Source organism: Coptis chinensis, chromosome 7 (assembly GCF_015680905.1).
Source record: "Coptis chinensis isolate HL-2020 chromosome 7, ASM1568090v1, whole genome shotgun sequence".
Classification (NCBI taxonomy): Eukaryota; Viridiplantae; Streptophyta; class Magnoliopsida; order Ranunculales; family Ranunculaceae; genus Coptis; species Coptis chinensis.
In genome coordinates this window covers 91,599,843-91,885,826 of record NC_141462.1, presented here as the reverse complement: position 1 = coordinate 91,885,826, position 285,984 = coordinate 91,599,843, and the positions used below count along the sequence as shown (strand labels likewise).

Here is a 285,984-nt window from a genome sequence, read left to right as displayed (position 1 = left end):
CTTCGAATGCAAAAAAACCGCTAACCGACATTTTTGTCAAATTTTCGTATATGAGTTTCTTACCTAACATGGCTTATGAGTCGGAGTTAAGTTTCATTAAGTTACGTAAGTTTGAAATGTAAACCCGACCGACCAATTACCTAAGTGTCCCTAGGTTTGCTATATAATTTACTAAAATACCCTTAACAAGAATTTGAGTCTTTACAATAAACACAAAGATATGAATCTTGAAGAACTGATTGTCCATCTAAGGATAGAGGAAGATAACCGCCTATCTGAGAAGAAGGGCAAGGATCCCATGGTGGCAAAGGCCAATGTTGTGGAAGAATCAAGTGTTAAGGGAAAGAAACAGCGCCAAGACAAAGCTCAAGGCGAAGAGAGTAGTACGCCTACTAAGTTCAAGGGCAAGTGCTACAACTGTGGGAAGGTTGGACATAAGGCAAGTGAATGACGCAAGCCAAAGAAGTACAAGAAGCAAAAGACTGAAGCAAATGCAATGTGATAATGGACATGCTTTCTGATAATGTTAATGACATGAACCTATCTACTGTGGTTTCTGAATGCCTCATGATTAGAAATGAAAGGGAATGGTGGGTGGATACTGGTGCTACTCGCCACATATACTCCAACAAGTCGATGTTCACCACTTATCATGCTATGGAAAAGGAAGAACAACTCTTTATGGGAAACTCTTCCACCTCCAAGGTTGAAGGCAAAGGAAAGGTAGTGATGAGGTTGACTTCTGGGAAGGAACTAACTCTGATGAGGTGCTCTATGTGCCTAACATTCGCAAGAACTTGGTTAATTTATGGGTTGCTGCTGAGCAAGAATGGCTTTAAGTTAGTCTTTGTTTCTGATAAATTTGTACTAACTAAGAATGATGTATTCGTGGGAAAGGGCTATCTTCAGGATGGGCTCTTTAGGATATCTTGTTTTACTATTGCGCCAAAGAGCGCCAATAAAGTTGAATCTTTTGTTTACTTGATTGAGTCTTCACATGTATGGCATGGTAGATTAGGACATGTTAATTATGATACCTTGCATAGATTAATTAATTTGGACTATATACCAAAGATACAAATAGACCCACACCATAAATGTGAAACTTGTGTAGAATCCAAGTTGACCAGATCATCTTTTCATTCCATTAAAAGAAGTATTGAACCTCTAGACTTAATACATACCGATATATGTGATCTTAAGTACGTACAAACTAGATGTGGTAAAAAATATTTCATTACTTTTATTGACGATAGCACTAGATGAGGCAATTGAAGTGTTCAAAAACAATAAAAATAAAGTTGAAAATCAACTAAGCAAAAAGATTAAGGCTATAAAGAGTGATAGAGGAGGTGAATATGAATCACCTTTTGAAGGTTTTTGTTCTGAACATGGAATCATTCATCAAACTACGGCTCCTTATTCACCTCAATCAAATGGTATTGTGGAACGCAAAAACCGAACTCTAAAAGAGATGATGAATGCTATGTTGTTCAGTTCTGGTTTATCCCAGAATTTATGGGGGGAAGCTTTGCTTTATGCCAATTACATTCTCAACAAAATTCCTAACAAGAAGACGTTTAAAACACCATACGAATTGTGAAAAGGTCATTAGACTTCCTACGAATTCTTAAAAGTGTAGGGGTGTCTTGCTAAAGTGGAAGTCTCTAAACCTAAGAAGGTGAAAATAGGACCCAAGACTATTGATTGTGTATTCATTGGATATGCAAACAATAGTAGTGCATATCGTTTTATGGTTCATAAATCAGAAATTCAAGATATACATGTTAATATGATTATTGAGTTAAGGAATGCTTCATTCTTTGAAAATTTGTTTCCGTATAACATGTGTATAAAACCAAGTTCAACAAAGAGAACTTTATATGCTACAACTAGTAACCATCTTACACAAAGCGAAAATGAGGAGGAACCTAGACGTAGCAAAAGGTCAAGGACGTCGACGTTTTTTGGATCTGATTTTCAAACATACTTGTTGGAAAATAATCCTCCAACATTCAAGGAGGCAATGTTATCTCCAGAAGCTACTTATTGGAAAGAAGCAATAAATAGCGAGATTGAATCCATAATGCAAAATCATACATGGGAATTGGTGGATTTACCACCAGGTTCCAAGACTTTGGGATATAAATGGATATTCACAAAGAAATTTAAGACTAATAGATCAATCGACAAGTGATAAGCACCCAAAACTGTAATATTAAACCCCGAGAGACATAGCATTTTGGTCAATTATGTGTTTAATAATTATATTTTCGTACTTTTGTAGGTTTTCGCAGTTAACATGAATATAATGATAAAACATGCATCGAAGTATGGGAATACTGGAATATTTGAAGTTCCCCACTCTGCGAGCCCAAAAGGCATGACGAGTTAGCATAGGCAGGTGGCAAGTGATGGTCACAATTTTAAGCCACCTTGCAAGGTGAGAAGACACGTACCTGTTCAAAGATTGAATTGAAATTGGCATAAGAACAAAATAATGAAAACATAAGGTACAAAAGACAAAGGACCAATTTAATTCACTTGAAGACAAAACTTTGTTATTCAAAGTTTTGAACGTCTCAATTTGAGAAACATACAAAACCCAATTAAATCCTTCACAAGGGTCTCCAACCTATATATATGAGGGGGTTTCATTATTCGCCTTCAAATTTTATGCTTTAGCCTATACATTAGCTAGTTAATCGTCTGTAGTTTTTCATTTCCAGCACTTACATTCCGTCCTTTTCATTTCAGCAGCTTAAATACTGTAAGTCATTTCTTCTTAATAAAAGTCATTTCTTTTTAAGTTTAATTCATGTCCTGCATTTACTTATTTAATGTATACATCAAGTTTAATTATTCCTTCAATGACCATGAGCTAATCCCCTCCCGGGGAGGGTTATCTTTGCTTTCGGGAAAAAATCCGATTGACTCTTTAATATTCTAGAATCAACTTGCTTAGGAATTAAGTGTAGATTAGATATCCGATCCTAAAATGACGAGACTGCATAAATTTGGAGTGTTGATGCTCCGAGCGCCTCATCTCGAGAGACCCAAAATGTCTCGTCTAAAACCAACTCTGCAGTGTCGAATGTCGCCTCTCCAATTTGTCCAGCTGATGTAGAATCGAACCAGGAGTTGAAATGATATTCTAGAGATGAAATATTAGTTCAACTCCTTATGCTAGTGCGATGTGACTCAGAGATGTGCGTGTTTCGCTAGAGATCAACACTCGGCGTCGTCTCGGATTTTTCTATGAACTCGAGACAAATTATAGCTGTAGTGATGTGGTAATATAAACTGTTAAAAAATGATTCTTGCATGAGTATGATTAACCATCTCCCTGTTTCTCTATCTTTGTTTATTTACATCGAAATCACCGTTAGTAATTTACATTATTTACATTACCGTTAATTTGATTAAACCAACTAAAAAACCTAAAATCCTACTCACTAAAAGTTGTAATTCCAGTTGTGAACCTTGCCGAGACCTAAGGTTTGGACGATCCCTTACTCGATCTATCATACCAAACCCACGTGAGTAAGGTAAATTGACTAAACGGATGACTATACGGACTTTGGACTTTAGACTTTGGTCTTCGGACTGTGGACCTCGGACTTAAGTAAAAAAACCCAATAAATGTGTGAATTCAACATTTATCAAATGGCACCGTTGCACGCTGAAGGACTCTGGATATTTAACGTAATAACTGGAATACATCAAACATAAACCCCCTCCCCTAGCCCCTCATCTTTTTGATTTCCATTTCCTTTGCAATACTAACATATTACGTACCTATTTGCCCCAACTTTTTCTACTAACAGATACCTGTGAACCAGATCTTGTTTATTTTTTAGCACAGTCTAAGTATTCCGTAGGGAACTTGAAGTATCTTGAATCGACAAAAGAGTCTCGAATTAATAAATTAGTAGCGCGCGAGATTAACATGGAGTATCAACACTCCGGTTTTCAGGTACAAGCCACTTTCTTTTTCAGTACTCTTTTGGACTCTCTAGTCCTGTTTATCCAATAAGTTCACGAGCTCGGGAGTTAGTTCGATCGCTGTACGAGAAATCGCGGGACGCCAGGTTTCAAATTCTTAAACTCCTCAAACTTTGTCGAGGATATTATTTGGTTGTTTGCTTTAATCTGTTTTACCTTGCATGTTTGTGTGTTGGCATGAGAACTCTTCGCATGTAAATGTGGTTCGTCATTACATCTTCACGTTAACACGATTAAAATGATTCGAATATATTTGGATGTATGCGTAGTTTCAAACCACCTGCTTAGAATATTTTTGTATGTGTATGTTACATCAATTCACGTACGTGGTATTCATTATCAATTCACGTACGCGGTATTCATTTGCATGAGTTCGTTCTTGACATTCCCTTAGCTCACATATAGTTGCACTTATCGATAGTTATAGATTATTGCATGTGTAGGACATATTTATATTCACGTATAAGTAATATAGATTTGCATGTGTAGACTTCCTGCGTAACACTAACGTATGTTAATTGTATGTTTCGTAATCACGTCTCCATAATACATTAATTACGTAAACTAAAAATATAAATTTTAAAATTAAATAAATAAATAAAAATAAAAAATAAATAAAAATAAAAAAATCATAATAATTAAAATTTCATCTTAAACATCTTAATAACACCCCGCATAATACACCATCATAAATTATCATCATATTCCATCAATGCCTAGGAAACTTGAAAAATTGAGGTTGCCTAATTAAGGAACGTGCTCGTACGAACAACCTCCCTCAATTCTATCAGGTGACATGGCTGCTGGAATATTCACACGTTGTCCTAGCTTACCTGCTCAAGTTAGCAACAGCTTAGGAAGACGTGCTTCACCTCCCTCCTTCCTTAATTCTAAAACCTCCAGTTATAATTCGTTCCTTATGGGCCTTGAATTAAAATTTGTATTTGTATGAGACTACGGTCTGGTAAACATAAGGAATTAGAACTTACATATCGTCGTCGGAAATACAATAAACAACTGCTTATGCTATCTCCTAGACATAGTTCCTCCTCCGTAAACCAACCTCGTCAAACATCTCCGTTGCCATTATCTCCTTTAATTATGGCCCAGGAAAATCCCACAGTCGAGAAACCCCTTTCGGATTTCTATACTGCCTTACAAGAAGGACCTACTTCTTACATTAAACTCGATGTGATTGTAGGTGATTTTCGCATTCCGCCAAACATTTTCGGTTTGTTACTTGTTTACCATGGTTTAGACCATGAAAAACCGTACAATCACCTTTGTCGGATGCAACAAGTAGTCACCACTTTCTGCCACCCGACCGTTACCAACGAACAAGTCTTGCTTAGGTTGTTCCCCTTCACCTTAGCTGATAAAGCTTCAGTTTGGCTCGCCGGACAAACACCGCAATCCATTGACACATGGGGGGCCAAACTCATACAAGCATTCATGATAAAGTTCTATACTCAGAAGAAAACTACATAAATGCTTCAAAAGATTCAATTCTTTCGCCAACACCCCGAGGAATCCTTTTCGGAAGCATGGAGCAGATTTACTGATCTGCTTCTCGAATGTCCCCATCATCAACTCGACACTGCTATATTAGTCCGTTCATTCTTTAATGGTCTCTCTAACCATCAAAAGGAAACATTAGATATTATGAATGGCGGTTGTTTCATGGACAAAGGCGCTAATGAAGCATACACTTTCCTTGAGAAACAGACTTCACGAAGCACCCATTAGGGAAACACTGATTCTTCCAGATCTTCTAAAGACACTCCTACCAAAGTTACATTTATGTTCGAGGTCAAACCCGATCCAAAATTAAAAACTCTGATCGAGTCCCTAAACAAAAAGGTCGATGCTCTTTCGGTTCAAGTAAATGATCAGAAACCCAAACAGGTCATGGCTGCTAACGCTTCCCCATGTCCTCTTTGCTTAAGTCTTTAGCACACAGATTCTTATTGTCCTTTGGTATACGAGTGCCCTCCCCAATCTTCTGAAGAGGCTTGTGCTTTTAACATCCCTAATGCACCTTGGCGACAACATCCGAATTTGGCTTGGGCACCCCCTGCCCAACAATAAGCTCTTCCGGGTGTCAACAACGCTCTTGTATGACCACCCGCGAACTACAATTCCTACCGTCAAGGAAATCCTCCGCAATTCCAACAAGGGCAAAGTAATTTTCCCAACAATGCAAATATAGAGTACCAAAACAACCGCAACCTTGTTCCCGCTAATCAAGGATATGGCTACCAAAATCAACCCGTAAATAATAACCGTGAACTTGTTCCTACTGCTCCACTGGTACAATCCACTGCTGATAAAATAGCTAAAACTTTTCTGACTGACATGAATCAACAAAATCAAATCTTAGCATCTATCCAATAGTCTCTTCAGCTATTAGCACAGGATAAAAGTCAAAAGGGCGTGTTCCCTGGCCAAGCAGTTCCAAACCCTAAGCCTACAAACACTGCCTTTGAACTCAACAATGCACCAGGATCTAGTAATCCAAGCCAGGGTGAGGTAAATGCCATTACCACTCTTTGTTCTAGCCGAACCATCGACAATCACATACGTATGCCAGACGTCGAATCAATGGAAGCCACGGCTGACGTCCTTCCAACTCCTACCTCACAACCTATAACGGACGAAGTTGTTCCTTCCAAATCTACATCCACGTCCCTAGGGAAAGACGCCACCGATCTATTTGCGCGATTCTGCCCAAAAGCTCCATTCCCTGTCCGTTTGGAAAAGAACAAACCTGACGAACATTTCGACGAGATCCGTGAAATCTTCAAAAATTTGACCATAAACCTACCTTTTCTAGATGCGCTTAAGCATTTGCCCAAGCATGCCAAGTTTTTGAAGGACATGTGTACCACCAAACGATGTACGAATATTCCTCAACAAGCGTTCCTCACTAAGCAATTTCCTTCAATTACTACTACCAATGGTGTGGTTAAATACAAAGACCCAGGTCAACCAACTGTACCATGCACGTTGGGAGACAAGTATACCGCTACCGCACTTTTAGACCTAGGAGCCAGTGTTAACCTACTTCCCTACTATTTATTTAAGCAGTTAGGTCTTCATGAATTAAAACCTACCAATATGACTTTACAACTCGCGGATCGCTTCATCAAGTACCCAAAGGGCATAGTAGAAAACGTCATAGTCAAGATCCAAGATTTTTACTACCCTGTTGATTTTGTCATTCTAGATACCGAAATAGCCTGTGATTCCATTCCTATCATCTTGGGATGTCCATTTCTTGCAACTGCTAACGCTCTCATAAATTGTTGGGACGGTTCAATGACATTGTTTTTCGAGAACCTTTCTGTCAAACTCAACGTGTTCAAATTAATGAAACAATTTCCCGATCTTATAATGGAGGGTGAGATTAGCTTGGTTGATAGTCTGTCACACGATTATTTCACAAACTCTTTTCCCGAAGACGAGGTACACCAATTTCTTTTTTTTTGATAATCCTAAGTATGACGATGACTCGTACATTAAGGATGTCCACGCATTATTAGAGTCAATACCACTATTTGATCCTACTACTGCGGTGCCAACTGATTCAGAAGAACCGGACTCGATCTTTTCTATTGAAGAGACGGTCGCTCATGAATCTTTAATCCCCAATCCTCTAACTCCAGATTTAAAACCTCTACCCTCTGATTTGAAACACGTGCATCTCGATCCCGATGGTAGTCACCCTATAATAATTTTTGCTCACTTAACTACCGACGAAGAAGCACGTTTGATTCGTGTCATTCGTGAACACCACTCTGCTATCGGTTGGTCCTTATATGATATCAAGGGAATAGACCCTAGCGTATGCATGCATCGTATACATCTCGATGACGGCTCAAAGACATCGCGAGAACCGCAACGTCGCCTTAACTCTACCATGAAAGAGGTGGTGAGAGAGGAAGTTTTATGTTTACTTGATGCAGGTATCATATACCCTATTTCTGATAGTGACTGGGTTAGTCCTGTCTATGTTGTTCCTAAAAAGTTTGACATTCAAGTTGTACAAAATGAAAATGGTGAATGTATCTCCACTCGCATTCCATTAAAATAGAGAATTTACATTGACTATCACAAATTTAATGCCAGAACACGTAAAGATCACTTCCCTCTCCCATTCATTGACCAAATGCTAGAACGTTTAGCCGGTCATGCTTACTATTGTTTTCTTGATGGCTATTTCGGCTACTTTCAAATTATCATCGATCCCGCCAATCAAGAAAAGACAGCTTTCACATGTCCCTTTGGAACCTTTGCATACAGACGAATGCCTTTTGGTCTTTGCAATGCCTCAGGCACCTTCCAACGCTGCATGCTTCACATTTTCAGTGATATGGTGGAACGTTATATGGAAGTCTTCATGGACGACTTTTCCATTTATGGAAATTCCTTTGACGACTGCCTATCCAACCTTTCTAAAGTGTTAACACGTTACGAAGAGAAAAATCTAGTCTTTAATTGGGAGAAGTGCCATTTCATGGTTACCAAATGACTTATTCTAGGTCATATTGTTTCGAAAGACGGGATAGAGGTTGATAAAGCTAAAATTGTAAAAATTGCTTCGCTACCTTTCCCACGTACAGTTCGTGATATCCGTGCCTTTTTAGGCCATGCTGGATTTTACAGGCAATTCATTCAGGATTTTTCTAAAGTTGCTCGACCCTTAACCAATCTCCTGCTTAAGGATGCGGTATTCGACTTCAATTAAAATTGCAAACAAGCTTTTGAAACTCTAAAAACATCCCTGACTACCGCTACTATCATTCAACCCCCTGATTGGTCTCAACCATTCGAACTGATGTGTGACGCTAGCGACTTTGCTATTGGCGCCGTACTAGGCCAACGACGTGATGACAAACCCATTGTCATTTACTACACTAGTAAAACTTTTAATGACGCTCAATGTAATTCCACAACAACTAAAAAAGAGTTTCTAGCTGTTGTCTATGCTTTGGATAAGTTTCACCCTTACCTAGTTGGATCATCCACTATTATATATACTGATCATGCCGCACTTCGGTACTTACTCGCGAAAAAGGATGCAAAACAGCGATTGTTCCGCTGGATCCTTCTCTTGCAAGAATTCACCCTGGAAATCAAAGACAAGAAAGGAACCAAAAATATTGTGGCCGACCATTTATCAAGGCTGGTTGGTGACATTGATAGTGATTCTGAAGCCATCTGTGATTCCTTCCCAGACGAATATTTGTACTCCATTTTCTCCTCTCCATGGTACGCGGATATCGTTAACTACCTAGTTACTGAGGAAGTTCATTCCTCTTGGTCACGTCCCGATCGTAAAAAGTTCTTATCCATTGTAAAATATTATTTCTGGGATGACCCCTACCTCTTTAAGTATTGTTCCAACCAACTCATTCGTCGCTGCATTCTCGACTGGGAGCACACTGACGTATTATCATTTTGCCATGAACAATCTTGCGGAGGTCATTTTAGTGGAAAGAAAATTGCGGCCAAAGTATTACAATGTGGCTTTTACTGGCCTACCCTTTTTCGCGATACACACAAACATTGCATAGCTTGCATTCATTGTCAGCACCTAGGTCAAATTACAAAACACAAAATGATGCCCCTAAATCCTATCTTGATTGTGGAAATTTTTGATGTTTGAGGCATTGATTTTATGGGACCCTTCCCTATTTCTTAAGGTTTTCTCTACATTCTAGTCGCTGTGGACTATGTGTCCAAATGGATTGAGGCACTCGCATGTCGCTCAAATGACTATAAGGCTGTCATGAAATTTGTAAAAGAAAATATTTTCTCTCGTTTTGGTGTCCCCAAAGCTATCATCAGTGATGGGGGTACATATTTTTGTAATAAAATTTTTGGGTTTTTAATGAAGAAATATGGAGTTACTCACAAAGTTGCTACTCTATATCACCCACAAACGAGTGGCCAAGTGGAAGTCTCTAACAAAGAGATAAAGTCTATTCTAGAGAAAACTATCAATCCATCAAGAAAAGACTGGTCTCTCCGCTTATTAGATGCCTTGTGGGCATACCGAATAGCATTTAAGACACCTATAGGGATGTCTCCTTACCACATTGCTTTTGAAAAACTTTGTCATCTGCCAGTTGAACTTGAGCATCGTGCCATTTGGGCCATCAAAAGCCTCAATTACAATATCAACGAGGTAGGTGAGAAGCAAAAACTATAATTAAATGAGCTTGAGGAGATTCGGAGTGATGCTTATGATCTCTCAAAATCCTATAAAGCTAATATGAAAAGAGTGCATGACAAGCACATTTTGCGTAAGGATTTTAAAATTGGCCAAAAGGTTTTACTATACAACTCCAGATTACACATTTTTCCTAGTAAATTGAAAACACGATGGTTTGGTCCTTTCATTATGTCATGTGTGACACATTATAGGGCAATCTCTTTGCTTAATCCACAAGGTAACAACAAATTTCAAGTCAATGGACAACGCCTAAAACATTACCACGAATTACGCTCCCTAGATGTTGAACAGACTCTTCTTCAGGATCCAATCTACATCGACTAGATGTTTCATTTGGTGTACTCAATATGGTTTCTATAGAGGGTACGCCATTTTGGTAGCCATGCCATCTTCTATTTTATGATCTCAAAAGTTCTTTGAAGTATGTGATTACAAGCGCCGGAACCTTAGTCCACAAAAACTCTATTTTAGAATTGAGTATAAATGTCTTCTGCAACACGAGCAAACGTGTCTGTTGGTAAATAATGGGTACCTAAAATTTCACTTCCTTCCTTCTCTTCCCTTTTCTACTCTCTGCCTCGCGAACTTCCGCTAATCATTTGGTGTAAGTCTCACTCATCACGAATAGGGAATGGTCGTAATACTTTTGCTCGTAAACGACGTGCGCAAAAGATGGGATGGTGTATGCATTGTTAAACACCCTTCTGTCCAGGTCTTGACTTCCAATCCGATACTAGCCAGTTTAAGGTATACTTTTGTCTGACACCAGCTATGCAGGATAATCTTCGTCGCCGCGCCGTTTCTCCCACGGGTTGGGAATCGTCTTGAGAATCTAACGTTAAAAGACTCACAAATGTCTTGAGAATCTGACAATAAAAGACTCGATTCGTCTTGAAGATTTGACGTTAAAAGACTCACCTTGTAGATATGTATATATTGTTGCCTTTTATAAACAAATTCCCCGTGCTTTAAGTTGTACACAGAGATTCGTGTTCAACCTCGGATGTTGCATACTTGGAACACAAATGGGCAATGGATTCCACCAGACCAACCCCTAGAATTGGTTACTTTGAGTTCCCTTTGGGGCGGTTTGAGGATAGCCGTATGTAATAAGGGCAATATTATTAAACCGTAGCGCGCACGGTCCAGGATGGTACCATCCTGCCCCTAACCCCATAATACATAAAGATAAAGCCACAGTCTGGCTAGATTGAGTTCACTCTAGAGCCGACATGACAATTGCCTATGAATTTAGATGTTGACTCTTCTGGACATCTAGTGTGTTTCACGTAATCTCCCTTGTATATAAATAAAACATTTGTTTATAAATAAAACACATCTCTTTTCTTTTCAAAAACTCTTGTGACCTTTGAGAATGACTCATATAATTGGATGGCATTTTTTGTGCCGATCATTTCGATATCTCATTCATCCAATTCGGAGTCCAAACGAGTCGTGGGTAAGCGTTTAGATTTTTTAGGCTTAAATCGGGCTTTAGGCTTGATTTGGGATTGGGAATTATTTTTGGGCCCAACCAAATCTCAAATTCTCGGTCCATTTAAACCCGACAAACCCGAACACGCGTCACCATTACACATTTCGTCTTCCCCAATATCCGGATCTTGTCCCCTCTCGATTCAGTCTCGCACGAGAAAGGCCCACGTTATATCCAGATCTCGCGCGCGACTCCTACAGCTCCGAATCCAATTCCCTTCCATCAGCAAGTCCCATTTCTCCCCATCATCATAAATCAATAGCCAACCTCTCCCTAAGAGCAGTAATGGCCGGAAATAGGTGAATTTGTGTGGAGAAAAATTTTGGAACTTTATTCGAAAATATGGGATGTTTGCTCCATTCTTTGATAATGAAATTCACTCTAGAGGATGAGAGTACTTGTTATATGCTAATGGAGGGCTTTATTCTAAGGATTTGGTGATAAAATTTTACGACAATGGGAGCTTTAATGGTGACCATTTTTGGGTTACCGTCGACGGTGTGCGCCACGAAGTCACACCCGTTTTGATCTCCGGGATCACGGGCATTCCTCCGTCAACGACGTCGGTTGACTCAAAAATCCAGCGTATCCGGACTTCCGGTGCAATGGAACCAGCTGGCTATGACTCAATGGCTGGGATTGAACGCCATTGGCACCTCGAAGCCCTCGGACATCAACAAGACTTTCCTCCACCTTCTCTGGATCCTCCAGGAGCGAAAGGGTAACTTCTATATAATTACCTTTCTTTTTTATATTATTACGCATGCCACTCTCAGGTTAGCCCCTCTTGTCGTTCTTGTCACGCAAGTTATGATTAATTTGGATTTCCTGTCTGCCACCCCACTACTCCCTATACCACTATATGAGAATATGCTTGTCTTCAAGAAATACATTCTGGCCCCTTGGGAACCCACAGCACCAATGGCTACTGAGCACGCTAACGTAGGCCTATCTCACCCCTACTTTGATGAGACTGAGTAAGATAAGCCACCTTATGGATGGATGCCTTACGTGCTATGAACAGTGGCATGAGAGACATGTACACTCACCAGGTATCGATGAAACATGTCTTGGGCGAGTTAAAGACGGACATGACCACTCGCCACGGGTCGCTGACAGACAGCATGGGCGAATTTCAGTAGGAAATGTGAGCTTCCATGAATGCATTTCAAGACCAAATGACTACTCGCCAGAACAAGTTCCAGCGAATGTTCATGGCAAACCAGCATCAGTTTTAGGCCCAGGTGTTGGATACTCTGGGTGATATCCAGGAGCAATTAGCCTCCACAGGAGCTCATCTTGCACGACGTCACAGGACTCTTGATTCTTCTTCTGCAGCCCCTAAGGATTCTCCTGCAGCCCCCGAAGATTCTCAGTAGACAGTTTATTTTCACCGTTCTTGTATATTAATTATGTCAGATATTTTATTTACATGTTTGCATTTTTATTTTCGAACTTAGGATGTCTGTCAATTCCTACATTCTCCAAAATTTCTGTCTTGTTAAATAGTATATTAGTTATCTCCAATATTATATTATATAGGTAGAAACATATATAAAAATATTATTAATAAAAATATATATACATATATTTTTAACGTCACAATTAACAGCAAAATATTACCGTAAACCAACATTTTGCAAAACGGTTAGAAAACGGTCATGAAATCGCATCAGAAAACGGTCATGAAATCGTATCTAAAAACGGTCAGAAAACGGCTCAATTTTTTTCTATAAATAAGTTCAACACATTCTTCACATTTCACTCCTTTCATCTTCTCCCTTCTCCACTTCTTATTCTAAAAATCGTTTTTTGATCGCTCCAAGTTTAAAGATTCATGGATGTACTAGAAAAGTTTGAGCAGCAACAGATTGAATATGCTACTCAAGTCTTCATGCTTGGTTGTTTTATTATAGTAATGTTGTTAATGCGGCATATAGTTCTATATAATATTTAGGGTTGTATTTTATTTCCCGTATCATTATGATGTGTTTCCACACCTCTGTACGTTCTTACATCTTATTGTAATATTATATTTACATCTTCCTTTGCCTTCTATTTACGCTATTTATTTACGTCAAAAAAGGGGGGGGGGGGGACTCCTTGTCACATGCCCCATTCTTCTCATCCACACTACATCAACGTTTGCGCCATATTTTAGAAGATACACGTGGTCTAACTACCCTGTGACACATCGATTCGTATTTTCTACTAAATCGGATTGGTGCCTATTTATAACAAGGATAGACACCTTTAAACACCAACTTCCCTTTTTCCGCTTAATTTTCTTCACCACTCCATCTTTAATGGCCCTCGCTCGAATTTTCGTGCCCGAGCAAAATTTTATGGAAAATTTCCAAAATGGGCAATTCTTTGTCCATGCAAACAGATGCGAGCGTGAATTGACTATGGAAATTATCTCCGAGGTACTTCAAATTCCCATTACAAACCAAGGGGTACACCTTCAGGATTCACCATTCGACAATATCAGGCATCTGATGTTCGCAACTATCCTTCACGGTGAATACAACCGGAAAAACCGTGTTGTTTATCAGCGATCCTTACAAAAGAACCAATTATCTGTGATCCAATGGCTAGCTCATAATGTGCTCGACACGTCTAAGACTTCCGAAATAACAAAACCCCTCCTCCATCTACTTTGGGTCTTGCAGACTAACTGAAATGATTTTTGCATTATTAAATTTCTCTGGAACGCTATCGCACGTGCCAGGAAAAAGGCAGCTCCTTTGCCAACCATTGTGACACTTATCATGCATGATACATTGGGGTTTTTCTAGTACTTCTCCTAATAGACCTCTCAGAACAGCTAACATTCTTACCATTCACTCAGTTTGTAGGAATGGTTTCTGGAATCCTGACGTTGCAAAGAACCATGTCAATACAGAAACCGAAGAAACTTGTTCCGCTGACAACATCTTCACTAAAAATGCATTAAGCAATGTATTTAATCATATGGAAGGCCTTCGTTTAATTCAACTAGGACTGATGACATTATACAAACGTTAGAACATTATTATCACCAGTCTCCTTGAATTTCACGACCTGCGGACAATACAAGAAAAGGAACAAGCACAATTCTTGCACAGTCACTGTAACGCCCGAATTTAAAATACGTAATTATTTATTAATTAATTAATTTAATTATTTATATAAAATTTGCTGGATTGGATTTGGGATACGTGGGCCTGATTTCTAGGCCCAAGTCTGTATTGGGCTTGGGTTTCAAACCCAAGTATATAATCACATTGTTCTAGAGAATAGGGTTTTGAGATAAAAAAATAATAAAAATGGAGGCGGCTTGTTTGCTCGAGCATTGGAGCCCGACGATTCGGATTAGGAGGGATTCGTCAAGCTGTTCATTAAGGTGAGTAGTTAATTTTTCTACTTCACCGGTATACAGAATCAGTTTTATCGTTCATTCTTCTTCGTCATGTCTTGTTACTATTAAACAAGTTATATATGGGTATATTGTTTTGAGTTATTAGTGAAATTGTTAGAACTGTTGAAGCTCGAGAGAGCGTCAATGGCGGCTAAAGCCCAAGGTAATGAATCCACCTCTGTCCGTATGCGTTACTGTGATACTGAGCCTTTAGACTGTTGAACTGGAACCGTGGATTTGGGGTATTTTGTTGGTTGAAATTAGTTGATGGAGGTCGGGGTTAAGTCCTGGAGGTTGGTTGTCGGTGATGGGATGAGCTGTTCAAGCTCTGTAGAAGGTCATTAATGGCAGCGCCATCTAGTGTGGAGGAAGGGTTCGATCATATGTGTATGGTAGTTGTTTTGGGTTGTATGTGAATTGATTGTCGCGAGGGATTGAGTGTTGGAGAGTGGGGAGGTGTTGTTGAAGCTCGAAGGTCCATTAATGGCGCGCCCAGACCTCCTCCAGTAAACTAATACGAACTGTTTTTGGTTGATTTTGGTTGGTTGATTGATAATGGGTTGAAGAGGGGTGTGTTTGAGTGGGTGAGGGCGGTCGAATAGGGGCTGTTGGAAGCTTCGAGAGGCGTTAATGGCGGTGGGAATTTATCTAGATCTAGTTTGGAGGTAGGAGATGGAGTTAATAAATCGAGTTGGGGCTTTAATTAAAGTTTAAGGGGTTTTTATGGGGATTAAAACCGGTGGGTTAAGGGGGGAGGACGAGTGGTGGCCGGAATTCAAGCCGATGGTGGCTGGTGGGGTGAAGGAGAAGACAACCTGATGGTGTGGTCGGGCTTGGGCTTGGGCTTGGAAGCCAATGGGTTTTGTTTTGCTGGGCCTTAGTTGGTTTTGTTTGGGCCAAAAATCTATTCTAGTTTTGGGCTGATTTTTATGTTAGTTGTGGGCCGAGTTCTATTTCGGTTTTGGGCCAAACTAATTAGTTGTGTTGGGGCCGGACCTTAGTTTGTTTTTGGATGGGGCCAGTTCTAATTTTTGGTATACATGGGCCGGTTTTCTTTTATTTTTGTGGGGTGGGTCATTTTGGTTTTAAGTGGATCTGTTCCCTTTAAACCTTTCTAGTTGGGTCCGAACCATAACCTTAGCCATGAGCCCATGAACCATGCACCTTTGACCTTAGCCATGAACCATGGCTATGACCCTAAACCTGTTGAACATGGAAACGACAGTTTGACTTTGACCGTTGACTTTGACAGTTGACCATTGACTATGGAATGTTGATTTTTTTCTAGATTTTCACATATTTAAGAATATGGACAAATGTTGTAATAAAATATTGTCGATATTGTATAATTTTGTTTGTCATTATCTAATTAAGATTTGACGTGAGTAGTGTGTAAAGTATATAAATGTGGGCACGTAACAATCGGGGAATTTTTATAAGACTTAGATATATACGTTTTTACGAGAATTAATTATATATGGACTTAGATTCATGGACTTTGATTGTGGACTGTTGACTGTTTAATTGTGTTACGTTTTTATATATTAAATTGTATGGACAAATCAAATGCTAAAATGATGTGGAAGCTTGTATAAATTTGGTTGTCATTATCTAGGTAAGATTTGACGTTGATATTGTATATATTTTGACACGTGATGAGATAGAAACTTTAGGAGATATAATATTCCTAAAACGCTATAAAAATGTATGCGATACGTTTGAAGCAATTGTGAGATTATATAATATGTTGGGATATATATATTAAATGCAATAGTCTTGGAGGAATAAATGTATAAACGCTCCATTATTTTATCTGTGAGATGCTACTATGAGGTAGTAGAGTATTTGTGGATATTTTCCACGGGAGTGTGGCGTAGTGCAATAATATATTGGCACGTGAAAGAATGAAAGTGGTTATGAGATATAATTGAGATATTTCTAAATATTGTGGCTTAGTGCAATAAGATAATTGACCTGCACGTGATATAGTAGAATGATTATGAGTCATAAATATATGACACCTGAATAAATTACGTAACGAAAATCCTAGAACCTGACTACCACAACTCATGTGATTTGCCCTGTGTGGGCGTATGTGATATGATTGGCCCTTGTGTAGGATGTATATATAAGATGTTGATTGACCCATGTGTTAGGCAATCGTAGCCGAATAGTGGCTTGATTATTCCGTTCGTAAAATTAGAACGAGACGCGCAATATTTTATGTCGAATAGTGGCAGTACTTACATAATGGCTTTCGTGTGAGGGTTACCTAGTGTGCGGCATCCCGCTCAGGGTAGTTACGCACGGAGTGGTTCATTATGTAAGGGGAGGTATGTGGATGTACATGTTCAGCGTTGGGAAGCGATTGTGGTAGCCAAGGAAACTAGGTAAGACATAGATACGACGTGAATTTTAGGGACACACAAAGAAAGCCTTAATTAATATAATTATGGTAATATGTTGGTTAATGATATATCTTTAGATGAATGATTGTATATGGTTTTGCAGAAGGGTGGGTCAAACTACTTACTTGTGCGAGAGATCTACCCACTCAGAATTGAGCATGGAATGCGATGCATTATATATATGCTTGGTTGGTTATTTGTTTAGTTCGAACCTAAGGCGCCTCGATAGAGGAACTACATGCCTTATTTAGTATGAGTATAGTTTGTTGTGTGGTTAGTGGGAAGTTAAAGGCTTCGATGGAGGAACTACCTGCCTTAATTATTGTACTTAAGGATGTTGTATTAGTTGTTAGAAGTTAAAGCCTCGGTGGAGGAACTAACGGCCTTATGGATTATGTATATATATGTATAATTATATGTTGTATTTTAGGGCTACTCACACCAGCATTTTTATAATGCTAACCCGATTTGCATGTTTGCTTATCGGGTGTGTTCATTAAATGAACATAGTTGATAAGTCTTGACAGGTTTCATGTTAAAGAAGGTTGGTTGTCTTTGCTTGTGGTTGCATTAATTAATACGATTCGGGATATGTTTTGTTTTCCCTTAAGGTGTAATAGATTTTTTAGTTGAGACAAATGTTGTTTTATATTTTCAGTTGTATTTAAATAAAGAGTTATTGAAAAGAGATTTGTAACCTAATATTATTTGTAAATTTTTGTAATGAAGAAGACTTTTGTTTAAGTTAAAAATTTTATTGGTTTTTAATTATCCGCATATTTAAACTGTTTATGGGTTTTTGGGAGTTGAGAGTGCGTCACACCTCGAATGTTGTTTTATATTTTCAGTTGTATTTAAATAAAGAGTTATTGAAAAGATATTTGTAACCTAATATTATTTGTAAATTTTTGTAATGAAGAAGACTTTTGTTTAAGTTAAAAATTTATTGGTTTTTAATTATCCGCATATTTAAACTGTTTATGGGTTTTTGGGAGTTGAGAGTGCGTCACACCTCGAAGATGGAAGAGTCGGGAACAAATATTGTTTTTCCGAATTCTATCGAAATTCGGGGTGTGACAGTCACAACCTGTTCTCGGCAAATCACACTCTCATAATGGAGAACCATGCTGAGATTTACCAGACACAGAGTGAAATTAACAACGAGCTGTTGTCAGGATTGACGGCATCGAAGATCTTATAAATGGATTCCTTTCACAAAAGGATCCTCGCCATTACTTAGGCCCATGACACAATTTAAATTTTGCAATTTTATGTTCTTTGTCATTTTCTTTTTAGTTTTTTAAATATAGTGCAATTTCCCTATAGTAATTTGTTTTTACTTAATTATTTTCATCATATTCTAATATAATATTTGTTTATCTTTGTCTAATAGGTAGCATCTTTCTTCACACATCTTTTACAATGGAAGCTCCAAAGATGATTCGAAAATCTCTTTCCATTCATTCTTTGAATCCTCCCGCATATGGACATTTTTTCAGAGACTTTATCACTCGAGTCGGTTGGAACTCCCTTATTCTACACCCGGAGCAGACATATTCCCCAGGTTTGGCAACTTATTTTTACGATCACATGGAAGATCTACCTGCTATACAGGGTTTCCCTCTGAATGGATTTACAATCCGTATTGGTAACACCCGACACTCTTTTTACGAGCCAACAGTTGCTATGGCTCTAGACCTTCCTCCTTTTCAGTTAGACATCCCTATCCAATACATGATAAAAACAACTTTAATGACTATTCTTGGGAAAAATTTGTGCCCGTTATGGCGATGGCCTTGCCTAGGTCAGTGAACATGCCGATGGCCAGACTTCACTATTCCACTAGCCAGTATGACCATGAACGTTGGAACTGCCATGTTATTTATTCTTCTCAAAGCCTTTCAGGTATACTCTTTCTTCCTCTTAACACTTTGAGGACACAACGTCCGACTGTTTGGGGGTGGTGAGAACCTTTCGCAAAAATTAAGCATGTATAGTTGTATATAGTTTACTTTATGTTTAAATAAACGTATTTAGTGAAAAATTCTTGTTTCCTTTTCTGTGATGAAAAAATATTTAGAAATCTCACCCTAACATCAGGATTAGGACTTGTTCTTAGAAACTTAATTTAATACGTATGTAATAGTTTTTACATATTTTCTTGAGCATTCATGCACTGACAATCATTAAATGTACGCAGCAAGTTTCTGGGACCCACGGTTAGGCAACTTAGTTTTCCATATCCTGTAAGAATCTAACCAAAAAGCATCAAAATGTGTGATATGTGATAATGACACAAAGGAGTAGTTTTTCCGAATAGAGAAGTTCACACGTCAACTTATTTGATCACTACCCAAATCCTAAATGAGAATTTAGGCCTTCTTTGGATCGATATAGCCAAAAATTCACACCTGTAAAAAAAAAATTACCGCTAGTCACCCCACTGAACCTTTTATTAACCCTTTCTATTTCACCAAAAATTCATTACCCATCTATTAACCATAAATAAATAAGCCTACCTAGATGATGAGTATGAGAAATATGATGAAGTGCGGAAAAATGAAGAGAAAAACTTGTCACAAATCAAAATCAGTTACCTGCTTCAGAAGAAAAGAAAAATATAAATATAAATATGTTTCCAAAAATCAAAAGAAATATCAAAGTTAGAATTCCCCCCCCCCCCAAATCAAATCAAAAGGGAATACAAAAGCTTGAAAAAACCAAGTATAGAAACCCATGTTAGAAGCAAGAAAGAAAATAAGGATTTCTATAGTATAAATATCTCGAATACCTTATTCTCTCATACTTATCATTTTTTTTGAATTTTCTATTCCATTTTCTTCTACACTATCTCCTAAGCCCCATAACACCTAATAAAAACCTCTAGCTCAATTAGGAGTAAGATAGTGTGATAATAAGTAGTAGTTGTGATTTCTCGACCTCGGCTCCCCTGATCGTCATTGAGTATGTGAGGAAACGTGTGCCCACTGCACACTGGAGATAGCAAAACTTGAGTGAAAAAATAAGAGAAAAATTGTGTTTCGACACATACCGGTGAGAACCTACTTAAAGACGTTATCCAAAGGATCCAGAAACAACCCTGCTCGTACATTTCATTATTAATTCACTACATGCATGCTCATACGTAGATGTTTTGATTATTGTATGTATATTAACTTGAATTTCGAAAGAATTAAATCATTGTTTTCCCCGCTAGTGAGATGTATAGATATCTGAGATTAATTAAGGAAACGGGCCTTTGTTACTGAGTCATTGTAGTATAAATGAAGTTTGTGAGTATCTTCTCTGGAAAACTCTCACGAGGCTATAACTCGTCCACTAGGGAATTTCTAGTGGTTCAAGGTCTTGTTGCATACGGTCAATGCAACCGCACTCTACGAAATGAGACTTAGCTTAGGACAACACATTGTTTGGCCACTTATCATTTTAATGTCTCTTCTTTGCTTGAGGACAAGCAAAGTGCTGTTTGGGGGTGGTGTGATAAGCACCCAAAACTGTAATATTAAACCCCGGGAGACATAGCATTTTGGTCGATTATGTGTTTAATAATCATGTAATAATGATATTTTTGTACTTTTGCAGGTTTCCGCAGTTAACATTAATATAATGATAAAACATGCATCGAAATATGGGAATACTGGAATATTTGAAGGTCCCCACTCTGCAAGCCCAAAAGGCATGATGAGTTAGCATAGGCAGGTGGCAAGTGATGGTCACAATTTTAAGCCACCTTGCAATGTGAGAAGACACGTACCTGTTCAAAGTTTGAATTGAAATTGGCATAAGAACAAAATAATGAAAACATAAGGTACAAAAGACAAAGGACCAATTTAATTCACTTGAAGACAAAACTTTGTTATTCAAAGTTTTGAACGTCTCAATTTGAGAAACGGACAAAACCGAATTAAATCCTTCATAAGGGTCTCCAACCTATATATATGAGGGGGTGTCTTCATTATCTTTAGCCTATACATTAGCTAGTTAATCGTCTGTAGTTTTTTATTTCCAGCACTTACATTCCGTCCTTTTCATTTCAGCAGCTTAAATACTGTAAGTCATTTCTTCTTAATAAAAGTCATTTCTTTTCAAGTTTAATTCATGTCCTGCATTTACTTATTTAATGTATACAACAAGTTTAATTATTCCTTCAATGACCATGAGCTAATCCCCTTAGGGGGAGGGTTATCCTGCTCGTGTGAGAATCCAGATTGACTCTTTAATATTCTAGAATCATTGCTTAGGAATTAGGTGTAGATTAGACATCCGGTCCCAAAATGACTGAGACTGTACAAATTTGGAGTGATGATGCTCCATAACAGTCTCGCGAGAGACCCAAAATGTCTTGCTCGCGACTCTCTGGTGTCAGACAGCTCTCCAATTTGTCCAGCTGATATAGAATCGAATCAGGAGTTGAAATCATATTCCAGAGATGAAATATTAGTTTAACTCCTTATGCTAGTCTTGATCGCGACTTCGAGATGTCGTGTTTAAGCTAGGGATCAATACTCGACATCGTCTTGGGTTTGTCTATGAACTCGAGACGAATTAGAGCTGTAGTGATGTGGTAATATAAACTGTTAAAAATGATTCTTGCATGAGTATGATTAACCATCTCCCTGTTTCTCTATCTTTATTTATTTACATCGAAATCACCGTTAGTAATTTACATTATTTACATTACCGTTAATTTGATTAAACCAACTAAAAAACCTAAAATCCTACTCACTAAAAGTTGTAATTCCAGTTGTGAATATTGTTGAGACCTAAGGTTTGGACGATCCCTTACTAGACCTATCATACCAAACCCACGTGAGTAAGGTAACTTGACTAAATGGACGACTATACGGACTTTGGACTTTGGACTTTGGTATTCGGACTTCGGACTTTGGACCTCGGACTTAAGTAAAAAAACCCAATAAACATGTGAATTCAGCGTTTATCAACAAGTATAAAGCTAGACTTGTGGTTAAAGGTAGACAAAAGGAAGGATTTGATTATTTTGACACTTATTCTCCAGTTACAAGAATAACTTCCATAAGGATGCTAATAGCAATAGTATCAATACATACATTTTAGATACATCAAATGGATGTAAAGACGGCATTCTTGAATGGTGAGTTAGATGAAGAAATATACATGGAACAACCCGAAGGGTTTATTGCTCCTGGACAAGAAAGGAAAGTTTGCAAGCTTGTTAAATCCTTATATGGATTAAAGCAAGCACCTAAGCAATGGCATGACAAATTTGACAATGCAATGTTGTCAAACGGTTTCAAAATAAACGAGTGTGACAAGTGTGTTTATGTCAAAAGCACTCAAAAGGGATGTGTCATTGTTTGTCTCTATGTAGACAATATGCTAATTTTGGGTAGTAATATGGATGTCATAAAATCTACCAAACAAATGTTGTCTAGTAAGTTTGACATGAAATATTTAGGTGTCGCTGATGTTATCCTAGGAATTAAGATCTCTAGGACGGAGGATGGACTTGTTCTATCACAATCTCATTACATTGAGACGATTCTTAAAAAGCTTAAGAAATATAACATCACACCAAAAAGGTCACCAGTTGACGTAAATCTTCATTTAGCCAAAAATACTGGAGATAGCATATCTCAACTAGAATACTCTCGTATACTTGGCAGTTTAATGTATGTCATGAATTGTACAAGGCCTGACATAGCATACTCTGTGAGCAAGCTAAGTCGGACTGCCATACTGAGAGTTTTGGGATACTTAAAGTATACTCAGAATTTTGGTCTGCACTATACAAGATATCCATCCGTTCCAGAAGGGTACTGCGATGCTAATTGGATATCTGACACTAAATACTCAAAGTCCACAAGTGGATATGTCTTTACACTTGGAGGTCAGCTGTTTCTTGGAAATCCTCAAAACAAACATGCATAGCGAGGTCCACTATGGAATCAGAATTCATAGCATTGGATAAGGCTGGAGAAGAAGCAGAGTGGCTTCGAAATTTCTTAGAGGATATTCCAAACTGGGCTAAACCTATGCCAGCAGTGTGTATACACTGTGACACCCAATCTGCTATTGGTAGAGCACAGAGTAGCATGTATAACGGGAAGTCTCGACACATACGTCATAGACATAACACCGTTAGACAATTGCTCTCAAATGGAGTTATCTTAATCGACTATGTAAGGTCAAAAGATAACATTGCGATCCGCTTATAAAAGGTTTAACAAGAGAGCAAGTTGAAAGATTATCAAGGGGAATGGGCTTAAAGCCTTTGAGATAATCAACCAAGAGTCATTAGAATGGAAAAACCAACCTAGTTGACTGGAGATCCCAAGATCTAGGTTCAAAGGGCCAACTGAATTATGTTTGTGACTCAGTTAGCACTGGAGAGTAATATTATACTTTAACCCATTCCTATATAAGACATTGTATATCTGCTGCGAGACCCAGGATAAGTCAAGCTTTTAATGATTTACTATATCTTGGAAAGTTATGTTATCCAAGTGGAGTATTGCAGGATACTCTTTATAGAAATCACCTATGTTAGTGCGAAGTGGGGCCGCTTCTATGAGAATTTTAAAGGCAAATGTCTCAAAAGCACTATCTGAAACCCAGAAGTGTTTAAGGCCAAAATGAACACAAACGTGAGAACCAACAGTATTCGAGAAGGTACTACGTGAAGATAATTGTCTAAGTTTATACAAACGGCTAACAGTTCAAGGACATTAATTGAAGTCTACTGATCGTCCAATTAAATCCGATCGTTTTTCACTAAGGCAAGTTCAAGGCCTCCTATGCTACTTGACCTGATGCGGTATCTTTTCATTTGTAAAAGAACAGAAATCCGATGTTTATGATAGAAGAAGCCAAATTTCAATTCATGTGGGGGATTGTTAGAAAAATGAATTTGCACAAATCTATTAAAATATGACTGAGTAGTTTGTCTCCCAAGTTACCCCACTTGAGATGAAATGGGTTTTTCTTGAAATAGTACGTAAAGTGAGAAAAACCTTTTCAAAATGATACACTTGTTCGAAACAATGCATTATGCCAAAAAGGTGCGACCTTTCGAAATGTGCACTGGTTCGAAACAGTGCATAATGCCGAAAAGGTGTGACCTTTTGAAATAGGCACTGGTTCGGAACAGTGATTTATGCCGAAATGGTGTGTCTTTTCGAAACATGTGACTTTTCAAAGAGTTACTTACTTTTTCCCAAGAGTCACTGTGTTGTTTCGAAGAGGCACCACTCACCTATAAATAGTGGATGAATTTTGAGAGAAAGACACACCAGATCACACAAAGTTCTTATCTTTCTCTTCTCTCCCTATTCTTAGTCAAATACTATGTTGTGTTCGCTGATTCTATAGAATTGAAGTGCTAGCTTTCTATAAAAGGAAATCTGTCACACCCCGAATTTAGACAGAATTCGGAAAAACAATATTTGTTCCCGACTCTTCGATCTTCGAGGTGTGACGCACTCTCAACTCCCAAAAACCCATAAACAGTTTAAATATGCGGATAATTAAAAACCAATAAAAATTTCAATTAAACAAAAGTCCTCTTCATTACAAAAATTCACAAATAAGATTATGTTACAAATCTCTTTTCAATAACTCTTTATTTAAAATTACAAATAAAAATACAAATAACATTGTCTCAACTAAAAATCTATATCACCTCAAGGGAAAACAAAACCTATCTTGAAATGCGACGCTAACGCAAACCATAAGCAGCAACCAACCTTTTTCAACATTAAACCTGTCAAGACTTATCAACTATGTTCATTTAATGAACACACCCGATAAGCAAACATGCAAATCGGGTCAGCATTATAAAAATGCTGGTGTGAGTAGCTCTAAAATACAACATATACTTATACATATACACACACAATCCATAAGGCAGTTAGTTCCTTCCCCGAGGCGCCTTAACTTCCAACAACTAATACGACATTCTTAACTACAATAAGTAAGGGCGGTAGTTCCTCCAATCGAGGCCTTTAACTTCCCACTAACAACATAACAAACCATACACATAATAAAAAGGCATTTAGTTCCTCCACGAGGCGCCTTAGGTTCTAACTAAACTAATAACCAGTCAAGCATATTCTATACTTACCACATTTCATGCTCAATTACAGAGTGGGTCGTCTCTGCACAAGTAATTAGTTTGACCCACCCTTCTGCAAAACCATATACAATCATCTATCTAAAGATATATCATTAATCAACATATTACCATAATTATATTAATTAAGGTTTTTCTTGCGTGTTCCTAAAATCACGTCTATGTCTTACCTAGTTTCCCTGGCTACCGCAATCGCTTCCCAACGCCGAACATGTACATCTACATGCCTCCCCTCACATAATGAACCACTCCGTGCATAACTACCCTGAGCGGGATGCCGCACACCAGGTAACCCTCACACGAAAATCATTATGTAAGTACTACTATTATACAACATAAAATATCGCGCATCTCGTTCTAATTTTGTGAACGGAATAATCAAGCCACTATTCGGCTATGCCAGAAGGGCCATTCAGAATCACTGAAATGCCAGAAGGGCCAATCACATTACTTACGCCCGAAGGGCCATTCAGATTCACTGAAACGCCAGAAGGGCCAATCATATCACATGAGTTATGGTAGCTAGATTCTAGGATTTTCGTTACGTAATTTATTCAGGTGTCATACATTTATATCTCAGAATAATTCTTCTTCTATCTCATGCCAGTATACTTAATTGTACTGAAGCTCAACGTTTCTCGTTATAATACAATCCACATTATCCCGTGCCAATACTATTCATTGTACGATATCCAAATATCTCTATATCAAATCTCGAAACTTATTATTTCACGTGCCAATTATATATTGCACTACACCATATAGAATATCTCAAGCCTTCATAAATACTACAATTCATTTAAATAGTAACTCATAATAATAATCAATCATGTAATGTATTCGTTCCATATATTTATGTGAACTCAATACACCATCAAAGCCTAATACTAAAGTCCATGAATCTAAGTCCATGTGTAGTTTAATTCTCATAAAAACGTATATATCTAAGTCTTATAAGAATTCCCCTCTTATTACGTGCCAGTATTTATATTCTTTACACACTACTCATGTTAAATCTTAATTAGATAATGACAAACAAAGTTATACAATTTTTGACAATATTTTATTACTACATTTGTCCATATTCTTAAATATGTGAAAAAACTGGAAAAAGTCAACGGTACTGTCAAAGTCAACCTATCATTGTCAAAGTCAAACTGTCGTTTCCATGTTCAACAGTTCATGGTCATAGCCATGGTTCATGGCTAAGGTCATAGTTCATGTCATGGCTAAGGTAAAGGTGCATGGCTCATGGGCTCATGGTTAAGGCCATGTTCGGACCCAACTAGCCAAGCCTATGACTTAACTAAAGGTTCAAATAATGTTAGCCGGATCCAACATAAAAACCAAACTAGAAACCGGCCCAACAATAGATTTAGCCCAACTAGAAATATCTAGAGGGAACAGATCCACTTAAAACAATAATGGCCTAGCCCACAAAAATAAAAGAGAACCGGTCCATGTACACAAAAATTAGAACAGGCCCCAACCAAAAAGATTAATATCGGCCCATTACTAAACAAAATAGAATCGAACCCAAACAAAACCGACCCACTTGGTCCCGACCCAAGCCCAAGCCCAAGTCCAACCAAGTTGTCTTCTCCATCAGCTCACCAGCAGCCTCCATTGCGAATTCCGGCCACCACCACCACCACTCGTCAGCCACCCTCATCCCAGCGGTTTTAACCTCATGAAAACAACCCCATCCATCGATACCATCATAACCTGATTCCCCTTACCTTCAAACTCAACCACCGACCGCCATTAGCGCACCTCCGGAGCTTCAGTAGCACCATTAACAGCCCACACACACCCCCTACACTACCCCATCACCAACAATCTTTTTCCAATACACAACCCAAAACCCACCAAGCAACAACAAAGTTTTTTTAAATAAAACTGGCGATTTCTTGTCGGCCGCCATTAACGATTTCTTCGAGCTTTGGCAACCCCTTTCCAGCACCCATTCCATTGACAATAACCAAACTTCAATCCCTTTCTACCCTCAATCTTCACTCAACACAAAAACAACAATAGCAGTTCCCATTCATTTTACTGGCTATTTCTCTGGCCTCCATTAACGGCCTTTCAAGCTCCAACAGCACACCCAAATTTCAATCCCGACGTCCCCTGACATCAACCAAATCAAAATACAATCGACCCACACAACAACAGTATAACAGTTTCAAACCATATACTGGACAAACGTTAGTTTGGCTCGCGCAGCCATTGACGCTCTTTCGAGCTTCAACAGCCTCATCCCCCGAGTTTCAATAATGCTACCATTTAACAAGTTTTTTAACAACGACATTAACAATAATAATAACAACAAAAGAATACACAGAAAACATGAGTGAAAACCTTGGACAGTAAAATTAGACCGTGAAATATAAAACTAATCTACTCACTTTAATCAAAAGCTCCACGAATTCATCATAGTCCGAATCGTCGCGCTCCAACACTCTAGCAATCGAGCTTTTATCTCCGCCTCCATTTTTTTTTTCCTCCAAAACCCTATTCTCTAGAAAAACATGAATATATACTCGGGTTTGAAACCTAAGCCCAACACAAACTCGGGACCAGAAATTTGGCCCACATATCCCAAATCCAATTCAGCGAATTTTAAATAAATAATTAAATTAATTAATTAATAAATAAATATATATTTTAAATACGGGCGTTATAAAATCCGTTCTATCTTGGGAGACAATTTTCCATCAACCTTCAAGCACCGTGAGGGGGGAAATCTGTCTTAAGGACATAGTATATCTACACTAGGCTCGGATTTAACTAAGAAGTACACGACATGTACAAGACAAAAGGTTTGTATAGTTTGGTAATTGGTAAAGAGTAAGTACAATCAAGTTGTATATTCCTAACAAGTCTTCAGGTCATTTGCGAGCCATGATGGCGAGTTATGGAGACTTAATGAGATGCGTGACTAAAGCTTCGGTCTTTGAAGGCAGCTGTAATGATATACGTTGCAAGCCGTTTATGGGACGGGGTGAGTGAGCTCTGTGGAGGTCGCTTCTCGGTGAGATCGTCTTCCCGACTCGAGTCACTTTGAAGCGAGCTCGCAAGATGAATACCTGAGATCGGTTGGTGATGACGCGAGTTGAGCAGATCGCTTACCTGAGTCGAGTCACTATGAAGCAAGCTTGGAGGACGAGGACTTAAGGTGGGTTAGTAGTTCTGTTTATGTTGGACACGTATTTGATATTCATTGGATATAAATATTACTCCTTTGGATGTAAATATTACTCCCTCACATTGGTCTTCTTCTCAGTTCCTAATCCCCTCCCCAAAAAAAAAATCATTTTCTTCTCCCAAAATTCTCCAATAAGCTTTTGTGTTTTTCTTTTTTCTCGATCACTTATGCAGGTAAATTTTCTGTCTTTTTCTTCTTCATTCAAACCTACACTTGATTTTTCGATCTTCAATTTGTTTTGTTTTATTATTATTATTTTTTAGTTCAGAAAACCCTTTCTTATTCTATTTGTTTCCATTTTTTTTTTCCAATATCATTAGTATAAAAAATAACTATATTTCTAACACAGTGAAAAAAGAGGTGGATTTTTTTTCAAGTTCTTTTTATAATTATAACAAAACTAGATATTTTTAACTCATTGTCTAAAAAACTGAATTAAGCATCTCTAATAATCGTATGCTCTTTGACTTCTATTTGTTTCTAGGATTATGATGATGATTTGATGATTAGTAGATTAAGCAAGAAAAGATATATTCTCTTGAAGGTATAATTGTTCCAAGCTTGATGCATTGCTACTAAAGGTACAATTTTACATTCAGTTTTTTTTTAAAGGTTATTTTATTCTATTTTTTTGGTTGAGAGTATAATGAAGATCGAACTAGCAGAGTCGGTAAAATCTTTGGGTGATGATACTAGAGGTTTGGGGCATGAACCCCCGTCGCACCAATGAGTTACTGATCTTATTTAAAAACAGGCTTATCAAAAAAAATAAAAATAAATAATAAATAATAAAATAAAAAAAAATCGAAGTGAATTAGAGAAAAAAATTATGAATGTTGAATCACTTTCTCAATCTCTTTTCAATCTTTATTTTAGATTTATTAGAACATATTTCTCAAAACTCATGTATGAAATAACACATGACAGAAGATGCAATCTCGAGAGCTACGTATTTCCCCTAATAATCGATCCGCATTCTACCAAAGTGAAATTCAAAATTGGATAATTTATGTTCATTATTTATTTTATTTTTTTAAGATTTATTTCGATGAATTGTTAGCATATATGGAGTTATGCAATTCCTTTTTTCCCAAGCTAAATGTGATTGTTAGTTCCGATGTTGCGACTCCTGTGGATGGTTATTTTGCTTATTAGAAATATATTCAAGTCCAACTAATGCATTTGATTCACATGTGCCAGATGTACCAACAAAATAGAGTACTCATTCCCATATCCTACCTATATTAATATCCGTTTGAAAATTCATAATGAGCATTTTAAAATAGTCCCTATTTGAAAAAATAATTACTTGCCTTCTTACCAAACTAACCCCAACTCTAAATATAAATTAAAATTGTCTTTTCATGTGTTATGCTAAAACAAAAAAACAAAGCTACATTATTTCATTATTTCAAATTATTAAAAAAAAAAATTAAAAAACAATGGATTAGTTAATTGATATGTATTATTATTGGATATGGATATGGATATGGATATATGTATTAGTTAATTATGGATATGGATTACTTATTGGATATGGATATGTTAAACTTCCAAGTGCTTCCCTTAAATATAAGCCCAGACATGATGGGTTTAAGAATAACATGCCCGGCCACAGGTCGGGCTGCATGGCTAGTCTTATTGAATTAACCAACCCATATGCTATAGGACATTTTTTAATCTTATTTTCTTATTGGTTTTTAGCTTGCCCCACATGTCATCAAATTCAATAAAAAATTTATATTATGATGCAGTATTTTAAGATGCTCACAATGGATACACATCACAATGAGGACACGTCAACTTCGTTTTTAGAGAAAGGCCTTTTGGGAAAAAACAATATCAAAAGACTCGCACTTTTTTGTATTGTTAGCGTAGATATTCAATTCAGAAACTTCAATAGTTGTGAAAGAAATTAAGAAATGAAGGTTGCTTATAGAAGATACCTATTATCAATTTTTGGATTGTGCACAAACATGAGGTATTTAGGCTCTCCCGGCTAGTTTATGATGTGTCCCATTTTGGTACACCCAAGCAATAATTCATTTTCATGAGACATAATTGATGTAATTTTGGTTACTAGTAAAATGTTAATTATCTAACTCAACTTTTATATGTGTTGTAGGTCATTTGAAGTTAAGCACTTGCTGACAATCAACTCAAGTGCCCTCATAGCTTTCTTTCTTAATATGTAGAAACTTTTTAGTATTTGTTTTTTCATATATACTTGAATTTGTAACCAATGTGTCTTTCTTATTATACTTTATGAGAAGAAATTATTTTTCGTTGTGTAAGTTGTCATCTCAATTAAAATCATGGAATGATATCAAATGAATTAAATTAAAATCAAAACGACACCATGATAATTAGGAAAGCTCACTATACAATTCTATAACGAAATTAAATAACGATTGACGAGAATGACTTTACAATCTATACGAAAATAGTATTGACAATTAAAATAATTAAAAAGCCCAAACTAAAAATAATAACAAAATACACTTAGGTATTAGTGTAAATCTCTAGAATGGGAAAATATTAGATTTGTGAATTGTGAGTTTTCTTTGCCAGCTAATTTGTAGTGGGAAAATTTTAGTTTTCCAAGTTTTTGTTTGCAAAAATTCATAGTGAAAATTATAAGATTTGCCAGTTTTGCTTGCGTTTGTTTACATGGTTTTTATTTTTTCCGTATGATTTTTTTAACTTTTAGAAATATTATTTTTTGGTTTCCAAACTCAATGAAGTATTGAATAACTTTCCAAGTATGGCGGGTGAACAAACACCTCCATTGGAGAAAAACATCACCAAGGATCATCAACTATTGCAAAGATGGAACTACCAAATTAAAGCAAGTAAATTGGACAATTCAAAACCTAGTCCAACATAAGAATTTTAAAACCAAACATCCCATTAAATTAAATGCTTGAAACCTCTACTCACATATATGCAAAACATGGAATAACAAACCCAAACTTCAAAAAATAATATCAACACCAAAATACAACTTAAAACAACACCAAAGACCTTCCACTAGCACCCCAAAGACGCAAACAACACGGCACCTTGCAATACACACTCACACACACACCACACTCACACACTCACCACAACACAACACCATTCAACTACCTGACCCAACACCACACCACACAACCAAGACACACAACACAACAAATCGCACACACACACACCCACCACACCAATCACACACCACACACCACACAACGACACATAACACTCACACACACACACACTCACACACTCCATTTGAGATCACACAAAGTCACATATCGAATAGTTCAACCAAATAGTTAACATAACTATTTTACTAATAAAAAATCAAAATACACTATTTTTGATAAAAATCAAAATCAAAACCAAACCAAACCAAATAATACCAATTATTGAGAACTAAATCAAAACCCCAAAAGAAATCAAACCCAAAATCATACGATGGCAAACCGAGAGAGATTACATTAAGAACGAATAAAATGTAAAATTTACAACAAAACATGTCAAATTTTAAACTCCATATATTTCAAAACATTGAATTGATTAAAGAGATTGTTGTTTGAGTTATTTGAGTTAGAAATTGAGTGAAGTGAGAGATGAGAGAGATTACTTGTCGAGACACAGAGATGCAAGCGAGAGAAGGAGATGAGTGCGATAGATTGATGGTGGCAAATGTTTTGGTCATAGTGGGAAAATTTGAGTGATTTTCATGCTGGCAAAAGAGTTTAGGGGGGGAGGTGGATTCTATTTTCCCACTTCTAGTGGGAAAATTTTGTTTGCCGGTAAATAGAGAATAGTGTTTGCCACTGCCCTTAAATGCAGCCAAACACTGGCTAATGGTGCATCTAGTGGGAAAATAAAATTTGCCACCCCTATTTGCCACTAAACAAACACAGCCTTAAACAATAAGTTTGAGCAACGTAACAAGATAGATTGACTAGTTTGAGTTATATTATTGAGAGAATAGATCATTATAACCCAATAGTCCTAAAAAATATATCATGAAAGCCTAATCAATATGAGAAAGAATCAGTTAAGCAAAGAAACGGTCCATTATACTTCTTTATATACTTTTACTGTCGGGAAAAGAATAAAATAAATTTCAGTTATCTTAGGTTTAACATTGATTTGGGCTATCCCGAGGATATCCCTATAGGGATGAGTGTGTCGATACCGTTGGATCCGAAATCCAACGGTCCGAAAATCAAAAAACAATTGAAAATCAAAAACAAATTGTTTTTTATTTTCGGACCGTTGGATTTCGGATCCAACGGTATCGGATGTCGTCTCTATGAGGATATCCTCGGGGCAGACCCTTTAACATTTGGTAACTTTCCCCTCCAGTAATTGGACTGGGCCCACTGTAGCAGTACAAGTAACAAAAATCAAAAAAAAAACTCTTCGGTTTCGTCAAACAACCTTAGAATTGCCAAAAGTAAACAAACAGAAGAACAAGTTGGCAACATGGAATCTAACACGAGTCAACTCATTCGATCATCATTAACTCTTCAGACTCATGAAGTCTCTTCTTCAATACTATATAAAACGTCAAACTCTCATTTCCATCAAAAACTACATCCACTCCATTCTCTCTCCAATAATGTCCACATCATCACCATCATCATCTCAAAACGAGTACGTTCCTCCTTTCGACCCATTGAAACCATCACTCCCTATTTCCTACCCACTTAAAACACTAGAAGATATTGAAACAAGATCATATTTCAAATCATTTCACTTCCCTTTCAACATTTCCACTGTCCCACCTTCTTCTACTTCTTTGCCGTTAAGGCCGAGGTGTTTAGTGTGCCATGACATGGAAGGTGGATATGTTGATGATAAGTGGATACAAGGTGGAAGTAATGAAAGTGCTTATGCTATTTGGCATTGGTATTTGATTGATATTTTTGTTTATTTTTCTCATAATCTTGTTACTATTCCTCCTACTTGTTGGACCAATGCTGCCCATACTCATGGTGTTAAGGTATCCCCCATGTTTCTTTGCTTTTAATCACTTCGTTATTAGTTGTAATTTAAGATGCCATGTTTGTTGAAATATCCTTTTTAAATGCAGAAATATATTAAGAGTTTTCCATTAATTAAGATTTAAGAATTTGTTATTGAGTTAATCTGTGAAGCGGTTTTTGATCATTAAAAGTAATGTAATTTAAAGAGAATGAGGAAAGAATGTTTGTTTGTTTGTTTGTTTTTTTGTGTACCGGCAACCCGGTGATTCTAATATAACTTGTTCTTTTAAACTGGGATGATTAGATTTTTCTTTTTGATGCTCAGATGAATATGATGGTCCAGTTCTTTCGGTTTATTGCTTCTATTGCACTTTTAGTCGGAAACTTGTTCCGAAAAATGCAAAACTGTTTATGGTTCTCTAAAGCTAAAGATTCGTCGTCACAAGAGAATGAATCCTTTCTAGCAATTGATCCTCCGCCTTTTGATCCATTAAAACCATCTACACCAATCTCGTATCCACTCCAGAAGCTTGAAGATCTTGAGTCGAGATCATATTTCAAGTCATTTCACTACCCTTTCAACGTAGCTTCTGTTCCACTTCCTTCTTCTTCTTCCTCTCTGCCTTCTCGCCCGAGAAATCTTGTGTGTCATGACATGGCAGGCGGGTATGTTGATGACAAGTGGGTACAAGGAGGGACTAATGAGGGTGCTTATGCAATTTGGCATTGGTATTTGATTGATATATTTGTGTATTTCTCGCATAATCTTGTTACCGTTCCGCCACCTTGTTGGACAAACGCCGCACATACACATGGTGTTAAGGTATGCTAAACTCTGGCTTTGAATCCATAATAAGTTGTAATTGGGGATCACTGTTTCCTGAAATTCATGAAAATCACTAGTATTGAGTTCAATATTTTGTTATGTACATGAAACTTTAGGTGTCGCTCATACGTTCAGCTGCTCCACAAATGTTCTGTTCTTTTCCTCTCTTTGTGGTGCGATTCAAATGATTTAGAGGGCATGTAGAAAAATACTAATTTTATAAGATCCTTACTTGTAGAGAAACTAGAAAATCTGTCAACATTTTATAAAAGAAAAACAAATGGCAGTTATACCACATTCACACATTGACTCTGCCTCAACGTTTTCGTTTAAACCCTACCTTTTACATTCTTTGAATTTTCCGACCACATTAAGTGGGAGAGTGAATTTTGCTTCCTCATTTAAGCTGTCACTTTATTTAACAATATTCCAAATGCAAACTTGGTGAGGATAGTTGAGGTACAATCTCAATTCACAACGGCTATATTCTTCTCAAGCCAAAAGATTAATTATTTCAAGAGTGGACTATTCAGTTTGTCAGGTCCACCAAGTGATTTCTGTGTTCAATAACTAAAGTAATCTAATGCGAATGAAGAAGAATGCTGCTTACATTATATAACGTAAATGAGTACGATACTAGTATTCCTTTTAACTGGTTTATTAAATCTTGGTTATTGGTGTTTCTTCAGTGATTTCTCTTTCATGCTCAGATGAACATGAAGGTTCAGTTCTTTAGGTTTATTGCTTCTATCCCACTTTCTGGTGATGTTTGATTGCGTAATTTAAGGTACTGGGCACTTTCATCACCGAATGGGATGAAGGAAGAGCTATCTGCAATACTTTGCTGTCAACAAAGGAATCTGCTCAGAAGTATGCTGAACTCTTGGCTGAGCTTGCTGTTGCGTTGGGATTTGACGGTTGGTTGGTGAGTTTGTAATTTTGTATTCCTTACACTTTTCATTAATATGATTTAAAATTTGGACACTTGAATTGTTTATCTGTTTATTTGAACTTAGTTTATTGATTATATTTGATGAAGTCATATAAACATTAAACAATTTACAAATGGGAGTTCAGTTCTCTAGATATTGCTTTCCCAATCGTTAGTTATCTCGAAGTAGTTGATGAATCAGCTCTATTCCTGAGTGAAAATAGTATGTCTTTAATATGAAACATGATTTTAGTTCAGAACTGTAGACTGCCAGTGTCATAGACTCATAGGTCTCTGTTAAAAAAGGATATATTGATTTAGTTGGAGATATCTGCATCCCCTTTTTCTTTTCTCCTCTTACTTCCCCTTGAAAAACATAACCTTCTCTATTGTCTATCTTCCTGCAAATAAAACAGATAAAGATTGTTAGTTTGAAAAAAAAAAATGTTGACAGCAGTGAACGGCGAACTATCTCTAGAATCAAGAGGCATAATTTGAGCACGCAATCTGTGACCGTTCCTATGATATTTGCAGGTCCACTTGCACTTTGGTTCATCAGTTAACAAATAACTATTTTTGCAGATTAATATGGAGGTTGAACTCGATGTGGTGCAGATCCCTAATTTGAAAGAATTTGTCAATCATTTAACTCAGACTATGCACTCTTCCTTGCCTGGGTCTTTGGTTATTTGGTGATTTTCATGAGATTCATTTCATTCTTAGATTTGTTTTCCCCTTTACTTCTTAGTTATTGAGACTTCTTCTTCCTTTTTGTGATATAGGTATGACAGTGTGACTATTGATGGTAACCTTAGTTGGCAAAATCAACTGAATGACCTGAATAAACCTTTCTTTGACCTATGTGATGGCATATTTGTAAATTATACTTGGCAAGTAATACTTGTCTTTGTTGTAGCTCGTAATGTGCTTAACTCATATCTCTTAAATTTTCTTTAATGCACTACATGCTGTGCAGGAAGACTATCCAAAAACTTCGGCTACTGCTGCTGGTAATCGCAAATTTGATGTCTACATGGGTATTGATGTTTTTGGAAGGAATACATATGGCGGTGGACAGTGGACTGTATGTGTTCTTACGATCTTGTAGGACATGTAACCTATTTAAGTGGCACATGAAATTTCTTGTTGTACCTGCTATAAAGCTCGTCACTTGTCAGTTTGGGATTTAGTCTCATAAATTCATTGTCCCTTGATATCACAGATTCTGAAAAATGGTGTGCTCTTATGGTGCATCGTGGTACAGTATTAACCATTTGATGTGGTCTTATGAAGGGAAATCTGATTTTAAAAGTTAATATCAATTCTGTTACTACATTGCAGCTTATCATTCCTGCGGACCGCTTCTTAATTCTGCTTGCTGTAGCTGTATTACTTTTAAGAGTGATCGACAGTTGTTGGTCTATCTTGTTTGTGGTTCAGGAGATTTGTAGCCTATAGCTAATATTGGAGTTGGTGGTTATTAGTGACTACTTTTACACGAATTGGACCGTAGTTTGACCCAATAGAAATGGACAACCGCAAGGTTGTATTGACATTAAGCCTGAAAGGAGGTAGATTATGAATTAGTTTATTACGCTAACATTTTTTGCTCTGAGATCTTCGCAAAAATTTTTGCCTTCCACATATAAATCCATTAGCAATTATTAGCAGCTTACATAGTAGACTCCCTTTGACAAGCTGAAAATTAATACCATTGTCAACCTACTCAATGTAGCTGAAGTCAGAGTTGCTGAAATGTTAGTGATCCACCGGTTTTATACTCAATTTATCTATACAGCATGGTGTTGATTTGATTACTTTTGGCATGTTTAAAAAAAAATTGCTGTAACTATTATATCTGAACTGATGTGGACATCGTAGTCATAGTCGTGGTCGCATAGGCATACCCCTCTTGTAGCTGTTTTCGTTTCATTTTAATTAATTAAATAGTTGTAGCCACTGGGCACATTTTAATTGGATGTCTTCACTAGCAAGGTAAATAGTTGTAAATAAGGTTATAAGGGCTTGTAATTAGGTTTAGGGGGAGAGTTGCTTTTGTTGAGTTAGTTGAGAGAATAGAATTAAAGGTGTGATTTTTAGGGTTTATGAAGAACTAGGGTCTTGATTATTTTCAATAAAGTGTGAATTTTTATAGTTGTTGCTTCCACCAATTATCATCTGCAATACGAACACTATTGCAATTATTTGCCACAACATATATGGCTTTTCATTTTTCTTTTTAATTTTATCTCCTCCTTGATTACCTGCTGACAGATTTAAATACAACTGACATTTCATTTCTTTAAATCCCCCACCCCTTCTCAAATTTTGAGGAGTTTGAGGGTAAAACATACTAATAATTATTGTTCACATGCCAGACAAATGTGGCACTTGATGTACTAAAGAAGGATGAGGTTTCAGCTGCTATATTTGCTCCGGGATGGGTCTATGAAACCAAGCAACCACCTGACTTTCAGACTGCCCAAAACAGGTGATATGTTTATGTCTTGATTTCTGAATAGTGGTGGTGTCAATATCTTGCAGTTTTATTACATAAATTTCCTGTCCTTCTGATTTGCCCTTATAAACCAATTCTATTTCTACCGATCAAAGAATAAGGAGAGATATAAACTTGGATATAGTTATGTTGTCTGATGGTATTTTGTTACCCTAATGATTCTCTAATGATTCAATGCTTTCACTAGAAGTTCCTTATCTATCAATGTTAAAATGAAAATGTGTGCCGTGGTTTCTTTTTACTGGTAGTGGTGGTTGAGCAGAAGCGAGGGAGGCCTGCATTTGACATGTATTTTATGAACCAGGGTCAGGATCTAATTTACGTGTTCCTTTTGAATGCTTTGTGTATACTTCTGGCCACCCCATGTATATGGCCGCTTTATGCACGAAAATTGGGTCTTGAAGATTGATTCGAGTTGCCTTAAGCAAAAAACCGTTCATAGCAGCTGACCCTGGGTTGTATACTACTACTGTCTCTGTTTGGAATTTTTTTGCTTAAAGACATTCTTTGTGATGCTATCGCATGATACACCAGTCACCACTATACAGCCATCTGTCCCATGATCAGCTGTTTCATAAACTAGAGTGGGTTGTTAGTTCATTTCTAGCAGATGCTTCATGAATGGTGAGCATTATGATCAGATGAATTTTCGCTCGATTGTGTGATAGAAGAATTGTGGTGAATGAGTACCCATTTTTGTCAAAGCACAGTCTGCTTTCTCTATACTACTATTTCCATGGGAAACTTTTGGATCTTTGTTGGCCATTCTTCATGGTCATATAATACGTTTGCATTTTGCAGGTGGTGGGGCCTTGTCGAGAAATCATGGGGACTTCTTCGATACTACCCACTTGTACTACCCTTCTACTCAAACTTTGATCAGGTAGGCAGCATCATTCCTTAAGACTATTGCTAAGTTTGTATATACCAATACTCGATTTAGTTAAAATGAAGCTAAAGGACTTGAAGATTTACTGAGTATATGGGTAGCTTCAAAATGAAAAATAATCATCCTTTTGCATGTGATGTCTCTAGTAATTGATAAGATAGCAACTTTTATCACACAGAGAACCAAAGATAAGCTCTGTTACTTGCATAAAACATTAAAACCTGTTTTATTATTATTATTATTATTATTATTATTATTATTATTATTATTATTATTATTATTATTATTCTCTGTAAAGTTGAAAATATCTACGTACTTTCAATTATACATTCCGTACCTGGCTAAAAAACCAATCCTTGTTGGATCTTTGGCAAGCAATAAGGACTTAAATAATACAATAAAACATGTATATTATTTCCACGTCTAGACGATTACTCCATCATATTAAAGAGAGAAGTTTTGAGGACTCTATAAATCCATACTGTCCAAGGACATGTGACAGATTTTCTTGACTTGTGACATTACATTCTTAGACAAAATTTGATCTTTTCACGGATACAGCTTTCTGCAAACAAAATATTGATAAATCTCAAATTTTCAGATACAGTATTCTTTATTACCTAGAGAGTTGTTGTCTTGATAACTAGTTTCCTTGAATTCCTTATTTCTGTGGAGATTTGATTGTGTTTCAGGGTCATGGTTATCATTTTTCCGTTGGAGGAGAGCAAGTTTCTAATGAGTCTTGGTGCAATATTTCTTGCCAAAGCTTTCAAGTATGTGTCCACTAAGTTCTATGGTTTCTTCAAGGTTTAATTTTTTTAAGGTGTGATGATTTTGATTGTTTAACATGGAGTACAAACTACAGAAAATGCAGTATTTAAAGGAAATTGTCATAAAAAATAAATGTGATATATTTACAGGAAAATGTACTGGAGATAATGGAGCAGAATGCAGGGAATTTACATGATGTTTCTTTTATGTAACATTAGTTTGCTCATATCTCTTATTAATCTTACTACTTATAAGTTATAACTTTGGCTTGCTAGATACTATAGTGCCTTCTAAGATTAATGTACATTAAATCGCCCTATCCTTGTCCTGTTTTAGGGAGCTAGGTTTCAAAAGCACCTCTAAATGCAAGGCCTTATTATGTAAAATCACCTAACTTCCTCTACCCCAAAATGGAGTACAAGATAGGAGGTCTGGTCCTTATATCTGGTTTGTGGTACAATAATACTGGCTGGGAATTGTAATATTTAAAAAATACTAAAAGCTGTGGAGTAAATAATAATGTTTTGGGGATGTCATTAACATTTTGCTGTGTCTAGTGATTCACGTGTGCACACTTCACAGTTTTTGGGCAAAGCTACTTGTTGTTACCTGTATCTATTAAACATTCATTTTCATCTCACATCACTTCTTTTTCTCTTTAACAGCCTGTCCTCGACTATTCTGTGGAATCTTCGCCAAATACCATTCAATTCATGGTTGAGTAAGTTTTTTTTATTGTTACTGCCACTCTCCCTTTCTGGGTTTCATAGTGTATATGTTCATGTGGAGACGTGGAGTAAAGGAGCAAGGCTCGAGTGAAAATTCACCGTGAATCCTTCTCACCTGTGCTGTAGTGAAAAATCCTCGAGGTTTCAAGCTTTGGAAATACTTGAATCAGACTTGTTTTTTAATTGATTGTTTGATGAGAGAATTTTTCCATTAAAAGTCTTAACGATCTTCAGTATGAAGTCAAATACATTAAATTGCATTTCTTAGATATTCAACTAGATAGCACCATGTTAAGTGAGAAAAATAAGAAGAGTGTTTATTTGATTTAATGATCTACGGAAAGTTGAGTGAGCTACATCATGTTATTGAGTGTTGATAATGGAGGCAATTGGAGGAAAAAAGAAAAAGAAAGCACTGGAGCTTCATTTATATCTTATTTGGTGGTTTGTTGTTTAAGACTAATTCTAATGGAAACTCTTAAGAATTTTTCTTCTCAGTGATGTACTGTTCTGCATTCAAATCTGTTTTTTTTTTTTGTTTTTTGCATTTACTTGCATTATCGAAACACACTCTCTCACTTGGAATGCTCTCTACTATATGAATTGTCTATGGACTATGTTTTCCTTTTTCTGCAGTTTGATTAGATATTTGGCTTTAATGTTATAGTTCTTGTTCCAAGTCATAATATTTTACACTGGTATTGCATGCGGTAGTTTCAACGATGCGTCTTTTAGTGGAGGAGGGAACATTACATTCAAAGGAACTCTTCAAGATAATGCTTATTTCTCTACAAGACTCTTTAAAGGAGAGCTTCCCTTGGAAGACACTCCAATCCACATTATGCATTCTGTAAGTCGTACATTTATTTGTGGATAGAGATATTTGAAATTATATTACATTACCTCTAAGCATACAGGATTCCAAGCCTAAGCCTAAAGCCTAACGACCATCTTTCATGCATCTGATTTGAATGCTTGCTACGAAGTAGCCTAATAAAAAATATGAGACTACAGTATCTTTTATAGTTGTCACAAAAGAAACATTAGGACAAGACAGCACTAGGTTTATACCTTGATACAAGGCAGGTGTCTGTGAATCTAACCACCCGGTGCGTCACACTAGTTCTGATGGTGTATACTCTTGGGTTGATTGATATTATGATCAACCAGTCTATCAAATATTTTTTAAATCAAGTAGATCTGCTAAGTACTGACTCACTGTTGGAAAGTGCATACATTACCAAAAAATATGAGAATTAAATGATCTAGGATCCGTGTAATGTGACAGTTCTTTTAAACTATAGTGCACGGATACAGATACTGGTACTGGCACGGGTACAGGGTATGAGACGGGTACGATAGCGATTCGGAATATAAATAATATATAAAAAAACTAGCAGTTAATATGATTTTGAACATAAGGTGGTGGTGGAGTGATTATTGATTAGCAACAAAGTAGGTACAAGTTCCTCTTCATCTTTCTCTATTTCGTCTGTTCCATCTCTGTTTGTGTGTTTCTTCCACCCGACTCCCCTCCCCTCCCTTCCCTCATATTAATCAATGCTATGTGAGGATACGTGACGATACATTACGTTTCAGCTGTGTTCAAAGTGTATCCTGTACCAGTATCAGTATTGAACCCAGTTGAAACCGGTGCAATAGGTAAAAGTATCCGTGCATCATAGCTTTTAAATATACTGCACATCAGTGAAAAGTGGTACCTTTTCTTGGAAACGTGACCATGCCAGCCTTTCTGTTGATGTGGTGTGTATTTCGGAGGACTTTTTTATTTCCCTGAATCATCTAAATCCTTGTTTTTATGAAAATTTAAGTAATAAAGTTGTAAATTTATTTTCACCAATGATAGCCCTCAGTTATAATGTGAAATAGATGTTGGTAGGTTTTGAACTATCAACTTTGACTTTGTCATGAATTTCTCATAATTACTTGTTCAATCGTTTAATGCATTGGCATATCATTTCAGTAAGCATTAGTATGGTTCTTCTGTCAGTTATTAGTTTCTACACTTAGCTTACTCTGCCGACAATGTATCTTCTTCCTTTCTTAACTAGTAACCCAGTCATTTACTGCTAGTAGTACAGTTGACTAAACTAAATTCAGAACTCATGATTTTCTTCTAGAGCCCTTGCAACTCATGATAACATTCATATGCAGGTGAAATCCGATGGGAGCTCTTTGGTGGGCCTATCCCTAGAATTCTCGTCTGAATTAAACAAAAAAGTTTCCGTCCTCCTTGCTTATGATAGCATGAATCAGGTTGCAAGCAAATTTGATAAAGTTGTTACCCCATATCGAGTTACAAAGTTGGCAAGTGAAGTTCAGGCGGCCCCCGAATGGATCATACAAGAGACTAGTATCACAATGAATGGTTTCATGTTGACAGGAATTCATGCTGTATGTTATAAATCAAAGGCCAAGCTTGAAAAGTTGAGAGTAGAGCAAGCTCGTGGACCAGGAGGTAGGAAGTTAATTCAGGCAGGTTCGACAGAGTTCTTTGCATCACTGGGTCATATCACCATTAAAACTTCTAATCAGAGTTCAGACTTCCCACCATCTACTTTATGGGTAGTTGAAGGTCACAATATCTCCTGGGCCTCAGGTCCGAAGGGGACAAAGACTTTAAGCATTAAAATTGTTTGGAGTTTGAAAGGAGATAGCTCACTCTTTCCTATGTACAATATTTATGTTGAAAAACAAGCTAAAGGAACTCGCAGTGCTGCAAATGCCGAAGTCCAGGAGTATATTGGTGTGGCAAGAGTGAGGGCCTTTTACATATCTGAATATTTGGTACCGCCAGGTACTTCAAGTCTAAAATTTGTCATTCAAGTTTGTGGTGTTGATGGGGCATGCCAGGTGCTTGATTCTTGTCCAACACTTGTATTGGACGTCGAAGCTCAATAAACTGCATTTATTTTCTGGTCAAGAATTAACATGGGAAGCATCAATGGGGGTCTGCCAAAAGCATTTAGCTGTTGTGTTGGACGTTGAAGAAAAATAAGCTCCATTTATTAGGTTGCCAAGAGCGAAGATGGAAGGTGCTGATGAGGTTTGTCAGAAGCATGATTCTCCGGCACTATATGTTGTTGAAGTTCAATAAAGTCCATTCCTTGCTGATTGATGATGGTGTCGGAAGGTGTGGATGGCGTTTGCCAGAAGTTTCATTCCTAGGCCTTGTCAAAAAAGGAGAGGTATTTGTAAATTGTAATATCACATTTTCAATTCTATTAATAATATTGTTTAAACTTTAAACTTAGAAATGCAAATTGTTCGGTGATGTCTAACGGCAGTTTGCAAGAGCATAAAATAGGATGTCTATTATTCTGTTTTGCAGTTCTGAACTACTCAATTTCTCATGCATTGTTTCCAGCACTTTTTGGTACTATGGTATGTAATTGTATGATCTTTAGTCAACATGAAAGTCTTTCTTTATTTGGCGTTCCTTTCGTCTTAGACAGTGACCTCAGATGAAACATGAAGTCCATTTTGCCGGAGCATTCTTAGACAGTTGGACACTTAGACCCTACTCTCCATTCCAAACACGTGTTCCTTTTAGCTTGTTGATGCAAAGCCTTTATGGTCCCATAAAGCCAGGTCCACAAAAAGGCAAAAAAGAATTTTCAATGAAATTGACATATCATTAGCGAAAATATAAAAATAAATAATATGAATGAGCAACATGATATCTAGTTTATCTACATATCCTCCAATCCTCCATGCTCATCTATGAGCTTTGTCTAGCACCCTCTTCACAAATCGACCCTGCAACCAAATACATAACAATGGGAAATAATCAAACTGACATTGTGTTCATACTCGTTAGACTAGTGTAGAGAAAGATAGTGTGGGAGAGAAAATGGGGGTAAAACCTTGAGTCTGGGTCTTTTCTCAGCATTAACCTTGCGAACTTGGTACCTGATCTTCTTAGAGAACAACCTATTTTGACGCTTCTCTTTGTACCTTAACACCCTTGCTTCCCTTCCCTTTCTATCTTCTTGCATTACTGGAACTTCACCCATCTGAGATACAGATTACATTAAGTAAAGTACCCCTCTTAAGTATAAATTCACTGCATTCCTACTGTTTCATATGTATTTAGAAGCACATCTTAAAGAATTGGGTTTTCACTACATTAAACCTTTGTCTTCTATTGAGTAGTGCCTATGTGCAACTCATTCATCGAAGATTTGTTTGTTGCCATATTTTTTGGCACACATTGCGCCAAATGATATGCAAAGTTGCAAACAACATATTATATTTAATCACCAAAACTATCTTTGATAAGGATCTTACACTAGAACTCAAAAAATGATGTAGTAGTTAATTTCATTACTAGTGAAGTTAAGAGTTAAGGTACATACATAGTTGTTGATCATCAATGGCGAATAGTCATCGGCCCAAAGCGATCCTCTGTCTGACCATGCATCCATGACCTCTTGATAGTTCAAGTTCAAATTCAAGTTCATTGATATGTTCTTCTCGTCATCATCCCATAAACTAGAAATTTCTTCTTTGATAAAACTATTGTAACAAGTCTGTTCTTCAAACCATTCACTTCTCTTAGTCTTCTTAGAAACCATTTCTCCTTCGCCGCTTTCTTCGTTTTCATCTTTGAGCTGCTCTTCATCTTCTTCTTCAATAGTGAAGTCATCCCAGTCCAAGAAGTCATTTCCAAAGACACCACTCATGTTATCTCCTAGTAAGTGTTCTTCATCCCACATGTCTTCCATTTTGTCCATGATATCAATTTCATCCATTGTTTTCGATACCGACGATTTGGACACAATGGTATCTGGTACCTCTTGCTCTTCCATCTTTAGACTGCTTTTTAGTGTAGGACTCAAAAACCCCATGGTTTTCCCTCTTATCTATTTCTTGCTGCTCCCTATCTGTCTGTTTATCTCATTGTAAGTGTGTGCATGGATGTTTTCAATAAAAGAGATAAGTAAAGATAGAAAATCGGTTAAATTGTTGTTGGTTCAAGTGTACAACCTCTTTTCGCTTTTTATCCTACATGGCATCTTATCCTTTTGCTATTGGTTGTTGGTCTGATGACACACTTGAGACTTGAGAGTTGTGGTTGGGTAAATGGTAAAGTTTAAGTTTGGAGGGAAAACTTAGATCATTAAAATAAGAGGAATGCTAGCGAGCTACCACTCTAGCGGGGTAGCAGCGTGATAGTGTGATACCCCACTAAAAAAAACATAGAAAGTAGAACGCACACCGTCGTTTGATTCTTATTTGTTCTTCTCTGTACTTTTTGCATTATTGTTAATCATTTTTGCACCTCTCTTTGCCATCAGTTCATCATGTGTCATATCATTGTTAATCATTTTCCACCTCTCTACATCAGATCATCACAGTTTTATCATATTAATTTATAAGATACATGCATTTCAGTATGATTTCTGTGTCTTGATTTCATCTAAACAAAAACTGGTGTCCCACCCCCACCCCCCCTATGAACTTGTTAAAATATTCTACCTTACTCCATTTATTTTTTTTAGAGCCCAAACCATTTTAAATTTGTAATGAAATTCTATTTTATTTATCCAGCCCATTTTACCTATCCGGCCCATTCCATTTATCTGATACAGTAATGTGGGCATGTCTTGTATCATCGAGCTACACATCATGTATTTTCGTGATACATATCATATATCATTGTGTGAAAGGGTGATACATGTCATATATCATGATGATGTATAATATGTATCATCCACCATGTCACTGTGTCAGATGAAGACAAAAAATATGTAGACGTAAAATAAGATACATCAGCAATCCAGTGCCTGAAATAAGCCGGATAGGTAAAATGAAATTTCATTACAAATTTAAAGTGATTTAGGCTCTAAAAAAAGTATCTAAGATAAAGTGAAATATTTTAGCAAGTTCATATGCTTGTGGTAGTATTGCCAAAAGTGATTAACTATCTCTCCAATATCATCCAATTCAATAGATACACAGAGGTATCACGGGCTGCTACCCCGCTAGATGGGTAGCTCGGTTGGTAGCCTTCTTCAATCTATCAAAAAAAGATGTCCGTCAAATATATCTGACTCCTGTAAACGGATATGGATATTTCCATGTACATTGGACCGATTTTACCTTGAAATTCTGTCCCATTTTTAATCAAAATCAAGACCAGTGTATCATGACTATCATATGATATTCGATATTTTGGGCTTTGAACCTTTGTGAATTACTAAATTAGTAATGCATGCGTGTGATGGACCGAAAAGCATTGTGGTAATATTATCTACCCATGGGCCTTTTGGTCGGACGTTGTCGATAAAAATAAGCCCAAATACATGTACTGGGCCAGCTGGAAGTTCCCAAAACACGGGTGTATTTTGATCATGGGCTTCATCATAAAGAGACCCAGGGTGTTTCAACACCAGCTCAACGACCTTTGAGGCTTTGACCTTGCTTGTACTGTTGTACAAACCTCGTGCATTTTTAATGTTTGAAAATTGAAATGGACCTACATTACATACAAAAATGGAAATACCGAAATACATATATTGCTGTGTTGCAATATTGGTGTGGGTGAGCCAATTTCTTATATGAAATGCTTGGAATCCAGTTGATGAAACCACCAACCAGACATGCTGTGACACTCACTGATCCAGCAAAGTAATAAACGTGTGAAAAACAACACAATCAGCACTTGGAAAAGAATAAAACATGGACTCTGTCTGATAATTCAAACTAGGTACTAATGCTACCAATATATCACTTTTATAGCTAGTCCAGTGAAACCAAAACTTGTTCAAATGCAAGAACAACATTATACGAAAGTCTTAGTTCTTCATAGTCAAACTCAAAAGTCTACTCACTTCATAGGAATTTGGGAGAGATTCACTGATTGAGAGAAGGCAACCAATATCAAAGATTAGTAAACGAAAGACAATGGATTTTCTTTGTTCTGCTTTTCATGACAATGGAACAGTAATAAATGATTTTTGTGATTATTTTCAAGATTGTATTAGCAGCTGCCGACATATTACCAGCCTCTCTATTGAAACTTGGACTCTATACGTAAATAGTCAAAATAGAATAGGTTAAGGAAGATTGGAAATGTTTCTTCAAGGCATGCCTCGAAATTGAAAAGAAACACAATCTTTGTCCAACACGAACTTGTATAATTTCTTAGCAATTTAGAATGGGATGCTATGAGCTAGCACATACTCCGATCCCTTCCTATATATATATATAAGTAAGGGGTAATGCACGCATGAACTTATTTAAAGTTGGGACCCTTTAAAGTTTTGTCTATTTCTCACTAAAAACATGTAATTTCAGACAGTATACATATGAAGCAAATGAACATAAGTGTGTGATACACTGATACCACTAACTGGTTGGACGTAGACTTTCAAAAGCAGTTGTGATGCAGTAATTTCTACTGTTTGGAAAGTAAAATCCAAACAATTGTAGTTCTAACTTAGCAGATTATAAATCAATATGAAACGCCATTAATAGTTATCATTTTTGGTATGATGGCATCTTTGGAGCCCTATTGATAAATGAAATAGTGATTAGCATTTTGATGTAACAAACGTTTTTGATGATATTGATAAAAGGCAACTCTTGATAAAAATAGGGATACTCTGATTTCTGACAACTCATGTATGTGTAGATGGCATTTTTGGATTGGAACCTAGCTCATGGCCCCTCATAAAATATCACTTAATGATTATTAATTAGGGACAACCAACAACTTTGACATAAGAAACGAAGTCTTGATTTGCTTAATGTTAATGCCTTAGTAGTACAAAAGGAAAGAAGATGTAGAGAATCGAATTTGGAAGAACAAGCAATATTTCATTTGGAACTATTATCCTCGAGCCCTCAAATGTGAAATACATACCTTCCTAAGTTACTCGAGACTGATAGATTATTAGTAATTATTTGTCTTCTAATGTAAGATAAATTAAAACCATAAGTCTTGCTAATAGTTTTTCAACAATATTGACTTCATGTTTTCTAGCTAATTAACATGTATCTTCTCCTCAATCCCCACAAAGAAGCTTCATTTGTTCAAACAAAATTCAACACAGTGACTATGCCCCTGCACACGGCGGTAAGACTAAGACGTGTTCACAAACATTTGAGATAATTATTATTGTAAACATTCCACAGAAGTAAATATTTAAACATATTACTGGCCTCTTCAAGCTTCTTGTTCCTTCCACAGAAGGTTTTTTTTTTTTTTTTTTTTTTTTGAGTTTATTCACAATCCAATTCAGAAGCACAGGATGCACCACTCGGCCTTCAGGCCATTCAAGGGTGTAACCACAAATTATCTCCACGCAGATGGATCGTTGATATCTATAGAATGATCATCGTCATGAACAGCCATATTTGATATAGCATTTTAAAGGTGACTGGATTATAAATCTACGGCATAAAATGGATTAGTTCTCAAACTGGCAGATAAATATTAGGGAGGGAATTTATACACTAAAAGGACTAAGTCAGAAATTGATTATCTACAAACGATGATAGACTCATTAGACTAATTGTTGAATATGGAGTTATGGACTACTTCATGATGAACAAATATAGTGCTCACTGATACATTTATAATTCAACATTGCAAGCTAGTTTGCAGCACAGCTTAAGTAGTACTATTATTAATTACAGAGGATCATTAGCAATAAGCATAACATGCCACAAAAGCTAAACTCTGCACACATGCAATGAGTTATGGTTACTCTTTAACAGCCTAGCATTCCCAAATGATTAAACAAAACTGAATGTGATAAGAAATATAAAGTACCAAAGTTTGACTTACATTTTACAAAGGCCTTCACATTAAGTAATGTAGTAAGCAGAATCTCTAAGTCAGGTGTTGGCTTTGTTTTATTAACTCTATAAGATATATATATATATATATATATGAATGGAGCAATGAATTCTTTCACAATAGAAACAATAGAGATGTATGTTAGCGAAAAAACAAAAAAAACAATAGAGATGTTATTTAACAAACATTTTGTTGTTTGGGGTGAACTAGTGTTATCCCTACTAGATGAGTTAATTAGGAATTTTCCTATTTAGATGGGAAATTAGGGTCTCTCTCCCATATATACAATTTGATTTTTTTTTTGTGTATTTAGGAGGAAGACCCTAATTTCCAAGAGAGAAATTCTAATTGGCTCATCTAATGGGAGTAATATTGGTTAACCCTTTGTTGTTTGTATTCTTCCCATCAAGAGAGCACTTCTTTGAACTTGGATACCCACTTGAACACCAATGTGGTACCAAATTAACTGAAACCTTAATTTGATTAGATTTCATGTTTAAGAGGTTTGACATCAGTAAGGGCACCGACCTCTCCCTTAATATAACGCGTTAATGTTGATTATATATGAGCCTTTGTGTGATTAACAAGTAACTTACAAAACCCTGGTGTACTCAATGTTCCACATGGATGGTTGACCCCATGCAATTCATCTTGTTTTCTACTATTCTTACACAGTTACACTACCATACGTGTACAGTAGTCGTAAGAGTTAATTAAAACTAATTCCCAGTTGTTATTAGAGTGTGGATGTCAATGGACCCTGCTCCGTATTAGTTCTGACCAGTTCATGATCATATTTTTACCAAAATGTATATCCAAAATCAATCCATTAACAGCTTATAAAGCAGTCTTGCAGAAAACCAACTCAAAACTGGCCGTCACTCTTTTAGGATTATGGGCACAATCTTGATGATGTTAATTTACTTAGAGCACCGTCTCTTGGAACATTGTTAATAAAAAGTCAGCAAAGGCCTTTTTCTTTTCTATACAAGGACTTTTAGATCATCCAAAAAGCCTATCTTCTTGAAAATGAACAAGCATTGGGTGATCCTGGTCAATAATCACTTAATCAGCCTGAAACGTTGCACCTAGTACTGTTATGCATATAAGTTACAGATACTCCTCTTAGTAAATTAACTAGTTAGCTAGATTCATAGAGAACACAAAAGGTAGGAGAATACTTTTCTTCGCTCATTAATTAGGGAAGGAAAAAAAAAATCAAGTCCAAAGAGATTCCCTTTTGAGAGGATCTTGAATTACATTGCTAGAAGGGTAAGAGGTAAAATTGAGGTACTGAGGAATACTATCCAGGTTACTATGCAGAAGAAGTGATCTCTCATCTTGGTCCATTTGGCTATGTGTAGGCAGGGCTGGCTCTTGCTGCATTTGGATGCAAAGGATCTCAGCTTGAGCAACTGCTAGCTGCATTTGCAATTGTGAGACTTGGTTCTGTAGATAGGAAATGGCACCAACACATCCATAAACTGGGTCTCGAACTCTAGCATTTGCTTCATACACAAGACTACTCACTGCGTCTGCTCTCTGATGAATGGGAAGTTCCTGTACATTGTACATGTAAATAGATTAGTTAAAGAAGACCGTGTGTTTAGCTAAAAGTGCCAAATGAATTAACTGAGCATGTATGTGCGTGGTTTATTTAGCAAATACCTGTAACATTTTGCTAACATTGCTAGCACCAAAGACCTTATGAACAATGGCAAACTTATGTGGATCATCCGAAGGAAAGTATGGAGCGAAAATGCAATCTTTAGCACATCGTCTTCGCAATAACTTGCAGGAAGCACAAGGTGAATTCCCTCCCATATTCTGATGTTGAAAATCGCGCAAGAAAGAAGGAAGAAAGTTTGTTTGCTGAAAAGAAGGAACAGGTTTGGTAAGATATGATATGGTTTCTTGATGTTATTGTCAAGCTTCAACACAAGCTAAGATTTGAAGAGAATGAGATTGGAGTGAGTATTTATAATAGTTTAGGAGCGTGTGAACCTAGCTAGTGAAGTAGATGAACATGTCTTCAACACTTAATAATCAAAATGTTAATAAAATAATGCTAGCTTATACAAACAATGTTACTTCTACAACATCTTTTTTCTATTTTTTTTTTTTTTGCGCTTCTACAACATCTCCAATTATGTAAGGACACGTTGCGCTTGATTTAGCTTAAACTTAATTAGAAATTATGTGCAATGATATAGAGACAAATGAGATCATTTCAATTTACAAAAATGGAGCTTTAGAAACATCCCATGGCCTTGACTAAAAATTACACAATGCAAACATATATATTGATGATCATCCAACATATATACACAGGGACGATGACCATTGTAGCCTTGTAGCAACATCTCATAAATTGAAACATATATATAATAAGTGATATTGACATATATATTGTAGAAGAAAAGGAGTATGTCATGTGTTAGAGAATAAAATTAGAAAATAAACTAGGGGTGGAAGAGGGTTGAGAGATTAGTTGACCGCCGCCGTGGCGCGTGAAAAGTTGGCATCCATGCAGAGGCAGTTGTTTGGCTTCCACGTTCTTCTTTGACTCTTCTTCTCTCTTCTTAATTAATCATCATACAATGATACAAGTTCTATGTCCAATTTATCTATATATTAATAGGTAGGCTATACATTTTCGTATATACTATATGGTACTCTATGTCCTATATAATAGAGAAATCAAAAACGAAGAGAGCGTGTGTCATGTGTTCATGGTTGTTGAGAGATGATATTGAGAAAAGGGATTTACTAGGGTTAGGGTTTAAAGGTTGCAAACAATGTAATTAAGACCAAAACAACCGGGAAGCCCAAGAGCAGAAGAAAGGGGCTCGACGTGAATGTTTGTTGACAGACATTCACGTGAACACACTCCATCCCAACCACTCCTAAATTTGTTGCTCTCTTTCTTTGATCAAATTATGTGCACATCAAACAATGTTTTTGGACTTTGGAGCATATATCCATTAGCACTCACTCAAGGTTTTGTAACTCCAATTAAGATTCTAAATCAGTGAGTCAGTTCAAAACTGGACCAAGTTAACTCAAGTACTCAACCCAGTACCGTTTGGATGGACATTTTGTACCATTTTTTTTAATTGTATATATTTTTTTTTGTTGAATGATATTTTTTGTCAATTAAAAACGTACTTAATTAAATTTGATCTCCACCATTTCAAAAAATACACACTTAAAAAAACAGAGACACTTAAACATCTAAACACGATCCAGTGATATGTTTTCGTTGTAGATGTCGGGTGCATGCCAATTGCCATCACTTGCAAAAACTTGACACACAAGTACACAACCAAGATAGACACTTAGACCTGGCCATATTTGCACGAGGACGTGCAGAAGCACAAACAAACAATAACATAGCACTCATGGATTGATACTCACTGTTACAGCATCATCAACGCGCTGCTAAAAATAATTATAACACATCAGTTTTTTGTGCAAGTAAAAATTGTTAAAATCATGCTATGTACCAATACATTTTTTCCAAATTTTTGGTTTATATTTCGGATCGAAATACGTGTCTCGTCCCAATTTATTATTATTTTTACACGGATAAACTTGTCCCGTCCATTATTCCCTCCATTTTCTTGGCGCTAATCATTTTGGCGCCTAATAGTACAAAACCCAACCGTTTCAAATTTTTATTAAAAAAAATAGAAAAAAATTTGGTTGGCAAAACTTGTCCCGTTCGACCCGCTGTTAAAATGGTGAGTATTTTGGTCGTAAAGTTAACAATTACTGAGATAAAAATGAAGTTTTAGCAACGCGATGGTGATCTAAATTGCCAAAAAATTTCTACATGTCACATTAGAAATAGTTTTTAGCAGTGTGTTGATAATGCTTTTATGCTCTAATTCTTTTTTTAAGTGATTCACGGCCAAGCCCGTAAATGTTGAAAGAATGGATTGATACTATAACGCTATATGGTAAGTACTTATATTATTTGGGGATTGAATCTAAGAAATTTGTCCGTGAAAGTCAACTGCCGACACAAATATGACGGCATTCATCAATTAAGACGTTAGAATTTACGTATCTTATACTGTCCAAAAAACAAAATTACACGTTAGAATTCTAAATTTTAGACGTAGTGTTCATTAATTCTGGCGCAGACGCGCAGTATAGGCCAGTTCGTAATAGGACTTAAAGCATTATATGTTTCCCAACCCTTTTAAAATGAAACCAGGTATATATGGCCTATATATGCGGCTATACTATACATTGTTTTTCAATTAGTTAGTAATTTAGTATATTTTAGCTTATTAGCTTAGCCAGACATGGCCTGGTAAAGAACTAAAGATAATTAATATTGGACCATGACCATGTTGCTTCTGATCAAATGAATCTTTTAACAAATCTCAAATCAGCTAGCATCTTACTTAACAAAAGAAATGTAAGAAAAACAATGTTCAAGGTATGCCCATCAGATTTAAAAAGTACTCCTCTAAGACAACAAGAACCAAGTCATTAATGAGATACACTTAATGAGATCCGACATCAAACTAAGGTCTAAGCAATATTAAAAAAAAATGAAACAATTTCGAGGGAGATTGAAAATGAAATTTAGTTGTAGAACCCTAAGTCTTGTTCTTACACACTCTTTGCCATTAATGCACTCCACATGATTCTAATCACCCACTCTTCTCTTCCAAGGGAAACAGCTCTATTTCCCTAGTTGTCATGGTCATAGTGTCATGTAAACTAAGTTATTTATCTTATAGACCCCTTATAAAAAATTTAGGGTCACATCTTAGTGTTGAAAATTTTCCAAGTGTAACCTCACAAAGTGCGTATATTCAACCCTCTAAGAGTCTCTAGGAAGGAGAGACCATGAAATGGGTGAGAACCTTGTTATGTGGTGTAATCTATGTTTATTAAACAAGGGGAAAAAACAGACATCTTTCATCATCTTAAAGGAAAAACATGCGAGCTCCAATGTCACATTAATTGCACATTGTGGAGAGAAAAAGATTCGTTTTCGAGATGCATGGTGTTCTTAATTTCTGATCAGTTTCTCTCCCGCAACCAAGATTTAGAAACAATCTTTATAATATGATGATGATCTTATCATAATTTTTTTACAGAGATAAAACATTGTTAAATACTAATCAAGTTATAATGTTAAGAGAGACTGATATACTAGTGCAAAATTGAACCATCCAAGATAAAACATAAACAAGAAAAAGAAACAGACATCTTAATTTCATCATAATAATTTAAGAATTGAAAGAACAGAGAAAAAACACGCGAGCCCAATGCAACATTAAATGCGTAGAGTCGAAGATAAAGATTCGATTCGAATATGCACAAGATTAAGACTTACGAGGAAATCGATCTACACATTTTCTGGGCACTGTTTTGAATTTCGATCTAATCATTCATTGGGCTGAATTATCATCCAAGATAACAAAGAAAAAAGGCCCAGACTAACTAACTAGCCCACAAAAGACTACAGCAAGAGGTTGTCTACTTGTCTTTGTTGAGACAAAGCATACAACTAATTACACAAGAACTAGTCTTTGTCTACTTGCCTTTGTTGACTATACATTTATACCCAAGAAGACAAGAACTGGCGACATGGGCTATTAGCTTCCATAGAATTGGCAAACCAAAAACCAGATTTTCAGCAAAGTGGTTGTAAAGGGGTGTTTTGGATTTCTTGTTGGGACCGAGTTCGCTTCTGAGCGAACTGCCTACGTATTCTCTTCTTAGTTTTTCTCCTTTTCTTTCTTTCTTGGGAGAGAGGAATCAGGCCCGACGTAGTTCAATCAGGTGGTATTTATAGGCTTAGGGAAGGATCAATCTAGAAGACACGTGTGTTTATGCTACACGTGTAAGGTCGAGATCGTGAATGAGTGTCGAGCTGGTTATATTATAAGTCATGCACTCATTGGGTGTTGATGAGGTTATCCTTATTTTCCGGGGATGGGTAATGATTACCCCTGATGGTTATCATTACCCGAAGTATGCTCGCCATGTGCTTTCGTGCGAAATATCTTCGTCCTCCTTTCTCGTAGGTCGCTCTTGGAGGTCGCTGTACCGGGGTGTTCTTGAAGGAGCTGCTCACAGTTCGGTCTCGAGGGTCGGCGTCACGAGAAGTTAAACTTTACGTTACACGCGAGCATAATAAGATATCGGCTCCCTATTTCCCTCTCGGTAGAGTGTTTATGCCATAGGAAACATTATCTTTGAGAGAAAGAATGTGGAACGCGTGAAGCGAGCGTGGTGGACGACTTCGACTAGGGCGACATGACTTTCGAATTCACGCATCTTGATGCTTTGGCGGGGAAAGGAAGTTATGTCGTAGCATGCACGTGACAGAATCGTAGTAGTTGGGAGAGAAACGTGTCGCCGCATTATTCGGAACTGTTGAAAAGACAGTACCTTGGAACACGTGTGCGGGCTATAGCCTAGGCTGTAATCATAACTTTTTGGTAACTGAACAGGCGGTTTATACAAAATCGAATTTGGGACATTGAAAAGGCATTGTGTGTTTTCTTCTTCCACAAAAACGCAAGCTAGGGTTCCTCAGGTGAGTGCTTCTGCTGCTATTATCTTTCCATTTTCAATTTGCTTTCCTCCCTGTCAGTGCGTTTTGCTAAATAGGTAGGTCATCATAAGGGTATAGGGTTTCAGCTTGAGTAATTGGTAGAAAAAAAGAAAAACTTGCCATAATGTCTGACTCTGATGACACTCGATCGGAGGAGGTCCGAGAGATATCCTTGAGTTGTGGAGAGTACGAGGATGAAGAAGCAGTGAGTGTTGGTGTAGAGGTTGATTTGGAAGAAGAGGATAGGATAGGTGAGGGTAATGCCCGATCTAGGTCAGGAGGTGACGTGGCGGCGACGCGGTCGAGGGGATATGTCGTCATCAAGTGATGTGCCCTTAGAAGTGTAAACCGTCGTCTTTGCTAACTTCGTTCCCGAACCGAGGGCAGCATATGGGATTAATGTCCCCGACACGAAATATATCTGAACCACGATTGAGTGAAAATGTTCAGTAGTGAAGGGTACAACCCGCCCGAATGGTGGAATAATAATCTGTGAGGGGTACCGAGAGCGCGTATGCACATACCGTTTCGAAACCGGTATCGCGACTTCTTGGCGCTTTGTTGGAAGTCTCCCTGTCGGTTAAGTAGGTAACACACGGCGATTATTTAAGGTGTTCGACCTGAATGCGAGTGGGGAATATGACATAAAGATCCGACATAGTGGAACACTATGTGGTACGGCGATCGGGGAACATGAACTTTAGCTTGCGCAGACCATGGCACGCCAGCGTTTACACGTGATCGATGGAGTAAGCAATGAGGCCTGGACTAAGAGGCCGTTGTTGCTAGTTGGCAACTACTGTGTGAACGGGTGTATACTGCAAACTAGGATTTGTAACATATCCGGTGGGTAGGACATTTATCTGTTGTTTCTTGTCAGAACGTTTGATAGTTACTCTAACAGGTCCTTGTTTTACTTTGACTGCAGAGTTTTCTATGAAGAAGCGAACTGATCGTGGGGAAATAGAGAGGTTCGCGCGGTTGACTCGTGAAGAAAAGCAAGCGAAGTTGCCTGAAGTTGCATACTTTTTTGTGGAAAAGGGTGGGCTTGCGATCCGGGAAAAAAGGAAGGCGCAAAAAGACCGAGCTCGAGGTCAAATAAGGGAAGAGCTGATGGAGGCGCGAACAAGTGACTTAGTAACGCGAGAAGAGAGGCAACGGGCGGGCGATGGCGGTCGCGGCGACCGCTAGAGGTGGTACCTCGGAGCGGGAGGATCGAGCTTCCGCCCTGAAGGAGGTTCGATCGATACCCCTGTGGAGTTGGAAACGGTGGCTTTCAATCCTCGGCGAGCCGCGTCGGAGAAGAGGCCGCTACGCGCCGAACAAAGACGCCCGAACTACACAAAGTAAGCGCAAGACGCTCTTTGGAGAGAGCTCTAAGCGCCGCGGGCGGTTCCGATGGTGGCCCAAATCAAGCTATGGTTTCTCGCCGAGAATGGAGCACGACTGGCGGTGTCATGGACTTGGCCACTTTCGGGCGGGTCTAGTGCGCCCGACGAGGCGTGAATCCACCCCACTAGCGAAGCGAAAGCTCCACGTAAAGGCAAGTGGAAAAAGCCTGTTATGGTGAGTGACGACTTAGAGGGCGATTCGTGTTCTGGATGAGAATGGGGTGCAACGAATCTGTGAAGCCGAAGTGGCAGAACCGGATCGAGTAAGATATCGGGTTGCCTACTAGAAACGGATAGCTCACGGATGGCAATCGCAGTGGAGCCGGATGATAAAGGGGTCGGCCGATAATCTGAAGCGAATGGAAATTGCCCAATGTTTGGTATGCGTGTCTATCTTTGTTTGATGTAACTGTCTCCGTATAGACGCTATTGTGTTGTGGCTATTAACCATACATATGTATTTGCAGCTGGTAAGTGGGTTTCAAAAATTGAAGGAGATTGCGCAGTTCGCGGAGGCAGATAGAGAGACGGTGGTGAAGCCGCCTCGATGAAATGAAGAACGCCCAGGAGGCCCTCGAAGATGGAACGCGAGGAACTGGAAGGTCTGAAGAAAACTCATCAAGAGCTGAGTCTGGCCAAGATGTTGAAAGACACAGGAAGCTGAAGAGCTGAGGCAAAAACTACAGGGAGCTGAAGAGAACGTCCTGGCAGCGACTGTGGAGATTGGTAGGTTGAACGATTATGCCTTACACTGCAAGAAGGTTGCTCAGGACGCTACCAAAGCCTATGATGTTCTGGATGCAGATTTCGTGGAACTGGAGGCCGACTACAACGCTTTGAAGACAGATCATGCACGCTGCACGTCTTACCTCGGGGTAGAACGGGTGCCAGGAGGAATTAATAGTGCTCCTGTTACTTCAGAGGTTTTGCCCGCGACTGTGATATCGCGAACTGATGCTACTGTGCCTGATGCATTGATGAGTTTAGAGCTGGATGGAGTATCTGTGATAGTGACTGGTACGGATGCTGAGATTGATGAATCGCTTCAGCCAGGAGAACTAATTATGGAGCCCAGAGGTGGCGATTTGTAATTTTGCTTTTTTAGTGCTGTCAGCTTATAAGCTGTGATACAATAGAGCTGGTTTCCTGGGGTAACCTGGGCAGTTCGTCTTGTTACCTATATGCTTAAGTACAAAGAACGACCTGGTGCTCCGTTCTGTGCTGGGGTACTCAGGTGGTAACGAAGGTTATTTAGCCGGGTTGGATTTCCTGAGTAATCTCAGCAACCCGGTTAACGTATTATTTTGCTATCTTGCTAATATAGATCGGTGCTTGTGCGTATGCCATGATTGTTGCTTATTTCTTTATTACTGCTTGCTCAACTATAATTGTGTGTGGTGACGGTGCATGTGGCGAAGAATGGTAGGTATGTTGTAATGACAACTTCTCGACGTCTGGCTGAGATGTTTGCATGAGCGTCGTGTTGTTAAATTATCTGCAGCTCTGAGGTGGTGCTCGTAATGTGGGGATCAGATCGCTGGCTTCAGCTCTGTGATGCAAGTCGAAACGCTTCGTGTTCAGTGCCGCTAACAGCAGTGTTCCCGCGCGTGCCTGACACGTGGAGGGATACGAGCGGTTCAAGGAACGTAATGATGGCAGGCAGATGGCGTTTGGCGTCTCAAGGTAATTAAGAGGCGCTTAGGAAAAGACGTTTCCTTTTGAATAAAAACGGCTTATCACAGACCAAGACAAGTATTTGCTTGCCTTCTTCCCAAAGCTTCAGTCTGCCTATTTGCTCTGCTCATTTGCTGTGCCTCTCCTCCATTGCCGCTTATCCAGGTACGTTTATTCTCTTCTGTGAGGATTCTCTTGTTGATAAAAGGTTGGGGTAAAAAACTATAGCTCGTGTGATAGTACGTTTGTGCTCTAGGTTGTTATCATGGCGAGATGTCGTCCGTATGCGAGGGGAAGGAACAGCATGAGGGAAACTTCTCCGCTGATAATGGAAGAGATGGAGTTTCAACCGCACGTGCATGGTGATCGCGGGAAGAGGAAAGCTGATGCTGTAGAGACGAAGAGTCATAAGCATTCTAGGAGGGCTGGGCGTCCCACTGGCGGCATTGTCTTTAGGTCGCCGCGAACGGTAAAGCGACAATCGGTCGCACGCCGCGGCTAGCGGAGTGTAGCGACACGGGCAAGGCCGCCCGGTCAGGAGAGTGAGCTTCGTCCCCTTACCGTGGTGATGTGGGGAGCGAGTTTTACTACGTGGGGAGGACTGGGAAGAAGCGTATGGTGAAACGCTTCGGTTTGTAGTTTCCACTCGGCACCCATAGCGACCGGTGTCACGCGGGATCGCATCTTGGATGGTGACAAAGCAGAGGTGAAGGATGAGGACATGGACACGCCATCGGGGGGCGATGGATATGGCGCTTGTTTGGTAAACTCAAACATACCGAAGTTGTTATGTCATTTACTAAGGCGAACTGATTCGTTAACTTGCTTCATGCAGTTTTTTGCAGGATATGACAAGCTGAAAGATGTTGTACAAAACGCGGAGATGAATGGTAACCCTCACGTCGAGCTAGGATGTATCGCGAAATGCGTGGAAGGCGCACAAAGAAAGCTGGATTTGATGGCGACCAAGTATCGAGCATGCTACGCGGAGAATGCCGCGTTAGTGACTGACGTGACAGAGTTAGAAAGGGAACTAGCTGTGGTGACTGCTTATGCGAAGAAATGTCAGAAGGTGGCGCGAAAAGCGAAGAATCTTTGAAGCTTTTTATCGCTATGCCGTACTTGGACGAAAAGTATGACCACCGCCGAGGAAAAACGGGTTCTTTGGCGATGAAGGAGGGAATGAGATGCATGTGATGCTGAGGTCAACTCGGTATACTACTTCGACTAGCGCAGCCCCGGAAGATAAGCATGTCATCACTGAGAATCGATAAGGTGATCGTCATTTGACTCTGTTAGTCTTGAGTTGTAAGTTTCGTTCACATTTTTTCTCTTATACGAAAGTCAACAATAGAAGAGCGTGTTTTCGGGCTTGCCCGAAAGCGATTCGCCATTTTATTCAAAGGAACCGGTTTCCACGAAAGTGGCGTTCCACACTTGGTTAATTTTGTAATGATCATCGATCTGGATTTCTGGTAATCCCAGCCAGATCGGTGGATGTAGCTGTTATGATGCATGGTTATATAATCGATTGGAGATGTTCCGTATGTATATTGTCGTGGATGGTGTGTAATTAAGCTCTCTGCTTAGGATTCTAGTAATATCGTCCCGTCTTGTGGTCACTCTAGAAATATAGGTCGTCGACGCGACAAATTGGAGGGTCAATGGATCATGCGGGCTCGAGGGGCCGATCTGCTCATGGGGGCGTTAACGATGTAGTCAATCGTAGACATATAAGTCATCGACATAACAAGACACGTAAAAGGTAAAAGCCCTGTAAGCTCGAAGAGTCTGTATGCTTTCAGAGAGCGTTCTCGTGTGTCGATCCTAGAAATATAGGTCCTCGGCGTAACAAGACTTGGAAAGGTCATAGAGCACATAAGCTCCAGAGAGCTCTATGCTCGCGGAGAGCGTTCTAGTGTGGTCGATCCTAGAAAATAGGTCCTCGATGTAACAAGACTTGGAAAGGTCAGAGCACTGTAAGCTCCGTTTGTATGCTGCGGAGAGCGTTCGTGTCGCGACAAGACGGGTCTTTGGATGAGAATGGTGGACCCAGTGAGCGTGTTGTTTATCTATGTTGTGTAAACTGGTTGACTTGTCACTACAAGTAAGTAGATTATACCTTACTAGCTAACCCAAGAAACGTAGTTTTCATTAATGTGAACATAAAGATATACAAGCGTGAATATCGCTCTTGGTAAAAAAATTCATAGATAAGTATTCCGAGGGCGAGGCAATATCTTCCCCTCTTGGGTTCTTAGCCCGTATGCTCCATTGCCGGGTTCTTAGCGCGTTCCACGATGTAGGGGGGCCTTCCCATGTGGGTGATAACTTGGAATCGTCTTTGCGTCTTTTTGAGCAAGAGGGTCTCCGGTTGAAAAGACCTAGGATGAACTTCGTTTGTTGTAGGAGTTCTTCAGAGTTTGCTGATAAGATGCGACTCTGATGGCAGCTAAGTCCCGCTTTTCTTCCAACAGGTCGACTTCTCGTGCTAACACGGAGTCGTTATGTCCTGACTCGACAAGTTCTGATCGAGTCGTAGTAACTGTTAGCTCGGTGGGAATTACACGGCCACGTGCCATATAACATAAGGAGAATGGTGATTCACCGGTAATGCGGATCTAGGCGTAGTGCGGTGAGCCCGTAAATATTCTCCAATTGATTTGGCCATTGGCTCTTATTCTTTTCAATCTTTTTTCTTCAAGTTTTCCAAGATTGCTTTGTTCTTGGGTTCACGCGACCATTACTCTGAAAGCGTCATCGTGGAGTAGAAAATGCGTGAATGATCTTCCACTTGGCTAGAAACTCTTTGACCGTTCTGCCTTTGAACTGGGGCCCATTATCCATGACTAATGTGTGTGGCAAGCCAAATCGGTGATGATGATGGGTCCAAAATGAAGTTTCGACATGTGACTCTTTGGCGTGTGCTAAAGGAATAGCCTCGACCCACTTGGTGAAGTAGTCGGTTGCAGCTAGGACAAAGCGAAAAGCCGATTACTCTTACGGGGATGAATGGGCCCATAATGTCCATGCCCCACATGTGGAATGGCCACGGGCTCGCTATGCTGATCAGTTCGCGGGCAGGTTGGATGATATTGTGGCCAAACGTTTGGCATTTGAGACATTTGAGGACATATGCTTTGGCATCAATCTGCATCCGGGGCCAAAAATATCCTTGAGAGATGGCCTTGTGGGCTAACGAGCGACCACCGGCGTGATTTCCACATTCTCGCCGTGGATTTCTGCAAAATCAATCGACCACGATTCGGGGTAATGCACCGTAAGTGCGGGCCTCCAGCGGATTTTTTGAACAATTTGTTATGAACCAAACAATAACGTCGGGCTTGGTAGGGGATCCGCTGAGCCTTGGTACGCTCCTCAGGGAGCGTGCCGTGCTGGATATAATCAATGATGGGTTGCATCCATGCTTGACTCAACCGAGTGGCGGAGAGGAAATAGGTAAACTATCATCAAGGTGTGGTCGACTTGGTATGCGGTCGATCGGCGACTTCTATGAGAATTTGTCGGGAACGCAGCTTCGAGTGCGGGTAGCCAAGTAAGCTAAAGCGTCTGCGTGGCGGTTCTCCTCACGCAAAGAAATGATGTATGTGTACCGCTTAAAAGAAGGCAATAAGCGATGAACGACACGAAGATACTTGGAAAGATTACCTTCATGGGTAGTGTACTCTTTTTACAACTGGCGAGCGACCGGTTCGCGAGTCACTAAAGACTTGGATCTCTTCGACGCCGGCCGCAGGTTTGGCATATCACGAAATCCCCGATCGGCCCTCATTACTCCACCTCATTGTTCGAAGTGGCAAAGTCGATCGCGAGCGGACTTTTCCATCACCGTTCCATCGGGTGAAACTAAGACAACCTCGATGCGCTGCGCCACGGATTGCTAGAACCATCTACAAAGAGAGACCGGTGGATTTGATGTGCTCCTTCAAATCTGGAGGTCGGTCTCTTGTTCCCAATTAGGGTCATCAACAGGGAAATCCGGCTAAAAATTGGCAACGACTGTCCCTTCGGGAAATTAGTGGTGCAATTCAGGTGGTGTTCGCCGAAGTTCTTCAATTAAACGCCATTCGAGTAGTTTTGTTTTCTTTGTGGAGAATTTTCTTCAATGGGAGGTCGGTAAGAACTTTGATTTGATGCTTTGAAAGTAAGGCCTGAATTTCCGTGCGAATATAACAAAGCAAATCTTGCTCTTTCCGGGAAGGAGTAATTCTTTTCATTTGTCGTGGCGTCTTGCTTGTGAAGTAGATCGGTTTTTCTGAATTGTTTTCCTCTTTGAAGAGAACTGATTCGCGAAATCGGATCTTGCCGGATAGAGCCCCGGTCTCTCCATCTACAGGTTTAGCTAAGGCGGGCGTGGTGAGGTACTCTTTGAGAGTGGCGAATGCTTGATGGCACGATAAGCTCCATGAGAACTGCTTTCGCCTTTTTAAGGAGTTGCAAGAACGGTCTACACTTATCGGATGCCCTTGATATGAATCGGTTGAGTCACGGCGACCATGCGACAATTTCTGTATTTGTTTCTTCGATGCGCGGATCGGGCATGTCTAAAAACGCTTCGGATCTGAAGTCGGGATTAACCCGATCCCTCATTTGAGACACTTGATACCCTAAAACTTGCGGAGGGCGCTCAAAAGGCATTTCTCTGGATTGAGTTTCATGCCCGTCTGCGTGTCGAGAAACGCTTGCTCCGAGGTGGGGGCGAGGTGATCACCGGCCTTCTTACTCTTGACGACCATATCATCGATGTAGACCTCCATGGTGTCGCCTAACATGTCTTGGAACATGTCAGTGACCAGGCGTTGATACGTTGCTCCGGCGTTTTTCAAGCCGAATGGGAGAACGTTGTAGCAATAGATCCCTTGCTCTGTTATGAAAGAGGTCTTCTCTTGATCCTCCTCCTGAGTGGGATTTGGTTGTACCCACTGTACGCGTCCATGAAGGAGAGAAGCTCATGACCACAGGTCTGGTCGACAAGTCGGTCGATGCGAGGTAGGGGAAAACTGTCTTTTGGAGTGGCCTGATTTACATTCGTAAAATCGACGCATAGGCGAACTGTTCCGTTCTTTTTGGGTACGGCCACGATGTTAGCGATCCACTCCGGATAGTCTACTTTTCGGATAAAACCGACTTGCTTGAGTTTGTCGACCTCGTCATTGATGGCTTTTGAAAACGGGGATAGTCGGCGGGTCGTGGATGGTGATTTGGTCTAGCATGGGATTAACATTTAATTTATGGCATCGCATTGCGGGATCTATCCTGGAACATATCGATATCTGACCAAGCAAAACATCTTTATTCATAGATAAGAAATTTACAAGATGGGTTTTGATGGTGGGGTCGAGGTTAGCCCCTACATATACAAACTTGGGGTCGTCTTGATTGCAAGATTCACTTTTCTTTTACGCGGTTTGGAGGTTTTACAAACCCGATGGCGGCAACCTTGTAGCGACTTCGCTATCGGGAGAGGTCCCCGAACACCCGTGGGGCGACTGACCGGGCGCTGAGGGTGGACCAACCTTACGTTATTACCGCCGGGGTATCCACGACACAGGGAGTGGGACCCGCCTACAAGCACATTAATGATCGCGGTACTGCTTTTGATGGCTAATATGACCTGACATGAGCTGGGGCGATCTCGAAACTTTAATCGGCGGCTATCGTCGTTGGATCAATGCTAGAGTCTTCTTTGGTAGCGTTGAGGACTCGGGGCGAGTCGCGGGTATCGGCATTGGAGAGAACTTCTGCTTATAAGAGCCCCCAGCGTTCTGCTTGGCAGTTCGGGGTTGGACTTCTGCGACTAAGTCACGTGCCATTGTGTAGCTGGAGGGTTCCTGTGTGGCGGGAGGCAGTTCACGGGTGGTCTCATTTGTTGATTTGACCTGGTTACAATGGTACGCTTCAAGTTGATTGCTTCTAAGTTCCATCATTCCTCGAGGTCCTGGGAAACGGAGAACTTGATGCAAAGTGGATGGTACCGCCTGCATCTGATGGATCCATCGTCGTCCGAGTATGGCATTGTATGGCGAGTTCTTTGCATCTAGAACGCTTGAACCGTGTATTGCGGGTGATCTTGTCCTCTCTAGAGCCCACCGACACTGGAAGTATAATATCACCCATGGGATCGGCCCTGGAACCATTGAAACCATAAAGGGGGGCGATCGGGTCTACGAGGACAGACTTGGGAAGATTCATCTCTTGCATGGTGTGATAAAATAAGATGTCACGAGAACCGGGATCGATCGAGCGCTGTATCGTCCGCTAATTTTACATGGACAATCAATGCATCATTATGAGGAACGCAGACTTTGCTTAAATCGGCCTCCGTAAAAGTGATATCGCCTGCGCTGCGACCTGAACTACGCGGGGCGTGAGCTGCCTGAGAGGTGAAATGATAGACTTCCTGAAGAGCGCCGACACGACGTCTTTTCTCTTTGGATGAGGTTACGGAATCATCTGGAAAAGTAATCACGTGAATAGTTCGATCATTGTCCGCGATCGGATGAGTCTTTAGCGGGCTTTCGTGCGCGCGAAACGATCTCGTGGACGTCCTCTGCTGCGTGGACGACCTTGAAACTCTTGGGAGTGGCGGCGAGATGGAGATCGACTACGGACTCAACGAGCCATCAGTTTGTGTCGCGGTCGCGCCGTCGGGAATCTTGAGTGTCTTGTTTGATGTGGCCGGCTTCCACTAGATCCTGGAGATAGTGTTTAAGCCCCCAGCAAGCATCAGTTTCATGGCATTTGGCGTTGTGAAATGCGCAAAATGGCTTGTCAGGCCGATCTACCGGGCTGCCTCGCCCGGGCGGGAAGAATGGGGCTCGCTTAATTTTACCCGAATGTAGATGGGGAGTGCGTCGGGATGGCGAACTCTCTCTTGTTTTCGGCGGGTGCTTTGCTTGGTGCAAAGCGACCTAAGCGGCTTCTTTTTGCGTGGTGTACGATCACGAGGCTAACTGCGACCTCTCGGTTCTCTCGCTAAACCGTGGAGTTTTAAAGTTTCACGCAACTTGATGTACTTGTCCACGCATAGTAGAGCTCGGGCGATGTCTCTGAGGCGTTCCTTCATCAACGACCTAGCGAGGTCGGTGTTTCGCACTCGGCAAGCATTGGAAAAGGCGAGTGTGGCGAAAGATTCTTTCAAGCCACTTTCCATGCACAACAGTTCGGCCTTGAACCGTCCTAGGAATTCACGAATAGTTTAAGTCCTCCTTGAATGATAAGCTGGAACAAAGAATCAAGATCGCCTTCTTCCGCTGTTGTGGGCGTCTTGGGGCGAACAAATCGATAAAGTTTGTTCGAAGGTTTTATAGAATCACTTTCGATTAGAAAAGAACCAATCGAGGCGCCATCCTTGAAATTTGGCCGGAAATAATCTGCGATGGAGATGATCAAACTCACGGTGAGTAAAAGTGCCAAACTCTGAATATAGCAAGTCACATCTTGCGGCCGAGGCACGTCTTTGCCATCGTTACATGGGAAAGCGTGGCTGGATAAAGTCTTGTGGAGAGGCTTTATTGAGGACCTCTGCGGTGAACGGAGATGCGCGATACGTCTTAAGCATCTTGTGCACAATCTGTGTCGAATCCTTCTTTGCGGCGTTCTGGCCAATCCTTTGGGATAACTCATTAATCTGTTGATTAACGTCATTGATGCTGTTCTCTGCTCCGTTGCCGACTTGTTGTTGCTGGTAACTATCCACCTGAGCACGTAAAGTAGCATTTTCCTCCCTGAGCAAGGAAATGCTCTCATTCGTTATTCCCAACTGGTGGGCAAGGTGCTGGACTTGATCTTCTAGGCTAACCATGCTTCGTGGGCTTGAGAGTTAGAGATGGATGGATGCGATTTAAAGTGGCTCTCAAGTAATCGAAACCACAGACGGCGCCAATGTAAAGGGGTGTTTTGGATTTCTTGTTGGGACGAGTTAAACCGAAGCCGAGCTGCCTCTATCCTCTTCTTAGTTTTTTTCCTTTTCTTTCTTTCTTGGGAGGAATCAGGGGCCGACGTAGTTCAATCGGTGGTATTTATAGGCTTAGGGAGGATCAATCTAGAAGACCGCGTGTGTTTATGCTACACGTGTAAGGTCGAGATCGTGAATGAGTGTCGAGCTGGTTATATTATAAGTCATGCACTCATTGGGTGTTGATGAGGTTATCCTTATTTTCCGGGGATGGGTAATGATTACCCCTGATGGTTATCATTACCCGGGCGCGCTCAATCATGTGCTTTCGTGCGAAATATCTTCGTCCCTCCTTTCGTAGGTCGCTCTTGGAGGTCATTTGTGCGGGTGTTCTTGAAGGAGCTGCCACGGTTCGGTCTCGGTGGTCGGTGTCCCCGAAGTTAAACTACGTTGCACGCGAGCATAATAAGATATCGCTCCCCTACAGTGGTGATTTCTCTTTGGAGTTTGCATGAGAGTTGAGTACCAAATTGGTTTATTTTGTTTCAAGCTTTCAATCACCAGTGTGGGAGGGTAATATATTTATCACGTGTTAGGCCACACATAGAACAATAGCTCAATACAATTTCTAGCTCGATCAACAAGCCCTAATTCAGTTTGAAGCCAAGACTTGAATCAGTTCGATATCAAAACCTCAACCAGGTTTATCACCAAGACCTAAATCAGTTCGATGCTAAGATCTCCTTCAATTCCCTCATCCAAATGAAGATTTATGTAAGGTATAGATATGGAAAGACCTCCTTTATGGCTACATTAATTATCAATGCTCATTGAAGTCACCAAATGAATGAATGTGATGTGACGGAAGGGAAGAGGAAAGGTCACCATGAAAACTACAAAAACAAAAGGAGTCCCCACTCTGGATTAAAATGAGCCGAGGGGTCCTGGGTACACCACAAGCACCCTCAAATTTCCTTAACAAAATATATATACTTCACTACAAACCTTTGCTTGGTCGCTGACAAAAAGAAAGACCAACATCTCTTTTAGTGATGTAAGAAAACATGTTTAAAACAAAAAAACAAGAGCTAGTGAATGAGGGAGAGTTGAGTTGGCGGACTGAACCGGATCGTGCCTCATTTTTCCCAAAGAGGAAGATGATGACGTCATCTTTCTTTTAAATCAAGTCTTAAGTTGGGCAGCCCATGTCTTAGGCCCATATATATCAAGTCTTAAGCCCATACAATTGTTAAAAAAGTTCATAGACCCTACTCGAATGTAATTCCTTCTGGCCCACATAGCATTAAATCATATTCGGGCCTTATTTCATTTTGACCGATCACACTCAAGCATACTAACTATCCAACCCATTTACTAGAGTAATAATAAAAATAAAAATAAAAGCCAACAAGGAAAAAAAAATAAAAGGAAAAGATCTTCTTTACAATTATTAATGATATTTGTTACTGCCGGACCCCAATTTGTGTTGGGCGAACTCCCATAAAAAAACGATTATTACAAGTGTGCCATTAGTTTCAAAAAATCCAAAAAAAAAATAATTATTACAAGTATGTCATTGATTCCCAAAAAATTGAATTCGAAACTCCAAACTTAAAAATCCATTTGGAGTCGTTTGGGATGAAATCTCAAAACGACTTAGCCACCGTTTTCAGGACTTAGTCCAAACGACCGCCACACCGGTCAAGAGCCCAAAAACAGAACTTTGAATTTTTTTTTTCATTCAAAATCCCAAACGACATGACCACACCGTCTGGACTGAGTCCAAAACGATGTGGCCATATCGTTTGGGATTTGGACTTATAAAAAAATGGCCACACCGTTTGGACTTAGAAAAATCCCCAACGATATGGCCACACCGTTTGGACTAAGTCTCCAATGATATGGTCACACCGTTTGGACTTAGTTCAAAACGATGTGGGCATGTGGCCATGTCGTTTGGGATTTGAACTTTGAAAAAAATTCAAAGTTCTGTTTTTTGTGCTCTTGACCGGTGTGGCCGGGTCGTTTGGAATAAGTCCCAAACGGTGTGGCCAAGTCGTTTGGGACTTAGTCCAAACAACTTAGCCGGGTCGTTTAAGTTTGGGGTTTCGAATTCAATTTTTTGGGGACCAATGGCATACTTGTAATAATTGTTTTTTTTTTTAGATTTTTTGAAACCAATGACATACTTGTAATAATTGTTGTTTTTTTGGGAGTCCGCCCAACACAAATTGGGGTCCGGTAGTAATAGGACCCTTATCAATTACTCTACTTAAAGATATCTCGTGGACTCATTTTACTATGGAGGAGCATGAAGAGCGTATACGTATTGTATTGAGATATTGCTAGACCAGAAATTGTACGCTAAGTTCAGCTCACGCTTTAAGATTTGTAGGAATGACCCAGAAATAAAGTAAAATCTATTTGTTGTCGATTTGGATTCTATAAAAAAAAAAAAAAAAAAAAAAAAATCGGAGCGTGACAATTACTCATAGGAAGTACAATAGATGCGAGTTTTGATCTAATACTTCCAAATTTAAAATTTTGTTACCTAAGCTATAATATGATTTTGTAATTGATAACATACACTACAAAAAATTTGTTGTTTGTATAACAGTATTAAAAAAACAAATAAAATAAAACGATAGACTCACAAATATTAAACTTAAGAGAAAAACAAAAAAAAATGCGTATACGTTTTAATTGAATTTGCGCTGAAAAATTTGTAGTACTAATCGGCTCACCCTGGAATAAATTCCTGGCTCCGCCACTGCCCACTCTCAAGGGCTCCAACTCTCTCTGACTCAATCACTCTATTAAAATATGAACTGCGTCTGACTTGATTCTAATTCACCGGATAACTGGATACGTATGCAGCTCACACAGACCTAAGTTTAGTTAAATATCTAATACAAACTCATTCTCCCACCTCTAATACTAAACACCTAATCTAGTATTTACAACTAGATTGTAAGCCTTTTAATTTAACCTTCTTCTTCCATAGTGGACTCGACCTTCTTAGCAAAAAGTATCCTTCTTGCTCCTTAATGGGTTGGACCTTGTCCCACACTAGCTACATTTTGATGTTCCATGGGCAAATGTAATGTCTTGAATTCATTTACGAATGGTTAGTTGGCTTGCCCCTATTTTTCGCACTATTTTGAGTATTTTCCAAGAAACCAAATTTTATGTTATACAATGGCATATTCCAATCAACACCCTTTAATACATATTGTAGATGTATTATTAGAAATGTATGATAAAACATTATTTGATCTTATCCGTAGACTTACAATATTGGGTGTTAGTAAGGTAATCTCTTTGATAATATGCTTGATACCATATAAAAATTCGGATGTCCAACTCAAAACCTATTTCCAATGAGTATAATACTAAAGTGGCTCTAATAACTTAGAGCATCTCTAGATGGTAGCATCAACTATCAATTTGATACCACCATTCATAATTCGGCATAATCCATCTCTAGATGCCCTCAAATGTGGTCGTATCAAGTGTATGTTTGTATCCGTATTCGCAATTTTGCAATTTTGTTTGACGGATGCAGAGTGTCGTGTGGGTATTTTTTTTTGGGTAAACCATCTCCACTTTTTTAGCAAAATAAGTTTTATAATAATTAAAAACTAATTGGGACCCATTTAACTAGATTTTAGATTTTGGTTTGCCTCTCCACCTAGAGTTGGGGACGGTTTGTGAATACGTGTTCTCAAACTTGGTCACAAATATGACACTTGATGCTACCACCACCTAGAGATACTCTTATATATCATTATGAAGTCTTCAAATGCCTTATGTAGAACTATACCAACAAATATGTATATGAACTATACAAGGTGCAAAATATTGAGATGGAATGAGTTTAGAGAGTGCATTTTGCGAACTTGTGTCCTACTAAAACAAATTCTACAAATTTGGAGATTTCATGGGACCTGGCTTGCTCTCCAACAAAAGCAGGCAGGTTAGGGATAAAGGACATTCATATGTAAAATTTGGCACTACTGGCCGGGGGGGGGAAGGCATGGGAGTTACTAGATCAAGCCACTATCTTATGTGCTAAGCAAATGAAGCATAAGTATTTTCCAAATGTGGATTTCATGCAAGTTTCATTGAGAACTACAACATCCAAATGTTGGAGGGTAATGCACAATCTAAGGTCACTATTAAAACTTGGCATCAATTGGAAGGTTGGAAGTGTATTTTCTATTTTCTATACAAGCATGGTTGGATGCATGGATCCCATGTACAACAAGTCCATTGCCACTTTGACCTAAACCTCAAAATTGTGTTGTGGATAGGGTTTCTAATATGATCATACTTGAAACTAGATAATGGAATAGACAGATGATACTTGCTACATGACCAAAGAATTTTATCTATTCCTATCTCTATGAATCAACATGATGATGGCAGATTTTGGACACCTATAAATTTGGGAAATACACGAGATGGAATGGGTGGATGTGGATCTTGTCACTGAGAGATGGGAATTTAAAAAGGTTTGGAAGCTCAATCTAGCTACCTTATAAAGTAAGGTTTTTTCTATGACAAGGTTTACAACATGTTATTCCTACCAATGATATCATTCACCGGCATCATTTCTACACCGATCAATATTGTGTACTATGTGGTTTTGAGCTAGGATCCCATATTCATTTGTTTGTTCATTGTCCCGCCCTTTGCATGATGTTTATGGTTTGGGAATGGTCTTCATTGGTTTATTCAGCGACAACAGGGTCTTTTCATAATTGGTTCATTGAATTAGCAAGAAAAATAAGTAGATTACAAGACAAAGAAGACCTATTGACAAAAGTGGGGACTATTCTATGACACATTTGGTTAGCTCAAATTGAAACTAGATTCATTGGGAAAAGGTATGATCCTATTAGATTCATGTTTCAAGCCTTCAATATGATGAATGATATGTTCAAGATCAGAAAATATTCTATAAGCAGCACGTGTAAAACTACCACAGTGGTGATTGATCTTGCTTGGAAATCTCATTGGCAGAATTGGGTAAAACTTAATACAGATAGGTCAGCTTTGGGTGCCCCTGGCCTGCTGGGGCAGGATGTATAATTAGAGGAGCCGATGGAAATTGTCTATTTGGTGCAGCAAATCTTATTCCATTCGCCAATGCTATGGTTGTAGATTTGTTTGCAGTATGAGTATGGGTTGGACTTAAAGTTGTTATATGTTTGAACATTAGTAAGCTTATAATTGAAATGTATTCAAATTATGTGCATCATGTTCTTTCCAACAGAAGGCCCCAGTCCCTAAAGCTATTGATGTTATTGTCCAAGATATTCGAGATATGCTTGTAAGTATTGAAGAATACTTGATATGGTGGAATTACAGGAAAGTTAATTGTGGTGCTTATGCATTTGCTAGATTGGCATCTAATCTTGCAGATGATCAAAAGTGGTGGACTGAGCCTCAGATACACAGGGACGATGTAAATGCTAATATGTTTTCTTCACTTCCATCTTTATGTTTAACATGGTGGGTGAGACCACCACGGTTTATTGTAAACTAGGGTATGCCTATGCCTACGGCCCGTGACACCTCGACGTGCCTGCAGTGCTATCCGACAACTTGTCAATGTCTTCGGTGCGCAAAATTACACGTATCTCTCGCCGGTCGCGAAACAACATGTCGCGCGTTCGATGCAAGGCCAGCCCAATTGCCCATTATCTATAAGCCAAATAGTATCAATTGGGCCAGCCAATTGTGCAGTACCATGTCAAATTTGGAGGCCCAACAGTTTATAAGCTAGCTCAGCTGCAATTGTTGACTTTTGGATAGATCCCATGATATTTATTGCACTTAACAAAATTGCACAAACCCTCCAAACACTTAGATCTGCCAAGTTATATTTTTGTGAGAATGATTACCAACTATTTGATGGACCTTTTGGGCCCTACACTTTCTTATTTTGTTAGATAGATATTTTAAGACAAGATATGATGGGTGTGTGTATAGTATACTTAATAAGTTAATAGGCATAGTCCGTGAGCGGAGCGAACATTTTGGGAGAGGGGGGGGTAAGGTGGCCCAAAATGTTACTTGGTTGGTTTCTGTCTGTCCTCATCTTCTCCTATTCATCTCTCTCCCTCTCAATCTCTCCCTCTCAATCTCCGAATCTCCGGCTCCTCTCTCTCTCTCTCCCCCTAGGCAGTTTACTAGTTTACAATATACATGAACTATACCTTTTTTTGCATTTTGGCTACTATACAATTTTCTATGCTATGTAGTATGTTGTACTTTTAGTTGTGTTGCAATTTGGGACTATGGTCCATCAGTGATTTTGCCACATAAACTTAAATTCATGCACGCCTAAAGCACGTGACAATAATTCAATTCTCTCTTTTTCTCAGCTCTTCTCTATCTCCCTAAACGTACACCTCCATTCCAACCAAACATGGACGGAAGAAACCGGTTCCACCAACAACAGCGTGTTCCAGTACACCCGGCAGCAGCATTAATGGAACAAAGAATCATAGCCCAACACCGTGAAATACAATCCCTCCTTCTCGACAATCAACGGTTAGCAGCTACCCACGTGGCACTGAAACAAGAACTCTCCGCTTCTACGCACGAACTCCGTCATATCTCCGCGGCCGCCACGAAACTTAAAGCCGAAAGAGACGCGCAAGTACGCGACGTTTTCGAGAGGTCCCTGAAGATGGAATCAGAAGCTAGAATGGTTGTTGGGGTGAATGAGGAGTTGATTAGAGTTAGAGGAGATATGCAGAAACTCAATGCTGAGAGAATGGAGCTGTCCTCTGACCTCGGGGCGGTTCGTGCTGATCTTGCTAGGCTGCGTGCTGATGTCCACAAACTCCCCCTTGTTAAAGCCGAGGTTGAAGACCTTCGTCGCCAGATTGAAATTGGAAGGTGAGACTCAACGCTGACAATTTAGTAACAGTGTTTGCCTCTACATGAATGAAAAGCTTATTCTTATATTAATTGGACAGGGCTGCTATCGAGTTAGAGAATAAGACTCGTGAGGAGAACCTAGAACAGGAAGAAGAAATGGAGAAGAATATGGTTATCATGGCTCGTGAATTGAAAAAACTACGTGCAGAGCTTGCAAATGCGAAAAAAAAACCCTGGTTTGTTTTCATGACATTTTGATGATTCTCTTATATTTTTTAATATCGCAACAGGGGTGATTACCAGCTATTTAAATAATTTAAACTTATTATACTTTGGCTTCGACTGCCATTCAGCCGGACTTGATTTCTTGAATTGTGAATCTTTTCATAATCAGGAACTGGATATACTGGAAATTATGGTAAAAACACCTATGTGGACACTTATGGAACGCGGCAGGTATGTGCTTGTTATACCGTCCTCCTCTTCTCTTATTTGCTCCTAGCAGAATAATCATTGGAGACGTTTTGTAACTGTTGTGCCTGATTTTAATATTATGTAGCCTATGCATAAGAGTCCTTTGGTGCTTGAAATGTTAGACTTGATGGTGGATTTGAGCGGAGAGATCCTTCCAGAAAAGTCTGTTTGTCTCTATACATATGTACTTCTTCTGTATGTAAGTCTACCTATGTGTCTGTTATAAGCCTAATGTATGGTAGAGAATTGTGTGGCAAATGTTGGTGCTATTAAGTACTAACTACTTAAGATGACTTGGTGACTATGCTAATAGAGCTTTATTACAATTTCAACCTTTTGCTAGGTCATTGTTGTCACTGTTTCAGGAATGTGGTCTTATTTGCCTTTTCGCTCAACATAGTCATTACTCATTTATTGTCCTCATTTGTCTTGGAGTTTTACCCAATAAATGTCAATATCTGATGGTTTATAATGTTGTTTAGTGTTGAGACACTGCCACCATGTCAGATGTAGTTCCTAGAGAAGATCTGCTTCCTCTGAATTTCAAGTCTTGTTGGTGAATATCCAATTTCCAAACCTCGACTGATCCATGCTATCGCACATTTGCACATCTTTAATATGCTGCCATAAATATGAAAAATAGTAAACAAAAATCTGCTGAGACTTTGATATGATATTGAAGTCAAATATCAGCTGAGAAAAAAAATCAAGACTGAAACTTATGTTTTCTTTGAATCTTTTAACTGAATGAATGCCAATTAGTTGTTCGGGCTTCATATGAGAAAGCTATATGATACAAATTCACAATATGTTGTAAGCCTGCAACTATATGTATCGGCTTTGGGTGATCCCATTTGATTTGGATTATCCATTTGATTTGGATGATTCCGTTTCCAACACCTACTACTCAAATAGGTAAATATCACACTAACTTCATAATTATGAGTGTCATAATGAGTTGGAGTCCACCGTGATTGTAATCATAACTTCAATCTGGCAGCATTTGTTGACGTGGGAGTAGCCTTAGATTTGACAGATTTAAAGAAGTGCAAGTCATTGACAACAATTTCCTTTATCTTCTTTAGTGAAAATATGTGCTGTGCTGTTCTAGTTTATTATGGGGTCTATTCCTTTGTTTAACCAATGGGAGTGGGACCTTCCAATTCCAAGGTCTTTAGGTCCTACTGAAATTGTAACCCTGAATAAACAGTCAATCTCTTGGTAAAAGCATCTTAAAATAGTTCTATCACTCTTGTGGCTGTTGAGACTTGGTTGTAGCAGTTCAGCTGTAGGAGGAATATGGTCCCTATAATCAAGGCAATAAATAGATTGAGAGAATAGACTCTTGAGATATCTATATTTCAGTTCTAGTGGTAAAACAGAGGATGAATAAAGGTAAGCACAGAATGCTTACCTTTCAGATTCCCTTTTTGGTCAGTCAAATTACATAGTGTGTTTACTCATGAAACCTGTAGCTGGTACCCTTACTGCGTAGGTCTCAATGTCGATTCTCTTGGATGAGACTTTCCATTGATGTTGCATCCCAGAGGCCTTACTAATTTTACTATTACATATTTTTGTTTAAGGTTCAGGGCAGTGCTGATGGTTATGAATATGGGTCTGCAGCAGTCTCACATGCCCCGTATGACAGAACGCGTGTGCATAGATGAATTCCAGTGAGTGTTGTTTGTAACCACTTGGGTCAAAATTTTGATTTTTATTAATGGTATATGTAATCTCTTTCTCTTGGTGATTCCTTGTTTTTAAGAAAGTCATCATTTTTGTTATACAATTCAGACTCTTCTGACTCTCCCGAAGTTTTTGTCACAGTTTCTGGATATTTATCATGAGCAGAGTGTATGTAAAACTATGTACGAATCAAAATCGTATATAAAGTTGCATTTGATTTTTATTCCATTCGGATCATGCCTTATATAATGTCTCATTTCTTTCGTATGACGAGCTTCCCTTGTAATTCATGCTGGTGATTAGGATAAAGGAGAAATCACATTCGAATTGGTGTAATGGATGGTATATATTGGTTCAACAATGAGACTCCCAGTGTTATGCATCATTACTCATGAATAGATGCATGTTGTGCTTGAATCTCCTTTTTTCACTATCCTTTTTATTCATATTTACACGTCAAGATCTGATAAAACTATAAAAGTAGTGCATTTAGTGAAACTTTTCTGATGATGGTTTGATAACACACCTTGTGAAGATTTGGGATTTAATATAACGAGGGTATGCAGAATTTCATACATCTTGGCTCTTTTTCTTTCGCAAGCATACTATTTTAAGTTTGCTCAAAATAGGTTTTTGTAATCCGAATGCCTATATAAATATAAGATTCGTCAGATGGATTGAAAGTTGAACTACGAAGCATCCTAATCAGACTGCACTGGAAGTATACAAAATCCTAATTTGCTTTAACATATGAGATTGGGAGTTATACCTACATGATTAACTGAAATTTGTATATACAGTTAAAATTCTTGTGGCCAAGATAATTGTACTTAACAAGTTACTCGAGCAGAGTGAACACTAGTTGGTCGTGAAATTCGCTTGGAAATATCACTTACTCCACCAATCTTCCAGGCGCAGTACTTTCTGGGTCTCTCTCTGAAAGGTGTGCGCATAAGCCATTGCCTGTGAGGCTGTGACAGCACCATTCTCTCTAAGCTGAGATTTTGATGCTAAAAGGTGCAGCGGAGAACAGAAAATTCCAACTTCAAACAGCAGCAGCATTCATATCAGTGGCATATTGAGAAAAGCATCTCTGCATGTTCAAAGTATTGTACTTTTGTATTCTTGCTTAAACTTTCAAAGATGAAGGATTTCTACAACTAATATACGCAGCTTGTGAAATAAAGAGTCCCTCCAAGTTGCTACCAGATTACCGTCTGAGTTAAGAAGGAGATAACCCAGGAGAGACATCTGAACTTTATTCATGCAGTATAATCTGGATGCAAGTGATGAGCTGTTCTCTTTATTTTGTACCTTTTTAATAGTACGAGAATATAGGGACGGGAAACACAAATAATGACTGCGAACTCTTCAATTTGAAATCAAAAGAGAGCAAACGAAGTACTATGGCCTGAAAGATTGCTGCTGTAAGGTGAAGCTGCACAATTAGTAATCCTAATACTTGCTAATATGCTCCGAAGTTAAACTAAATAAGTAGTGTATATTTACTAAGTTCTCTTTTAATTTTTCTGTTAGTAAGTTAAGTTTAGGTATTGCCGAACTAGACCGCTTTATATGCATTAGCAACTCCACGATGTCATCCAAATTCCAAACAGTAGTTTGCTTCCGACCACCCATGCAGCTGGAGTGTATTGGTGATTTGGAGGGCTTTTAAGTACTCAAATCACTGATACTCGAGCGCACCTCAAGCTTGGGTCGTTACTGGCTCATTCATCCGTGTTCATACCGCATTTGAGTTGCAGATACTCTGAAGCTCACTTAAAACTAGGGGTGTCTCTTTTTTCCAAAAACCCAATTTTTCCGAATTCCGATCCGATATTTTTCTGAATTTGGCAATGATATTTGTGTTCCGATATCCGAAATTCCATATCCAATTTTTCCAAAAATTAATTGGATTGGAATTGAATATGTTTTCAAAATCCGATCCAATCCGATTTTCGATTAATTTCCGAATTTTTAACATATCTGGTCTACTTCATATAATTACTAAATTAAAACTACATATAGTTTACAAACCAAATAAAAATCCTAGAGAAATAGAACATTGTCTCTCACAATTCAAGAAATCAATATTTTCATTCTAGTACATGTCTCAATTTATCCCATATTCCTATTTATTGAATTAATGCATTAACATGCATGAAGAAAAAAATTGTTGAATAAATGAGTTAAAATGTCTAAGTTGTTTTTTAGAATTAATACATTTCAAAATAATTAATAAATGAATGTATTAAATGAATAAAAAATAGTTATTCTAAGAATATCCGATTATATAATTTAAATTTCCGATTTACTTCCATATTTTGCATATTCCAAAATTTTAATTTTCCAAACTTTCCGAATTCGAAAAAATATTATCATCCCTAAAATTAGATTAGATTTGATTTGAAATTGGATAAATTAATCATAAATAAAAAAAAAAAAAAAAAATCCGAAAACCCTTTATCCGATCCAAAGTCACCTCTACTTAAAACACAAGCAGGGTCAACAAAAATAACATCCCTGGCAAAAGCATACCTGGCCATCAGTCTACTCATTAAACTCTAACGTAATGAAAAACAACTGCTATTTTACCCTGGCCAGATACGTATTTATTTGCTCATTTGGCATCTACTCACGCGTACTGTCAAAATTGAATGCGGAGGGCAGACCAATATTGTACCTAATTTCAGTTAAATACATTTTTTTTCGTTTAAGTGGCAAACATGGGTAGAAGTAGAACATATCAAAATTTCGGGTCTTTTTTTTGTACAATACGGATAATTGTTTTTTACACCAATTTTACCTAGAACATAAGAATATCATTTATAACCAATACTTTCATATAGATCAAGGCCATACAAGAAAAACAAATGATTCAAGTATTAGGATATTACCAAACAAGAAACAGACTATTAGTTGAAATCAGCTACTTCAGTTACACAGAAAATTTAACACAAACACACCTACGGCAACAAATATTCTAATGAAAACAGAATGTTAAAGAGAAATATACAAGAGATTTAGGGTAAAGTATTTCTTTAAATAGATCCTCACAAGTTTTCCCAAAATCACTTCTGGGTGCCTCAAAATCTTGTCTGGGTCTTTCAAAAAACTGACAACTGCTTCGAATCTCTACGCAGCAGCTTTAGCTCATTCATCAGATAGCACATCTCAAAACCTATGGAAGAACATATCAAATCCACAACAGAACAAACTCATTGAACGGGACTTTGATATGCAGAAGCATATTATGGCTGCTGTTTGTGCAGAAATAATTCCCATGAGCTGAACCAACCCCTCAACTTTAACAAATCTAGACCACACGACACCAAATTAAATTGTGCTGATGGCACACAATGGCAACCAAAAGGCGATCCAAATTGCATGAGCACGGTAAAAGCAGATCAAGGCCTTGTTGTCAAAGGCATGGCCATTGAAGTACAGCCGAAGGCAAGGCCAGATCATGTGTCAGCACGCGAGAACACATACTTCTAATAGGGAAAGTGTCTGGGTAATTACAAAAAAAATGCACAAAAAACATTGAGACACTAGGAACTTTTTTATTCAGCTGCCTCACTTCTGAAGATGGAATCATATGATCCCCAAACAATAAGCAGAATTTAAATAGCTACCGCCACCAAACAAATATCAATACATTGAAGAAATATGGATAATTCACTTTTCATTTACATGCTATAGCTTAACTGGTCCTTCCAGATCTTACAAAATAAATTATAATTCCAAAATGAAAGTGAGCTTCAAATATTATAAATATAATATACGTACATATTTATAACATTCAAATCTTCAAAAAATCTATTTGGCTTAAACTCTAGTTTACTTTTTTGGAAGTTGATATTAGCAAAAATTAAATTTGCAATAAACGTTCCTAAAGTGAAAGATCCAAAAGAGCTTCAGATCCATAACCACAGCAACTACAATACAGCACTAGACGCAAAATCCTAGCAAGTGACTGGAAGTCAGACAGAACTTCTTCCTAATATAACACAACGTACTTTGCATGACTATTTAAAGAATTCCACCTTTATTTTAACATATGACCAGTCTTCCACAGATTACACGAGGAACGACCAGAGGAAGAGGACAGCATAAATTTCGAAAACTTAACAAGTCTAAGAATAACTAGGTTTTGACAACATAAACTAATACACCCAAGGACTAAATTCCTCTTTTTTCTTTTCTTTTCTTTTTTGCCCTGTCTAAGGACTGGATTCATCTTTAAACAAACGATAGTAGAACCTCCAGTTCACCAAACCCGATCATACAACTGCCACTATTGCCACCTTTAGAGAATATGCTCAAGGACACAGGGATGTACATTTGATTCTGCTACACACACATCCATGCATGACAGCACAGATATGCAATAAGTAGTTACAAGTAAATCACAAATCCGTACTTTATACCAATGCCACAATAAATAAACATGAGCACGGATTGCGGCAAACCTATGGACTACATAACGTGGGCAAATACCCACGCAGAAATTGAAAATTTTGTAGCAGCAGTACTCACCTGTACTCAGAACCTACCATATAGCAGCAATCAGAGATTATCCACACTTGCCTCTATAAAAAGATCCACATAGTTCAAATTAAGCCCCTCCAACTTGCAATATATATAACGATAATAATGAGGGAGGGGATTGCACAGAGAAGGCAAGTAAACCTACCTCTTAGTCCCGTTTGAAAACAACCCACCAAAACGAATTAGACATAGAATTCTCAGAACAAATTTTAGTACATAAAAGGATCTGCATAGATGTTTTAGTAGGGACGCGAGCGATTTCCACCGTGATGATGTCTATCTGGTCCAGAACCACCACCATCTCTGTAATTATCTCTGCGTCTGTCTCCGCCACCACCATAGCCACCTCTACCGCCACCTCTACCACCACCTCTGTTTCACAATTAAAAAGGTCAATCTCAACCATAAAGGAGGGTGATTTCATTACAAAGACAGGTCAAAATCCTATCCATCTATTGTGTTATTTTCAAGATATACCTGCCCTCTTACATGACATGACAAATCAATCAGAGTTACATAGACAAGTAAGAACAATAAATCAGGGGGGGCAATATTCTCCCCCTAAGACATCTATAACCTCACCTCAAAGATTATTTAGTACCCATAATACCCCTCCATCACCATTAATCAACACCAACGTCTGTAAAGTCCAAGTGCATAGCCAATTCCATGAACAACTAATATATACTTATTTTAATTCAAAATTCATCTTTTTGTTCAGCAAGACTTTTAGATCAATTGCACTATCATAAAAAACTTGATCTTGTGATATGCATCATATATGTTGTTCGTCTAAGTTTTTTCCCAGAGTTTCAATTAATCAATTTGGAGTTTCATCCTGTGGGTTTTATGTTTGTTGTTATATATATTGGGATTGTTGAAAGTTTCATTTAATTACACTGATGTGAATTGGGCAATCACATTAGTGAAGCTTCCATGAACTTTGGAGCTTCCAGTGTTCTAATATAATGCTTGTTATGTAATTCACATTAATTGGGTCAATAGAATGTACGTTCTCTCTCCATTTTGTGTTTTTCGAGTCACACCTATTTAATTGACTCATACCAACATCATGTGCTGTGCAAGGCATTTGGAGAAAAGGAGATGGACAGAAAAAGGGAGAACGAGGAGGATGAGGTGATAGTTGCAAACTTATAATTAAAAAGGGGTATGACAGAAAATACACATTGTTTGGGGGTGAATTTGTATATGATAACAATGACTATATTAGCACCCTATATTAAAATTATAATAAAAACAAAAACAGTAACTACATTACTCGACATTTTACCATCACCCCACCCCCCAACCCACACACTCCTAACAAAAAAAAAGTTGCTAATATATGCACCACCTACATCTATAACCTACCCCCAACAATTATCATTTACCAATTATACCCTCTTCCAAAACAAACTAAACTAAGCAGGCAATGGGTTTAATCTCCCTGATACTTGAATGGTTGCACAAAAAACCCCACGAAGCGAACAAATGCATAAAACCTCCCTATTATTTAAAACATAAAATCAAAGCCAAAACAGACCAAAATACCCCCGTGAACTCAGCTTACGTACTTTCTCTATTTTACATACTTTGCAAAAAGAAAATAAAATACCCCTAAAAACTCATCAGATTATATCATAAGTCTTATTTTCTTCTTAAAAACACTATGAAAAAATTAAATTCAACACGCTAATCGTCATTGCAAGACGAAGAAACTAAAGAAGGTTGTAGATAAAGTTTTTGACGATTTCGAGGATCCCAATCAAGTTGAAGATGATCCACAAAGGGGAAAAAAAAATCTTGTAGTCCAACTGAAAAAGAGAAGTTGAAGAGGTGTTTTATTTCATTTGTAGAATCTTCACTAAAATTGTTGTGTGTTGGTTGGTCACTTGGTTGCAATCAAGGCTTTTTTATGTGGGAATGATGTAATGACCAAGTTAGTTGATTTCTAGACATAAAATGACTATTTTTAGTGTACTGTGCAGGTGTATTTCATTTAAATCTTTGTTTTATAGTTATCTGGTGTAATCTGTTGGTGTCTTGGTGAGTCGGTGATGCTGAAATCTATTGGTACCTATGTAAAACTATATTTTCATAGATTGTCTATCAGTTGGTTTGTTTAATTTCAGATTTCTACAGTGTAAATATACATTTTACTAGGTTAAATTATTGTGTAAATATAAATTTGCATGGTTTGACTTGCTCTATTTCAGTATTCTTCTATATAAAACTATATTTTCATAGTTAAACTACTGTGTACAGATAAATTTTCAGAGATTAACTTAGTTTACAGACTTTGTTCAGTTTCACAAACTACGTACTATGTTAATATAAATTTTCATAGGTTACGTCAATTCACAGACTAGTTCTATATTTCAAAATTCTTCTATGTATAAATTTATTTTCGTATGTAAAAGTGTTAAAACTAAATTTTCATATTTAAACTACTATGTTAAGATAAATTGTTATAGTTAAACTACTATGTAAATTTAAATTTTTATAGGTTATGCTAATTTACAGACGTGTTCTAGTTCAAAATTCTTCTATGTAAATCGATTTGCATATGTGAATATAAATTGTCATATTTAAACTACTATATAAATTTGCATAGGTTAGGTTAATTTACAGAGTTGTTCAGTTTCACAAACTAATACAATACCATAAGAGCTAGTTACAACTTACAACAGTTTCCCTCTGTCAGATTTCATTCTTGTCCTATTTCAGAAATCTACCATGTTAAAATAATATTTCATATATAAAAATCTCTTTCCATAGGTTAAATGCTACTATGTAAATGTAAATTTTCGTAAGTAAAGGTAATGTCAAAAGTCAAGTTTTTTTCATTTCAAATAATTTTGCATAGGTTATGATCGATCTGTTTTCTCTATAAAAATTGAACTTTTCATAGGTCAAGTTACTGTGTAAATTTAAATTTACATAAATTAGTTTTGTCGGATATCAATTGTAGTAATCTACTGTGTAAATATACATTTTAACAGGCTGTATAAAATTACATGAATTCGTTGTGTCAGATGTTAAATTGGTCAATTTCAAAGAAATGCTATATGAAAACAATTTATCATGCATAGTTTCTTATTTGGTTGCAGACTTGTAAACATACTATTCTAAATTTAAATTTTCATGGATCAAGTTACTATATAAATTTAAGTTTTCATAGCTCTAGTGACTATGTAAATATAGTTTTACATATATATTACTGTAAAAATACATTTACATATATTCTGTCAGGTGTCGGAAAATTTTCAATCCCAAAAGTTACTATATAAATTTAAGTTTTCATAGCTCCAATAACTGTAAATATAATTTTACATATATATGACTATGTAAAAATATATTTACATATATTCTGTCAAGTGACGGGAAATTTTCAATCTCAAAAGAATAAAAAAATAAATAAGATAAAACGGGAAATAAAAAACGGACCAAATTCATCTCTTTTTTGGAAAACAAGGAGGTTATTTAATGAGACCTAAATAATAGGGAGGCTATGTGGTATGGGCCGATGGGAGAGAGTTTATACTCAACCGGGTTAGAACCAAGGGGTTGAGCCTCATTTCTTGCTAAACTACGACCTCATTAAGCGAGCGATAACCATAATTTGTTTTTAAAAAAATATCTTAGTGTCTAGGCCCCTGTAGGTTGCAACAACAAAAAAAATCTCTATTAATGCACCAACTACATTAAACAATTCCCCTTTATCCACTTACAAAACATGGTCGACGTGCAACCCTGGTTGCACCAACATAAAGAGTTAAGTATGATCAATAACTTTAGTATTTTTTCACCAAATGCCTAAACTGTTTAGCTGTAGGAGTGTAGGAGCTCAAAAAAGATCTGTGTACGCTATATGTAATTCCCTTTGTGTGTTTCCTTCCTAAGCAATTACTTTCCAATTTCATGTATAGGGGTCCTTCCTCTCCGTTGTGTTAATTTCGACACACGTTTACGGAAACGGACAGCAGAAGGGCATTTAAAGTGTCCTTCGTAACCATTCCTGGATCACCAACCAAGCTCGCTAGCAATGCTAACCCATGAATCACCTAGTTGCATCTGATACCAATCACAACACACCAATATTCTTCCCAACAGAACTGTAATAGTCTGATCCATATAATGCATCATCCTCCACAATGTAACTAAAAACTCAATGTGTGGTTTCAGATAAAACTACAGATGTGTTCTACAGTGTGTGACAAACTCTAGTAGAAAAAGCTAACATCTCAACTTCATTCTAGAAATAAATTAACACCTTGGATTATTTCTCAAGGACATCGTAGTAAAAAAATGAATTTAAGAAGCATAAATAGTACAAAACCAATGACAATTTCGCAAAGATAATCCAATGAGAATGCAATTGAAGAACAACTTTATAATAAATCCAGTTCAACTTGCAATAGGCCCACTCTTGCATTAAATTAGCCTTATGGTTCCTACCAATTAGGCAAATTAGGTAGAGAAAGAGAGGAGAAATCCATACCCGAAATTAGATGGAGGTCTAGGCGCAGACTTCTCTGCCATCCCAACTGTGATTTTATGACCTCTCAATTCATAATCTGGGAAAAAGGGTAGGCCAAGGATCAAGAAAGGAAAATCAGAAAATAAATGAATTGTATACGAGTGCAAAAGTGAAGCTCACTGTTGAAAAATCCCCCCGCGGAATGTGCAGCAGAAGGATCTTCATAAGACAAGACAGCATCTCCTTTACTTTTTCCACTATCATCTGTATATATCTTTATACTGTAGGGCCACTGATCCTTGTAACCCCGCTTCTGCTTGATTCTTGCAACCTACAGAAAAGCACCAGCACAAACATATTCAAATTGTGTAAACAATATTCAGTCCTTCCGAGGACTCATAAATGTAAACCTCCCCCCCCCAAAAGGCTAACACACACAGTCCTTCCAGAGAATCATAATAAAAAGAAATAAATGAATGATTTGCAAGTATCATCCTCCAGTCCAATTTGATGACGCATGCCTCCATAACAGAAAATTCTCGTATCAAATTTTTGGAGAAAAATGTGCAAGTGCAATAGAAGCGAAAGAATAGTCACACAGAGCTGCCAATAACAACCAATCTTCTCAGAAGACAGATAATACAAACAAAAATTATACCTAATTCATTATGAAGTCAAAGACAATTATTACCTGACCAATTCCTGAAAAAAGTTCTTGGAGCTCATCTGTAGTCACATCTGCAGGCAAGTTTGATATATAAATCCTTGCATTATCACAGGTATCTCCACAATTCTCATCGCATTGCTTGACCTTTTCAGCGGGTACTTCAGCAGGAGAACCACCATAACCGCTTCCAGAGTTGCGAGGAGCACCACCACCATAGCCACCATCACCACCTCCATAGCTTGGAGGGGCACCATAAGATGGAGGACCGCCTGAATAACTAGCTGGTGGGGGAACTGCATTATCACCTCCATAGCTTGGAGTCCCACCATACGCATTAGAAGGTGGTGGGTAATTTCCACCAGCTCCACCATAAGATGGATTAGCAGGTGGAGCCTGACCATAGCCGCCATCGTCCCTACCACCATAAGAACCATCTCTTCCACCACCACTTCTATTACCACCATATCCCCCGCCACCACCACTTCCCCCTCGATCATAACCTCCACCACGGCTACCGCCACTGCTGCGTCCACCACTTTCATGATCACCACCACCACCAGGGCTTGGAGTTCCACATTTGTTACACTCTCTTCTTCTTGCAAAGTTTGAATTTCCACAACTACACCCACAACAACAAACAAATACCCACATTTTACGCATCAGTATAACAATACAAACCCCTAATTTCAATATAACCATACATCACCACAACTACTCCCACCTAGGAAACATGCTTACATATCTTTCTAACAATAAAATCCTAAATTCATCTAAATTAAGGTAAAGTACTTGCATCCTGAAATGGCAAATTTACTGAAAAAGACAAACCTCGGATTAGGGCAAAGCCAATCGCCATCCCTACCACTGCCACCACCTCGACCACCACCACCTCTGCCTCCTCCACGATCTCCACCTCTTCCTCCACCACCTTGATATCCACTACCACCGCGATCTCCACCTGGACATAAACACAACACACATCAGCCCTAAACATTCAAATCAAATAATAATAAAAAAATGATAAAACTATTCATAAAAATTCAATCACTCGCCCCGGCTCTGTGAATTACCACCATATCCACCTCCACTACCACCATACCCACCTCCACCACTACTTCTACCACCATATCCTCCGCCGCCACCATTGTAGCTTCCACCGCCATATCCGCCGCCTCCACGGGGGGCAGAATCGTCACCGTACGACGACATGAGTTTCTAGGGTTTCTTTTTTTTTTTTTTTTCTTCTGTCTCGATTCGAAGAGGTTTTAGACTTTTAGGGCATGCGAAAAGCAGCTGCTGGCTCGATTTTATATTTCTGTCAGTTAATATCAACATTTCGGCCCAAATGAGACTTCACGTTTAGTTACTGGGCTGGGCTGGGCTGGGCCATATGGATAAAATATAATTCATGGCCCATCGTCTTGACCTAAACAGTGGTTCTTGTGGGGATGGGTCATGCGAAAATAATCACTGGATTACTTAAATCTGTGTGCTGGATTACTCGTGGAAACCTTTGCGGTAACTGATCGTGCAGACTATAGAGCCTCAAATTTCCCACCATATAAGTGCTAATATAAATACTCGTTTCTGGTACAACAAACAGACATTCCTTCTTTTCACATGAATGCCATTTTAAGTTTTGAATAACCTATGATTTGTAAGGGTTTGTCTTTTGCATATTATGCTAGATTACTAGTACTCTCTTTATTCAGTTGATAATTAGATGCGATTATATAGCGATACTTTATAGCCTAATTTAACTACTAGTCAATCCTACAAATTGTCTTCATACACTACAGTAGATTTTACTTTAAATCAGGTGTTGCATTTGTGTGCATCATTGGTCAATACTACAAACTTTATAGCCCCGCCCCTAAATCTATCATAGTGTGCATAGCCGCTAATTTTGCACAAATTACTTTGTTAAAATAGTAGAAATGTGACTTGAACTTAACAAGCCCTCTTGGAACATCCAAGGGTTGTGTCTGTCAATAGTTCCGATAACAGACCCGAACTAAAATTTAGTTCACAGTTTGCACTCTACCGATTCGAAACCGAACCAAACTGATAAGATATTAGTTTGGTTTCGGGTTTTTCCTCTACCGAACTAATATGAACCCGAACCAATAAAATGGCATTTTAGTAATATTTATGATTAATTTTGTATATATTTACCAATTGTGTGACTGAAATTAATTGATTGGATTTATGATTTAATTGATTTTATAGTTTTCGGTTCGGATCGATTCGGTTTCGGGTTCCTAATTTTTTTATCGATTTGATCAGATTTCAAGTTCCCAATTCTCTTATATGTTATGGTTTGGATTTTTTAGAATCCAACCCAAACTAATCCATTGACAACCCTAGTTGTATCAAATGTCTTATTTAGGACGGTGTGCCTAGTGGTTGTCAAATGCCAAAAAATACAAGATGTGTTATTTGTCATTTTTGTGGCTAAAATTTGATAAAAAATAACTAATGAATTTGTGTTGGGCAAGTCTACTACCGTACGTACGACAAATCCAAGGGCGGCTTTGAGATTGTAGGGCCCTAGACAAACTCCACTAAATAGGGCCTATATGATAGTTTTAACAAAAATAGTTAATTGGTTTTGCTAAATATATTTTAGGATAATGTGATTTAGATTAGTAGAAAATGACATAATGTACAGAATAACATAATAATTGTATAAATTTTCTAGAAGAGGGGCTAAAATTTTTGGGGCCCCATTCCGAATGATAACTTTATTTTTTCTGTTATAATTTTACAACTATACTTAAACAAACTGAATATATTTATTGGAATTGAAACAACATTATATAAAATCACAATGAACAATGAACTTCATATGACATTGATGTATAACTTTTTTTATAGCCATTTTATAGTTGTTTAAATATGATTGTTGGTAGAACCCTAAAACCACTGCGGCAAAAGTAGGATTGTCAATGGGTTTTGATAACTCGATAACTAATCCGAACCATGTAAGAAAATTATATTTTCTTTTCTTTCCCTAAATATGGTTATTATAGGAAATCCAATATTTTAGGATATATGCTAAATATTGGTTTCTATCTTGCACAAGATTGTACAATATCCTCTGCCTTGATGGACGGCTGAAATTAAGGAAATCCTAATTGGTAGAATCAGTCCTCTCTCCACCTATAAGTAAAAACTTTTGTTCATCACAAAAGCTTCACTTCACAAAATTCAATACATTAAGATTTGTAGGCAAGGAGAGAGAAACAGATCTATTATATGGCGATTAAAGCATTCAATCAATAATAACATCAGACAGCAGGATCAGCAAGCTCTTTGCATCAGGATGTCTGGAGGTAACATTTACATTATTTTTTTATTAATCTTACATGTGATTATTATGTAGTTCACGATCTTAGGATTCATGTTAAGAAATATCTAACATGTGGTGTCACGAGCTTTGTTTTAGAACACATGATAGTCCATTAGTTAGGATTACTTTGGATCGCCATAATCGGCATATGTAGATCCGTTTCTAACTTTGTTTTGCAGCAATTTATTGATCCAACTATTATGGTCTGTATAAATGGTTTATGTTTAATTTATTCCTCAATTTTAATTAATGCACGACTGTTTGATCGTGAGAAATCAATGTAATAGTTAAATATATTTGTTATGTGGAAATTTACTGTGTTGGTCTTATTCGCCTTCACGGGTTTGCAATGATAACAAACAGCTTTTTCGTTCACATCATCTATTTATTTGGCATGGGCAAGAATGGCGAGGCATCGTCTGGATATTCCATCTGTAAATACTTAAATGAAAGCCAATGCAGCATCCAACCACTACAATAACTTAAAATTGTCAAGCTATTAAAGTAGATCATCTAAGTTAAGTTGATATATATATGGTATATATATATATATATATATATTTTTTTTTTTTTTTTTTTTTTTTGGAGTACGATTAGGTTTCACCACAATGACCCTAACTATTAAACACTGATTTTGGCCCTAATAGTACCATCATGGTGTTTAAACTACATATTGTTCAAACGCATGAAGCTTTTAATCGCCCACAAGCGGATTATATTCATACGTCAAACAATAATTAAGGAGTGTTTTGTTCGCACGTAGACCAAGGATATCCACAAATTTTAATTAGGAGAAACATCACTCAATTTTTTATCACCTTGAATATGACGACTTTAGATGGTATAATGTGTAGAAATTATGGTGACTACCCACAGGAGCACCTAAATTTTATGTCGTATATATTCATACATGTGTTGTTTTAATTAAAAGCCTTATTGTATCTCTATTTGCAGTTATCATACCTACTAATCTAAATTCGCATGTTATTTCTGTCACTAAGCTCAATGGAACCAACTTCTTATAATGGAAAGAGCAAGTTGAGTTCACATTGAGGGTACTTGAATTGGATATGGCTCTTCTTAATGATAAGCCACCTCCACTTACTGCCGAAAGTACCGCTGAGGAAAAGAATCTCCTTAATACTTGGGAGAGGTCTGACAGACTAAGCATTATGTTTTTGCAAATGACTATTGCTACTAACATCAAAACATCCCTTCCTAAATCTGAGAATGTTAAGGACTACATGCAGTCCATTCAAGATAGGTTTAAGACTGCAGACAAATCCCTTGCTGGGAAACTAATGGCAGATCTTACAACCATGAAGTTTGATGGCACTCGCTCAATGCATGAGCATGTCATTGAGATGACCAACCTTGCAGCAAAACTAAAGAATTTGGGACTATCAGTGGATGAGGTTTTTCTCGTCTAATTTATCTTAAATAGTTTACCTCCTCAGTACGGGGCCTTTCCAAATTCATTACAACACTATTACGGACAAGTGAACAATGAATGAATTGGCTAACAAACTAGTTCAAGAGGAGGCCAGGCTGAATCAACAAGGTATTAAAGTAGCTCATCTTGTTCATGGAGCTGGACACAAAGCTAGGAAAAAGCATAATTCATGCCATAAAAGGGCACCACCCAGATCTAATGAGGCTAGTCAAAACCCCAAGAAGACAAAGAAGGAAGATGTATGCAAATTTTGCAAGAAACCTGGACACTTTCAGGCAGACTGCACTAAACGCAAAGAATGGTTCGAAAAGAAAAGTAACCCCATGGGTTTCATAAGTTATTTTGAATCAAATTTTACTTATGCTTCTTCTGATACTTGGTGGATTGACACCGGTGCGAATGTTCATGTTTCCAACTCAATACAGGGATTCCTTAAGATCCAAACCACAAACCCAAGTGAGAACTTCCTCTTCATGGGAAACAAAGACAAAGCTCCAATTGAAGCTATTGGAACCTTTCGTCTTGTTTTAGATAGCGGTTATCAGTTAGACTTATGTCAAACTCTTTATGTTCTGTCTATTTCTCGTAATTTGGTTTCAGTAAGTGCACTTGATAAAGTTGGTTATTCGTTTGAAGTAGGAAATGGTATTTTCAGCTTATTCAAAAATTCTAGTCGAATTGGTTATGGAATTTTGATTGAAGGTCTATACAAGTTTCATCTTGATAATCAAATTGCTGAAACCCATCTTACCCTGCATTATAAGGAAACAAAACGCGAGTCATCTTCAAATGACTCTTATTTCTTGTGGCATAAAAGATTGGGTCACATATCCAGTGAAAGAATCAAACGATTAGTAAAAGATGGTGTCCTTCTTGAGCTAAATTTTACTAATATTAAAGTATGTGTGGATTGTATTAAAGGAAAAATAACAAAACACACAAAGAAAAGAGCCACAAGAAGTACCCAACTTTTTGAAATAATTCATACAGATATTTGCGGACCTTTTGACGTTCCAACCTTTGGGAGAGAAAAATATTTCATTATCTTTATTGATGATTACTCACGTTACTGTTATCTATATTTGTTGCATGACAAATCTCAGTCTGTAGATGTTGTACAAGTGTTCATTACTGAAGTCGAACAACAACTAGATAGAAAAGTAAAAATCATAAGGTTTGATAGAGGTGGTGAGTTTTATGGAAGGTATGACGAAACAGGACAACATCCTGGACCTTTTGCAAAACTACTCCAAAAGCTTGAAATTGTTGCCCAATACACAACGCCTAGTTCCCCATGGCAGAATGGTGTAACTGAAAGGCGAAGTTGTACGTATATGAAAATGGTTAGATCCATGATGAGTCATGTAACTTACCTATATCCTCGTGGATGGATGCTCTACGCACAGCTGTTTATATCTTGAATAAGGTTCCCAGTAAGGTAGTTCCAAAAATACCTTTTGAACTATGGACTTCATATGACATTGATGTATAACTTTTTTATAGCCATTTTATAGTTGTTTAAATATGATTGTTGGTAGAACCCTAAAACCATTGCGGCAAAAGTAGGGTTGTCAATGGGTTTTGATAACTCAATAACTAATCCGAACCAAACTGATAAAAAAATCGGTTTGGGTTGGTTTTGGTAATTTGGTTTCAATTCGGTAATGAGTTTAATTTTGAATTATGATAAGATATTAGTTTGCTCTCCACCGAATCAATATGAATCCGAATCGATAAGATGACATTTTAGTAATATTTATGATTAATTTTGTATAGGTTTTATCAATTATGTAGCTGAAAGTAATCAATTTAATTTTGGATTTAACTGATTCTATAGATTTCATTTTTCGTTTTTTATTTTTTTTCCGATAATTATATATATATAAGTTGGGGTTGATTCGGTTTCTATTTACAATATATATTTTTAGTTCAGTTTCAATTGAAATATAATATTATTGGTTCGATTTAGTTTGGTTTTAGATTTTCCATAATCCGACCCAAACTGATCAGTGACAGCCTAGGCAGAAAATTAGCCATATCACATGTGACTTGCCAAATGGTTGGTAAAAGTAACCAAAACCCAATTTTTACTGTTGGGACTATGGTTTTTTATTGTGAGTTTTTGGGTTATAATTTGTTATGACTTGTCTGGTGGCAATTCATATATATCCTCACCGTTTGGGTTGCTCTCAATTTGACTCATTTGAGGTTGTCTGTTGTGGGAATTTGAATTGGAACAACATCCGTATTCCTTAATGGGATTTCCTCTCAAATTTAAAAACCGTGATGAAAAGTACCTCTAATTTTAACATCTCACCTAATTGCAATCTTCACATGCCTAATCAATTATTAAATTTAAGACACGAAAACGATTCTTAATTCTGTCGTTGTATTACGAGTTTTTATTCTAAAATACATAAACAGCTTAACACACAGATCTGGTCGGCCGCTGGTCCAAAATTCGAGTTGGCAAGGCCTCCATTTACCACATGTCTACAACTCTACATGTCAACATCCACCTTGGAAATAATAGTAACATCACTCCCAGTCTCCCACACTCTGATTACTCCCACTCCAACATCTGCAGTGCCTTTGAGATTTGTATAGTACTATAGTGTGAACACACAATAATAGAGAATCCATTGAAAGGGGTCATTTCGTGACGCTGAATTTTCAAAGTGAAATTTGACTCGTAATAATTGAGTTTATTAAACAATTAGAGGAATTCTATCCATATTCCTTGAGATATGATAGGCAATTACAATTTCTCTTGCTGCTCATGAGTTTCCTGTCGACTTCGAAATCTGATGTGGGGCAATTCTGGTTTTGTACTAAAGGATCTCCATGTATATTCGCCCGTTCACATGATAAACAGAAAATTTCCCATCCTCATTATAAAGCAAAATTCAAAATAATGAGGTTCATCCATTATTTTGTCCAACATAACACGAAGAAGTGTTAAGATGTAACCACTGTAATCAAATACAGAAGTATCAAGACTTGATTTGTGCTGGCTCATCCTTTAGGCCACTTAGGCGGAAGGACTCAAATTTAGAAGGCTTCAAAATTCCCTTATTTATCCTTATCTATGTTTGGTATTATCATATGTTCTTGAAGAAAAATAATTCAAAAAAAGATATTAGGAGTCAATTTGGTTTCTCCCCATGCCCCACTAAATTTTGGAAGTAAATTTGTTTTAAGAAAACTTATTCCTATAATCCACTCTAAAATATGCATCTCGAAGTTACATGACAAATCCAATAGTTATAAGTGGTATATTTATCTTAATTATTTAGTTTGAGTTCTAAATTGGAAATAATAAAAGAGAATAGAAAATCCCAAATTATATGCTAGAATCTCCATATTGTATGGCATCTTTCACAGTCATTCTCCACTTAATTAAAGACATTTTAAATACATATTAACCGATTTTCTCTCCTTCTCAAGCTCTCTCTCACACACCCGCCTTTTCAAGTTTCATTATTTTACTTATTAAGTTCTTAACCATTTGTCCATTGATTATCTCAAACTTGTAAATTAGTATATATAATTTTTGTATTTCGATTGAAATTAATCTACTTTTCACTCTTATATTATGTGAAAGTGAGGGTTTTCATTTTTAATATAAATCTATTAATTTATTATTATTATTTTTTTTGTCAATTTTCTAAGAAAAAAAAAAAGCCTCGCATGGCTCATCGCCTAAGGCCACATCTAGGCTGCCCTGGTCGTATGTTATGGAATCGTATAATTTTTAAGATAAATGTTCGAAAATGAATTTCTTAAAATACATTAAAAAAGGGTTGCAAAATACAACTGATTGAAGTAGGTTGTTCAGTATCACTGTATCAGTACTCATAGAAAAAGACCTAACCTTTTTAAGATTTTTAAGATATTCTAACTTTATCTGAATGAGTCAGGATATTTTTCTAGAATCACATGACAGCCAGATACACCACGAGCCTGCCACACGCCACTTTTCAACAACCAATCTAAACCGTCCAAATGTCCTAAATCCTATGGTTCAAATCATCTCTAACCTCCTATATCTTCCCCACCACACGCCCCTTTTCTCCTCATCCTACTTTCTTCATCATTCATTTGTGACTCCCCTGTTTTCTTCATTTCTTCAACATGTTGCTTAGAGCCCCTTCTTCAATTTCCCTTTCTTCTACCATGCAAGGTGAAGTTATCTCTTCATCTTCTTCTTCACCTTCTTTCTTGAACTTTTCATCCAGGAATGGCTTGAAAAGAGGAAATGGTTTTGTTGTTTATGCTGCTAAAGAGAATAATAGTCGCCCGTTAACTGGTATCGTTTTTGAACCCTTTGAAGAGGTGAAGAAGGAACTTCTTTTGGTTCCTTCTGTTCCTCAAGATTCTCTTGCTAGACACAAGTATACTGATGCCTGTGAGGCTGCTATCAATGAACAGATCAAGTGAGTTTCTTGTTTTTTGTTTCATTTTATTTACTTTTTTTTGTTTTTATTGTGATTGTTGAAATATTTAACAGTATGGCTTTGTGCATTTCTTTGTTGTTGGAAATACAGTGTGGAGTACAACGTATCGTATGTATATCATGCATTGTACGCCTACTTCGACAGGGATAATGTTGCCTTGAAAGGACTAGCTAAGTAAGAGAAGTCCCCTGTAATTTTCTACCTAGCAGTTTTTATGAAATGTTATGTTCTGGTTTGATTTATTTGTTTATGGTCTTGTTTCAATCAGGTTCTTCAAGGAGGCTAGCGAAGAAGAAAGAGGGCATGCGGAGCAATTCATGGAATATCAGGTCTTTGTCGAATATCTTTGTTAATAACTTATGTTAGTATGTTACAAAATAATGTGTAATGGTCTAATTGTTATTTTTTTCAGCTAATGTCTAATGGTCTAATTGTGTTATTTTGTGAATATTCAGAACAAGCGAGGAGGGAGAGTTAAGCTACAGTCTATAGTGATGCCTTTATCTGAATTTGATCACCCTGAGAAAGGAGATGCATTATATGGTAAGCAAGCATGTGGAGCTTATTAGTGTTTACACTTGCGCAAACTGATGCCATGCGTCTGTATTCCCAGTGTTAATGTGGACTCATGTTCATTTTTCTTCTTGCCAAGTAGGGTTCATGTTCATGCTTGTTAGCCATTACATACTTTTTCTGTAGATGCTATAGATGTCATACAGTCATAGATGTGTATGTAGGTTAGTTTTGGTATAGATGCTATAGCTGTCATAGATGTAAATCAGTTTATGTAGATTAATGCATCTTCGACTCTGTATTCTGTTTATACATGACAGACACGTCCACAGCCTTTTTTGCCTTTTTTGTAGACAATACATATTAGTTCGCATAATTATATGCATTGAATGCTAGTATAACATATTCTCATTGGAAAGTTGTAAGGGAATTACATTAATAAAGATAGTTGATATATTAAGTGGCATTAGAACTAATGGTGTTAAGTGCTTAATAGCCTAGAAATGTATGTGTTGGGTAGCAACTTACTATGTCTTGTAGTCTTGTAGATATGCTTTTGTCAGTGAAATGTTTATTCATCAATATAATGGGGAAAGACGAACACATGGAAAGATGTATGTTTTCGGGAATGCCAAGTATTTCATGGGTTTCATTTAGTTTCTGGTTTTCTTCTTTTTTGTCCTTTCATCACTTGTCGGAAGGAGAAATGTCACAGGATGTTGCAATCATGTAGTGTTCTTACACTTGTAGTTCTTGTATCCTATAATTTTAGTTAAACTGTTTATATCATTACTCTAATCAGGCACGTCATGATCTTCTGTCAATGGTATCATATGCTTTTTGGTGCATCTAATCTCACCAGAATTGATCGATATTGTTGATGTTTAGTGCCAAATTATTTTCTTCATTTGTATTGACATATGGACCTATGTTGTTGGATTCAGCAATGGAACTTGCTTTGTCCTTGGAGAAGTTAACAAATGAGAAGCTTCTGAATTTGCATAAGGTGAGAAATTAATCTTATTCTTTGTTTCCCATCATTTTCTGTCGATATAGAGTAGTAGTTGATGGATATAGATAATGGGGTTAATCACAGCAATTAGCATGGTAGTGCTATCTTAACCGCTAAATAGTTTCGTAGATTGGTTTTCAACTCCGTATCTTTTTCTAATGTGTCTTTCCATGAAAAACCAACAGATTGCAGACAAACACAACGATGTTCAGTTGTTGGATTTTGTTGAAAGTACATTCTTAACTGAGCAGGTGAAGTTTGGTTTTCACTTTCTTTATATTGACAAATCTAATTTTGATTTAAGACGGATTACTTCTGCATCAAGTAGTCAAAATTTGACATGGAATGTATTCAATATTTTCAGGTGGAGGCTATCAAAAAGATCTCAGAATATGTGGCACAACTGAGAAGAGTTGGCAAGGGACATGGTAACTCTAGTCAAAGTTAATCTTCACTACAATTTCCCACATCCATCTCAATTGTGCTAATAACAATATCACTCTGTTTTGGCAGGTGTCTGGCACTTCGATCAGATGCTTCTGAAAGATGGAGTTGCTGCCTGATGATGCACTGCATTTTACCTTTATTCTCTACATGGTTATCGGATTTAGGATTATGTTCTGTGAGGTCTTTTTTTTTTGTGTTTTTTTGAGTAGGTGTTGTTTTCTTCTTCTTTTGAGGGTATGCAATGTGTCTGAACAAGGAAAATGATTGATTGCGAAATAAAACAAGCCTTGTTTCATGGTTGATGGTTGATGGTTGATGACTGAGACATCATGTTGTTTAAATCATAGGTATATTTACTTGAATCATGATATTTCATGTGTATGTATCACAAGTTCAAAACATAGTTTTAGTACCTGTTAACTTATTTACTATTAAGGAATGTATGCATGCAAGAATTCCAAGTATTATGGTGTATTTGTGACTACAAAGAGGCAAGACGTGGTTGCATGCTTGCTAGATTTCCAAAGGTTTTTATGATGAATCAGTTCTTAGTATTTCACAACTGGGGTACTCGTTTATATCTAGATCATTCAAGTTCTTTTCGTTTGGAAGATGGTAATTAAATGATTTGTCTAGGCTTTTGACTGGGTCGTAATTTTCAAAAGCTAAGGTATTCCGTTTTCAGGAGTGGAAGGCGGCCTTACTGATGCATTCCTTCTATTGACTTAGTTTCGGATAAATTGATGAACAAAGTAATCCGAGCAGTTCTTCTTGTGTTGGAAACTTGAATGAATTGTGTCTCTATGGGTTTGAACCCATGACTTTGTCTCTACTGCTCTAAAATGTGGGGGGGCTTTAGTCCCATGCTGGTTACTAAACTCTCTTAAGTTTATATTATTTTGTGTCTCCTGGAGGAATAGTGTTGAGAGATATAAGGAGGTATTTGCGTGCTCACAAGGCTGTCTTGGTTTGGGGGCTCTTGGGACGTGTTTGGGGGCTCTTGGGACGTGCCCAACCCACACACGTCGCATGCAGGGGGTGCAAGTCATATTTTGATTTCGTCTAGATTTTGGAATCATTAATATTTCCATCCGGCGGAATTTAGATATTCCGTTTGGAATCGTGAACACTGGTGCAAATCCACCCACCCAATTGGACTTGGCGTAGGCGCACATCTCTACACTATATGATAGCCGAGGAAAATTTCTCAACCGAACTGTGTATTTGTAATCTCTCTATTTTATAATTTTACAACCACCTCCTTTAATTATTCTAATCAACTCCCTCATTTTTAAACAATTTATTAAAAACTCTCTCACTTATTGAAATTAGAATTAGTTTCATATTATTTAAAATAATTTAGAAAATCTCATTCACATCACTCAAATTATATTCAACCCCTCTTAATGTTTTTATATTATTTTTTAGATTATAACTATAATTTAAAAAATCATACTATCAGAGAGATGTTAGAGCGACAGGTTTAAAGATTTGAAAAAACACCGATGCTTAACACGGTTCGTATACTCGTCTATATATAACTGATGGTTGATTAAGTCAAACCATATCACACTTTTCTTGCGTTCAAACTAGTTAGTAGAGTCGTATGTTACTGGAGTGAGTGATTATTGCCTAGGCTTCTATGATAAGGGTTTCCTCATTCATAAGTTTTTTATTAATCCTTATTTCTGTTTTGCTTACTAGATTCCTACAGAGTTGACCCGAGCAGTCATCATTAATTTGATTAGTTTGCATAAAACATGATTGTAATCACTCAGATAGCTTACCTATGTATTCGTATGGTCGTACCAGTTGCGGAGTCAGGGGTCCCAGGGTACGACCCGGCTAACCCTCAACTCTCGGGGAAAAAAAATACTACTCATAAAGTCATAAGATCATCTTTAGCAGTTATATCAACTTAGTATCAAACACCAAATTCTCAACTTCAAAAGAACTACATATTGATGAAAACACCAAAAAAACACCAAATCGACCAATATTTGGTTCCAGGTTTGGTGCTGTATCAAATCATTCACGCGGTTTTGCCAAAACCGCGCGGTTTTTCCAACACCGCGTGGGCTTGGGCTGTTAAATGGGCTTCTATGGTGCGGTTTTGGCAAAACCGCGTGGGCTTTGGCTTCAATGGGCGCGGTTTTGCCAAAACCGCGTGCGTTTTTTCTGAAAATTAGAACTATGGTGCATAGAACTTGAAAAATTATGAGTTGTGCATAGAAGTTAAGAAATTAACAATTGTGCAATTGAAGAAATTAAGAATTGTAATTCAAAATCGAAAAAATCAAAGAAATTAAAAACCTATGATTATGATTATGCAGTCCAAAATCTATGATTATGATATAATCATATAATATCCAAAATAATCCAAAACCTATCATATTACATCAAATTTATTTAGCTCTCTTCTTACGCCCCTTACCACTCGATCCATCTCCTCTCTCTATTTGGACGTTCCGAAGCTGCTCTTCTAAGTTCCTAATATGAGACTGATGATCTTCTCTGTCTGCACGGAGGTTAACTACTTCAGCCTGAAGTTCCTCATATCCTCGATGTTCTTTGCGTGTACACTTGCTGCGATATCCTCATACGCTTTCCGAAGTCTCGCATCGCATACGCATCGCTGGGGTTTGATATGTCCGAGAATATGCCTCCTCTCTTTCTTGGTTATAATGATACAGGCAGATCCTCATCCCATCAAATATAAGAACCTCGGTTCTCATATCTTTCCCTAACTTCACTGAAAATCCAATAAAATACAATTATTGAGTACATATTATATATATAATGAAGAAGATAAATAAAACAATTAAACTCACCATGGTATAATCGATCAATCTGCGGCTCTAACTTCGTGAGAAACGAGCATGAGGCACCTCGGGAATGGAAATATAAGTAGGCTCCCCATCGAGTCCACACACGCAAACATCCGAGGATTATTGGCGCATTACCAGCCGGGTTGATATGCATTCGAGAGGTTGTGGGTTGTAAACAGCCGCGGGCGGATGAGGAATACGTGGCTCACGCCTCATCCCTTCCAGCCCACAAACTCGAAGTTGCTAGCCCGACCAACAGAAGCAACAACAACGGACCCATGGAGACACGGTTCCACCATCTATAATATCGACGATCGCCCGCGCTTTCAACAAAAAAGAATACGATCCGCCAAGGACCACCACCGCATAAACTTCATGAACTTGAATTCTACCCTTACGACTTTTTGCATCACTAACATCCGCATGGGAGCACATAGAACTCCATAACGCCCAATCATTTGCCTCCAACATCCGTCGCCACAAGCACCAAACCCAAATATCCGTCGCGGCAAAATAACTCGTGGACGTGACAACACACAAGCATCTTTGCATAACCGGATCGTCAAAGGCAGTAGACAAACGCCAAGGTCTCCACTCAATAGATGACAATGATCTAATATCAATCTGAGCACGAGCCATACAGATATTATTCCAAATTTGCCCTCTGTTACGAGTCAAGTGAGGCCCTGACCAACTAGCAAATCTAAGGCGAGTATCAACAATCATGTCTATGTTAGGACAAAGACATCGAAAGTACTCATAAAACCAAATCCTAAAAGTCCCGTGAATCCTGCAATCTGAGGACTTCTACTTTCGAATGTCTGTGAAGCTTTATCTAACGCCGATATCAATGTGGCATATACTGAGCTACCCAGGTCATAATCTCTCATAGTATGCAAATCAGATACATAAGTATAATATCCCAGTCGTACCGTAGAATGACCATTGGGAAACAAAACATGCCCAATAAAAAACATAAAAAAAGCCCTAACATACTGATCAGCACCCTCACTACCCTAGAAACGATCAAAGCTAACTCCGGCTCGTGTATCAGGATGCAAGAGGGGATCCATATATGCAATCTTAATATGAGATAGCTTAATCCCAGAAGAATCATAAGCATCCGCACCCAAACGAGGAAAACTCATAAACATACTATCCATATTCTCATAATTTGTATGAAAATGTATCGGTTGGCCTATACCGATACTCAACCCAGAAATCATAGTGAAGTCTAGTGGTGTGAACCCTAACTCCGCACAAGAAAAATGAAATGTATGAGTTCTACTCCACCATCTTTCTACTAAAGCTATGACCACTGCCCAATCAGCCTTCTCATAATCCGTATCAATCAAAATACCCAAAGGTGTATACAAAATACTATCTCTAATATGTACAAACTCATCCAAACTCCTAATAACCTTCCACCACTCTCTAACACCAAGTAAAGCCGATCTAACTCGGTAGTCAACAACATGCTGATATTATAAAAAAAATAATGCGTATAAGATAAATAATTAATTGGTCCAACTCAACTAATTAATATTCAAAATATTTAATCAAAACTAATTAATTACCTCCGAGTATTAGCCACTGCACTCGACACGTGTTTTGTATCACATGTAGAAGACACAACTTCCATATCAAGTGCTTTTCCAGGTGCAAATTGCCAATCAAAGTCATTTATCTGATACTCCAGTACATAGGGATGTCTATCAGCCGGCGCGACATCCTCGGGTTCTTCTTCCCCATTGTCTTCTCCTCCACCGTATTCTACTTCCTCATGTTCTTCTCCCTCATCGCCAATGTCGTCTGTGTACTGCCAATCATCACCGTCGAAAGGTTCAAAAGGATCCATATCAAATTTTAAGAGTTTAGGTAGGTTTTTGTTTTTTTTAACTAAAGAGAGGGTTTTATAATTGTGAGAAGAGGTGAAAGTGATGGAACTGCGCGACTTTGGAGCTATTTATATAGAAGTAGCACGCGGTGTTCTGAACACCGCGCGGTTTTGCCAAAACCGCATGGGCTTGGGCTTGTCAGTTGGTTTTAGTGGCGCGGTTTTGGCAAAACCGCGTGGGCTATATGGCGCGGTTTTGGCAAAACCGCGTAGTTGCTTGGTGTTTTTTTTATGTTGCTCCTAAAGTTGTTTGGTGTTTTTTTGGTTTGGTGTTTGGTTTGGTTCAAAATTTTGGTGGTTTTTTGGTTGCTCTGCTAAAGATGCTCTAAACATAACAAACCTTACCCAATTACCTTTATTAGCGGAAAAAGAGAAAAATAAAAGAAAATAAAACTCCCTCAGCTCTTCACATACTTTTCTAATCTTTTTCAATCTGCTTCACTAATTAGCCCTCTCCATAGAAATAGAGAATCAACACTCAATGTAAGTTACTAAGTTTCTAAACTCTTAATTGAATTAAGTTCTCTATTTCCCTAATCCATATGTTTATATTCATTTTTCCTTTTTGGTAACTCCTAAATTTATTAAAATTTGATTTTTTTTTCCTTCAAATGTATAGTGTTCGTTCCACTGATTCTTTGGTTTACTGTAGGAGTTGAACAAATTTCTCATCTTTGTTTCTCGATGTGACAATCCCCACAGTTGCTTGATAGTCCACTGATATTTATATTTAAACTATAATTTCTATGATCTCTTGGCAAACATGTCAGCTTGTGGACGCTAAATTGTTCATAAAAAGGCAAAGATTTGGATAGTTTCATAGTTTAATCTTAGCTTGGAAAAATTCAGTATGGTGTTAGACGCCTAGCTAGACCATTTTTTTTTCTTCTAATGCAGCATCTCTAATTTAGACCAACAAAAACAAAGTAACCATACAAAACACACTAGATAAAAATATCTTGTTAGACAAGCAAATTAGTCATATCACAATTCAACCGTCCTAATAAGTTCTACTCCACATAATGTTGGCCAACCATCTCTACCTCCAAAACAACAAGCTACCGATGAAGCCAATTTCCTAGGCATTGTTGTGGAAGCAACACATCACCTACTTTCTAATAAGGCAATGAGGATTGCCACACACACCACAACTTTTATACATTCATGAAGTATGACTATACATTAGCTAATTAGCTTGCAGTTCCTGCAATTATTTCATCATGTTCCTGTATATGATTTTTCACTCGAGGTTTAGTTGTTTTCGGTAATTGCATATATTTGTAATATTAGTTAAAACGAAATTGCATCATTTTTTTTTTGTTAGGCTGCCTTGATGGCTAACCCTCATCCAAATCCCTGGCTCCGCCACTGATTCGTACTTTTTGATGGTGTATGTGCACATGCTTCATTGATTTTTCTTTCTCTTTTCTCTTTTTTTGGTTTTTTGTTTGTGTTAAACTAGAAATTCAATCCAAGAGATTAAAAAACAGAGGTGAGGGTGTGCAACATTAGATATGAGATTATGAATCATCCGTATTAAATTAAATCTTCTTCTTGCTCCATGCGAAGAATGGACATTACAATGACAATATGGTTCCAATTCTATAGTATTTTTTTTTTTTTTATAAACAATGCATCTTTACTTTTAACACTAGTTTTCTTTGGGAGCGATTTTAGTGAGACTAAGGGTATTTCCGTCCTGAAACTTCTTTTTACCTCTTTTAGAGGATAAGATTGGCGACAAGGAGGGAAAACTTCCCTTTCAAATGGGTTGACCGACCTTGACCGGCGGGAAACCCACTCCACTTGATCGGAAAAAAGATAACTAACATGGCAAACGAGGGGAGATTTTGTGACCCCTTCACAACCTAAAGGTCAAATCTTTTGTCTCTGGGGTTTTCTGGACGCAACCATTACACCACCAGAGGATAGAGGAAACGAAGAAGTGAACTCCATTGAAGTGATTGATGTAGATTCTACACAGAACAATCGAAATATGGGTAAGAAGTCGTATGCAAATGCCACCAAAATGACGTGGGGAAGAGATGTCGATACTGCAACTCTTCCAACTCCTGGACGTCAAGGTGAGTATCCGACCATTTCCATCCAAGCTGATGAAGTGGATAAAGGGTTGGAATTATACAAACTGAGTTTGGTAGGGAGATTAGATATGTCTAAGTTCACTATGAATGATATTAATGGTAAGATAAAGGAATTGCGGAAGCCTACATGTGAATGGCAGGCAACTCCATTAGGCAGAGGATATATCATGTTTTGTTTCACTGATGAAACTGACTATCAAAGGGTTTGGACACAAAGAACTTGGGTTTTTTATGACCAAGTGTTGAGATTGAGCAAATGGACCCCAAACTTCTCCACAAGCAAAGAGAATCACTCAAATGCTCTTGTGTGGATTAGATTTCCAGGTCTGAGCTTAGAGTATTGGGAACTTAAAACTTTATTTTCCCTTGGGAGAGCTGTTGGACGCCCTATACACACTGACGAGAACACTGCTAAGAGGAAGCTTGGATATTATGTAAGTATGTTAGTGGATGTTGACCTGACGCAGAAAATACCAAAAAGATTTGGGTTGAAGTGGAAGGAAGAAATATTAAGTTCTGGCAAAAAGTTGACATAGGCCATCTGCCAAAATTTTGCAACCATTGTAAAAGGGTGGGTCACTTGGTTACTGATTGCAGAATTTTAAAATAAGAACTTAGGAAAAACAATGAGAAAGAAACCAATGGGAGAAAGGAAAGGGACACTGAAGTTCTATCTAGGAACTAGAAAAGGAGAAACAAGAGGAAAGATAAACAAGTAGTGGTTACTATAGAGGCAGAACCAAACTCAGAACCAGTTCAAGTGCAAAACACTGTAGGAGAATTGGGAAAAGAGACTTGGAATGAAAATGAGACATCTGAGGTCTCGACTGAAGGTTGTGAAGAGGGACAATCATCTGAGAGACAAGAACAAGATGCTAATGATAAAATGCAAGATGAAATACAAGTTGAGATGCAAGAGGAATCACACGAGGTTGTGGCACAAGAAATGGTACAAGATGATGGGGTGATGCCTAAGAAAACTCAAGAAGATGCGCAGCATGAAAAACAAATTGTGAATCAAGGAACTGTTACTGATGTTGCCTCTATTAGGTAGGTTGCAGAAGTATTGGTTGAATAGGTTGTATGTTGCATCAAGGACAACAACACTATTGAACTGGTTAACAATCCTTTACAGGTGAGTAATAATTTCGCATTGCTCGACAGTGTAGGAGAGGAGGATGAGAATGAGCAACAGACCCCTGTAACTATTACAAGGGTGTCAGAGCGAGTTCCAAAGCGTACTGCTAAAGCAATAGAAGGTCAAAAACAACAAATGCAAAAGAAGAAGAACAAGGGGCCAACCTAAAACCAGGCTTCTAATGCATCAATTTTAACAAAATCGCATGGTACTACCTCCTCAAATTAATAATGAAGATCATCTTTTGGAATATTCGAGGGGTAATGAAAGAGAATGCTAGAGATAGATTGAGAGATATGATCAACTGTCATAGTCCAGATATAGTTTGTTTGGCTAAACCTTTAGTAAAGCCTCAAACTAACCTTCTTAATGCTTTTAACTTGAATTATTTTGAGAACTATATCATCCACAACGACTCTCAAGGCAGATTGGGAAACCTTTGGGTGTTTAGTAGAGTTGGTATCTCCATGAATGTGTTGTTGGTGGCAGAACAACATATTACCCTTTTGGTCAATAATTGCATCTTTTTTTTGTACATGCAAGCTGCTCTCTTATTCTTAGAAGGGAGCTTTGGAGAGATCTTAAAGGAATTAACACTGTCTTAACATGGGCTATCATTGGTGATTTCAATGTTGTTTTGAGAACTGAAGAGAAGAAAGGCATCAGACCACCTAGTAGGCAGGCAATGAATGAGTTCAATGTGTTTGCCAATGAAGCCGGGCTATTTGAAAGCAACTGGGAAGGCATGAAGTTTACTTGGTGCAACAACCAATTGGGAAATAGAAAGGTACTTAGCAGATTGGATAAAGTGTTCTATAATGAAGCTTGGAACCTGAAGTTTGCTGGATGGAAATATATAGTAGGGGCTAGATATGCATCTGACCACTCTCCTCTTATTGGGATGCATCCAAATGTCCCTGAGCCTAAAAATATTCCTTTTAGGTTTAATAAAATGTGGGTATCCCACCCTACCTTTTTTGATCTTGTAAGGCAGAATTGGAATCAAGATTTTGATGGGCTTCTTCCACCTATCATCAAAGTTATGAGAAAGCTGCAAAGACTTAAGGTGGAGCTCAATAAGTGGAACTCTGAGATATTTGGACATGTGGATCTGAGTATAAGAAAGGCACAAGCTGAGTTACTAAGAATGCAAGATATGGCAAACCAGAACAATACTGATGAGAATGCAGTGATAGCTATGGTTCGGAAGGAGGTGGAGTTGGATGCAGCTAGAGAAAATCGAGCTTCTCTACTTAAACAAAAAAGTAGAACTCATTTTGATGAATCAGGTGACAGAAATACATCTTATTTTCATAATATCTATAAGATCCGACAAGGCGCCACCATGATTACAGAGATTATGATAGAGGATGGGACCATATTAACAGAACAAGAGCAGATTAAAGAGCGTGTCACTAGCTATTATATTATGAAGAAAAATTTCAGGAAACACAAATTACTGAGGACCCTGAGCTTTTGAGTATTGTCCCTAAATTGCTTGATGAAGAAGATAATTATTTTCTCACAAAGACTCCCAATTATGATGAAATATAGACAACCGTCTTCTCCATGAAGGCATATAGCTCTCCCGGACCCGATGGATTCCAGGGACACTTTTATTTCAACTGTTGGGGTATCTTCAAACAAGATGTGTGTGCTGCAGTACAATCTTTCTTTATCTAAGGAAGTTTACTGAAAGGTTTAAACTCAAACTTCTTTGCTTTGATACCTAAGGATAAGGAAGCCAAGAAGCTTAGCCAGTACAGGCCTATCTGTATGGGCAACTTCCTTTTCAAAATAATCATAGAACTTCTTCAGTTGAGACTTAATGTTATGGCTGAGAAGATCATCACAAGAGAACAAATAGGGTTTGTACCAGGGAGAAATTCACAAGCAAGCATTTGTCTGGCCTCAGAATTAATGAATGAGATGAATAGAAAAAAATATGGAGGGTCTATTGCACTTAAGCTTGATATCACTTAGGCTTATGACACTATGAATTGGAGCTTCCTTTTTCAAGTAATGGAAAAACTCAGTTTTGCTGAAACTTGGATCAAGTGGATGAAAACAATTGTGAATTCTACATACATCTCAATTCTTCTGAATGGAGGCCCAACTGGATATTTTTCCATGAAAAGAAGGTTAAAGCAGGGCAATCCTTTGTCTCCACTTCTCTTTGCAATTGTAGAAGACACACTGAGTAGGGCCTTACATTACTTGAGGAATATGAAGCATTTGAGGCCTCTGACCTGGATAGAATGAAGAGAAAACTCACAAGTTGGAAGGGTAAAATGGTTTCTTTCCAAGGAAAGGTTATCTTAATCAAATCCGTTCTTTGCAGCATTCCTATTTACATCATAGCCATATACAAATGGCCTAGGTCTGTAATCAAGGAAGTCGAAACAGTTATGAGAAATTTTCTTTGGTCAGGTGATCCTAATATTAGAAAAGGAGTAACTGTGAGTTGGGACAGATCGAGTGTGTAAACCACTTGCTGAAGATGGGTGTAACACCTCTATTTTTATTAATGTCCAAAATTAATTATTTCACAAAATTTAATATATTATTGATTATATCTTAAGTTGACTATTAAATTTAAGTGAATATGTATGTTTGACTTTTTGAAAAAAAAAAAAGGAAAAAAAGTTTGTTTAGTATGAAAATGGTTTAATAGGAAAGTTTTTAATAAGTTTTAAAATAATGTGTAGAGATTTTATTAATAAGGAAACATGGAGAGAAAATTTTCGTAATTTATGGGAGAAAATATGGAAAGACTTTGATGAGAAAGAAAATTTCTATAATTTGTAGAGAGAAAAAAGTTTTTATTTGAAAAGAATGTGTAGAGAATTTGTAAATATGGAAATGTCTTGAGTTTTTTTAGATCTAAAAGAAAGAAGAAGAAAACAAAATAGAGAAAGAAAAACAAAAGAAGATTTAAAAAGAATAAGAGAAAAAGAAGAAGAAGAAGAAAGAATGAATAAATAAAATATTTCTATTGCTTGGTGATATGGATTTTACATGGCGTTGATTCTTTTCTATGATTGTTCTTTCGATGACAGCAACAAAAGGGTGAGTAGATATATTTTTTTTCTCAAAATATATATAAATCGTTTTTTTTTTGTGATTTTTATCTTGTTTGCTTTTATAAATGCTTCATTATCATTTTATAAAAGTTCCATATTTAATTATGAACATTTGTTATTTGTTTTGAAATTTTAATTGTCGTTTGGAATGATGATATGTTTGCAGAATTCTGCACAAGTACTGACTTGTGACTTGAATTCGACTAATTAGATGATGTAACTAGTTTTTTGATAGAACTAAACAATTTTGGTTCTCTGAGTAATCTTTCGTTTCCAATTGGCCTTGACTGATTCCAATTTATATTCTATTTAATGTGAATTTTACAAGAAAGTGCATCAGAAAATTGAATAACATAATTTAAATTGTTGGGTCTGTTACATCACATAGTTTATGGTACATACTAAACGAATTAGTGTTTAGGAACTTTTGTATTGAAATGGATTTTCTGTCTAATTTTCATAATGGTATAATTGATTCAAACTTTGATTATATGAATTCTCTAAAATTTTTAGGATAGACAAAGGTCAAACTGTCCTAACCAATTTCTCATGCATAGAACAATATAAGTAACTTATTAATGTAGATTTTAGTTGTACAAGAAAAAATATAATAATCATGCAATTTGTATCGTATTAATATTTCAAATAAATGTGTATTGATGGGAGGAGTAATTATTTTATTTGTCTAAAGAGTTCTATTACATGTATTGGAATAAGAGTTGAATGTATAATTGTTTGATGAATATTATATGTATAGAGCATATATTGATACCATAATAAATTAAAGATTTTTGGATGATGACAGTGTATGTATTAAATGTTGGTTTCGTATGAGTATAATTATTTATAGATTTTATTAGCATGTGATGACAAATTGGAAATGTTGTAATTGGGAAATTTATTTATTGTTAAGACGTGTTTGATGGCTAAATGGGGTTCGGATGGAATTAGAAATTTTTGTAATGTAAATCAAAGTGTACATATGATTTCAGTGTAACATGACATCCTTGAAATGCTATAAAAATATTATGCAGTATGTTTAGAGCAATGGTGACATAATGTTGTATATTATAATTGTTGTTATGTTAAATGATATATATGATATGTTATGATATCTATTAAATGCGGTATTTTTTAAAAATAAATGTAAACGCTCCATTATTATATTTGTGAGATGTTAGATGAGGTATTATAGTCTTTGTGGATATTTCCAAATGGATTGTGGTTTAGTACAATAATTTTATTTGGCACGTGAAAGAATAAAATGGTTATGAGATGGATGGTGATATTTCCAAACGTTGTGTTTTAGTGCAATATATTAATGTGGAATGATTACGAGATATAATGGTAAGATATTTGAATAAATTACGTAACGAAAAACCTAGTTTCCCTGGCTACCACAATCGCTCCCCAACGCTGAACATGTACATCCGTATGCCTCCCATCATGTAATGAACCACTCCGTGCGTAATTACCCCAAGCAGGATATCGCATACCAGGTAACCCTTACACGAACGTTATTAGGTGAGTACTGCTACTATTCGGCATAAAATACCGTTCGTCTCATTCTAAATTTTGCAAACGAGATAATCAAGCCACTATTCGGCTACGATTACCCTACACATGAGTCAATCAGCATCTTATACACCCTATACAAGGGCCAATCATATTACGTAGGCCCTACACAAAAGCTAATCACATGAGTTATGGTAGTTAGGTTATAGGATTTTCATTCCGTAATTTATTCAAATATCTTACCATTATATCTCGTAATTATTTCACATTCTATCATGTGCCAATAAAATACATTGCACTAAAACACAACGTTTGGAAATATCACCATCCATCTCATAACCATTTTATTCTTTCACGTGCCAAATAAAATTATTATACTAAACCACAATCCTTTTGGAAATATCCACAAAGACTATAATACCTCATCTAGTATCACAAATATAATAATGGAGCGTTTACATTTATTTTTGAAAAATGTCGCATTTAATAGATATCATAACATATCATATCATTTAACAGAACAACAATTATAGCATACACCATTATGTCACCATTGCTCTAAACATACTACATAATATTTTTATAACATTTTAGGGATGTCATGTCACACTGAAATCATACGTACACTTTGATTTACATTACAAAGATTTCTAATTAATCCATCCGAACTCCATTTAGCCATCAAACACGTCTTAACAATAAATAAATTTCCCAATTACAACATTTCCAATTTGCTACGTATATCACATGCTAATAAAATCTATAAATAATTATACTCATACGAAACCAACATTTAATACATATACTGCCATCATCCAAAAATATTTAAATTATTCTGGTATCAATATACGCTCTATACATACAATATTCATCAAACAATTATGCATGCAACTCTTATTCCAATACATGTAATAGACCTCTTTAGACAAATAAAATAATTACTCCTCCAATCAATACACATTTATTTGAAATATTATCACGATACAAATTGCATGATTATTAAAAAAAATTATTGTACAACTAAAACCTACATTAATAAGTTACGTATATTGTTTTATGTATGAGAAATTGGTTAGGACAGTTTGACATTTGTCCATTCTAAAAATTCTAGAGAATTCATATAATCAAAGTTTTGAATCAATTATACCATTATGAAAATTAGACATAAAATCCATTTCAATACAAAAATTCTTAAACACTAATTTGTTTAGTATGTACCATAAACTATGTGATGGAACAGACCCAACAACTTAAATTATGATATTCAATTTTTTGACGCACTTTCTTGTAAAATTCACATCAAATAGAATATAAATTGGAATCAGTGAAAGCTAATTGGAAATGAAATATGACTCAGAGAACTAAAATTGTTTAGTTCTGTCAAAAAACTAGTTACATCATATAATTAGTTGAATTCAAGTCACAAGTCAGTACTTGTGTAGAATTCTGCAAACATATCATCGTTCCAAACGACAATTACAATTTCAAAACAAATAGCAAACGTTCATAATTAAATATGGAACTTTTATAAAATGATAATGAAACATTTATAAAACAAACAAGATAAAAATCACAAAAAAAAAATTATATATATATATTGAGAGAAATATATCTACTCACCCTTTTGTTGTTGTCATCGAAAGAACAATCATAGAAAAGAATCAATGTCATATAAAATCCATATCACCAAACAATATAAATATTTCATTTATTCATTATTTCTTCTTCTTCTTCTTTTTTCTCTTATTCTTTTTAAATCTTCTTTTGTTTTTCTTTCTCTCTTTTGTTTTCTTCTTCTTTCTTTTAGATCTAAAACAAACTCAAGACATTTCCATATTTACAAATTCTCTACACATTCTTTTCAAATAAAATTTTTTATCTCTCCACAAATTATAGATATTTTCTTTCTCATCAAAGTCTTTCTATATTTTCTTCCATAAATTACGAAAATTTTCTCTCCATGTAGTCAACATGAAAGTAAAAAATTATGGAAATTTTCATTTTCATAAAGTAAAAAATGAACGCCAACAATAAAACAACATTATAGTATCACACATTACTTTGGTAAAAATCGCTAATAATTAACATATAACAAATATAACTACTCCTCATATGATAAGGAAAATAAAAAAATATTTCATCTGCACTCTACAAAAATAACTAATATAAATATACACATTACACATACAAACAAATCAAGAAACATATTGACTCACTTTATTTTTTATTATTATTTTTTTTTTGTAAAAATAAAATGACTAGTGCAAATAGTTTTAAAAATAAAATTTTCTAAACACTACCCATAAACCACGATCCGAGGATCACTTAAACTCACCTAAGTCTAAGCTAACCAAGTGTTATGATACCAAACTATCACACCTTGAATTTCGACAAAATCGGAAAAACAATATTTGTTTTCGACTCTTAAAAAATGATTTATCAAAGTAATTGTGATGATATACGACGTGATTCTAGAGACACTTGAAGAAACTTTAAACAATAATTGTGATGATATATCAAAGTGTACGTTAAATCTATAATAAATTATTTATTGTGGTTATGAAATTGGTCATTGAGATTGTTCTTGTTGGTTCAATGAGATGATTGAAATTATGTATATGATATGTTTGTTTTATTGTAATTTATTTTGCATTCACAATGGTTTTGCAGAAGGGTGGGTTGAATTGATTATTTATGCAAGTGTGATCCACTCTGTGATTAGGCCTACACCAGTGTAAGTATAAAGTAAGTTTTAATTTTGTTATTTTATTAGATACAATTGATCTAGTACGATTTGAAGCTAAGGTGTCTCGGTGGAAGAACTAAATGCCTTATTATTATTGAATTGGAAGTTAATGCGCCTCAATAGAGGAACTACATGCCTTAATTATTGTATTTAAGAATGTTGTATTATTCGTTGGAAGTTAAAGCGCTTTGGTGGAAGAACTAAATGCTTTATTATTATTGAATTGGAAGTTAATGCGCCTCAGTGGAGGAACTACATGCCTTAATTATTATATTTAAGAATGTTGTATTATTCGTTGAAAGTTAAGGCACCTCGGTGGTAGAACTAACTACCGTATTGTTTGTGTATATATATATATATATAAATATGATTTGCATTTTATGGCTACTCATACCAGCATTGTTTATAATGCTGATCGCTGACCCGATTTGCATGTTTGCTGACCGCTGACCCGATTTGCATGTTTGCTTATCGGGTATGTTCATAAAATGAACATAGTCAATAAGTCTTGACAGGATTAGTGTTGAAAAAGGTTGATTACGACTTGTGGTTTGTGTTAGTGTCTCATTACATAATATGTTTTGTTTTCCTTTAAGGTGCAATAGATTTTTAGTTGAGACAATATTTTGTATTTTCAGTTGTAATTATAATTAAAGCATTGTTGAAAAGAAATTTGTAACTTAATCATATTTGTAAATTTTTGTAATGTAGAAGACTTTTGTTTATTTAAAAAAATTTATTGGTTTCAAATTATTGGAATAGTTAAACAGATAATGGGTTTTTGGAAGTTGAGAGTGCATCACACCTCGAAAATCAATGAGTCGGGAACAAATATTGTTTTTCTGATTTTGTCGAAATTCAGAGTGTGACAGTGGGCTTGAAATAAGAAGACTTAAAGACATGAACACAGCTATGCTCATGAAAATGGCATGGTAAGTTCTTGATGGTGAGAGTGATTTGAGTATTTTTATGAGAGCTAAATACTTTAACAAGGATGGTGAAATGATTACATATCACAAGCCTATTTCTATCTAGACTAGCATCAAGGATGCATTGGAAGAAGTGGTTCCAAGATCTCAATGGGTGATTGCGGATGGAAAGAATACAGATTTGTGGAGAAGCAATTGGCTAGGAAACAAATCTCTCAAGCAATTACTGAATATCAGCTCTCAAGAACTGAAAGGATGTCGAGTAAAAGTGTGTGATATTTTAGAAGAAAACAGATGGAGTATTCCTAATATTCTACAAGAGCTGATGGATAGTGTTCATGTGGGAGTGAATATAGTGTAGAAGTGCAGTCCAATTTTTTTTATGAGTATGTAGTTTGGTGCCTTGATATGAAATGTAATTTTTCTACAAAGTCGGCATATGATGAGATCAGAACGAAAAAACCCTCGGTTACATGGAGAAAATTTATTTGGAATTGCCATATACACCCGAGACCTGCTGCTTTGGTATGGAAAATTTTGCAAAAAGGGGTGGCCACTGATGAAAGAGTACGAAAAGTCAGTGTGCATTTAGCATCTTGTTATAGCTTGTGTAGAAATGAAACTGAGACAAATGACCATCTTTTATGGCACTGTTCCTTCTCCCAACTACTATGGCAGTGGATCTCTGCAGTTTTCAAGAAGAATCCAGTTATGAGTCTTGAAGATGCTATGAGTACGAATAGAAAATGGAGTCCTCGACTGAAGCAAATGTGGAATGCATGTATGGTGGCTGTTCTGGCTAGCATATGGAAGCAAAGGAATAAGGTTTTGTTTGAATAAAATGGACCTAATATAGTAGAGTGCAAGTACTATGTTAGAACTCAAGTAAAGATCACAGAAAATCTGTCCAGAACTTGATGTAATCAAACTGAATATAGATGGTGTGGCGTCGGGCAATCCAGGCCCTGCGGGTATTGGCGTTTCTTACAGAGGAAATATGGGAGACTTCAAGCTGACAATGTGGAAAAGTATTGGGACTGCAACAAGCTTCTGGGCAGAGTGTTTAGCTATCCTTGAAGGTGTGGAAACTGCCGTATCTAGAGGATGGCTCAGGCTTTGGGTAGAAACGGACTCAGAAGTTGCCTCGAAAGCTTCTACAAGTGGTAATGTGCCATGGCAACTCCAAGCAAGATGGACGAATTGCACAGCTGCCATTCATCAACTTAAGATAACCACTATCTTTAGGGAAGACAATTTCACTGCTGACACCTTGGCAAAGACTGCTACAACCCTTACAGAGAATAAGAGAGTTGTTTTTGAAGGCAAACCAGAGTGAATTCACAAATGGGAAGGGCCTTTCCAAACTTTTTATAGATTTCAGTGAAATATACTTTACTCCATAATTATAAATGGAAGTAATGGATGCTTGATTGAGTCTGACCTTAGAGAGGCAGCCTGTTGCCTCCTTAAAAACCTCTTGTCTGTTTTTTTGTTTTCTTTTTAATACAATTTAACTTACCCAGCAAATAAAAAAAAAAAAAACTGGTCTACAGGGCTTTTCTAGATAGTAGTCAACAAAATGCGCCATTCACTCACAATTGTCCCGTATCTTCTAATTCAGTACCATACTTCTTGGATCATATGTTGCGATTGTTCATAGTAGTAAGAATACATCGATTCTTTGCTTTATATATTAAGGCTAAGGATATATAAACTTTTATTATGTACTGAAAATTTAAAACATCCGAAGGAAAAACTTGGGCTGGTTGCCCTGCACCCCAGTTCCGCTGAGCATATTAACATTCTGTTTTATGCCATTTTAATGGGCATTATGGAAGTAGGAACTCATCATTTTCGCACCAATCTCATGCATAAAAGATAATTTGGGCATATCACTTCATCTGCGTAAGTTCTATTTTTTCCAAATTTTAAACGCCATTTGCTCTCTGCCTGTCTGAAAAGCATTTTCAAGCAAGTGGTTTGTCTGCAACTCTGAATCATGATTTTGATCGTTCAAACACAAAATTTATGTCATATAACAATTGACTTACCAAATGACCAGAAGTGATTCATACATAATCTTTCTAAGAACATTTTTTAAAGCTTGCAGAAGACCATGTGTCTATAGCTCAAGTTGGTCTAAAGCAAAATCTCCACTGTGAGCTTCTTTTATTGTTGCTGTGATTGGTATTGTTTTTGATATTTGAAGGATGGGCAGAGTGTAGCATCTCCCACATCACTTGTATGTCTCCATATTCACTGCAGGACTCCATGTCCTTGTATAGATTCACCAATCCATGCCTTCTCCCTGCCATAGATGAAAGAAAAGCGAAAATAGAATTCAGAATACGATAAAACTGAATCCTTTTCAATGGGCTTGTGTTCCAACTGTAACATACTGATGGAGTGATGAATTCAAATACATAGTGTCTTTCCTTAAAAATGAAAAGAAAAAGGGATTGAATGTGTGAAGACAAGGTCACAAGGATGTTTCTTTACAAAAAACTCTGATGACTCGATGCTACAAAGTAGGCAATGAAAGGGTGATTGCTAAAGAAATGAACGCTGAAAGGTTAGGCTTAAGTAGTTCAATAAGGGGTCAAGAATTCATCCAATTCAGCAACAGAAAACCAAGAAAACTTTGAACATCAGCTGGGAAAGTTCAATACAAATTAAGATAGTTCAGTGATGGTTGTTGCTCATAGGTGTTGTGACCTGAAGTGTGGCTCGTGCATACTTCTAACATATTGTTATTTGATTTATATTGCAACAACGCATAATGCTTACCTTTGGTCTTCTGTGTAAGGCGTGAAGTAATGTTGAGTACTAAACGCTTTGTAGATAAGAGAAATGTGTTCTTGCGCCACCACCAGCCCCTGCACTCCATTACTTCTTCTCACATGCTTCTACTACTAATACATTCTGCCCTTTTATTCTCTCGCTGTTTGAACTTCTCCCTTTTGAATCTTTAATTAAACTATTGCTTGAGTGCAAAACAACAAACAGTACCTAATGTTTAGGAAAACAACATCTCTCAGGACAGTCTTCAGGCTACTCAATTTGTCTTTGCCATACGTGCCCTTAACTTTGAAGCAAAATTACAACAAAGACCCATATTCATTGTGACTTTTTGAGTTTGTGACCTTAGCTTAAAAAATGATTCTTAAGTTGATAACAATCATCTAGGTTCAAATTTTGAAACTGCTAGATGTTAACATTTAAGAGCACTCATTTATCAGAAGTTTTCTCCTAAATGAATATTTCTTTCACAAGCTGACGACCAAGTCATCGAGATCGTCACTATGTGTGTATGCAGTAGTCAGTTGAATGTCGGGTGATTTAAATTGGGTGAATGGAACACGATACACAAAAAGAATCCAAATTACCGCGTGGTTTTTGACATAGGATTATTGATTTTCATAAGCTAAAGGCTTTTCTAGTCAATTTATGATGAGTATTGATGACATCAAACAGTATGCATAATATTATCATTATTGGTTTCTATGAACTGCAGAATACCCTTGAAATCATATTCCTAGGAGCATAAAAAACCAAGAGCAAAAAAGATGTGAAGCTTAAATGAGTTAGAGAGCATATTACAAAGAAATAGACATTTGAGTAGGCAAGCTCCTTTGGACTTAGCTATCCATTCTTACTTCTAGTACCAAAGATTCTTCTTTGATCCAATGAAGATAGGTGGTGATGGGGCCTTTGGTCAAACGGTTAGTTGGATTTTCCTTCAATGGGATTGAGTACAGTGTACTCCTCCTATTCAACTCTTTCTTCTTTCTCTCTCACGCCCCTTTCAAGTATGCCCCACGAGTGATAAAGCTAAAAGAAGTATTCACTCAAGTTAAGACGATTTATGAAATCTTGGATCCTTTCTTTTTTAAGGCTACATTGCTGACTCAAATCCCACTACTAATAGCAAAAACAAGTATGCTTTAACTTATGTAATGGAATCCTATGGCGTCAATCATACCACCAGGTTTGTTGTCCCAAACTTACTCCATACTCCGTAGTCATTAATCTCTAATTTTTCGATGCCTAAAGAGGTGTTGGATAAGCATTGCTCAAACCCTGTAGTCACCTTTCAAGAAGGCAAGAAGCCATAACAAATTTTTGCTCCACAACTCGACCAGCTTGGGACTGGTGGAGTGGTTGGTTGGAGGGTTCAGCAAAAAAATTGTTTTATGAATGTTTATAACGTTCCCCTATGGTATAATTGTGTAAATGCTGATACTGCCAGTTGAGGTCACATATAGAATGGCACTGCTCAGAACGCTAAGCTTTTTCTGCATTTCTTACTACTTCAAAAATAACAAAATTGCAAATGGATGATTGGACAAAAAAAAAACGTGGCACTAGTTGGCATTGCCAAATCCTACATGGCTACAAGTTTGTCTTGTTGCTAACGACCATTGGTGATGCCTTAAAAGGTTTTACACTTTTACATAAGAGAATTAATACTGGGTTAACAAATGAGATGGCAGTAGTTTTTTTATAAATCATCGCAGAACTGAAAACTTGTGAGCTATACAAACCCTACTAGGTCTACAACGCAGTTGAAAAATCATCAGCTTTGTTGTCCCCTTCACTTGTGCAGTTGTGCAAATCTTCACAAAACACGAGTAAATGTTCACAGCTCGATCGGGTTGGCCTTATGTAATTACAATTTTACTCGGGTGGATGAATCTACAAGCTCAAAGAAAATAGAGATTAGTCAGCTTTGTTTGCAAGTACCTATGGTTTGCCACTTACAGGAGATCTGGCAATGTAGGCAACCCAAGGATTGAACATACATGTCACAGAAAACTACCTAGGTATTAAGAGAAGGGTTAACTAGTATTACCTCTCCACTAGATGAGTCAATTAGGGTCTCCCCCCTAAGTACACACAAAAAAAAAGTAGTGTGTATTGCGGGGAGGAGAGACCCTAATTTCCCATCTAGGGAATCCTAATTGAAACCTAATTGGCTTATCTAATTGGCTTATCTAATGGTATCACAGAAGTGGGGAGTGCAAGGGGCTGCAGTACAAAAAGGATCCAATAGACAGCTGCGGGGAGCAAATTACTAGTTCATGGACCAGGATCCATTGCAGGCAGAATGCTTAGGTGCAAAGAATCAGCAACCCTCCTATATTTCTATCGATTCCAAAGGTCAGCTTAAACGGGTTGCTCCTAGATACATAAAAGCTGGAACAGGTGCAGGTACTGGGGGGTAACAGAGCGCAGATGCTGAGCAGGATTTTCTGAAGAAATAGTCAACAAGCATCATACCTGTTATTTGAGATGCAAAACTAACATGTTATGGTGCAGCAAAACTCAATTCCACACAAAGGTGTAAACATTTAGCTGGACCTCAACAAATCAGGCACAAAAAAACCCCTATAATAGTTAACGGGTGTTTATTAAACCAAACTGCATGTACTTGAAAATACGCATTCAAATCATTGAATATAATACGGGGCTGAGCCAAAATGACATAAACAAACTAATCTGATCACCACAACCAGTCCAAAGCAAAAGAAAATAATTTTTTTAACAAGGGTCTCTTCTACAAAAATGCTAAACAAGTTCCAGAAAAAGACAATGGGAAGACAAACAGCATAGCTTTTTCATTTTAGCAGTAAATGCAAATAAGATTATCCATGGATTGACCACAAAAAGTTAAGCAGTCACAGCTTGAGCCGCCTGTCGCTTCTTAGCTTCTTCAATGATGCTAAGTTTGATACCCTTACCCTTGGGAAGAGAAACCCAGGGTTTTGTTCCTTTACCGATGGTGTACACATTGCTCAGACGAGTGGCGAACACATGTCCAGTGGCATCCTGGACATAGGTGGTTTCAAAGGTTCCCTTATGCTTTTCTCGGCTCTTGATAACTCCAACACGCCCCCTGTTCCTTCCACCAGTGACCATGATAACATTTCCAACATCAAACTTGATAAAATCAACTATCTTGTTGTTCTCAAGGTCTAGCTTGATGGTATCATTGGCTCTGATGAGGGGATCTGGGTAGCGAATAGTCCTGCCGTCATAGGTATTGAGGTATGGGATCCCCTTTTGGCCCAACTGAACAGATCGAACCTTGCAGAGTTTGAACTACAGGGGAGAGAAATATTTCAGCGGATCAAGCAAAATATTATAATAAATCAATAGAAAACATTAATATGATTAAGATGCAACTAGATTAGAGTGAATCCTACATATCAAGCCATGCCAGATACAAAGACACTTCACAGTTCAATATTCAAAACAATGTTAAGAGTAAAATTCTATCTTGGGGGTTTTTCTTTACCTAACGGTTATTAACTTTACCCACCTTCTGAGGACCCAACATACAGTACAAAGTATTATGTTATTAACTTGACCCAACATATTACACAAGAAAGTGAAAATTCCCCAATAATACAGTAAACAAGAAAGTTTCTATTATGTGAAACATGGAGGTCAATATTGTGACGAACAATCTAAATTTTAGGAATATTATCTTACATGCATCAATTTGAATTGGCATACTACTAAGATTAAGTAACCAAAGGTCCACTAATACTCTACTAACACTGGGGTTTATAGAGAATTTAAGACTTTTCCAGAGATAAACATACTGAGGTCAATATTTTAGGAAATTATCTTACATGGATTAATTTGAATTGCCATACTATTAAGATAATGTAACCAAAGGACCACTAATACTCCACCAACAGTTAGGGTTTATAGAGAATTTAAGACTTTTCCAGAGATAACATTTACAGATTACAAAGAAAGGAAACAGAAATACATGTATACAACTGCATAACCAATCTGACCTTAGCTTCTTCATCCTTAACGGAATGAAGACGGAAACGTCCCTTGGTGTCATAGAGAAGACGGAAGTTCTCATTCGTTTTAGGAATTGACACAACATCTGCAGAAAGGAGATTGTATTATGAAATCAAATCATGCTTATCCAGATCCACAAGTGCAGTAGGATATACAGGAATCATAATGAAACAAGATGAGATCAATGCAAAAAGTGATTTCTAACACAGTATATGCAGAACAACCAGAAATTGTATTACAAACTAGTGCTTCAACAAAAAAAGGTTTCACTTTAGAAATCAACGCTACAGTTTTAGATGTGATTAATCATGAATAGTCTAATGACCAAACCAAACAACAAAAAACATTGAGAAACCTATGACATGGGAGAACATATAAATTTAGTTCCTTGCATATTATGACATGACAAAACAACATCACTGAGTGAGTGATGCATGGATTTACAGTTTTCACAATATTATAATCTTTTCTGTTCAACTAGAATCATACAATTGCCAAGAAAGAATACAAACAAGATTGAAAACTATACGAGAAGCATATCAAATTTGTTACGGCATTTAGTATCATCGGAGGATTTAACCCAAGAACCGAAAAGAGATACTGTATTTCACATCAAAAAATCAAAGTTGTCCCAACAGTGCATGCAGGACTTAGAACAATGATGGTTTCAACAAAGTCAGAAGATTTCTTCATGTTAAGAATTAAAATTTTATTGTTAGGAAAACCAAATGGGCACTATCGGGGATACATGTCATTTAGGCTTATAGCTTACACTTCTTTTTATTCTCTCCTCTGAAAACAATATCTAGTAAATTACGTAACAGAAGTCAGTAGAAAAGGTGTGGAATGTACATACCCATGAAACCTGCGGGATAAGTCTTGTCAGTCCTAACTTTGCCATCAACTAGAATATGCCTCTGCATCAGAATGGCAACGACCTCACGGTATGTCAGTGCATACTTCAGTCTGTTTCGCAGGATGAGAATCAAAGGCAAGCACTCCCTGGACTTGTGGGGACCAGATGAGGGTTTGGGAGCCTACACAAGAAAAGCCACAAATTACACATTTAAAACAAGCCAACAAATATAAAACAAGTAGTTGCACATGAACATTATAATATACTCACAAATGCACCACCAAGTTTGTCGAGCATCCAATGATGTGGGGCATTGAGCCTCTTCAAGTGCTTCTTCAAACCTCTTGCCTGTGGAAATAATTAACAAAATAGTCAGTTAAAATAAGTATTACCTGGAAGCTGACATTATAAAGCTAAACATTTCATCAAACAAGCATAACATATAAGCTTTACTAATGAGTAATGACCATCCACAGAACATATTCAGTATCTTCATATGAACATCAAATCCCATTCCTTACTAACATGGTACTACATTTTACCACATTAACAAAGTTCGAGATAAGACACCTTTCTTCTAATAAAAATAAAACCTTTAATCTTTAATCAAAAACACATATCTCAGTTTTACTTGTAAATGAGTCACATTTACAAAACATGGATTAAATCTCATCTATTAAATCAACCTCAAAACATGGATTTTAATGTTTTTTTTTCCAACCTTTGAACCAATGTTCGATTTAATCAACCCATTTCTATAAAGACAAACATTAACAAAAAACAGATCTTTATAAAATGGATAGAGTATCAAACCATGTTGTTGTTGTAAGTTGGAAGCTTCTCCTCCTCCTCCTCCGCTGCTGCTGCTGCTTCAACTGTTAAGACTCAAAAACCCTACTTCATGTCTATCTTTTATACGCAAAAATGTTATATGCCAGTGACGAAATTACCCTTGCTTCCTTTTTTTTTATCCGTGGGCCGGACCCAATGGGCCGTCTTGCTTTGTCCAATTTGGGTTTTGATTTTTGAAGGACTTGGACACAGTATTATTGATCTATATAAAAAAACCGAAAAGCTAGTGTGCGTAGGATACATCCTAAATGCTCTCATAAAAAATACCTTCCACATATGATTATGGCCTCCGTTCTTTTCATTTTGCAACAATGACAAATTCTACTCAATGTTTTGAAAACCAAACCGGTGATATTTTGTTATAATTGGTCTTATATATCAAAATGAATTTCTTATACAAGAAACACATATTAGTATGTTGGTTTGGAGTTTGGACTATCTTAGAGTTGAACCGGTTCAACTGGTTCGCCTGTTCAACTACGGTTTAAGCTTAGACGGAGGATCCAACCAAAAACTCAAGTTATAACTGACCCGAACCGAAAATTTACCGGTTCTGGTCAGACCCCAGTTCAACCACTGGTCCGGTCCAGTTTTCTAAATACTGGTTCTACTTGCAAGATTTGCAAAATATAGTTTAGTTCTTGTACTTGTGGATAGCAAAGCTTTGATGGTTCACAAAAAACTTTGGCAAAATATGGTTTTGCAGGACAGCACCCTGCATTTAGACAACTCTGTTCATGGAAAAGAGAGAATTCACAGTATCCTCTAGTACATTAGTACTAGTTCCCATTCAAAGTTTCGCATGGCTTGCCCTTCACTCTTTAACTGAATTCCAATCGTTTGATATATGTAGGCGATTGGGAGGCCCGCACAACGAGCTATTAGCAGAGCGCGCCCCTGATAATTGCGGCGTTGTGCCTGGGCTGTGAGGGCTCTCAGCCACATGGATTGTTCAATGATTCATTCATTCTGACTTGCGGGTTGTTCTAGGATGAATGTAGCACACGGGTCGTCTTTTCAAACTTCCTGCTTCACAATTTTTTACTTCATGCATATTGGAAGTCATATCACCATTCGATCCATCATGCTGAGGGCGTGATACCCTACCAACCTTTTGGCCAAAATGTCGTATGTGACTTGCAATCAAATTGTGTATGGTTCTTTGATTTTCCCTCGTATTACTTACTTTGGGCTACTTTTCTAACAAGAGTCAAAAGTTCTACTTCCAATATACATGGACACAAGTTCTGCCAAAGTGACATGGTAAGTTAGATGTGATGACGGCAAGGAGGTGTGCTGCTTTTCTGGACAGGGTAGCAAAGGAACAATACTACAATTAGAGGTTTGGGACTTATGGCTATCTACAACAGACTAATTAAGCTAAGTGCAGAGCTAGGATTTAGCCAAGTTATTGTTGCGCCAGACTCTAGAAATGCCTAGTTAGGAGACATAAACAACTTCCTTGGAAGGCCTGATATTTCTTACTAATTTGTGCTTAAGTTATTTCCTCTCATTCTTCATCCTTCGCATATCTGTGTGAGCGTCTCCCAAGTCCCTGATTAAAGTGTAAATTTCCTAAAAGTGAATAATTTGAGAAAACCTTGTAACTAATTCATGGGGCTCTGTTCTTCCAAAATATGGCTGGATGTTTTCTTTTTAAGTTCACGTGCATTATCTAAATCTGATTAATTTTGTTGGACTAACCGAAGTACAGCCTCTGTGTTGGACAAATAATCAAAATTGGTTAAAAATATCAAATTCTTCAATATCTACTTCATGTCGTATTTTTGGTCTCTTGATTGCAATCTTGTGCGTTTGAGAACATGCGCTAGATGGAAAAATATCACATACTCCATAGACAAGTATTGGCCTCTTCTAGCAAAATACTCTTTACCTCCCCTAGATATATATCAACTACCCCTCTCTATCCATCAGTTCATCTTGGCATCCAATCCCTCTCCTTGTGTAATCTCATATGTTTTTTATTTTTGATTTTGATAGAACATAGTATCATCTGACCTCACGTTAGTCACGTACATATCCAAAGAAAAATTAAATAAAATTGGTGAACAACATATTTTAAACGTGGGCTAGTAGTAGGTCCACCAAGAATATCCCATATATATAGGAAGTCGTGTTTCCAGCTTTTGCAAATCTATATATAACGACCGTTTTGCTTCTGTCTCAGAAACCTAGCGGCTAGCGATGGTGAGCAACAAGAAGAAAGTGAATAAAAAACCAAGCGTTCATGATGAAATCCATCTTCCACAGGAAATCATCGTCGACATACTCTCAAGGGTCCCTATAGAGGATTTACTTCGATACCGGTGCGTTTCAAAGCAATGGTGCGACATGATATTTGATCCATTCTTTGTTAATTTGCATTCTCAAAGAGTAAGCACTGATCTTGGTTTTATGTATTATGAACCTCCTAATCTCTTTTACAACAACAACGCCAAAGACGAAAAGAGAGAGGGCTGGTTTAAACTTGAGAACGATCTTTCAACAGATGATGTTATAGTAGTAATCTATTACTCTTGCAATGGTTTGCTACTTATGTCTTGCGCGGATTTAAAGGACACGAGAAGCTTTTATGTTTATAATCCTATAACACATAAGTCTGTTATGGTTCCTTCATTTATCAGCACGTTTTCAAATGGAAACATATTGCATTCATTGGTTTATGATTCAGTTTCTGAGAAATACAAAGTGGTTATCTGTGGTTATAGTACAACTGATGGGTATACTAGTAAGATCATCACTGTTGGAGTTGAAGGAGATACATGGAGAGATGTTATCATTCCGAAACCACATCGTTTGTGCGAGTATCCTCCTATTTTCGCAAATGGCTCTTTACATTTGATGATGGACAGTGTTGATCTGGAGAACTTAGAAGCAAGTTTCTTTCTTGAGCCTGAATCACTAGGAAAAGTACTTACCATGGATGTTGGTAGAGAGATCTTTTATACAATTCCACACCCTGAATGCAATTCAGGGGTTTACACATTGGTAGAGATGGAAGGACTTCTGTGTTTTGTGGATCATATCTCTAATACCCAACTGCAGATTTGGGTTTTGAAGGACTTGGAGCTGCATGAATGGAATGTGAAGTACAGAATTGATATATCACACTTGAAAAAAGTCCCTTTTAAGGGTTTCTTGGAAGATTCTTTTCCTTTTGCTATCACGACAACTTTGAAGTGCAAGATTATTATCAAATATTATGACAGCGTGAACCACTTGACGCAGTTCTTCTCTTATGATATGGATCGAAAACAATTGGACGAGGAGCGAGGTCTTGATTCTGCATGGACTAAAGATTTATCGGAATTCGAACAGAAGTTTTACCCCCTTAAGCATGTTAATACACTGGTTTCCTTTTAATGTTGGTCTTCTCTATAATATACTATATATGCATCTGTGCATATGTTTAGAAGGTCTTCTCTTATCATTTGGAAATTAGTATTACAATTATTTCTTATTTAGACATCATGCACTGCTTAGGCCTTTTGTTTGTTTTGTTTTGGTTTTCTTAATTTTCTTTTCCTTTTCCCCACTTTGTCTCTGTGGTAATCAGGGTAAAATTGTTGAATAACATTTGTTTGCTGATTGATGTGAAAGAAGAGTTACATTATTAACATCAAAGTAGTTTCTGGGGATACGGGAGTATGGATAGAAAAGCTTTTGTTTTGATAATCTGCAAACTACCTTCATATGTCAATTCTGAAAACATCGTGAATGCATTCACAAATCACAACTTTTGGATACTCAAATGCACGAGTCCCTTACTATACCCCCTGCTTTGTGGCTGATAACTATGCTATTGTTTATGTCAAAGATTGTGAAGGTATATATGCTTTTGTCATTCCCTCCCCCCCCATATCCAGCTTGCTTAAGAAAGAAAATCTAAATCTACTGCTTGGTCTACTGGCACATACCCGAAAAACCAAAGTTTGTTGGTCTTTAGAAAAAAAAAATGCTTCTTTTTTTAGAGCTTCTGTAGTTCTGTGTTCCAGTTAGTAAGCTTACTGCAAGAAACAGAAACAGTTAATCGATTTTTCATTTTCTGTTGTATCTTGCAAGAAGTATCTTGCAAGAACGGCTTGCAAGAACAGGTACTCTAAAAAACATTTTCCCGATAACATAGGTATTCTAAGAATGTGTATGTTATCATATTGTGATACCAATACGACGCTTTTGTTTGTTCTTTGTTCCCAATCCATAGTGCATCCTCAAGACCTAAACTAGACCTGAGTATATATATTAACATGATTTTCTTTATGGTAATCAATTTAAGCTACACTCTGCGTTACCATAAAGCCGCCCCTGCTATATTATTTCTACGATTAAACACTATATGTCTGAACTTGACATCTTTGTTCTCGTTGCAAACTTTCAAGGTAAAATTGACAGTGGTATTGGGAGGGGGGGGGATACAATGTTTCTGGACTAAGAGTTTATAATGATCATAGCTAACTTACTCTCAAGTAGGTTCGATAAGGAGCCTCCCATTTATTCCATGAGGGCTTCTCATTACAAGATATATGCTGTCAAGTTCGTTTAGTCTAGCTGCATACTATACTATGCTGCCAAGTCGGCTGAGATATTAGCTATCCTCTTAGTGTGTCAGATGTGAAGCCTATCAATTCTACTCTAACTGATCTCAGATCTGCCCTTAAGCTTCCAATGAATAGCACCCTCCTTGGCTGCGCCGTGACCACTGCTGCAGCATCTGATTCAATCCACACTTTGTCCCAGCACTCATTTGCAGCTAGTTGTAATACCTCCACTAGTACCAACTTTATGCCCAATATATAATTTAATTGTGTTGAGACCCAAGTTTTTGCAACTGACCTTAAGGGACTCACCCACATGATTTCTTGCAGTAATACCGAACCAGAAGGTCTTGGATACCTCTCTCTGCCCCATCAATGTTCAGTTTGATTCGACCAGGTGCGGGGAGCGCCTAGTACACATTGTGGTTCTAGGTGCTCTTCCTAGTCTTGCTGAAGCATACGTTCATATGTGGCTTCCATTTTTAATAATGGAAAAATGAATAAATTATGCTTATTACAAGAACATAAACACTTCACTTAATCGAACGTCAGAATGAAGGAACATTGAGTTTGTCATTACGATGAAATCCCATAACGTGTCTTCGAATGCATAATGGTGACATAGAGGGTGGAGTGGTTGACGAGGATATCGTGGTATGCCAAATCATCACCTGCTCATTAGCCCTACATCAACATGTTACAAGTCTATATAACCCTACTATCATGTGAAGAAAACTATAAAAGATTGACATTGAAAGTAAAAAATTACCTTGTCTTTTTTTTTTTTTTTTTTTTTTTTTTTTAAATGAAAATTTTATTGATAATGATAATGAGTTTTACAAATAATTAGGACAAGTGTGCAACATGCTGCACCTTCGAGTCCTTTCTGAATTTGTTTTTTGTTGTTTGTTTTTTTTTTGGGTTGAGTTCTTACCCTTGTTTAAGAATTTAGAGTGAAAAAAAATGAAGGGGTAATTAGAATTATACAAACTAATAGGGTTTTGGGCCTTTGACTATTTGTTTTAGTCTCATTTTTTTTTTTGAAAGGCAAGCAGGATTTTTGAGAGGTCCCTTGCCCCTATTTTATTGAATATAAATAATGGCTTGGTTATATTCGTACATATTCTTTGCCCATGGCATCATCAAAAATAATCTTCTTACATCTTCTGAAAAAGAACTAAAAGTAAACTCTACATAGCTAGCTGTGGGTATAGTCGACGCTAAAGTGTCAGCTAGCTTGTTTGCTTCTCTGAAAACATGCATGATAGAGAACATTTCTAGCTGCCTTATCATTTCATTTATTTCATCCATCATGTTATTTGCCCGCCAAGGGTGCTGTCCTTTCTTCTTCATGTAAGCTACCACAGTTATCGAATCAGTTTGTGCTCTTATTTGCTTGCACCCTTTGCTCAAACCAAGTCTCAATCCTTGTTCCAAACCTTGTAACTCAATCAAATCTATCGAGCTATACGGTGATGTTCCTTGTGCTGCCCCAATTATTTCCCCATGATCATTTCTTATTGCTGCCCCCATCCACCTTTGATTGCCCCAGAAGTGTTCCATCGGTATTTATATTGAACACTCCTACTCCTCGCTTTCTCCCAATGACATGTCTTCCTCTGCTTTTACTTCACACCCACATTAATATTCCATATGCTCATCACCGCTCCTCTCGTGACTCTCCTCTATTTTTGTTGTAAGAGACCGGAGCTTGGTCTATACATCTCTTAGTATCGCTTTCCCCACTGCTCGCTACATTTTGCTTATTCTTAAAGATTCTTCGTTTTTCTTTCTTGCCAAACCTTGTATATAAACCCATTAAAGAGCAAAATTTTAAGTCCCCCGCTTATAACCTCTTCCGCATCGAACCTTGTATCACCCATTCAATTTCTTGCTTCCGGGATGCGACTCTCGGTTTATTGTAGCTCGCGAACTTGATGATATACATCCACATGAATTTTGAATATGTACACTCAAAGAAAATATGCTCCTCTGTCTCCCTTCCATTCCCACAAAATATGCAAGTATCATCTTGTACTTGCGCAACTCCTTCCGATCTAACCAACGCCTTGATCCTTCTCTCGAAAGTCACCAAGCAATGAACGAATGTCGAGGTATTTTGTTAGGAAACCAGATGATATTTTTTCCATGTTATTGCTTTGCTTTCTCTCGTTGCTTTCATATGTATCTCTCAAATTGAAGTCTCCTCTCGTGATGCGGTCCAAAGAATATGATCGGCTCCCTCTCCCTAGCTTTATTTCTCCCTCCATTTTCATTGCAATGTCCCAAGCAGTGTACGCGGATATGCCAAGGAGTACTCCATCTTCCATTTTCGATTAAGTTTGTAACTGGGGCGTTAAGATTGCAAGTTGAATCATAGTGTAATATCAAAGGAAAGTGGTTCCTGAGTATACCCATAGGATGCCACAAATCTAACCATAATTTTGTAGCTTTCCTATCCCCAATTTGATGTTGAACTATAAGTTTGGCTTCTTTCCTGTTCTTCAGTATGCTTCACCAAACCTAAGTGCAATCGTTTGGTATCTTTATCTGCCAGAAATTCTTCTCCTTTATCAAGTTCTTATTAATCCACTTCACCTATAGAGTTTCCTTCCCACTCACTAAGTTCCAAATGTGCTTTAAGTTTGTTGCGTTTGTCAGTGCTCTTAGATTACGTATACCAAGCCCACCTTCTTCATAAAGGGAAGCACATGCTCTCCCAAGCCTAACGAGCATGTGAAGTTATGCGATTCGCCTAGACCACAAGAAGTTTCGACCACGGTGGTTGATATCATCTATTGTCGGTGAGGAAGAACGAATGATGTCGTCCCAATAGATGCCCATGTTGTTTAGGACTACCTTCAACAACCGCACTCTCCTTTAAGTAAGATAAGGTTCTACCTTTCCATGCTTGTATCTTCTTCCCCGACTTCTCTCTATCATGCAAGCAAATCACCGTTGCCTTCAGCCTTGTTGTTATTAATGGTAGCCCAAGGTACCTCAATCGGCTCCCGTTTGAAACCGGATGATGTTCTTCATCTGCGTGCTTACTAGCATCCATCCCAAAGATAAAACATGTTACTTTTCTGTATATTCACTTGTAATCCCGAGCACCTTTTGAATTTTGTCAGAGTTTCCTTCAGGGTTCTCACTGTATTAAGATCTCCATTCATAAAAGCAATTAGATCATCAGCAAATGATAAATGTGTGATTTGTGGATTTGTGCATTTATAATGTAGCTTATATTCTCCTTCCTCCACCATTCTTTTTAACATTTGAGTGAAGAATTCCATCACCAAAACAAAAAGATAAGGAGACATTGGGTCTCCTTGTCGAATCCCTCTCTTACCTTTGAAATACCCAAAAGGTGTTCCATTTATCATGATGCTATATCTGGGTGTTTCAATGCACTTCTTAATCCAATTCACAAACCGTAAAGGCATCCCAATTATGGTTAAAGCAAACCTTATAGCCTCCCATCTGACATAATCATATGCTTTCCTAAGATCAACCTTCGCTGCACATCTCGGGGGGCCATTATCGCTATGGTAGTTGTGTAACAACTCATGTGAAAGCAGAATATTATCCTGAATACTCCTTCCAGAGATGAAGGCCGACTGATTAAGAGATATTACCTGAGGTATGAATACTCTCATTCTGCATATCATAATCTTCGTAATGCATTTATATATCACATTGCAGCAAGCAATGGGCCTGTATTCACCTAGAGAGCATGGCTTAAGTACCTTAGGTATTAATGTAATACAGGTGGAATTCACTTCTTGCAGCATCATGCCTGATCGAAAGAAATTTTTTACTGCTTTGACAAAATCATCTCCGATAATCTTCCAGGTCACCTTAAAGAATAAAGACGAGAACCCATCACTTCCTGGGGATTTACCACTGTCTATATTGGATAAACATTCTATGATTTCATCTCTAGTGACCTCCTTGACCAGTTTTGCTTGCGTTACTTGGTCAATTTGCTCTACTTGAATGTCACTCAAGCTGCTGAAATCCAGTTCCTCCAGCTGTGTCGGACTGTATAAATCTCTATAAAACTTCTCACATTCCTCTCCAATCTCTTCAATATTTTCAAGAATCTTCCCCTGTGTATCTTTCAGGCATGTGATTTTATTTGTCATCCTCCTTACTTTCACTAAATTGAAGAAGTATTTCGTGTTGCTATCACCTAGCGTTACTACCTGTTCTCTGGACTTCTCTTTATATTCTTTCTCTTCCACAATTGCAGCTGTGATGTACTTCTTTGTTACCTCTCTCTCCTTAGTAATGAACTCTGTATTCATAGGTTGGGTCTGTAAAAGTGTCTGAACCTCTTCTAGCTCTTTCTCGGCCTCTTTTTTCCTTGTACATGCCTTTCCTTTCTCTCTGTTCCAACTGATTAGCGCTTGTTTTACGCTCTTCAACTTTTTCATGAACGTGTACATTGGGTTCCCAACCACTGGGATCCTCCATGCTTCCTGTACCACTTCATTGAAACCTTCCTCATCAATCCAATAATTGAAAAATCTAAATGCCTTTTTGCTCATACCTCTACTTCTGATTGTCTTTACCACCATGGACGAGTGATCTGAGATTGCTCCTAGATTGTAAAATGTTGCTTCTGTGTCCCCAAACTCATTAATCCATTCAGCGTTATCCATTACTCTGTCTAGTTTTCTCCACTTCCTAACTGCTTGTTTGTTGCTCCATGTTAAGAAGTTCCCCGAGTATTTCAAATCCACCAGTCCCGCCATTGTTATGCAGTGCATCAAGTCTTGAAAGTGATATATCTTTGTGTCATCACCTCCTACTCTTTCTTGCGCGTTCAGTAACGAGTTAAAGTCACCCAGTACTAACCATGGCTTATTTATTGTACATGATAACTAAATTAGCTTTCTCCAAAGCTCTCTGCGTCTCTCTCTGTCATTGGACCCATATACCACTGTCACAACACATGTTTTCCCATTTATAAGTTCAGTTTCCATTGTTACACTCTGCTCATCTTTCTTCCTGATGTTCATTTGGCATTTTTGCGGATTCCAACAACACCAAATCCTTCCCTTTTCGCTATACTCATAGTTATGCTATGCTATCCATCCTGGGCAACACTTGTTAAGAACTGCTTACCTGTTATTTTCTTTCACTTTTGTTTCAACCAATCCCAAAAAATTTAGTTAATACCGTCTGATCATCTCTTTTATTTCAAACTGTTTAAAATCTTGATTGAGTCCCCTGACATTCCAGCATCCTACACTAATCATATAGATGGGTTTTGAGTGTTTAAGGGCCCAAAGCGAGACCCTCCTTGTGCTATGGTTTTCTTCAGACTCCCACTACTTTCTGGTCTCTTGATTATGTTTATGACTCTCCCTGTTTTCTGATTCATCCCAGTTGACATTCCAACTTGCATTTTCGAGTTTGCATTTGTATTCTCACTGTCACGTTCCTTTTGAGTCTTCTTCACATTATTCTCTATCACTTCCTTCCTCAGCTGCTGCTTTGGTACTTCAGTTCGTATATTATTCTCATTGTCATCTTGTGGTACTTCTTTCTCCACTTCTCTTATCACTCTTTGGCTGGTACTTGCCTTAGCTTTCTTTGTCGGTGTCTCCCATTCTCCCTCTTCAGTCACATCCTTTACTGTCTGAACCCCATCCTCTTTTGTCTCTGAGTTGTTTACTTCTTCATCCTTTTCTTTTCCTTGTGCTCTATCTCTTTTCAGCCATACCTCTTTCTTAGCTGCTCAAGATCTTGTGCCTTTCTTCTCCATATTCTTGCTGCATGTGTTATCTGTGTGTCCAAACATCTTGCAATTTAAGCACCGTGGTGGCTTCCAGTTATATTCGAACTGAATCTCAATTGCTCTCATTTCATCCACCACCATTGTTAGTCCATCTGGATATTTGCAATCTATATCTACTTCAATGCATACTCTCGCATAGCTGGTTCTCTTTGTCTTCAGTAAGCTTGTCGGCAAACATTGGTACTCCTATTGCACTCCCAACCAAACTAAAACCTTCCTTATCCCCTAATTCCATCGGAAATCTTTTCATTATAACCCACACTGGTAGTGTCTTCATCTCATTTACTTCAATTTCAATGAAAAGCTTCCATGGTCTGATAACAAACAATCTGCTCGCAATTTGAAATGAGCCTATGTCGAGTACCTTCCTTCTATCGTCCTCACTTTCAAATTTGAATGTGAACATTGTTTCGCCATATGTTTGCATCGTGAACTTGTGCTGCAATCTCCAAGTTTTCCCCACGACATCCTTCACATACCCATAGCCCGCCGTCGCTTTGAAAGTACCCAACCACGAGTTCTTCGTACTGTGAACATGAACAAACTAGGAAGACTTGACGTGAACCACTGATTTCCCATTTACTATGGTTGGAGGTATATACCTCAAATTTTCTTTGCCCACTGCTCCCCTTCCCATCATCTCCACCCAAGAACTGGTTTTTAGTGTTTCTGCATAACTCTTCTTCATGCTTTTAACTTCTTCATCCACTTTTTGCAGATCCGGTTTTGTCGCTGGCTTGGTTCCTTCATTTGTTGGTAACTTTCCTGGTTCCTTCCCAACTCGTACCTTGCTCTGTTCATTAGTAGTTACTACCTGTCCCTCTTCCCGAGTTGGCTGTTCATCTTCCTCTCCGCTCAACAGGTCCTTATGTATCTTTAACATTCTTTGCGTTAAAAGTTTCTCTAGTGATCCTTTCCCACATAACTGTTCAACCTTTCGTGCTAGTATCTCTCCGTCCTCATCATCTGGTTCATCGCGTGGTGGTGTGCTAGGGTTTGTGTTGTGTGTTTTTCCTAAGCTTTCCATGTTATTTTTCTATTTTTTTGTGAAATACCAATGATGCCCCTAAGAAAATAATCGCCCAGTAGAAACCACCATTAACCAAATCTATCTATCTAGTACATTTGTTTTAGTCTCATTAATCGATCAAACATTCAAAAACACATTTGTCTCTCTTTAATAGTTTTAGACTCAAAGTAAATGATAAATGATAATTTTGTAAGGGCAAAAATAAGTGAAGTAAAAAAAATGTTCGTATATCTATCTATGTGGACAAGTTCGCAACATACGGCACCACAAGTGTTGAGAACAAACATGTTAATAAAGAAGTGATAGTTGCCACTTGGCATAAAAGGAAAGAATAATATTCAAAAAGAAAAAGAAAAAGAAAAAGGTGTCATCTTTTTATTGGACCAACTTTATCATCACACGGAAGGAATATATACATTCAAGTTACCCTACACCCAATCGAACAAAAAAAAGTACAAAACCATTCATTAAAAAATAAAAACCATACACGTATTTCTAATCCACAACTTTACAGGTCTCACTACCATTCTCATTTTTACATTGTGAAACACCTTATCATACTTATTCGGTTCCAAAATTTTAGTACTGCAAACAGTATAAAATCTTCAAAATAAAAAATAAAAAAATAGAAGTGCAAATGGGGATGGCGAAAGTATTGTGTCAGCTTCTGGCGATATTCTGTTTATTAACAATTCATTCTTTGAAGAAAATTTCGATGTTCGTAAACATCTTTCCCTAAGAATAAACTTTAAACCCTAAATCTATGTAAACTAGACCCTAAGAATAAACTTTAAACCATAATAAACTAGACCCCAAGTCTGAACCCTAAAAACCTCTAGACACTAAACCCTAAGTGCGTAACCTAAACCTCAAGATACCGAATCCTAAACCCCTATAAACTAAACTCTAAGCCTAAACCCTAAATCTATAGGCACTAAACCCTAAATCAACTTACTGCATTTCATAGTAGTTGGTCGAAACTACTAAATAATAAAATGCATATCATTATGCATATACATTTTAAAAGGGTAATCTTGGACACCCATAAAAACACTCCCGTACCCCACAACTAACTAAATTTTTTGTCGTACCCCAACAACCACCTCAATCCAATAATATCTCTCAAATTAATTTGGGGTATTTTCAATAGGGGCAAACAAAAAAAACAAAAACACACCTTTTTTCCCGGCAATCTTCTTTTTTCCCCATTCATCAAAATTTGTTCCCTTCATCCTCATTAGGTTGGTATTCATCCTTATTACTTTGGTATGATTTATTCAAATTAAAAGTGGGTATTTTCATGCTTATTAGTGAGAGAAATGTTGTTAAAGAAGAGGTTATTGGAGAAGAAATCAATATCATCTTTTTTTAATAGAAAAAGAATAACATGTTATTGTTTTTTTTTTCAGTTACAAGTGAAAAACTTAAAATATCTAATGTTAAGTATTGGGTCATTAATATATTCTAATAAATAAATTGTTTTGTCTTGGGTACATCTAATAAAAAAACATATAATTTAGGAACATACATGTGTCTAAAACAATTTTATTTATTTATTTTAAAATTGGGGTATGAGAGTGTTTTTATGGGTGTGTCCAATATCACCATTTTAAAATGCATTAGTATTTTAAAATAAGTTTACTACGTTGGTGGTTTATATTTGTGCATATGCATTTAAAGATGCAAAATAGGTGGTTATAATTGAATTATATTGTTTTAATGAAAATATTTAATTTGGTAGTTATATAAGGGTAAAAAAGATAATAAAATGGTTACAAATCTCAATAACTAAATTGTCTACCTCCCAAAAAAACATGGGTAGTTATAGTTTCACTATATAAAAAAGATAAGTAATAGTAAGAATACGCTTGTCAACCTTGAGAATTCTCATATTAACCAAAATTGGTGAGTTTTCTTATTATCATGTGTATTTGGTTGCAAATAACTAATGAGAATTAGAATTCTAATAAGACTTGGATTCTCATTTTGGTGGGAATTCGATTCTCACCCTAAAACTATATTAATTGGGATTCTAGCTAAGGTAGTTAATTTCTTAAATATCAAAGAAGTGAAGTGTTTTTTTTTTTAAAAAAAAAAAAAAGGATTTGTGATATAGTGGTCTTAAAATAGGGAAGAGGTTTAAATACCCTTATTTAATTAAATGACACGTGTACGTGTACGTGTACGTTTTTTAATGGAGTAAAAGAATTCTCGTCGACAACCAAACGATCCTATTTCTAACTAGAATTCTAATATTCCTCTCAATCTTTTTAAGAAGTGAAAACTTTTCTTGAAGTGGGCAAATGGGGATGGCGAAAGTATTGTGTCAGTTTCTGGCGATATTCAGTTTATTAACAATTTCATTCTGTGCAGAAAATTTTGACGTTCGTAAACATCTTTCCACCGTTACCAGGTTTATCTTTCTTTTCTTCACTTCCCTTTACAATAAAATGTTTTACTGGAAACAACTTAGTTTTATATTACTGTTTCTGGTTTTGTTGTTGCTAATGATCTAAATTCCAAAGCTAATTTGAATCTGAAAATCGGAAATTTAAAAGCTTGACATGTGGCAGAAACAGTCCCCAAAACTCTTGCCTTCTTCCATATTTTTATTTCGTTCACCTAGTGATCGTTTTGGTTCTTCTAATGCAGATACAATGCTGTGAAAGATGTTGCTGACAGTAACTTTGTACCTTCTACCATCCCGAGTGAATGTACTCCGATTCACATTAATCTAGTGGTAAATCGCTAGCGAGTGTTTGCATTATCTATTTCTTATTTTTATTTCTGCTCATGAGTTTTTATGTTTTGTTTGTTTTGGGATGCATAGGCAAGGCATGGAACTCGTTCACCAACTAAAAAGCGCATGAGGGAGTTAGACAGATTGGCTACCAGCTTGGAAGTTCTTCTGAGTGAAGCGAAAAGAAGGTTACCAGAGGAAGATGAGGCTTTGAAGAAAATACCTTCCTGGTTATGGGGATGGAAATCTCCATGGAAAGGAAAGAAAGTGGGAGGTGAACTGATTCCCCAAGGAGAAGAGGAATTATATCAACTTGCGATTAGAATTAAAGAAATATTTAAATGTTTGTTTGATGAGGATTATCACCCGGACATATACACAATAAGAGCCACCCAGGTTAGTCATTTCTTTTGTTTATTTCTTTCATATTCGCGAGGCTCTTCTCTATTCACATTACTCCCCCACCAGTGGAAAACTACCACACTAGAATATCCTCAAAAGCTTTTATATGTATATAAATTAGAACATGTAAACTATTTAGATGAGGCATTAGGAAACAATTTAGCTAGTCACATGCTTGTTAGATTTTCTTGCAGCATGGTTTATAATTTATTCTGACTTTCTGAGGGCCTAGCTTTTTTACTCATAACTGGAGCTAGACTCTTTTATTGGTTCAAAGGGTGTATATCTTTGTTTATGTACTGCGCAGACCAAATTAGAGGGCACTATAATAAATTCAAATTCTACCAAGGAGAATACAGTCTGTGACTGTAATAGTTACATTGTAGGCATATGGTCTGATATAGGGAATCTGAACTAGCTTTCAGGCAGTCTTTTGGGCTCTTTGTCTTGTTCATATCCTTCACGCCTTTATCATGTTGCTGGCACTTGCATTCTTGACACTATTTTTTCCAAATGAACCTGATTATTGCTAGCTTTGTCTCCCTCACCTATATCTTTATCATGCCTAAAGTTGCAATGAGAAATAAGCACCAGCTTTGATTCAAGTTTCATTTCCCTGATTACTTTAAGAGATCTCACGTTGGTGACCCATTAATTGAGTTTGGCCTGGTCCATGAATGTGCCTGAATTGGGCAATCAAAATTCTGTTGACATATAAGTTCAGGGAGGAAAGTGATGGAGAGAGTTTGGTGCATTGACTAATTCGTTGCTACCACAACCTTTTATCTGTGCATGCGGCTTTTCTTAGGATCATGCCATTTGGTACCCTAGTTCGTCTATTGGTGTTCCTAAGACAAACACAAGAAGTTGAATTTGTAGAAGTAAAATGAAGTGTTAGCAGGAAAACCTTGGAAAGGATGGGAGGTTTGAATCATAGACACGATAAGCAGAGATGTATAATTTGTTACCCTGCTCTGTATATTTTGTTGTTCGATCCATTGTCAGTTTAAAGAAGAGATGTTTCTGGCTTCCTTCCCGTTTATTGGCTCATGACTTTGGATTACAGTCTCACTTTCTAGGTCGTCATTTGTTCATAGTTCATTTACCTAATTTAGTAAATATATTAACAAGGACTTATGTTGGGTGCAACACTGATATAAGTAGCAATGTAGCCAAATCGTAGTTCTGGAAACCCACTGCAGTGTTATGTTTACCTCTACCGTGTACATTTTTATTTTTTATTTCATTTAATTATTTGCTGTTATTCATATCTTCGCATAGATTAATTGGTGTTAGGATGCAACAGATTGAATGGACTTCGATAATTTGATACACATTACAATCATAATGAAAGTCTAATAGAGGAACTGTTAATTTATGAAGACATTAAGGGCCTGTATTTATGTTTTCGTAACAATTCTTTTGCGAATGAAAATATTGATCTATTTCTTTGTAATGTCTCTTCTTTTTGCATGCCTTTTTGAGTATCTTTTCCTTGTGCTCACATTATTTGAGCCCCCTACTATTAAGTACAATTGTTTTTGAGTAGCTTCTCTTTGTATTATGTTCTAAAAAGTTATTACTACCTTTTTGTTCAACTGGACAGATTCCTCGAGCATCAGCTAGTGCTGTGTCATTTGGGATGGGACTGTTTCAAGGGAAAGGAAGTTTAGGACCTGGTCAGCATCGAGCTTTTTCTGTAATTAGTGAGAGTCGAGCAAGTGATACATTGCTCAGGTTTTTTGAGAGTTGTGCAAGTTACAAGGTACACATTTTAGAGTAATTTTTTTTGGTGAGAGTGATTACATTCTAATTTAATATAACCAAATTGGCTCTAAATTCATTTGTTTAACCTAATCACATAATTGCAGGATTACAGGAAAAACCAGGAGCCTGCGGTTGAAAAACTGAAGGAACCTATTCTAGATGAAGTTACCTCAGCTTTAGCAAAGCGGTACCCACTTAATATTACAAGACAGGAGACTTCTTCACTGTGGTTTCTGTGCAAGCAAGTAAGTTAACCTATACGTATAGGTCTAGATATTTACGACTTTCATTAGCAAAAATTGTGCAAAACGGCTATCTTATTTTTCTTCTTCTGAATCTGGGTAAATGAACTATCATATTTCTGAGCTTCGTTGTAATGTGCCATACTAACTCTTCTGTTTCTCCTTTGACAGGAAGCATCTTTGTTGAACACAACTGATCAAGCTTGTGGACTGTTTTCCCCTTATGAGGTATCTGTATTTGACAAGGATATTTATTTCCATTTTGTGTACCACTTGTTTTTTCTCTTTTTGTTTGTTTGTCTATTTGTTTGTTACTTTATGTTTCTTTTTCTTTGCTGTCATACACTTTGCTCGAATGAACATCTGAATTGAGTTTATTGTTTTCAAAGCTTGGTGCATATCACCTAATATTGCATTGAGACTGTCATTTGGCGAGCCCTTTTTAAGTCTCTAGGTTTGCTACATGGTGAATACGTGGTCTTTTCAATTTTTCCAGAATTTACCTAGCTCATGCAACTTGGTGTATTACCTTAGTCCTATTTTTTTTGGCTGTTTTAGAGATTTCAGTCTGTACCTATAAACCCGTGCTACATTTTCAGTTGTCTACTTCAGTATATACTATAGTTTTGCAATTGTGCTAGATTGTGTCATTGAAAATAGAGGCTTCATTCCGGTGGGTTCTTCTTTGATTCTTTGACTATTTTGTTATGTTCCTTTTGTTCCCATGTTGAGAGGCTCTCACCCTCTTTGAAAGGGCAGATGCGTAGGCCCTCCCTCTCTTTCTATTATCAAATAATTTTTGGTCTTAATATTGTTTTTCTTTTTCATGAAAATGTTTGTGCATAAAAATGGCATGATAGTAAGCTCATTCAGTCTGTATCGTCAAAAATATATTTATTCATTCAGTACGTATTTCGTGAATGGGGTTCTGGTCGTCATCGTAATGTTGGTTATTTAGGATTCATTTGATAGAGGCAAGACCCTGACGTGAGCATTTATGTGCTGTTGTTCATGCATTTTGGTTCAACTATTGAATATCACTATTCTTTCTTTTGCTTCTCATGTCTCATTTATTGCTCCTTTTTTTGTTTTGTTTTGTATGGGCGATGCTTAGTTTAATTGTTTTGAATATTTTTTCTTGCTTTTAGTATATTGCTGATGAGAATTCCGATGCATATACAGATTTCTCTATTAGAGTGGACGGATGACTTGGAAGTATTTATATTGAAGGGTTATGGGAAATCAATAAACTACCACATGGGATTACCATTGCTTCAAGATGTCGTTCAGTCCATGGAGCAAGCTATAAAGGCTAAAGAAGGTATTGTATGTTGTCGCAGTTGTACCTGATTATCTTAATAGGAAATTGGATAACAACTTTCCCCACTTTTTGCAATTTTAAATGACATACCCAAGTGTAGTGTTGTGTTAAGCTGTGTTTAGGCATCATAGTACCATGATACTGTACCTTGTTTTTGCGTACATTTGTTTATCCACAACAATAGAAGAATTGCTCATAGCTGTTTTTCCTTTTCTTGTTTTTGTAGAACACCATACTCCAGGATCTTATGAAAAGGCTAGATTTCGATTTGCTCATGCTGAAACTGTTGTACCTTTCTCTTGTCTGCTTGGCCTCTTTCTTGATGGAGCTGGTGAGCTTTTATCATGTTTGGCTTCTCATGTGTTCTGTCTGTACGTAGAAAACATGTTGACATGCATGGTTAAGACTTGCATCCCCTCTGCATCTACTACTGCAGTCTTGAAGAGGAGATTTAGTTATAGTTTCTCTAGAAGTGTACATTTCTTCCTATACTGATGCATACTTTTTGAGTTCAGAATTTGCACAAATACAACGGGATGAGGCTCTGGAATTACCATTAAAGCCTCCACACAAAAGAAATTGGAGGGGAAGCACTGTGGCACCTTTTGCTGGGAATAATATACTTGTTCTGTACAGCTGTCCAACTAGCGATGCGAGCCAGTATTTTGTGCAAGTACTACACAACGAAATTCCAGTCCCATTGCCGGTAAGATATAACTGAGGATATGGTTTCTTAAGTTCTGATATTGCTCCATAGAGGAATGCTAAGAAACAACTAACTAGATAGATGCGTGTGGACCACTCTTGTTAAACGCACAGTATTTTTCTTTAGGAATTAGTTAATCCTGCTCCCTTATGGATTCTCAAGACTCGAGTGTTCAAAGATATCTATTATACTATACTATATAAAGTGGATTCCCTTTGGGGTAACCGTATTGCATGACCCCCATCAACTCTGCAAAGAATTATATCTTACCACATGTTCTACGTCATAATTTACTTTTCAATGGACTCCAACAGTTTATTATATTCAAGAATTTTGGTCTAAGACAGCAGAATGTTTCACGAATGTTGAGTGTTGCCTTAGACTGGATTGTAATTTCCCACATCAGTTTATGCGCATCCGTTGCCTTAGACTGGATCGTTATCGCCCACATCAGTTTATGCAATCTTCCATATCATATCTTATAGCCGTATTGTTTCTTTGTTTTGCAAGTAAATTTTGGTCTTGTGGTTAAATTGTAGCATGGTTGGTGATAAGATCCATGTAGTCGGAGGGTACCTGACTCACATCCTCACTGACTCACTAAGCTATGGTTTTTGTAATATGGTTTTCTATCATAATTAATACATTGTTGCACTGCTAAAAAAAAAAGAAAAGAAAAAGCATCCATGTCAGTCTCACTTTTCTAGTCTCTTTCTCATAAGAGATTCTGATGTTTTTTTTTTGCTCTGTAGGGCTGTGACTATACTGATTTCTGCCCATTTGAAGTATTCAAGGTTGGATCTTGGCCTATCCAGCTGTCATAAATGATTCTTTTCTCCCTTATTTTTTTCCCTTAAATTATGGCCGTTTCTGATGTTTTGCAGGAAAGAGTTGTCAGTCCTCATCTTAAACACGATGTCAACTCAATTTGCAACGTAAAGCAAGAACAACCAGAGCCTTGTTCTGTTACTAGTAAGTTTCTTAAGTTGTTCCACTTTCTCTTCTCTCAGAAGAAGGATGATGAAGCACAATTCCACAAACACAAACATGAGTTATAGTTATATTCTTGTTGGAGGAAGATTCTTACATCTTTTTGCTTCAATGTGGGATCGTCTTCATTTGGAACTACTCGGGTGCATACACAGCCAGATCTTCCTTGTAGGTGTCTGCTTTCTGCTATGATCCCGTAACTGTCTGACTGTTTGTTTTGCATCTACGAAGCATTTGGTACGATCTAGCTTGCAAGTAGCAGAAACAAACACGAAATGAAGTATAGCACCTGCAATTTTGTCCAGTTGGCCTTGTAAATTTGACTGATTTTTATTTTTTCTTTCTTTGAAGAGGCAACTTTTTGTTGGAATCTCTTGTAACAAATGTTCTCTCTTTCACAATTTTTGGATTGGGGGAGAGCTCTTACAAATATGGGATTGATATATTTTGTTCCACTTGTTTAATATAACTTTCTGAGTCTGAGACCATTCAGTGGATGACCTTTATATTTTGTAGAGATGCAAGCTTTACTATGTGTTTAAAGATTATTAGATCATGGATTTTCCTGATTTGATAATTGCAAATGAACCAAGTCCAAAGAATCCAACGTTGCGTTTCATTTTACTATTTAGCAAGTCGCAAGTCAACATGGCATAAATAAAGTGATAAAACAAGTTGGCTGAGAAATGGAGAAGGAGAAGGTGGTATGTGTAACAGGCGCAAGTGGCTTCATTGGTTCATGGCTAGTTCAATTCCTACTCCAACGTGGTTACACCGTTCACGCCACCGTCCAAAATCTGAGTACGTACTAGTAATTATCTTGTTAAATATTAAAACTTTTTACAATAAAAATTTGGCATTTCAGATGATGAGAAAGAAACGAAACATCTAGAAGCTCTACAAGGTGCAGAATCTAGTCTCCATCTCTTTCAAATCGATCTCCTAGACTACAATTCTCTCCTGGCCTCTATCAACGGCACACTTGGCGTTTTCCACGTGGCTTCTCCTTGCATTGTAGACCGCGTCACCGATCCCGAGGTCAGTTAAACAAAATCCAACTGCCAATATTCAATTACTAATCTTCTCATTAGTTTTTAAATGAATTGTAGAGGCAACTATTGGATCCGGCAATTAAAGGTACAAAGAATGTGCTGAATGCGGCAAAGGAGTGTGGAGTGAAACGAGTGGTGGTGACGTCATCCATTTCTGCTATTACTCCCAGTCCTAATTGGCCTGCTGATGTGGCGAAACGAGAAGATTGCTGGACCGATATCGAATATTGCAAGCAGAATGAGGTAAAAAAGAATATGTTTCAGCTCAATTTGGGGTGTGTTTTTGTTGAATCGATTTGTTTTCGATTGATGTGATATAGTTGTGGTATCCGCTATCGAAAACGATGGCGGAGAAAGCGACGTGGGAGTTTGCCAAGGAAACGGGTTTGGATGTGGTGGTACTCAATCCTGGCACTGTAATGGGACCGATTATTCCTCCGGCTGTTAATGCTAGCATGTTGATGCTCATTCGCCTTCTTCAAGGTATATATTGTCTAATTTACCATATATATATTTGCATAACCAAAATTAGCTCAACTGCAGTGTGCTAGAGAAGTTTAGTCTGATTGCAGTGATAATCTTTTTTGCTGTCATTTTAGCATTATGATCAAGTTAGTTCCATTTATATACTCACATGTACTGTACCTGCTTATGGTTTAATACCACTACATATGGTATCACTTGTGAGTGCTGGGATTAGACATGCAAATATATGTATGAGAAGGCTCACATCTGAGGAAACTGAAAGGTCTTTTGAGATATGCTTCATCTCACATTTGGTCAGAAATTTCCCTTATAGCATTAGTTTGCATTGTATTTTGTGGTAAATATTATAGAGTCTTGTCTCCCATAACTATAGCTCCTTTGAGTTATTAAGCACAGTATTTAGAAAGCTAAATTTCTTCTTTATGGTTATTTTGCTGCTATACCGTCTTTTCTTTACTTTGAAAACATGTGTTCAATACTTAGCATGGATCTTACAAAAATGTAATTATTTCCTTGCTAATGGATTCCTGAGAGTGTGAGACTAATGATCAACAGAAATAATCCGAACTACAGCCGTAATCTCTTGTGCCTTTTCCTTTCTTTTCTTTGGTTGATTGTATCTGGTACAGGGTGCACTGAAGAGTATAAGGACTTTTACATGGGACCTGTCCATGTCAAAGATATTGCCCTTGCTCAAATTCTGTTATATGAGAATTCAGCGGCATCAGGTCGGCACCTGTGTGTTGAAGCCATACGCCATTTTAGTGACTTCGCAGCTAGAGTCGCAGAACTTTACCCTGAATACAAGGTGCCCAGGTAGTGTACTTTACCCTGAATTCACTTGTTTTATGACTAGAAGCAGGAGCATACTTTTTCTGGTCACCACACATATTATAAAGGGTTGACTAGTATCACCCAAACCCCAACCCCAACCCCAACCCCCAAATACACATATAAAAAAAAACTAATTGGAAATTTCAAACTAGAAAAGTACACGGTTGTTTCTTAATCGTTGAAACTGCTTTTGAATAACTAGGTTGTTTTGACCATTTTGCCATGTGCACAATTTGATTGGAAGGGATAAGGTGTCTCAGATTGGAATTCATGGTTTACCATCATCGTTTTTGCTTCGTTTTCTATTTTCAAAATCAAACTTCTACGAATTTTAGAACCTAAACAGCAGTGCTTGTCACTCACAAATTTGAGTGGCTACATCTTCACTGTTAAACCTGTAACTCATAGCTGTGACTATTTCTTCCTCATTTCATCCATGAAATAGCTCAAACTGATTTTATTTGAATCTTCCAACTGATGTGTTGTGAAGGTCTGCCCTTATATATGTTAAGTCAAGATTTGTCAGCTAACACCAGGTTTTTAAGTTCTGTGTACAAATGACTGCCTCATGAAAAATTTGGTGCCTGCTGATTCATCTAAGATATATTTTACGTGAAATTTCTACTTTTGTCATCAAATCATCATCCCGCTATTTGTGTGTGTACTAGATTACGATATAAGCCAGACTGAAGTGGGCATCTGGTTTTACTGTTTTAGATTACCAAAGGATACCCAACCTGGATTGTTGCGTGCTGAAGATGGATCTAAAAAGCTGATCGACTTGGGTTTCCAATTCACCTCCATGGAGGAAATCATCAAGGATTCTGTAGAGAGTTTAAAGTGCAAAGGATACATCTCTTGAGAAGATGTAATCACTCTTTATTCTTGAACTAATTCCCTGTCAGCCTATCTGTCAATTAAGTTATTAATCTTGAAAGAGATCAAGATTGAAAGCTTCAGTTTAATCTACGGTATGTGTATTAGCTAGAAATGTGTCATTGTCATGTTAGGACTTGAATTTTAGGCCAAGGCGCCAGGTCATCCTTCACAATATGGATATGTAATGTCACTATTGGTAGTAGATATAGTGTATGACTGTATGAGGCATGTTGACGAAATGATAAGGCATAATGGATGTTGCACTTAGTATAATTTTGTTTAAGTCCTGGTCCACAAATTCTCAAAAGGGGTCTTGTATAGGAAATAACTTCTGAAGCAGGGAGGTAGGCCTGTGAAAACTGAATACGTATGCAAACTATTTATCTTTGTTCTTCCACAGGGATTGTAGTAAACTTAATTTGAACAGTCCACAAATCCTCTCTCTTAAGATGTGTTAAATCTTACGATTTTTTTTTTTGCTTCTAGGAATCAATGGAGCCTAGCTTGAGAGTGACTTGTGAGGGTGAGAAGAGTTTTTGAGTTTTTGAGGCTATATGACGTTGAACCGGACCGTATCTTTAATGCTATTATTGTCATTATTATTATTATTATTTTTTCCAATAAACAACTAAATCTCTATTAAACAAATCAAGATAAGTAAACATATAAGCAATCTCATCATTTGATCCATCGTCGTGTTGTAGTCTGGGTTTTTTAACTGGCAAATTTTGTAATATTTTCCTAGGAGTATTGTAGTCTTGTAGAACATGAAATGAGAGGAAAGATTAAATAGGTATTTCCAATTCCAAAATACCGAAAAGGCAACCCTTTCTTTGTGTTAAATACTTTTATGAACAAGTTTTCAAAATTTCACAAACAACTAACTGATCTTCTTTTACGTTGATGTTGTTTAATTGTAAGCAAATTATTTGCATTTTCGTGTCTATTGTGATTCACGTGTGTCTGTTGGGATGGAAGTTCCTACTGTTTTAACAAAACCATGATGTTTGTTGCACAAGAATTACCGAATGATTCAAACACCAGTTTGATCTATTTGTGGCTAATGCCCTTTACCATTATGTTCTTGATCTTTGTTAAGATCTGCATGAGAGAAGTATCTTTTGAGACTATTTATTGAGACACTGATGTGGGGTTTCATGATGCTTGGACATGTGGTCCTCAAATCCGCTATGTCCGGTGATTTTGGTATCACATACATTGCACCGGTAAATTGTAACTGGAGGAGGATAAGTGACTGATGGGGAGTGGTGGAATTGGCTCGGGCAGAGGGTGTGGTGGAGGCACCAATATGATAGATAGTTGGATTTTGGTTTGTTGATTTTGTAGTTTGACTATTTTTTGTTACAATTAAGTAGCAATGTACTTAGGTTCTTTTAACATTTGTATCAATATATTATTTTATTTATTTTTTAACACTTGTATCAATGTATTCTTTTCGATTTCAGAACACTAGCATCCGTCATTTGAGTGAGTGATGATGCTGTCCCTTGTTTTTTCCAATTAATTTTTATTGTATTTTCCACCCGACATATTTATGCAATTAAAGCTTATGGAATAAAGAATGTCTTCTTAATCCAAGTGTGTTTGTCCACTTTGGCTGAGTGTGTTTGTCCACTTTCAAATATTTGTCCACCATACTGGCTTGGATAGAAGCTTTATATGATTGTATCTCATGAGATAAAAGAATGTCTTCTTAAGCCAAAATTTGAGAGAAGAGAAGAGAATGGAAGTTTCAGTTATCCAGAAGAAGGTGGTGTGTGTAACAGGTGGAAGCGGCTTCATCGGTTCATGGGTTGTTCGTCTCCTGCTCCAACGTGGTTACTCCGTTCACGCCACTGTTCAACGTCTTGGTACGTACTACTCACTAACTACTACTGCTACTACTCCTTTCATATTTTAAATTGTACCTTCATTTGCCATTCTAATGTTTCAGATGAGGAGAAAGAAACAAAGCACTTGGAAGCTCTGGAAGGCGCAGAATCTGGTCTCCGTCTCTTTCAAGTTGATCTCCTTGACTACAACTCACTCTTCGCTGCAATCAATGGCACTGTTGGTGTTTTCCACATTGCTTCTCCGTGCACTGTTGATCCAGTCACCGATCCTGAGGTCAGTAACTCAATAGAGGAACTTATAATGAAAGCCTATCAAGTAAAATTTAGTAAGTATACAATTCATTAATGGCAGGGGCAACTTTTGAATCCAGCTATTAAAGGGACGAAGAATGTGTTGAAAGCGGCAAAGGAGTGTGGAGTGAAAAGAGTGGTTGTTACTTCATCAGTTTCTGCTATCACTCCTAATCCTGATTGGCCTGCTGATGTTGTCAAAAGAGAAGATTGCTGGACTGATCTCGAATACTGCAAGCAGAACGAGGTGATTTTATCTCTATTTGCTCCAGTTGTGTAGTTAGTTAAATATTGAAAAAACGAATCGCAGCAGCATGTTATTTATTTATTATGATTATGTTATTTAGTGTTGGTATCCTATTTCCAAAACAATGGCTGAGAAAGCTGCATGGGAGTTTGCCAAAGATACGGGCTTGGATGTGGTAGTCATCAATCCTGGCCTTGTCATGGGACCGATTCTTCCTCCCATCATTAATTCCAGCATGTTGATGCTCGTTCGCCTTCTTGAAGGTAATGTCTCGTGCTTCTAGCCTTGTTTATCTCTTAAACTCACTTTAGCATCTGTTTGCTAATACTCGTATTTTGTATATTATAAACAAATGGATCAATTCAACTGCTGCATAATAGAATAGTTTATTGTGATTGCAACTACAACCCTCCTCACTGAGTTTTAATTGCGGTATGATCAGTGTTACCTTTGTACTAATTTGTCTAACATATATGCGCTTACAGTTTAATAGCCACAGGACCTGGCTCTAGGGGACTAGTGAGTACTGGAATTGGAACATAAGCAAGTATCTGATGGCCTTTAATCAGGCTTTGTCTTCTCTCTTGATTATGACTGACTATGTTGAAGTTTCCTGGTTACTAAAGAGTAAAATCTTCCTTTAACTTGAAGGAAGCCTTCATCTGGATTACATTTAGGGTAGCAAAGGTCCATGTCTCGCTGTCGAAAAATCTTCTTGAGTGACCACGTATTCTTTCTCCCACGGGAAATGTTTAGTCGGTAATCGGAAATAGCAATATGAATTTTGACCATAAACATAACAGTAGCTATGTACACGACGATAAAATCTTTACTAACTAAATGTTCTCTCCTGCAAGTTTGGCTTCTTTGATTTTTCATTAGTCACTGGTTTCTGGTACAGGTTGCACTGAAGATTACAAGGATTTTTACATGGGGCTTGTTCATGTCAAAGATGTCGCCCTTGCTCACATTGTGTTGTATGAGAATTTGTCTGCATCAGGAAGGCACGTGTGTGTTGAAGCCATAAACCATTGGAGTGACTTTGCAGCTAAAGTTGCGGAACTCTACCCTGAGTATAAAATCCCTAGGTAATGAGCTTCACTAGAATCTGATTGGAAGCAGTAATCAAAAGACATGAGAAATCTAATTGAAATCTCGAACCAAAATCAGTATGTTTGTGTTTTGAAAATAAGTGGACCCGCATTTGCACGGATTAGGTTTGGCCCATGCTGCCACATGTTCAACTCGATTGGTAAAATGAGGCACACTTTGGAAGTCTGGGTATACTGCATCTTTTATTGTTGGCATTTTCTATTTTCAATATGATTCAATGTTAAATCTAACTTAGACAGAAGACTTGTTTACGTAAAATCGCTACATTTAGATGGGATTCTTTGACGCCTTGTCTGGTAGTTGCTGGACTTGGGTTATAGTACTTATACAGTAGTTAATTTCTGAGCTTTATATCTATTTTGTATCCTTTGTAATGTAGGATCCTACAACCTTCTATTTATTTAACTTTGGTAATATCATAAACTTACCAGATCAAAGAGGGAAAAACTTACTGAAATGACTACTTTTTATTCGTTATGCCTGGAACACTTTACTCGGCTACATTTAACTCATATATTAACTTCTTTCTGTATTTCAGTGTAACGGGTGATTCAAAAGGACATCTGCCACAAAACTTCTCGTTGTGTCATCCCAGAATTTCAATATTATTTTCCCGCCAGTAGAGTGTCTTAAAGTTCTGCATGATGAGTACATTAATTATCCTGATGTCAATTACCATTATACAAGCAAAACTAAACTGTGCATCTGATTCTATTTTGTGAAGATTTCCAAAGGATTCACAACCTGGATTACTGCGGGCTGAAGATGGGTCTAAGAAGCTGATTGACTTGGGTTTCCAATTCACCCCTATGGAGAAAATCATCAAGGACTCTGTCGAAAGTTTAAGAAGCAAAGGGTACATTCCTTGATAGTATGTGAACGCTCTTTAAGTAATACCATGCCAACCTATCTGTTGATTGAGAAAACTATATGTTACAAACACTTAAAGTATGTTCAACTGTGAATTGTTTCTGGCCCCAATGCTTGTTTTATTTGTGGAAGGAATGCAATGTGAGTGAAGCGTATAATTTGCCTTTTCTTTTATTAGTCTTCCAACAGCCCCTGTTCAGCTCTGTTTTATTCTCTGAGTGCATACTTGTATCCTGTGAATTGTGTCATTGGACGTTTGAATGTGTACTTTTGCCGGGCAATCACTAGAACTGGCATATATGCTGTATATATATCTGTGCTTCCATAAAAACATAGTTTGGTGAAATGATGTCTGTTTTTTTATTGGATTATTCTTAATTTCTAAGCCATATGTTGTTTTTTTTGGATAAATTTTCTTAGTCATATAATTAGGTTTTATAATGTCAAATGTTAAGCTCGTTATTTTATGTATGCAATGATTATAAGCTAATGTGAGTGTCAAGTGTGGGTATCCTAGAGCTTGCAAGGGCTTTACTTTTGCATTCCAGACGTCCATAAATATCAGCATAATATTTCCGTTTTGACTGTAGAATTTATATATGAAGGTAAATAACCTGCAAAGTTGTAAATTCTGCCAATAAGTGCAGCTCTATGAAGTGTGGGGATTATTGTCTCAAATATATGCCAGCAGCATGTAGAAGAGTAACTCATGGTATCTACATGAAAAAGCAGTTCAATTGGACCATATACCCAGCTGACAAGCTGATCTTTTAATTACACGCTCTCAAGCATGGAAAAGTTATCGTCGCATGGCAACATATCGACCCCTTGAAACACTGATCTCTGAAAATTGAGCCTTGAGCAGATGTCGCTGATTGTCACGACATTTCTACCAAAAAGTTTCCTCGGTTACCTTCTGACCCGGAATTAATTTTCTTCACTTCCTAGAGGACATTTGCAGGGGCCAGGGAGTTTGTCAAATCAAAGCTGGGCATAATTATATATGGTCTTTAGTGTCCAAAACGGTGTGAAGCGTCCAATGGTTGCTTATATTGAACATACTACATGAATTTGAGTTGTGAATTGTGATTCTCCAGTAATGATGATGTCATGGGAACCACTGTACCACGCGAAAGAGACGTCATGTTTAAGGTTCTCTAGGCTAGGACACGTAAAATTGAAAATGACAGTGAAGAGTACATACCCTGCTATCAGCACTAGCTGAGAAGATCATTGAGACATTGAGTTCATTATGGAACGATAAATGCTGCAACTTTCCCCTTTTTGTTTTCCCTTAGGGATACCAATAATTGCTGCCTTGCCCATCCCCACATATCTGTCCCCTCTCCAGCAGTCAAGCCATATCTGTAATTCTGTATGCATTTTTCTCTGTATGCACTTTTAATCAGCATCATCATGTGACAGTGCTTTGACATCATGGATATGGGAGGCAATCATCAACAACTGTTTTAAGCAATATAAGTGTGTCACTGAGTGTTTGTGTGTGTGCGAGAGTGAGGAAGAGAGAACAAGTGCAGACTGCTGTAATGGAGAAGAAGGTGGTGTGTGTAACAGGTGGAAGTGGCTTCATTGGTTCATGGCTGGTTTGTCTCCTACTCCAACGTGGTTACACTGTTTGCGCCACTGTTCAACATCTAAGTACTAATACTACATACATTCTTGTTGGGGATTACACCAATACCAATCGGTTTCCCACTCCGATAACAGATAACACAATTCAACTCCCGACAAAATCTAAATATCAACTACAACCTATACTAACATGCCCAACTGCTAAACAACTATTAACAATGGATAATAATGTAAAAGCGGAAAAGCAAACCCAAACAAAAGATTTACCGTGGTTCGACAATGATGCCTACTTCCACAAGAGCCGGTGGGAAGGAAGATTACAATCTCTCCTTTACAGCCTCTCACCTTACTAGATCAGGTTATCTCTTTACTGAAGGTATCTCCATTAATCTTTGTTTTAGTCCGGATTCCAATCCTTCCGACTTGTTTGGTTCATTGGTTAGGTTTTCAAAACCTTGATTTTTGGTTTTTCTCCAAAACCAAATTTCGCTGTAGCAAGGCCCACAAAATTATATTATCATGAAGCCGAACTGGGTCTATGTTATTCTGCTCCCAATCAAGCCATGGTACCATTGCGATTTCGAAGTTTGCCCGTTTATTCTCCGGTTTCTCTCCTCATGTGAGGGATAACTCAAATCTCCCCTCCCCTAACAAGGGGGGCTACCCATGCAATTGCCAAATCAGCGGGGGAGGAGTGTCCGCCATTCCAATTCATAGCAACAAACATCAAACTTACCTTCGTAAGACTTTGGTCATCATATCCGACCCGTTCTTGTCGGTATGGATCTTCATACAATGCTTGTCTTCGAAAGTACTTCTCTAATCCAATGATAACGCGCGCGTATGTTTGGGATCTAGAATGAAAACTTCGGATTCTTGCTCAAGTGGATGGCACTCGACCGTAGAACTACAAACCTGCTTTACTTTAGCCCTAGTTCGTCGAAGAACCTCTTCATCCATAGCAACTCTTTGCAACACTCGCTGGCTTGCAATGTACTGGAAGTGGAGAGGGCAACACAAAGATTGCCAAGAAACCGCTCCCCCTAAAAAGTAACCGATAACCGGAGGGTAGACTTCATCGAAATAACATCACCAATAATCAGCGTTTGTAGCCTTCAAGTAAGGGCTTACTTCCACCAAAGCACAAACATGATTTGGAAGTGCCTTTGAGATATCTCAATATCCACTTAACACCTTCCCAATGCTCTTTACCCGGATTTGAAAAAACGGCGAAAGCAATGTCCTTCTAGTACACGCCATGGCATACATCAAACGCCCGGGTTCTTTTCCATCCGACTCTTTCTGCTCACCCTTAGGAAATTTTTGATCCATGTTGAATCTCTTCAACACCTTCTCAATGTAGCTTTCTTGAAAGCCACAACTTCCCACTCTTTCTCGGGTGATCCGCATCCCAAGTATCTCTTTGCTTGACCCAAATCCTTCATCTCAAAGGACTTACTTTCAAGTCTTTCTTCAAAAGTGATATCTTGTTGATGTTTGGGCCAACTATCAACATATCATCCACATACACAATCAAAAGACTATGAAATCCCCATCCGAAATCTCTAACAAACACACAATGATCTAAGCGGACTTCTTGTATCCTTGCTTCACCATAAAGGAGTCAAACTTTTTGTACCAATCGTCTCGGTGTTGTTTCAACCCATACAAGCTCTTTATCGCCTTGCATACTAGGTGCTCCTTGCCTTTGACCTCAAACCCTCCGGTTGGTCCATGTAGACATCTTCTTCAAGGTCTCCATGAAGAAAAGTCGTCTTAACATCTAGGCAACCTCTAGGTTCATACTTTGGGCCATACCCAATACCACCCGGATAGAAGTCATCTTCACTACAGAGAGAAAATCTCATCAAAGTCAATCCCTTTCCTTTGACCGAATCCCTTCATAACAAGGCGAAGCTTTGTGCCTTGGGTGAGGATTGTTCTCCTCATGCTTGACTTTGTATATCCACTTATTCTTGAGAACTTTTCTCCCGGGGTTTCTCAACTAACTTCATAAGTGTGATTCTTATGCAAAGAATCCATCTCGCCATCGCATGGCCTTCAACCACTTTTCTTTGTCCTGTATTCCCTCTTTGATAGTACATAGGTTCTCCACCATCCGATAGTAAAGACGCATTTGATGTGGTGGATACCGGTTGAAGCTAGTCTCTCTCTGTCGGACCTCCTTGCCCCATCCGGGCCGTGCCTCGTGAGGATGCAACTGGTGGTGGTTCATGCATCTCATCTGCATCTTCTATACCAATAGGTTCTATCCCATCATGAGCAATAGGATTCTCATCATGAAATTGAACTCATGGTTCTCTCTGATTCTCAATGCCTTCTCCACACTAGGAACTTCCGGTTCAATCAACAAGATCATTGGTGAAAGCCTCAGAAGCTTCACACCCTCCTCAAAGTCTGCTATGGTTTGGTCTTCTAAGAACACAACATCTCGACTTCGGATTACCTTCTTGTTAATCGGATCATGAGAGTTTGTAACCAAACTTTTCATCTCCATAACCTGTAAAAATGCAATCGCTTGGCTTTGTCATCAAGCTTGGATCTCTCATCCTTCTAATATGCACAAATGCCCCGCACCCAAATACCCTCAAGTATCCATAATCAACATCTCTCGCATCACCATACTCTCTCGGATAATCACTATTCAGGGCTTTTGTTGGTGACAAGTTGATCACATGCACTTTGACAAGATTGATTTTTCCCGGTATTTCTAGGTAGCTTTTTGGCATCTTATCCTCTCTACAATGGTACGGTTCATTCTTCTCTCGCTATTCCATTCATTATGCAATCTTGGGAACGGTGCGCTCATGACGAATCTCATGACTCGCAATACTCTTCAAATGGCCCAATGTACTCACCCCCATTATCCGAAGCGAATAATACACTTCAACAACTTCCCAGTCTCTTTCCACCATGTCTTGGAATTTCTCAAACACGCCAAGTACTTCATCCTTGGTCTTCGACTATAGGCCCATATCTTTCTTGACGATCATCAATGAATGTCAAGAAGTAACGGCTCCCCGGTGGGACTTCACTCTCATAGGACCACATAAGTCTCAGGTGCACACTAGCTCAAGGATGTTGTCCTTTCGTGAGATCGGAATCTTTGAAAGACACCCCAATGTTGCTTTCCTACCAAACAATGAGTACACAAATGTGTACCTTTAATGTCCGCACGACCTTTTGCTTAGCAAAGAACTTCCATCCCTTTTATGCCCACGTGACCACGATCTCTTGCGGACCTTCGCGCAGATTCGCTTTACACAAACTAGCCCCTAAAGAGAGCAAGTTTTCTTTCCTCCAATATGATGGAACCTGCGGTCGGGCCTCCATACCCGCTACCAAACGAAGTTTACAAAGCCATCATCATCTAATTTCCCAAAATTAAATTAGGCTTAGCCGTATGTCGGGGACATGTCTTACATCCTTGAGTGTTGGTGTAGCCGACATTGGTTTCTACATGAACATCTCCAATGCCTATAATCTTCGAGACTCCAATCGTTACCCATCCTTACTTCACCATATTCACCACAACCGTAGGTAGTGAAGAATCCCCATGGACGGCGTGATAGGATGCTCCCCGTATCTATCACCCACTCAGATCCCCGACATGAGGTACTAAGACAGACACACCACTGTCGACACAATTCCCCACTAGGGTCGCCGACTAGTGCGGTGTAGTATCTCTGCTGTTCATGTCTTCATGTACACGCTTATTCTTCTCATCCCTCTTCGTGTTCGCTACTCATATCATGCCTTTGGTGGCACAATAGTAACATTGCCTCTGCGCCTTAGGAGTTCTAGCTTCACCCCTAGATTTACTTCGCGTCACCTCTAGAACGAGATGGTTTTCTCGCTTCGACCTCTCCCCGTTTCTCGTGGAAAAGGACCTCTCGAAAGTTAAGAAGAGTCTGCTTGCACTCCTTCTAGTCTCCTCATTCAACAAAGACGCGGGTAGCCATCTCCATGGTAACAATTCCATCCTTGGGCTCCATGTAGAAAACCGCTAATGTCTCCCAACTTTCGGGTAGAGCCTAATAGAAACAAAGCCTCAACTTCGCCTCCCAAATTGATCTTCATCAAATGCATCCGATTGATGATATTCTCAGACTTCATTAAGATGCTCGGATATCAAGAACCTTCTTGGTACTTCGTGGTTCCGCAAACTTCTTAACGACTAGCACTTTGTTTCCACCCGACTTCCTCTCATAAAGGTCTTCGAAGTTTCTTCCATAATCAAGGTTGTAGTCTCTTGGGCCATACCAAAGACAATGCCGTCAATCCATCGTCGAATGTATCCAATCGCTTTTCACGTACCATCGGGCCTTTTTCTGGTTTTACTCCCTCATTCTCAATGGGAAGTGCCAAGTCCTTGCAAGCAAGTCTTCCATCTTGCTTTCCGTGATGGTGTAGTTCTTCCTATTCGGACTCATCATACGAAGTGTTCACGGAATGGTCCATCTCTACAAGTTATTTAACCTCAAATCTTCTCTCGAATTTCGTCAAACACCTTCCGACAAAGATTCGGATAACACCCTAATAACCAAGGCTCGATACCACTTGTTGGGGATTACACCAATACCAATCGGTTCCCCACTACACGTATAACTTGTATGAACACAATTCAACTCCCGACAAAATCTAAATATCAACTACAACCTATACTAACATGCCCAACTCGCTAAACAACTATTAACAAATGGATAATAATGTAAAGCGGTAAAAGCAAACCACAACACAAAGATTTACCGTGGTTCGACTAATGATGCCTACTTCCACAAGAGCCGCTTAATAAAGTGGGAAGGAAGATTACAATATCTCCTTTTACGTCTCTCAACTTACTAGATCACTCTTATCTCTTTCTGTGGTCAGATCTCAGAAAGTTATCTCTTTTGTTTTAGTCCGGATTCCAATCCTTCCGACTTGTTTGGTTCTCATTGGTTAGGTTTTTCAAAACCTTGATTTTTGGTTTTTCTTCAAAACCAAATTTCATGGGTATGCTGAAGCAAGGCCCACAAAATTATGTTCCAGAAAGGAAGTCGCTTTGAAGACTGAAGACTGGAGCGCGGGCGCCACTTTGCTTTGAAAAATCCTCTATGTTATCGAACTCGAGCATAGTCGCCTTTTCTGCGATGTCGAGTTTGCCCGTTTCTGTCCAGCTCCAGTTTCTCTCCTCATGTGAGGGATAACTCCAACAATTCTAACTTTCATGTGTTCTTCTTAGCTCTTATGACATGCAATCATTTGCTATATACCATGACAATGTTTCAGGGCGATGATGAGAAAGAAACTAAGCACCTAGAAGCTCTAGAAGGCACAGAATCTGCTCTACATCTATTTCAAATCATTCTCCTTGACTACGACTCTCTCCTTGCTGCAATCAATGGTACCATTGGTGTTTTCCACCTCGCCTCTCCCTGCATCATTGATCACATCACTGATCCTCAGGTCAGTCGACAGCTTGCAGTACAAAATTCCGCTTTGGTTGAAATTTAATTGACTCAAATCTTGGTTACCAAAATTTCAACACTAGCCTAGTGGACGAGGCTCCCTCCTTTGCAAAGTCTAGGAGGGTTACATGAAATTCTCCAATACAGAATACCTGAAAATCTCACTCAACTTTTAACACTTTTGGTCCTTTCATACTATTTCAACAAGTAAAAAAGAGTTCGAAGGAAATTGTAGCTATGGTATCGGCATTATATCCTAACGTGCTAGTCCATGTTGGATATGGTGCCCTTTTCAGAATCTTAGTGCCTACCGTGGTATTTCCCTCCCAATATTTTGTTCTATGGTTAGCTGTTAATTGAAAATTTCTATTTATTTTTTGTGTTGTGTTCTTGAATTAATGGCAGAGTCAACTTTTGGATCCGGCAGTGAAAGGGACAAAGAATGTACTGAATGCAGCAAAGGAGTGTGGAGCAAGGAGAGTGGTGGTGACTTCATCCATTGCGGATATCATTCCCCTGACTGGCCAGCCCAAATGGGAAGATTGCTGAACTGATGTGGAATACTGCAAGCGGATAGAGGTCAATAATACAACTCTATCTGTCACTCCTAAAACGGCTAAAAGTTCCAAGTGACTAGCTTAGAGCCTTTAGAGTATAGTAGGAGTTAACATTATGAAAAGTACATAACAAGTTGAATACATCACTCAAATGAATTTTCATTTCTTTGAACAAGTTGATTTTGTAACGATTTTAATGTTTTTTGGGTCTTGTACATACAAATGTGGAACAGTCATGGTATTCCGTTTCCAAAACAACTGCAGAGAGGGCTGCATGGGAGTTCGCCAAAGATACGGGTTTGGATGTGGTGGTCATCAATCCCAGCGTTGTGATGGGACCTATTCTTCCTCCAGTCCTCAATGCCAGCATGAGGATGCTACTTGGCCTTCTTGAAGGTAGCGTATTATAGTTCTAATTCAATTTATAACCTTGTTTCTTGTGATTAGTTACAATTGTAAGAGTAACTGATAGAAAAATAATCTGGTTATCGCGCTGTTGTCATATCTGGTATTATGTTTTGGCACAGGTTCCACTAAAGCATATGAGAACTTTTACATGGGACCTGTTCATGTCAAAGATGTCGCCCTTGCTCATATTCTCTTATATGAGAATTTATCGGCATCAGGAAGGCACCTGTGTGTCGAGGTCATAAACCATTGGAGTGACTTCGCAGCTAAAGTCGCAGAACTTTACCCTGAATATAAGGTGCCCAGGTAAATAACTTCCTTCTATATGACTGCAAGTAGAATTGCTGAAACTGTAATACAGTATAAATCGACATAGGTTTCTCTGGTAACAAAACATATGATCGAATAACCTAAGTAGAAATATATATATCAAATCAGAGCTTATAGGTGTTCCTTTTGAACTTTTGGATAAAAGAGGCTACCTCGACTGATTGCTATGTTATTATTATTTGACATGTCTTATTATTTTCTTATCCTTTCTTGCTATGTTATCATCATGCTTAATACTGAGTATAGAATCTTTATGTCCTCTACCGAGTACTTTAGTTACCTGGTAGTCTGGTACCATAAAGTATTTGTATGCAACAATGAAGTGTGAATCTGGTGTTGTTTTTGTGTAGATTCCCAAAGCATACTCTGATACTCAATCTGGATTACTGCTGGCTGAAGATGGAGCTAAGAAGCTGATGGACTTGGGTTTCCAATTCACCTCCATGGAAGAAACGATCAAGGACTCTGGGGAGTTTGAAAAGTAAAGGCTACATTTTTTTATCAAAGCCTCGCCGCCTACATTGCCAGCGAGCAGAGTTCGAGACTTCGAGCTAATTATGAATTGTTTCCTTGTTTGTTTTCCCTAGCTTGCTGCATTCACTTAATTAGTAAGTAAGAGCATCAACGCATTGCAAAATCTCATTTCTAATGTTACAGATGGAAATTAATTTGGCAATTTTGACCCCCAAGGCACTGCCAAAACACTATTTTTATTCTAACAATTGTCAAATTCCAAACCAAAATACTGAGAAAAATAGAAATGAGTCCCACGACCGTCCAGACAGTTGATGATGTGTCAGAACGAGTTTAAATAGAATTTTAGAAACGTAAATTTTTTTGTGACACATCAGCTTTTTTCGTCGATCCAAATTGCTAAAAGTGTGTCAAGTACTAATGCATTTGGATAAAATTTGGGGTTTCTATTTTGGACGGGAATAGTTGTCCCGTTCTAAATTAAATATATTCGTTGGGCCCAAAAAAATCCAGCGGTTTTAATTTGTTATTTTAATTTTTTATTAAAAAAAAATTGAAAAAAGGTCTGTACGGCAAAACTTGTCCGTCCCACTCTTGGACGGGACAACTTGTCCCATGCGAATTATTTGTATATTTCTCACTAATTTGGTTTCGGATTTCAGATTTGACAATTGTTAAAATAAAAATGGGTTTTTAACAGCGTGGTGACAAAAATTGTCAAATTTTTTGTCAACTGTCACATTATAAATCGATTTTAGCAGCGCATTGATGATGCCAAGTTTAAATAATTTTTTTTGTCTAGACGGGACAAGTTTTGCATAGAAACCACAATTTCTCTATGCGTTGGTAGGTAAAGTTAATTTAACCATTTGGATCGATCTAAATTGCTGATGTTTCACAACGAAAATTTAAAAACGCGTTGATGATGCTCTAAGCACCTATTTGAAAATAAGGCTTTAAGCCATTAGCTGTTTTGTTTTCTATTTGAGTGCTGGAGTTAATTTGCAGATAAGGTTTTCATGAATAACCTTAACCTGTGATATATGAAATATTTTCCTTTTAAGCTCTGTATTTTAGTTGTTTAAACAATATAACCACTTTTTGTTTAAGTAACTGCCAGACTGCCAGCCCATCTATCAACTAAGTTATTAATCGGGAAGAAGATCAATACTGGAAATTCCAATACGGTTTACAAAAAGTGGGTAACTAAACTATTCATTGTCCATGATAGAACATGGATTGCACATGAAAAACAGAAATTTAAAAAGTTGTTTAGCTCAGTACGAGGATATATATATTCATAGATGATTAGTGATCAGTCATACATTGAGGGTGAAAATCAAGTGTCAAGCATCTTTGATATATATCAGTTTACTCTAACCACTACTAATGTGTCGTCAATCAGATATTGCGAAATATTAAAACACTGCATGTCTTCGCTAGGGCCTCAGGGGGTAGATAGCAATTATTTCTCCCCACTCATTTGTCCCCCGTCAGCCATATCTATATGCAATTATGCATTGTTCTAATCAGCATTATAATGAACGTAAAACTGCTGTGACGTCAGAAAGGATCATGGGGAAACCAGTGATATCTGTTTTTGGCAATAAGTGTAGAGTAAGAAAGAGAGGAATAGAGGTGACCTGAGTAAAATGGAGAGGAAGGTGGTGTGTGTTACAGGCGGAAGTGGGTTCATTGGTTCATGGATAGTTAAACTCCTAATCCAAGGGGGTTACACCGTTCACGCCACTGTTCAACATCTCAGTACGTACAACTAACTCTCTTTTTTAGCATTTCATCGTTCAATCTTTAAATGTAACTTATGTAAGTATGATGTACGTTCATTTGTTGTCGTAATGTTCAGATGATGAGAAAGAAACAAAGCACTTAGAAGCTCTAGAAGGCGCAGAATCTGGTCTTCGTCTTTTTCAAATGGATCTCCTCGACTACGACTCTCTCCTTGCTGCAATCAAGGGCACCATTGGTGTTTTCCACGTCGCTTCTCCATGTACCGTTGATCGGGTCACTGATCCCCAGGTTAGTATATATATAAGTAGTACAGAATGCCGTTTTGGTTGGCTGAAATCTAAGCATTTGACAAAATTTAAGGCGTAGCCTACTGAGAAGGCTCACGGGGTGTGGCGCCTGGATGGTCAGATGTGCACAGTCTTACACTCTTACAGTTGTACTATTACCCTCACAACCAAATGGCAAAACAGGTTCCACAATCGGATTCGACCTCTAAGTCGCAATGTGGCCAGCCTTACCGTTGGGTGGAGGCCTGTTACCTGTCGTCATTTTTTAAGACTGCATTATATGGTCCATGCGCAAAAAAAATTCCGACTAATATTTAAACTTTGGTACTTTTTGACAACTTAAAAAACATTATTTGGCATATATATCTCGCACTAGTGCATATTGTGTCATTTCCCAGACAATCTGATTATCTGAGGCATATGTTGTCAATTAAACTTCTACTCAGTATAGTTTTTCGTTCGATCTTGAATTGATGGCAGAGGCAACTTTTGGATCCGGCAATTAAAGGGACTAAGAATGTACTGAATGCGGCGAAGGAGTGTGGAGTGAAGAGAGTGGTGCTGACTTCATCCATAGCTGCTATCATTCCTAGTCCTGACTGGCCAGCTGATGTTCCCAAACGCGAAGATTGCTGGACTGATCTCGAATACTGCAAGCAGAAGGAGGTAAAGTCAGTTATCGACAAAAAAATACCATGCCAAGTTGAATAGATCAATACATCATATTTCTTTTGTCTTCTACAAATGAAGAACAGATATGGTATTCGGTTGGTAAAACAACAGCGGAGAAGGCTGCATGGGAGTTCGCCAAAGATACAGGTTTGGATGTGGTAGTCATCCATCCCGGCTTTGTATTGGGACCTATTCTTCCTCCAGTCCTTAATGCCAGCATGATAATGCTACTTCGCCTTCTTGAAGGTAGCGTATTGTAGTTCTAACTTCTAATCTATTACGTGTGATTGCAATGGCCAGACCATTGAGAGTAACCAATTGCAAGTTATCTAAATTAACGCCGCCTATCGTATCTGGTAGTATTGTTTAATTTTTTATCACTATTTTCTGGTACAGGTTCCACCGAAGAGTATGGGCATTTTTATATGGGACCTGTTCATGTCAAAGATGTGGCCCTTGCTCAAATTCTGCTATATGAAAATTTATCGGCGTCAGGAAGGCACCTGTGTGTCGAAGTCATAAACCACTGGAGTGACTTTGCAACTAAACTTGCAGAACTTTACCCCGAATATAAGGTTCCCAGGTAATGAACTTCACTGTATACATGACTTGAAGTAGGAATTGTAACACATTCTAACTAGACATAGGTTTTATTTGGTAACAATACGTTGACTAGAACTTTTGCATAAAATAGGCTATCCTAGCTCACTCTGCAAGTATCTGAGTTGCTCGAAATCCAAAGTTTACCGTGCCTCTTGTTGTTTTCTTTTCTTTCTTCGTTGCTATTTTATCATCATGCTATGGTAGAGCATCTATATGTCCTGCCAAATGAGTACCTTAATAATCCTGATGGAAATAACGAACAATAAGCAAATATGAAATATAAATCAGATGCTATTCTGTGTATAGATTCCCAAAAGATACCCAACCTGGATTATTGAGGACTGAAGATGGGGCTAAGAAGCTGATTGACTTGGGTATCCAATTCACCTCCATGGAGGAAACCATCAAGGTCTCTGTGGAGAGTTTAAAGAGCAAAGGATACATTTCTTGAACAAAGTAAGTAATGATCTGCAAGTGTCCTCGCGCCTACATGAGCAGCAGAGATCTTGTTTCCTAGTTTGTGTTTCCTAGCTTTTTGAATTGTCTTGAGGAGCAAGTAAGATCCAGTTCGGGAAAAAAAATTGTTCCAAAGATAAATAAAGCTTTGAGCCAATATCTGTAAGCAATTTTATGGTGAACCAGAAATTTATTTTGGGTATTAACTTGTGGATTAGATTTTCGTAAATAAGCGTAAATAATGATATAAGAAATTTTGATAAGATTTCATTATGCTTCCACATTTCAGTTTACAACAAAGGAGTAACAAAAACAATTTTCATGATAGAAGTATCAAACATGTATTACACATGAAAAAACAAAAACTGAAAAAGATAACCAGTAATTCTCATTTTTTAAAGACCAAGTTCTCCTTCATAATCACGATATGTAATATCAGATGAGAAATGATCAAAACGAGGAATAGAAAAATATGTACTTCACAATAAGACGCTATAAAATGTGTTTAACAGATCCTCTGGATCAGTAAAAAATGTAAAAAGTCACTGGGAAATATCTCAATGTGCTCACTAATTGTTTATCAGAGGAAATAATAAACCACGAGTCTGAATATCTGATCAGCAGTTGGTAAGAGTAAAAGTTCTCCCAATGCCTATTATCTGTTGTTCGGAAAGGAGTGGATTTAAATAGGCAAATGGAAGAATGAAAAGTGAAGGAACAGCATCAAGTTATGAGCCTATAAAGGCGTAGGCCATCAGATGCGAGTGAACCCCAAACAGAATGTTCAACATAGACGAAATAAGAAAGCGGAGAAGTATACCTTTAAGGCTCTAATTGATGTTGAGGAACAAGTGTAATCAAGGGAATGGCCGAATGACTGAATGAGATTAGCATAACGACCAATCCATCCTATTGGTGCTAAATACATAGAGCTCTTCTCTCTGCAACTATCCAATCCACCATACCCTATGTGTTTCTCAACACTTACTCAAAACCAAAAACCATCTAAAGGCTCCCTCATTACGGGAATCTTAATTTTGTGCACTTCAATTTCTCCAACAAGGTGATGGTGACTGTAGCACAAGCAGTCATGTTTGAATGTACCGTGACTAACAAATATATGAACATAACAGCAACCCAAAATGCAACAATGCACATAAAGAATTGCGAAGAAATTGCATTGCATGCAAAGATAATTTGTTTCTTTCTTTATTGCTGGTTAATTGTGTTCGATTTTTTCTCTCTCGCTCATTTACTTTCTGCAGCCAGGAATATATTATTTATTATTCAATAAAAAATTGATTCTTTTAGTGTGCAAAGAATACGAGCATTTAACTACGGAAAAAGCCTACTGCACAGTTTTAGTCGTGCATCAACACAAGAATCGATGTTGATTTACGTTGTTATGCATCTGAATGATTCGCAGTTGGCTTCAATGTAGATAGGTCAAGGCGACTGTCGAATCCTCACCTCTAGTACAAGACTACAAGTAGACATGGAAGGTGAAAGATACATAACATCTCAAAGAAAAACAGAAAACTAGAAATATCACCAAAACTCAGTGATTTTTTTTTCGCTACAAAACCAAAACTCAGTGATAGTATAAATTAATCTTACAATTGATTACTGTCCTTTAAAAAGCCCCAAAAGATATCATGGCATGAACACGGGTGAGTCGATCAAAAAGCCCTTCCCAAGAACGGAGATGAAGTCTCTGGAGATAAATCGACAAGCTGAGATGACTCACGCCTTCGCCAGTAGCATAAACCACTGACCTAACCTATAAGAGTGAGCAAATTTAAAAAATAATTATGAAAGTTAGAGACATGAAATTAGTGACTTAACTGTATTTCAACTTACATCATTGTAATTCTGGTAAACTGCTAATCATCGGATACACGTCGCCCAAACATATTGATCTCCTCTTCAGCCTTTTTCTCTTCAGCTCTTTTTTTTAATAGTTTAGCCCACCTTTGTTCAGTTTGTTCGCTAACTTTTTCCATTACGGTACTAAAACCAGGAATTTTACTATCGAGAGCGTTGTAGAGTTGGTGGCTCAGTTTCACGTAAGTCTTAAACAGACTCTGCACAAGGAGATATCCAAAGTCAACGTACAAAAAGACGGTTCATTCATCACCGTTACTGGGATCAAGTCAAAGCACTGAAATTCTAGAATAAGGTACACATATCTTGAATCTATGTATGTATTTTCCGAAAACCTACATTATCTTGACTCTTTTGTGTTTAGCTGACTCACTGAAATGAGAAAACAGGGAAACAATTCTTTTTTACTTATAGACAGAAAGCAATAACAAATTCTTATGCTTTCATCCAATGATACAGTGACAGCTCAGCTGCTTGCCGAAGGAAACACAAACTAAGCAAGGATCAATTTGACAGAAGTTATTACTGAAGAGAGTCTCAAGTTTTGTCTTTAATGAAAGAACTGCACTAAAGTCTTCACAAGCACTATATTTAACATAAGCCTCCCCCATGGATGAAGATACTTATATTTTATGCCAGAAATTTAATGGTGTGAAAGGAGAGGGTGAGAGTAACTAGCTACTAAGCAGTACATGGGCAGAGAAACAAAGAACATACATGGCCAGAGAAACAACAAGGACATTCAAATACCACGACATTAAGGCAATATCAGGGCGTAACAAACCAAAGGAAATGGAGAAAACAAAAGCTGGTGCAAGCGTTTCCTCTTATTTTGCCAACTAAAAGTGAATTTCATTTAAATTGCAACATAGGCCGGGAACCCCTACAAGTGCAAGATAAAAGGACAACCAAACAAATCAAAACAAGCTGGTGCAAGCATTAACCTACCTTCACATCCTTATTCCATTGCCTGATGTATGGAGGACCTGTTGTGTGTGAACCAAGTGGTTCACGATACCACTCCCCGCCGTATGTAATCTGATCCATTGCTTGTTCTACACTTAAAACCTCCCATGGCCTTAAACCAGGGATAGCTTTAGCCAGTTGGATCCTGCCATACGAAAGCAACCAAATACACTTGCTCAGTTTGTGACATACACTTGCTCAGTGTGTGTGGGGTGTTGGGGGCAATTAAAATTAATTACACTGAATATGATACAGGAAATTTAATAAAATTATTCACTAGGAAAAGATAAGTCTAACAATGTTTCCAAGATGGCAGAACCATAACCTAATTGTTTTGCTTCTTTTTTGGCTCACAAAGGACAGTACCCAGGGGCGGATCAAGGAGCGGCTGCAGCCACCCTAACTTTCCCAAAAAATAAATAAAAATAGTAGTTTATTATAGTATAGAATTTAACCAGGAAAAAAAATAAGTAGAGTAAATTAGTTGTAGCATCCCACCTTGGTACCCCAACCCACTTTCCCCAATCTTACCACACTTTTGATACAATAAATATAGTTTTTATTTTACTGATACAGAACTCAACATGAAAGAAAAAAGAACTTGTTGTCAAAACAATTGAAAAAACAGTGAAAACCTGGAAAAGGTATAAGAGCAAGCGACTATCAAAGTCTCGCAACCACAAGAAAACCAGTAATACCAGCAACACTCTAGGGCTTAGTGAACAAGATTCTCCATTTCTTTTCTTCAAGAACAAAATTTCTAATATCTCAAGTTTCCTTATAATGCCTGCCAAACCATCTTAACAGATGTTTGTTAGTTTTATGGGGACTACGGTATTACCCTCTTCGAAATGCACTAGTTACTACTTTTATCCTTTTGAAGTCTTGCCAATCATCCATCTCAACAACCTCATGTTAGCTGTCTATCATGTAGTTTCACTCCCTCCCACTCTTCAATATTTCTTTCCATCAGTTAGTTTCTTCTCTGGTATACTTATTGTTTTAAAAAGTATGACCTCTATATAAAAAGTACTTCAAGAAAATCCAATGAAGTACAGAAGAGATTTTTGTCCCCACCCATAAAAATTGTGCATCAAGTTCTTGCCACTAGCAAATGGTTGAGATAAAGCCTGGGGGTATTCATTTTCTCATAATAAAAATAAGGCGGAAAGTTCTATCATAACGACGTTATATCAAACTAGTCTAAGAAAGTAAAAAGAGCCTGGAAAAGACGCATGAAACGGTAACACTTTTCCTAAAGTTATATATTCATTGTAAGGCCAACCCTGGGGGCAAACAAGTACAGTAACAAGCCCATATTTCTCTTGCACCAACCCCTGGTCTGGAAGCATATTGTAAGAGGGAGAAGGGAAGAAGACAGGGCAAAGAACAGAATGATACCTCAGATCTTTGGGAATGTATTTATTAGGCATGTGGTCAGCTTCCATAATTGTGGTGAGTTCAGAGCCACTTGCCCAAAGAAATAAAGCATGACTAGGAGTTCTTACTCCTGGCCAAATTCCATCATTTGCTTCAAGCACAGCTAAATCTCGCCTCTTGCTCTGAATAGCTTCTTCTTGGAGCTGCTTATATGTTTTCTTTTCGTGTCCCTTGAGAGGAACCCAGGGAGGTATACCTTTCATTAGTTTATGAATGAAGGAAGTTGCAGCAGCGCCCAATCTAACTGGAGATAATTGAACAAATTTGATTAAACTTTTGCATATTATACAGCAATCGTAAATCATATGCTATAGGCAGTCTTCTGAATATTCTCAGACAGCAATCTATTTTACTGCAGTTTATCACATTTTTGCAGCAAACTTACAAAATGAAATGTTTGCAAAGTTTGTCCATGTTTCACACAACTTAATATAAGAACCAATAAAAAAAATTGTATATAGCCCATCCATATCTCCCACACCGCAAACAGTCAAGTCAATGCAGGCATACTAATTCTACTAGCACAACTTAATTTCTTTCTGTTATGCTATTTAGAATATATGCATCTGGTTATAGCATCATTTTTTGAGACTTTTATCACAAAATGAAAGTAAACGGAAGACTTAACGAACCTTCCCAAGTGGCAATTGCTTTCTCCAAGCCATAAATCATGTGAATAGGTGCCCATTCATCCATGTCCTCGCCCCATATGAAAGTGTCCTTATCAATTATTCCAGCACCCCACGCAGTTTTAAGTGTGATCAACTCCAACGGTCCCCTTGTGCGACCCAATCGATCCTTATAGTACCATCCACCGCTCCTCATGATAACTATAACAAATACAAAAAGATTGCATTAATGATGGAAGAAAACAATGGCTACCCTTCACATATAGCAAGAAAATTAAAGATTAAATTTGTGAACCCATAGGTTTAAGGGGGATAAGGTGTTGTCACATTGATAAACCTAAAGCTTTAAATGGACCTAGTGCAAACAAAGTTCTAAGTGCATTACATCAAGACTAATCTTATAGAAAACCAAAACAAATATCTCAACTTTTACACTACTAAATTCACACAAGTAAAACAACTTACAATCATAGTACCGCTTCTCCAGTCGTTTATACCCAATAGCTTGAGCAACATCAATAGGCCTTCCAGGAGGATAAGGTCTTTGCTTAAACCCCCAAAGTCCAAAAAAGAACTGCCTAGCAAAATCCCAAAACTTATCATCAGACTCCTTTTGAGTCTTAATAGCTTTCCTAGGCATTGGCCTACCATCCAATCCAGGTACATGAGGCAATGCTTTCCAAAGCTTCCTATCTTCTCTTCTATACGGATTCTCATTCTCTTTTAGCTCCATTTCATTAACTTTATCCGCAATCTGTTCCGCCCGTTTCAAAAACTTAACTACTGGACTCTTTTGAAACTCTTCCCACCATTTCGCATTTTCTTCAACTTCTTCTTCACTTGGGTTTTCTTTCTTCTCGAAAACCGGGTCATCGTTTAATATTTTCTCAACTTCTGGTGTGTGTCTATAATCTGGTATGTTTTCACATTCCCAGAAAAACTGTTCAAGCATTTTCTTGTACTTTCCAGGTTTGGCCTTTTTTTCTGGTTTTTTTGGTTTTCGAAAAAAATTGGTAGCCCGACTAATGGAAGCGAAATTTGAGTTGTTGGGGAGGTGGAATTGAGTCAAGGGGATTAAGTTGAGGGGTGTTATTGGGTTTTGTGGTTTTTGGAACCAGTTTTCACTGAACCAGTTGAAGTTGATTGAAGCCATGGGTGATGATGGATTCTCAAGAATGGGTTTTTACTTTTTAGGAGATAGACTGTCAGGGTTTAACAGGACTAGTCTGTTTTCACTCAACGTTGCTTTTCCTGGAAATTGTTTTCTGTTTGCCCTGTTCAAAATCTCGAAATTGGTTGATATATTCAACTGATTTTTTAAATTATAAAATTATAGAATTATAGACCCAATCGAATTTTTTACTCGAATTGAAAATTATAAAATCAATTAAATTCTAAATTAAATCGATTGATTTTAGCCACACAATTGATAAACATATATAAAACTAAGTATCTTTAAGCTAAAGCAAGGGGGTGAAAGCAGAGGGAGAGGAAGATTTTAGAGTTTTGGGAGATTTAGAGAGAAAAGAAAGGAGAGAGAGAAAAGAAAAAAGCGAGGGAAAAGATGAGACGAAACCAAAACAATTTTCTCCCAAAATGTTATTTCCTTCCACCAGATTAATCATAAATATTATTAAAATGTTATTTTATAGGTTTGGATTTATATCAGTTCGGTAGAGAACAAACTCAAGACTAAATCAATATCTTATCGGTTCGGTTTCAAGTAAGTGGAGGTCAAACCAAATTATCAAAACCCAAACTGTAGTTCAGAAACTGATCAATTATGGGGTTATCGAAACCCATTGTTCAAAATTCTAGATCCTCCTAAAGGTGACTTTGGAAATATCAACATCTTTCACAAATTTAAGACTCGAGGCAAACATTGATGCCGAAATAATATCAACATACATTTATCACTAGTATACCATAAAACGGTGGGAGTGAAGAAAAAGAAAAGAAGGAGAAAAACAGAAATTGTGGTGGTGTTTGGGAGAAGGGTGTTTTAGTGTTCAGTTGGGTCTTTCAAGTTTCAACACACGTATATTTCATGGCATTGTGCGGAATATTTTCTCAGTAATGCGAAAAGATCAACTTAAAAAAAATACACGGAATCTGTAAAAAAAAACCAACTGCCAAACCGTCCAAGATAGAATGTATCGGGCCGTGATATCGATTTAAGTACGCCCATGGGCCGTTAACACCTTTGAAAGATTCTCAATGACACACAGCAAGTAAGAAATGACGTCCCACACTCTGCTGCAGCTCTTAATGTTCCGTCCACTTTGTTGATCAGAACATAAATTCTATCCAACTCCAATTCTCAAGCATGGCTTCTGCTCCTGCTTTCTTTCTTCTCTCTTTTCTTTTAATCTTAAACTCCTTATCCTTTTCACCTACAGCTGCTTCAGATAAAGTAAAGCTTGCTCTGTATTATGAAACTTTGTGTCCATATTGCTCCAACTTTATGGTCAATTACCTGCCAAAGATTTTCACAAATGGGCTCATTGACATCATTGATCTCAATCTTGTTCCTTATGGTAATGCTAAAGTTGGATCAGATAACATCATCACTTGCCAGGTTTTCTCCCTCTCTCTTCTGTAATTAAATTCACAATTATAGTTAATTACAACTCTTAACAATTAGACTCTGGCTGACCACTGTTCTTGTTTGGTTATTGCAGCATGGGCCGTATGAGTGTGTCCTAAATACCGTGGAAGCATGTGCTATTCATGTTTGGCCTGATCTGGTTAGTTAATTTGGCCTCCGTGTCATGATATTTTGAGTCCGTTTATCGATATCTGGACAATACTTAATCAGTTATTATAGGCATGGACTTCTAGATGGGTTTAATGCTGTTCCTAATATAGATTTCTCCATATGTGATCTAAGAAAGGACGAAATACAAATGATCCTTTACATTGTGCTTGTATTTATGTTACCTGCAACTCGTTAAGTACCTAATCTACTATGTTACATATGGGTTTTATTGTTTTTGGCCCCCCCAACACACACACACTGCAAAACACAAACTTACATACAGCGCAAACAGAAATGAAACCAAGGGAAAAGGTAGCTCTACTTCAGAAGATTATGTTCTATTTCTTTCCAAATCCATGATGCCTAACGAACTGACTGTGTGGTTCGTTCTGATGCAGAACAAGCATTACAAATTCATCTACTGTGTTGAGCGCTTAGTGGTGGAGCACAAGTACAGTGAGTGGAAATCCTGTTTTGGAAAGACAGGTTTAAACTCAAAACCAATTGAAGCTTGCTACAACAGCGGATTAGGGAAACAGGTTTGCTGCACTCTCTTGCTGCATTTCTTAAGCTATTATGGCCGGCAGGGTTATGCAATGTTTGAAACTTTCCATACAATTGATGGAGCCTAATTGGAGTATAAAACATTTCCTAATATCAGTTTTAGGTTTGGTTGGTTGCTACATGTGAGCATTGGAAACTGGGTTCTCAAAATCTTTTGTGCTTGGTGAAAATGGTGAATTATGTGTCACTAACACTTTTTCCTAGGAAATTAGTTACCCTTTATAAGAAACAAGCTAGAACAGAAGTAAGTGATTGTATTAGTAATACTCGATATACAATTTCTTGAATGAGAGCGTTTAATGAGTAATTGAGACGGTTTCTTAATTTAACTTCAGCAAGGCTTTATCCATATTTCTGTAAAGGTTCATGGTGGATGCCAATGAAAAAAGCCTGCTTCACCCGGGATTAGATCCAGCAAGCTAGAAATTGAGAAGGCATTCATTTATTTATTCTTGTGTGACCTATGTTATGTACGTATTATACTGCTGTTTCTTTCCATTTCTTCTGTTTTGGTTTGACAATTTTTTTTAATTTTATGTAGCTCGACCTACGGTATGCAAAAGAGACTAATGAACTTCAGCCGCCTCATCACTATGTCCCTTGGGTGACTGTAAATGGAGAACCACTTCATGATGTATGTTCCGCTTCTTTGTAGTTTATACTCTGGTGAAGTTCATACTATTATCTTCATGGTCATGAGTAATTCAGACTAGTTCTCTTGTGCACGTCTTTTGCTTATACATTTCAAAAGAACCATTCAAATATTAGGTCTAATATGGACCCATAGTACAGGTTACTCCATTGTCTTTAAGACACTTGTGTCTGGAACTCTGGGGTATGTCTCAAATCCATCACAATCGGCTGACAGTTTATCTTTTGTAGGACTATTATAACTTCATTACCTTCGTCTGCAAGGCTTACAAAGGTAGTCATGTGCCCAAGGCTTGTAAAGATCAACGTCCTCAAATAGTCTCTGAAGCGAAAGAAAACCAGAACAAGCCAGTTTGCTATGCGGAGGAGACAGCATCCTCATCATCCCCAAAAACAAACATCAGGTCATCAGTTGCTTCATGGAGGTCTCATGCTTTCTGATCTATCATATATGCTATTACTGCTATCACAGTTCAAAAGTCTATTTGTAAATTGGCATTTCACACTGAAGTATAAGTGTAGATTTAAGTGCCCGGGAGAAGTTATGATAGACAGTATGATCGATCTTGGCTTGACTATGTGATTATTTATAGATCGATTTCCAGACATGGTTTTATAAATATTTTGATTATAATCAGGGTTCTATAGATACACATGCGCTGCTTTAGGTGAGGAGAAAGTCTGGAAAATTATTTTTCTCTGACAAAGGTCTGGTTTTGGCACGTACAGATGACTAGATTAGAGAGTGCACATTGCGTACCAGTATTTGGTTCCCACACTATTAGCATTCCTTGTCTGATAAGGGCAAATGATACACTGGTGAATTCACTGAAAGGATTGTGCTGGTAAACAAAGTTGATCTCTATAATTGGGTGGATTTGACAAGTACAGCTAAGGAGGTAGATGTGTTAACTCATGTGATTCCCAGTACATGTTTGATGCTGGCTTGTACAGTTAAAAGTATTTTAGCTTGTGTTAAATGCTTGAAAACTGTTGTTAATCCAAGCGTCCCATGATGGAGGCATGGAGCTAAGACTGTCTGTTCGAACAATTGACAAAGAAAAAGAAGGCAGTTACATTTTGAACGCTAAATTCAATTTTCATTTCATTAAAAATGACTATCAAACTAATCCATTCTAAGTTTTGGCGGTCTGTGGAGATCTTATCTACAAGGATGTTAAAACGTTTGTAATGGCAGGTAGCCCGTCTAGCTCAGTTGGTAGAGCGCAAGGCTCTTAACCTTGTGGTCGTGGGTTCGAGCCCCACGGTGGGCGAATATAGGTTTTCCTTCTATTTTTGGCTATTTTAGTTTTAGCCTTCACCAAAATGGCCCCACATTTATTGATTTTCAGTATTTTTCGAAGAAAATGACCAAAATTTCGCCAAAACAGCAAACGTTGAATCATCCATGCTTTTGGATTTTCAGGGCTGAATCCAACATGTTTTGCCGTGTTTAAGATTTGGTAATGCCTTCTTCCACATACCAAAACCATGGCTTATCAGTTTTGCAACTTTAGCAAAAGGAGATACCCTTTTTCAAACCGATGCCTTTTGCACTTAGATAGCCTTGGCAAAGTTTGAAAAAACAGTAAAAGTGTTAGTGATTCATTCTATATCTACCTAATCTTCCTTCATACATCAACATAAGTACATAACCAAATCGACAAAAGTCAACCAAGCAGACAACCTATTTTAACTTAATCAACAGTAGAAGGTGTTGTTTTAGTGAGTCGTTCTATATTCTACTAGAATCGAGTGATAGACCCAGTTTACTAGAGGCTAGGCACCAACGCACCAGTAGCACAGCTAGAAATCTTTATAATGCAATGTGACATGTGAACTGAACTCTATGAAGTTCATCTTTACTATGTGAAATGTTTTATTTTAATGGTGGCCGAAGCTTGGTAGATGAACCAGGACCGTGCGATCAGAGCGTGATTAATGGCTGGTGATCCTGATCGTGGTCATCTTGCTGTAGAGTGTAGAGGATCGTTCTCAGCAGCCTTGGGGTTGCGGGCGTGTGGTTGTCTGACAGGCTTCAATAACTTTTTTGCTATTAACCTGGCATTAGATTTGTGATAGTTACAGGTGAACAGTTTTCTTCATTAGCTTCAGAAGGAGACGCTCCAAGTTCATTCACATTTGCTTACCTCAGTGAACTCTCAACTCCTAAAGAATAAAGTCACAAATTCCGCCACATGGTGCACAAAACGTTCAATACGTCTCATTTTAAGATCCCTTGATCAGGGCTCTTCTTTTAAGATGACCCTTTAAAGCCTCGATCAACTGTCATTATTTTTCTATGCTTCAGATTGCTCCATAATAAACTGTCTGAAATGACTGCCATTAGGCGTACTTTAAAGGACTCCTATCAACTGTCATTATTTTTCTATGCAAATTCAGAAAATTTTCAAACTAATTATGTGATAATTTTAGCATAATATTAAAACTATTACAGGTTTAGTCCCCCATTGCCTTTTTTGATTTTGGAAAATTTCCAAAAGAGTGCTGTGAATTTGCCTTTTGGAAAGGGGTGTTACTGGAACTCAGGCAGGGTCTGTAGATCTCTTTTTATCAAAACAATGGAAGCAATTGCATTGCTATTAGCAAGCCATCACATCATGATAAGAAACGGCAGCTGAAGCGTGCAATCCAACAGGCAGCAGCCTTAAAATACAAAGAATACTTAGCAGAGATTGATATCAGCTGTCTACCTTTTGATATCTACGCAAGATAGATAGTAGACGGGAAAACCAGGGATCTGTCTCACGCACGACTGCAGCTAGTGTTGGTATCCTGGAACAGGCTATTAGACCAGGCCAGATCCCAGACCCTGGAAAACCACTGTCCTTGTATATCACGAGATCTCAACTGTCCATAACAATGCCAAAGCTCAAATGGAACGTGCTCTTGAAGTCATCACAATGGAGTCACTTCATGGTGCATTACAATCAGGTGGTAGATCACATTCCAGGATGACTGACTTCTCCAAGGCTATAGTTTTCTAGGTATCTTATCTTGTACAAAAATAGTTCTAACTTTAGTAGATCTATTTCCATTTTGACTCGAACTAAAAAGGAAATGATCCAAGCATATAGTTTAAAGTACTCAATAAGAATTTAAATTACGAAACCCTTAACAAAACATTCAGAATAATCATTTAGATACAGCTCAATAATCTGATTACATATTTACATGCACCATAGAAGTTGAAGAAAATAAATCTTCAGTTTTAGGGTGGAATTCATAATATATTTCCTAAAATTAAGAGTCACCTGTTTGGCAACTTTTTATCAATAGAAACCTTCCCCAAAATCAAAAGAATTGTAAGTTTCTAAGCTGAGATTTCCATATATTCAGAATTTTAACTACTTAAAATTGTAAGTTTTGGAATTATATTTTCAATTCCAATTCCAAAGGAAAACTTCCAAACACACCCTTAGAGATCTATCAATTTCCACAAGCTGTTGCAATTCTCAAAGGATGTCAAAGTTGGCTCGAACTCAAACTTCTTCACTATCTTCTGATCCCTTTCCACAATATCTATATTGCGCTAAGGAAACATCACAGCAGCAGGATAATAACTTAATTTTCATATTACAAAGAAACCTATGATTTCTAGCTAGATGCATATGAAAAAGGATACGGCCAGAAATTTTGTTTTGATCCTCAATACATGGGATGATGTTTGTGACTGAAGCATACAACGAAAGCTTCTGCCTGCATAATTTAACAGCATAGTGATAGTCAATTACAGTTGCCCTTGAATTTCAACAACAATAAGAAGGCAGTATATTTGAAGTAAGATGAGACTTTAAAATGTAGAAAGAAAATGGACACTAATATTGTGATTACTGATAAGAAGGATATCATAATGTAGCACAAATTCTTGGGGAAAAAGAAAGAAGGAGATATATATAGAAAAACTATATATTAGAGAAAAGAATAGCTGAGTGAACTAGAACAGATGGTCAGGCACCAGGCCAGCTTAGTGCCAGAAATAAAGCTAATATACAGCAGTGGGATATTAAATTAGGTAGAACAGGGTAGTAGAACTTCATGTGAGCTTCTAGGTTCTAACAAACTATTGAAGTTTTATGCGCCAACTATCATAATCAATGAAAAACTAAAAACACGAAGGATCGTTTCCTAGGTTCATATAATAGGATTAAGACACTAATTAAATATAATATCACACACTCTATAGATGCTCTGTTGACATATAAAAGTTATAATGAATAATGTATTGAACTATTCATTGTATTGAAACAGTAAAGCCTTCCAAGTATTGTGCCTGAGCTATAGTTTCATACACATTTGTGCCAACAATAATGGGGAATCCCAAGATACAACTTGAGCATGGAGAACGCGTTTACTCAAGAGAAACCATCATACACCTAATATGAAATAAGGCTAGTCGGATACTTACTGAGCTTTCAACTCCTCTGACGCACATTTCGTTAGAGTGTTTTTTCGATCTTCAACAGAAAGTCTTTGACGTTCTAGATCACTAACTTCGCCACTGAAAATAGTGTTGATGTCCAATAAGAAATATGTTAGTAATCAATGGAACTAACATCGTTGAAATATCAACTGTCTATAACTTATCTTAGTTCTGCCATAAGTGAACGTTCTTTCTGAAGTTCCTCTTCTAACTCCTTTTCAAGACAGCCTAAATCTTCATTAATAGCTTCATCTTTGGCTTCCTTTATCCCGCGTTTGCATGTGTCAATCTTCTTTTGATACTCTGCAGCATAAAAGTGTTAATGACTCGAGATCACAAATTATCCTTGTCAAAAGGAGATTATAACGAATACTGGGCTATGTGCAAATGCATTTTCCTTTTTTCACTCAGAAATAAATGTAGCAGATAAAGCTGACAGCAAGTAGGGAAGCTGGGGGGGGGGGGATATTTGGGACTCGACCTATGCTCTTTCTCGTTTAGGATAATCTGAACATCATATGGATCACAGAAGATAAGTACATTTTCAAGATTTCAACCTCAAGAATCACAAGAGGACGATGAGATTTGATGGGGTTAAAAACATAGATGATCTGCTCTCTCTTTTGTATTTTTCCTTGGTGTGTGTGTGTTTCTCAGTCAAGTATGATATCATATTGATGCAAAAAAAAATAATAATAATAAATAAGGAAGTTGTAAGGTGACATATCCTACATCCATCAAGGGAGAAAACTGAAGTTCCAGACGCTTTACGGTTTGTGATCTTATTTTGGAAAGGTAAAACGTGATAATAAGATTATTTTGTGAGTGTGGTCTCACAGTGATATGCTGAGATCATCCATGCAAAATATCAACCCTAATTCATCTCAATTTTGAAGTTAGGCACCATTACCAAGACGACTTATCACGTCCCCTTTTGAAGAATGATCCAATTATATGTGAAAGATTAGCTTTCAAGTTCCAACCAAAGGGACCCTCTAGTCTTGATTTTCAGTAAAAAAAAAAAAAAATATGAATAAAAGATCCGATTAGCTGCATCTATGATCATCTACGTTTGAGGATGCAAATAGAGAATGCAATATAAATTTATAAAAAAATAAATGAGATAAAACATAAGAAACCTTCTAACAAGTTTTGAAACTCAGTAGTATCTGCCTTCACAAGATGATCGAAGCATCTTGACATCTTCTAGAGATTGCATTAAGTTGTTTACAGATTTTTTGTTCTTAAGGGCTTGAACAAGATCATGACTATATGAAAAGATCCCCTCAATATCAATTCTGCCGAAATCTCCCATCTGTAATCACCAAGAAGCAAATGGGGATAAACCCAAATCCAATCGCTGAATGAGAAGGGCAATTTGGTTTCAAATGATGAAAACAAGATGAGCCGTTCTAGGGTAACGGTTTAATTTTTCAAATCAGCTTTTTATCTCGAGTGGAAAATCACAACACTCTTAAACTAGTGCACCCGTTAAATTGCATCGAGATATGCATTTTCACAGTAGGCAAACAAAACAGAGTTGGTTTTTGTTCGACTTCATATTTTTCATTTGTGCAACTCTAGTTTTTCAATTCCCATATTTTGAAGATAAATTTATTTTTAGGATATCCGTGTTGCTCAATTAGTCTTAAGTTACTTAGTAATTGGAGTCTATAATCCAAGTATGAGAACTACATTTTTTAACAACTGAAAAAGAAAAATCACTCATTCTCGTTAGTTCTAAACATTTATGCAGAATAACTGGCATGTAAAGGAAGTATGCTGCTGGTTGTTCCATACTCCAGACTACTACATGTGGCACAAATGAGGAGTTGCACCCATTTTTTCTATATTGTTCATTTCATCATTTCCATAGTTGAGTTGTGATATTCGCAACTCAATAACTCTTCTCAACATTTGTCAATATTTTGACATACATTTTGGCAAATAAACTTTGTTTTACCAAATATCTCCATAAACCCTTTGAGAACTTTTGGACCAATTATTTTTTAGACAAGTAATATAAATACATAATGCTATTATCCAAAAAACAAAATAAAAGAGAACAATATGTATAGGTATTTTCTCTCAAAACCCATTCCTACTCAAAAAATGTTTAGAGTAACTACTACTTAACTCACTCAAACTCCAAAAAATGGTTGGTTAGTTTTAAATGAGCTACCTCATCTTATTTATAAAGTTTAAAGAGGAGTACTCTCCTCTTTTAGATAATTTTTTTGTATAGATTATCCTTGGTATATTCTTTCGTTTACAAGTGAGGAGTTATCAGATCAGAGTTAATCTCACTATCTTTGAGAACTTTTGCCCAAAAGTATGTAGTGGATATATGTCCATAATGGTATTATCCAAAAACAAAAAAGAGAACAATATGTATTCGTATTTTCTCTCAAAAATACCATTCCTAATTCAACAAATGGCTTAGTTAAACTCGTAACTACTACTTAACTCAAGCTTCAAACTCATCATTTCCAAAAATGGTTGGTTGAGCAACTTTTTTAATTCTCAACCTTGTCAATATATTTGACTTATTTTGCCAAATGTTTGAAAACCCTTTGAGAACTTTGCTCCAAAAAATGTATATAAAATATTAAAACTAGTATATAATTGTATTATTATAAACAAAAAAAGTATAAAGTATAAAATTTTCTCTTAAATTATAAATTATATACTCAACAAATTATAAAGGGAGTATCAACTCGAAAAAATGGTTGGAGTTTTAAATGAACTCCTCATCTTATTTATAACTACTTGCTTTATCTAGAATGAGCTTTAAATTAAGATCAAGCTTTTATCATACATCCTATCTAGTTTTCGAGTCAGCAGGCACTAACCATGACCAAAACGTATGGTTAAGTTGACATGTCCGAAATCTGTTGGTTTTGCCTGCGCAGGTTCGAATCCGGCTGTCGACGACTCAAATTATTATTTCCTTTTTGACCTTTTTGTCCAGTCGGTTCCACAGTAAAATTACCAAAAACACCCTCAAATCTCACCAATATAAAAACGCTTTCATTCTTCATTCTCAAAACCCTAAAAAAAAATTCCCCATCCTCAAAAACCATGGCGACAAACACACCAAACTTAGAATGCCGTATGTACGAATCAAAACTACCAGAACTAGACGACGCAGTAATGATACAAGTGAAAAACATAGCAGAAAGTGGTGCTTACGTGTCACTACTAGAATACAACAACATAGAGGGAATGATCTTGTTTTCAGAACTATCACGTCGTAGGATTCGAAGTGTTAGTGCTTTGATTAAAGTTGGTAGACAAGAACCTGTTATGGTAATTAGAGTTGATAAGGATAAAGGTTACATTGATTTAAGTAAAAGAAGAGTTTCTGAAGAAGATATTGCTGTTTGTGAGGAACGTTATAATAAGAGTAAACTTGTTCACTCTATTTTGCGTCATGTTGCTGAAACACTCTCCATTGATTTAGAGGTATATATATATCGAATGGGTCAATTTATTTTTGCAATATTTAATTTCGTAGTTTATACGAGTCGAGGGCGACTCAATCTATGAATTGTTGATTTAGTTTATAGAATTAATTGTTCAGTGTAGTTATTGGCTGTTATCTATTATTTTGCTTAATAATATGATTGTATTTTCTTCCGGCAGGATCTCTATATCAATATTGGTTGGCCTCTATACCGAAAATATGGGCATGCATATGAGGTAATTTCTTAGATTTTGCTCATCTTAAAGTCATGTTGTTGACTGAATTGCAAATTGGCTTAAGCCTTCTTGTTTAACCAGGCGTTCAGGTTAATTGTGAATGATCCCGACTCTATTCTAAACTCACTTACACGCGATATTAAGGAAGTTGGTCCTGATGGGAAGGAGGTAACTACAATTTGCGCCACTCATTATTTGGTAGTAAAAGGTATTCTGTTTGTTTTTAACTTATCAATTGCTCGCTATACAGGTGACTAAGCTGGTGCCTGCTGTGTCAGATGAGATTAAAGATGCTCTTTTAATCAACATTAGGAGGCGCATGACCCTACAGCCGTTGAAAATACAAGCAGACATTGAAATGAAATGTTTTCAGATGGATGGGGTTCTTCACATCAAGGTCATGATCTCATACTGTTGTCTTCAATTCATTTCTTTTGCTAATATGATTTGGTTAGCTTATTCACCCAAATTTTAGTTGCTGTAGCCCTGAATACGTCCATTCTTCTCCATTTTGCAGGCTGCCATGCGGAAAGCTGAAGCTGCTGGAAATGAGGATTGTCCTGTCAAGATGAAATTGGTGGCTCCCCCACTGTATGCTCTTACAACACAGACTCTTGACAAGGTATGCTCTACTATTGGCCTTGATTTTTTTATGTGAATGCCATGTACTGTTCACCGGTTTCCTTTATGAGGTGTTTCATACTTTCATGTACGGTTGGACATGTAAACAATGTATATTTTGATCAAATGAGAATTCTTACTTGTAGTGTTTTTGTAATTGAAAATTTGGTATTAAGCAGCCAAAAACTAATATTAGTTGTACTAATAAAAATTATTTATATATTAGACCTCCTTAACAAATTTGATGTTATCCCTTCATTTTTTTAATTTTTTAACTTAGTTAATTATTTATGTGTTATATGGTTGAGTGTTTCAAACATTTGGCCTTGAAAGGCTGTGGGTAGTGGTTTAGTAATTAGTATCATATGTTGTGAATCTATCTTCTGTAATTGGTAATTTGGTTTTTCCTCATTTAGTGTTGGGGGTTCTAATTGTCCATTCTGTCCCCATCGTTAAACATAGGCATTTCCAAGAGCATTCGTTATCATGCGCTTTCTATACCCTTGAACTACGTATTTCTCAAGGAGGAATCAAATGTCTTTGTTCCAAGTTGATTTCATGCACTTCGATGCTAATGGAACCTGAATGTGTTGAGGGTAGCTCAAAAGTGGTTTTCATAGGCAATCATTTTCTTTGTTGACAAGGACATCCCATTTTCTGTGGACTACAGTGAGGCACTGTATCTTAGCCCACTTTAAGTGTGGGCACACTCATCAGTATCATTTGTGTATCAAGTATGTGGAGGTTACTGTATTGGTAACTGGTTGGACATAGACATAGGTCTCCAGTTTCCAGGATAATCAAATTGTTTATTGGAAATAATAGAATGTCTATATTTGAAATGTTACTTTTTCTTTGAATCATGAAAGAAGTTGATTATATAGGAGTTTCGGGAAAAAAACAGTTCATCATAAAAACCATCTTGCACACATTTTATCTCTTGTGGTATAATGACACAACAAAGATGGTTTATGTGCATAGCTTTGGTAAATGTATCATTCCAGGTTACCTCTTAGCCGGTTGAAGCATTTAATACTTAATGTTACTGCACGTGGTTATGTATTATGAGTAGCTGGTCGGGTTTATTCTATCAGTTCAGATCTGAATTTTACTTGTGCAGTAAGACACTCTATCTATGTTGTTGGCACCAAATTGATAGATGATTGTGTGTGTGTGTGTTTTGGTTGAGGGTGGGGGGTTGGTCAAGGGGCCTATTTTGTTTCATCCGCAAGAGGATTGCGGTTCTGATTCTGCCTTTGGTTTAGCATGAATCTAATGTTTATGTGATTTCGTAAAAAAAAATGCTGTTTTGTAAGTTGTTCGAAATACAATAGTATTATTTGTTTTGTTTATGACTTAATGTTGATGGAACGGGGAAAGAAATTCAAGTGCAGATTACCCAAACTTCAATATACTCATAGCAGAGCAATTTGTTTACCACTGGTTAGCTAATATTGTATTTCTTGTGAACAGGAGCAAGGGATATTAACTCTTAATAATGCTATCGAAGCTTGCTCTGCAGAAATAGAACTCCACAAGGGAAAAGTTGTAGTTAAGGAGGCACCAAGAGCTGTGAGTGTCAACTTTCGTCCATTTTATTGCACTACGTTCGAGCCTGTTTTTTCTCGTTTCTTCTTCTCAACCCAGTACCTTCATTTCAGCTTTTTGTGGGCCTTGCGGCTATGTTTGATTGCTCAGAAAATTTCTCAATAAAACTCTTTCTCATGGATAATCTTCTCATGATATTTACCCAAGAAAATGTAATATTGCTGTGTTTGGTCGCATATGAGAAAATTCGGAAATTTTACTTGTTAGTGATTGACACCAACAAGGTTTGCCATAGAAAAGTAGATGAATCTTTACCTTGTTTTGTTTAGATTCTGGGAAAGCTAGTTATTAACATGAGTAAATATTTCTGTTTTTCCCGCAAGAAAATTTCCCTAGGGGGGGGGAGGCTAGGAATATCTTCTTTTCTAAAGGTGGGAAAGTATATATTTTCTCAAGAAAATTTTCCTACCTACTTTTAATGAATCAAACAGGCCCTACATGTCCCTTTTTCTTTAAACAGGACACATCCTTTTATAATGTATTTATAAATGGTATGGATTCAGTAATTTCAGCTTTTAATTATGTTATTGATTTGATACTGTTGTCCAGGTGAGCGAACGAGATGATCAAAAGTTTGCAAAACCTGTTGATGAGAATGAGGAGGTAAGCGGTGAAGAAGAGGAAGATACAGGAATGGGGGAAATTGATTTCGAAAACGCTGCTATACAAGATTGAAGAGCTGCTGTTGGATTAAAGTTAGGAATAACACTTTTGAGAGATTTATTTGAGGCTTTAGGGAAGCTGTATAAAATTGGTTGTAAGGTTTATGTCATTAAGGCCTTTCCCAATCTACCAGGTCTTCTTTTTCCAGTTGTAAAGGTCTTTTGCCCTTTCGACCCATTGATAATTTTTCAGGATTCTCCATATTTTCGTGGTCAGAAATTGGAAATTACTTCTTAAATTCTGTCAGATTTGGAGGACAAATTTTTTCCTTCAGTATGGAATTTGAGGCCTAGTTTCATTTTCCCATGACATTCAGTTCTGTTGTCATTGGTTTTGTATGCTCATTATGCTGTTGTGCACATACCGTGCAAATATGGTTTTCTTGTGATGTTAAATGATGTTGGAGTTGTTCTGCGTAAACTCAAGTAGCTGCAGATTTTGAATGTTTGCACTGTAGCAGGGAGTGTAAAACCTCGGTCTGTTGTCTGCCCAGTAGAAACCAAAGTAGATGGTTAAGATCCAATCGCGTCTCTTTTTCATGTTGTCAATTTTTAATCCGTGAGCGTAGCGAACTCTTGATGTTGCTTTTCTAAAGTCACCCAAAAAACAACTTGCTTCGTGTCACCCTCTCCTGTGTCTGACCGTACCCCAAAATAACACTTCTTTTGTGTCTGACTGTACCCCCTTTTTTCTCATCTTCCTCTATCTTCACCTCCAATCTCTCCTCCATCAAACCTGTTCTCACAATCTACCTCGTTGGATCTAACTCTTCCAATCGTCTCTCTCGAATCGAATCACTGCTGTTAAAAATCTGCAAGTTGGAATAATCTGATCTGCTAAAGAACTCAACAATCTACCTCTGGATCTAACTCTTCCAATCGTTAAAAATCTGCAAGTTGGAATAATCTGATCTGCTAAAGAACTCAAATCAGATTATTGTCAGTAGGTAAGAGATTTCAGTATATTCGGTCACTCTCTCTGCTGTTAAAAATATGAATTTGTAATACTATGGATGTAGATGTTATGGTTCCTCAATTTGTTTGTGAACTTATCCACCGAAATTGGTACGGTTAGATATAGATGGGCACAATATAGGAGAAGGCAGCTTGAAAACAACCTTTAACCAACCATACAGTATTAAAGTGAAAGTGAGAGGCGTAAGAATGTTATAAAAGTTGTGTGTAATATTATTAAACTGTGGGGTAGTCAATGATTATAGACAAATTAACATAAATTGTGGGGTAGTCAATGATTGTGCCTATATGCTTCCAGCTATAGATATATTGATTCATTGATATATGATATGACTGGTCATTGGTAACTCTTTGGTTTGGCAAATACTCATGCTCTACATGCTAACCCATTTGTTACTCTTGATCCTAATAAGGTCTTAACCTCTGCAGGGTTCTTGTTCATCATCCATTTCGGAGGTCTGAACTTCAAAAGTTGTGCAGTCAGTTCGCTGGTTGGCCTTCTGAAAAGACAGGTGCTCCTCATCGTTTGGAAATGCTATTTTTTGACAAAAAAAACCACCAACTATGCATGTGCTTATCTTGTTGGAGTTATATATAATTGCTTTTGGGGCGCAGATGAGTGTATTCTTCCAAAGATTTCGGAGAGAGATTTGAGGTGGTTTGCCATTCTGCAGTCAACATCATCAGAATTCGGAGTCCAGCTTCCACTGCAAGAGGTACTTATATTTGAAAATTTTGGTAGCTTAGTTGTCTCATGTTTGGATGACTTGATCTGTGTTCGCTCGTCATGATTTGGAACTCTGCACACTTGAGTCTTGACACTTCAAACTGCTAAAATATTTTTTGATATATATTATAGTTTCAGTTTGTATATATGGTTTTGGAACTATTACGGATGGATGTGCTAATAAAATAATAATAATTGACTTTGTTCTATTTGAAGTGTTGGCCGATTTCTTTAGTTTTTGGTTATTGTGCAAGTTCCTAGGGTTCTCGACATTTGAGTTAGACCGTTACTGTTTTCGACAACAATCATTGACTTACGAACAATGTCTTCTTCATTGTCTTAATAACACAGTAATTCCCTAATGAAATCGATATGTTGGAATTTAATCACCAAATTTAAGAACATGCTTTTCTATCCTTTTTGTTGAAAAGTTTGATGAAGAATGAAGAGCAGCTTGCGATCAAAAGTTTGATTTAAAGTTTTTCATTCTGGAAATCAACCTGATTGGTGGGATGCGGCAAGTAACATCTAAGCTATACAAGTTTGTTGTGGGTTGTGCTGTGTTATTGTCAAATTTGAAAAAGAAGAATTGCGGAGTATCTTAAACCTCCGATAATCCAACTTACAAAAAAAAAATATGTAGGCTATGTACCCTTATAATAAAAGTATAGGTAGTTGTTGAAAGATGAAGGTAGAAGATTCTATATGGGGAAGAAGTAAAGGGAGGAGGAGAGAGATTGTTCACACTTGAGTGTGCAATATGTCACTATGAAGGGCCAACCCAAGTCTGTCACGAGAGAGCTAAGTAAGTTGAGAGAATTAGTCAGTGCTACTGTGCTAGCAAAAGTGTTTGCAGAAGCATCATCACATATGATGTTGGTGGTATGCGCGTGTCTACTGGTATGCTGATTCTTTCTTTGTGTTGTTGCATCAGTTTACACACAAGGAAAGAGTTATTTATTCTAGAGACAGAAAAAGAATAGAGGAGAGAGCGAGAGAGCTGAGAGGTGGTCAGGGATGGTTCTAAGGGGGTGCAACTGCTAGGAACTAGCTAGAAGTATGCCCAAACAATAAGGACTTGCACCCCGAAAGTTCTTAAGAAGTTCTATTATTGCTCCCTTTTTTCAAAAGTTCCACTACTCGCACCTCCAGAGTTAGAATCCTGGTTCCGTCCCTGGAGGTGGTTTGTGGTATTGCTTTACTGAATAGATCAGTTCTGTTGTAGAATTGGCTCTGTTTCACTCAGTTCCCCGACACAGCTTTAACAAGTTTCCATATCTCTGAAAGGATGAACAAACTAACATACATTCCTCTTTCTTTGTAAACCTCCATGTTTTTCATTTCATATTGCTAATATATCTGAAAGAAGATTACTATGTAACCTGTTTTCTTAGAATCTGTTGAACCTATCTGCGAAACTAAACTGGATGATGATTGTTCTTAGCACGTATTTTGGATGTCTTAGTGCTTACATATACAATTAGAATTTTAGAATGGTTCAAGCTCTGACCATGGGTCACTGTTTGACTGAGTCTTATTTCTTTCTGTCAGCTAGTGATGATAAACATGGAAGAAATTGAAAGAGTTCACCTCATAACTATCTTAATATCATGTAGACTTGTAGGCTAGCAGAATTCAATATCGCTTCTGCAGGTAGTAAATTAGTAATACTTACTATTTTGTTAGATTATTTATGATTTCCTATTTTCAATGTTTATCTCGTTTAATAGGAAAATTGATAAAGTATGGTGATCTGAATATTTTCAATAACTTTATGATGTGCTTGCAGATGAAACTTGTAGGTTGAACTGTTGAAGTCTTGAAGAATACACTCCATAAATTAGTGTGTCCTAAGGCTCATACTGCTGCAATGCTGCTATATATATGGCCTATAAGAACGTGGGACTATTTGTAACCATTGTAATCTTTTTATAAGCTTCAAACAAGCAGAAAAGTGTGCATCAAAATATCTCATAGTCATTCTTTTTGTCAATTGAGAGAATAACAAGCACAATAAATTTATGCATACAGGAATACGACCATCTTCACTTGTATAAAATTAGTCAAAGTAATTGATGTTAACAGTTAACCAAAAGAAACAACCTAGAAAAAAAAAGGTAATATAATATATCGAGAAATATCGATACATTTCGAATCATAGTCGTAAATATTGAGAAAACTGATAATTTTGACATTTACAAATAAAAAATATTAAATTCACTCTCTCTCATACCCTCGACTGCTACTTGCATGCCATTAGGTGTAATGGTTCTGAGATCCCCATGTGAAAATCGCCTCAATTTCTCTTTTGCTATTTCACTTAGTAACATTTCAATGGATTCGAAGGTAGCATTGGCCTATTTTTTTTAAAACTTTTACAACTTTGAAATTGTCAATCACTTTCCTATTAATAGAACATAGTATTTCAATCTTTTAACTAAACATGGTTACGTGGTTTGTCTAAATCTGAACATTTTGAGTTTTTTTTCAAAGTCTTTTAATTTTAGTCCAACTATGGTGATCAATTTTTTTTCCAAAAGAAAATTTATAATTAAATAATCAGAAATAATCAGATAAGATCGTATTTTAGTCCAATGAAGTGCTATGCTTCGCTCACGCCTCCACTGCTATGCAGTATACTAGTATGACGAAGATTTTGTGCTGTACTTGGCTCAATTTGGTTTTCATTTTGCTTGGAGCTTGGGACACTGGATTGCAAACTGATACGCATCTCAAAGGGGATAAAGACGATCTGGCCCAATTGCCCCATTTCTCATTGTCGTGTTGACTGTATGCACAAGCCAACAACCATGTTCACAGGCTGACAGCCGACATTTTCAAATCCCATTACACTTAACACTAATGCGCGTATTAGTAACACTAAGCATCTTTCTCTCTCTCATTTTCTCTTGAAAATGTTTCAGTCAGAGAGCTGAAAAGTTGAGCTTTACTTACTAATGGTACTAATGGCGACATCTTCAACAGAAAATTTCATAAGAAATAGAAAATCTCCATTCCTCTTCTATCTATTCATCGTACTTGTTTCCATTTCCATCCTTCCCTCACAGCCAATTGTTACACTTATCTCCAAACTCCCCTATCCAAACCCCACCCAACCCCAACCCCAAACTTAGAATGCCGTATGTACGAATCAAAACTACCAGAAGTAGACGACACAGTAATGATACAAGTGAAAAACATAGCAGAAAGTAGTGTGTGCGTATCATTACTAGAATACAACAACATAGAAGGAATAATATCATTTGTACAATTATCACGTAGTATATTTAAAAATGCTAGTGCATTCATGAAAGTGGGAGGACAAGAACCAGTTATTGTTACAAGAGTTGATAAAGAAAAAGGGTATATTGATTTAAGTAGAAGAATTGTTTCTGACGAAGATATTGCAGCTTGTGAGATACGGTATAATAAGAGTAAAATTGTTCATTCTATTATGCGTCATGTTGCTGAAACGATGTCCATCGATTTAGAGGTATAATCTTTTTGTGTTTTTTTTCCTGCTGTTTTTATTGTTGTTTGCGGTATTGTTTAATTTTATTTTTTGGATTAGTGTTCAATTATCTGGTTTGGTTTACTCTGTAGTCGAGGAAGTGTTGAGTCATTCAATTTTGCAATGTTTGGAGTAGTTGGTGGCTTGGTGCCAATTGAATTAAGCTTTGGGTTGATATTTGTGTTTCTTTTAGCTATTTTAGTGGACATGAAGGTTGAGCAATGTTTTTAACTCAATTCAAATGAATTGGTGTTGATTAACGGAGAGAATGCCGGAAATTAACTTGGATATCTTTTCAACTCAATTGGTGCAAGCATATGCCGTCTTTTTTTCTGTTTCACCTAAATTTGTTTTGGATTATAAACTCATAGTTGATATCCGGGAAGTTCCAACATGAAAAATATGAATAGCATTGTAGGGGAGCGATATCCTCATAGGGCATCGCACTCGCGAGGAGCATAAGCGAACTGAAGATATCGACCTCCAAGACATGCCTGAGAACAGGGCCCCTAGCAGACCTGCGTGTCGCAGCGACATAGATGAATCAAAGGCGACCTCCAAGACCGACTGAGAAGCGGCCTTCGAGTAGGTGGTGCGAACGAAGATATCTCAAAGACGAACACTTTGCCGGATCTGAACGCTTGGATAGAAACACACCCCCACCAGGGTAATGATTGCCAAGATCTTAGTGGTAATCTCAACACCGGAAGTAGGACTACCGCATCTACCCCCAATCATAACAGATCAATTCAACACTCATCCGCGATCTCCACCCTACATTTGTACAAAAGAATACACGTGTCGGAAGGATCTCCTCTCTCAAAACTCTATAAATACCACCTCTTTGGAACTCGTCGCCGCGGACGATCTCTCCCGGAAAAAGGAAAAAGCGAGAGAAGATAATCGTGGCGGTTAAATCCAAGCGACCTCGGTCACATCAAATTCTAAACCGCTTCCCCGCTCTTCCTTATTGTAATTAGGAGAAACCAAAAGCGCCCTTTACATTGGCCGTCGTGGTTTCGATTCATTGGAGAGCCACTTGAGATCATCTCTAATTCTCCGCCCCACGAAGCATGGTTAGCATAGAAGCTCGAGTTGAACCTTGCTCACGGTTTGGGAGTAGCGAATAGAGCATTTCCTTGCTTTCGGGGAGGAAAATGCTACCTTCGTGCTTTCGGTGGATAGTTACCGACAATGACAAATTGAATCGGAGCCGAACCGCGGCATCAATGACGCGTTAATCGCCAGCGGCTTAACGAGTTGTCCCAAAGGATTAGCGGACCTCTGCTGGAAAGGACTCGACCGCAGATTGTACACAAGATGCTTAAGGCGTGTCGGCGTCTCCGTTCACCGCAGAGGGTCCTCGGAAATCCTCTCCACCGCGACTTTATCCAACACGCTTTCCCATATGCGGCGGCGCACATACGATCGGCCTCGGTCGCTAGATGTGGCTCGCTATATTCAAAGTCCGGCACTTTCTGACTTTCGCGAAGTTCGATTATCTCCACTGCGCAGATTATTTCCGGCCCGACCTCGAGGATGGCGCCTCGATTGTTCTTTTCAATCGAGTCCGATTCTATCAACACCTTCGCGAACTTTATCGATTTGTTCGCCCGGCAAGATGCGCATTACCTAACAAAGGCGGAAGAAGGCGGATCTTGATTCTCTGTTTCAATTATCATTCAAGGAGGCGAAACTATTCGAGAATTCCTAGGGCGGTTCAAGCCGAACTAACGTGCATGGAAAGTGGCTTGAAAGAATCTTTTCGCCCACCGCCTTTTCTAATGCTTGCCGAAACCGAAAATGACCTCGCTAGGTCATTGATGAAGGAACGCCGCAGACATTGTCCCGAGCTCTACGCTTCGGCGTCGACAAATACATCAAGTTGCAGGAAACCTTAAAACTCCATGGTTTAGCGAGAGAGCCATGAGGTCGCCCAGAGTCTCGGATCGTTCCCCACGGGCAGAAGCAAGCGCCCAGTCAAACGTGCACCGGCGGCTTCGTGCCGTCGGATAACGATAATGAGAGAGTTCTTTATCTCGCTCGCTCCCCCCCACATCTTGGATAAGATCAAATCAGCCATTTTTTTCGGCCAAACATCAGGCGACCCCGCGATCGACTGGCAAGCCTTTTTTGTGCATTTCATAAAGCAAAGTGCCATGAAACCGATGCATCTTTGGGGGCTCGAGCATTATCTCCAAGACACGGTGGAAGGCTGGTTATATCAAACATTACACTAGCATTCCCGATGGCGACTGCGTCACAAGTTGATGGCTCGTCGTTAATGCGTAGTCGATCTCCACCTCCCGTCACCACCCACGGGAATGCGGGCTCGTCCTCACAATAGAGGGCGCCCCCCGTGATCGTTTCGTCACGAGAGAAGGCAACACTCCGATCGATCGTGACAATGCTCGCGACTATTCATGTGATTACCTTCCCTGACGATTACGGACCTCTTCCCCAGAGAAAAGGCGTCGGGTTAGGCTCTTCAGAAGTCTATCATTTTACTTCACAGGACTCCGCCCGCGTGGTTCAGTCGCGGCATTGCAGCGATATCAACTTTCCACGAGAGGCCGACTTAAGTAAAGTCCGCCTTCCTCATAATGACGTTATCGGTCGTTCATGTCAAAATCGGCCGACCGGACGGATCAGCGTCGATCGACCACCCGCGGTTCTGTGACATCTTATTTTACCACACCATGCAAGAGATGAACCTCCCCAAGTCCGTTCTCGTTGACCCAATCGCCCCCTTTACGGGTTCATGGCTCCAGAGTCGACCCGTTGGTGACATCATCTTACCCGATATCGGTGGGATCTCGAGAGGATAAGATTACCCGTAATACTCGGTTCTGCGTTCGACAACAAGTCGCCATACTGATGCCATCCTCGGACGGCCGGATTCATCGGATCGTCGCAGCGTACCATCTACTTTACATCAAGTTCTCCGTTTCCCGGGACCTCGAGGCATGATGGAGCTTGAAGCAATCAACTTGAAGGCGTACCATTGTAACCAGTCAAATCAGCGAATCGACGACGCCGTGAATCGCTTCCCACCATACAGGGATCCTCCAAATACGATGAATGGCACGCGTGGACTTAGTCGCGAAGTCCAACCCCGAATCGCCAGCCGAACGGCGGGGCTCTTTAAGCGAAGTTCTCTCGATGCCGATACCCGCTTTTCGCTCCCGAGTCCTCGCGATGCGCCCGGTATGCGGACTTCTAGCGTCGAACCAACGTCGGTACCTTTGTCGATTACCTTTGTCGGTTAAAGTTTGAGAGATCGTCCCAGCCTCATATCAAGCCGCCATTGTCGCGCGGCCCGCTCCATCAATGTGCTTGCGGCCGTGGCCCCTCCCGGTGTCGTGGAGACCCACAAAATTTTGCGAGAAGGTCGCTCCACATTCAAATACCGGTCGGTCGTCCCACCGGTGTTCGAGATCTCCTCCGATGGCGAGTCGCTAAGCGGTTATGCCCGTCGGCTATAAAGCCTCGGTGGCGAGAAAAAGAAAGAGTGAATCTTGGCACCGAAGGCGACCCCAAGTTTGTGTATGTAGGGGCTAACCTCGACCCCACGGGATCACAACTTGTAAATTTCTTATCTATGAATAAAGATGTTTTTGCTTGGTCGATATTGATGTGCGGGAATCGATCCTAACCTCGCTTGCCACAAATTAAATGTGAACCCCAATGCTGGAGACCGGTCAAATAACGACCTCGGCCGACTATCCCCGCTTTCAAAAGCCATCAATGACGAGGTCGAAAAACTCGAAACAAAGTCGGTTTCATCGAAAAGGTAGACTACCCCGAGGATTGCCAATATTGTCGCCGTCCCCCAAAAAGAATGGCACGCGGTTAAACATCGTCGATTTCACAAATGTCAACCCGGGCCACGCTTAAAGATAGCTTTCCGCCCTCGAATTGACCAACCGGTCACCAAACCTGTGGTCATGAACTCCTCTCCTTTATGGATCGTCTGATGGGGTACAACCAAATCCCACTCACCGAGGAAGATCGAGGAGAAGACTTCGTTCATCACCGGAACAAAGGGATCTATTGTTACAACGCCCTCCCGCTCGGCCCGAAGAAACCGGAGGAGGCGACATACCAACGCCTTGGTCACGCGGACATGTTCCAAGACATGTTAGGCGACACCATGGAGGTCTACATTGGCGACATGGTGGTCAGCAAAAAGCGGGTGATCACCTCACCCACCTCGAACAAAGCGTTCTCCGGACTTCGCCCGTGCGGGCATGAAGTTGAACCGGAAAAATGCCTCTTTGGGGCGATCCTCCCAAGTTTTAGGGTATCGGGTGTCGCGGCCGAGGGATCGAGGCAAATCGACCCGGATCCGAAGCGTTCTTAGATATGCCCGATCCACGCACAAAGAAACAAATACAAAATTGTCGGGGAATGGTCGGCGCCAACCGATTCATATCAAGGGCCTCGGATAAGTGTAGACCGTTCCTACAAATTCCTCAAAAGGCGAGCCGTTCTCATGGAAGCGATCAATGTCATCATCATTCGCTACTCTCAAAGAGTATCGACCACGCCTCCCGTCTTAGCCAAACCGGTTACATGGAGAGACAGGGGCTTTATCGGCATTATCCGATTTAGCCATCCCGCTCGGTTCTCTTTAAAGAGGAGAACAATTCAGAGAAACCGATCTACTTCACGAGTAAGACACTCACGCCGGACCGAAAAGAATTACTCCTTCACGAACGAGCCGTACTCTTTCGCTTTGTTGTATTCCGCATGACGGAAATTGAGGACCGTACTTTTCGGGCATCCAATCAAAGTTCTCACCGACCTTCCATTGAAGAAAGTCCTTCATAAAGAAAACAAGACTACTTTCGAATGGCGGTTTGGGCGAAGAACTTCGGAGAACACCACATAGAGTTAGCCCCCGCGACTTCTCGGAAAGGTCGGTCGTCGGCCGATTTCCTCATGATTTCCGGTCGAGGACCCCAACCGGGAACAAAAACCGAGCTCCCAAACACGCAAATCGAAAGTCAAATCCCCCGTCTCTCTTTGTGGATGGTTCGAGTAACCTCGGTGGAAGCGGCATCGAGTCGTCTTAGTTTCCCCGACGGAATATGATTGAAAAGTCGGTTCAAGATTGACTTTGCCACTTCCAACAATGAAGCGGAGTCTGAAGCACTAATTAGGGGACTAAGGATGGCCGCAGCCTCGGTTGTCGAAGAGCTCCAAGTCTTTAGTGACTTCATGAATCGTTAGCCGGGTTGCAAAAGAGTACACTACCCACGGCGTAATCTTTCCAAGTATCTTCGTGTCGTTCATCGGTTATTGCCTTCCTTTAAGCGGTACATATACATCATTTCTTGCGTGAGGAGAACCGCCACGCAGATAGTTTAGCTTATTTGGCTACCCGGACCACAGCCGCGTTCCCGACAAGTTCTCATTGAGGTAGTCGATCGCTGCATACCAAGTCGACCACACCTTGATGATAAGCGACCTATTTCCTCTCTCCGCCCGGTCGGTTAGGCCAAACATGGATCGACCCGTCATCGATTATATCCGCCCGGAACGCCTCCACGAGAGGCGTACCAAGGCCGGCGTCCGTCTCTTATCAAGCTTCGGCGTTATTGTTTAGTCCAAAACAAGTTATTCAGAAATCGGGTGGCCCACACCTACGATGCATTACCCGAGCGAGGTCAATTAATTTTTGCGTAAATCCACGAAGGAGAATGTGGAAATCACGTGGCGCTCGTTAGCTCCACAAGGCCATCTCAAGGATATTTACGCCCCGGATGCGATCGATGCTAAAGCATACGTCCTCAAATGTCTCAAATGCCAAACGTTAAACCAATATCATCCAACACCTTTCCATGAACCCGATTAGCATAGCGAGCCCGGTGGCCATTTCACATGTGGGGCATGGACATTATGGGACCATTCATCCCACGAAAGATCGGCTTCCGGCTTTGTCCTAACCGCCACCGACTACTTCACCAAGTGGGTCGAGGCCATTCCCCTCGCACCGTCAAAGAGTCCCATGTCCATGAACTTCATCCGGACTCACATTATCACCGATTTGGGTTACCACATACACCGGTAATGGACAATGGGCCTCCGATTCAAAGGCCGAGCATCAAAAGAGTTCCTAGCCAAGTGGAAGATCATTCATGCGTTCTCTACTCCAGATGACGCTCGGAGTAATGGTCAAAGCCGATTAACAAAGCAATCTTGGAAAATTTGAAGAAAAAAGATTGAAAAGAATAAGAGCCAATGGCCAAATCGGTTGGAAAACATTCTATGGGCTCACGCGCTGCTTACTTTCGCTCGATCACCGTGAGTCGCCGTTCTCCTTATGTTATGGCCGCGAGCGTAATTCCCAATCGAATCCCGACCGTCACTACAACTTCGATCCGAACTTGTCGAGTCGAGGCATAACGACTCCGTGTTATCACGGCGTCGACACCGCTTGAAGAAAAGGGGGGCTTAAATAGCGAGTCGAGTCATCTTATCGGCAAACTCAAGAACTCCTACAACAAAGCGAGTTCATCCTAGGTCTTTTTCAACTGGCGACCTAGTGCTTTCGAAAAGACGCGGGGCGACTCCAAGTTAGCACCAGCATGGGAAGGCCCCTACATCTACATTAGAGCGCGTGTCGTCGGCAATGGAGCATACTGGATACGAACCCAAGAGGGCAAGATGTTGCCTCGACCTTGGAATACTTATCTACTGAAATTTTTTACCAATAGCGTCCTCCATGTTGTATACATTTTGGTTCACATTAATGTCAAACACGTTTCATGTGATATTTATTACAAGTTACTATCTTTATTTGTATTGGCAAGTCATCCCGTTTACACCGACGCCGTTTCGGCATGTTTTACTTGGCTCGCCACCCTCGGTCGGTGACATACTCGACTAAAACGAACGCCTCTCGGCCAACGGGCATACTCGGGAGCTCGGCTGGCATATAGCCTCTCCAATTCTTGTTACGTCGAGGGACCTATATTTCTAGGATCGACTACACGAACGCGCTCTCACGAAAGCGGGCGACTCGGAGCTCACCGCTACATAGCCTCTCAATTCTTGTTACGTCGAGGACCTATATTTCTAGGATCGACTACACGAGAACGCTTCGGCGAGCGCGACTCGGAGCTCACCGCTACATAGCCTCTCCAATTCTTGTTCGTCGAGGACCTATATTTCTAGGATCGACTACACGAGAACGCTCGTGAAGGCGCATTACTCGGGGAGCTCACCGGGCTACATAGCCTCTCCAATTCTTGTTACGTCGAGGACCTATATTTCTAGGATCGACTACACGAGAACGCTTTCCATGAAAGCACCGCGGCTCTGGAGCTCACTGGCTACATAGCCTTTCCAAGTCTTGTTACGTCGCGGCCCTACATTTTTAGGATCGACCACACGAGAACGCTTCATCGTCGAACGCCTCCCGGCTCCACGGCACCGTAACCCATCCAGGTCCTCGCTCATCAACGTCACGACTATATTTCTAGGGATGACTACTTAACAGGGGCGCATATTTATAAGATCAAGATGCTAGTTACACACAAATACACAAAGAGCATGCATACACATCCAAAACAACGTTACATGACAATGCGTCATCACAACTTCGCCCCACCGATCTGGCGGGATTACCCGGGAAATCCGGTCGATGCTCATTACAAAAATTCACCAAGTCTTGAATCCCACTTCGTGGAAACCGGTCCTCCGAACAAAAGCGCGAACAAGCTTAGGCAAGCCCGAAACGGCTCTATTGTTTGCTCCCCGTGATAAGAGAGAGGAATGTAGACTATATTCACAACTTACGATCGACAGTCGGATGATGATCACCTTATCAATTTTCAAGAATGACATGCTTGTCTTCCTGGCGCGCTAGTCGGCAAAGATGTCGAAATACCTGGTAGTGTCATACTTTTCGTCCAGGCGGCATAGGCGATACAGGCTTCCGATATCATTCTTACGCTTTCGCGCCACCTTTCCCGACATTTCTTCGCGATAAGTCCGTCCACAACCGCCAGTTCCTTTTCCATCCTCGATCCGACCGACACGGTCACGCGTTCTCAGCCCGATTCACGTTACGGTACTTGGTGGACATATCATCCAGCTTTCTTCTTGTCCACCCCCACGCGCAGATCAACCCGGCTCCACGCATGGGTTACCACTAGTCTCGGAGCGGCTGCCGCGACATCTTTCGACTTATCATACCTGCGAAACGCATGAACATAGTTAGAACACCGACTCCACGAAGTCGGTGCAACAACTTAAGCTATCAAGAACTCGCCAAACAAGCGCCATATCCATCGTCCCCGATGGTGTCCCCATGTCCTCGTCCTCAACTTACGCTTTGTCTCCATCTAGCACAATCCGCCCGAGCGGCGGTTATATGGGGCCGTAAAGTGAAAGCTACTGATCCGGCGTTTCACCATCCGGCTTCTTCCCGTCTTTCCCGGGTGTAGAATTAATCCCCACATCCTTACATGGTGGGGCGAACTCACACAGAATCGCTGGCGACCTACCCCAACTTCGTTAATGCTTTCAACCAAACGACCGGTAGTTTCACCCCACGGCTGTGGCGACTTGAATACAATGCCACCACAAGAAAATGACTATCTCTCCTCGGTTAGTTTATGACCGCCCGCTTCTCCTGCGCAACCTTTCTCTTCCCCGATCGCCATGAACATGAGGCTCAAACTCCATCTCCTCCATTGATAGTGGCGGCGTTTCTCTTCCGACAAACGCCGCGATCTAGCCATATTACCACTTAAAGAAAGTTACCACAAAAAGTTAACGCTTATTCTAGGTATTTCTCAAACCGAATAACACACGTAGAGAAGCCACATACCCGATGAACAAAGCGGCGTTTAAAAGCCGCAATCTAAAGAGCGTAACAAAGATGAGGAAGGAAAGCTTAGGCAAAACAATGACGCGAACCTCTTGATGATATGTGAAGCGGTTTATATTCCTTAGGAAACGTCTTTTCCTAAGTGCCTCATTATCACCTTGCCAGGGCGCCAAACGCCATCTGCGCCCGTCATTTATGTCCCATGAGCCGCTCGTCTCCTACTACGTGTCACGCCGCATAGCGGAACAACTGCGGTTAGGCGCTTGGCGAATCTGAGCAATTCGACCTACATCTCGAGCGGACTCCGGCGATCGATGCTCCGCGTCGCGTGGCGTCGCGCCCAATCTAAAGCACCCCCAACAACAGCGCCCCTCATTTTACCAATCATAAGTAAGGAGGTCGCCACCACAATGGGCCTACCACGCGTTCCACCCTAAGTTGCATCATCCTACATAACTATGGTGAGCAAACCCGACTCGAACACACACAACACAACTATCTATCATCGCGATGTAAACAAAGGAAGATCGGTGTAATGGCTTTATCATACACATTTCGATGTTGAGCCAAGTTCTTTGAGATTACTCAGAAATCCAACCCGGCCCCACACGAGTTTCGTCACACATTCGCTACCGAATCGGCGGCAGGAGACACCCACTTGTTCGGGATTACGATTACACAAACATAAAAAGTGAATCACTGCCGGGTTACCAGAAACCAGTTATTGTATCCGGCAAAGATATAAGGCGATAAAAGGCAAAGAATAAATTTTACAACTCGTCATCTCCTCCGGTATTTAACTACTCCTCCAAGCCAAACGCATCGACCTCGGCATCTCTCCCGTCCCACAATGATCGATATGCCATCCAACTCTAAGCTCATCACGCGATCGGGTCGCAATGGCTTATTTCGAGCCAATACCGCTTACAGCATCGCCACGAAGAAAAAGGCAATCGCCGGCACCCCGCCCGAACCTCCTCGACCGAGAGGCGGGGCGCCACGGTGGCGTGTTCCTCCTTCAAGCCATTGTAGTAAGCCTCCAGTTCAACGAAATTCGTCCGCGTCCAGTGTCATAGGCGCGATTAAGCGTCACGAGCAACCTTCTTGCGATCGCGGGCATAATCGTTCGACCTCCCAATCTCGGTAGGGTGCTTTCGCGCATTATCTTCAACTCGCTTCTAGCTTTTGCCTCAGCTCCTCGGCTTAGATATCTTTCAACATCTTGGCGGATTCAACGGCTTCACGAAGCTCTCTTCAAATCTTCCGGTTCCTCGGCTCCATCGGAGGTCACGGACATTTTTCGACTCCTCACCCGAACGGCACCATTTCCCTATCGATTACAAATCCGGGCGATCTCTTTCAACTTCGAATCCATCCACCACCGGTTGCCGAACATACCGCGGGGTTAGCCTGAACAACAATTTGCATAAGCAAGCAAATTACCTCGGATGTAGTTATAGATACCAAGCATTGCGCGATTTCCATTCGTCTCGAGTTGTCGGCTAACCCCTTCTCATCTAGCTCTGCGGTTGCCATCCGAGCTATTTGTTCTAGCAAACAACCCGCTATCTTCTTTGGATCACGGAAGCGGCCCGATTAAGCCGTTTCCGCGGTCTTGGCTGCGCCCGATTCGTCGGATAGACAAAATGTCCTTCCGGATCGTCCATGAGGGCGCCGCCCGCTTTTCGGTCGCCTTCACGTGGAGCCTTGGCCTTCTTCACCGGATGGGATCGCGTCCCGGTCGGCCTTGGCTGGACCCCACTCAAAGTGGCCAAGTCCATGACCCGCTTCAGTCGGGCCCCACTTCTGGCGAGATCACCGTGGCCCCGGCCGCGGCACCATCGAGATCCGCCCCGGTGCTAGCACCATCTTCACGAGCATGTCGAGGCTACTTTCGCTGCTTCGTCCGTCGATCTGCTTTCGAGACATCAGCGTGGCCTCCTCTCCGGCACGCCTTTAGCACGAAAGCGGTCCAAACCAGCGGCTCCAACTCTACGGGGCCTCGATCGAACCCCCATTCGCCGACCGCCCGATCCTCCGGCTCTGCGGTTCCCCACTAACGGGCGCGCTTTTCTGCTCCCCTCACCATTGCCCTCTCCTCGTGTTATCGGATCACTTGTGCGCTTCCATCACCCTCGCCCGTTCGACTTAGAGCCGCTCCTTTTGCACCTTCCTCTTCTCCTGATCGCACCCCCCCTTTTCCTCAAAGAAATGAGCAACCCTCGGGCAACCCGGCTTGTTTTCAAAGACGAGTCAGGTAGAAGCGAATCTTTCTATCTCCCCACGATTCGCGGCTTCACGAAAACTCTGCGTGAAAAGCAAAACAAAGACCCGGTTAGGCGGCTATCAAACGTTAGAAAAATAACAATGAAAAGTGTTCCTACCACCGGATATGTTACAAATCCTAGTTAAGCGGTATACACCCGCTCACCGCGATAATTGCCAACTAGCAACAACGGTCTCTTAGTCCAGGCCTCATTGCTTACTCCATGATCCGCGGCGAACGGCGTCGTCATGGTTTGCAAGCTAAAGTTCATGTTCCCCCGATCGGCGTATCACATAGTGCTCCACTATATCCGATACCCTATGTCATATTCCCACTTCGCGTTCAGCGAGGTGAACACCTTAAATAATGCGCCGGTGTTACCCACAACGAACCGGGGAGACTTCCAACAAAGCGCCAAGAAGTCGCATACCGGTTTGAGAACGGTATGTGCATCTGGCGCTCTCGGTAACCCTCACAGATTATAACTCCACCGTTCGGTGGGTTATACTCCCTCACTACTCTGAACATTTTCACTTTCGATGCGTGGCTGCATTATATCTCGTGTCGGGGACATTAATCCCATCTGCTGCCGCCCTCCATTTCGGGGAAAGAGTTAAGCGGCCGCGACGGTTCACACTTCTAGGGGCACATCAGCGATGCCGACCTCTCCCCTCGACGACGTCGCCCCGCGTCATCTCTCGGCCGAGATCGGGCATTACCCCCGCTTATCCTATCTTCTTCTTCTAACTCAACCCCACCCCCGCGCCCGATTCTTCATCCTCATTACTCTCCCAACTTCAAAGATATCTCTCCGGACCTCCTCCGGTAGAGTATCATCGAGAATCGGACATTATAACAACCCTTTTCTATCAAATATTGATTTCTAAACCCTATAGCCTTACAATAACCTACTTACTTAAAATAACGAACCGGACAGAGAGGAAAGCAAATGGAAATGGGAAGAGATAACAAAGAATGGGGAGCACTCACCTGGGAAACCCTAGTGGCGTTTTTGCGGAAGAAGAAGAAACACGAAATAACTTTTTCAGATTCCAAATCTGATTTTGAATAAACCGCCCGTTCGGTTACCAAGGTAATCATTACGAATTACGCTATAGCCCGCACGCGTGTTCCAAGGCAGCGTCCTTTCAAGATTCCATAGATAACGCGGTGACACGTTCGCTTCAATTTCTCGACTTCATCGCGTGCACGTAAGATAAAACTACATTTTTCCCGCCAATTCACCGGCCCACATCATTCAAAAAGTGGCTCTACCGGTCGGTTCATCCCCTACTTGTTAAGCTCCGCGCTCACTCGCTCGTCCGACTCTTTCTCAAGAGTAGCGTTTCCCGTTTTCGCCTCTAGAGAGGGGCTGTGGTAGGAGGCGATATCCTCATAGGGGCATCGCGACTTTCAGCGAGCATATAAAACCGAAGATATCGACCTCCAAGACATGCACGAGAACGGCCCTTTTCCAGCGGACCTGCGTGCGGCAGCATAGATGAATCGAAGGCGACCTCAGAGACCAACTGCGGCGGCTCGAGTAGGTGGTGCGAACGAAGATATCTCCGATCTGAACACTTTGCCGGATCTGAGCGGCGGGATAGAAACACCCCACCGGGTGTAATGATTGCCAAGATCTTAGTGGTAATCTCAACACCTGGAAGTAGGGACTACCGCGATCTACCCCCCATCATAGCGGATCCAAATTCAACACTCATCCGCGATCTCCACCCTACATTTGTACAAAAGAATACCGCGTGTCGGAAGGATCTCCTCTCTCAAAACTCTATAAATACCACCCTCTTTGGAACTCGTCGGACTGATTCTTCTCTCCCCGGAAAAGGAAAAAGCGAGAGAAGATCACGTTAGGCGGGTTAAGCTCCAAAAGCGACCTCGGTCACATCCAAATTCTAAACCCTTCCCGTTCTTCCTTATTGTAATTAGGAGAAAACCAAAACGCCCCTTTACAAGCATGATTTGAATAGGTAGGTTCTTACTGTGAGGTTAGGCCGTAGACAAAACGCCTAGGCGGTGCCTAAGCGATGCCTATGCATCCTGCTTTAGTCCTTCCAGGGATCCTTTGTTCTATATAATCGAAACAAGCACCATATCATTAATTTGTATTAGTAGTTCAGTAATTCATATGAACTGAGAGTCAGATTTCGTGGTGTTTTCTTCTCTATTGTTCTGGTTATAATTACGATGATTGTATTTTCCTCCCGCAGGATCTCTATATCAATATTGGGTGGCCTCTATACAGAAAATATGGGCACGCATTTGAGGTAATTCCGCCGACTATGCTCAACTTGAAGTCATGTTGCTCACTGAATTGCAATTTCAATTCCCTTCGTGTACTAGGCATTCAGGTTAATCGTGAATGATGCTAACTCTATTTTAGATCCACTTATTACACGCGAGATCGAAGAAGAAGTTGGTCCTGATGGGCAAGAGGTTACTACGGTTCACAACATTCATTATTTAGCACTACAGTAGAAGGTATTCTGTTTGTTTGAACTTGTGAATTGCTCGCTATACAGGTGACTAAAGTGGTCCCTGCTGTGCCTGTTGACGTTAAAGCTGTTCTTTTAACCAACATCAGGGCGTCCATGACCCTAGAAGCAGACCTGGAGGAGGATTAACGTTTTTCTTTAGTTTCATTTTCCACGACTAGAAAAAAAAACATTCAGTTCTTTACTCATATTGGTTTTGTATTTGTTCATTTGTTGTACACATACCTCGTGTTAATTCTCGAATGAGTACTTCCAACTTTTGGCTTAATTGGTGAAATTGATGAATTTGTCACCGTTTGTTTCATAAATCTCCATCGTGCAAATTTGTTATTAAATGGTGTTTGAGATTGTTCTTCTGTTGCATAAACCAAAGCCCAAAATATGGCTGATATATTTTTTTTAGGTACACGAGATGGAAATATTCGATATATTTCCACTGAATATTGAATCTTGTTTTTGCCAATATATATTGTAAATTCCGATATATTGATATATCTTATATAAATTGTTGACTTTGACCAATTTTTATTAATATATCAACAATATTTCTTATATAATTGACGATAGTTTTAATATAATCAATGATATTTTCGATATTTTCAAATATATTAATATACCTAACAAAATTTTGACTCGTCAACAAAAAAACATAGATATCTCTAATATTTCCGAGATATCTCGTTTTTTAGGATAAATGTTATATTTTCGGAATTCGATATTTTTGGTCCTTAGCGTAAACTGTACACTGAATTTGGCCATTTGCTATGGCTGAGGCTGAGGCTGAGTCCAATGGTGCATCCACTCTTTATCTCCATGCCACCAAAAAACAATGTTTTGAGGATGGAGAGTCAATTTTGATGTCCAATAGTTCAGACCATTCTACGCCACTTCGATCGGAGTGGAATTAAAAAAAAGTTTAATATTGTTGATATATTATATAAGAAATATTTCTTATATAATCCCGATTTTGACCTCAGTTCTATGGCTATGAATGCTTCCGTCCCCTCAAAACTACAAAAAGTTTTGGTAGAAGCGTTCTATGGTAAGATTGTTGCTGGTCTTGAAAAAGAGTTTGTGTTATCTGCTCGTCAGAAAACAGTCATTGGATGCTTGCAGTCAGAATACGCAAAGGATTTTCTACTTGCTATTATGATGGAGGGACTTGGATAGCGTATGTTGCCAGTGGAATATCGTTCTATTCTCCGGTACCGTCTCATGATTCCTTTGTACTCTAATATAATGGTGAATTAAGATGCCTAGATTTTTTAAAAAGAGTAAAATTTAGATGCTTTAGGGGACCATCATTGTTTTTACATTTGCCAAAACGATATTTTTGGGGTTTCAAATATCGACATTGTTTGATGGTGGTCGATTTGCCAAAACACACCGTTGAGGGTTGGAAGTAATGTTTTTGGAGATGGTGGTTGGGGAAAAATGAAATTTGGACTTTATAGTTTTGAAGTTCCTCGCTCTCCAATATTCCAATATTGACTTGGGATCAAGTCTCCGAAATCGTGGAAGTTGGAAAAATGAACGAAGGTTGGATTTTATAGGTAGGATTGGTGATAAGTTCTTCCTCGTTCTCCAATATTCCATCGTGGGATGAAGTTGGAGAAGTCAAGCGGGAGAAGAATCATGGGATGAACTGTTGGTGGAAGTTGTTTGACTCATGAAAACATATCGCCAATTGATATTGATTTTACGTGTAGGTATGTAGGCTTTGAGCATGGACCGGAAAACTCTAAATCGTGGGCTTTATAATAGATAAAACGAAAGCCTGGGCTTTTTATATAAGCTTTGAAGCGTGGGCTTTTTATAGATGGAGCTCTGAGCATGGGCTTGTATTGAATTGGACTTTTATTAGGCGCATTTGTGGTGGCGAACATCGATTCCTCTCTTTATTACATTATTGGGCAAAGCACATTGTGGCAAAAGATTTTTTTATAGGTTTGCAAACTATTATATTGATTGGTAAAATAAAAGTAGTAGGAGTGGGAAAATGTCATGAACATAAAATATTAAATTGGCATGTAAAAAATCAAAGTTATTTGATAAAATGTAATGGCAATTTGATAAATTGTGGGTAAGAATAAAAGATTAAAGGTTTGACATTTTCAATATTGGTGAGTGAGGATAGTTTGGTAAATAAAACTTTAGGAAAGAAACATAACAAAATAAATATATGGCCGGCAGTTAAGAATTGAAACTATAGTTAAAAGACCATAAAATAAAAAGGAGTTCATGGGCTTTTTAGATGAAGCTATCTAGTATTAAATATAAAGGGCTGGGCTAAGAATCAGAATTGGGTATTGGCTTGGCTTTTTAGTTGGGCGTATTTGATGCGAGCTTGTCAATATACTGAAGGATCGGCAAATCATATTTGAACAACAATAGGATCGGCAAATCATATTTGTACGACAATTGGATCGGCAAATCATGTTTGAACAACAATTGGATTGGCAATTCATTTGGATCGGCAATGTGAGCGGCATTTATGGGATTGACAATGCGAGCAATATTGCTATTGGCATTGGCCACATTGCGAGCGATGCGAGCGACATTTATGGCTTGGCAATGCGAGCGGCACTTGTCGAAGTATAGATGGGCTCGACAATGCATGTTGATGTAGGTTCCAAAAGACTGACACCAGGGAACTCTATACTCATGACATAACAGCGACCAGACTCTGAAACATCACAACTGGGCGATAACTCTATGCCTCTTTTATTGAAACTATTGAAACTTGTCTCATGAAAGAAGCTTGTGAGATAGACCCTTGTCGTGCAAAAAGCGTCCTATTATCACACCTTTGGATCACAGAGTTTATGCTGCTGCAATTCAAAGGGAGGAGGTGAGTGGCTGATACATCTTCATTTCCAGCAAAGTGGCCAACAATCATGTTCACTCTTCTTCTCACTCAGAGACCAAAAACATTGAAATGAATCCTTTTCCATTGACACAGACATCGGTAATAGTGCATATGCCAACACTGCACCCAGGAGAACCAGTGTTATACTAAGTTTTGTGTCTCTTGAGTACCATACCTTATCCAAGACAACCTTCAGAGAGCAGCACACCGGGATCACACTTAGCTTTGCTATCTGATAAAATCCAATAGAATTCCACATCAAACTCACATTCATTCCAACAACAGAAAAGTTTGCAAAAAGCACAAATTTCAGAAGCTCAACCAATGTAAGCGTGAGGGGTGGATGTAGCCCAGCCGCTACCAAGAGTCATCATGGTTTCCAAAGCATATCTTTGGCGCACAAGTTTTGAGTAGATTGTTGATAAGAGCCCAAAACTGTAGTTTTAACCCCTTAACCATCATACTTTAAGACCAATTATGTGAGTAATAATTAAGAGTTAATCGATTCGCGTGTTTTATGCATTTCGTGCTTCAAAGTCCATTATGTGCGAGAAATGTGCCACTTTAAGCGAGATAAAGGAGCAAAAGGTCGGTTGCTAAGGAATTACGTGAATAATGGCCAAGATTCAGGGAGACAAAGCCTTTGTAAAAAAGCCCCCCGGCCAAAAGCTGAAAAGTCAACACGACGAAAGCAAAATCTTGTGAGTCGTGAGAACTTCAAAGGCCGTATCTTTGGACTCGGACCTCGGAATTGGGAGTATCTTATGTCAAAACGACCGGCTCGAAGAGCTTTCCAATGGTCCAAGCCTTGACCCAATCAGAGGAGCAAAAGTGGACGAAATATCTGTCGAAGCCAACCAACTGCGGTGAAGAGCCCATTTTGGACTAAAGAAATTGGGTTTTGGGCCCGATTTTCCGGCCCAAAACATGGCTCCAAGCCCATGCACGATTTTTGGATCTGAAAGTATAAAAACAAAAGCTTGACTCTTTTTTAATGGTAAATAGTTAGGTTAGAAAATAAATTAGGTTAGGATAAGAAAAGTAGCCATTAAACCTTAGTTTTAGATCTAGTTTTTTACATTCATTCAATTAGTAGTTTAGAATCATATTTAGTTTTTAGAATAAAGTATTAGTTCTTAATTTCAATTTAGATTATTGCTTAAATTCTTATTTAGATTTAGTTGTCTTAAATTCATAATTAGTTATTCACAATCTTAGTTCTAAATTAGTTTTAATTTCAGTTTATATTTAATTATGTCTTATTGTTATTATTGTTCTTGTGTTGGGAATGGTAGTATAGAAATTTCACATCAAATCATTACTCTCACCATTGTTCTATTTGGGTTTGATTAGTTGAATTTGTTTAAGTCTTGAGAGTTAAGAGTGGAACGAATCCTTACTCATTATATTGCATGATTATGTTTTGAGAGTAAGAAGAATTGATTTAAACGTAAGAACGGTAGGATTACGTATTAGTGTTGTTAACATTAATATTTAGGATTCTATTGTTTTTACGGTTATCAAATGGATTTCCGCAGGTTTGATTCAAATTTTCAATTTTCAAGTTTTTTAATGTTATAACTTGTTATATACATTGAACACGCGTGAACAAGACGCTATTTATAAGCGAAGCAAGGACGCAATCAGGTATTCCCTTCTTCCACTCCTCGTTTCTTTTGTCAGAGGAGTTTTAATTCTAGTATAATCAGGCTTGTTTTTCGTAGATATAAATACCACAAGCCTATCTAAGAATTTCACACACACCACTGATATAATGGTCAAGAAAGAGAGACTCCTCTCTCGACTTCTACAAAGCCTTGGCGATAGCCCCAAAATCTTGCATCATTCTAGTAGACCGATGGGGATTTCCGAATCCCCCAAATATTTTAATTTTTTACCCATTTTTCATGGTTTAGACCATGAAAAACCTTATCGGCTACATCGTAGGATTGAACAAGTCCTAACAACATTCCACCATCCTACGGTTGGTGCGGAACAAATTAAACCGGGGTATTCCCTTTCACCTTAGCCCGATAAAGGCGTCTTGGTTAACTGCCCATACGCCAAACTCTGTGGACTCATGGGCTCAACTTGTTCAATTGTTCATGGAACAGTTTTACCCACCATCAAGACAGGATGAAATGCTTCACAAGATTCATTTCTTCACCCGAAATCCTCATGAATCCTTTTCGGAGGCACGGAATCGTTTCACCGATCTTTCTCATTGAATGCCCAAGATCATAATCTTGCGAAAGACACACTTATTCGTGCTTTCTTCAAGGGGCTTCCACATTATCATAAGGAGGTTCTAGATATCATGGTAGGGGTAGTTTTCTTAGTAAAGGAGCCTTGGAGGCTTATAAATTCTTAGAAGATCAATCTAAGAAGAACAACAATTGGGGAGGTAACGATTCCTCCCGCTCCTCTCCTTCTTCTCTTGAGGTTAAATATGATCCCAAGCTTAAAACTCTTATCGATGCCCTCACTAAAAAGGTAGATGCCATCTCTGTTCAACAACAACCCACTCCAGTCATAAATATTAACTCTACTTTCGTTGTAATGTGCATTTGTAGTCTTGAGCATTCCGACTTCTATTGTCCTCTTGTCTATGCACAAACACCACCACAACCATCACACTTCAACCAGTTAACTCAACATCAAGGACAATGGAACTTAGGTGACCAGAATAGAGGTTTAGTACCCATAACCCAGAACTATCAACATCAAGACATGAACGCTCAACAAGCTTTAATTCCAATACAACCATCTACAGACAAAGTAGTAGTGACCTTGTTGGAGAAACAAAATCAAATTATGCAACAAAACTCTAACCTGATGAAAGATCAGCATGATCAAAACTCTAATATGATGAAACAAATGATGCAAATGATGTAGTCTTTGTGCCAAAAGGTTATTGACATATCTTCTAACCAAAATAATAACCAAACCTGCATGTTTCCAAGTCAAGCAGTGCCTAATCCTAAGTCAACAAACACCGCCTTTTGAAATAAAAGCGGTATTTCTTGTAATGGTAATATAAACCAAAGGGACTACTGGTGATCCACTACCGCCGTTCCTTGTTAAGGGCGAGTAGTTGATAACCAAGTGACTATGCCTAAAGATTACCCACAAACTAAAAATGATTCCATACCAAATACTATAATAGAAACTGAAGACCTACAATATAAACCAAAGTAGAAGTACCCCGGTTAAACCACAACCAAAAGGAAAACATTACAAGACCTAATAATAGAAAGTGAAGACCCTACACCTGTAGAGGTTCCAATATGGACACCTAGCTGAAAAACGGCTAGAGATAAAACAAAGACTAATAATACTTTTATCCCTTCTGCTAAAAATAGCGATAAAGCACCATATCCCCAAAGACTAGTTGTGTTTAAAAGGACAAGAATTTTGATGAGATTAGGGAAGTATTTAAAAATTTGACTATAAACCTACCTTTTCTAGAAGCTATAAAAAGTCTACCTGGACACGCTAAGTTTCTAAAAGAGTTGTGCACCAAGAAGAGGAAAACCAACATACCCCACGAAGCATTCTTAATCGAACAATATCCCTCTTTATCTAAACATAATCGGAATTGTTAAGTACAAGGACCCCAGGTCGTCCTCTTTGTCTGATGCACCTTAGGTGATACCTTCATAACAACTGCTTTATTAGACACGGGGCGAGTGTTAACTTACTCCCTTTTTATTTATATAAACAACTAGGTCTAACAAAACTTCAACCAACCAAAATGACTTTGCGGTTAGCCGATCGTTCTATTAAGTATCCCAGGGTGTAGTTGAAAATATTCTCGTTAAAGTTCAGGATTTTTACTATCCAGGCCGACTTTGTTATTCTTGACCGCGAAGTTGCTCATGATTCCATTCCCATCATCTTAGGGCGTCCTTTCTTGGCAACCGCCAATGCCCAAATCAATTGTCGGGATGGCTCAATGACTCTTTCTTTTGAAAAATTTTCTGTAGAAGTTAACATGTTTAGACAAAAACGAGGGGACAACTAGGTTTGCTGTAGAAGGGAAGTGAAGTCCATTGAGAGTTTTGTACCTCACATTAGTCAATGACCGACACTTTAGTCCCCACACTAGTAGATACCCCTCTTATGGAAGAAGACAAGGATCACAATTTCTACTCCCTAGACATAGATAACATCAAGGAGGATTTCCTTCCGACTCTTTTGCAACCATTCTTTTGCTTGCCCTCGCGAGTTCTCTCCTATTGACATCCATTCATCTCTTGGCCATGGCCGGAAGAATTTTTTCACCCTCTATCCCAGTGATTCTTCTTACCCACCTATTGAGGAATGTCTTGCATATCTCAAGGCCTCTGATGATATAGACCTAAGAACACTAGTTGAACACCATTCACCCACCTCACATCCTCATGTCACTCATTCACCTTCCATCACGAATGTTCCTCGCCCTCTACCTTTTCAAAGAACCATTGAGTTTGTACTTGACCTTGGCGTTTCTCCTATACTTCATAACTATCTAAAACCAACTGGTGAAGAAGTAACACCCAAGGACAAGCCACCTGACACTTTTTCATTTTTTCCATTTTTTCCTTCTCAAAATTATCCACATCCTATGTATCTTCCACAACCATCAATTTTCTCACGTTCATTTACTTGGCACCCCTTCGTTGGAGGACAAAGAAGAAACTGTATGCTCGATTAGGTTTTAGATCTATAAGACTTTGCTCTCATTCCACTAAGCTACGTCATAGGAAATCTTGGTGCTTAATTCTGTTTGATGGTACATTCCATGTTAATTATTTGTGGAAAGACCCACAACTTTTTCGATTGTTGATATATGGTAAACTGCATTTTAATATATATATATTAGATAAAGTCTCGAGTATCTGACTATAAAAGACTCATTTTATTCTTCGGTGTACTCCATTCCAATCTTATGTTATGGGAGTGCACCATTAAGGCAACCGGACCCTCCTTTTGGAGTGAGTGGTTGTAAGTGTCGGATTCTTAGTCTACGTTTCATGTGACTCACGCATTTATCTCTTGCACTTTTTTTACGTGGATTGAGTAGTGCTTCTCTATGGAGTGAGTTTCATTTTTATTTCTTTATCGTAATTTTGTTTTGTTTTTCTAAAAATCAAACATATAAAAACTAAATAAAATAAAAACATAAACATATATTAGTAAGTCTTAGGGAATCTGACTTTAAAAGACCCAAGTTTTCGTACAATACCAACTTTCTGGAGTATAGGCCAAATAAAATTTTCAAACTTAAAAAGAGTTTTCCAATTTTGTTTGGGGGTGGCGTATTTTGGTATTCATTTCAAATCATGTTGCCACCCTAAGCCTGTCATGTTTACTCGATGCGTTTGTGTTATTTATTTAGCGATACCAGTTTAATTGTGCTTCATATTATCATATCATCTTTACAATATTTACATTCACAGTGCTTACCAATTTTTTTGCCACGTTTCTATGGTAAATTATTTCCTTATCTCTTTACACTTTGAGAACAAAGCGTTCGATTGTTTGGGGGTGGGATAGAAACATTTGCAAAAATTAGACACTTTTAGGATGTAAATTACGCACTTTTATTTATAAAATATTAAAAATTATAAAAATTAGTTAGTTACATAATTTAATTGTGTCATTGAATTGTTTCATGAACCCCCTTCTCCCAAATTGTTTGGGGGTGGTATAGAAACACGATGTAAATGTTAAGCATATATTAGGTTGTATATTACGTATTATTTGTCTTAAAAATAATAAAAATAAAAATAAAAATAAAATAAAAAGTTTATGTTATACACTTAGGAATATTGGTATTGTTTCTTTCTCTATGCTCTTAATAATCTAGAATTCTCACGTAGCTTTTGCATTAGAATAGTTTTTAGAAACTTAAGTTAATATGTAGGTAATAATCTTTGCATCTATCTATAAATATATTACATGAGTATCTATGATTGTTTGGCGATAAGTTTAAAATCTAGGCTAGAGTACTTATTCTACAAATCTTGTGAGAATATAGCCTAAAGCCTTATATGAGTGAAACATTTGAGAAATGACACAAGGGAGAAGTAAAATCGGATAGATAAATCACCGTCCACTTGCTTGATCACTATGCCATATCCTAAGCGAGAATTTAGGCCCTCTTTGGATCGATATAGCCAGAAATTCAAACCTATGAATTATTTTCCGCTAAGTAAGCCCTTACGAGCCTTTCTTTAGCCTTCCATAAACCACAATTCCTTTTACCACTGTTACAAAAACAAAACAAAATAAAAAATTCAACTTACCCAATCTAGAATAAGTCTAATAATAGAATGAGTGAAGAAAGAAGAAGAGAAAAAACACATGTAAACAAAAATTAGTTAGTTGCTTGGAAAAGAAAAGAAGTTTCCATCCAAGGAAAAGAAAAAAAAAAAAAATAAATAAAAACTCCAAAAATAGAATAAAAGGGAGTCAAAAGCCAAAAAAAATAAAAAGAAAAATATGGCTAAGGATGGAAACAAAGTATAGAAAAAAAAGAAAATAACAAGGTTTTCTCTAAGTTACATAATATGAAGACTCTATTATCTCGGACTTGTCATTTTGAATATCCATTTCCTTCCTTCTTAAACCATCTCCTAATCCCCGCACACCTAATAAAGACCTCTAGCTCAATTAGGAATATGTTAGTGTGATAGTAAGTGGCGGATGTGTTTGATCGACTCGGCTTCCTTGTTTGTCATTGAAGATTGTAAGGTAAAGTGTGCCCACCTTGCACTTGGAATAATAGCTTAAACTTGAGGAAAAATCGAGTGGTTTTTGTCTTGACATTTATGTGAGGACCTACTTAAGGAAGCTATTAGAGTTTTTGAAAACGAACACTGCTAGGCATTTCATAGTATTACTCATAGTATATATATTTGTATCATAAATGATTGATTATTATGCATATATTAGCTTAGGTTTTGACTTGGTTATTCTTATTCATTTTCTTAGTGAGATGTATAGATAATTGAGACATAAATAAGGAAACAATAGTTTTATTTCTTAGTCGTTGTAGTATAGATGAAGTTTGTGAGTACCTTCACTTGGAAAACTCTCCACGAGGCTATAACTTCGTCCACTAGGGAATTCCTAGTGGTTTAAGTCCTTTGTTGCATATGGTCAATCTGACAATCGCGACAGTGAAAACGAGTAGATAGAACTCCATTTTTGGTCACTTATTCTAATTTCTCATCTTTGCTTGAGGACAAGCAAAATGCTGTTTGGAGGTGGTTTGATAAGAGCCCAAAATTGTAGTTTTAACCCTTAACCATCATACTTTAAGACCAATTATGTGAGTAATAATTAAGAGTTAATCTTCGATTCGTGTTTTATGCATTTCGGGCTTCAAAGTCAATTATGTGCAGAAATGTGCCACTTTAGCGAGATAAAGGAGCAAAGGTCGGTTGCTAAGGAGTTATGTGAATAATGGCCAAGATTCAAGGAGACAAAGCCTTTGTAAAGCCCGGTCAAAAGCTGAAAAGTCAACACGGACAGAAACAGTGCACAAGTCAGCAGAACTTCCAAAGGTCGTATCTTTGGACTCAGACCTCGGAATTGGGAGTATCTTATGTCAAAACGACCAGCTCGAAAAGAGCTTTCCAATAGTCCAAGCCTTGACCCAATTAGATGAGCAAAAGTGAACGAAATATCTGTCAAAGCCAACTACAGCTGAAGAGCCCATTTTGGACTAAAGAAATTGGGTTTTGGGCCCGATTTTCCGGCCCAAAACATGGCTCCAAGCCCATGCACGATTTTTGGATCTGAAAGTATAAAAACAAAAGCTTGACTCTTTGTTAATGGTAGATAGTTAGGTTAGAAAATAAATTAGGTTAGGATAAGAAAAGTAGCCATTAAACCTTAGTTCTAGATCTAGTTTTTTTTACATTCATTCAATTAGTAGTTTAGAATCATATTTAGTTTTTAGAATAAAGTATTAGTTCTTCATTTCAATTTAGATTATTGCTTAAATTCTTATTTAGATTTAGTTGTCTTAAATTCATAATTAGTTATTCACAATCTTAGTTCTAAATTAGTTTTAATTTCAGTTTATATTTAATTATGTCTTATTGTTACTATTGTTCTTGTGTTGGGAATGGTAGTATAGAAATTTCACATCAAATCATTACTCTCACCATTGTTCTATTTGGGTTTGATTAGTTGAATTTGTTTAAGTCTTGAGAGTTAAGAGTGGAACGAATCCTTACTCATTATATTGCATGATTATGTTTTGAGAGTAAGAAAAATTGATTTAAACGTAAGAACGGTAGGATTACGTATTAGTGTTGTTAACATTAATATTTAGGATTCTATTGTTTTTACGGTTATCAATTATTTTGAAACCAGCGGCAATTCAATCCCATAATTCAAAATCGGGGTTCGAAAAAATAGCGGATTGTTTGAAAAAATAGCAGATTCAAAACCAGCGGCAATTCTGAGAAGATTGACTGAAGACGCATTCGAAAAAATAGCAGATTGCATGTTCGAACTTTTTCAGTAGCAATTCTGAGAAGATTGACTCGTCGGTCACCTCAAAGGATCGGCAAAAACCAAAAGGTTTCTACCTATCAACTTGATCGGCACTTCTTCGAAATAATTTCCTTCCAAATGTAATTCAAAGGCTAGAATAGATTTTCTTGTTTTTTATTGTTGAATAGGGTCGGCAATACCAGCTGCAATTCAATTCAAAGGGATTGACAAACCGCAAATCGATCGGGAATAAAATTAATTGCTAATAAAAATAAAAGAATTAGTATGATCTTGGAGTGTATTGTTGGGTTACTGAGCATCCTTCAAAAAAATAAATTTTGAATTGGTAATTGGTCGGCAACTTGATTGCAAAGATTCATTTTCGAAAAACTGACCGCTTAAATGGTTGATTTGTTGATCTGCAAGTTCATCTGTTTGAGTAATTGAAATGGACTGACAAGCTGATGGTTTAACAAACAGTTATAAAACTAATCGGCAAGATCAATCACAAGTTCAATCACCAACCTCAAACAAATTGGTAATTTGATAGTCAATGAAATTGGTGTGATAGGTAATTAAAAACAAAGAAATTGCACCAAAGGTAGATTGGCTAGATATATTATTTGAGGAATTTGTATAAGTTTGGTGAAACTTATTTTGTAAGAAGACCAAAGGTGATCGGCTTAAATTGCACCATTCGAAATAGATTGAAATATAAGAAGCCGGCCGAAAGATATAAGGGCCAGCTTTTAAAATACAATGACAGTTTGGTATAATGAGATATTAGATGAAATGATCGGCAATTTAGAAGTTGGGACTTGTGTAGGCAAAAATCAAAATTGGGTTATATAAATTGTAATGGGCAGTTAGAAAAATCGGGAGGGCTAAATGGCTAATGACTATTTATGTAATGCCCGTATTTTTAAAATACGTTTTTATCTATTTAATTAATTTTTTATTTATTTATTTTCAAAATTCGTCGGATTGGATCGGGATACGTGGGCCTGGTTTTGGGCCCGAGTCTGTGTTGGGCTTGGGTTTCGGATCCAAGTATATAAACACATTGTTTTGGAAAATAGGGCTCAGAGAAAAATAAAATAAAAAATGGATGGAAGAGAGATGAAAAGTTGGATTTACGGAGGGTGGAGCCCACGGCGGCTGGACTTCGGAGAAATTAAGTAGGATTTGTCATCACAATTGAGTAGCTCTTTTGCTATTTCACCGGAATACAGAAACCGTTTTATTGTCCTATGTTTTCACTAATTTTACTGTTCATTATCCGTTGTATTGGACTTCGTGCCATCTGTTTTATTAAGCTTTATTGAAATTTCGGATTTGTAATTAAACTGTTAAACTGTGATACTCTGAACTTAAAACTGTCGAAAGCTCGACAGAGCGCTAATGGCGTCGGACAAATCGTCCTGATGGATTTGATTAAACTTTTTATATACTGTGATGTTAATATTAATTGGTTGTTGATATATGATGAATGTCGGGTTTAGCATGGTCGATTGGGTGCTGGGGAGTGTGGTGGAAGCTTGGAGGCGTTAATGGCGTCGGGGGTTGGGGCTGTTTTTGAGTATGATTGGAGTGTTGGGCTTTTGCCTAGACTAAGGTAGAGTGTTTGAGTGCGTGGGGGCTGTTGAATGGTGGTGGAAGCCATTAATGGCGGCACGCCCAGACGTCCTCCAGTAAATCGTTTTTTATGTACGTTTTTGATTGTTTGGTTGATTATTTGATATGGTTGTGGGTTGTTTGATACTGTTTGGTGGTAGTGGGGATGGTTGGGGCTGTCGAGTGGAGGTGGAAGAACCTTTAATGGCAGCCGAAGATTTTAGATCTAGATTTGGAGAAGATGGTGGATTTAAGAGTTGGGATTTTTGGCTTTGTTAATGTTATAGGGGTTTTTGCAAGGGTTAAAACTGATTGGTTTGCTTGGGTGGTCGATTGGAATTATGGTGGCCAGATTTTGGTGGTGGTGGAGGAGAGAATGGGTGAGGAAGAAGAACTGTTGGTCGGCTTGGGCTTGGGCCTGGGTCGGTTTCAGTTTTTGGGCCGACCATGTTTTGTTGTTGGGCCCGATTCTATTTTGGTTTTAGTTGGGCCTTATTTGATTTGTTTGTATGGGCCGGATTCTGTTTTGGTTGGTTTGGTCAATTTTTTTTCTTTTAAGCCTTTGGGCCAGAACTTAGATTGTTTTGTTGGGCCGGTTTCAGTTAAAGTTTTTGGACCGAACCACTTAACTGTTTTGGGCCAGTTTCTAAGATTGCTTGGGCCAGCACATAGGACTTAACATTGATCCCAATTGGGTCAGGTAGAATAAATAAGTTGGTTTTAGACTTTCGGGTTCTAAGGTTTGGGCTTGGCTAGTTGGGTCCGAACCATTACCTTGGTCATGAGCCCATGAGCCATGCACATTGACCTTAGCCATGAACCATGGCTATGACCCTGAACCTGATGAACATAGAAACAACAGTTTGACTTTGACTTTGACCGTTGACCATTGACGGTTGACTTTGACCTTTGACCATGGCATGTTGACTTTGACCATGACATGTTGACCATGATGTGTTGACTTTGACCGTTGACTGTTGACTTTTTCCAGTTTTTCTCATATTTGATTTTATGGACTATTGTAATAATAAAATGTTGTCGAACATTATATAACGTTGTTTGTCATTATCTAATTATGATTTGACGTGAGTAGTGTGTAAAACAATATATATATATTGGGCTTTGATTGTGGACTGTAGAGTGTTTAATTGTGCTACATTTTATGTTGTAAATTGTATGGACAAATCAAATGTTGAAATCTTTGTGGAAGTGATATAAATTTGGTTGTCATTATCTAATTAAGATTTGGCGTTGATATTGTGACACTATGTAATATGTTGGGATATATATATTGAATGCAATAGTTTTGGAGACGTAGATGTATAAAAGCTTTATTATTTTATATGTGAGATGCTACTATGAAGTAGTATAATATGTGTGGATATTTTCCCACGGGTTGTGGCGTAGTGCAATAATATCTTGCACGTGAAAAGAATGAAATTGGTTATTAGATATAATCGAGATATTTCTAAATATTGTGGCTTAGTGCAATAAGGTAATTGACACACTTGCGTGATATAGTGGAATATTTATGAGTCATAAATGTATGACACCTGAATAAATTAAATAACGAAAATCCTAGAACCCTTTGACTACCACAACTCATGTGATGCATACCTGTGTGGCGATTTTGATATATAAGATGTTGTATATATATGAGATGTTGATTGACTCATGTGTTGGGCAATCGTGTAATTGGCAATAGTGGCTTGATATATAAGATGTTGTATATATATGAGATGTTGATTGACCCATGTGTTGGGCAATCGAAGCGAATAGTTTGATATATAAGATGTTGATTGACCCATGTGTTGGGCAATCGTAGCGAATAGTGGCTTGATTATTCCGTTCGCAAAAATAGAGATTGACGCCGCGATATTTTATGCCGAATAGTGGCATTACTTATATAATGGCTTCCGGTGTGAGGATTTACGGTGTCTTACGCATCCCGCCAGGTGGTTCGCGCATCCAGCGAGTGGTACATTATATAAGGGGAGGCATGTGGATGTACATGTTCGGGCGTTGGGTAGCGATTGTGGTAGCCGGGAAACTAGGTAAGACATAGATCGGCGTGAATTTTAGGGACACGCAAAGAAAGCCCGAAATAATATAATTATGGTAATATGTTTGGTTGGTTATTTGTTTAGTTAGAACCTAAAATTCTCGATGGAGGAACTACATGCCTTATTTATTATCGCGTTATAGTATGTTGTGTGGTTAGTGGGAAGTTAAAAGCCTCGATTGGAGGAACTACCTGCCTTAATTATTGTACTTGAGTATGTTATATTAGTCGATTGAAAGTTAAAGAGCCTCGGTGGAGGAACTAACCATTATGGATTATGTATATATTTGTATAAGTATATGTTGTTTTAGAGCTACTCACACACAACATTTTTATAATGCTGACCCGATTTGCATGTTTGCTTATCGGGTGTGTTCATTCAATGAACATAGTTGATAAGTTTTGACAGGTTTAGTGTTGAAGAAGATTGGTTGCTGCTTGTGGTTTCCGTTAGCGTTGCATCTCAGGATATGTTTTGTTTTCCCTCGAGGTGATATAGAGTTTCAGTCGAGACAAAGTTATTTGTATTTTCATTTGTAAATTTTTGGTAATGAAGAAGACTTTTGTTTAAGTTAAAATTTTTATTAGTTTTTATTTTCCGCATATTTAAACTGTTTATGGGTTTTTGAAAGTGGAGAGTGCGTCACACCTCAGAGATCGAAGAGTCGGGAACAAATAATGTTTTTCCGAATTCTGTCGAAATTCGGGGTGTGACAGTTTAGATGGGATGGGTTGGCATTTTAAGTGGGCTTTTGCTAAGTTTTAAAGAAATAAATAATCGGGTTACCCAAAATAGATTGAAGGATTGGTTTTTGCTGGATACAGAGGATCAACAAACTGGACAAATTGGATCGGCAAAAAGAGAGGTTGGTCTACTAGACTGTTCACATTATGTGGAGATTGGTTATCAAAAAGGGATAACTCATGTTGCAAAGTTTGGAGTTGTGTTATATACTCAATTTTGATTGTATAGTTATCAAAATACTAGACTGTTCACATTATGTGGAGATTGGTTATCAAAAAGGGATAACTCATGTTGCAAAGTTTGGAGTTGTGTTATATACTCAATTTTGATTGTATAGTTATCAAAAATTTTGATTGTTTGACCGACAATTATTTAAAAAATAATTGATCGGTTTTGGGTGCAATGATTGGCAACTTGATAGAATTTTTAGTTTGATCAGTATGGCTGATCGGTTTGGGTAAGCAATAGTTATTTGAATTGATCGGCAAGTTCAATTGTAAGTTCGAACTTTGCACAGATGGGTAACTTGATAAGTATGTAATTTAATTCGACAGGCAATTGAATTGGTTTGATAGGTAATTAAAATGAAATAAATTGGTAGTTCGTTAGGTATTCAAATCAATATGGATTAATAAATAAAACTTCCAACAGATTAAAAAAGGGTCGGGTGCTCAATTTTGAATATTGAAAAATATTTCAAAAATGGTAACCAATCAAGGATCTGTTATCAAAAGAAGTGATTTTTTTGTGACCGAACCAATAAGAATCGGTCAAAAAATATTTCGGAATCAAAAGAAGAAGTTTTCGAAACGATTAATTTTTCCAACGAAGAGATCTTCCTAGGCTAACAGGAAGATCTAATTGTTAAAGAGACCCAAACTCAAAATTAATTTGAATTATAAGTTTGTATACGGTAGGTAGTGTTAATGAATTTCAAGTAGGGTGTCACTCTCCCATGTAGTGTGTAAATATAGTGTAATGAAACTTGGTTGTCACCGCCCCCATAATGTACTGATAACGTAATTAAATTTGTGGTGTTGCCGCCCCAATAATAAAAAATAACGTATTAAAATTTGGGATATCGCTGCCCCCATAGTGCATTGATAACGAAATTAAATACAGGGTGTCACCGCCCCCGCTGTGTAGTGATAATGTAATGAAATTTGGAGTGTCGCCGCCCCCAAAGTGTAATGATAACGTAATGATATTTGGGGTGTCGCTGCCCCCAAAGTGTAATGATAACGTAATGAAATTTGGGGTGTCGCCGCCCCCAAAGTATAATGATAACGTAATTAAGTTTAGGGTCGCCCCCATAGTACAATAGTAATATAATGAAATTTGGGGTATCGCCGCCCCCGTAGTGTAATTAATGATAACGTAATGAAGTTTGGGGTGTCGCCGCACCTATAGTGTAATGATAACGTAATGAAATTTGGAGTATTGTCGCCCCCAAAGTGTAATGATAACGTAATGAAATTTGGGGTGTCGCTGCCCCCAAAGTGTAATGATAATATAATAATTTAATTTAATGATTAAAATGTATGAATATAATGAAATGTTATGAATGCTAATTTAAATGTATGCATGTATGTATGAATGACAAATGAATTATAAATGTAAAAGATATTTAAGACGCCCCATGTATGAATGGAATGTCTTTTATTTGATGACAAAGTGATAGTCGTGTTATTGCAAGATTTTTTTTTTTTTTTTTTTTAATAATGAATCAATATGACTTTGAGGCAGAATGATTGTAAGTATTAGTAGTTGGTAAAACGCTTCTTGTCATATAGCTGATCCATTTTTCAGTGAGGCAACAAATATACGGTTATCGACATTATTATATGGACATATCAGCATGTCGATGAGCCCTAAGATTTGGGCTACTATCGACTTTGTAAGTTCCATTATGAGGTCAAACACTCCTTGTTATATGTCGATCCCTTCTTTAGTAAGGCAACAAATAGAAAGTTATCGACATCATCATATAGACATATCAGCATGTCGATGAGCCTTAAGGTTTGGGCTACTATCAACTGTACGAGTTCCATTATGAGGTCAAACACTCTTTGTTATATGTTGATCATTTCTTTAGTGAGGCAACAAATAGAAAGTTATCGACATCATCATATGGACATATCATCATGTCGATGAGCCCTAAGGTTTGGGCTACTATCAACTGTGCGAGTTCCATTATGAGGTCAAACACTCCTTGTTATATGCCAATTTCTCGTAGTTACTGAAGTTTCATCTCTATCATCAAGCTACTCAAAATTATTGATATGCTCAATATTAGATTCTGATATACTCAATATAAGATGATCAGAATAAAAATGAGATCTAATCAATATTCTTTTTGCTTGCCGACCAATTAAGTTGAATAAACTTTTTCGAAGTAAAATTGGTTGGAGTGTCAAAATTGAAAAATCAATTAAGACAAAAATCTTCTTGCCGACCATTTGGATCGGGCATAGTGAAAACCAATTTTAGATCGGCATTTTTATTTTCTTTTGTGTTAAGGTAGGCAAAATCAGTATCTGCAAATTGTCAATGAAGAGGAGAGCCAACTATGGAGATCGGTTCTTCCGTATATAGGGTGAACATCTAAATAATATAGATGGAAGGTTGAAATCTAATCACTCTTTTCGTGGTCCTATGTAAGTGAGTCACCTTATACAAAACTACTATCGTCAATTGACATGTTATGTGGAGCATGCCTTAGTCAACTAGAGAGCTCAAAGGTTGGAACTACTATTTGCAAAGAGACCCTCCAGAGACATTGAACTACTAAATACTAATGCATGGTAACTGAAATCGGCATCCTGGCAATAAACGACATGTCGACCCTCCATTTGTGGTCTGTCATGCCTACATGATATAGAGGTCCAGAAGTCCAGATAATTTCTTCTAGGAGAGAGCCGACCTTTTATAGTTTTTCAGCTATGATCGGCTACACCAACATTATTGTTTTTCATATCTTCGATGAGTCTAGATAATTTTTTTCTAGAAAAGAGCCGACCTCTTATAGCCTTTCGGCTATGATAGGCTACACCAACATTATTTTTCTTCGTATCTTTGATGAGTCCAGATAATTTTTTTTAGGAGAAAGCCGACCTCTTATAGCCTTTCGGTTATGATCGGTTACACCAACATTATTTTTCTTCATATCTTCGATGAGTCCAGATTTTTTTTTCTAAGAGAGACGACCTTTTATAGCCTTTCGGCTTGATCAGCTACACCAACATTATTTTTCTTCATATCTTCAATGAGTTGTCAACCACTCCGTTGAGTGATTTGCTGCAAAGTTAACGTGCAAAGTTAGCAGAAGATTTACTTCACGTTTAGACTCGTTATCTTTCGTGAGTTGGCGATCCCTCACAGGGAGGTCGACATCAAGGTCAGTAGAGAAGTTTGTGGATTCGCTTACGATTACACTGGAAAGTGTTGGCTTTCAGCGTTGCACATTCGGTTTGCACAAAGCCTTTTGTAAGCGACTCGCACAGTTTCTCTTAGTGCGGGAGTTTGTGCTTGGAGTCTTTGACAGAAATGCTTCAGAGTTCAAACGATCCCAAACACTTTTTGTCGTGGACCCTGAATCATCTTCTTGAAGTTGACGCAGCTGTTTCTTCAGATTTTTATTCTTACCCTCCAATTGTCGGAGACAACGGTCAACTTGAGTTGTTGGACCGGCTACATGAATACCCACTCTCTCAATCGTAGATGGCCGAGGACCATCGGACTTGGAAAATGAATTCCCAGCATAAGATGAGTGCAGAACTTGTGCGACAAGAGAAAAACTTTCACCGTATCTTCTTTTTCGAGAAGCCATTGATGTAACTTTTGTTTTGTGGTTGAGGGTAGAAGCACAGACGGCGTCAAATATGTTTCAGCAAGATTTGCCAAAACACACTAGTTGAGGGTTGGAAGTAATGTTTTTTGGAGATGGTGGTTGGGGGTTGGGGAAAGATGAGACTGGACTTCGGTTTTGAAGTTGCCTCACGCACCTGGATATTGCTTGGGATCAAGTCTCGATCGTAGTTCTAGAAAAATATGACGAAGGTTGAATTTTATAGGTAGGATTGGTGATAGTTACTTCCTCGTTCTCCAATATTCCAATCGTGGGATGAAGTTGGATAACTGGCGGGAGAACTGTCAAATTGTGGAATGAAGTTGAGAATCTGGCGGGTGAATTGGCCCAATCGTGGGATGAAGTTGGAATCGAACTCGTGGGATGAAGTTGGAGAACTGGTGGGAGAACTGTCAAATGGGATGAAGTTGGAGAATTGGGAGAGAACTGAAGTTGAGAATCGGGGGAGATGAAGTTGGAGAACCGGGCGCGAACCGTCGTGGGGATGAAGTTGGAGAACTGGCGGGAGAACTGTCGTATGATGAAGTTGGAGAACTGGTGGGAGAACTGTCATGGGATGAAGTTGGTGGAAGTTGTTTGACTCGCAAAACATATGCGCAATTGATATTGATTTTATGTGTAGGTATGTAGGCTTTGAGCATGAGCTCTGAGCGTAGGCTTTATGGTAGATAAGCTTTGAGCGTGGACTTTTTTATAGATAAGCTCTGAGCGTGAGCTTTTTTATAGATAAGCTTTGAGCGTGAAATTTTTTATAGATGGGCTCTGAGCATGGGCTTGTATTGAATTGGACTTTTATTAGGCCACATTTGTGGTGGTCGGAACAGACATGACCATGTCAGAGATATTTTATGTGATGCATTTTCGAGGGCTGGGGTACAGGTGAAAAGGAGGCTCCCATGAATTTTCTCACTGATCCGAATAAGGAAAGATCTACACTTCGGCCTGTGGATGTATTGATCTACAGTTGGTCTAAGGGGAGACATATATGTGTTGATGTAACTGAAGCCTCTCCGTTGGTAGGGCTTAGAAATGGAGTCTTTGAGGTGGGTGAAGCAGCTAAGAGAGCAACGACAGGGAAGATGGAGAAGCATGAGGAAGCTTGCACGGCTAACCAGTATTGTTTCATTCCGTTTAGTTTCGACACTTTCAGTTTCTTGGAACAACAGTTTGTTGAGCTTCTCAAGAGATTTGAGAAAAGTGATGGATGCCGAACGTTATGACGGTTTGGTTCTAACGAGTTTGTTTTAAAAAAATATGATTTGCTATTCAAAAAGGACTTGCGGCGCAGCTTGTTGCACGCTTGTCCTAATTATTTGTAAAATTTCTTATCATTTTCAATAAAATTTCTACTTTAAAAAAAAAAAAAAAAAAAAAAAAAATTGGTCATAATTAGTTTCAGACTTGGTGGGACACAAAACAATTGACTCCATTCAATGCCACTTCAAAGGGCACTGTTTGGATTTTTACAAACCACGCTATTTCAACTTGCGTGGAATGTACTCTCTATTCCTCAATAACACTCTATATTATATATTGAGAGTTATATACAGATAGAGGGAAAAAATCCACCGTCATTCCATCCCTTTTTTAGGGAATGGGGAGCCGTTTCACCCAGCCCAAAGTCTAAAACTTCGGTTTGAAACTCCAGAACAGAAAGTTTCAGCGCGAAATTTGTATCGTGCTAATTCTGATCCCGAATCCAAAAGCCCATGTGACCATGTCTCATTCCCGCGTGTTGACTATTTTGGCTGCGAATAATTTCACATCCAAATCGACGACATTTATTACACGTTAATCACTTATTATTATTAGCATCTTTCTTTCTCTCTCTCTCTCTCTGTTGACAACAAGCAATGGCGCCATCTTCAATAGAAAATCTAATAAGAGAAAGAAAATACCCTTTCCTCTTCTATCTCTTCATCCTACTTCTTACCATTTCTATCCTCCTCATCACTGCCAATCATTACACTTACCCATCCCCCTCCGATCTCCATAACCCGACCCCAATACCCAAACCCAAACCCAAACCCCAGCCCCAGCCCCATAAACCGTTAATACTTAACACTACTACTACTACTACTACTGCTAATACTGCTAATGACGTGGTGGAAGAAGTGAAATGGGAGATTTGTAAAGTGTCACGAGCTAGTGATTACATACCGTGTCTAGATAATGCGGCTGCTATAAAAGCATTGAAAGGGAGAAGACATATGGAACATAGAGAACGACATTGCCCGAAACCGAGTCCCAGATGTTTAGTTCCTTTACCTGTTGGTTATAAATTACCAGTTCCTTGGCCTAAAAGTAGGGATATGGTGAGCCTGTATGGTATTTTTGGTAAGATGTCAATTTGGGATTGTAATATACTGTAAATTTTAAGTACAATGATGGTAAACTTAAATGTTTTGTGGTGGTTGCAGATTTGGTATGGCAATGTTCCTCATCCTAAACTAGTTGATTACAAGAGAGGCCAAAATTGGGTACAGAGGTCTGATGACTATTTTATATTTCCTGGTGGTGGTACTCAATTTAAAGAAGGGGTGAAAAAGTATATAAAGTTTATAGACAAGGTATTGTGGCTCATCCATCTGTGTTAGTTCTATATTTCTTAATGCACATATATAGTGTTTCGACTAAATATGATCAAAATACTAAGTGGTGACGAAAGAGATGAAGAACGTATAAAAGTAGTGAAAAACGGTGGTGATCCAGAGAATAATGAGACTGTACTTTTTGGTTGCCTACGTATCCAAATTATTGATGGGATCAAGTCTCAAGAACCTAGTTCTGTATGAAAAATAATTTGGCATTTATATAGGTAGAGTATGAAAAATAGTTTGGTATTTATATAGGTAGAGTAGAGATTCATTGTAGCTCAAATATTCTTGTAGCTTAAGTAATTGTAATTGAATATAACTTTCAACTGATAATTATCTCTTTGATGAGAAACGAATTTGGATATAAATTAATGTACGTTAGTGGCAAACCATGTGGCTAGAGTTCAACCTTAGACACATGAGTTAATGGGCTTGTACATTGATCTATGATATTGCAAATTGGGCTTTAGTCTTGTTGACTAAACGAATAAAATAGAGACTCCTACCAATGAACGTTTGCCACGTAGGTGGGGGTCGAAACATATAGTTATGAAATTTAATTAATCCTACTGTTTAACTTTTCAAGGCATTTTATAATCGTAGTATTAAAAACTAATAAACACATTGGTCATAAGTTTTGGAAGTAAGCAAAGTAGGATGCAATCCAAAGCTTTGATATCTTGTTTGAATGACCATGTAGGCAAAAATTTTGTGTTTGTCATTTTATTATCTCATGTGATATCTTCAAGAAAATAAAGAATAAAGTATAGTGGAATGGTACAAGAAAATTAAACACGCATTATACGGCCTAGATTGGCCGAATCAGTTGATGTGTGAAATCTAAAATGTGCATAAAGTTTTCTATTCAATCATTGATTGCATATTAAAGTAAACCTTAGAGTGTCGAACTTTCAACTTGTAACAGTCCACCAAAAGTTCAAGCTTTCATTAAATTAATGAAAAATTCAACTATCTATACTCTGAGCCTGTTTGTGGTCATCTTCAATCTGTATCCATTGCCTGTTTTCTGCTGTTTCTATATGTTTGCGCTCTGTCAGGTCCGACCTAGAATGGGCCATTTTAAATGTTTTTAGCAAATTATAGAAGACTACAAGAGGCATGTTGTGTGCACACGACGTTGTAAACTTCATACAGGGTCTTGCCCTGCGGTCTGCACTTATTTCCCAAGTGCCTTGATAATAACGTACTTTTAGCGCTTGCTTAAGCATGGCATTGGCATTCTGTATCTTGGCTAAGTGTGAGTGTGTGACTACCCTGAGAAACTAGTTAGTGTTTTTGTTCTATGTTTTGATTTGATTTTGATTTTTGATTTTGTTATTTAGTTTTTAATGTTTGTGATTGTTACTTGTATGACATAAAAATTGATACCTGTGTTAGTATTCATGCCCATTGGTTCTCATTTTGCCGATGTAAGCAGGCCTTTTCAAAGATCAAATGGGGAAAGCATACAAGGGTCATCTTAGATGTTGGATGTGGCGTTGCCAGCTTTGGTGGATACTTGCTCGACAAAAATGTTATTACTATGTCCTTTGCCCCGAAGGATGAGCATGAAGCTCAAATACAGTTTGCTCTCGAGCGTGGAATTCCTGCTACTCTTTCAGTCATCGGTACTCAAAGCCTTACTTTTCCAGATAATGTGTATGATATGATTCACTGTGCACGATGCAGGGTACACTGGGATGCAGATGGTACGTTAAGTCGTTAATACAGTTTTAATAGGTCTGAAGAAACTTTTATATGTCGATTGCCAAAGTTATCTTAATTTTGGTTGTTCATAAAAATATAAAATTATCTTATTAAATTGGTGTCAGTAACTATGCTTTTAATTGAAATCATAGGTGGAAAACCGTTATTGGAGCTCAACAGGATTCTTCGGCCTGGCGGAGTATTTGTATGGTCTGCAACACCAGTTTATCGCGATGATGAAAGAGACCAAAATGTCTGGAATTGTATGTCAACTTATTTCTTTTATCTACATGATTGGCCTGGTTTTCTTTGCCCATACCTAACAAAAACTCCTTTTGTGTTCCTTGAATAAACATTAGCGTGCTTTGCCATTCAGGATTCAGAATTAATTACATGTTTCTCTGCTAAATTACATGCTAGGATATCAATCAAAGACTATAATTTGATTGGTTAAAAATTTAGGATTTCTTAATTGATTAAAAATTGGTTTCACTGTCTTGAGAGCTTGACAGTGTATTGTTATTGTAACAAGAAGAGACCATATTCTCGGAACTTACTTGATGGAGTGTCAATCTGTTTTGAACTTCAAACTCGTGTTTGCTTGTAGCGCCGTGTTCATTATGTACCCACACTCCATTTGAATTTTGTGCTCAACAGCAGAGTTGCATTCTATAAATTTTCAGACATGAAATTGGATATCGCTAAGCAAGTCAGCTAAAAATTAATGGAGTACTATCAACTGCGTAATTTAAATGCAATTGTCATGACTAATTCATCCTTGAAAGCTAAAGGGCACAGCATTTTACTTGTGGTTTATCAACTTTTTGACAAGTCATCACTCTGAAGATGCCTTTTGTAGTACAATAGAAACCTAACATCGCGAAACAATTGGTTTATTCATTGTTGTGCTGTCGTCGTCTTAAAGGCATCAATCTGTTATACCTTGACATTGACATTTGTTGAGATGTTTACTATATAATTCCACATGTGATGTCAAAAGCCTTGCAGTATAGTGTTAAAGTTCCGGGGCTCTCCACTGATTGCCAATTGGCTTTAAGTTCAATGCCCCCAAATTTTAAGATTGTATCAGAGCAGGCTACTGTGTTTAGCCCAAAGGGTCATTTACTCCATTTCACTCAAGTATTTTGTCCACGTGTTAGGCTCTGGTAACGCCACACGTGAGGGGGCATCTTCAGATGTTAAGTATAACCCCATGTAAGATGTTAAAAGCCTTTCAATATATAGTATAAAAGTTCTTGGGCTTCTCCACTCGCCGTTAATTAGTTTCGAGTTGGATTCCCTCTACCCGTCTATCAACCCTGGTATGTCCGTAGTTACTTAATATGATTTTCAGTTTTCCATGGCTTCCAATTTTCCTTGCAGTTGCACACACTTGTATTCCACGTGAGAATTCTTTTACCTGAATGATAAGTAATGATCTCGTACTCTAAACATAAGTAGTCATGCGCCGAGAAAAAAGTTTGAAAATAAAGTACAAAACTGGAATTTATTTTCCAGTATGTTTCGCAACTTATATTGTTGATTTCTTATATCATGTGTAAATCTTTGTTCTAATTTAGCATACTCATAGTTTGGATGCTATTTTGGTTTTGGAGCTAATCTGCAAATTCATCTTGATATTTCCTGCAGCTATGGTAGCTTTGACAGAATCTATATGCTGGGAGGTGGTAGCGAAGACTGTGGAATCATCTGGTATTGGTCTTGTTATATATCAAAAGCCTGTTTCAAACTTTTGCTATGAAGGGCGGAAAAAGAATGACCCCCCTTTGTGTGATCAAACGGAGAGGCAAAATACTTCATGGTATTTTCCGTGTGAATGAGCTGGCATCCTGGGTTATTTCATATTTCTTTTCTTCTCCCTTTTACAGTTGGTGTTTTTGTTTGTTTGTGAGCAGGTATGTACCACTTCAAAGTTGTCTCCCCAAACTTAGCTCTGAGCTTAAGTGGCCTGCTCCTTGGCCTGAAAGGCTTAGCAGTAAACCCCAAAGTCTTGCAACAGAATCAAGTGCTGAAGATATATACCACGATGATACTAAACACTGGTCTACACTTGTATCAGACGTTTACTTGAATGCTCTTGGTATTAACTGGTCAGGCATTCGGAATGTGATGGATATGAATGCTGGTTATGGAGGGTAAGGCACGTTATAAAATAGGGTGGCATACTTGTCTACTTATTTGTGGACTATTTAGCGTGATTATAACTTTCTATAGAAGTCCAAATTTGCACGGTGTTTTAATACTGTACATACTTATGGATTACTTTATATGCCTTTTTTCCCCTTCTTGGTTCTCTAGCTCTATTTCTCTTTTACATCACTCCAATCTTTTAGTGAAGCTATATTAATATCCGAATCTAAGTTTTCTACCTTCAGTTAGTGGAGTTATATTGATTTCAGCTACTTCTATCGCTTCAACTAATGTCATACTCATACACACATCAGTCTCCAAGATCTGAACGTTGCACACTTGCACGGAAATTACTGTTAATGAAAAAGTATTCACTGTGTCCTAATAGGATAGGTTGTAGAAGGTACAATACTGTATGCAGGGACTCCTGTGTAAACCTGCTAATCAAGTCCATACTAGTGGTTGGTGTCTCTGAATTGTGTGACATAGTACCACGTCGACAAATTCTTTAGTGTGGAAATATATATGTTTCAAACATCTTCCAAACTTGTTGATTGTTTTCATAGTAACTCCTTGAGCTGTCTATAAGTGGCGTCACTGCAAAAGATGAAAAAAAAGAGAGATGACACAAGTCGGTGCTTGTACTCTGTTGGAAGCTGATTTCTCATTAGCTAATTTTGTACATCTGTACATTGGCTCCTTTAGTTTATTTGTTTTTGTTTACTTTCCCATTGATACTTCTTTTTTAGGACGCTATATTACAATTGAGCTGTTCTTTTGTTTAAAAACCTGAACTGGAGTGAGCTATCCTTCCACAGGTCATTCTAGCTGAAGTCAAACTGCTTCTGTTTAACTCACAATACCAGAAAATCTCGGATTTAACATTTAATTTGACTTTTATCCTCCAGTTTTACAATTGGATTGCTTTAGGTTTTGATTAGATATCCTGCATACATGTTAGTGTGCAAGGCATAATAAGATTTTGGTTGTTGTGCTCATTGATAGTGTGTGTGTGTTTTTTTTTGGGTTATTCCAGGGCTTATTCTGGTTTTGCTAACGTATTATGTCTTGGAACATAACATTGGGATAGATGATATTGATGATTATTGTTGTGTTTGAAGTGTGTTGTTTGTTGGACACAGTGCTTAGCTCTAGGAGTGTCACTAGTAACATAATCACAATCTGAGATAATTGTACGTGAATTCAGTTACAGAATTTGACACATATGTTCCCATTCTTTTTCAGATTTGCAGCAGCACTGATTGATAAGCCCCTTTGGGTAATGAATGTCGTACCAATCAATCTACCAGATACTCTGCGTGTTGTTTTCGACCGAGGTTTGATTGGTATATATCATGACTGGTGCGAGGCTTTTAATACATATCCTCGAACATATGATCTCCTGCACGCTAATTACCTCTTCGGAAATCTTACAAAGAGGTATAGAATTGCTTCACTGACATTTTCAATTTATAAATTATGGATGCGAGTCTCAGCTTTGACCTATCAAAGTCAGTAGATAAGCCTGAAAGTTCACTATATCAACTGCTTTCATGCTTTAATCTTCACATAAAAAAAAAAGAAAAAAAGAAAAGAAAATTATGAATTCGTTATGTCTTGGACATTTTTTATTGAAGAAAGGGTGAATGCTAACAAATTAATAAAATTAATTGTGTATTTCTACAAGAAGTTATTTCCATTCTAATTAGTAAGTACGGCTGATTTATGAACAAAATCTGGTCATGATTATTGTCCCTTGTGTTTATTCTGATCCTGATTTTTTTGTGTTCTCTTTTCCATGAACAGGTGTGACATTGAGGATGTAGTAGTTGAGATGGATCGGATAATGCGACCGGGTGGATGGCTTCTGATTCAAGATATCATGGAAACAGTTACTAAGCTAACTCCGATATTGCGTTCGCTGCACTGGGAGACTACTCTCTATGAAGGTCAGTACCTAGTTGGTAAAAAAGGTTTCTGGCGTCCCACAGATGGAAAACATGGATAAAGGTTCCATACTTTCTTTCTTTCTACTGTACATTTTTATTCGTAGATAATAATTACTTTTTTCTGTTGTTGTTTTCCTCTCTTTTTCCACTGTCTTCAAAGGCTTTTCCGGCATTCTTTTTTTCCATTTTATAAAAATAGGCTATAATCTTTCCATTTCTTTATATGGAAGTATGTGTATCTTTCTATTTTTATTATTATTATTTTTTTTGTAAGCACTGAATCTTGTTGTAAGTATTCCTTGGTCTGTTTGATAATTAAGTTTTACAACAGTATGCTTTTATCATATGTATCTATGTTATTCAATCTGAATACGTTATACTTATATCTTTCAAAGGAAGTAGGTTAGGTTTCATTTTGAACGATTGGACTGTGTTTGGGAACGTTATGCTTGATAGATTAGTAGTAGTATAGGATGCGTCCCTAACGTGCATATTTATTCTGTCTCCATCTTTTCACTGTGAGAATGCTGCAGATATGGCTTCTATGCAAGTAGTGTAGTTATACTATCGACTTTTATGGCGATGATGGTATATATACATGCTTCTGCTTATGTATGAATGCTTTAGCTTTTCTATAATTCTATTTCTGCACTTGCATGCAAGATTTCAACTTTGCGCACTTTGGTGCTTTACTAGTATAGTGTGGACTCCAAACTCCAAAGTAACAGATAAAACGTGTACTACTAACTACCCTAACAATTGTATTTCAATCTGGATATATAAGGGATGTCATTATTATTAATTATTTATTACTATTTATTTTTTATTTGTTGATCGTGAGGAACTTTAAAGAACATCAGTTTCTAATAGGTGGATTTTGGTAATATCGCGTTGAGGTTGGCCTTGCTTTTAGCACTGATAGACAACAAGTTACTCGAATTTTGACCTCAGGCCAGTTATAGATGTAATAGATTGTTCGATTACAGTGCAATTGCGGAAAGTCAAGTTGGAAACTTAGTTGTAGCTTATGCATTTCCAGGTTATTGGTCCTTGCAGTAATTTTTGTATGCTATTATTACACTATTAGTATATCGTCCACAAACTATTATGTATTTTATACACAGGTAGTCAGGTACCGGTAATTTGGGCCTAAATACTCCGAATATATATTTCTGCCATTATAAAGAAAAATGCAGTGCCACAATTTTGTAGTGTTCCGAGTTGCAAAAACCTGGTTGGGGTAAGAAAATAAATGCAGATTGCAGGTTTAAATAATCACTGTAAGACAGCTCCTGTTCGTACCGTAGGCCCATCCACTTTAACCACTTAAACGTCTCTGGTGGGGGGCGGTGGGGCTGCTCAGTGCTCCCTCCTACCGCCTACGTATACGCAAGCCCATCACTGTATCTAACCATTAAAGAGACCCAGGAGAAACGTTTTTCGGAAAGAAAAGAGAATCGACCTGGGTCGTTACCGAGTAGGAAGTACGAGTTTTGTCTGTGTTCTTGACTGGAAAGTGTCGTGTAGAGTTAAAAAGATGGATGGAATGAAGCCTGGTTTACCCATATGGCTTTGATGTCTACGAACCAGATATCTTGTCGATGACTGAAACAACATCTCGTCAAATTTGGACCCCACGAAACGTCATCTTTAATCTCTTATTTAATTTATACTGTGACTTTTCCCTTCTCTTTCCAAACTAGCTCAAATTCTCAAAAAAAGCTTTGCAAGCAACCCAACTTGACAATTGCATCAGTGTATTGCCCCTTTCTTTATGGGGCTAAACTTCAATTATCACTAGACTTATGTTACACTCGTTCATGATGCTGAGTTTGAATCCCAATCACTTGATCTAGTTGTAGAAAAAAAGAGAAAAACATCTAATGTAGAAGCTGCCGTTTGGGCTGCCCTAAAGCACTGTTCTACCAACTGCATTACAGGCTTACAGGTCTGCCGGTCTGGTCAGACTGGGAGACAAGAAGTGGCCATGTAAAAAGAACTGTTCGTAGTCGAACCGAAGTATGAAGTTTAGATTCCACATAAAGACCTAAATGATTTCTAAGAGCTAGCTCACTATTGGCTTTAGTCAAAATCTAGAAGTGTTGGAAGTGGTTTTTATACACAATGCCACAAGAACTTACACTAGTTACTTTCGTTGTCGTCTCTCTAGGATTCCATTTGGGTGTTGGGACATAGGAGGCCATCTTAATTAGGTAGATGACGACCTCGAGATCCTATCTAACAAAAAGTAAGCAATATCTCCATGTCCACTGTCCAGTCGCTCTCATAGCAATTTCCACACCCATTTGTACACGTTCTAGTTTTTAAATGGTTGCGTACCTGAGACGGGCTGACAATGTTGTTCTGATTAGAATAATATATAATCTAGCATTTCTTGCTTCTCCAAAGGGACATGTAACGGCCTCTATTTTGTTAGGTCTCTTAACTTTCATTAACAGTAAAAACAAAAAGACTATCCAACTCGTAATATACGTATAAATTAAAAAAAAAAATTGTTTTAATCGGGAAAATTCGGAGTAACTGAAGCTGTATATTGTATATGAACACGGTATATATATCATAGACACTATAGAGTGTAGACACATTAAAAGTTGAAAATGATGCATTTCTACTTTATGTGCATATTGTAATCGTCCTAACTTTTGAAATAAATTATTAGGTTGTTTGTTGCTAATTCGCCAATCAGTTCAGCACACCGGTTTCCCCATGTGGCCATATTAGAGTATTGATCATCATGTTTGATGTTTCTCCTTGAACTTGAGGGCATATAGTTAGCAATTCGGTGAATAATTCGCGAATTTATTGTTTAATTTAAAAACCTTTTAAAAATGTCGTATTTTTCAATGATACGGAATTATCGTATTTTTCAATATCGTATTTTTCAATGATTCGGAATTATCGTGAATAATTTTCGAATTTATCGTATTTTCACTATAAGTCTGCTGTCAAATTTTCTCGTATTTTTAATTTTTTATTTTTAACTTTGTATTATACTCGAATTTATTTACGAACTAAACTTTTGTCATTTTCATTTTTTTTAATTTGAATTGATTGAAAAAACGAATTCTTATCAAAACTCAAATTTTATTTGAATATTTTCCGAATTTTTACTGCGTTACGAATTGATATGGTTGAGGGATACATCTGTTTATCATTTGTTTAGAATCGGCATTGTAGTGGTAGGTGCCTTTTTCCTGGAATTTAAGAAAACTGTAAAGTGAGCTAACCAAATCCCATGGATCTGTGTATCACACTATCGCTACATAGAAAATCAGGGTGGGTCATTTTACTTTAGTAATGCCCGAAAAAAAAATACTTTAGTAAAGCCCTACGTGTAATTCTACATGATTTTGGTGGGGACCAGAGAGTTGAATTTTAAGCAAATGAGGCAATTATAGAAGTTTTGAATTATACGGAAGTATATAGCTCATCAGACATGACTTGGACAGTGAAGGACTGCCGGAATCTCCATTCCCCACTCAAAAAGCATTAAAACAAAGCCACTGCAAGTTTGCAAGTAATATCTCGCTCTCAACTCTCAAGTAATCAACTTAAATGTAAGTACGCCATTGGGAATGCTAGGGTAACATAAGGGGTTCAGCCTTCCCTTTTATTCACTAATCAGCTCAGTAGCAACTACGACCCAGTGATCCGTTGGTAGTGTGGTTGACTACTGACTGGTCATGGGATCAAGTTGTGGTGATAAAAACAACCAACAAAACAAACCCAAAAAAAAAAAAAGCTCAGTAGCATGCAATGCTCGTGTAAGTATTTACTAGAATGGTTCTAATCCCAAAAGAAAATATATCATCTCTACTGACTAAGTAACCAAGTTACTTAGGCTTGTTTGGTTTCTTTCTAGCTGTCTCTCATGTTTGCTTGTGTTGCAATAGGAATCGAGCCTAAACATATTTCAATAATTTAAAAACTGGCCCATGGTTGTGATATGATACTGCTCGCTCTTTTCCTACTGTTTCCAATATATTGGAGAGAATATATAGTATATATATATATATAAGTGGTGGAAAATCGATTCTAGATTGAGCACTGATATATTCTCCTTACTTGTTCCATCATTGTAAAAGGAGAAAAGAACGACTAGAATCTGAATTACCATTAGACATTAGTAGACCAGCTAGTAAACGCACTACCATGTCACTATGCGTAGGTATTTGGTTGATCGATTACAACTTTTATATATGATTTTCATCTAAATGGTTACTCAACCGCGCAGACTGAAATGAATAGATTAACGAATCATGTATAGCAAAGAGAGAAAAGAATAGGAACACGTTGTTCTGTCTAATTCTTAATTGGAGCAATAGAGAATTTCGATGAAGAGATTGACATAAATTTCGTCCATTTTATTAAAGAGTTATGATACATACATTTATCTCTCTACATGGATTATGTTTAAAAAGAAAGAAAAACAGTGGACAAAGTTCCAAAGATATCAACTGGAGGTCTTTTCAGTCGACCTTAAACACCTAACTACCTAAGTTACTAAGTAACCTAAGATAAAAGGACGAACAAAAAGAACCAATTCAATATTGTTCTTATTAACATTCATGACCATGAGAGTAATTAATCAGAGTCTGTTTTGTTGTTCCAAGATTTCCAACACTTCAACTATCTTAATTGAAGTGATCTCAATGGTGCGTCAGTCATGATGAGTAATTGAGTATGTTTGATTGTGTGGTTTTGGTGTATGAGGGTCTGAAAAGTAGTTAATGAAATTGGGTTTCTGACTGGCATGTATGACCAGACTCGATCCAGAGAGATGCAACTATATATGATAGCTAGCTTGGTTTGTGTACATCAGTACATGCATGTTTCTGTGTGTGTGTGAGAGAGAGAGAGAGAGTACTTCGAACAGTTCGAAGTGTCATGATGATGGACAACAATTAGTAACATATATATGTGGATACAATTTAATTTACGACTGAATAACAAATGAAGCTATGCAGTAATATTAGAAGCAATAGTAACAACACCGACATCCGAAGAAGACTGTCCAACACCTCCGCTCTCAACCACTTGAGCCATAGCTGTAGAAGTTGTTGGTCTCTTCCGTTTCTTTTTCTCATAAGGAATCCCCCTCGCTTTCGCTTGGCTTTCTCTCACTTCTCTCAAATAAATCCTAACTGCTCTTGCACCAAACGGGTTCGCCTCAGGCTTCCCATCATTCTCCTCATAAGCAGCTCTCAACCTTCCAATAAGTGCGTCAAGACTTCCCCAAGCTTGTTTTAATGGACAAGGACATGGTGCTTGTGGATTTGGGTGTCCATAATAAGCACACCCTAATAAATGCACCTTAGTTTTTCCAAACTGGTCTAGATACTTCAAGAACTCAATAACATGTGCACCACTACATCTAGCTAGTGATAATGGTGGCTTGTGGTTCTTCAAGTACTGTAAGAAAGTGTTCCAGTCTCTTCTCTTTTGTGACTCGTAACGACTAAGCGGAACGGATGAAGATCGTTCGACGACGACACCTCTTTCTCCTGTTGCAGCTGATGAACCTTCAGTTATGTTCATATCTGTTGATCCACCTCCTGATATTGAATCCATAAGAGTTCTCTGTGGTCTTTGAAGTGGGTGTTTGAGTTTTCTTATGTTGTTTGGGATTTGATTTGTTTTTAGTTTTGTGTAAGTGGATGAGGGGGATGTTTGTCTTTCTCGTCTTTTCTTCTAACTCTCTCTTTCTCCCTATTATTGGTTCGTTCTCTGGATTACTATCAACAGAATCTCTATAGGCTAGGTTCTTGACTAATAGACTATGCTGAGGAATTTAATCAGTATATATCTCATATATATATATATATATATATAGATGTAAAAAGAACGTTTTTTTGTGAGATGGAGAGGGTTTTCGGGAGAGGAAAAAGAAGAAAGAAATTTAGGGAAAGATGGGACGTTAAAAGGTTTAGAATGATGAGATTGATGAAATCGAGTGGTGATTGACACTTAGAATTCCACATGGTGGACCCTCTAATTGGAAAATCGTAGTCCTGGCTATAGACTTGTTGCTCAATTCAGATGAATCGAATATAGAGAGCAGACAATGAAGTTTAAAGTAAAGGCCCAAAATATCGCCTATATGTCCAATATATTACCGATATATATTGTTTTTTTTAGGCTATTATATATAACTAGCCATTTGGCCCGGCCTATGGCCGGACTTGCTACATAGATAGCTAATGACTCAAAAACCTAAAATCCACTTGAATAAATAATATAATTGATAGCATTCACTGTTTATATATATATATATATATATATATATATATATATATATATATATATATATATATATATATATATATATATATATATACTTTGTTTGATGGGTTTATGTTTTTCTAATTTTTTTGGAAGTATTATTGTCCTAAATAACACAATGAAATGAAGAAAATAAGGGCCACATTTTGACATATACTTTATAGGGAATTGAAGAGATGAAGAAAACCTAGGAATTTGATTCCATAATAAGAACAAATTAAACCAAATAACAGGAGCTCTACTAATTGGAAATTGACCTCGTGAGTCATGACAGAGACGTAAACCTTGGGCAACAAATCTTTAACAATTCTGATATACTTGGAAAACGTTATATAACCACCCAACAAAGTGATTATCTTTAAAGCACAGATCTTAAGAGTTGTAAAAACGTATAATAATATATCTCTGAAGCAAAGTGATTATCTTACCTTGAGGAAGAACTTACCATGGGAAAGAACTTTATTTGGTGGGTGGTGAGGTTGAAGATCGAATGACACTGATCGAATAGGCATTGAGAGAGTGTGTAAGGCTAAGTTCAAATTATACAAGTGGCACGTCCACGTGACATGAAACAATAATCATACTGTTGGAATAGTTGTATTTTCTAGAAATTATAAGCTGCTCGAAAATTTTCATGGAAATTCATTTGGAAATAGAAGATTACATTTTGTCGGACAGGAGTTGCATACATCACTAAATGAAATGAAAACACAATCTAAGGAGGAACCTTGAATCCTGCCTGACATGAAAATATCCAAGTTCAAACTTAGTCGGGGTGCCATCCACATGACCTGAAATAGTAATTTATGTTAGAATAGCTATATTTGCCTTGGAAATGAGAAGTCATCTAAAAATTTTACTTCAAATTCACTTGAAAAATAGAAAATTAAATAATGTTGGACAGGGGTTCCATACATTTCTAAATGAGATGAAAAGCGCAATCTAAGGAGGAACCTTGAACCCCTTTATATCCTAAAATTATTAAAAAAAAAAAAATGGAGTAACATAGAATTATGTCTCTTTTGTTCTACCAACCCACAATTAAAAAAAAAAAAAAAAATTGTAATTCCTCAAATTCACATAAATTCTCCATTTATCTTCATCAAGACTATCAATATAGATAAATCTCTCCACCTGATATATTTATAGCTATCATATTTTATGATCTCGTGCAATACCGTGTACTATTGATCGATATAGGGAGTTATAGTCTATCCTTTTAAGATGCTAATAAATCGGTTTCACTTAAAGGATAAAAATATCATTCTTACATCAATATGTTCATACCTTATGAGGTTTTGGAGAATCATATGGTAATGGGAATACTAATTAGGAACATCCAGTTGATAGCACTCTAATTTATAATTAGAAAGAACCTGATTATCAGCAATGTTCAATACTCCCTCAATCCAATTAAACTAACTATCAACTGAGTATATCTTATCGTGGTTCTAGCTACACGGCTGCCATAGTTGTTTCCAGCTCTCTTTCTAAGGATTTAGGCATGGTTGAGAAGAGTAGCACTGTAGCGATCCATTATAAAAAAAAAAAGAATAAAACAATCAATCTAAATGCACCGTTATATACCCCATTTGAAGCCTCATAATATATTACAACACTAATTGCTTATTATGTAATTTTTTTACTTTTTGAAAGCCATGCTAATAATGTGGCCTATAAGTGTCAAAGAAATTAAACAATCTACTAAAACTTGAGTCCAAATACCAAAGTTTAACTATAAAAAAACAAATGAAAACCCCAAAAGCAAAGACCCAACTTTTAAATTGCATAGAAATAAAATTCTAAAAAGCTTCTAAGTAATAAGAACAATATGCTAAAACGTACAATACCTTCTATCAAATCAACTAATTCAACCAAAAGATTAACAATTATCTTTATCTAACACCCACATAGACGAAGAACCAAATGAATTGTGGCGTCTTCCTTAATATTGTAGTCGTCCAAACTGCGCGAAGGCTCAAACTGCATCGCACCGTAGATGAGCCTTTGCGACCTTATATGTATTCCCTCCTGCTCTTCAATCATTTCTTGCACATTTTGAACGGTATAAGATCCATCCTCTGTAATTAATCAATTTACCTGAAGGCACCCTAATGAATATTTGCATGCTGTCACTCCTCAAATTCAATGTCTGTCCTTCTGAAAAATGTAAGTTTGCTAAAGTCATATCATTCTCCAGCTCCACCTTGTCAAGCCGGGTTTACGTTTTGCCAATTGGGATCCCCACCATGCTTTCAATCGGGGAACTTGACATTCGAACCAGTAAACCATCTTTTCACTTTAAGACTAAAAGTTCTATTTTTTTCAAGTAGTAACCGATATTAGCATTGTATCTCCCAAACGAAAAGACTGCATAAATTGTTGACCCTCCCTCAATGTTATAACTTGCAATCGTTCGACCATCATCCAGTTCTTCTCCTAAGTAGAAAAGCTCTTGTTGGCCAACAGAGATACCCTCCTTGTTCTGTATCCTACGCTTGATAGTAAGGATGTGTCCCTCATATCCACATCAAGTGTTATTGGCTTCCCGATCTGCAACATCTTTACATGTATTTTTGTTGAATCCTGAATCCGGAAGACACGATGATTGAAGCCATTCTTTATGTCATAATCAACAACCTTTTGCTCATTCTGAAGCCAATCTCCCGCAACAAACTCTTCAGATTTATCATAGATATACCTTCCAATTTTGAAAATTCAGTTCTCACATTTTGGATTGTGTCAGACTTCTTCACCTCTCTCTATGCAGTTTTAACCACAATACCTTTAATAACCATGCCAAAAATCAAAATACAATAAAATCAAGATTTTTGCTTAAAAAGTCGTCCACACAAAATTTATAGAGTTGATCAAAATTGAGGCTTGCAGTACAGAACCCCCTGAAGAGGAGTAGTTCCTGAGCTACTCCTGTGCGGTATCTTAAAGATTCTGGTGTATCTTGTGATTTCCACTCCCAGCCTCATTAACGCCCTCTTTTATTTAATTTTACCCTGATCAACAACATTGATACGTTTTGCTAATAAATTCAAGAAGGACAACCCATAAACCAAAGAGAGATCCTCCATTCAAAAAACGGAAAGTTGAGCCAACTCAAGGTATGGGCATATGTCAGATTTTAATCTCTTGTAGAAAGTTGATATTATTGTCATGAAAGTAGATCTTCGATATATAGCTTAAATAGTTGATAATGATGTTGTTACTTACTTGATGTCTTTTGCTTTTCCCTTCTCCACCCATTGCCACCCCATCATCTTGGCTTAACAACTCTTCGAAGTCTACCTAAGTCCGCGTGTTTAAGTCGTGATGTCTTCAACACATCTTGGCAAGGGCAGATTCTCGATCTCACCGGTACCATCTCCACCGGAGAAGTCAAGGCCTTCGAGAATCTCCCTTTCGCAATTCTTCAAAGGGTCGGATTAAGCGTGGAAGATGGTAATACTCCTCAAGTAAAAAGACATGAATAGGAATAGGAATAGGGTTTACATGAAAGGTTATTCTTTGGTTCTTGAGTTTATGAAATTGCATCAACGCTAATCTGGATCTTTTAGGAGGAGGATCCGGAACATATTTGGGATAACAAACACTGATTTTCAATTTCAATGTATTGGAATATTTGTATGACTTGTCCAAGTACGAGGCAAAAAGACTACCGGAGGGAGCAGTCCCTTATACTTGGAGTGCTTGGAAATAACCACCGGAAGCGACAAGGTGGAGGGGGTCACCCCAACTTGTTTCTCGGCTCACATTGGCTCCACGTTTGAGGAGCGAAATGGAATCCTACGATTATCATTAAGCAAACGCCACAATCTTAACAAGATAAGAAAAAAAAAATATGTGTCCCGCATGAGAGATTTTAACCATGAACCGCTATTCAGATAGCAATGCACTTGAGACATAAAATTCACCAAACACGGGAATCTTAGTATTGAGCGGTTTGAGGTAGCAATGCAGTTTCCTTCTTTGTCTGTTTTTCATTTACATCAATGTTGGTACCGAAAGAAGCTTTACAACTTCTTCATTGCACACCTTAAACAATAGTTCAAAATACTATCTCATCCAGACATTCACATTGCTCCTCATAATTTTGCCTCCAAAATGCCATGTTTGATTTGTCTTCTCATCCTTAGTACCATTATTTTATGTTCATTTGCTTAATTATTAAAATTCAGATAATACCTTAGGCCATTTTTCACTTCAGATGAATAAGTTAGGTGTCCCTCATCTCATGTCATTTACCACTTCTAAATTCCTAGATTAATTGTTAAATGAATAGGATAATCTTTGTTTCTGACAATCTAACATTAAGGTAATTGTCAAAATGACTTTTAATAATTACAACCTTCCTATGTATATTTATATTTTTACGGCGAAAGCAAGAATAAGCGGTGAGGTGACTCGGGCGGTCGGGCCTTTGCAAGAATGAAGCATCGAATAACCTGCAGCAACTCAATCTCAATGAGCAAGAAATTTCTTTTCTCGAGTTCTACTCATCAATCCAAGCCTCCTTCTTGACACTTTAAATGAACCCTCTTTCGACCAAGACACAACACTTCTCGTATAGCACATTCATAGATGGTTATCATGTCTTTCGAAAGCCAATCCTCCATCCGGCCTCAAAACCATAATCGAATCTGTCACCTTCTCCGGTACCACCATAAGCAGAGTCGCTAAAGAGACAACTTCTCCTTCCATTGAGCTTAGGCGCCATACGCTATATCATATGTGTTCTCAGCCAACAGTCTTTAACGACACTCAAATCCTACAAAAGCAAAAATCAACAGTTTTGTATAACTTAAAACTTATTATATGAGGGAACCAACTCTTAATAATCAACCAAACAAAGGATTAAAATATGGTAGCCGTTCTTATTTCAAAAATTGCTCGCGTTGATTATCCAAGAGAATGGCGAGCTCTTTTTCAGTCTTTAGCACAACAATTTTCCGGCCGATGTTCTTACATCTCACGCGGGATTTTATGGTTCTCTACCAAACTCTGAAGGAGCTGTCTTCAAAGCGTCTTACTCTAGATCGAGGAATTTCATTTGAGATATCCTCCCACTTATTCCAAAAAAGAGCGAAATAACAATGCCGAAATATCTATTTTTCTACTTCGTTGTTGTCAATAACGACGCTCGGACTCTTTATCGAATTAGCTAAATAAACCATCACCGCATGATCATTCAAACATTGCCCGAGGTCCGATCCTTAATGATAATAAACTTTCGATCCTAGTTCTTTTGCTTCTTCTTGCCTCCTCTTCATCCCGAATTCCTTTGCTAGTTGTAGCCCTCATAATCGAAGCAATTGAGATAATTGTTTTACTTAAGTAGCTACTATGGAAGGATAAGAACGTCGAAAAAACACGATACCTTCTTTCTTTTTAAAAGGATTACTTCACGAAGGCTTTGCCCACTATAGCCACCTTCTTCCAAGTAAGAGCTCACCATTCTTCAAAGGGACAAATGACTTGAAATAATATGGATAGTCATAGTCCTCAAAGCAATATAGTCTTGTCCAAGATCCTTTTATGCCATAATCCTTCATCGGTCATCACATATAGTTCTATAAATCCGTTTTGAAAAGGCATCCATGTAACTCTTCAAAGCTAATCCTTCTGCAAAGCGACCAAAGGATGCAATCATACCAAGCGATAAAATCAGGCCAAGGGACTTCACGGAATGATTGGCGGTAAATCGAGAGTGCTTTCTCTGCTTACCCGAGCTTTGCATCAAATGCTCTGTTGAACATCAAGATGATCTCTATCTAACGTGTGAGAGGTGGCTGTTTTGTTTGAAGGTAGTAAGGCAACTGATTATTTCAGGATTTCAGAGTGATGCCAAATCTATGCGGGAGGTCCGTCCGGTCAAGGAAGTCTATCCAAAGGCTCTTGAATGCCATCCAATTATTTCTTCCATACTATTCACCTTTTCTGGAGAGGCATCATAAATTTTGTGACTTCACAAAGAGGTTATGTACCAAGTTGGTGAAGGTTTTAGTTTCAAGACAGTAGGCATCCCTATTCTTTTGGAGATGAATGTGTTCGACACAAGTATGGACTTCTGTTTGGCCCAGATCACAAATCCCCGAAAGCAAGAAATAGAATCTTTTGAACAGTTCAGATTCAATGCATGATCATGGTGAAAACAATTTTGGAGTGTAAAGAATATAAACCAAGCCTCATTGGTGTGTGTGATCAATGAAAATGGTGTTTCAAGAGAGCGGATGAAGAAAAAGTCTTTGTTTGTGGCGTGCTTGCTTCTCTCTTGTCCGGTGACCGTGTAGTATTTTTGTGTAACATCTTAATAAAAAGGTATTTTGTTTTCACTGCAAGTGATTTGGAAGTGCTCTATCATTCTTAGTTAATTTTGGAAGAAGAGAAAAATAAGAGAAAGGGTTTGAAGAGATGATTTTTTTTTTTTGGAGATTTGGGAGTTTGTAGAATTGAAAAAAGAGTTTATCTATTTTGGGTCACGAACAATTGAAATTGGTAAAAAAGGGCGTAGAATTCCTTTTTTTATGAAAAATCTGATGTGTCAGTCTTAGAGAAAAAAGAGGGGCTGACGTGGGTCACTGAGAGCATTCTCCACTACTCAGTATTAATGGTCTTTGATTATCCACTATACAATTTTGTTATTTTGCATGTGAACATATATAAAGGAGATATAAATGTTGAATCATGCATAGACAGAATAATGCATAATTGCATAAATGAGAGCTCAATTCGATTAAAAACTCAGCTGAAATATACACTCACCCCAATAGACTGATGTGTAGATAAAAACTCAATTAAACCAAAAAGTTCAAATATAAATAATCAGAACCCGATCTCACTCTCGTTTACAAAATTAAACCGATCCCAAAATTCCAAATCAAGATATAAGTTCACGAATGTAAATATGTTGAATTTGTGGTGTAAAATAATGTAAATTTCAAATTTTATAATATATCAAAATTTCATCCGGAATTTAAATTTAGAAACTTTGAAATTTTGGATGTGATGGTGAAACTGTGAAAGAGATGTGAGATATGGAGGAGAAAGAATAAAGAGAGATAGAAAGAGATATGAGATATTGAGGAAAAGATGAGATGAGATATTAATTTATTAAGAGAGAGAGAGGGAGAGAAAAGAGAGATGAGATATTGAGGAGAAAGAGATAATAGCAAAAGATATGAGATACAGTAAGCATGCTTACGTTTGTACCCATCCTTTACATCACTTATTACGTTATTTTGTTTATATATTCTTGAAATAATGGAAAACCACCAGGGGCAGTTTCGATATAGAAATTATCTGACTTGTGAATTTGTCTTTAGTAGGTCATATAAATTATGTTTTAACGCGTTCCACCATCAGTTATTACATATTTTTTCTTTACCATTAGTTATTACATATTTTTTCTTTTGTAATAGTTGAAATAAGCGAAAACGGTTAGGGGCAAAATAGGAAGAAAAAAATCCAGTTGAACCAAAAAATAATGTTATGTGAGGAGTTTTCTTTATAGGTGAAAGATATAGATATATTCGATATATCTCAACCGAATATTGAATCTTTTTTTCTCTGATATATATCACAATTTTCGATATAATGATATATATCGACCGATATATACGACATATCCGATATAAATAATTGATTTTGACTGATATTGTTGACTTTCACCAAATATTGTTGATTTTGATCGATATATCGACATACAAAGCAAAATTTTGACTGGTCAACAAAAAAATATATATTTCTGATATTTTCAATATATATTGGTTTTTGAGTACATCGAAATATTCATCGAATTCGATATTTTGGGCATTGGTTTAAACCAAAGCCTAGCCCCAAACTTTGGACTTTCGAACTCTTGTAGCTTGACTGCCTCTAGATAGTCTCACAATCCAAAGATTGGTCAAAAATTATACAGCAATTAGAACTTTGTAGAATTTAATGAGACACTAGGACGAGGGTCTAGGATGTACTTACGTGTCTACTAAGATTTGAGTCAAAAATTCAATTGTTATGTGCCAATTCAAGTGTTTGTCTTCCACAAGAGAATTTTCCCTTATAAACTTGGCGTTTTAGTAGAAAAGAAGAAAATGCATGAGTGGTAAAGCAAGCCGTTTTTGCCGCAGGTGTCAACTAGCAAAGTCGGTAAAATCTCTGGGTAATGATACCAGAGGTCTAGGACTTGAATCCGCCAACAAGAGTTACTGATCTCAACGCATGAAGTTGGACGGGCTGGACCTGTCACAGATTTCGGTTTCCACCAGGCTCGGGTTCTGGTTATTGGAGAGATCTCAACAAAAGCTGTCCAAGGCCTTAAAAGTGGCAAAATATTAAATAGTAACTAGATTTTTGGACCCGTTCAACGAACGGGGACCATTTTTATATGATTTTTTTTCCATTTTATTATTATGTATAAAAAATATTACTTTAAAACTATATTAAAATGTGGGTTGTATACAAATGTGTACTTAAGTCATAAGCCCATTTGGTAATCTGTAATACGAACTAAATTGATGCATACAATCCAATTTTATCGCTTAGGCCCATAGTGCACTTCTTAGGGCTATATTGCATTTTAGACATAGCTTATAATAAAGTTTGTTAACTCATTTAATTGTGGTTGAGTTTAATTTTTTTTTTTTAAATGTGTCCTTGGTCTGAGTATTATTTATTAAGAACTTTTTATTGATATATAAACTTGCACTTATTGAATCGTTAAGTTGTGATGGAAGAAGAATCAAAGAATTGGAACGATAAAACTTGTATTAACCGAAGTATTATTTATCTGCTACTATTTATCAACGTTTGTGGAATTTATAGTTAAAATATTACAAACATGTATGCAACTTTGCATAATGTTGTTTGAATATGCTGTAACATTGTTTGAACAAAGCGTTAGAGTGTATTTTGTATGTATGAATAGTGTATTAAGCCCAAAAAATATACGAATAACGTCAAAAGCCCAAAGTCTTCTAAATATGTATGTACTTTACGAAAGCCCAAACTTTGGCCCATGGTCCATTAATTGGTTGGAGTTTTGTGATGGTGTAGTCGTCTAAACATCGAGTTGTCCATAAAATCGTTTTGGCCTCATTGTTTATTTTAAAAAAAACCCAATGCATTTATATAAAGTTTCCGATTTTTCGTTAATTATTTTTTGAGTTAAGTTAAGTATAGTTGCATCCATTTTAATTAAGTTTTTAGGTTAGTTCAATGCATTTGATCCAGTTTCCAATTTTTTGTTACATGATATTTTTTTGGAATTTTTTTTCAACAGTTCTTTTAATGGAGTAGTGTTACACAGACTTTCCTTTTAGACATACTATTGCGACTGATTATTTGGATAATGTTGGTTTGCATTGCAATACACACGGACATGTATCTCTATGTAAATCAATGATTAGGACTTTTGACACATCAATAGATTTAAATAGTAGGTCAAAATGTTAAATTAGTGGGTGGGTGTAACTTTACTGGTTTGAAAATAAGACATATTGTAAACACTTGTCTATGAGCTTTGAAATGGGCTATGTAATTTTGGTTTGGTCTCTGCTTATTTTCAACATTAAAGGTCCTGTTTCTGATGGTAGGCAAAATTCATTTTCACTGTATTCCATCTAACCAGATAAAAAGAATGATTATGCTGAGCAATGGGTGGGTATACCGTCTTTTGGGATTTGTTTCATGGAACTGCCAAGGCAATTGTCTCTTACTCTGTTTTTTCCCCTTGATGCCACTACAGGTCTTCCATCTAACCAGATAAAGTTAGTGAATATAACTTTGGTGTTCCCCCTCTCCAGATGGTCAGTATTTATTACATGAGAAGAAAAATAAAGATTATGCTGAGCCATGGGTGGGGTATTTATTACATTAGAAGAAAAAGAAAAATTATGCTGAGCCATGGGTGGGTATACCATCTTTTGGGATTTGACTCTTCGTTTTTACCCCCTGGTATGCTTTGAATTTGTCTTGTTTTGTATTGTACATCTATAAAATCACCACCAAATTTAAATGAAAAGGATTTCATTATTCGTAGTTTAGTGTCCTGACCTCATAATACAATTATAATATATATGTGTGCATATTAAAATTGCTATATGGCATAACATCAATTAATTAGTGGTGTGAGAGACTGAAAAGTAGCTTTCAATATATTACCAAAGTGTATTCCCTATTACCTAGCTTGACAATGTGTTAAAGAACAACTTACATGAATAGGAAGGTGGCTGATAATTTGTTTTTCTGAATGCTGATAGCTTTCAAAATCTAACTCGGCTGCTAGGTTTGAGAGTTTTAAGAAAGTTTGTTTGCTAAGTTTTGAGAAGAGTGAGTTTGATATAAGAAGTCGAGTTTTTGGTTTAGTAGGTTTTAAAAAATTTATTTTATTAGGATTCGTATGAATGGGTGTTTTTTTAGGAGTCTATGAGAAAGCCCGATTAAGTTAATTGGGGATATCCATGAAATTCATTATACTGAGGTGTGAGGCATTTGCAGTATACACTCAATAGAATTGTCGGGCAAAGTCTGCAAGGAGAAAATGAGAAGTTTCAAACTTACACATTGAGAGTTTAGAGTCATATAGGATCTTAGTTTGCACATTCACTGGTGCAGAAATTTAATAAATTGTTAAAGTTAAAGAAGTGTTTCAGGTGAAGTTAGAACCCGTGAAAATATATGTAAAAAGAATAAAAAATTATTGGTTAGTCATTCATCCCTACCAAGTGCACTTGCAAACAAATGTAGTAATTTTCCACGTGGAACACTCAAAATAATTTTGTGCGAAGTTCTCGGTATGTTTTACGACCTATGGATCCAATTCTCACCACTTCAAGGTTTAGTCAAAGTAGCTACCAAAAGTCATTGAAGATCATTGGCTTGCATTGACAAATTTTATCTATGACTTCTTCGCCTCTCATTGTCCTCAAATGTATCGTCGGTGATTATCAAGAACTACTCACGGGGCGGAGGCCGGGAATTGTTACATCAAATTAGATAGTACATACATGTAATCATCTTTGTTGATTTGAGCCAAGTATTCTGGTGAATGTTTCTCTGCTCAATCCACAGAGCTCGATCAAATTGCTGTTTTAAACTGATTAATCAAACACACACTTACTCTAATCCTAATCAAACACACACTTACACGCAACTCAGTTAAGCCACAACTCTATGAAAGTGCAAGGATATTTAGGCAGAGATTTTCTAAGTCAAATCTAATATACATCAAAAAACAAAAGCATAGTTTCATGGAAAAGCTCAGCTCAAGATTTAATTTACTGCAATAACCTTAGCAGAATTGGCTCCCTAGCCTCAAAGTGAGACTTAAATTTCCTGATCTCACCGGAGTCTAGTTGAGAGTTGATACAATTAAGAAGTCAATGTCGGCATATGCTGAGATTTTAGGTACAGTCTCAGTCGGCACAACACATAAATCAAAACAAAAGGTTATAGTTGATAATGAAGTAAGGATATTTATGTCCTGCATAGAATATTTATGTCTTCACGAATCCTCTTTAGCTGCTCCCGCCTTATATCTCTTAACTTCACATTAAGTTCATGTAGCACTGGTGGAGATTCTCCCAGAGTATTGTCACCCTAATCAATCAATGGACATTTATTGACGATTACCATCTCACCATCACTATTCATCACCACCAAACTCAGAATGCATCGCGGCCAGATCACGATCTGCGTTGTTCTTCTTGTGGTGTGTCACGAAAAAGGCCAAGAACACATGCTTAGATGCCAAAGGAGAATGCAACTAACCACCAGTTCTTGATGATGAAAGAAGCAACTCATTAACATGAAGTTTTAGTTTGTGCCTTGAAACTCCTAAAAGATTCTCACTACATAGTCTACCATCATTTACATTGTAACAATGATTTTCTTATTTCAAGTATCAATTATATGGATTGCAGATATATACACAATTATTCAAAGTACCTTTGAATACCACCTAAGTTGCATAACGAATGCTTGTAGTTTGTTCTAGTACCACCAATCAAAGCAAATAACCAATCACAACCTTCATGCTGAACCACCTAAAATAGTTCAATTTCAATGTATTAGTGAGATAGACTCATATTCTACATGGCTCAATGATTGCACAAACTTTCTTATACTTTCATCCATTCACTTGTCTCTTAATTAGTAAGGTAAATGTTCAATATGGAGAGCCAAAACATCATATAACCCATCAGTTAGTGCTGTAATTTCATGTACAGAGTACGGGGTACCTAGAATGTAAAAATGATTTTCCCTTTCATACTGTTCATGTACCTGGCAAACCAATTCTTTAATTAAGTCATTGTTTTTCATAACTATGGTAGGTTAAGTACTTGTTAACCCCAAACCTAAACGAATTGAGGTTTGGTTCAGGTCACTCATAAGAGTTGATGAGCCGCTTGAATCGTTATATTATATGAATTCCATTATGTACCTTGAAAAATTAAAAGGGCAATTGGAATAGAAGTCACAACCACCCCTTGTTTCTACGTCTTTGCATGTTCTCTGATTACGTGACAACAAAGCCTTTACAAAAGCTCTTTCCTGTGGTTGCATGTTCGTAACACCACCAGAAAAGAAAGCCAACACATACTAAGTTCACAATCATCTCTTCATGTGACTGCACCAAAAATTTCCATCTCATTCATGCAAAAAGACCTATATTAGTTTCTCACGACCCATTCCTCCCTGCTAATTATTATAGGGAGCATCAAAAATCTATTTACCAATGTGTGTACCAAAGATCAACTAACCGCAAACTCGACTTCTCATATTCTAGCTACTTGTTATACTCTTGTACTCCGAGTTTTAGTTTTTTGGCTGATCAACCACTTTCAAATTCTATTACTATGAAGAAAGTTTAAAACAAAAATCATTATCTGTGTAATGTTTAGAACAACAAAAATTGATTTGTATATCCTCCTGGCTATTCTCACCTTTGGTGTGGACATATCTTAAAATCGGGTAGGGTTGTTTTTTTATATTATATTACGATAGATTATCTTACGAAAGAGATTCCTTTATTGGCCCGTTGCCCATATATAGCCCCATACTATGATTCAAGTGCCATTCAAAGAAAAGGATGTCAATCAAAAACCTTCAACAAAGTGTCCAACTACTACTCTATGCTCCACACTTTTGAACTTGTCATTTTTAATTAAGAACATAATTGACAAACAACAAACAGGTAAGTTTTGGAATGTAAAGGTTCCAAGAATCTATGTACAATCATACCTGTACAAGATCCCTAATTTTCACTATTAGAGCTCCTTGCCTAGGAGGAACATCCACCGATTGACTTTGATGATGAATCTGTAGAACTGTAGAAGAATAGTGATTAAAGTAGGATCTGGCTCTGAGTGTGTAGGATAGTAGTTACCAAGCAATGACCCACTTTTCATCTATTCAATGTGTTCAAAGATAATCACGACTAATACCTAAAGCCTCTAAGAGAAGTGAGGAGATCGTGTTTTGCAGTTTGATAATGCTAGCATCAGGTACTCATCATTCTCTCTTTGCAAAAAGGGTACACAACTATTAGGTAATAAATCCTAAATCTTAAAGAACTAAAGCCAAAAATCACTTCAGAAACATTTTCCACTTGCAAGGTCTCACTACACACAAAAATCAAATAGGCTAGCAAACAGGCAAACAACAACCTAACGACTAAACTTTGATCTGTATAAGTCCAATTTATAGGTCAGATAATACGAACTGCAAATGGACCATTTACTCGTTAACCAACAAATCACATGAAGTGACTCATTAGTTTCATTAGTGTGGAACAAAACCTTAATAAATAATTGATGAGTCTATGAGGAAAACAACAATTTGCAAATAGGATCACTTGTTCACGTCAATTTCCAACACTCAAAAATAAATAATGATTGAAAATTGAGAAATCAACAAAACCAAGAAATGAACACAAACATATATTAAACAACAAAAGTAGGCAGGTGGCGTTGAAGTGATTAATCATATATTCAATAGAGGAAATAGAGAGTCAGAGTGGAAGACCAAAGTAAGAGGTCTAGTGAAGTAGTCAAACCTGTATGTCAAAGTCGCGGAGAGAAGTGGGTGTAATCTAGAAAGTTGCATTTTTTTTTAAATTGTGTCTGAACTTTGACGCCCACATATAATGCAGTTTTATTGCACATACTAAATCCATTTGTTGAATATATAATCCTTGGTCCTGGGGGAAAACTAAAGAAAGAAAGAAAGAAAGAAAGAAAAAGCAAAAAAATGAAGAGAAAGGGAACACTTTATAAACGAACTTTTGATTTGGCAAAACAACAAAAGCATGCATGTGAGACTGATATACTTGGTGTCTACACAAAGTGGTGTTGGAATTTCTAAAAAGAAAAAATAAAATCTCACCCAATAACCTTGTCTTTTTGCAATCCACGAAGTCAAAATTGAAACCCATCTTTAGACATCTCTTAAGATTTTTTCTCAAACAAATAGTTGACACAGGAGTCAGGACTATAAGACACCTAGCATGAAATAGTCCCCTAGATGTTCTTGCCAATACAAACTTGATATCAGCTGCAAAAACATATATAAATACTGAATAAAATAAACAACATATTGAAAAGAAAAGGTTTTGTTTATGAATTGAAAATAAGGATAAAGTAATCATTTTGTGACAGGAACAAAAGTAATGGAAGACATACTTGCAAATATTTTGTCGTAATGACTAATAATGATGAAGATGAGAAAGATGATGCTGAGGATAGCAACCCTCTTCCAATCCTTCTTGACATTATCAAGTACCCCTGTCTTGCAAAACTGGTAGTCAAACAACAGATTCTCAGTCGTCCAAGTAGTACATTATGCATAAGTACATTGTCTTAAGCCTACACCCTTGGAATGTTGTGCATACTGTGGGCTCCCTGCAATACAAATTCTATAAGAAGCAAAAATAAATAATAAAAATAAACATATCATAACTGAAGCTTTTTACATGAACAATTGGTTGGAAGAGAAAACTGAAAATAAAAATAAAGTAAATGAACCAAACAGGTTACCCGTGAACTACACTTGCTTTTTAGAAACCGTATACAAATCAAATGTAAAGAACCCATGCTTGGACGAAGAGAGGTTCTACACTGCAAATTCATACTTTCTTAGTTTTCATATTTTCGCCACTAAATTCAGATCCAAGTTTAGCTTTAGATGGGTCAGGTCATCATGTGTCCATTATTAAGAATGCTACAGACAATTAGTCTTGAATCAAAGAGTATATTTTGAATCAAAAAGCTGAAGGAGCTATAATCTCTTTACTGCAACACCTTATGCTAGTTTCCATTAGATGGTTTTTTTTTTCCTTTTTTCTTTCAAATGTCACCGATTCAGAGTTCTTCCTACTTGAGGCTGATTCTCCTAGTAATGCGGAAAGAGGTCTTTGAGAGGCTCTAGAGCTTATTTCTTTGTTTTTAAGGATGGATAGGTCAAAAGAATGCATGGCGGAGATGCAATTAATAACAACACATCCGCAGAGAAACCACAATTATAGAAGAGGGGCCTTGATGGACCCGCCTAGACCGCCCACAACATATTCTCAAGGGGCTGGTGGACCTTTACGTACTCAAAATACCGATCCACGAAATGAACCCAAAGGCTTCGGGAGTCATCCTTATAGTTTTGTAGTTAAGTAATGAGCCCCCGAGGCTCCGGGAGTCATCCTTACAGTTCAGAGTTAAGATTGAACCCCGAGGCTCTAGGAGTGATCCCATACAGTTCAGTAGTTTGTACTATTGGCCACATCCTAGAAAGTGGTGGTTTCACTGCGGGTAAAGGAGGTCCACTACTCTATGCTACTACTTTTGTTGAAACGGGTAATCTGAGAAGGATCTACCACGTTACCTCAAATTGGAACCACGAGAATGCTCCACACAAAGGAGGGGTTAATCAAGAAGGATATACCAATTCATCACGTTAAATTGGAACAGGCAATGCTTCAATCCAATATATGAGCTCAAATACTAAGATTCTGTTAAACGAAGATAAAGGACAAACCTTAGCACCCCGGTTCGGTGGTCTTAGAGATGGTCATGGAATTCCACCACTCAATGCTACTACTCTTGCAACTGACTACCAAACTGAGCTGCTAATAAGGTTTGACCTTGTGCAGATGCAAGTATCCTGCGTATTAAAGCTATTTTACCCATAAGAGAGTGAGAAAAATCTATAATTTGTTAACCGGATAGATGAACGCAAAAGAAAATAGGCAAACTATCTGAATAATATTTGCATTGCATTAGAAAGCAAAGTAAAACAATTACCAGCCATTCTCGGTGTCCTTGAAGATCTTCAATGTTTAGAAATTTTTGACGGTAACGGACCGAGCCTTAAATCCTTGTCGTAAGTTCTCAAATAAGTTAGTAATATATACTAAGAGTAACTTCGCTTGCAATGGTTAAGAGGTTAAAATATCATCTCCTCGTCTTCATGAGAGAATAATCTGAATCATCGGTTTGTGGGATTCATAAGCTGGATTAAAATCATTAAGAAATGAAATATGTAATAAGCAAGTATTGCCAAGACATCTCTTACCTCCTCAAACACCGGGGCGTGGAGAAAGACATCCCGATGCAAGCCAAAGAGAGAATTTTGTTGAATAATCAGGTCCTAACATTCCATTTCTTGTCTCTTTGTAAATCCTAATCAAATCCTACATGAAGAGTTTAATAGAATCTAATAATCATGTAATCTTTTTTCATAAACATTTACCAAATTTTAAGACGATATAGATTATGGCCAAGACACATCTTGGATATAAAAAAACGTTGGTGCTGAAATTTCTATGAACAAAAAAAAAGATAGAAAATGAATATTGGATGTATAAGGGCACTCAACATTAGAGGAACTTAAGTTACTCAACTCTTTGGTGCACTAATACATGCACCGCAAGTAAAGGGTGGGATCTCTGTTCATGCATGTATGCTTTCTGCGAGGACATTACCACAACATGTATACTTCTCCTAATAACACTACACTCATCACTAAAAACTATGTTTCATCACAAAAGTATACAATAAATTATTTCATTTTTCCTACTTGCCAAAAATTAACTGTAGATTTCCATAATTTCTTAAAGGGAAAGGAAGACCACCTTCTGAGGACATTGAAGAGACATTGAAGGGAAGATCAGAATTTCTCTTGTTCTTTTTTTTCTTTTATTCATACTTAGTTTGGTCTTCTTGAAAATAAAATCCAACGGAGAGACTTGGTCAAGAGATAAGTTGAAAGGTATATCTCATTTTCTTAAAAATGTAATGCAACGTTTACACTTTGTACATATATTTTCAATTTTTCAACAATGCATCTTTAATTTCCAGAAACAATATGCAATTCCATGCCAAGAAAGTTATAAGGAGCAATTTGTTACCTTACTCCAAAAGTACTCATTGACTCTGCTCTCAATCTCGACTTTCACCTCCAAGACAAGACATACCTTTGCTCACCTACATCTCATAAAAATAGCGGAGAAACACAGGTTCAAGATGGGATTCTCTTTCAACCTCAACTCGATGGATAGAATACCGGACCAGTTTTCTACATATTCTGATCAATTTATTTTGAGATTATTGGATATAGAAGAAAGTAAAATGTTGAGATTAGCTTCATGTCTTTACATTAGTTGTGTAATTTCCTTGTAAACATACCTTAGTAACATCGGTTTGGGCAGTGCTGAGGAAGAAAAGTCACAACAAAGTCAATCCTAGAAATTTCTGATGATGGTGATACTTCTCTTGGTAGGCTCAAGAAAGACTTAGTGAAATAGTGACCGTAGTCAAGATAATTGTTTCTTCTAATCAATTATCATAGTGGAGGAGAGTGGAAAGTGTATCATATGAATGGAGAGCATATATTTGATGTTCAGAGTTGTCTTCTTGAGGGTACATAGATCGAAAAAGATTCTGAAATTTTATAGAGAAGTCTTAATGACGGGTTAGTTTCGGAGAGTTAGTTTCGGAGAAAGGGGTTCTGATTCCTATAACGCCTTCCAGGCCATGGAGAACATAACTAATGAGTTAACCGTGTCAAATTGGTTTGTAATCGAGTCTGCTGTGATCCAGGCTGAATCCCTTCCCATGAGATCGCTTTCTTTTGCTTCTGTAATTATCTGGGTGGCTAGTTCTAACGAAGACCGAACAATGATGAAGACCCTTGATTGCTTGTCATCTAGTTTCTCAAGTTCTTCCTTATCAGTGATACTTATCTTGGTAGGGTCCGGGCGAAAATGGAAGTATGCTTGGTATTTTCATGAAGGATGGACATCTTCAAACTAAAGTATTGGACCTTCGAAGCTTACTTTTCCCGTAATGGTCTTGTTAGCAGGAATAATGTTTGGGGGATTTTTCGGAATTGGTGGTGGAATGTTAATAACCCCATTTTGTCTTCAGATAGGGTTACCACCTGAGGTATATAGCCAGTTCTACGCAAGTTTACCCACTAAACTGAAATCCGAGATGAAAGAGAGAGAAGTTGGGAGGCCGGAGCGTAAGAAGGATTTTTCTGTATCAAAGTTTTTTTTTTTGGTTTAAATCGCAGAGTTTTTTAGTTTAGGTTTGATCACTTTTTCAAGTTTGACTTTTCGGGTTTCCAATTTCTTTCAGTGTGGGGTTTAATGGTTTTTTTGTTAGTGGAGATAAATATTATTACTTATTATAGAGAAAGGAGATTTAAACAAATACAAGGAGGTTGTATAAGGTTTATTTAATTTATTGTTTTTTTTTACTTTGAGGAGTCCATAGAAAATTAAAAATAGATTAGGGAGATTTAAACAAATCAGGGGTGTGACTAATTATTATTCTATCCAATTTTTAGGAGCCAATCATATTCCTCTAGGTGCAAAATAGAAGCGATATGGTGAGGAGAGAATGTCTTGAGAGCTTGAACATAACTAATGAGTTAACCGTGTCAAATTGGTTTTATAATCGAGTCTAGGTGATCCAGTGAATCCCTTCCCATGAGATGCGCTTTTTTTGCTACGAATTATCTGGTGGCTAGTTCTAACGAAGACCGAACAATGATGAAGACCCTTTAATTGCTTGTCATCTAGTTTCTCAAGTTCTTCTTGGATGAAAGATTTTGGATTAGACAGAGAAGACAAAGGTGGGAAAGGCTGCCGAGTGCTCAACCACCATAGCCATCCAATAATGACCAACAATGGGGATATAGATGAAATCATGGATGCTGAAATCAGCTTGAAAATGTGTTGTTTGTTGTGTAATTTCTTTGTGTAGTACCAAAGTAGAAGAAAAAGCAAAGAATAACAAACCAAAAAGTCAAGACACGGAAATTTCTTATCGGTGATACTTATCTTGGTAGGGTCCGGGAGAAAATGGAAGTATGCTTGGTATTTTCATGAAGGATGGACATCTTCAAACTAAAGTCTTTGGACCTTGAAGCTTACTTTTCCCGTAATGGTCTTGTTAGCGGAATAATGTTTGGGGATTTTTCTAATTGGTGGTGGAATGTTAATAACCCCATTTTGTCTTGAATAGGGTTACCACACGAGGTATATAGCCGATTCTACATAAGTTTACCCACTAAACTGAAATCCGAGATGAAAGAGAGAGAGGGAGGGAGGCGTAAGAAGGATTTTTCTGTATCAAAGTTTTTTTTTTGGTTTAAATCGCAGAGTTTTTTTAGGTTTAGGTTTGATCACTTTTCGGAGTTTCTGACTTTCGGGTTTCCAATTTCTGCAGTAGTGTGGGGTTTAATGGTTTTTTTGTTAGGGAGATAAATATTATTACTTAATAGAGAAAGGAGATTTAAACAAATACAAGGAGGTTGTATAAGGTTTATTTAATTTATTGTTTTTTTTTACTTTGAGGAGTCCATAGAAAATTAAAAATAGATTAGGGAGATTTAAACAAATCTGGGGAGGTGTGACTAATTATTATTCTATCCAATTTTTTAAGAGCCAATCATATTCCTCTAGGTGCAAAATAGAGCGATATGGTGAGGAGAGAGAATGTGCGCGAGCTTGAACATAACTAATGAGTTAACCGTGTCAAATTGGTTTGTAATCGAGTCTGCTGTGATCCAGGCTGAATCCCTTCCCATGAGATCGCTTTCTTTTATACGTAATTATCACGGGTGGCTAGTTCTAACGAAGACCGGACAATGATGAAGACCCTTGATTGCTTGTCATCTAGTTTCTCAAGTTCTTCTTGGATGAAAGATTTTGGATTAGGCGAGAAAGACAAAGGTGGGAAAGCTGCCGAAAGTGCTCAACCACCATAGCCATCCGTAACAAACAATGGAGATATAGATGAAATACGGATGCTTGAAATCAGCTTGAAATGTGTTGTTTGTTGTGTAATTTCTTTGTGTAGTACCGGTGTAGAAGAAAAAGCAAAAGAATAACAAACCAAAAAGTCAAGACACGGAAATTTCTTATCGATGATACTTATCTTGGTAGGGTCCGGGCGAAAATGGAAGTATGCTTGGTATTTTCATGAAGGATGGACATCTTCAAACTAAAGTACTGGACCTTCGAAGCTTACTTTTCCCGTAATGGTCTTGTTAGCAGGAATAATGTTTGGGGGATTTTTCGGAATTGGTGGTGGAATGTTAATAACCCCATTTTGTCTTCAGATAGGGTTACCACCTGAGGTATATAGCCAGTTCTACATAAGTTTACCCACTAAACTGAAATCCGAGATGAAAGAGAGAGAAGTTGGGAGGCCGGAGCGTAAGAAGGATTTTTCTGTATCAAAGTTTTTTTTTTTGGTTTAAATCGCAGAGTTTTTTTAGGTTTAGGTTTGATCACTTTTCGGAGTTTCTGACTTTCGGGTTTCCAATTTCTGCAGTAGTGTGGGGTTTAATGGTTTTTTTGTTAGGGAGATAAATATTATTACTTAATAGAGAAAGGAGATTTAAACAAATACAAGGAGGTTGTATAAGGTTTATTTAATTTATTGTTTTTTTTTACTTTGAGGAGTCCATAGAAAATTAAAAATAGATTAGGGAGATTTAAACAAATCTGGGGAGGTGTGACTAATTATTATTCTATCCAATTTTTTAGGAGCCAATCATATTCCTCTAGGTGCAAAATAGAGCGATATGGTGAGGAGAGAGAATGTCTTGTGAGCTTGAACATAACTAATGAGTTAACCGTGTCAAATTGGTTTGTAATCGAGTCTGGCTTTGTGATCCAGTTTGAATCCCTTCCCATGAGATCGCTTTCTTTTTGCTTCTGTAATTATCACGGGTGGCTAGTTCTAACGAAGACCTAACAATGATGAAGACCCTTGATTGCTTGTCATCTAGTTTCTCAAGTTCTTCTTGGATGAAAGATTTTGGATTAGGCAGAGAAGACAAAGGTGGGAAAAGTCTGCCGAGTGCTTTCAACCACCATAGCCATCCGTAACGACCAACAATGGGGATATAGATGAAATACTGGATCTTGAAATCAGCTTGAAATGTGTTGTTTGTTGTGTAATTTCTTTGTGTAGTACCGATTGTAGAAGAAAAAGCAAAGAATAACAAACCAAAAAGTCAAGACACGGAAATTTCTTATCGGTGATACTTATCTTGGTAGGGTCCGGCGAAAATGGAAGTATGCTTGGTATTTTCATGAAGGATGGACATCTTCAAACTAAAGTCTTGGACCTTGAAGCTTACTTTTCCGTAATGGTCTTGTTAGCGGGAATAATGTTTGGGGATTTTTCGAATTGGTGGTGGAATGTTAATAACCCCATTTTGTCTTTAGATAGGGTTTACCACCGGTATATAGCCGGAGTTCTACATAAGTTTACCCACTAAACTGAAATCCGAGATGAAAGAGAGAGAAGTTGGGAGGCCGGAGCGTAAGAAGGATTTTTCTCAGTATCAAAGTTTTTTTTTGGTTTAAATCGAGAGTTTTTTAGGTTTAGGTTTGATCACTTTTTTGAGTTTAGACTTTCGGTTTCCAATTTCTGCAGTAGTGTGGGGTTTTAATGGTTTTTTGTTAGGGAGATAAATATTATTACTTAATAGAGAAAGGAGATTTAAACAAATACAAGGAGGTTGTATAAGGTTTATTTAATTTATTGTTTTTTTTTTTTTTAATTATTATTCTATCCAATTTTTTTAGAAGCCAATCATATTCCTCTAGGTGCAAAATAGAGCGATATGGTGAGGAGAGAGAATGTGCGCGAGCTTTTATATATATATATAGATAGATGCAATCAATGCCACTTACATGAAGAAGCCCAAACCTGAGTGGTGGGCTTTATTTGGACCATATAAAGCTGGCCCAAGAAGGTTTAAAATAGAGTTGATAAAAACACTGGTTTCTTCCACTTTCAGCATCTGGTCATGGCTGAACCCACTTATTTAGGGTTCCTTAAACCATGAAAACCCACCATTTTCATCACTATCCTGAAAAATAATGTCAGAAGCCGATACCCACTCAATAAAATTAGTAGCAGATCGATACCTCAAACGTGAAGTTCTCGGTGAGGGTACTTATGGTGTTGTCTATAAAGCCATCGACACCCAGGTATAATATATACATATATATAAACCCCAAACCTTATTTTTTGAACCCAATTGAACGTATTAATTTTTTGTAACGTTTTTTTTTATGTGTTGCAGACGGGGCAAGTAGTGGCAATTAAGAAAATAAGGATAGGGCAACAGAAAGAAGGAGTGAATTTCACAGCATTAAGGGAAATAAAATTGTTAAAAGAATTAAAAGATCCGAATATAATTCAATTAATTGATGCATTTCCACATAAGGGTAATTTACATTTAGTGTTTGAATTCATGGAAAGTGATTTAGAAGCTGTTATTCGCGACCGCAATATTGTTCTTTCGCCTGCTGATATTAAGTCGTATATTCAAATGACTCTGAAAGGACTTGCTTTTTGTCATAAGAAATGGGTCTTGCATAGGTAATGTATATATATTATTTTTTATGTTATGGAATTGTTTGAGTTTGTGATTTTTATGAGTTTCGGGTGTGATGGTTTTTGGATTTTAGGGATATGAAGCCGAATAATTTGTTGATTGGAGCTGATGGGCAGCTTAAACTTGCTGATTTTGGGCTAGCGCGGATTTTCGGTAGCCCCGATCGCAGGTTTACTCATCAAGTATGTTGGTTTGTTTTGCTTTTGAATATTTTTTTTGTTGGTATGGTGTCTTTTATGTTTATGTAACTGGGTATGGTTGTTGAGTAGTTTGATGAGGTTGGAGCTAATTTCATCATTTGGTGTTGCTTTATCTTTCTTTGACGGGTATCCTGTATGCAACTTGGTTTATTAGTTAGGTTACTTAGGTATTGGTGGACACGTAGGCGAATTGCGAGTTAGTATTGAACTTTGTTTGGACGCAAGTAGATATAAGTGCACCCTATTTATTGGGTTGAATTTGGTTCTGACCCATGTTGTTAAATCATGAAGCAAATGGCATAGAGTTAGATTCAAATGAACTTTTAAGTGTGTACTATGAACCTAGAAATGTTAGCGGATAACAAATAATACTTTTCATATTGAACCATTTCAATAACAAAAGAGGAATAACTGAGATAAGTCACATAACATTTAAGAGACTAAAATGTGTTAAAATTTTAGACTAGGAATCAGTTTTTGAAAAGGCTGAACAGTTTTTCTAATTGACTTTAAGTTGATCTTTGCAGCTAATCTTGCCAAGGCTCGATAGTCCTTTTTAGTAAGTAATGACCCCATACGACATGTCTTTTTATACCTTGTTTGAGAATGCTTGCCTTCATTTGAACTGAATCTGTTTAGCATGCTCAAATTCACTGCCTCCGATGTGAATTCTTAAAACATTTTAAACGTGAATTTGACAAAAATCATTCTGAGCAGGTTTTTGCTCGATGGTATAGGGCACCTGAGCTCTTGTTTGGAACCAAGCAATATGGATCTGGGGTGGATGTTTGGGCTGCAGCTTGTATATTTGCCGAACTTCTCCTCCGCCGGCCCTTTCTACAGGTGAGTTTGATGCTCTTCCTCATCAATGTGTATATTTTTCTGATGCAACATTTTAGTTTCAATATATCCCGAAGTCAAATGTTTTCAAGTAGAAAACAATTTTCCAGTAGTTCTCTATCTTTTCCTTTTTCTGTTAACTTTCATTAAACTTTAGAAATAAGTAAACGAAATTAAAAAATGTTTAATATGCTTCTTGATTGGTACGTGTGATTGCTATCAGTGAATAATAAACATTGTTGGTATATGGCAGTTGAATATCATAGTTTGAATTTCTATATTCTTGTTTGCTGATTGATAAATGACGTGCCTTGTAGATAAGTTGAAATTTGCACCAATTAAATGTCATTATTGTAGGTAGTAGGATAAAGTGATAAACTAGTTAAGGTATGGGTGGTTCATATATATGGACATATGGTATTAATGTATTAAATCATATACTATCTTGTTTACGTATCATTGCCTTACCATGTCTTAGTTTCCTTAGGATTTGGCACATCATTGTGTCTGCGTTGTATATGACACTCGTAAAATCCATCTCCTTCTTTCCTAGGCTCCTTAGCAGACAAAGGGTGTTGTGTGTTTGGAACGGGTATCCCCTTTAGTACTTTTTTTTTGCTTCAGGTCTTTAAAAGGAAAGCACTGTATGTATAATATTCTCCTCCTTCCTTTTTAATACACTTCATATTGGATTTTTGGTTTCAGGGTTCAACTGATATTGATCAATTAGGGAAGATATTTACTGCTTTTGGGACACCGAAGCCTTCTCAGTGGCCTGACATGGTTTTCCTTCCTGATTATGTGGAGTATACATATCTGCCAGCGCCGGCACTTCGTTCACTGTTTCCAACAGCGAGTGATGATTGCTTGGACCTATTGGCAAAAATGTTCACCTATGACCCAAAAGCAAGAATTTCTGTGCAGCAAGCATTGGAGCACAGGTATGTAGTCACAATATCACTTCAAATAGAAAGGTAACAGCTAGTCTTTGTTCTTTATTCTTACATCTGCCTTTCTTGTTTAGGTACTTCTCGTCTATACCTGCACCGACAAGACCAGCTCTGCTCCCAAGGCCGCCTCGTAAGGGGGACTCTCTCAATAATAGGCCTCTGGATCTTAATGCAAATGAGGGTCCTACTGTCTTATCTCCACCTAGAAAGTCAAGGAGGGTTATGCCACAACGTGAGAGACTTGAAGGGCATGGTCACCAAGGCGACAAGGTTGATGATCACTTATATGATGTTAGACAAGCAGCTAGTGGGAATACTGGCAAGAGTGAGAGCATGCCGATGTCAGTCGATTTTTCAGTGTTCGGGTCAAGACCTCCTCCCAGACCTACACTTAACAGGTAAAATCATATTATTTGGTATTTAGATATTTTTGTGGCATGCAGTTCCAATTTTAGGTTCATTTCGTTAGCCACACCATCCAGTACAGTTTGCCTATTTGATATTTGAGACCTAGATCCTCTTGAGAAGCTCATGCTTTTTGAAATCTAGTCCAGTCAAAGGTCGATTTCCCACTTTATTCACGTTTACTACATGATTTTATAGGTACTTTTCACAGACTAATGGACACATCTTATCTGCACTTCTTTATGGGAACATTTCATTCTAGAAGTTAGTAATCTTTTCTTCATGCACTTTTTCTTTGTTCTCACATTATTATTTTAGAAGGTAGTCATCCCAGTTGCATCACTAGTAATACCCATTTTATACGTTTTTTTTTTGGTATAATACGAATAATAAGGCGAACGTTTCAAACCTAAGAATTAATTCGTGAATTCTATGGTCTCGAGGCTTATAATTTCCGAATAATAAGGTCCATATTCTTTAAATAAAATAAATAAACTATAAAAAGTATGTTGAAACTGCAAAAGGAAGGTTTTGAAAATCCATTTAAGTTGGAACCTTCGATACCTAAAGAATATTAAAGAACTAAAGTGTTAAAGTAAGTATAAACGAAAAAGAAGCTTATGTATGTGTAGTTCACGAGCAATTCCGGGAAAAATATTACATTCTAAACTTAGAATGTTAAAAAATATAATCGGTTTTTTTGTATTATACCTGTATAAAAGACAAATTGTATGTTTGGCGTTTTTTTCATTTTTCTGGACCGAATTTTTATACAAAATTTTGAATTTTTGATGAATATTTTCCATGTCGAATTTTTGCCTTCCACAAATTTACTAGCTTATTCCCAGGGTTACCTGAACTTTCACGTATTGTATTTTTTTCCATCCTCATTAGTAACTAGGGCTCTCTATTTGTAAAAAGTATTTCGCTTACTCCGTAGGTTTTTTTTTCTTTTCACCAATAGAAGTAATTCCAGTGATTAAAATTTGAGTTATATCACAATCAAAAGAGGGAGGACCTTCCCACCTATTGCTGCTTCCTTAGCAAGGCCTAGGAAAGCAAGAGAATTACACAATCAACCTTTATGCACGGTCTTCATATTTCAGCACACTAAAGGAGCTTGCCGCATCCCAATTAATTACAAGTTTTTTTACCTCTTAAGCTATGATGCATAGATACGGGTACGGGTACCGATACGGGGTACGATACCGGGGTTTTGAAAATCTAGGATACGGGTATGGCTATGTAAATTTATTAATATTTAAAAAAATAATAATAATAGCAATTTAATATAAATCATATAAGAAAATCCAATTTCTTTAAAAGATGGGCCTGTCTGATTACATGGGATAGTGATATTGTATTTAGTTTGCTTTAAAAGATGGGACTTATTCCTTTGTTAAGTCTGCCTTTTTGAATGGGCCATTACTACTTAAGACTTAATTCCTCCATTAGATGGGCCTTACAACTTAAGTCTGATTTGAGATGGGCTTTATAACTTATGTCTGCCTAGTTTATAGAAAACACAACTTGAAATCTGAAACCGTAAAGCTGCCGCCATCATCAAGTTCTGGAAGCACCAAATAAAAAGTAGTTAGTCCGAAAATGAAAGAAAATACAGATCAATCAAGAGTTCAAGACGCACAGATCAATCATGAAAATGAAAGAAACAATGATCTTTCTTTCTTCCTTCTTTTCTTTCTTTCTTTTGTTTTTTTTGGAATCAAGTTTAGATCTTTGTGTCTCCGGCGCAAGTTGACTATTCTGCCGACTTGCCATACCCGACCCGTATCCTGTATCCGTGTCATACCCGTGTCACACGGGTACAAGGCATAAACTGCCTTATCTGTGCGTCATAGCCTCTAAGATGTTCCCTAGTTGTTGCTAAAATAAACTTGAATATGAGAGGGATTGATCAGATTGTCATGCCATTTCTTGAAATTTAGAAATCAAAACATACGCGAACCTCTGTCAGAAACTCGAAGGGTGGCATGGGCAATACCTCTCGAGAGGGCCGAGAGTGATTTTGATTAAGAGCTCTTTTTAGAGCCTTCCGGTTTATGTTATGTCTCTTTTTAGGATGCCACAAAGCGTGGTCAAAAGGGTTGAGAGGATCATTAATAATTTTTTATGGGATGCCAAGGAGGAGAATCATAGGGATCATCTTGTTAACTGGAAGATTGTCTGTATGTCGAAGAAGAACGGGGGTCTAGGTTTGCAAAGGATTTGTGAGTTTAATTCTGCCCTTATAGGCAGATGGCTTTGGAGATTTGGGGAAGAAAGTGAGGCTTTGGAGGCGTGTGGTCAAATCCAGATTTGGTGAGTTCAATCTTGGGTGGTATAGTGGGGGGAATTCAAGTCCTTACGGGTGTGGGGCTTGGAAGAGTATTCAGGGAGGTCTCGTAGAGTTTCAGAGAGAAATCACATACGTCTTAGGTGACGGGACTAGAATTAGGTTTTGGGAGGATAGATGGGTAGCAGAGAGACCGTTATTATTGTCTTTCCTTAGACTTTATGTCATCTCAGTTTTTAAAAATCGCACCATTTGTGATTTCATGTGTCTAAGTAATGGTAATCTTGGGTGGGATTTGGGGATTCATGCTCACTTGACTGATTGGGATATTGCGAGCATTGCCACCCTCATGCTTATGCTGGAGGTTGTGAGACCGGATAGGGATCGTCGGCACTGGACTATAGAAAGAATGGGAAATTCTCAGCCAAGTCTTTCTACTTTTCTTTGTGTTCTCATCTACCGGTTAACACCCGGGGTCATGATTCCAGACTTTCCTAGTTCTTTTATTTAGTCAGCAAAGATTCCTTGTTTCGTTTCTTCTTTCATTTGGTGTGCGACCCATAATAAGATTTTGACCATAGACAATCTTATTAGGAGAACGAAAATAATCATTAATTTTTGTCCCTTGTGTATGGCTGATGGGGAGTCAGTGAGTCACACTCTCATTCGTTGTCCTTTTTCTTGGGAGATATGGAGTTACTTTGTGGGCCACTCTGGGGTGTATTGGGTTATTCCTCAGTCACTGAAAGATCTGTTGAGCTATTGGGTGCTTAGTGTCCATTCCCCAAAGGGATGTAGAGTATGGAGCATCTTACCTTTTGCTATTATGTGGACTTTGTGGCTGGAAAGGAACAGGAGACACTTTGATGGATGTGCAATGACTAGGGCACAGGTGATTGTAGCAATCAAGGGATTTGTCTTTTTCTGGTCGAAGTTCTGGGAAGAGTGGACAGATACATCGTTCGGGGACCTTATGTTTAGATGAGATTCCTTGCTCGGCCATGCATGATTGCATCCTTTTGTTTTAGTTTTCTCTAATAGTCGTAGTTTCTTTTTTGTAGTATCGATTTTGTATCTGTCTTTTCCTTTGTTGTATATGAGTGGGATATCTCATCCTACAAATTTTGACTTTATGATTATATATATATATATATATACACACACATCACATTTTACCGATAAAAAAAAAAAAAAAAAAAAAAAAATAGGAGAAAGAGAAGTAATCTATTTTGAGATTGCATGGCAACCCAAAAGATACTCAATTTTGAACTCAAAGCTCAAACAGGTAGAGCAAGTTGTTTACGATAATTCTCAAACTGTAGGGAGCTACACGAAAATAAGTGGGTCCGTCTGAGTAGAGATGTACCTCTGACAGGCATTCTTGTGCGGTTGAACCAAATTGATGACATACTCCTCTCTCTGTTTGGTTGTCCAGTGGTCCACTGGTCCAGCAATGAGATTTTTATCGAAGGTCTTGGAATTGACCACCACTCACACCAGGATGGTGGGGCAAAAGTTAGGACGTATGCTCCCCTATGTACTCTGATTCAAATGGGGAACTTGGCCCAGTATGATGATCCTTGTATCACTGGAGCTTGCATCCCATCTTTTGTTGTACAATTGAGTTATCCAAATGATATTGTTAAGCTAAAAGTTGTTTCCGAAAAGAACATACCCTACAAAAAGTTTGATTTCAAGTATTTTAATTTCCACTGGTATTACTATTTCGAATGCTATGTAACTGGAAACATGTCATAAAGCATACAACTCAACCATATCTTTACCGGCTAGCTAACAATAAGGCACGAGCAAACACTAGAGATACCCGTGTGTGATCAAGAAATGAAAAAAGAAGGCCAGGGAGTAGCGTTCACGTTACAAAACTTGAGACAGAAAAGGGGGAGGGCTTTCATCCTTATCGTAGGTTACATTGCGATTAGGTTGAGACTCTTAAATGCTATGTCTCATTTGTATTATTAGCCCAATAAGAAATTGGGAAGGATCCTCTTTTGTTGATGCCATCTCAACATAGCTTTGCCTTCTTGTTCAACCATGTACCTCATTTAGCGTGTGTGCATTTGCACTGGTGAAGTTTCGATACGTAATTTGGGGTCACTATCCACGTTTCGAATGATTCTAGTTTTAGATATATGTGTTAAATGTGGTTTTGGATATTTGTCAAGCCGGATGAGCCCCCTTTCATGCACTGCTTGAATATTCTCGTCTGGCACTAATTCAAGATATTCAGCGATTGGGTTAATTGAAGCAAGGGAGTGGAAGATACCGCAATAGCTTGATGTGCAAGTTCAATATTTAGAGATGTCAAATTAGTGAAACTAATTGCTGTCATTTATATTATTATAAACTATCAAAAGAAAAAAGTTTCTACTCTTATTTATTGTCTGTTCGTCCTTTTTGCAGTGCTGACAGGTCGCATCTTAAGAGGAAATTGGATCTTGAATTCCTGCCTCCTGAGTGAGAGAGTAACCCTGTATCTGTGCTGTACAATTATATTCCGGGAGTTCATCTATTTCTCTTACAAGCCCATTGATAACAAGTGGCGGCTTTTGCCTTAAAGTTCATTGAGGTTTCTTTTTCCTCAGCTCAGTCTTGGATAAATTGTCGTTGAGGGAAGTTGTCAGTGTGGGCGGCATACTTAGTCCGTGTTGTCTTGGAATGATTCAATGCTGAGGATATCAGGAGACCAATTAGTTTTATTTCTATTGAGTAGATCCTGACACTGGCCAAAGTTTTGCTATTTAAAGAGTTGCTAATATAATTAGTGCCATAACGAGGCAAGTTGATTGCAAGAGAGTGCGGGTTTGTTGTATTGCGTTTGTGTACTGGAGGAGAGTTACATTGTCTACAATTCTTGATAGTTACTGATCCATATAAAAACTTTGTGAAGCTCATCTGTATTCTTTTTATTTTATTTCTCAGGTTTACTCAATATAGACTATTGAGCAGTCTGTGTGTTTTCTTCTTCTTTAACAGTTAGAATTTTGTTGCCTAAATGTGTTACTACTGTACTACATTAGTTACATGTGACTCTCATTTCTTGTTATTTTTTGGTGAAAGTCTCATTTCTTGTTTTTTTTTGGTGAAAGTCTCGTCTGTTGCTGGAGTTGTGTGACCATGGAACTATAGAAGTGCACAAGAGCGGAAGAACCAAAGAGGGCTTCTCAAGTGTTATAATTCTGAGGAGAAAAATGAAATCTTTGGGAGTAAATTGGTGTAAGCCTTATCAGAACATGCAAACGTTGAATTTATATAGTTGGGGAGGGATACGCCCACTCCATTTTGTAGCCACTCACCTCACCTCGCGAGATGATCTCAAGATCTAAGGGTTCAAATAAAACAAACCAAAAGAAAGAAAAAAGAACAAAAACGTTCGCAGAAATAAAACAAGCCAAATTCTCAAACTAAATAAAAAATTTGCTCCCAGTGTACCCACTCCAAATCGAAATTTTCAAACCAAATTCTCTTTCCAAATTTTCAAACCAAATTCTCTTCGTACATGAGATATTTTCTGCATTGCTCAAATAGAGTTCAAGCTATTTCAGGCAAGTAAAAAAATTTCGGTTTTTTTCTGCATAGCCTGCATTGCTCTAGTTTTTGTTTTTGTTTTTTTTTTTTTAGTTTTTGTTTTTTTTTTGTTCTTGTGTTTATCCCAATTGATTGGTTAATATAAATTGGGCAAAAAACTTTTTTTGCATAGCCTGCATTGCTCTAGTTTTTGTTGTTTATTTTGTTTTTGTGTTTATCCCAATTGATTGGTTAATATAAATTGGGCATTTTGGGTGTTGTTGTTTCAAGTACATCAATGTGAGGAGACTATGTGTGAACCTGTAATGTGAGGATTGTTAGCCCATCTTGTTTTGAAGAATCCATATCTCGCTGGTTTAATAAAAAAAAGAAGTAGAAGTGGTTAGAAGGTTTAATAAGAAAAAGAAGTTGAAATAGTTTTGAAGAGTCATAACATGTCTGTGCATGAAGAATAGTATGTCATTTAAGATGTTTTGCAGTTATACTATACCACTTTGCGACGTTATTAGTTCTAGTGACAGGTTTAGAGAGTTCTGCAAGTAAATAGTAGTAACATGCACAGCCGCACAGGCAACACAACCATAAATAATAACAGGTTTTATAATCATAGTCACGAAGACTCGATAGATATTGAAACCCTAAAAAGGTTATTCAAAATCTTTGGATTTTAATGGACGAGCATATAGCCAGAGACTGATCATCATGTCTCATGAGATTGCAGGCTCTCTCTCTCCATATCTCAGTTCCAATTACCAATATGGAAAAGCAGTAAAAATAGAAAAAATAAAAGACGCTTGCTGACCATTATTGTCTGAGAGAATTGTGAATTCCATTGAGTTTCCATCCCTTACTTGAAACAGTATGTCCAAAATTCAATTATTTCAATTCCATCACTTAACCATTGTTATCCATGCATTTTTTTTTTATCCATTCAGTAGATTAGTAGTTGCTAGATTTCTTGTTGTCGCAAATTGATTGTATTGGATCATATTCACTGTATCATTGTATTAATTGTAACAATATTTTGGAGTGGAAAAAAGAAATGAAGGAAAGAAGAAATATTTCTAAGTTATTTCGATTTGGAGTGTTATGTTTGTTTGTTCTTCGTTTTTGCTGGGTTGCTAGAGACAGACGAAGGGGTTTTTTTGTTTTTTCTTTTATTTCGTTATTTTATTTTGTTTTAATTTCGGCCATGAAATCTTGAGATCATCTTGCGAGTTGAGTGGATGAGATTGGGAGTGGGCTGGATGTGGCCAAAATGGGAGTGGGTGTATCCCTCCCCGTATAAGTATTAGGTGTGAAATTTGTTTGTTCTGTATTTTTTGTGTTATTTTTTGTTTTGATTAAGTATGAAGGTAGTGAAAACAATTATAAAATTACACTGAGGTACTTGATATCCATGCATGTTATCTATATTGAAATGGGGGCCTTTGAAATGGGATTGTTATGATTGCACTATCTATTGTGAATTTGGTTCAGTGTGTGCATTGTCATGACCTGATTTTCGTTGGTGGTTGTATTGCATTGTCATGACTAAGTTTGCGAATGAAAAATGAGGTTTCGTTTGTGTTATATAGTCAGTTCCTTTTGCCAAAGATGATCAATCCTATTTTTGGTTTTGAGTTGTTTATTAATTGAATTAGTAGTAGAATATACATATCACGGGGAAACTCAGAAAAGAACTGTTGAATTCATACAAAGAAGGAATTGTTGTCATTTTCTGAAGACGACAACTATTTTTTAAATTACCTTGTTACTAATACTTGTTTATTACTATTTTTTGTAGTAATAATGGCTTCTCGATCAAAGAATGTGAAGAGTGTAGCGAAAACCATCTACACAGGTATTAAGAAATTGCTTAGTGGCAGCAGTAGTAGTTTGGGTCGTGCTGACTCGCCTGAGAAAAAAAGAGGAAGGGGAACGCCGACATCCGCCCGTAGAGGGGATCGAGAAGCCACCGATCCGAGTAATGTAGTAGGTGTAGGTGATTTAGAGGTAGTAGAAAAAAATAAAAGAAGAAGAAAGAAAGAAAGATAAATAAGGGCTCCTATTGTAGATAAAGACGTAGATTTAGATTTAGATTTAGATGAGGATATAGATGAGGATGAGGATGTTGAATTCATACAAAGAAGGAATTGTTGTCATTTTCTGAAGACGACAACTATTTTTTAAATTACCTTGTTACTAATACTTGTTTATTACTATTTTTTGTAGTAATAATGGCTTCTCGATCAAAGAATGTGAAGAGTGTAGCAAAACCATCTACACAGGTATTAAGAAATTGCTTAGTGGTAGCAGTAGTAGTTTGGGTTGTGCTGACTCGCCTGAGAAAAAAAGAGGAAGGGGAACGCCGACATCCACCCGTAGAGGGGATCGAGAAGCCACCGATCCGAGTAATGTAGTAGGTGTAGGTGATTTAGAGGTAGTAGAAAAAAATAAAAGAAGAAGAAAGAAAGAAAGAAATAAGGGCTCCTATTGTAGATAAGGACGTAGATTTAGATTTAGATTTAGATGAGGATATAGATGAGGATGAGGATGTCGATGTAGTTCTTCCTGAGAATTTAGATGGTGGTGATAGTGAAGAGGAGAATGCTGATGGTGATGAGGAAGGGGAAGAGGAGGATGCTGATGGTGATGAGGAAGGAGAAGAGGAGGATGGTGAAGAGTATGGTGACGACGATGAGGAGGGGGACGAAAAGGATGACGATCTGGAGGAGATTGACGACGATTTGGAAGAGGATGACAATGAGGAAGAGGATGATGATGATGAGGAGGAAGCGGTGGAGGAAACAATGGAGGCACTGGTGGTACGTCCTATTCAAACTTTTGTGAGAAAATCAAAGAAAGACAAAGAGTACCAACTAGGCACATATGGTGGTGGCCTGACTAGAGTGCAAGTACGTGTCAAGGACCAGCTCACGTTGCTCGCGATGTTTGGGAGGAGTAGGTAATATTAATATTAATTAGTACTTTTTTTTTTTTTTTTTTAAAATTAAATCTTCTCCTCATTGACTCTTCGTTGTCTTTATTGTTTTAGGAGCGCGGAATTTTGAAGTGTGGTCAGTACCTAACCAAGTTAACTCAATGGAATTTGGAGTCAGAATTTAAAAACTCTCCTAGATTTGAAAACGAGCTCAGAACGACGGGTTTGTATGATCTTGTGATGGGAGTATACGAGCATCAGGATTCAGTGTTGGCCTTTGCATTTATGGAGAGGTGGCATCCGGAGAACAACACATTTCATATGCCGTTTGGGGAGATGACTATCACTTTGGATGATGTCTCCCAACTCCTAGGAGTCTCGATAAAAGGAAGAGTCGTGCAAGAAAACATTGATATGAAGTTGGAACAGACTCAGAACATTCTTAACCGCGCTCTTAATATATCGTTGAGAGTGATTAAGGAAGAGTTGGAAGCCAGCCACTTCATATCAAAAATAAGGTTACAATTCTTGAAGCATCACATGGCCGGGAAGGTGCATGATAGTGCGATTAAACTAAAAGGGGGTGTGAAGAAGGCGTCGACTTTGATAGAGGTACATCATGCTGTCAGAGGTTATTTGTTATTCTTCTTTGGATGTACTCTCTTCCCCAACAAGTCTGGGACTGCAGTGCCTGTTTGTTACTTGAGGTTGCTGTTGGAGTTTAGCGAGATCAATGAGTATGCGTGGGGTGCAACAATACTTGCATACTTGTACCGTGGTCTTGGGGCTGTCACAGGTGGCAAAGTGAAAGGCATTTTAGGATATTTCACTCTTCTACAGGTAAATATTTAGTATTTTCGTTTATATGTTAACATTTTATCTTCCCTATCTTATTAGTATTTTAATTGTGTGTGTATATAAATCTAGGTGTGGATCTACGAGTACTTCCCGTGCTTCAGGCCAATCCCAAACCTGGAGTATGAGTTGACCCAACCTCGATGTCATAGGCACTCAATTGCCGCTCCGCACGTACTATGTTAACACAAAACATGCATTGCAGTGTTTTCGAAAATTTCTTAATGAGACAACTTGTTTGATGGTAAGTATATGAAATTGTTTAATATTTTATTGATTAATTGATAGTTGGAGTATGTGATTACTGATTTATTTTCTCATATAATAGATTGAATGGTGGCCTTACAACAATGTTAGAGCTTTACGCCTGATGGATGATATTGTTTATTTTGAGGGCTTTATATGTTTTTTTGGTGTTGTGGAGCTTTATGCTGTTTGGAGGGCGGTCCATCAGTTGGGTCACCTGTAGCTTATACCCACCAATCCTCTATAGCCAAATATCGCGACGAGAACTACCAACGGACGCGGATACAAGGTCAAATGGAATCTTGCTTTGGCATATTAGACCACATGGGAGAATCACGTGATCCAACCCCAAAATTGAGGACCTAAGGCAAGTTATCTATGGGAGTGTGAGTTTGGATACATGGAATGGTATGAAATGAATTGATGTATCTTGTTGGCGGAAACTTCAACAATGGATGAACATCAATAAGATTTAATAAATCAAACACCTAAATCTAGGGTTTAAACCTTGAAACATGAAGAACAATTCACAAAGAATTAATAATCAGTAATAACCATCTAACAATGAAGGCCTAGATGCCTTTATATAAGAAAACAACTACTAAACCTAATTGGAAACCAAATAGGAAACTATTATAAGTCCTATTCCTAATTCAATTAGGAGACCAAATAAAATATAAACTATTAATTATTAATTAATACATGCTCATGCATCATGAATACTCACATTCGAATGATAAATCCTCAGCTTCCTATTCATTTCTCCTTGCAGACATTTCCTAGTTCCCTAGGAACTTGACTGGTGAGTTTTGTGCTTTTAGAATTGTAATTCTGCTCTTTTAAAATTGTATATGCTAAATTAGGTTTGCATTTCTTTTTACAGAGCAACGTTCTCGACGAAACTACTCTCATGCTTGAGAAATGTCTGCAATTGGGTGGGCCTGCGATTCCTGAGGAAGCAAGGAGATCGTTCCACGAAGTTGAAAACTTGACCCGGTGCAAGTTTATTGGTGGGCATTACCGTCGCGATCATGTCTAAAGTTGGAGCTTTGAAATTGGATTAGGGTTTTGTATATAGATTAGGGCTTGGTTGGATTAGGGTTTGGTTAGGGATTAGGGTTTGAAGTTGGATTATGGTTTGGTTAGGGTTTGGTTGGATTAGGGTTTGAAGTTTGAATTTATATGTTTGAAGTTATTTTATATAAATTTCAAATTTGAAGTGATGTATATGAATTTGAATATGAAAATGTGCATTTGAATTTGAAGTTGAATTTGAACGTGAATTTGAGTTTGAGTTGGAATATGGTTTGATGTATAAGAATATGATTTGATTTTGAACGTGAATTTGAGTTTAAATTTGAATATGGTTGTATGTATATGTATATGAATATGAAGTTGAAGTTATGTGTGTATATGAATTTGCTTTGGATATGAAATGAACTAAATCAAATAGTAAATTTGCTTTGATTTTGGTCCAAACGACCCACCCAGGTCGTACATCACCATAGAAAATGATCCCCACACATCGTTCACAAACAAAACTGGCCTTAACAACCTCTGCAAATCGATGGTCTATAGAGCCAAACGATCTAATGGGGTCGTTTAGGTCTAAATTGAAGCGGTCTGAAGAGGTCGTTTATAGTGATTCCTAGTGGTCTGGCAAGATCGTTTAGAGTGAAATTCAAATTCCACGTCAAATTCAAATTCAACGTCAAATTCATATTCAAATGTCAAATTCACATCAAATGATTATTCAAACGTCAAATTCAAACGTCAAACATCAAATTCAAATTCAAACGTCAAATTCATATTCAACGTCAAATTCATATTCAACGTCAAACTCAAATGTCAAATTCAAAGTCAAATTCAAATTCAAACATCAAATTCAAATTCAACGTCAAATTCATATTCAAATGTCAAATTCATAATGAAACCCTAATCTATATACAAAACCCTAATCCCTAACCAAACCCTAATCTATATACAAAATCCTATTGGTTAGTGAGTTTAGGGTTCAACAACCAATCAAGATTGCAAAATTGTCAAAAATGAGCTGGTGTAAGCTTTTGTAAAAAAATGAGGTGTCAACTTTTGTATACACCTAATTAAACCAAAACTATCAAGCCAATGCCCACACCAATGAAATTTCCTATAGAACTTAGAGATCAAAACATGCATAAATCAACATTAGATAACATTACGCAACAAAATACGTACAAGCACTAATTACAAATTTATATCAAAAACACATCTGAAGATGTCTTACTTACATGAACAAACAGCATTAGACATCTCTTACATGAACAGACAAAATAGAGATCTCTTACATCAACAGACAATAGAATTTATATACATCAAACACCTACTTAAGGGTAATTAAACCAAAACCATCCAGTCAATGCCCACACCAACCAACAAACTCACAATTGAGAACAACACAATTTTGGCAGTAAAAATGTTTTTCTTCATTGAATCATTTTCCTTCTTCAATTCTTCAATACTTTGTAAAAGTTTATTTTCCCTTCTCCGCATACGACTAATATTTCCCTGATATCGGTCATTAAGTATCTCCAACGTTTCATTGCGACATTGAAAATAATTCAATATATTAGTGCAACTTGACACATTAGTGAAGCGCAGCTAGTCAAGATAGGACCAAACTTCAGGTGAGATTTGGCCACATTGACATAGATTGACAGAGGAATCAGACATACCTATGTTAAAGAGGAATTGACAGAGGAACCAATTGAGTTATCTAACAAAGTTAATTCTTATGGTTCTAAGTTCTAAGAAACAGAGGTTGAGTAGTTGGGTTTCTTTTCGTACTATGTTAAGTAATATGTTAACTGAGAAATACAAATCGAAATCCAATTATAAATATCTGGAATTTTGGTCCAAACGACTAGTGAGGTCGTAAAGAAGTATTAGAAATGATCTCTTCAGACCGTTCATCAGCCCTCTAAACGACCCCATAAGATCGTTTAGGTTTATAACCCAGCAACCTCTTCAGACTGCTCATTAGCCCTCTAAACGACCCCATAAGATCATTTAGGTCTATATCCCAGTGATTTGCAGAGGTCGTTAAGGCCAGTTTCGTCTGTAAACAATATTTGGGCATCATTTGGGATAGTTTTGTGCAACCTGGGTGGGTCGTATGGACCAAAATCTAATCACATTTTTTATTTGATTTTAGTTCATTTCATATCTAAACCAAATTCACATATCTAACCAAATTCAAACTCAAATTCATTTGATATCCAACGAAACCTTAATCAAACTTCAAACCAAGATCATTTCATATCCAAACCAAGATCATTTCATATCCAAACCAAGTTCATGTCATATCCAACCAAATTCAAATTATAATCCATATTCAAATTTCAAATGTCAAATTCAACGTGAAATTCAAATGCACATTTTCATATTCATATACAAACACACATAACATGAAATTCAAACGCACATAACCAAATGATTCAAATTCATATACACAACTTCCGGCTTCATACATAAATGATTCTAACTTCAAATTCCGAATTCAAACCCCACTATACATAACTTCAAATTCCAAATTCATATACATAACTTCAAATTCAAACACAAATGATTCTAACTTCAAATTTTAAATTCAACTTCTTCACCATCTCTATCTTCATTGTCTTCATCACCATCTCTATCTTTGTCGTCGTCATCATCATCTCTATGATCGTCCACATTCTCAATCTCCTCATCAATAACTGTCAAGTAAGAAAATGATGACAAATGTCAATTTTACAGTGAACTCTAAACAAAGAAAATTTAGTATACTAGGAATGAATGAAAACGAAAATCACTGTACTTACTTATCCCCTTCTTCCTATTTGGATTTTGTGGACAATTTCGTTTGTCGTGATTAACACCAACCTGGTTACAACTAGTACATCTCCTGCCTGTCTTCCCTTTGGTAGCTTTTGCAATGCCTTTCTCCAAATTTCCTTTTTTTCTAGTACTACTTTTGTAAACCTTCACTTCTTTTTTCCTTCCTTTAGTTTGTGAGATGTTGGGATTCATAAGTAAACCTTGTGAGGCATCAATTGTAGGTTGTGAGTTTTCATTGATAGTGCATGAATCGACAACTGAAATCTTGGTCCCGTCGTTAGTCTTCTTTATTTCCTTCAGCTCTAGTGATAGTGCTTGTAATCTTTTCAACATCAATTGGGAAGTCTCATCTGATTCAGCCATTTCATAGACTAATTAATTGGCAACCATCTGAAGTTGGGTAGTTCTCAGTACCTTAAAACTCTCATGGCCACTTACTAGTCCACCGTCATACTCGGCTCTATATTTGTTAGCCCTTTTCATCTATCTCTTTAGAATAAAGTGATCAGGTATCTCTATATCACGACATTGAAAAACCTTTACAAGGTGTCCACAGGGTATCCCTAGGAACTCGAAAAGTTTGCATTCACAGTTACCTTATTTTGTGGCTGAGTTGAACTTCACCTTCCACTCACGCTGATCACCTTCCACTCGAGACTTGTAAGTGTAGGTTGTGTAGTCCTCACTACCCTTTTCATCATCATCCAAGACATACTTAGCTAAAGCTTTCTCACATTCTTTCTTGAACCTATCATACGCATTCCTTGTATACACTTTTGATGCACTATTCAAAAGAAAGGCATTACTATCGACGATGCGATCCGAGTGTTCTGTAATATAATCCTCTCTTTTTTCTCTTTGAACAATTCTACTCAAACACCTATCATTCTTTAACACAAACACTCTAAGAGTTGTAGTTGAATGTAAAAAATTCTTGTAAAAAGAATTTATGCCTTTGGAACGCCCAGTAGTATTAGTGACAGCATAGAAAGTATCCAAGTGATAAACCGGTACGGTGCCCATTTTTCTCGAATATCATATAGTCCTATGAGCCATTCATTCTCCACCAACTCATATGTAGACATCAATTCCTTCCACTTCGTTTTGAAAGCACTAGGAATATAAGTTTCCCGAATACACATTTTGATAGCTTTTTTGAAAGATGTCCTCTTGAAATAAACATGTGGAAATTTTTCAGGGAATTACTTCAAAATGTGCCATAGGCAAAATCTATGTTGTGTATTTGGGAAAACTTTCGCAACAGCCGCCATCATAGCTCTGTCTTGATCTGTGATTATTGAAGATGGGGAATGCCCGCCCATGGCTTCAAGCCAAGTCTGAAAAACGCACTCAAAAGATTCTTATGTCTCATCCAAAAGGAGTGCACAACCAAATTGGATTGACTGCATGTGGTGGTTTACTCTAGTAAACGGTGCAAATGACATTTCATATACGTTCTTGCGATATGTGGTGTCAAAGAAAAGAATCTCACCAAAATACTAAAACAGCATACGTGAACGACCATCTACCCAGAAAAAATCTATTGCCCGTGCTTCGCTATCCATCTGTATTGCGTAGAAGAAATTAGGGTCTTCTATACTTTTCTTCTTAAAAAAAATTTAGCATTGCGGTTGCATCACCTTTGACAGGTTTCTTATACTCCTTCGATAGACCTAAGTGGTTCCAACAATCTCTGTCAAAAAAACCATTTTCTGGTCCGTCAAGTATATTAACAACTTTATTCACATGTATGCCTTCATCATGGAATGAGTCAATCAACATCTTAGCTGCAACAGACAAATTTTTGCAAATAGACATACACATCTTTTTCGTCGGACTAACAAGGTTATGATTGTGTGCACCAACATATTTCACCACTTTCCATAATCCACTGACTTGTTTTGTTACTCTCATTGTTGCTAAATACCCACATTTCACCGTATTCGTGTTTTCCCTCTGTTTTATTACTTCTTTATCGGACCCTATTTCTTTCTCAGACCCCTCATCTGTTTTTTTTTTTCACTCGTTCTATGTAAGTCCCAAAACGCTCACAAGTCATTTGACAAGTACTCGCTTCGTTTGAATGTGGAATTCTTTTTTGGATACTTCGAGTACTGACACTAAATCCCAATGCTTTTCCGTAGTCAATATAAAACTATTTCGCACCTTCTAGACTTGTAGAATTCATTCCAAAATACGGAATCTTTTCGCTATCAACTATGTCTATGTCGTCTCGAGTTGGACGAGAAGACGAAGTGGCCTTATTTTCATTTTTCTCAGATACTCCACTATAAAAAAAGACGTCATCAATTGATTCTACATAAAGCACAATAGATAATCAGTTGAAAGCTAGAGAAAGAAAAAAAAAACCAAAAAAATAATCATCTTAGAGATTTTCATCTGCCAATTCAAAACAAGTTGAATATATAAGTTGAAAACCCCCAACATCAAAACAAGTTCGGAATCAACATCAAATAATTTCGAAATATAACTTGGTAATATAAGTAGGGTGCAAACAGTTTTGTCAGTTCAATATATGTATGCAAAAATTAATGTTTGGTAACCTAATTTCGAAATATAACTTGGCAATATAAGTAGGGTGCAAACAACTCTTTCAGTTCAATATAAATATGTAAAAATCAATATTTGCTCACCTAAATCATTCAATGTTGGCGTTGATTTCATCTCTTTTTATAGCTGGTGGGAAACTGGAGAGTTAATTCGGTTTGCTGGAGAAACAAACGGAGGTTGCAAATTGCTGCTGGAAAAGAAAATGTGATTTATTGTTTGTTTATTTCTTTTGATTGCCGCGCAAAAAGGAGAATTTGGCTTGTTTTATTTGTGCGAAGGGTTTTGCTGTATCTTGAGATCATCTCGCCGAGGTGGGTGCCTACGAAATGGAGTGGGCTGGGTCCCCTATATAGTTTGATTAATCACGTAGATCTAATTTAATGGAGTTGAATACTTGAATGTTCTCCCCTCTTAATTCTATATATATATATATCTCACTGCTATGAGATCTACTATAATCGATTCTTTTTTGGCCTTAATGGTCAATGGAGTCATGGAGACAATCTGTTGTTTTGATGAATTTGTACCAGGGTGCTGCTGCGGAACTGCCAACTGAAAAAGTAGTTAATAAGCTTTTATTAAGTTTTTGTTGCTACGTGGTCACATGCAACGTCCACCCACCCCGTTCAGGAAAGTAGATAATAACGTGGTTTGCTATAGAACTTGTACCTTGGTCCTTGGGTCCATTAGCACATGAGGTTTGGACGAAATTGGATATTAATATGCAACTGCTTTCAAGAGTTGAGAACTGAGGGACGGGGAAGTTTGCTATATGGCAGAGGACAATAACTAGAGGTTTTGGTTTGCGCTATGTGGCAGAGAGCCAGAGGCCTGATTCAGTGATTTACCATATCTATCTCTTCTTCCTATCTTATAGGGGAAAGAAAGGTAAAGGGAAGATTATGGATTTACGGTTGAGACTTAGACTTGAGAACCGTTTGAGTGAGACACTAACTTTTTGGGATTTCGAAAAAAGATTATTTTGAGTTTTTGACAAGGGAAAAACTTGAAACTTATCTTAGAATCTCATATCATTTGCCTCCTATGGTATGGCCTACGTATTTTTAGAATCAAGTGTGGAAAAAAGAGTGACATAATTCTTGTATGAATAGACGCTTTCAAATTTCAATCATTCTTGTTAAGCTATGCATAATTGAAATATTGCATACAAAATACATTGAATCAGCACTCCTCACATTCCATCCAATAATGCTACTAACAGCATCTCTAAGAGAGAAACCACAAAAATACCAAAATTTTGAACCAAACCAAAAAAACACCGACCAATTTCAGAAACAATATCAAATAATTGACATCAAATGACGCGGTTTTAGATAAACCGATAAACCGTATAGTCTGCACGCATCTTTTTCAAAATCGCACCACTGAAGCCCATTTTAGAAGCCCAATCCCACGTGATTTTCCAAAAACTGCATAGTGTTTGAAATACCGCGTGCTATGTCTTTATAAACATGATCTAAACCGCGCGGTTCATTCATTTTTAACTTTTCTCTCAATTCATAAACCCTCTCCTTAGTAAAAAAAAAAAAAAAACTATCTAAACTCTTGAAATTTTATATGGATTATTTTCAACATTTCGACGGTGATGACGATGAGTATTGACACTTTGGCAGTACACAAACGACATTAGCGATGATGTAGAGGTAGAAGAACCCGAGGAAGTACAAGATGATAGGGAAGAAGAAACCGAGGATGTTGCGCCGACTGATAGACATCTCTATGTACTTGAGTATCAATTGAACGACTTCGATTGACAATTTAATTCCGATAAAACACTTGATATGCAAGTTGTGTATTCTACACGTGATACAAAACACGTGTCGAGTGTAGTGACTAATTCTCATGTAATTAAATATTTTGGAATATTATACATTAATTAGTTGAGTTGGACCAATTAATTATTTTTTTATATGTATTATTTTTTTTTCATAATATCAGTAAGTTATTTACTACCGAGTTATATCGGCTTTATTTGGTCTTAGAGAGTGGTGGAAGGTTCTTAAGAGTTTGGATGAGTTTGTACATATTAGAGATAATATTTTGTGTACACCTTTGGGTATTTTGGTTGATGTAGATTCTAAGAAGGCTGATTGGGCAGTAGTCATAGCTTTAGTAGAAAGATGGTGAAATACAACTCATACATTTCATTTTCTTTGTGCGGAGTTGAGGTTCACACCACTAGACTTCACCATGATTTCTGGGTTGAGTATCGGTATATGCCAACCGATACCTTTTAATACAAATTATGAGAACATTGGTAGTATGCTTATGATTTTTCCTCGCTTGGATGCGGATGTTTATGATTCTTATGGTATTAAGCTATCTCATATTAAGACTGCATACATGGAATCTCTCTTAGATCCTAATACACGACCAGAGTTAGCTTTGACTATTCTACTTGGTAGTGAGGGTGTTGATGTGTATATTAGGGCTTTTTTATGTCTTTTATTGGGTATGTTTTGTTTCCAAATAGTCATTCTACGGTACGATTTGAATATTATGTTTATGTTTCCGATTTGCATAATATGAGAAATTATGACATTGGTAGCTCAGTATATGCCACATTGATAATGACATTAGACAAATCTTCATAGATATTTGGAAGTAAAAGTCCTCAGATTGCAAGATTCACAGGACTTTTGGAGATTTGGTTTTATGAGTACTTTCGTTGTCTTTGTCCTAACATAGGCATGATTGCTAATACTCGCCCTAAATTTTCAAGTTGATCAGGGCCTCATTTGACTCGTAACAGGAGGCAGATTAAAAATAATATTTGTATGGCTCATGTTCAGATTGATATTAAATCATTGTCATCTATTGAGTGGAGACCTTGGCGTTTGTTCTACTGTCTTTGACGATCCAGTTGTGTTTTGTCACGTCACAGAGTTGTTTTTGCCGACGTGACTGTAAGGTTTGGTACTGTGGCAACAGATATTGGAGACATTTGATTAGACGTTATGGAGTTCCATGTGCTCCCATACCAAATGTTAGTGATGCTAAGTCTTGGAGTAGAACTCAAGTTCATGCCAGTGGTGGTCCTTGGCCAGATGCGTCTTCTTTTGTTGTTGAGCATACTACTTATCAATATTATAGATGGTGGAACCGTGTCTCTATGGGTCCGTTGTTGCCTCCTGTTGGTCGGGCTAACAACTTCGAGTTTGTGTGCCTAGAAGGGATGAGACGTGAGCTACGTATTCTTCATCCGCCACAGCCTGTTTACAACCTACAACCTGTGAATGTATATCATCCAGCTCCTGTGTCTGCCACTAATCCTCAGATGTTTGCCGTGTGTGGACTTGATGGGGAGACAACTTATATTTCCATTCCTGAGGTGCCTGATGCTCATTTCTATGAGTTAAAGCTGTAGATTGATTAGTATACCCTGGTGAGTTTAGTTGTTTTATTTATCTTATTCATTATATATCTAATATGTACTCACACTGTATTTTTTTGGATTTTCAGGCTGAGGTTCGAGAAAGATATGAGAACAAAGGTTCGTATGTTTGATGGGATGATGACTATCGTGTATCATTATAGCCAATAAAGAGAGGAAGCATATTCTCAAACATATCAGCAATCTCAACGTGTGTATGACGAGACTCGAAAAGTGTATGAGGATATTCAGCAGGTGTACACGCAACAACATCAGGGATATGAGAAACTTCAGGCTGAGGTAGTTAACCTTCGTGCAGACAGAGAAGATCTTGGTTCTCAGGTTAGGAACTTAAAGGAGCAGCTTCGGAACATCCAAATAGAAAGAGGAGAGTCATCGAGTGGTAAGGGGCGTAAGAAGAGAGTTAAATAAATTTTATGTAATATGAGATGTATAAGAATATGTAACATATATGAGCGGAGTATAATTCATTCATAGTATCATTTTCATTCTCAAACAATTGCACAATTCATTCTTATTAGATACATAATTATAGGTTTTAAATCATTTTTATCATTTTGGATAATTCTTATTAGATACAATTGCACAGTTTCTAATTTCTATCATTTTTATTCATATCACACATGTGGTTTTGGATAAACCGCGCCATAGAATCCCAAGCCCATGTGGTGTTCGAAACACTACGCTATAAAAGCCCACTGTCTAGTCCAACCTATATATGCTGTGTTCAAAAAACCGCACAGAGATTTAATACAATACCAAAACAAATACCAAATTTTAACCAATTTAATATTTATTTTAGTGTTTTTTTTTACATTTTCATTAATGTGCCTCTCTTAAAAATGAAAAAATACCAAATTACTGAAAATTTAGTATTCGATGTTAAAATAGTATCTCATCTAAATATGATGTGAGATACCAAAGTATTAAAGAAGCTTATTTAATGTGACTTGGTGTGCAAGTTACTGTCGGGTGAATGGTGATGCCGTGAAAGGCAAATTCAGAAAGTAACTGTAAAACCAGCCACAGGTTCACCATCATTGACAATGTATCATGGGATCATAGTAATATAATATCATGTAGGAATGTAGGATGATGATTTTGTGATCTCAGAAGCAACAAAGAAATCTAATAATGGCCCCACCATAAGGTAGCTGAGTAAGACATGTCTGTAAATACAGAACAGACACCACAACAGTCGGGCACACAATCCCATGTCACCTTCATTTTCAATACTGAATACTCCACCTTTTTCTCTCTCCTTCACTGCTCACTATAGTTACTACTTTACTACTTTACTGCAGTCATCATCACAGGATCACCACCATCATCATAAGTCATAACCCATTCTCTCTCTCCTCTTTGTAGAAAAACACCTTACACTCATCACTTGGGAAAAATATAGAACTTTGAGGTTGTGCTGTAGACAAATATTGTTCATGGCGTCTGCTGCACTTGAATGCTGGTCTGGTCGGGCTAGCACAGATGAAGACATGGTGGAGCAAGTTTTGATGAAAACCCAAGATAGATCAGAAGAAGTTCTGTCTTCAAATTCTTCTAACATGGGTGGTGGTTTTAAAGACTCTTCAGTAATGCAGAAGAAGTTGCAGAAACTCAAGTGTAATGTTTCAGAAGCTATTACCAACCTTAAGAACTCACTCAATCTTGATTCAGTTCGTGGTCCACAAGGTTCCAAGATTGAAACTTGTCGAAAGCTTGTCTGGGGTGGGGTTGTTAAGAATCTCACCCAACTTTACCCTGGAAGTCAACTGCCTGAGAAGCTCATTTCTAACATAAGGAAGCATTTTGATTCATTACCAGTTAGGTAAGAAATTATTTCTTGTTTGTAATTTAGTTTATGTCATTTCTAATATTAGAATGCATCTTGATTCAGTAGCACTTGTTAGGTGAGGAATCAAATTTGAACTTTGGGTTTTTTGATTGATTTATTTATTATTGTTGTGTGTTTTTATAGCTATGCCCAAGCAGATTTCGACATGAAGGATGTTTTTCTGCACATTAAATTAATTGAGCAAGCGGCTATTGATGAACATCCAGCTATTTTGATTCAAGAAGTTTCTGATGATGAGACACAAGGATTTGTGTTCAAGCTTACATTTGCTTGTAATTCTTCAATTTCTTGGCCAACAATGTCAGGGGCACTTGATAATGCTTCTATTTGTTGCAAGAAGATTCAGATCTTTGAGAAGAAAGGTTTTACTTTGGGCATTGTTCTTGTTCTGGTTCAATCTGGATATGAGAAATCTTTCAAAAGTCGAATCGAGAATGCCTTGAAATCAGCTCTAAAGAAACCAAAACCGATGAAGCTACCTTTTGGGTTTTGTGGGTGCCAAGAGGAAAACACTAAGGGTCAAGAAGTAGGAGATGCTGATGAGAATGATTCACATAATTATGAAAATGGAATTGAACATTCAAACTTTAATATCCAGTTACAAATGCCTTTACCCAACACATCAAGTCTTGTATCTGTTGATGAGTGGCAGACAATTCGATCTGGAGGAGACAAGATTGGGAAATGGTTATTTAGCTCTGATGAAATTGAATTCACAGATCAGATCGGACTCAATTCTTTTAAAGGCGTATATAAGGGGAAAAGGGTGGCTATTGAGAAGCTTAGGGGTTCTGAAAGGGGGAACGCTTTTGAGTTTGAGATTCGAAGGGATTTGTTAGAGCTGATGACTTGTGGGCACAAGAGCATATTACAATTCCATGGAGTTTGCGTCGATGAGAATCATGGATTGTGCGTTGTAACGAAGATAATGGAAGGGGGTTCAGTTCATGACCTTTTGCAGAACAGCAAGAAGCTTCAGGCTAAGGACATAATAAGAGTTGCTGTCGATATAGCTGAAGGACTCATGTTTATGAATGATCATGGTGTGGTTTATGGAGACCTGAACACACACAGGATTCTACTTGACCGACAGGGGAATGCTTGTGTTGGAAACATGGGTATTGTCACAGTTTGTATGAACAATGGCGAAGTGACTGAGTATGAAATGGACGGATACCGGTGGTTAGCTCCCGAGGTTGGTTCTCTATCACTACTATGTCAAGCTTAATTATGTTAGTATCAGCTGTATTAAATTTGATCTTCACCACGTTTTAGGACGGCATTGAGAAAGCGTATGTTTCTTTTTAGTTCTTACTAACCACTGCCTCCACATTGTACCTGTCTATTCTATCAAGGCATGCTCATTCATGGTAATTTTCCCTACCATATCTACTTGATAAGGTATATATTACTCCAAGCCATTTAAGGTTATCCTTGAATAGAATTGTTTGTAGAACAAAATTCTATCAGCTAGCCTCAAACCTTAAGGATAAGGCAAGTGGTCTACTTAGAGGTTGATATAGTTCTCCTATGTCCATTGTGTTTGTCAAAATTCCTACAAAATTCCAACAAACACATACTGGGCCATAATCTAAGATTATTTTCTTGCGAACACATACACTAATTTGAGGAATTTATCTCTTGTTCAGCTAAAACAGTACTAATGTGAAAGGTTATTTACCCTCTGCATTACTGACTGTGAGGCTACATTGTATAATTATCAGTATGACTGTTCCATCAATAAAGCATTATACCTATCTTGTGTTTAATGATTAGTGTTTCTTTACAATTTCTTAATGTTTAAACCTTTTCTTAAGCGTGCTAAGACATTCATTAGTAGCACAACTGTTTCTAGAGCATCAGAGGCTACTTTCACATGAACTCGTCAGAGTTGGTTAACCTTTTAAATCATGGAACTGAACTCCTTTCAGCCGCAACATTGGACTTGTCATTTCAATTTGTTAACATGTTTTTTATAACTTAATTCTACATGGGAATCCTACAGTTTTTTACTTTTGTCAAGCTAATAGTAAGAGCACATTTTTTAATGTTTTTCTCTTTCATTCTTGTACAGATCATTGCAGGTGACCCCGAGAGCGTCACAGAGACATGGATGAGCAATGTGTATAGTTTTGGGATGGTGGTGTGGGAAATGGTTGCAGGAGAAGCAGCATATGCCGCTCTTTCACCAGTTCAAGCAGCAGTTGGAATTGCTGCATGTGGGCTGCGACCGGATATCCCCAAGGACTGTCCGCAAATCCTACGGTCAGTGATGACAAAATGCTGGAATAGTTGCCCCTCAAAGCGCCCCCAGTTCTCCGAAATCTTAGCTTTATTGCTAAGATCGAACAACAGTAGGTGAACTGATGAACCTTTTGGGAGCAACATGTACAAATCTCTGCCAATATAAAGGATTTTGTTGAAGGTGGCTATTATTAAGTAGGCCTCACGCCTCACGCCCTCACAATGCTCAAATGTAGATTGGATATGCAAGTTTTTAGGCAGGAATGTAGAATGTAATCGTTCAGAAGACACAAAGAACTCTTTCAACATACTCAATCGAAAAATCAAGATAAGCTTTTGATTGTTTATGTAACTTTGAACCTGTGTATTTTCCGTCTCATTTTGTTGGTTTATGGGGGTGTTGCGAATCGTTGAAAAGTAATATGTAAAAGGAAAAATAATTTCTTAGATGACACAAAGAGGTTGGTGGGCTCGACTTCTTTGAGGTGGGTTTGAGTGGACAATGGACCCTTACGTCTGTGTGTCTCACACCTGGAATGAGTTCTCACCTTTGTCTCGACACTGGCTACAAAATTGCCCAGTTCTCCTCCCTCTCTCATTTTCTTTTTTCTAGCTCTCCAAGATAGCAACAGCTTCACCATAATCTACCTCAAATCCATTCTGACGCTGAGATTAAAAACCAGCTTTGGACAAGTATTAATTAGCAAACCATGCCTCAAACCTGGTAGCCATTTATATAGCCCTAGTTAGCCAGCGCAAGTGCATCTTCAACCTCAGATCATGTGAGAACATGTTCAAACTTCAAAGCAAATCCCAAGTTTCCTGTTCACATGGCCTAACTGGGCCCACTATGTTGTTTAAGAGTACATATTCGAAATATTAATCCAATTTCACTCTTTGTTTATTGTGCAGTTTATGAATTAGGACTGAAATAAGTTAGAAACAAATAATTTTTCCTTATTGCAATCCATCCTCTTACATTAAAGACTTATTAAACTGTAGAATAGTAATAATCAAATCATGAAATGGCTCGATATCACTTTCGTCGAACTGCCAAGTATCAAGAACTGTCGGTCAAAAGAGTGCTTAGCTTAGTTAAAAGCATTTTGATATCTAATCAACTATTAAAAATGCATGCCTTTAATTATTTGAAAGAGACAATATAACAACAGAGAGACAAATACTCGGAGACACAATTTTTAGCAAATACACAGATATAAAAAGCATGACGAGCGTTAACCATTACTCCCTGAGCTTTCATCAATAAATCAATTGAGCACAAGTCCCTCACATTTTGTGCTTAGAACTAACAAAAAAGAACAAAATGCACAAACTAAAAGAGGAACAAATAAACAAATGCACCAGCCGGGAATCGAACCCGGGTCTGTACCGTGGCAGGGTACTATTCTACCACTAGACCACTGGTGCTTTTATGTTGTACAAAAGAATAAATCAGTATTGATATTAAAACTTCCTATTCAATAGAGAATTATTCCATCAAAGAACATGAATATTGAGTAGTTGATAATACTCTCCCTTTTTTTCTCTGAGATGGACACCTCAGCTTTTATAATAATACGGCACCAAAAAAACCAAACTCACGCCTAGTTTTGAGAACATGAATACTGAGTAGTTGAGAATGCTCCTAGGAAGCCACCTCAGCCCCCTTTTTTCTCTGAGATGGACACCTCAGCTTTTATAATAATTCGGCACCAAAAAACCAAACTCACGCCCAGTTTTGAGAAATATTCGCGTCAGATCATAAGAAAAAAGAGGATAAAAAAACCTTTCCTCAAAACTCAAAACCACACCCACCCACCCCGACCTTTACCAAAACCAATTCCAAAAAAAAAGAAAAACAAACAAAACCTAGACTTCTTCTTCTCACCAAACCTTATAACAAAAAAAAAAACTCTTCAGTCAAAACCCCAGTCAAATCAATCTATCCCCCCACTATTCCAGACTCTTCCTTCTCCAATTTTTCCGCCTATAATGGATACCCACTTTTCCAGACTCTTCCTGCTCCATCTTCCCACCTCTCATTTCGCTTGATGACTTGCAATCAATTACTGAACTTTTTGTATCAGAACGAATACGACTAATTTGAGGAATCACTACATTCAACCAATCAAATATGTTCGGATCTTGATTGGTGATTATCTTGGTATTGATGTGAGATTTTTTATGGTAAGCTTCTCAATTCATTTTATATATTTGAAAGAATCCGGGCTGTTGAATATCTGAATTCAATGTGTTTTCTTTTGGTTTAAA

The 285,984-nt window shown here is 37.6% G+C and overlaps 22 protein-coding genes, 6 long non-coding RNA genes, 3 other non-coding genes and 1 pseudogene across 49 annotated transcripts in view; 20 read left to right on the top strand and 12 right to left on the bottom strand.

Moving 5' to 3' along the window:
* Window positions 1-33,342: 33,342 nt before the first annotated feature.
* LOC147489977 (cytosolic endo-beta-N-acetylglucosaminidase 1-like) lies at window positions 33,343-43,805 on the top strand. 2 transcript variants are annotated; one of them, XM_086572733.1, is made up of 12 exons: window positions 33,343-33,881; window positions 34,190-34,687; window positions 35,478-35,615; window positions 36,204-36,313; window positions 36,404-36,515; window positions 36,598-36,705; window positions 38,000-38,112; window positions 38,941-39,022; window positions 39,721-39,801; window positions 40,465-40,520; window positions 41,242-41,377; window positions 42,703-43,805. In XM_086572733.1, exons 1-12 carry the CDS (start codon window positions 33,414-33,416, stop codon window positions 43,447-43,449), a joined length of 2,649 nt encoding a protein of 882 aa, XP_086428859.1. In that variant the 5' UTR covers window positions 33,343-33,413; the 3' UTR covers window positions 43,450-43,805. The 2 variants fall into 2 exon arrangements, with proteins under 2 accessions (XP_086428859.1, XP_086428860.1); XM_086572734.1 differs by lacking the exon at window positions 34,190-34,687 and having other exon boundaries at window positions 33,345-33,881.
* Window positions 43,806-44,160: 355 nt separating this feature from the next.
* Window positions 44,161-45,496, bottom strand: LOC147489976 (uncharacterized). Its single transcript, XM_086572744.1, has 3 exons — window positions 44,907-45,496; window positions 44,415-44,564; window positions 44,161-44,307 (listed from the first exon to the last, which is right to left on the bottom strand). The coding sequence occupies exons 1-3, from the start codon at window positions 45,396-45,398 to the stop codon at window positions 44,266-44,268; spliced, it is 684 nt and encodes a 227-aa protein (XP_086428870.1). The 5' UTR covers window positions 45,399-45,496; the 3' UTR covers window positions 44,161-44,265.
* A 5,031-nt stretch (window positions 45,497-50,527) lies between these two features.
* On the bottom strand, window positions 50,528-51,315 carry ASL5 (Lateral organ boundaries (LOB) domain family protein). Its single transcript, XM_086572745.1, has 2 exons — window positions 51,026-51,315; window positions 50,528-50,917 (listed from the first exon to the last, which is right to left on the bottom strand). Exons 1-2 carry the CDS (start codon window positions 51,179-51,181, stop codon window positions 50,576-50,578), a joined length of 498 nt encoding a protein of 165 aa, XP_086428871.1. The 5' UTR covers window positions 51,182-51,315; the 3' UTR covers window positions 50,528-50,575.
* Window positions 51,316-73,007: 21,692 nt separating this feature from the next.
* On the top strand, window positions 73,008-144,767 carry LOC147489966 (cinnamoyl-CoA reductase 1-like). Its single transcript, XM_086572742.1, has 7 exons — window positions 73,008-73,126; window positions 141,788-142,044; window positions 142,109-142,281; window positions 142,353-142,538; window positions 142,616-142,778; window positions 143,411-143,597; window positions 144,333-144,767. The coding sequence occupies exons 2-7, from the start codon at window positions 141,930-141,932 to the stop codon at window positions 144,475-144,477; spliced, it is 969 nt and encodes a 322-aa protein (XP_086428868.1). The 5' UTR covers window positions 73,008-73,126; window positions 141,788-141,929; the 3' UTR covers window positions 144,478-144,767.
* On the top strand, window positions 73,285-76,083 carry LOC147489974 (protein FLC EXPRESSOR-like). Its single transcript, XM_086574777.1, has 5 exons — window positions 73,285-73,838; window positions 73,919-74,070; window positions 74,215-74,276; window positions 74,380-74,493; window positions 75,881-76,083. Exons 1-5 carry the CDS (start codon window positions 73,363-73,365, stop codon window positions 75,962-75,964), a joined length of 888 nt encoding a protein of 295 aa, XP_086430903.1. The 5' UTR covers window positions 73,285-73,362; the 3' UTR covers window positions 75,965-76,083.
* Window positions 78,843-86,999, bottom strand: TAF15B (TBP-associated factor 15B). 8 transcript variants are annotated; one of them, XR_015202150.1, is made up of 8 exons: window positions 86,734-86,999; window positions 86,510-86,639; window positions 85,706-86,300; window positions 85,195-85,345; window positions 85,036-85,111; window positions 80,680-80,906; window positions 80,523-80,575; window positions 78,843-79,164 (listed from the first exon to the last, which is right to left on the bottom strand). XR_015202150.1 is itself a non-coding variant. In XM_086572737.1 (6 exons), exons 1-6 carry the CDS (start codon window positions 86,888-86,890, stop codon window positions 80,774-80,776), a joined length of 1,242 nt encoding a protein of 413 aa, XP_086428863.1. In that variant the 5' UTR covers window positions 86,891-86,974; the 3' UTR covers window positions 80,596-80,773. The 8 variants fall into 8 exon arrangements, 3 of the variants coding, with proteins under 3 accessions (XP_086428863.1, XP_086428864.1, XP_086428865.1); XR_015202149.1 differs by having other exon boundaries at window positions 78,843-79,493; window positions 86,734-86,974; XR_015202148.1 differs by having other exon boundaries at window positions 78,843-80,575; window positions 86,734-86,974.
* LOC147489972 (ferritin-3, chloroplastic-like) lies at window positions 94,559-97,210 on the top strand. Its single transcript, XM_086572743.1, has 8 exons — window positions 94,559-94,922; window positions 95,034-95,117; window positions 95,212-95,272; window positions 95,399-95,486; window positions 96,401-96,462; window positions 96,654-96,719; window positions 96,833-96,896; window positions 96,982-97,210. The coding sequence occupies exons 1-8, from the start codon at window positions 94,621-94,623 to the stop codon at window positions 97,029-97,031; spliced, it is 777 nt and encodes a 258-aa protein (XP_086428869.1). The 5' UTR covers window positions 94,559-94,620; the 3' UTR covers window positions 97,032-97,210.
* On the bottom strand, window positions 115,157-116,730 carry LOC147489971 (uncharacterized). Its single transcript, XR_015201554.1, has 2 exons — window positions 115,941-116,730; window positions 115,157-115,461 (listed from the first exon to the last, which is right to left on the bottom strand). It is a non-coding gene; the product is annotated as an uncharacterized LOC147489971 (long non-coding RNA).
* LOC147489970 (uncharacterized) lies at window positions 117,631-118,363 on the bottom strand. The gene is made up of 2 exons (XR_015200985.1): window positions 118,229-118,363; window positions 117,631-117,855 (listed from the first exon to the last, which is right to left on the bottom strand). It is a non-coding gene; the product is annotated as an uncharacterized LOC147489970 (long non-coding RNA).
* Window positions 118,582-121,770, bottom strand: LOC147489969 (small ribosomal subunit protein eS4z-like). Its single transcript, XM_086570533.1, has 5 exons — window positions 121,645-121,770; window positions 121,102-121,179; window positions 120,832-121,012; window positions 119,963-120,060; window positions 118,582-119,255 (listed from the first exon to the last, which is right to left on the bottom strand). Exons 1-5 carry the CDS (start codon window positions 121,645-121,647, stop codon window positions 118,824-118,826), a joined length of 792 nt encoding a protein of 263 aa, XP_086426659.1. The 5' UTR covers window positions 121,648-121,770; the 3' UTR covers window positions 118,582-118,823.
* LOC147489968 (putative F-box protein At1g19160) lies at window positions 123,645-125,235 on the top strand. The gene has a single exon (XM_086572836.1). It carries the CDS (start codon window positions 123,889-123,891, stop codon window positions 125,065-125,067), a length of 1,179 nt encoding a protein of 392 aa, XP_086428962.1. The 5' UTR covers window positions 123,645-123,888; the 3' UTR covers window positions 125,068-125,235.
* Window positions 135,266-141,723, top strand: LOC147489967 (uncharacterized). Of its 2 annotated transcripts, XM_086572736.1 has the most exons (12): window positions 135,266-135,488; window positions 135,728-135,815; window positions 135,906-136,211; window positions 137,824-137,982; window positions 138,089-138,229; window positions 138,398-138,454; window positions 139,409-139,547; window positions 139,774-139,878; window positions 140,063-140,253; window positions 141,006-141,047; window positions 141,138-141,225; window positions 141,399-141,723. In XM_086572736.1, the coding sequence occupies exons 1-12, from the start codon at window positions 135,379-135,381 to the stop codon at window positions 141,413-141,415; spliced, it is 1,443 nt and encodes a 480-aa protein (XP_086428862.1). In that variant the 5' UTR covers window positions 135,266-135,378; the 3' UTR covers window positions 141,416-141,723. The 2 variants fall into 2 exon arrangements, with proteins under 2 accessions (XP_086428862.1, XP_086428861.1); XM_086572735.1 differs by having other exon boundaries at window positions 141,138-141,452.
* A 1,210-nt stretch (window positions 144,768-145,977) lies between the features above and the next one.
* On the top strand, window positions 145,978-149,214 carry LOC147489965 (cinnamoyl-CoA reductase 1-like). 2 transcript variants are annotated; one of them, XM_086572740.1, is made up of 6 exons: window positions 145,978-146,365; window positions 146,449-146,621; window positions 146,700-146,885; window positions 146,986-147,148; window positions 147,787-147,973; window positions 148,723-149,214. In XM_086572740.1, exons 1-6 carry the CDS (start codon window positions 146,239-146,241, stop codon window positions 148,865-148,867), a joined length of 981 nt encoding a protein of 326 aa, XP_086428866.1. In that variant the 5' UTR covers window positions 145,978-146,238; the 3' UTR covers window positions 148,868-149,214. The 2 variants fall into 2 exon arrangements, with proteins under 2 accessions (XP_086428866.1, XP_086428867.1); XM_086572741.1 differs by having other exon boundaries at window positions 146,087-146,365; window positions 148,537-149,037.
* A 1,076-nt stretch (window positions 149,215-150,290) lies between these two features.
* LOC147489964 (cinnamoyl-CoA reductase CAD2-like) lies at window positions 150,291-157,911 on the top strand (annotated as a pseudogene). Its single transcript, XR_015202154.1, has 6 exons — window positions 150,291-150,550; window positions 155,754-155,930; window positions 156,338-156,511; window positions 156,723-156,885; window positions 157,017-157,195; window positions 157,578-157,911. The product of XR_015202154.1 is annotated as a cinnamoyl-CoA reductase CAD2-like (transcript).
* Window positions 157,912-159,230: 1,319 nt separating this feature from the next.
* Window positions 159,231-161,741, top strand: LOC147489962 (cinnamoyl-CoA reductase 1-like). The gene is made up of 6 exons (XM_086570902.1): window positions 159,231-159,465; window positions 159,566-159,738; window positions 160,218-160,403; window positions 160,493-160,655; window positions 160,806-160,992; window positions 161,319-161,741. Exons 1-6 carry the CDS (start codon window positions 159,354-159,356, stop codon window positions 161,461-161,463), a joined length of 966 nt encoding a protein of 321 aa, XP_086427028.1. The 5' UTR covers window positions 159,231-159,353; the 3' UTR covers window positions 161,464-161,741.
* LOC147489963 (uncharacterized) lies at window positions 160,260-161,467 on the bottom strand. Its single transcript, XR_015201139.1, has 3 exons — window positions 161,339-161,467; window positions 161,157-161,255; window positions 160,260-160,387 (listed from the first exon to the last, which is right to left on the bottom strand). It is a non-coding gene; the product is annotated as an uncharacterized LOC147489963 (long non-coding RNA).
* A 1,248-nt stretch (window positions 161,742-162,989) lies between the features above and the next one.
* Window positions 162,990-167,663, bottom strand: LOC147489961 (histone-lysine N-methyltransferase ATXR3-like protein). The gene is made up of 6 exons (XM_086570900.1): window positions 166,853-167,663; window positions 166,391-166,588; window positions 165,720-166,002; window positions 164,301-164,463; window positions 163,329-163,552; window positions 162,990-163,248 (listed from the first exon to the last, which is right to left on the bottom strand). Exons 1-5 carry the CDS (start codon window positions 167,538-167,540, stop codon window positions 163,352-163,354), a joined length of 1,533 nt encoding a protein of 510 aa, XP_086427026.1. The 5' UTR covers window positions 167,541-167,663; the 3' UTR covers window positions 162,990-163,248; window positions 163,329-163,351.
* A 936-nt stretch (window positions 167,664-168,599) lies between these two features.
* On the top strand, window positions 168,600-170,994 carry LOC147489960 (gamma-interferon-responsive lysosomal thiol protein-like). Its single transcript, XM_086571555.1, has 5 exons — window positions 168,600-168,965; window positions 169,069-169,134; window positions 169,544-169,684; window positions 170,251-170,343; window positions 170,592-170,994. The coding sequence occupies exons 1-5, from the start codon at window positions 168,714-168,716 to the stop codon at window positions 170,799-170,801; spliced, it is 762 nt and encodes a 253-aa protein (XP_086427681.1). The 5' UTR covers window positions 168,600-168,713; the 3' UTR covers window positions 170,802-170,994.
* Window positions 170,995-171,561: 567 nt separating this feature from the next.
* TRNAK-CUU (transfer RNA lysine (anticodon CUU)) lies at window positions 171,562-171,634 on the top strand. The gene has a single exon. It is a non-coding gene; the product is annotated as a tRNA-Lys (tRNA).
* Window positions 171,635-172,196: 562 nt separating this feature from the next.
* LOC147489958 (small nucleolar RNA U3) lies at window positions 172,197-172,397 on the top strand. Its single transcript, XR_015203324.1, has one exon. It is a non-coding gene; the product is annotated as a small nucleolar RNA U3 (small nucleolar RNA).
* Window positions 172,398-173,745: 1,348 nt separating this feature from the next.
* Window positions 173,746-176,496, bottom strand: LOC147489957 (kinetochore protein SPC24 homolog). Its single transcript, XM_086571556.1, has 5 exons — window positions 175,944-176,496; window positions 174,969-175,107; window positions 174,790-174,891; window positions 174,007-174,080; window positions 173,746-173,903 (listed from the first exon to the last, which is right to left on the bottom strand). Exons 1-5 carry the CDS (start codon window positions 176,005-176,007, stop codon window positions 173,800-173,802), a joined length of 483 nt encoding a protein of 160 aa, XP_086427682.1. The 5' UTR covers window positions 176,008-176,496; the 3' UTR covers window positions 173,746-173,799.
* A 1,350-nt stretch (window positions 176,497-177,846) lies between these two features.
* Window positions 177,847-181,709, top strand: LOC147489956 (eukaryotic translation initiation factor 2 subunit alpha homolog). Its single transcript, XM_086570937.1, has 7 exons — window positions 177,847-178,269; window positions 178,450-178,506; window positions 178,588-178,674; window positions 178,757-178,903; window positions 179,024-179,128; window positions 180,601-180,699; window positions 181,285-181,709. The coding sequence occupies exons 1-7, from the start codon at window positions 177,886-177,888 to the stop codon at window positions 181,408-181,410; spliced, it is 1,005 nt and encodes a 334-aa protein (XP_086427063.1). The 5' UTR covers window positions 177,847-177,885; the 3' UTR covers window positions 181,411-181,709.
* A 681-nt stretch (window positions 181,710-182,390) lies between these two features.
* Window positions 182,391-184,879, top strand: LOC147489955 (single-strand DNA endonuclease 1-like). The gene is made up of 4 exons (XM_086572762.1): window positions 182,391-182,715; window positions 182,802-182,884; window positions 182,988-183,088; window positions 184,651-184,879. Exons 1-4 carry the CDS (start codon window positions 182,702-182,704, stop codon window positions 184,726-184,728), a joined length of 276 nt encoding a protein of 91 aa, XP_086428888.1. The 5' UTR covers window positions 182,391-182,701; the 3' UTR covers window positions 184,729-184,879.
* A 1,048-nt stretch (window positions 184,880-185,927) lies between these two features.
* LOC147489954 (eukaryotic translation initiation factor 2 subunit alpha homolog) lies at window positions 185,928-200,539 on the top strand. Of its 3 annotated transcripts, none has more exons than XM_086572761.1 (4): window positions 185,928-186,592; window positions 199,947-200,003; window positions 200,120-200,172; window positions 200,259-200,539. In XM_086572761.1, the coding sequence occupies exons 1-4, from the start codon at window positions 186,242-186,244 to the stop codon at window positions 200,260-200,262; spliced, it is 465 nt and encodes a 154-aa protein (XP_086428887.1). In that variant the 5' UTR covers window positions 185,928-186,241; the 3' UTR covers window positions 200,263-200,539. The 3 variants fall into 3 exon arrangements, with proteins under 3 accessions (XP_086428887.1, XP_086428886.1, XP_086428885.1); XM_086572759.1 differs by having other exon boundaries at window positions 185,952-186,592; window positions 200,080-200,172; XM_086572760.1 differs by having other exon boundaries at window positions 185,950-186,592; window positions 200,120-200,539.
* Window positions 200,540-221,673: 21,134 nt separating this feature from the next.
* On the top strand, window positions 221,674-228,632 carry LOC147489953 (S-adenosyl-L-methionine-dependent methyltransferases superfamily protein). Of its 3 annotated transcripts, none has more exons than XM_086570234.1 (8): window positions 221,676-222,197; window positions 222,303-222,452; window positions 223,918-224,188; window positions 224,339-224,449; window positions 225,837-226,008; window positions 226,103-226,342; window positions 227,583-227,777; window positions 228,144-228,632. In XM_086570234.1, the coding sequence occupies exons 1-8, from the start codon at window positions 221,736-221,738 to the stop codon at window positions 228,343-228,345; spliced, it is 1,803 nt and encodes a 600-aa protein (XP_086426360.1). In that variant the 5' UTR covers window positions 221,676-221,735; the 3' UTR covers window positions 228,346-228,632. The 3 variants fall into 3 exon arrangements, with proteins under 3 accessions (XP_086426361.1, XP_086426360.1, XP_086426362.1); XM_086570236.1 differs by having other exon boundaries at window positions 221,696-222,219; XM_086570235.1 differs by lacking the exon at window positions 227,583-227,777 and having other exon boundaries at window positions 221,674-222,197; window positions 228,144-228,567.
* Window positions 228,633-233,198: 4,566 nt separating this feature from the next.
* On the bottom strand, window positions 233,199-234,089 carry LOC147489952 (protein LIGHT-DEPENDENT SHORT HYPOCOTYLS 5-like). Its single transcript, XM_086570237.1, has one exon. The coding sequence runs from the start codon at window positions 233,876-233,878 to the stop codon at window positions 233,267-233,269; it is 612 nt and encodes a 203-aa protein (XP_086426363.1). The 5' UTR covers window positions 233,879-234,089; the 3' UTR covers window positions 233,199-233,266.
* A 14,933-nt stretch (window positions 234,090-249,022) lies between these two features.
* On the bottom strand, window positions 249,023-250,768 carry LOC147489951 (uncharacterized). The gene is made up of 3 exons (XR_015201134.1): window positions 250,625-250,768; window positions 249,280-249,498; window positions 249,023-249,151 (listed from the first exon to the last, which is right to left on the bottom strand). It is a non-coding gene; the product is annotated as an uncharacterized LOC147489951 (long non-coding RNA).
* Window positions 250,769-256,865: 6,097 nt separating this feature from the next.
* LOC147489950 (cyclin-dependent kinase D-1-like) lies at window positions 256,866-265,512 on the top strand. Of its 4 annotated transcripts, none has more exons than XM_086571223.1 (7): window positions 256,866-257,105; window positions 257,201-257,499; window positions 257,589-257,697; window positions 258,433-258,558; window positions 259,261-259,496; window positions 259,580-259,903; window positions 264,625-265,267. In XM_086571223.1, exons 1-7 carry the CDS (start codon window positions 256,995-256,997, stop codon window positions 264,680-264,682), a joined length of 1,263 nt encoding a protein of 420 aa, XP_086427349.1. In that variant the 5' UTR covers window positions 256,866-256,994; the 3' UTR covers window positions 264,683-265,267. The 4 variants fall into 4 exon arrangements, with proteins under 4 accessions (XP_086427349.1, XP_086427350.1, XP_086427348.1 ...); XM_086571224.1 differs by lacking the exon at window positions 264,625-265,267 and adding an exon at window positions 265,311-265,512 and having other exon boundaries at window positions 256,878-257,105; XM_086571222.1 differs by lacking the exon at window positions 264,625-265,267 and adding an exon at window positions 260,109-260,223 and having other exon boundaries at window positions 256,878-257,105.
* Window positions 265,513-268,009: 2,497 nt separating this feature from the next.
* LOC147489949 (uncharacterized) lies at window positions 268,010-271,096 on the top strand. The gene is made up of 4 exons (XR_015202175.1): window positions 268,010-269,512; window positions 269,600-269,771; window positions 269,856-270,575; window positions 270,657-271,096. It is a non-coding gene; the product is annotated as an uncharacterized LOC147489949 (long non-coding RNA).
* A 9,816-nt stretch (window positions 271,097-280,912) lies between these two features.
* On the top strand, window positions 280,913-284,065 carry LOC147489948 (uncharacterized). Its single transcript, XM_086573296.1, has 3 exons — window positions 280,913-281,442; window positions 281,593-282,664; window positions 283,544-284,065. The coding sequence occupies exons 1-3, from the start codon at window positions 281,057-281,059 to the stop codon at window positions 283,829-283,831; spliced, it is 1,746 nt and encodes a 581-aa protein (XP_086429422.1). The 5' UTR covers window positions 280,913-281,056; the 3' UTR covers window positions 283,832-284,065.
* A 1,005-nt stretch (window positions 284,066-285,070) lies between these two features.
* On the bottom strand, window positions 285,071-285,141 carry TRNAG-GCC (transfer RNA glycine (anticodon GCC)). Its single transcript has one exon. It is a non-coding gene; the product is annotated as a tRNA-Gly (tRNA).
* Window positions 285,142-285,498: 357 nt separating this feature from the next.
* LOC147489946 (uncharacterized) overlaps window positions 285,499-285,984 on the top strand; it is a 1,830-nt gene continuing 1,344 nt past the window's right edge. The window contains exon 1 of the long non-coding RNA XR_015202440.1: window positions 285,499-285,900. This is a non-coding gene — a long non-coding RNA (uncharacterized LOC147489946). The remainder of the gene's footprint in view (window positions 285,901-285,984) is intronic.

Bases quoted from the DNA above. Each gene is read 5' to 3' on its own strand.
- LOC147489967 (XM_086572735.1), top strand. From the start codon at position 135,379: ATGGGGATGGCGAAAGTATTGTGTCAGTTTCTGGCGATATTCAGTTTA. The intron at 137,983-138,088 runs GTACACATTTTA...ACATAATTGCAG, and splicing joins AGAGTTGTGCAAGTTACAAG to GATTACAGGAAAAACCAGGA. The intron at 140,254-141,005 runs GTAAGATATAAC...TTTGCTCTGTAG, and splicing joins AAATTCCAGTCCCATTGCCG to GGCTGTGACTATACTGATTT.
- LOC147489960 (XM_086571555.1), top strand. From the start codon at position 168,714: ATGGCTTCTGCTCCTGCTTTCTTTCTTCTCTCTTTTCTTTTAATCTTA. The intron at 168,966-169,068 runs GTTTTCTCCCTC...TGGTTATTGCAG, and splicing joins ATAACATCATCACTTGCCAG to CATGGGCCGTATGAGTGTGT. The intron at 170,344-170,591 runs GTATGTTCCGCT...TATCTTTTGTAG, and splicing joins ATGGAGAACCACTTCATGAT to GACTATTATAACTTCATTAC.
- LOC147489962 (XM_086570902.1), top strand. From the start codon at position 159,354: ATGGAGAGGAAGGTGGTGTGTGTTACAGGCGGAAGTGGGTTCATTGGT. The intron at 159,739-160,217 runs GTTAGTATATAT...AATTGATGGCAG, and splicing joins ATCGGGTCACTGATCCCCAG to AGGCAACTTTTGGATCCGGC. The intron at 160,404-160,492 runs GTAAAGTCAGTT...AATGAAGAACAG, and splicing joins AATACTGCAAGCAGAAGGAG to ATATGGTATTCGGTTGGTAA.
- LOC147489969 (XM_086570533.1), bottom strand. The intron at 121,013-121,101 runs GTGAGTATATTA...TTTCTTGTGTAG, and splicing joins ACAAACTTGGTGGTGCATTT to GCTCCCAAACCCTCATCTGG. The intron at 119,256-119,962 runs GTCAGATTGGTT...TCTCCCCTGTAG, and splicing joins TTAAGGATGAAGAAGCTAAG to TTCAAACTCTGCAAGGTTCG.
- LOC147489965 (XM_086572740.1), top strand. From the start codon at position 146,239: ATGGAAGTTTCAGTTATCCAGAAGAAGGTGGTGTGTGTAACAGGTGGA. The intron at 146,622-146,699 runs GTCAGTAACTCA...CATTAATGGCAG, and splicing joins ATCCAGTCACCGATCCTGAG to GGGCAACTTTTGAATCCAGC. The intron at 146,886-146,985 runs GTGATTTTATCT...TATGTTATTTAG, and splicing joins AATACTGCAAGCAGAACGAG to TGTTGGTATCCTATTTCCAA.
- ASL5 (XM_086572745.1), bottom strand. From the start codon at position 51,181: ATGGGAGGGAATTCACCTTGTGCTTCCTGCAAGTTATTGCGAAGACGA. The intron at 50,918-51,025 runs GTATTTGCTAAA...TACAATGTACAG, and splicing joins ATGTTAGCAAAATGTTACAG to GAACTTCCCATTCATCAGAG.
- LOC147489953 (XM_086570234.1), top strand. From the start codon at position 221,736: ATGGCGCCATCTTCAATAGAAAATCTAATAAGAGAAAGAAAATACCCT. The intron at 222,198-222,302 runs GTGAGCCTGTAT...TGGTGGTTGCAG, and splicing joins GGCCTAAAAGTAGGGATATG to ATTTGGTATGGCAATGTTCC. The intron at 226,009-226,102 runs GTATTTTCCGTG...GTTTGTGAGCAG, and splicing joins GAGAGGCAAAATACTTCATG to GTATGTACCACTTCAAAGTT.
- LOC147489948 (XM_086573296.1), top strand. From the start codon at position 281,057: ATGGCGTCTGCTGCACTTGAATGCTGGTCTGGTCGGGCTAGCACAGAT. The intron at 281,443-281,592 runs GTAAGAAATTAT...GTGTTTTTATAG, and splicing joins TTTGATTCATTACCAGTTAG to CTATGCCCAAGCAGATTTCG. The intron at 282,665-283,543 runs GTTGGTTCTCTA...ATTCTTGTACAG, and splicing joins ACCGGTGGTTAGCTCCCGAG to ATCATTGCAGGTGACCCCGA.
- LOC147489950 (XM_086571222.1), top strand. From the start codon at position 256,995: ATGTCAGAAGCCGATACCCACTCAATAAAATTAGTAGCAGATCGATAC. The intron at 257,106-257,200 runs GTATAATATATA...TATGTGTTGCAG, and splicing joins ATAAAGCCATCGACACCCAG to ACGGGGCAAGTAGTGGCAAT. The intron at 259,904-260,108 runs GTAAAATCATAT...ATGATTTTATAG, and splicing joins CCCAGACCTACACTTAACAG to GTACTTTTCACAGACTAATG.
- LOC147489955 (XM_086572762.1), top strand. The intron at 182,885-182,987 runs GTGCTCCTCATC...TTTGGGGCGCAG, and splicing joins TTGGCCTTCTGAAAAGACAG to ATGAGTGTATTCTTCCAAAG. The intron at 183,089-184,650 runs GTACTTATATTT...TCTTTCTGTCAG, and splicing joins TCCAGCTTCCACTGCAAGAG to CTAGTGATGATAAACATGGA.
- TAF15B (XM_086572737.1), bottom strand. From the start codon at position 86,890: ATGTCGTCGTACGGTGACGATTCTGCCCCCCGTGGAGGCGGCGGATAT. The intron at 85,346-85,705 runs GTAATAATTGTC...GCTTTTCTGTAG, and splicing joins TTTTTTCAGGAATTGGTCAG to GTTGCAAGAATCAAGCAGAA. The intron at 85,112-85,194 runs GTGAGCTTCACT...CCTTTTTCCCAG, and splicing joins CGCGGGGGGATTTTTCAACA to ATTATGAATTGAGAGGTCAT.
- LOC147489952 (XM_086570237.1), bottom strand. From the start codon at position 233,878: ATGGATTCAATATCAGGAGGTGGATCAACAGATATGAACATAACTGAA.
- LOC147489968 (XM_086572836.1), top strand. From the start codon at position 123,889: ATGGTGAGCAACAAGAAGAAAGTGAATAAAAAACCAAGCGTTCATGAT.
- LOC147489954 (XM_086572759.1), top strand. From the start codon at position 186,242: ATGTACGAATCAAAACTACCAGAAGTAGACGACACAGTAATGATACAA. The intron at 186,593-199,946 runs GTATAATCTTTT...TTCCTCCCGCAG, and splicing joins CGATGTCCATCGATTTAGAG to GATCTCTATATCAATATTGG. The intron at 200,173-200,258 runs GTTACTACGGTT...CTCGCTATACAG, and splicing joins TTGGTCCTGATGGGCAAGAG to GTGACTAAAGTGGTCCCTGC.
- LOC147489977 (XM_086572733.1), top strand. From the start codon at position 33,414: ATGAAGTCTCTTCTTCAATACTATATAAAACGTCAAACTCTCATTTCC. The intron at 35,616-36,203 runs GTGAGTTTGTAA...CTATTTTTGCAG, and splicing joins TGGGATTTGACGGTTGGTTG to ATTAATATGGAGGTTGAACT. The intron at 36,706-37,999 runs GTATGTGTTCTT...TTCACATGCCAG, and splicing joins ATGGCGGTGGACAGTGGACT to ACAAATGTGGCACTTGATGT.
- LOC147489976 (XM_086572744.1), bottom strand. From the start codon at position 45,398: ATGGGGTTTTTGAGTCCTACACTAAAAAGCAGTCTAAAGATGGAAGAG. The intron at 44,565-44,906 runs GTATGTACCTTA...TCTGTATCTCAG, and splicing joins CATTGATGATCAACAACTAT to ATGGGTGAAGTTCCAGTAAT. The intron at 44,308-44,414 runs GTTTTACCCCCA...ATTTGGTTGCAG, and splicing joins AGAAAAGACCCAGACTCAAG to GGTCGATTTGTGAAGAGGGT.
- LOC147489972 (XM_086572743.1), top strand. From the start codon at position 94,621: ATGTTGCTTAGAGCCCCTTCTTCAATTTCCCTTTCTTCTACCATGCAA. The intron at 95,118-95,211 runs GTAAGAGAAGTC...TGTTTCAATCAG, and splicing joins GCCTTGAAAGGACTAGCTAA to GTTCTTCAAGGAGGCTAGCG. The intron at 95,487-96,400 runs GTAAGCAAGCAT...TGTTGGATTCAG, and splicing joins GAAAGGAGATGCATTATATG to CAATGGAACTTGCTTTGTCC.
- LOC147489966 (XM_086572742.1), top strand. From the start codon at position 141,930: ATGGAGAAGGAGAAGGTGGTATGTGTAACAGGCGCAAGTGGCTTCATT. The intron at 142,282-142,352 runs GTCAGTTAAACA...AATGAATTGTAG, and splicing joins ACCGCGTCACCGATCCCGAG to AGGCAACTATTGGATCCGGC. The intron at 142,779-143,410 runs GTATATATTGTC...TATCTGGTACAG, and splicing joins GCTCATTCGCCTTCTTCAAG to GGTGCACTGAAGAGTATAAG.
- LOC147489974 (XM_086574777.1), top strand. From the start codon at position 73,363: ATGGACGGAAGAAACCGGTTCCACCAACAACAGCGTGTTCCAGTACAC. The intron at 74,071-74,214 runs CATTTTGATGAT...TTTCATAATCAG, and splicing joins ACCCTGGTTTGTTTTCATGA to GAACTGGATATACTGGAAAT. The intron at 74,277-74,379 runs GTATGTGCTTGT...AATATTATGTAG, and splicing joins ACACTTATGGAACGCGGCAG to CCTATGCATAAGAGTCCTTT.
- LOC147489961 (XM_086570900.1), bottom strand. From the start codon at position 167,540: ATGGCTTCAATCAACTTCAACTGGTTCAGTGAAAACTGGTTCCAAAAA. The intron at 166,003-166,390 runs GTTCGTTAAGTC...AATTATCTCCAG, and splicing joins AGCAATTGCCACTTGGGAAG to TTAGATTGGGCGCTGCTGCA. The intron at 163,553-164,300 runs GTAGGTTAATGC...CTCCTTGTGCAG, and splicing joins AATGGAATAAGGATGTGAAG to AGTCTGTTTAAGACTTACGT.
- LOC147489956 (XM_086570937.1), top strand. From the start codon at position 177,886: ATGGCGACAAACACACCAAACTTAGAATGCCGTATGTACGAATCAAAA. The intron at 178,507-178,587 runs GTAATTTCTTAG...TTGTTTAACCAG, and splicing joins AATATGGGCATGCATATGAG to GCGTTCAGGTTAATTGTGAA. The intron at 180,700-181,284 runs GTGAGTGTCAAC...ACTGTTGTCCAG, and splicing joins TTAAGGAGGCACCAAGAGCT to GTGAGCGAACGAGATGATCA.
- LOC147489957 (XM_086571556.1), bottom strand. From the start codon at position 176,007: ATGTCAAGATGCTTCGATCATCTTGTGAAGGCAGATACTACTGAGTTT. The intron at 175,108-175,943 runs GTTTCTTATGTT...TTTATGCTGCAG, and splicing joins GTTTCAAAACTTGTTAGAAG to AGTATCAAAAGAAGATTGAC. The intron at 173,904-174,006 runs GTATCCTTTTTC...AGCGCAATATAG, and splicing joins TCAAAACAAAATTTCTGGCC to ATATTGTGGAAAGGGATCAG.